This window comes from Hevea brasiliensis, chromosome 7, assembly GCF_030052815.1.
Source record: "Hevea brasiliensis isolate MT/VB/25A 57/8 chromosome 7, ASM3005281v1, whole genome shotgun sequence".
Classification (NCBI taxonomy): Eukaryota; Viridiplantae; Streptophyta; class Magnoliopsida; order Malpighiales; family Euphorbiaceae; genus Hevea; species Hevea brasiliensis.
The window spans coordinates 79,021,179-79,309,536 of NC_079499.1; positions in this window are offsets into that span (position 1 = coordinate 79,021,179).

Below are 288,358 nucleotides of genomic sequence, written 5' to 3' on the forward strand. Positions count from 1 at the left end.
AAATCCCTTGGTTTCTTTGAATTAAAATTGCTAGTAATTGTTTCTAGTGTCCTATACACACATATAACCTTTCTAAAAGCAAAACCCCAAATTATAATTGGTTGGCAAAGGCTTGAGAAGCAAAATTGTGGGCTGCCATTAGTGATCTTGGTGTGGACAAGCTAGAGGGACAACACTTGGGGTCCTAGGAGCTTCCTAAAAGTGTCAATTGCATCCATAGTGCATCAATGAGGTTAGTGCCCAAATTCCTCTTTCAAATTAGAGTTTAATTGAATTAATTTATTAATTCACAATCTTAAATGGCAAATGAAGATCCTAATACATATTAAAATTGTTTTAATATGCAATTGAGCATTGAAATTAATTAGGCACAGATAAGATGTGGTATGATGCATGAAACCCTAGAAGAAAAATTTTGAAATTCAATGCTCCAATGCACCAATTACCATGCTTCTGCTCCTTCACTTGCAAGTTTCTATTGTAGGTTCATTAAATACTTCTCTAAGATAGCATTGCCTTTGTCTATACTCTTACAAAAAGATGTTTCTTTTGAGTTTAGTGAAGAGTGCAAGGAGGCTTTTGACAAGTTGAAATCTGCATTTACACCACCCCTTATTATTCAAGCTCCTGATTGGACTATACAGTTTGAAATTATGTGTGATGCGAGTAATTATGCAGTGGGAGCAGTTTTATGGCAGCATGTTGGGAAGCTCTTTCATGTGATTTACTATGCATCTAGAACACTCAATTCAGCTTAGTGCAATTATTCTATGACTGAAAAATAGTTTTTGGCTATAGTTTTTGCTTTAGATAAATTTCGATCATATTTGCTTAGTTTTAAAATAATTATCTTTTCTGATCATGCAGCATTGAAGTATCTCTTGGCAAAGCCAAGGTTGATTAGATGGATCCTTCTACTGCAAGAATTTGATCTTTAAATCAAAGATAAGAAAAGAGCTGAGAACCTGGTAGCAGATCATTTGAGCAGGTTAGTGACACAAGAAGAGCCAGTTCCTTTGTAGGAATTTTTTCTTGATGAGCAGTTATTTAAATTGTAAGGTATGATCCCTTCGTATGCTGATTTGGTGAATTATTTAGTTACTAAGATTGTGCCTTTTGATTTGAGTAGAGCTAAGAAAGAGAAATTGAAAAGTGAGGCGAAGCATTACATGTGGGATGACTCGTATTTGTAGAAACTTTTTTTAGATCGAATTATTAGGAGATGTGTTCCTGATAATGAGATTCAATCTATTCTTGCTTTTTATCATGCCTATGCTCGTGGAGGTTATTTTGGACCCAAGAGAACAGGTAGAAAAATATTAGACTGCAGTTTTTACTGGCCCACTATACTTCGTGATTCATATTTGGTTTGAAAAAATTATGAACAATGTCAAAGAACAGAAAGTTTAGCTTGTAGGAATGAGATGATTCAGAATCCAATACTTATTTGTGAGATTTTTGATGTGTGGGGTATTGATTTTATGGGCCAATTTCCTTCTTCTTTTGGCTTTGTTTATATATTACTTGCTGTTGATTATGTTTCGAAATGGGTGGAAGCCAAAGCCACCAGGACTGATGATTCTAAACCTGTTGTAGGTTTTATCAAGTTAAACATTTTTAGCAAGTTTGGAGTTCCTAGAGCTTTGATTAGTGACTGGGGCACGCAATTTTGTAATATTGTTAGTAGTATGCCCTAGAGCATATCATTTAGTATGTATCTTGTACATATTTTTATTAATAAAAGGCATTTCACTTTTCCGTTTACATAATATATTTATGTGTAATAGAAAAGGTCCATTGATATTTTGTTAGAAATGTTATTCTTAAGTTGTTAAGAATATGAGTGATAATATTTCTAGCACGAAGTATCATAAATAGGTTCACAATAGAGGATACTTCATAATAAGGACATGACTTATCCAGAAAGATTGTATTCATGTTTGTTCCCAAGTTACTTAGCACAATGTGATTGGGTCACTCAAACCTAGAGCTAATCAAAAGGTGACATGTGGCTAGGGTTTAATGTGTTAACCTAGCTATTTAAGTGTGGTTATGAAAAGAAAAAACAACCAGCAGCCACACTCCTTTGTCACGCCACTTTGAGGGTTTTTATCTCTTCTTCTTCATCTCTTATCAATTCAAAGAGATTAGCCATCAATCTCTTGAATTAAGAACACTAGGAATTGTTTCTAGTGTCCTGTTTACATCTCTAATCTCTTAAAAGGCAGAACTTGAATTTCTAATTAATAGAAAAAGCTTTAGAGGCTGTTCAAGGGCTGCCATAGGTGTTCTTGGTGTGTACAAGCTAGAGGGACAACATCTGGTGTCCTGAAGACGAATCTCAAAGGCGCAGACACGCTGCAGTGCATTAAGAGGTTAGTGTAATCGTTCTTGATTTAATCTAGGGTTCTAAAATTAATCTGATTAATTTTAAAATCTTAAATGGCAAAGACAAATCCAAAAACATATTAAAAGAGTTTTAACATGTTGTTTATCATTGAAATCAAATAGATAAAAATAAATCTTGCATGGTGCATGTGACCCTAGGCGAAATTTTTTTGAATTCAATGGTATAATCTTGTGTTTTTCACGCTTCCGTTCCTTCAATTGGTATCAGAGCCACTATATTTGCCATTTAGATTGTTGATTATATGATTTAATTGTGTGTTTGATCATGAGATCAAAAGTTCATTGCTGGTTGCAAAGCAAGTTGGCGGCATACTTGAAAAAACACCATCAATGGTGCGCATGGTTTGGCTTCCATGGGTGGTTTAAGGTTTGGCTTTTAATTCTGCAATTATTGTATGATCTAAGGCCTATTCTTTGACTAATTAAAGTGTTTAATTAGTAGTTTTTATCACACAATTAAATTATAATTCAAATCAGAATTTTAAAAATTGTTTGAATGTGATTCAAATATGAATTTTAAAAGCTGTTTGAATGTGATTCAAATCTGAATTTTTAAAGTTGTTTGAATCATATTTAAATCTGATTTTTTAAAATTGATTGAATAAAATTCAGATCTGATTTTTTAAAAAATGTTTGAATGTGATTCAAATCTGATTTTTTAAAAAATGTTTGAATGTGATTCAAATCTGAATTTTTGAAGTTGTTTGAATGTGATTCAAATCTGAATTTTTAAATTTGTTTGAATGAGATTCAAATCTGAATTTTTAAAGTTATTTGAATCATATTCAAATCTGGATTTTTAAGTTGAATATGAGATATTCAATTTAATTTAAGTATGTATGTTTTATTTAATTGTTAAATAGTGATATGCATGATGGATGATCATGGACTATAAAAGACCAATGTGATTGGATTTATTTCTTTTATGTTTCTTTGGGATTGTAAATTAATTAATTTATTTTAATTTTTTTTGGGCATGTATTATTAAGTTTGTAATAATTTTTGGGTTGTAATTTCATTTATTTAAGTTCTTGTAAATTCGCCTTGGTATGCCAAGGATTACTATATAATATTGGATTGCAAGAAGTTCAAGGAGGACAAGAGCATTGGTGGGACCAGTGGGAGGAATTCAAGATCAAGTGTTGATTATGTACTCCTTCTGTAACTCTTGTAAAATGAATGAATGAAATGCACCTAGGAATGCCCTGATTCAATTCTTGGTGGCTCAGAATTGAATCCCTTAGAAAGTCCATGATCATACCATATTTACTGCTTATCCATGAATGCATGAGATGTATGGGAATGTATGCAATTATATGATATATGCATGCTAAATGGATAATGTGCAAAGTGAGACCTTAATAGTAATTAGGATGGCTATAAATCTTCCAAACAAATGATTAAGTTGGAAATGCTATAATTAAAGTAATTATAACATAAGCCCTCCATTGGGGCAATTATTTTAAGAAATTTTAAATAGTTGCATGAGATGCAATTAATTTAAGAGATTTTCTTAAGAATAATTGTTAAGCATGAGATGTTGTAAATATGTAAATGGTTTGGTGGCCAATATTGGATGTACATGAGGACATTAAAATTATTTGCATAATTACTGACTCAATGGGATCAACTTAACTAATGCAAGATAAGTCAATAATGGATGTACCTGAGATTTTGAGCATTAGGGGCTAGGTAAAGGATTGAACCTCACATGAGATGTGATGGGCAAGGAGTTGCTCACTTATAGTTTATTGTAATTCCAATAATGGATGTACCTGAGGATGATCAATAGAATTATAAGAATTCAATCACCCACTAGAAATCCATCCAACTAGGATTTCCGTTTTCTACTTTGGAAGTGTAGGATTCGCTAAGTTAGTGGGAGAACCAATTTGATTAAAAGACCATAATCATTTTGGTTAATTACATGATACATTTACTAATTAATCTAGTTATTTTCTGCAGTTAATTTTCTGATAAAAATGAGCACAAAACAACCACCACCATCCAATATCCTTGCAAGCATACTTGATCACAACAGTTGACAGACCTAATCATGCGATTGGCTAAGAAATTTGAAACTTGTCCTGAACCTTGAACATATAGGATATGTTCTAGATTCAAATGTTCCTGGTCCCTTACCTCCAGAGGCCACACAAGAGGAACATGAATCTTTGGACAAGTGGAAGGAGCATGATATGAGAGCTAAGTGTTACATGCTTGCTTCCATGAGTAATGAGTTACAGAAGCAACATGAGAACATGCAGAGTGCGAGTGAGATCCTCCTTCACCTACAAGAGTTGTATGGTGAGCACAGCAGGAATGATAGGTATGAGATATCTAGACAGCTATTCCGTATGAGGATGTCTGAGGGACAGAATGTTGGGGATCATGTCCACAAGATGATTCGGCTGATTGAGCAGTTGGAACATCTTGACTTCAACATGGATTTCCAACTACAAACGGATTTGATCCTTCAGTCCCTTCCTGAGTCTTTTGGGAATTTTGTGACAAATTTCCATATTACTAAACAGGAATGCACCTTAGCTGGTTTACTCAACATGCTGGTTATTGCCCAAAAGAATATGTCAGGCAATAAAGGAAAAGAGGTAGCTTTGGTTGCATCTTCTTCTGCTGGAAAGTCCAACAAGAAGAAGGGCAATAAGAAAAAGAAACCTCAGATTCCTGGTCCTTCTAAGAAAATAGCTAAACAGAAAGGGAAGACCAAAGCTGACAAAGGCAAAGGAAAGTGTTTCCACTGCCAACAGGAAAGTGTTTCCATTGGCAACAGGAAAGTGTTTCCATTGCCAATAAGAAAGTGTTTCCACTGGGCAGAGTATAGCAATCTAAATGAATGCAATGCCGTGGTGAAAGCCAACTCAAGTTCAAAATATATTTGGCACTTAAGGTTATGTCATGTTGCAGAAGATAGGATTACAAAATTGGAGAAAATGGGGATTCTATCCTTATTGGACTCTGAGCCTACTCCAACTTGTGAATCTTGCCTTCAGGGCAAAACTACTAGATCACCCTTTGTTGGACAGGGGCTAAGAGCTGAAAATATTTTGGAGCTAATACATAGTGATGTATGTGGTCCATTTAAAGAAATGGCTAGAAGGGGTTTTCATTATTTTATTACCTTTACTGATGATAAATCAAGGTTTGGGTATGAAATACAAACATAAATCTTTTGAAAAGTTCAAAGAATTTAAATCTGAAGTAGAAAATCAAACAGGAAAGAATATTAAAGCTCTTCGATCAGATCGTGGAGGTGAATATTTGAGTACTGAATTTGATGAATACTTGAGAGAGCATGGCATTGTTTCTCAGCTGACTCCTCTAGGAACGCCACAGCTGAATGGTGTATCTGAAAGGAGAAATCGTACCCTATTGGATATGGTACGTAGCATGATGAGCTATACTGATATGCCAATCTCCTTTTGGGGATTTGCATTAGAATCAGCTTTGTATATTCTGAATAGGATTCCATCAAAATCAGTTTCTTCTACACCTTATGAGATATGGCATGGAAGAAAACCAAGTCTAAAGCATGTTAAGATTTGGGGTTGTCCAGCTTATATCAAAAAGCTGAACACTGATAAATTGGAGACCAGATTAGAAAAGGGTCGATTTGTTGGATATCCAAAAGATAGTTTTGGATATTATTTTTATTTGCCTACTTCACAAAAGGTTGTGATAAGTAGAGATGCCACATTTCTTGAACAACAGTTTGTTCAAGAAGGAGGCAAAGGAAGGCAAATAGAGTTAGAATTGGAGAATTCTGACCAACCAATAGATCAGATGGATATAAATCCATCTAGTCAACCAATACCCGTTGATGAAACATCTACAGCTGTTCCTCATAGAACAACCAGGGTATCTCACCCACCAGTGAGATATGGTTTTCTTCATGAAGAAGAACAAGAGTTGTCTACTCATGAAGAAGTAGATCATGGAGATGATCCACTTACCTATGAAGAAGCTATATCAGATATAGACTCTTCAAAATGGATTGATGCTATGAAATTCGAGATTGATTCCATGTATAAGAATCAAGTTTGGGATCTTGTTGACCCACCTGAAGGTATTATACCTATAGGGAACAAATGGGTTTTCAAGAAGAAAATTGGTTCTGATGGAAAGGTAGAGACCTATAAGGCAAGGCTAGTAGCGAAAGGGTTTCGCCAAAGGCAAGGAATCGACTATGAGAAGAGTTTCTCGCCTGTTGCCATGCTTAAATCAATTAGGATTTTATTAGCAATAGCTGCGTTCTATGATTATGAGATTTGGCAGATGGATGTCAAAACAGCTTTTCTCAATGGATACATTGAAGAAAACATTTTCATGGAACAACCTAGGGGATTTGAATCCCAAGATGGTTCCAAGGTATGCAAGCTAAAGCGATCCATTTATGGGTTGAAACAAGCTTCGAGGAGTTGGAACATCCGTTTTGATGAAGCCATTAAATCCTTTGGTTTTATCAAAAATGAGGATGAGCCATGTGTATATAAGAAGGTTAGTGACAGAGCTATCACTTTCCTTATCTTATATGTGGATGACATACTGTTGATAGGTAATGACACAGGTATGTTGACAACTATAAAGGTATGGTTATCAAATACATTCTCCATGAAAGACTTAGGGGAGGCAACCTATATTCTTGGGATTCGCATCTATAGAGATAAAGCGAAAAGAATAATTGGTTTATCCCAAAGTCTATACTTGGAAAAGGTGTTAAAGAGGTTCAACATGCTTGATTCCAAGAGAGGATTGTTACCAGTGAGACATGGTATCCATCTTTCTAAAGAGATGTCTCCAAAGACACCTGAAGAAAGAGATAAGATGGCCAGGATTCCATATGCTTCGGCTATTGGAAGTTTAATGTATGCAATGTTGTGTACTAGGCCTGATATCGCATATCTTCGTTAGTTTGACTAGCGGTATCAATCCAATCCAGTTTGGAACATCGATAGTCACAAGAATATCCTTAAGTACTTGAGAAGAACTAAGGATTTATTCTTGATTTATGGAGGTGGAGACTTGCAATTGGATGGTTATACTGATTCTGATTTCCAATCAGATATCGATGATAGAAAGTCTACCTCTGGATATGTGTTCATTTGTAATGGAGGTGCAGTCTGTTGGAAGAGTTCCAAACAGAGCACGACTGCAGATTCCACTACAGAGGCTGAGTATATTGCTGCATCAGATGTTGCAATGGAAGTTGTTTGGATAAAGAAGTTCATGACAGAACTTACAGTAGTTCCTTCCATTGAATCAGCAGTTCCATTGCACTGTGACAATAATGGAGCAGTCATACAGGCTAAGGAATTAAGGTCTCACCCAAAATCCAAACACATAGAAAGGCATTGCCACATTATCAGAAATATAGCTGGGCAAGGCGATATAGCCATGCAGAAAAAATAACATCAGTTGAAAAAACAGCTGATCCATTCACTAAGCCTTTGTCACAAGCTCAGTTAGACCGACATCTTGAGAAGATGGGTCTAAGATATTGTAATGAATGGCTCTAGTGCTAGTGGGAGATTGTTAGTAGTATGCGCTAGAGCATATCATTTAGTATGTATCTTATACATATTTTTATTAATAAAAGGCATTTCACTTTTCCGTTTACATAATATATTTATGTGTAATAGAAAAGGTCCATTGATATTTAGTTAGAAATATTATTCTTAAGTTGTTAAGAATATGAGTGACAATATTTCTAGCACGAAGTATCATAAATAGGTTCACAATCGAGGATACTTCATAATAAGGACATGACTTATCCAGAAAGATTGTATTCATGTTTGTTCCCAAGTTATTTATATGAGATATAAATAAGATGGAATGGTGAGTCTCATGCCATATAACAAACATGATAGGCACTTATAAACGATAAGTAGGCCGAACCAGTGACACTTATGACAAGCACATGGAGTTTACTCTTGTCAATGTTTTGTCATAAATCATATCAGTGCATATAATCTTTAGACACGAGATAGCACGCTTATCTTGTATATAGGTAGTTTGAGTTTGATCGCTTTCATACTTGTACTGTGTATGGGTATATGGGCATGTGTTGGCTCCTACTAGTTATATATGGAGGTAGGTGTTGATCAAGATGGAATCTGTTCCTCTAAGTAAATAGAGATAAAATCCTATGTTCATTTAATTTTTCTTGATGTTTCAAGTTCCTGTCCATGACAGATAGATTTATTAATAAAAGAGTTTCTGATGAGAAAATCTTTTTAATCAAGAACTGGAATTAAAAGAGAACATAATATTCATAGCAAATGGAGTTTGACATAAACCATGACTCTAGCTTGAGTTGGGATTTTGTAACAGAGAGATTCTAGTGCATGGTAACATATGATTATAGGTTCATTTAAGGTAAACCTTATTACTAATTGGGTGGCCATGGCATGCTATGCTAGGTGTTAACCATGGTCTATGAGGTTCATAAAATGATTTAGAGAAATCATTTATGGTAAGAAAGAGTTCTGATGATATTAAGAGTTGATATCATGTCTCATTGCCAATTAGTGATGAGCCTAGTAAGTCACACACATACACAAGTTATCACGTATTTAAATATGATTTAATTAATTAATTAAAGAGTTTAAATTGATTAATTAAATAGGTTTGGTTTGCAATTAAATTGCAAAGTCCCTAGCATGACTTGAAACCAAATCTAGATTATTGGATGTGTAGTATAAATTAAATTTATATTTAAAGTGTTTAAATATGAATTTAATTGATTATAAATTAATTAATAGAGATTAATTAATTAATTTATATTTGATATAAATTAATTAGAAGAAGAAAATAATTATTTTGGGTGAAGAACTCAAAATTAAGACACAGGGGCATTTCGGTCATTTCACAGTGTGACACGTGGCATCATGAGATGGTGACACATGGCATAACACATAAGCTTGCCAAATGTTTTTTTTTAATCATGTAAGATGATTAAAATCAAGATTAAATATAGGTTTGACACTTGGCACAATGTGATTGGGTCACTCAAACCTAGAGCTAATCAAAAGGTGACATGTGGCTAGGGTTTAATGTGTTAACCTAGCTATTTAAGTGTGGTTATGAAAAGAAAAAACAACCAGCAGCCACACTCCTTTGTCACGCCACTTTGAGGGTTTTTATCTCTTCTTCTTCATCTCTTATCAATTCAAAGAGATTAGCCATCAATCTCTTGAATTAAGAACACTAGGAATTGTTTCTAGTGTCCTGTTTACATCTCTAATCTCTTAAAAGGAAGAACTTGAATTTCTAATTAATAGAAAAAGCTTTAGAGGCTGTTCAAGGGCTGCCATAGGTGTTCTTGGTGTGGATAAGCTAGAGGGACAACATCCGTGTCAAGACGAATCTCAAAGCGCAGACATATTGCAGGCATCAAGAGGTTAGTGTAATCGTTCTTGATTTAATCTAGGGTTCTAAAATTAATCTGATTAATTTTAAAATCTTAAATAGCAAATACAGATCCAAAAACATTTTAAAAGAGTTTTAATATATTGTTTATCATTGAAATCAAATAGATAAAAATAAATCTTGCATGGTGCATGTGACCTTAGGCGAAATTTTTTTGAATTCAATGGTATAATCTTGTGTTTTTTCACGCTTCCGTTCCTTCAAATAGAACTATTGAGGTATTATTGAAAAGATATGGTGTTTTTCATAGAGTATCTACAGCTTATCATCCTCAAATAAGTGGGCAAGCTTAAGTGTCTAACAAAGAGATCAAGTCTATTTTGGAAAAAAACAGTGAAGCCAAATAGAAAAGATTGGAGCCTTAGACTTGATGATGCTTTGTGGGCTTACAGGACTGCTTATAAGACACCCATAGGTATGTCCCCCTACAGATTAGTATTTCGTAAGTTGTGTCACCTTCCTGTTGAGTTAGAACATAAGGCTTATTGGGCTGTTAGATATTGTAATTTGGATTTGGACACTACTGGTGTGGAAAGAAAATTACAATTGTAGGAATTAGAGGAAATTCGACTTGAGGCTTATGAGAACTCTAGGATCTATAAAGAAAAAACCAAGGCATTCCATGAAAAACTAATTCTAAGGAAGCAGTTTATGGTTGGGTAAAAGTTTTATTGTATAATTCCATATTGAAGCTGATGCCTGGTAAGTTGCGTTCTCATTGGATTGGACCATTTGTTGTTACTAATGTGTTTCCTTATAGTGCAGTTGAAATTCAAAGTTTAGGAACTAACAAAGTGTTCATGGTCAATGGTCATAAACTCAAACCATTTTATGAGGGGTTTCAAGAGCATTCAGTGGAGGAGCTCAAATTGAGTAACCCAATTTATGTGGATTAAGGAGCTTTGCCATGTCGAGCTAACGATGATAAACAAAATCGCTTCTTGGGAGGCAACCCATGGGTGACTTGTTAGCCACAATCAGATTTGCTTTCTTTCTCTTATGTTATTTTATTTTCTAGGATTTTTTTTTCTTTTCTTTTGCATTTGGGCTTTACATTGCGGACAATGTAATTTTTAAATGTGGGAGAGGAGAAATTTGATGTTGTAATTTAAAAAAAAAAAAAAAATCATTCTCATAAGCTTGATTCATGATTCTATATTAACTCTCTGAAATAAGTGCTTTGTCCTTGAAATGACTTTCTATTTTAGGTTGAATTTTTGAGATTTTAGGCAAGGTAATAGTAACTTTAATGATGGATTTTCCCTCTTCTCCATACCATAGAGTAATTTTTTTCTTGCATAAATAATTTAGGCTTGATTTAATAGTGAAATGATTAGTTATGTGTGCTTTAAACTAATGTCATACATATTTCAGAACTTTATTTAATATATTAGGGCACTTTATAATATATAGATACATAAATTGGGGGAAATAGAAAGCTGAACTTGAAAATGGCTCTGCTATTTTAGTTAAGCAAAGTAACCAGGGGTCTTCATGAACCCCATGTCGATTCTCAGGCCAAAAGCTAGCTAGGATATGAGCAAGGTACTTTTCTGAAGGTGACAGTTAAAATAAAAAAAAATTAAAAAAAATTAAAAAGGTAACTGTGACAAGAGAGAAGTACCAATTTCAAATATATATATATAAAAAAAGGACCATTTCTATCTCCCCTAAGATTTGCAAAGAGCTATAATTGTTGTGCCGTGATAAATTAGCCTTCTGTTTGAAGGAGCAGAAGCATGAAAATTATTAGATTGGAGCATTGAATTCAAAAATTTTCTTCTAGGGTCTCATGCATCATGCAAGATTCAATTTTTACCTATTGATTTTAATGTTTAATTGCATATTAAAACTCTTTTAATATGTATTTAGATTTATGTTTGCCATTTAAAATTTTAGAAATAACAGATTAATTCATTAGAACCCTATATTAAATCAAGAACATGTGCACTAATCTTTTGATGCACTATAGTTGTGTTTGGTACCTTTGTGAAGCACCTAGGACCCCAGATGTTGTCCCTCTAGCTTGTCCACACTAAGATCACCAATGGCAGCCCCTTGAACAGCTTCTCAAACCTTTCCAATCAATTAGAAATTAAGGTTTTACCTTTAAAGATGTTATAGATGTATATAGTGAAGGAGCGAAAGTATGAAAAACACAAGTTTAGATCATTGAAATTCAAAATTTTTCATCTAGGGTCACATGCATCATGTGTAACACCCCTAAGTTCGGTAGTGCATTCTACTGTTCCAATGACCAGTGTTGTCCGAACAGCTAGGATGCTTAGAACTACACTTCGTTATGATTGAGGAGACATAAAATAATAAAATACAAGAAAAGAAAATACAAGAAAAGCAAATGAAAAATAATAGCAAAGAAGTGTAACCAAGTTAAGCGAGCTGAGAACCCTAGCGATGGGTGACCGCACCAGGAAGTCACAGCGTGGACCGTTGACTAGCCCTGGACCGCGGGGAACCCTAGAAAATATTTTTAGGACTTAAATAGACCCCTATTGAAGTATAAATACCATAAGAAATATCAAATGAAAATTAAATAATTAGTACAGAGAAAAGTGAGAAATCGAAAAACGGACAAAACCCGGTGTTACCGAAAAATCGGGAATGCAACCCGAATAGGGGCATTGTAGTCATTTGACACCCCGAGTTGTCTTTTGACCTAAATGTCTATTAAAAATAAATGATATTAAACTTTGAAAATGCAATGAAAAATAAAAATATGGTACATAATATAAAAGTGGAAATAATGAGGTAAATTTTGCAAATTTGGTAACTTTAATTAAATAAGTAATTTCCTAAAGTTAGTGGTCCACTAACTCACATTGTGGGACACCTTTATAATGCATTTGGACAAATTTAAACTTCATCTTCAACCTCATTTCAACACCAGCCGAAAATAACTCCCATTGAAGCTCCCATGGCGGCCCCATTTTTCCACCTTCATCTACCCATGATCCAACCATGGAAACCTTAAGCTTCCTTCACTAAAATTGCTCTACATCACTTGGGCAGTAGATAGGCAGCAAGAAGACCAGGTTTTGGAGAGATTATGAAGGGTTTCCAAAGTGGTAAGTTTATGTTTTTGGTTAGTGCTTCATTAAAGTTAGTAAGGAGGTTATGGGTACTTGAATTTTGAAAAGAATTTTGAGGTTTGATGTTTAAAGGGAGAGCTGTATTTTTGGCAGCCATGGAAACTCCTTGAAGACAGTTTATTATTGCTTGTAAATGGTACATTAAAGGGTTGATTATGTGTGTAACATCCTCCCGGTAGCAATTCCACATACCATCGTTCGGTGATCGGTGTCATCCTGACACTAGAACTCGAAAAAAAATATTTAAACTAAAGTGAAGAACCATAATTAACTCAAATATTAATAAGAAAAATTTAGTAAAAATTTTAGAAATAAAATACAACCAAGTCAAATGAGCCGGTGCCCAAGTGATGGGTAACCCAAAGGGAAGTTGCGGTTCTCGCAACGAGGAGCCCTAGACCTGGGGAAAAAATTATAAATTAATTTTTGGGACTCTAGAGAAGGGTCATTGAGGTTCCTATGACATTAGAATGCCAAGAAAATATTTAGAAAAATTTTTCAATCGGTACAGACAATTTTGACCCGTTAAGCCAAACGGAGGGCATTTTGGTCATTTCGCCTTCAGAGACGATTTTTGGCCATCTTGTCCAGTTGAGTAAATAATTATTATGATCTAAAATATGAATAAATATTGCTAAAAATTAAATTGAAAGTGAGTAGAGAAGAGAAGAAAAGAAAATGAAAGAAAATGCTAATTATGACATCATATGATGTCATTTAAATTTCCTCCACCAATCACAATTTGTTAAACTTATTAAAAGAGACCAAAAATATGAAAAACCAATCTGCATCTTCAACCTTGGGCAGCCTAAAAAACGTTGAGAGAGAGAGAGAGAAGAGGTTCCACCATTAAAGCTCCTTTAAGCTTCATTTCTCTCTTGTTTCCACTACTAAACCCTAAACCCCTTTCATTAAAACTTGTCCATAGCTCTTGGGAAAGTGTTTGGCAGCCTAGAAAGTGAAGTCAAGCTTGGGAAAATTCTGCCCTACAAGAGGTTAGTGCCTATTATGCATACATCTTTCTCTTTCCATGATTAGAGACCTAAAATAAGCAAGAATTTGTGAATTAAATGAATGGAATTTATGTGTATGTATACAATGAATTTTGGCAGCCCTAGGGAGGAACAAGATTAAGTGTTTTTGATAGACTTAGAGTGGACTAAAGATGATGTTTAAGGTATATATATATATATGTATGATGAATTGGTGTGCTAACTAAGGTAATTGTTGTAATCCTTGAAAGTGAGCTAGGGTTTGGGAGTGAAACTTGGATTTAGCTTGGGAAATTGTTAGAGAACATTTTAATGGTCAATTAGTGACCATTTGAGGTATGTTGACCATAAATTGGACTGAAAAATGGCATGGCAAAGTGGAATGGTAGGCTGCCTAAAGACAGCAGCATGGTGGCTGAGATTTTAGTCCAATTGGACTGCCATAACTTTGGCTGTGTAGGTTCAGTTGGTGTTTAGCCAATTGAACATGAAACTAGGCTTATAATGGCACATTTTTGCTGAAGAAACCAAGCCCAAAAGACCAAAGCAAGTGGACCAAAACTTGGCCCCAATCCGGACACCGCAATGACCTCAGAGACTGACCAAATGAACAGTAAATGTTCATTTGGCCATAACTCACTGTAGATTTGGTTAATTGACCTGAAAGTTTTACAGCAACAAGATAAGATATAGACAAACAACTTTCATGAAGAAACCTACCCCAAATAATGCCATTAACCCATTCAAATGATTGGGCAAAGTTAAGTTATCAAACCTGCAACTCTGCAGATTTACATTTCAACAGTAATGTTTGGATGACTATAACTCCCTCTAGAAAACTCGGATTTAGGTGATTCTTGAACCGATGGAAACCTAAGGTATGGTAGAACATGTCATATGAAGAAAGTTAGACCAAATTATGAACTTAACTTGGTCAAATTACTGACCAAAGTTGGACCAAAATCTGTCAAAACCCAAAATTTCAGCATGAACAGTACACGTGAACAATAAACTTATTTTGGCCATAACTTGAGTTACAAAACTCCAAATGGAGTGATTCAAAAGAAGAAATTCAACTAGACAAAATAAGGAACAACTTTCATGTTTACCATTTCCTCAAATTCCCCCTGTAGAAATATCAAATGGAACAATAAAGATGAAGCACCAAATCTGAAAATTTTGTTCAATTAGCATTAATCTTAGAAATGGTATTGGCAACCAAAACCAACAAGTTTTAAATGAAAAATGTAGTATGTTGGAAGTGCCAAAGTCAATGTACATATTTTCTATGCAAAAGTCAACATTTTTGTTGATCAATGAGGTGAATAGTGACACCAAAACCAAAAATTGGCAATTTTGCCAAAATGACCTAAGCTTTGAGAAAGTGACCAAAACTAACAAGTTTTGAATACAAAATGTGGTATGTTGGGAGTATTAAAACCAATGTACCTATTGTTTATGCAAAAGTCAACATTTTAGTTGACTAATGAAATGAATAGTGACATGAAAACTTGAAATTCAAAAATTGTGAAACTTAAAAATGCAAAATGCCCTAGTAGGCCTAATTTGATTGGTTTGGATAGTTTGGCATGCCAATAGGGTATTGTTTTAGCAGTACTGCGAAAGGAAAGGCTTTATGCCTGTATTCATGGCTTTATGCCCATATCAATGGCTTTTATGCCCGTATTCATGGCTTTTATGCCGATTATGTGATATCATGGCTTTTTAGCCATACTGACTGCATACATGGTTGACGTTCTGCGTCCCATGGTATGACGGCCCGAGGCCCCGCGGTGTCCAAAGTACAACGACCGTTATCCAGCTTTAGTCACCGTCAGAGGTCACTTGGGCAGTGTAATTTATTGAAATAAATTAAGACTATTAGTAATTAAAAACATTAGAGATCAAATAAATGAGTTAATAAGACTTCAAAAGAATTAGTTATAATTATGAAATGATCCAAACCACATAAAAATTGTTAAGTAAAATGATAAGAGAGCTGCAAAAATAGGTATAACTTAACTAAATATTTTAAATGTACCTTCTATTGCCATATGAATATAAATTGAGTATTTTTATTAATTCTGTATATCGTACATTATCACTGTGAATTTCGGAATTAAACGCTTCCAAAGTGAAACAAATGAGAACAAAAGATAATTAACATTAGACACATTGTATTAAATTAAATTGATTCTTAAGCATTCAAATTATGCTCTGTTCTTTCTTTATTTGTATATATTATTTCTTGTTATATTATTGCACCACTAAGCAGAAATGCTTAGCGCGATGGAATTGCTTCCTCGCAGTAATCAAGGTAAAAACCAGAGATCGTCGATCGAGATTTTTGGAGTCCAGATCTGCAGTATGTTAGAAGAGTTCAAGATTGTCACCTCCTCAGCAATGCATGTAGATAGGGCTCATTTTATACATGTTATGTATATTGTTCATTCCTAGCACATTGTAAATTATTTGTATATCTTGTATAAAATAAACTCATGTAATTAACCTATGAATTATGGGAGCTACTCAAAGTAAGTATTTTAATATGTAAATTAAAGAAGTTTGAAAATTTTACTTATGTGATTTATGTATGAATGAGATTGTATGGATTCGAAGACAGATTTGAAATATATAGATAATGCATGGAAATGAATATGAAATTGAGATATATGAATGAGATGTGAATTATGAGATGGTTATGAAAATAATTGATGAGATTCTATTTGTAAAACATTATTGAAATTTTCAAACAGGTAAATAGTGAAATACATCAACTGGTAATAAAATAGGGGAAACTCCTCTGGTTTCTCCGTCGAAAAAAAATAATTAATATTAAAATATAACGAGATCAAATTATGAAAGGAATAAAGTAAGATAAGATAGGATGCTCCGGCACCGATTGTAGCATGCCTTGCTCGGCTACACTGTAGTCGGGTGAGGGGTGTTACAATGTGTTTATATGTGTAGAAATAAATTGGGTGATGTATACTAAGTATATTGTGAATGTGTATTTGAATTTGGAAGCTTGGAAATTAATGGAGTGTGATGTGTGAATCGGCAGCTTGCATTGTGAACCAAAAAAATGTTATTTCATGGGTTGGTTTATGAAATTACATGGTTGAATTATGGTGCTTGCTATAGCAGATTGTATATGTGTACAAGGGTTTGAGTTTAGGCATGTAAATGAGCTTGTTATGTAGTTAAATTGTGTGTAAATTGAAGTTGGTAAATTCTGGACTATAATGTGCATATTGAGCATGGTTATAAGCTGTCAAAATGACCAAAAATATGTTGTGAAATGTGTTTAGGTTATGGTACAAACCAGATTGGGTAAGAATGTGTGAATTGGTAAATGATAAAAGTGATCTTTGATGAGTAATAAAGGAAGTGCAATAGGGTAGTATGCATTTTGGCCTATAACTTTAAGTGTGTGGCTCCAATTGGTATGAGACCAATTGGAGGTGAAACTAGGCACAAAATGTGCCAACTTTCATGAAGGAAGAATACCAAAATTCTGCTTGCAAGGTAGCTTGAAAAGTGACCAAATCCGGATTAAGTGCAATTGAGGCCTGAAAATTGATCATTTGGGCAGCAGTTAGTGTTTAGGCCATAACTCACTCAAAACAGGTCCAATTGACCTAAAATTTTGACCATGAATATTTAAGATCCATATCTACAAGTCTTATGAAGACACCAAAGCCCAGAAATGACCATAAGCAAGTCAAACAGCTTGCACAAGTTCGGGTCCAAAAACTGGCCGAACCTAAAATGACCTAAAGTGACCTAAAATGACCAATTTTAGTGCAATTTGACCAGCAATAGTAAAATGACCGTAACTTGGTCTAAATAACTCAGAATGACCTGAAATTTTGCCCCGCGTGTAGTAAGACATAGATCTACAAGTTTGTAGTTTTGACCAAAACCTGAAAATTAAGGGAACTAGGTCGTCCGGCTAGGTCAAACTAGTATCCCGAAATCCAGCAAATTGCAAGAAAATGCAGTATACACGGAAATGAACTTGGTAACATGTACCAACCCTAAAAGACTATCGAATGTGACATATTAGTAACATTAAAACCTAATTTACCTAGAATGCACCGAGGGTCAACATATTAGGGTGACTAAGCAAATAATAGAATTCGGTAAATTATTTATCAAACATTATCGTTAGAGACAGTTTAATTAAGTACTGAAACACTTCAAATTGTGTTTCTCAATTAGCAAAGACTCAGGGGAAGGGAAGGAAACACTGAGTCAAGGCCAGGAGACAGTTATCAGAGGTTTGTGCACAATAGTTATTTCTTTTGAAATTTTCAATTGAAATAAATTATGACTATTTGTATATTATTGTTTTCAATTATGGAAATGTGTTTGAATGGATACTTATTGCTTGAAAAGCATTGTAAATAGTTTGGAACTGTGGAAAATTTGATTTAGTGTGATTTGTGAAAATTTGAAGTTAATTATGAATTGTGTTGCCATTTTGTGAATGAATTTATGACTTTAGAAATTTATTGGATTCTCACGAATAATTTGAATAAAATTTTGGAATTGATTTTGTGTTCACACTTAGCATGACAGTATCATATCATTCCTTCTCCATTTATGGGGTTGTGATCATTTATTTTCCTTCTCCATTTATGGAGTCATGATCGTTTATTTTTTTCCCTCTCTGGTTTACCAGTTGAGGTGATCGGATGAGTACTCATTATATAACTAGCTCCCTTCCTCATTGATTTCGATTAGTGGGGTTGTGATTGCTTTATCGTGGTGTACAATGCGGCATTGATCAGAAATTTTGTGTCATGGCTTAAGTTGTGTATGAATTGGCAACACTGTATTCTTAAATTATTCGACTAAATTGTATTATTATGAGATTTGATAATTTGTGAAATGGAGTTTAAATTCTTATTGACATTCACTATCTTTTGAATTTAACCATGTTTTGACTTATTGAGATTTATTGTGATAATGTGAAATGGAGTTTAAATTCTTATTGACATTCACTGTCTTTTGAATTTAACTACGTTTTGATTACTGAGATTTATTGTGATATTGTGTTAAATTCCTTTTGACATTCGTTGTCTTGAATTTAACAATGGTTTTATGTATCCATCATTTGTATGATTTATGAATTGTGATTTAAAGTTGTATTTGGTTAATGTTGTGCACCACTGAGACATTGTCTCAGCAATAGCTTTTCATTGCTGTCGCAGGTAGACAAACGGACAGGGCAACAGACTAGGCTGCTAGTACATTCAGCGAGAGATCATCGGGTATATTGAGTATACCGCATTTTGCATTTTGTGCTGTAATGTATGTTCACTGTATATATATATTGTTCTTGGTTTTGAGCAGTTGTAAATTAAAATTGTACATTGAAGTTGTGAAATAAATTATGAGTTATTTTGGCTTGTAAAAAAATTATACTGTATTTCCTTATCTTAGTCTTGAAAAATTACTGTGGATTTGAGTTGAGAAATATGTTGTGTTGAGAAATATGTTGGAGTTGAGATTTGGAAATATATTGAAGTGCTTTTTATAGGTTTTCTAAAGAACTGTTTTATCCAAAATACAGATGGTACTTTGCTAAAATTTTTACAAAAATTACTAATAGTCTAAATGTGTTAACTATTTTAAGTCAGTTCACAAAAAGTTTTTAACACCTGTAAATAATGCTCACCACTGTAAAATGAAGTAAGAAAAGTTTTAAAATCCCTTGTAGTGTATTTAATGGGTTATCAGTAGATGAAGTTGGTAATTCATTAGGTATACTACGGGATCATGTTATGCCTTACAGAGGGGTAGGGTGTGACATGTTTTAGTGGTATCAGAGCAAAGTTTTTAAATTATGTTTTCGCCTGTTATTTGAATATTTTTTCTCCATAGTACAACTGCTCAATATCATTGTTGATACATACAGTACATTACATTATAAATATGCACTAACGGGAGGAAATCTCCTTGTGTTAATTGTTCAGGAGGTCTAAGATCCTCGTATTGACCATGGAAGAGGGTGATCGTTCAGTCGATCAATCTATAGAGGCTGAGGTACAAGGGGATGCCCCAGCCCTACATAATGTCAGTGGTTCAGCAGCACCAGGCCCCGCAGTACCGCAGTTTCCTGCTCAGTTCGCTCAGCAGATGGCTGCAATGTTCCAACAAATGGCTGGTAATGTGCCTACTCAAGTCCCAATACAGACACTAGTGGTACAACCACAGTCTTCTGCAAGGCAGTATGACAAATTGATGAATTATGAGACATAATTAAAGGTTTAATGAGGTGTAATTGACATTGAAAATGTCAAAGAAAAATTAGTAAGTCAATATAAACAAAAACAAAAATTTAAGGAATTGGCAGTACAAGGGGTAAATCGGTAGCACCGAAAAAGTCTGAATTTGACTCAAAGAAGGGCATTTTGGTCAATTGACAGCTAGAGTGGACTTTTTACCTAAATGTCCATGAAAAATAAGTAGTATTAATCTTTATTTCCATGATTGCTAGAATTACTTTAAATGTCCAGTTGTGATTTGATAAATTGAATTTCTTGCTCAAAGTCATTTTAACTAATGATTTATATTATTGGCAATGAAGATTTTGACTTTTGGAATGTTGTTGAGTTTCAAGACTTTCAAATTAATTACTATAATTTTGTCAATGTATATTGTACTATGTTTCAAATTATAGTTGTGCACCACTAAGTTCACCACTCAGCGATAGCTTTGTATGCTGTCGCAGGTGAAAAGAGCATAGAGCAGTTGAGTAAGCTTCTTTGAAGATACATTCAGATCAGCTCCAGGTATATCATAGGTAAACCTATGTACATAGGTTTTGATGTATGCATGTAAATATATGTATTTAAATTATTTGAGCAGCTGTATAAAAACTCTTGTAAAATATTTTGGTATGTAATTAAATGTAAATTATTGTAATGTAATTTGAGATTTCATTTACCTGTATAGTGTTGTAATATTAATTTTTGAGTATTGTAATCAATGAAATGTTTCTTCTATCATAAGGTTGGTTTGAAAATGAAATGATTTGATTATTGAGATTGATTTATGAGATGAAATGAAGTTTATTGGAGTTGTATTTGAGAAAACATATTGGGAGTGTTTTCTTTTTCAGGTTTGAAGAACTGTTTTCTCAAAATACAGCCGGTTTGAAAAATTTTTATAACACCAGATTTTAATCGATGATTTAAATTTCACAAAAATTGTTTTAAAATCCCTTGTAGTATATTTAATGGGTTATCGGTAGGCGAAGTACGGTAATTCATTAAGTGTACTATGTGATCATGTTACATCTTACGGTGGAGTGGGTGTGACAATATGCACTGATATGATTTATGACAATGCATTGACAAGAGTAAACTCCATGTGCTTGTCATAAGTGTCACTGATTCGGCCTACTTATCATGTATAGGTGCCTATCATGTTTGTTATATGGCATGATAATCACCATTCCATCTTATTTGCATGTCATATAAATAACTTGGGAACAAACGTGAATACAATCTTTCTAGATAAGTCATGTCCTTATTGTGAAGTGTCCTCGATTGTGAACCTATTTATGATACTTTGTGCTAGAAATACTATAACTCATATTCTTAACAACTTAAGAATAGAATTTTTAGCAAAATATCAATGGACCTTTTCTATTGCACATAAATATATTATATAAATGGAAAAGTGAAAATGCCTTTTATTAATAAAAACATGTACAAGATACATACTAAATGATATGCTCTAAGGCATACTACTAATAATCTCTCACTAGCACTAGAGCCATTCATTACAATATCTTAGACCCATCTTCTCAAGATGTCGGTCTAGTTGAGTATGTGACATAGGCTTAGTGAATGGATCAGCTGGATTTTCAGCTGATGCTATTTTCTACATGGCTACATCACCTTGTTTAACTATTTCTCTAATAATGTGGTAGCGTCTTTCTATGTGTTTGGATTTCTGGTGAGACCGGGGTTCCTTAGCCTGTATGACTGCTCCATTATTGTCACAGTGAAGTGGAACTACTGATGCTATTTTCTACTACAAGTTCTATCACGAACTTCTTCATCCAAACAGTTTCCTTTGCTGCATCTGATGCAGTAATGTACTCGGCATCTGTAGTGGAAATAGCAGTCGTACTATGTTTGGAACTCTTCCAACTGACTGCACTTCCATTACAAATGAACACATACCCATAGATAGACTTTCTATCATCGATATCTGATTGGAAATCAGAATCAATATAACCATCCAATTGCAAGTCACTATTTCCATATATCAAGAATAAATCCTTAGTTCTTCTCAAGTACTTAAGGATATTCTTGACAGCTATCCAATGTTCCAAACCTGGATTAGATTGATACCTTCTAGTAAAACTACCAGCATATGCGATATCCGGCCTAGTACATAACATTGCATACATCAAACTTTGAATAGCTAAAGCATATGGAATCCTGGCCATTTTATCTCTTTCTTCAGGTGTCTTTGGAGACATCTCTTTAGAAAGGTGGATACCATGTCTCACTGGTAACAATTCTCTCTTGGAATCAAGCATGTTAAACCTTCTTAACACCTTTTCCAAGTTGTAACATCCTCACTTTAGTGAGTCCGTACAGTCTACTGTTTCGGTGACCACGGTTGATCCGGGCAGCTAGAATGTTTGAAATTATAAATAGACTAGAGTGAGAAGTTATTAAGAAACTAAATAATGCTCATAAAAATCAAGGAAAATTTTTAGAAACCAAATACACTAAGGTTAAACGAGTCAAAACACCAGGGATGGGTAACCCGAAAGGGAAGTGACGGTGAAGGCCATTAGCAACCCTAGACCAGGGGGACAAATTTTAAAATAATTATTGGGACTCTAGAGAAGGGTCATTGAGGTTCTTATGGCATTAGAATGCCAAGAAAATACATAGGAATTTTTTTTTTCGGTATACACAATTTTTGCTCAGTAAGCCAAATGGAGGGCATTTTGGTCATTTTGTCTTCAGAGATGATTTTTGACCAACTTGTCCATTTATGCAAGTGAATTATATGACACAAAATATGAACAAATATTAATGAAATTTTATTTTAAAATGAATAGGCAATGAAAGAAAAGAAAATGAAAATAATGGGATTTATTACCTCATGCTTATGTAAACATGAGGTAATTAAAAATGCTATGGCCAATCAAATTAAAGCAAGACAATTAAAATACAATAAAAATAGAGAAAGGAGGCAGAATTCTAGAAACCCAAACAGTAGCGCTCTCTTCTTCTTCAAGCCGCCCCATACACCTCTCCTTACTCCACCATTAACAAACCTTTCAACCTCCATTTCCCTAGCTTTCTTTCACTAAAAACCCTAATTATCAACACAAAAATTTGTTCTATCATCTTGGTGATTCTTGTGGAAGCAAAAAGAAAAGGAAAATAAGAATTTGAGCAAGTGGGAAATTCACTTCATTAGAGGTTAGTGACTTAAATTAGATTTTCTCTTTAAATTCATGTTGAAGGAGCATGATTTAGTGTAAAAGTGCAAAGAAATTTAATAAATATCATGTGTATGCCCATCCTATAATTTTGGCACTCATGGATGTGGTAAGGTTTTGATGATTTTCATGGAGCTAAAATGGTAATAGGGCTGCCTTAACAATAGTCTCTCAAGTAAAATGATGAAATACTAGTTAAATGCAAGATTGGAGATGATAGGGTTAGGGTTTGAGTATAAAATGAAGACTTTGAACATACAATGGTGAAAGTGTATTTTGATGGTCAATTAGTGACCATTTAGTGATGTGTAAACAAGAAATGAAGTGGTTTGTGTAGTGGGAATTGAGATTAGTGTGGCTGCCCTTGGTGACCTGCAGAATTGGACATGAGTCTAGTAGGTTTGGGCAGTAATAACTTGAATTATAGAGGTCCAATTGGTGCAAGGCCAATTGGACATGAAACTAGACACATAATATCACAACTTTGGTGAAGAAACCATGCCCAGAAAACTAAACCAACTTGACCAAAAGTTTGCCCTAATCTGGGTGACCTGCAATCTGCCTGGGCAAAATGACTAAATAAACAGTGTTTGGTCATTTGGCCATACCTCATTGTAGAAAGGTCCAATTGACCTGAAATTTTATCAACAACAAGCTGAGATATAGACCAACAACTTTCATGGAGAAACCTGACCCAAATTATGACCATAACCTAGTCAAATTGCCAACCAAACTTAGCTTACAAAATCTGGTAGAACCAGTGTTGCCCAGAATTTTGGAATCTGTCCAATCCAGCCAGTTATGGTGTTTAGGCCATAACTTGAGCTACAAACTCCAAATGGAGTGATTTAAAAAAGGAAATTCAACTAGACAAAATAAGGAACAACTTTCATGTTGATCATTTTTCCAAATTTACAATGTAAAAGTGACTAATGGAACAGTAAATCCAAAGCTTGAAAACTGAAAATTTTGTCCAATTCACATTAAGCTTAAAGATGGTATTGGCAACCAATACCAACACGTTTAAAATGCAAAATGTGGTATGTTAATGATATTTAAACTAATTTACCTATTGCCAATGCAAAAGTCAACATTTTGGTTGACAAATGAAATGAATAGTAATCATAAAAATTCAATTTCAAAGAATTACATAAATGAAAAGTGTTAAATGCCCTAGTAGGCCTAATGTGATTGGTTTGGATAGGTTGGCATGCCAATAGAGTTCTGTTAGCAGTACTGCACATGGCTTCATGCCATTCTGTATTTCATGGCTTTCCATGCCATTCTGTGACATAATAGCCTTTGGCTATGACATTGAGTTGTTATACTCAGGTTTAATCCCCGATAATTATTACAGCTTATTAGCTGTTCCATTGCACACCGGGAGACACAATGTGACCGATGGTGTGATGGTCCGAGGTACTTAGTACCCAGTACCAGTTTACCCATTTATCCAGTCCAATCAACTAGTATAGGTTACTCGGGCAATGTTAATAAATCTTACCAAAATTTAATCGAATAATATTGCAATAAATGTTTGAAATTAAGTCTACCAAAAAATATAACCATACATTCGACATAAATCTTTTTATTTTATTTTATTTTATTTTATTTTATTTTATATTGTCACCACTAAGCAGAATTGCTTAGCGTGTCGCTTTTGCCACGCGCAAGTACTGGAGACATAGCTGGGGAGTCCAGCAGACCTCATACATGGTGAGTTTTCAGATCTGCACGCAGAGTTCAAAGTCACCTCACAATTGCAGTGCATTGGTAGGACATTGGGCTACCTAAGTCTTTTGTATTTGTAAACTTTTGTTATGTATATTATAAACTCATGTAATCATATTTTTGCTGTAATTACCTATGAGCTGAGTTCAAAAGTAAATATGAGTATTTCTCATTGAATTGGGTGTGATATGAGATGAATGTGAATTTTGAGATACTGAATTGATTTGAGAAATTATTGAAAAATGTTGGTGGTTGAATGAGATTGAGATTATAATTATATTGGAAGTGTTTTTAAACAGGTTCAGAAGAACTATTTTCCAATTTATAGGCGGCACTCTGCCGGATTTTCTATAAAATTTGCGAAAAAATTTAGATTTATTAAAAATTTTAAATAAATGAATAAAAAGGGATTAATTGAAATTGAAACATGAATTGGTGTTCTGACACACTGAGTGGCATAACTTGCTCGGCTACACTGTAGACGGGTAAGGGGTGTCACATTTAGTGTATTAGAGCATCGGTTTAGGCGTTTTTGGGTCTAGATAGAGTACATACCATTGCATTGCATTTGTAAGTGTTGAGGTGACACTGATGCAGATCTGTTTGTTTTCTTGTTTTAAATAGGACATGGATCCTACTTCACAAACAGCAGTTGATGAAGAGGTGGAGAGTCATGCTCCACCAAGGGCTGAGTATGGGGGCAGGGGAGAACCTACTCCACCAGTAGCTGAGGCACCTGCTCAAGCTTAGTTTGCTCTATTCCAGCAAATGACCGAATTCTATTGGCAAATAATGGGGGCAATTCCAACACCACAACCACAGCCAGAACCTCCACCAGCACCACAGAAATCTCATCTGGAGAAATTGAGAAAGCATGGGGCTATGGACTTCTTTGGGAAGAGGCAGGATGATCCCATGGCCGTAGAAAACTGGTTGGATAGAAATATCGGAGTGCTAAAACAACTAAATTGCACCCCCGAGCAGAACCTAGTGGCTGCTGTGTCCCTACTTCAGGATGACGCATATCAATGGTGGGACACAGTAACCAGTGAGGTGCAACCTGAACGGATCACCTGAGAATTCTTCCTTATAGAGTTCAGGAAGAAATATATTAGCAAAGTGTATTTAGAAGAGCGAAGAAAGGAATTTATCAGTTTGAGACTGAGACAATTGTCAGTGGCTTAGTATGAGCGTGAGTTTGTCAGACTGAGCCGGTCTGGGAGGGAGATAGTCCCTACCGAGATAGAGAAGTGCTGACGGTTTGAGGAAGGGCTCAATGACAACATCAAAGTCATGATCACAGCACTGGAGATCACGGATTTTTCTAAACTGGTGGATGCTGCATCAAAAGTGGAAAGGGTCAGAATCAATGAACAAAATAGAAGGGAAAGACAGCAGAAGAGGGGTCCGGGTCAATCCAATGCATTTTCTGCTCCCAGTAAGAAGAGTAAGGGTTCTCCTGCTTAGAGTTTAGGACCACCACAGGGTCAGGGCCAGTCTCAGGGGTCCAGACCACAGTTCACACCTAAAAGAGGCCAGTCCACTCCATCAATGGGAAGCTCTCCAGGGATGGTGTTTAGGGGACCACCGTGATCTTCTCGCTTGTCAAGATTTGTATGGCATAAGGGGGAATGTTGGCGAGTGACTGGTGCATGCTTATGGTGTGGATCAACAGAACATTAGATCAAGAATTGTCCGAAGAGGACTACTACAGTTGCTCCAACACAAACTGATAGACCTGCTCATGCACCACAAAGAGGTAGGAAGCCTGGTAAACCTGAGGCAGCTGGTCCATCACTGAGGCCTGCATCCGAGTCAGCTGGGAAGCCAGACACTAGAATACCAGCCAGGGCTTATGCCATCAGAGCTCAGGAGGAGCAAGATGCCATGGATGTCATCAGGGGTACGTTTTTCCTCTACAACACTTTTATACATGCATTGGTGGATCCAGGATCCACTCATTCCTACATTTGCATCAAACTACCCATAGAGAGGGGATTCCAGTAGAGCAGAGTAATCAAGACATTCTGGTCACAAATCCACTAGGCCACAGTGTGGTAGTGAATAAGGTGTATAAAGATTGCTCGTTGAGAATTCAGGGGTATGAATTCTCGGCAGATCTAATTGAGTTGCCCTTCCACGAGTTTGACGTGATTTTGGGAATGGACTGGTTGTCATGTCATCAGGCAATAGTTGATTGTAAATTGAAGAGAATTTCTCTGAAAACTACTGAGGGTGATGAGATCACTGTTGCGGGTGAAAGTACAGATTTCCTATCCAATGTTATCTCAGCCACAGTTGCAAAAAGAATGATGAGAAAAGGCTGTGAAGCTTACCTAGCACGTGGTTGATACTAGGCAAGCTAAGCCAAACCTGAGTGATATACCCACAGTAAGAGACTTCCCAGATGTATTTCCTGAAGAGTTGCCTAGTTTACCACCAGAAAGGGAAGTCGAATTTGCTATTGAGATAATGCCGGGTACAGTACCCATTTCCATTGCTCCTTACAGGATGGCACCCACTGAATTGAGGGAGTTGAAAACTCAATTGCAAGAGTTGCTTGATAAGGGGTTCATACTCCCCAGTGTGTCACCATGGGGAGCTCCGGTGCTATTTGTGAAGAAGAAGGATGGAACCTTTAGATTGTGTATTGATTACCGGCAGTTGAACAAAGTAACTATGAAGAATAAATATCCATTGCCCAGAATTGACGATCTGTTTGATCAGTTGAAGGGAGCCGGTGTATTTTCGAAAATTGATCTCAGATTAGGGTATCATCAGTTAAGGGTAAAGGATGCAGATGTGTCAAAAACTGCATTCAGAACCCGGTATGGGCATTATGAATTTCTAGTGATGCCATTTAGGTTAACAAATGCACCAGCAGCGTTCATGGACCTTATAAACCGTATCTTCCATCCATACTTAGATCAGTTTGTAGTGGTCTTTATTGATGATATTCTAGTATATTCCAAGACCAGGGAAGAACATGATGAACATTTAAGGATTGTTCTGCAAACCCTGCGAGAAAAGAAGCTGTATGCTAAACTATCCAAATGTGACTTCTGGATGAGTGAAATCTCCTTCCTTGGACACATAGTATCAACTGAGGGGATTAGAGTAGATCCTAAAAAGATAGAAGCAGTGATGGAATGGAAGCCTCCCAGAAATACAACTGAGGTCAGAAGTTTCTTGGGGCTAGCTGGGTATTACAGAAGATTTGTGAAGGGATTTTCCTTAATAGCTACTCCAATGACCAAGTTGTTACACAAGAATGTCAGATTTAACTAGAATGACAAGTGTCAGGCTAGTTTTGAGAAGTTAAAGGCTATGTTGACAGAGGCACCAGTGTTAACACAGCCAGTGTCGGGAAAGGACTTTGTGGTCTACAGTGATGCCTCTCATAATGGGTTAGGGTGTGTATTGATGCAAGAGGGGAAGGCGGTCGCTTATGCTTCCAGGCAGCTAAGGCCACATGAATAGAATTACCCTATCCCTGATCTAGAGCTTGCAGCAATTATCTTCGCGCTGAAAATATGGAGGCACTACTTATATGGTGAAAAGTGCTACATTTACACAGACCACAAAAGTCTAAAATATTTGCCAACTCAGAAGGAGCTCAACCTTAGACAAAGGCGATGGATTGAGTTCCTGAAGGACTGTGATTGTGTGATAGATTATCATCCTGGGAAGGCAAATGTAGTGGCTGATGCTTTGAGCAGGAAGTCCATCACAACTTTAAGATCACTAAATGCCTATCTGTCCTTAGCTCAAGATGGAGCTATTTTGGCTGAGTTGCAAGTGAGGCCAACCCTACTACAGCAAATACAAGATGGGCAGAAGGCAGATGAAAAACTAATGGCCATTGTGGGAAAAATTCTTAAGGGGAAGGAAATTGAATATGAGGTGAAAGAAGATGGGTGTCTATACTATAGAGGAAGAGTGTGTGTACCAGATGATGGGAAACTGAAGACTAATATTCTGAAAGAAGCACATACTAGTGTTTATGCTATGCACCTGGGGAGCACAAAAATGTATAATGATTTGAAGCCTCATTATTAGTGGCCTGGTATGAAGAGGGATAGAGCTGACTATGTGACTAAGTGTTTGACATGTCAGCAAGTTAAAGCAGAACATCAAGTTCCATCAGAATTGTTGCAGCCTATAAGCATACCTGAATAGAAATGGGACCGAGTCACTATGGATTTTGTTAGTGGTCTACCCCTCACCCAAAGGAAGCATGATGTAGTATGGGTGATAGTAGATAGATTCAGAAAGTCAGCACATTTTCTGCCAGTTAGGACTGACTACTCACTAGAGAAGCTAGCAGAATTGTATATTAGTGAGATAGTTAGACTGCATGGAATCCCACTTTCCATCATATCTGACCGAGACCCAAGGTTTACATCGAGATTTTGAAAAAAGTTACAAGAAGCCTTGGGCACACAACTCCGTTTTAGCACGGCTTTTCATCCTTAGACGGATGGACAATCAGAACGAGTAATCCAGGTAAACCTAAGAACTAATTGAATTTTCATAATTATTAAATTGAAATGATAGTAACAATGTGAATTATGTAATAGATCCTGGAGGATATGCTAAAGAGTTGTGTCATTGAGTTTGAGGGGAGCTGGGATAGATATCTCCCACTGGCAGAATTCGCATACAACAATAGCTACCAAGCTAGCATCCAAATGGCCCCATATGAAGCACTGTATGGGAGAAAATGTAGAACTCCAGTGTGTTGGACTAAATTGGGCAAAGATAAGCTAGTAGGACCAGACCTGGTGAAACAGACTAAAGAGAAAGTGAAGATAATCAAAGCTAACCTGAAGGTTGCCTCAGATAGACATAAATCATATGCCGACTTGAAGAGAAAAGGAATAGAGTATGCAGTTGGTGATAAAGTATTTCTCAAAGTCTCACCATGAAAGAAAGAACTGAGGTTTGGAAGAAAGGGTAAGCTAAGCCCTAGATTCATTGGCCCATATGAAGTCATTGAACGTGTGGCACCAGTGGCCTATCGGCTAGCTTTACCACCAGAATTGGATAAAATCCATAATGTATTCCATGTTTCTATGCTGAGAAGATATTGCTCAGACCCTTCACATGTCATTTCCATGGATGAGATTGAAATCCAACCAGACTTGACATATACAGAAGAACCTATACGGATCCTAGCTCGAGAAGTGAAGGAACTAAGAAATAAACAAATTCCACTGGTGAAAGTGCTTTGGAGGCACCACAACACTTAAGAGGCAACTTGGGAAAGTGAAGAGATGATGAGGCAACAGTTCCCTCAATTGTTTGCATCAGGTAAATTTCGAGGACGAAATTTTTATTAGAAGGGAAGAGTCGTAACATCCTCACTTTAGCGAGTCTGTATAGTCTACTGTTCCGGTGACCAAGGTCGGTCTGGGCAGCTAGAATGTTTGAAATTATAAATAGACTAGAGTGAGGAGTTATTAAGAAACTAAATAATGCTCATAAAAATCAAGGAAAATTTTTAGAAACCAAATACACTAAGGTCAAATGAGCCGAAACACCAGGGATGGGTAACCCGAAAGGGAAATGACGGTGAAGGCCGTTAGCAACCCTAGACCAGGGGGAAAAATTTTTAAATAATTATTGGGACTCTAGAGAAGGGTCATTGAGGTTCTTATGGCATTAGAATGCCAAGAAAATACATAGAAAAATTTTTCTATCGGTATACACAATTTTTGCTCGGTAAGCCAAATGGAGGGCATTTTGGTCATTTCGTCTTCAGAGATGATTTTTGACCAACTTGTCCATTTATGGAAGTGAATTATATGACATAAAATATGAACAAATATTAATGAAAATTTATTTTAAAATGAATAGGCAATGAAAGAAAAGAAAATGAAAATAATGGGATTTATTGCCTCATGCTTATGTAAGCATGAGGTAATTAAAAATGCTATGGCCAATCAAATTAAAGCAAGCCAATTAAAATACAATAAAAATAGAGAAAAGAGGTAGAATTCTAGAAACCCAAACAACAGCCCTTCCTTCTTCTTCAAGCCGCCCCATACACCTCTCCTTACTCTACTATTAACAAACCTTTCAACCTCCATTTCCCTAGCTTTCTTTCACTAAAAACCCTAATTGTCAACACAAAAATTTGTTCTATAATCTTGGTGATTCTTGTGGAAGCAAAAAGAAAAGGAAAACAAGAATTTGAGCAAGTGAAAAATTCACTTCATTAGAGGTTAGTGACTTAAATTAGATTTTCTCTTTAAATTGATGTTGAAGGAGCATGATTGAGTGTAAAAGTGCAAAGAAATTTAATAAATATCATGTGTAAGGTTTTGATGATTTTCATGGAGCTAAAATGGTAATAGGGCTACCTTAACAATAGTCTTTCAAGTAAAATGATGAAATGCTAGTTAAGTGCAAGATTGGAGATGATAGGGTTAGGGTTTGAGTATAAAATGAAGACTTTGAAGATGGAATGGTGAAAGTAAATTTTAATGGTCAATTAGTGACCATTTAGTGATGTGTAAACAAGAAATGAAGTGGTTTGTGTAGTGGGAATTGAGATTAGTGTGGCTGCCCTTGGTGACCTGCAAAATTAGACATGAGTCCAGCAGGTTTGGGCAGCAATAACTTGAATTATAGAGGTCCAATTGGTGGAAGGCCAATTGGACATGAAACTAGACACATAATGGCACAACTTTGGTGAAGAAACCATGCCCAGAAAACCAAACCAAGTTGACCAAAAGTTTGCCCTAATCCGGGTGACCTGCAATCTGCCTAGGCAAAATGACCAAATGATTAGTGTTTGGTCATTTGGCCATAAGTCAATGTGGAAAGGCCCAATTGACCTGAAATTTTACCAGAAATAAGCTAAGATATAGACCAACAACTTTCATGAAGAAACCTGAACCAAATTATGACCATAACCTAGTCAATTTGCCAACCAAACTTAGGTTACCAAATATGGCAGAACCAGTATTACCCAGAATTTTGGAATCTGTCCAATCCGGCCAGTTATGGTTTTAGGCCATAACTTGAGCTACAAAACTCCAAATGGAGTGACTCAAAAAATGAAATTCAACTAGACAAAATAAGGAACAACTTTTATGTTGATCATTTTTCCAAATTCCCACTGCAAAAGTGACTAATGGAACAGTAAATCCAAAGCTTGAAAACTGAAAATTTTGTCCAATTCACATTAAGCTTAGAGATGGTATTGGCAACCAATACCAACACGTTTAAACTGCAAAATGTGGTATGCTAATGATATTTAAACTAATTTACCTATTGCCAATGCAAAAGTCAACATTTTGGTTGACCAATGAAATGAATAGTAATCATAAAAATTCAATTTCAAAGAATTACATAAATGAAAAGTGTTAAATGCCCTAGTAGGCCTAATGTGATTAGTTTGGATAGGTTGGCATGCCAATAGGGTTCTGTTAGCAGTACTGCATATGGCTTCATGCCATTCTGTATTTCATGGCTTTCCATGCCATTCTGTGACATAATAGCCTTTGGCTATGATATTGAGTTGTTATACTCTGGTTTAATCCCCGATAATTATTACAGCTTATTAGCTGTTCCATTGCACACCGGGAGACACAATGTGACCGATGGTGTGATGGTCCGAGGTACTTAGTACCCAGTACCAGTTTACCCGTTTATCCAGTCTAGTCAACTAGTATAGGTTACTCAGGCAATGTTAATAAATCTTACCAAACTTTAATCGAATAACATTGCAATAAATATTTGAAATTAAGTCTACCCAAAAATGTAAACATACATTCTGCATACATGTTTTTATTTTATTTTATTTTATTTTATATTGTCACCACTAAGCAGAATTGCTTAGCGCGTCGCTTTTGCCACGCGCAAGTACTAGAGACATAGCTTGGGAGTCCAGCAGACCTCATACAGGGTGAGTTTTCATATCTACACTCAGAGTTCAAAGTCACCTCACAATTGCAGTGCATTGGTAGGACATTGGGCTACCTAAGTCTTTTATATTTGTAAACTTTTGTTATGGATATTATAAACTCATTGTTAGTAGTATGCCCTAGAGCATATCATTTAGTATGTATCTTATACATATTTTATTAATAAAAGGCATTTCCACTTTTCCGTTTACATAAGATATTTATGTGTAATAGAAAAGGTCCATTGATATTTTGTTAGAAATATTATTCTTAAGTTGTTAAGAATATGAGTGACAATATTTCTAGTACAAAATATCATAAATAGGTTCACAATCGAGGATACTTCATAATAAGGACATGACTTATCCAGAAAGATTGTATTCATGTTTGTTCCCAAGTTATTTATATGAGATATAAATAAGATGGAATGGTGAGTCTCATGCCATATAACAAAACATGATAGGCACTTATAAATGATAAGTAGGCCGAACCAGTGACACTTATGATAAGCACATGGAGTTTACTCTTGTCAATGTTTTGTCATAAATCATATCAGTGCATATAATCTTTATACCTGAGATAGCACAGTTATCTTATATATAGATAGTTTGAGTTTGATACTGCTTTCATACTTGTACTGTGTATGGGTATATGGGCATGTGTTGGCTCCTACTAGTTATATATGGAGGTAGGTGTTGATCAAGATGGAATCTGTTCCTCTAAGTAAATAGAGATAAAATCCTATGTTCATTTAATTGTTCTTGATGTTTCAAGTTCCACAGATAGATTTATTTAGAAAAGAGTTTCTGATGAGAAAATCTTTTTAATCAAGAACTGGAATTAAAAGAGAACATAATATTCATAGCAAATGGAGTTTGACATAAACCATGACTCCAGCTTGAGTTCGGATTTTGTAACAGAGAGATTCTAGTGCATGGTAACATATGATTATAGGTTCATTTAAGGTAAACCTTATTACTAATTGGGTGGCCATGGCATGCTATGCTAGGTGTTAACCATAGTCTATGAGGTTCATAAAATGATTTAGAGAAATCATTTATGGTAAGAAAGAGTTCTGATGATATTAAGAGTTGATATCATGTCTCATTGCCAATTAGTGATGAGCCTAGTAAGTCACACACATACACAAGTTATCACCTATTTAAATATGATTTAATTAATTAATTAAAGAGTTTAATTGATTAATTAAATAGGTTTGGTTTGCAATTAAATTGCAAAGTCCCTAGCATGACTTGAAACCAAATCTAGATTATTGGATGTGTAGTATAAATTAAATTTATATTTAAAGTGTTTAAATATGAATTTAATTAATGAGAAATTAATCAATAGAGATTAATTAATTAATTTACATTTGATATAAATTAATTTGAAGAAGAAAAATAATTATTTTGGGTTAAGAACTCAAAATTAAGACACAGGGGCATTTTGGTCATTTCACAATGTAACACGTGGCACCATGAGATGGTGACACATGGGATTACACATAAACTTGCCAAATGTTTTTTAATCATGTAAGATGATTAAAATCAAGATTAAATATAGGTTTGACCCTTGGCACAATGTGATTGGGTCACTTAAACCTAGAGCTAATCAAAGGGTGACATGTGGTAAGGGTTTAATGTGTTAACCTAGCTATTTAAGTGTGGTTATGAAAAGAAAAAATAACCAGCAGCCACACTCCTTGGTCACGCCATTTTGCAGCCCTCCCTCTATTCTTCTTCATCTCTCATCAATTCAAAGAGATTAGCCATCAATCTCTTGAATTAAGAACACTAGAAATTGTTTCTAGTATCTTGTTTACATCTCTAATCTCTTAAAAGGCAGAACTTGAATTTCTAATTAATAGAAAGAGCTTTAGAAGCTGTTCAAGGGCTGCCATAGGTGTTCTTGGTGTGGACAAGCTAGAGGGACAACATCTGGTGTCCTGAAGATGAATCTCAAAGGCGCAGACACGCTGCAGTGCATCAAGAGGTTAGTGTAATCGTTCTTGATTTAATCTAGGGTTCTAAAATTAATCTGATTAATTTTAAAATCTTAAATGGCAAATACAGATCCAAAAACATATTAAAAGAGTTTTAATATGTTGTTTATCATTGAAATCAAATAGATAAAAATAAATATTGCATGATGCATGTGACCCTAAGTGAAAATTTTTGAATTCAATGGTATAAACTTGTGTTTTTCACGCTTCCGTTCCTTCAATTGGTATCAGAGCCACTGTATTTGCTATTTAGATTGTTGATTATATGATTCAATTGTGTGTTTGATCATGAGATCAAAAGATCATTGCTGGTTGCAAAGCAAGGTGGTGGCATTTTTAAAAAACACCATCAATGGTGCACATGGTTTGGCTACCATGGGTGGTTCAAGGTTTGGCTTTTAATTCTGCAATTGTTGTATGATCTAAGGCCTATTCTTTGACTAATTAAAGTGTTTAATTAGTATTTTTAATCACACAATTAAATTATGATTCAAATCAGAATTTTAAAAATTGTTTGAATGTGATTCAAATCTGAATTTTTAAAGTTGTTTGAATCATATTTAAATCTGATTTTTTAAAATTGATTGAATAAAATTCAGATCTGATTTTTTAAAAAATGTTTGAATGTGATTCATATCTGATTTTTTAAAAAATGTTTGAATGTGATTCAAATATGAATTTTTAAAGTTATTTGAATGTGATTCAAATATGAATTTTTAAATTTGTTTGAATGAGATTCAAATATGAATTTTTAAATTTATTTGAATCATATTCAAATCTGAATTTTTAAGTTGAATATGAGGCATTCAATTTATTTTAAGTATGTATGTTTTATTTAATTGTTAAACAGTGACATGCATGATGGATGATCATGGACTATAAAAGACCAATGTGATTGGATTTATTTCTTTTATGTTTCTTTGAGATTGTAAATTATTTAATTTATTTTAATTTATTTTGGGCATGTATTATTAAGTTTGTAATAATTTTTGGGTTGTAATTTCATTTATTTAAGTTCTTGTAAATTCGCCTTGGTATGCCAAGGATTACCATGTAATATTGGATTGCAAGAAGTTCATGGAGGTCAAGAGCATTGGTGGGACCAGTGGGAGGAATTCAAGATCAGGAGTTGATTATGTACTCCTTCAGCAACTCTTGTAAAATGAATGAATGAATGAAATGCACCTAGGAATGCCCTGATTCAATTCTTGGTGGCTTAGAATTGAATCCCTTAGAAAGTCCATGATCATACCATATTTATTGCTTATCCATGAATGCATGAGATGTATGGGAATGTATGCTATTATATGATATATGCATGCTAATTGGATAATGTGCAAAGTGAGACCTTAATAGTAATTAGAATGACCATAAAATCTTCCAAACAAATGATTAAGTTGGATATGCTATAATTAAAGTAATTATAACATAGGCCCTCCATTGGGGCAATTATTTTAAGAAATTTTAAATGGTTGCATGAGATGCAATTAATTTAAGAGATTTTCTTAAGAATAATTGTTAAGCATGAGATGTTGTAAATATGTAAATGGTTTGGTGGCCAATATTGGATGTACCTGAGGACATTAAAATTATTTACATAATTACTGGCTCAATGGGATCAACTTAACTAATGCAAGATAAGTCAATAATTGATGTACCTGAGATTTTGAGCATTAGGGGCTAGGTAAAGGATTGAACCTCACATGAGATGTGATGGGCAAGGAGTTGCTCACTTATAGTTTATTGTAATTCCAATAATGGATGTACCTGAGGATGATCAATAGAATTATAAGAATTCAATCACCCACTAGAAATCCATCCAACTAGGATTTCCGTTTCCTACTTTGGAAGTGTAGGATTCGCTAAGTTAGTGCGAGGACCAATTTGATTAAAAGACCATAATCATTTTGGTTAATTACATGATACATTTACTAATTAATCTTGTTATTTTCTGGAGTTAATTTTCTGATAAAAATGAGCACAAAACAACCACCACCATCCAATATCCTTGCAAGCATACTTGATCACAACAGGTTGACAGGACCAAATCTGTCTGATTGGCTAAGAAATTTGAAGCTTGTCCTGAACCTTGAACATATAGGATATGTTCCACATTCAAATGTTCCTGGTCCCTTACCTCCAGAGGCCACACAAGAGGAACATGATACTTTGGACAAGTGGAAGGAGCATGATATGAGAGCTAAGTGTTACATGCTTGCTTCCATGAGTAATGAGTTATAGAAGCAACATGAGAACATGCAGAGAATAAGGATGAGATCCTCCTTCACCTACAAGAGTTGTATGGTGAGCACAGCAGGAATGCTAGGTATGAGATATCTAGACAGCTATTCCGTATGAGGATATCTGAGGGACAGAATGTTGGGGATCATGTCCACAAGATGATTCGGCTGATTGAGCAATTGGAACATCTTGACTTCAACATGGATTTCCAACTACAGACGGATTTGATCCTTCAGTCCCTTCCTGAGTCTTTTGGGAATTTTGTGACAAATTTCCATTTGACTAAATAGGAATGCACCTTCGCTGGTTTTACTCAACATGCTGGTTATTGCTCAAAAGAATATGCCAGGCAATAAAGGAAAAGAGGTAGCTTTGATTGCATCTTCTTCTACTGGAAAGTCCAACAAGAAGAAGGTCAATAAGAAAAAGAAATCTCAGATTCCTGGTCCTTCTAAGAAAATAGCTATACAGAAAACAAAGACCAAAGCTGACAAAGGCAAAGGAAAGTGTTTCCATTGCAAGTGAGAAAGTGTTTCCATTGCCAACAGGAAATTGTTTCCATTGCCAGTAAGAAAGTGTTTCCACTGCCTAGAGTATAGCAATCTAAATTAATGCAATGCCATGGTGAAAACCAACTCAAGTTCAAAATATATTTGGCACTTAAGGTTATTTCATGTTGCAGAAGATAGGATTGTAAAACTGGAGAAAATGGGGATTCTATCCTCATTGGGCGCTGAGCCTACTCCAACTTGTGAATCTTGCCTTCAAGGAAAAATGACTAGATCACCCTTTGTTGGACAAGGGCTAAGAGCTAAAATTATTTTGGAGCTAATACATAGTGATGTCTGTGGTCCATTTAAGGAAATGGCTAGAGGGGGTTTTCATTATTTTATTACCTTTACTGATGATAAATCAAGGTTTGGGTATTTGTATTTGATGAAATACAAACATGAATCTTTTGAAAAGTTTAAAGAATTTAAATCTGAAGTAGAAAATCAAACAGGAAAGAATATTAAAGCTCTTCGATCAGATCATGGAGGTGAATATTCGAGTACTGAATTTGATGAATACTTGAGAGAGCATGGCATTGTTTCTCAGCTGACTCCTCCAGGAACGCCACAGCTGAATGGTGTATCTGAAAGGAGAAATCGTACCCTATTGGATATGGTACGTAGTATCATGAGCTATACTGATATGCCAATTTTCTTTTGGGGATTTGCATTAGAATCAGCTTTGTATATTCTGAATAGGATTCCATCAAAATCAGTTTCTTCCACACCTTATGAGATATGGCATGGAAGAAAACCAAGTCTTAAGCATGTTAAGATTTGGGGTTGTCCAGCTTATATCAAAAAGCTGAACACTGATAAATTGGAGACTAGATCAGAAAAAGGTCGATTTGTTGGATATCCAAAAGATAGTTGTGGATATTATTTTTATTTGCCTACTTCACAAAAGGTTGTGATAAATAGAGATGCCACATTTCTTGAACAACAGTTTGTTCAAGAAGGAGGCAAAGGAAGACAAATAGAGTTAGAATTGGAGAATTCTGACCAACCAACAGATCAGATGGATATAGATCCATCTAGTCAACCAATACCCGTTGATGAAACATCTACATCTGTTCCTCGTGGAACAACCAGGGTATCTCACCCACCAGTGAGATATGGTTTTCTTCATGAAGAAGAACAAGAGTTGTCTACTCATGAAGAAGTAGATCATGGAGATGATCCACTTACCTATGAAGAAGCTATATCAGATATAGACTCTTCGAAATGGATTGATGCTATAAAATCCGAGATTGATTCCATGTATAAGAATCAAGTTTGGGATCTTGTTGACCCACCTGAAGGTATTATACCTATAGGGAACAAATGGGTTTTCAAGAAGAAAATTGGTTCTGATGGAAAGGTAGAGATCTATAAGGCAAGGCTAGTAGCGAAAGGGTTTCGCCAAAGGCAAGGAATCGACTATGAGAAGAGTTTCTCGCCTGTTGCCATGCTTAAATCAATTAGGATTTTATTAGCAATAGCTGCATACTATGATTATGAGATTTGGCAGATTGATGTCAAAGCAGCTTTTCTCAATGGATACATTGAATAAAACATTTTCATGGAACAACCTAAGGGATTTGAATCCCAAGATGGTTCCAAGGTATGCAAGCTAAAGCGATCCATTTATGGGTTGAAACAAGCTTCGAGGAGTTGGAACATCCGTTTTGATAAAGCCATTAAATCCTTTGGTTTTGTCAAAAATGAGGATGAGCCATTTGTATATAAGAAGGTTAGTGATAGTGCTATCACTTTCCTTGTCTTATATGTGGATGACATACTATTGATGGGTAATGACAGAGGTATGTTGACGACTATAAAGGTATGGTTGTCAAATACATTCTCCATGAAAGACTTAGGGGAGGCAACCTATATTCTTGGGATTCGCATCTATAGAGATAGAGCGAAAAGAATAATTGGTTTATCCCAAAGTCTATACTTGGAAAAGGTGTTAAAGAGGTTTAACATGCTTGATTCTAAGAGAGGATTGTTACCAGTGAGACATGGTATCCATCTTTCTAAAGAGATGTCTCCAAAGACACCTGAAGAAAGAGATAAGATGGCTAGGATTCCATATGCTTTGGCTATTGGAAGTTTAATGTATGCAATGTTGTGTACTAGGCCGGATATCGCATATGCTGCTAGTTTCACTAGCAGGTATCAATCCAATCCAGGTTTGGAACACTGGATAGCTGTCAAGAATATTCTTAAGTACTTGAGAAGAACTAAGGATTTATTCTTGATTTATGGAGGTGGAGACTTGCAATTGGATGGTTATACTGATTCTGATTTCCAATCAAATATCGATGATAGAAAATTTACCTCTGCATATGTGTTCATTTCTAATGGAGGTGCAGTCAGTTGGAAGAGTTCCAAACAGAGCACGACTGTAGATTCCACTACAGAGGCTGAGTATATTGCTGCATCAGATGCTGCAAAGGAAGCTGTTTGGATAAAGAAGTTCGTAACAGAACTTAAAGTAGTTCCTTCCATTGAGTCAGCAGTTCCACTACACTGTGACAATAATGGAGCAGTCATACAGGCTAAGGAACCAAGGTCTCACCAAAATCCAAACACATAGAAAGGCATTACCACATTTTCAGAGATATAGTTGGGCAAAGCGATATAGCCATGCAGAAAAATAACATCAGCTAAAAATTCAGCTGATCCATTCACTAAGCTTTTGTCATAAGTTCAGGTAGACCGACATCTTGAGAAGATAGGTCTAAGATATTGTAATGAATGGCTCTAGTGCTAGTGGGAGATTGTTAGTAGTATGCCCTAGAGCATATCATCTAGTATGCATATTGTACATATTTTTATTAATAAAAGGCATTTCCACTTTTCTATTTACATAAGATATTTATGTGTAATAGAAAAGGTCCATTGATATTTTGTTAGAAATATTATTCTTAAGTTGTTAAGAATATGAGTGACAATATTTCTAGTACAAAATATCATAAATAGGTTCACAATCGAGGATACTTCATAATAAGGACATGACTTATCCAGAAAGATTGTATTCATGTTTGTTCCCAAGTTATTTATATGAGATATAAATAAGATGGAATGGTGAGTCTCATGCCATATAACAAACATGATAGGCACTTATAAATGATAAGTAGGCCGAACCAGTGACACTTATGACATGCACATGGAGTTTACTCTTATCAATGTTTTGTCATAAATCATATCAGTGCATATAATCTTTAGACCTGAGATAGCACAGTTATCTTGTATATAGGTCATTTGAGTTTGATACTGCTTTCATACTTGTACTGTGTATGGGTATATGGGCATGTGTTGGCTCCTACTAGTTATATATGGAGGTAGGTGTTGATGAAGATGGAATCTGTTCCTCTAAGTAAATAGAGATAAAATCCTATGTTCATTTAATTGTTCTTGATGTTTCAAGTTCCTGGCCAGGACAGATAGATTTATTCAGAAAAGAGTTTCTAATGAGAAAATCTTTTTAATCAAGAACTGGAATTAAAAGAGAACATAATATTCATAGCAAATGGAGTTTGACATAAACCATGACTCCAGCTTGAGTTCGGATTTTGTAACAGAGAGATTCTCGGGCATGGTAACATATGATTATAGGTTCATTTAAGGTAAACGTTATTACTAATTGGGTGGCCATGGCATGCTATGCTAGGTGTTAACCATAGTCTATGAGGTTCATAAAATGATTTAGAGAAATCATTTATGGTAAGAAAGAGTTCTGATGATATTAAGAGTTGATATCCTGTCTCATTGCCAATTAGTGATGAGCCTAGTAAGTCACACACATACACAAGTTATCACCTATTTAAATATGATTTAATTAATTAATTAAAGAGTTTAATTGATTAATTAAATAGGTTTGGTTTGTAATTAAATTGCAAAGTCCCTAGCATGACTTGAAACCAAATCTAGATTATTGGATGTGTAGTACAAATTAAATTTATATTTAAAGTGTTTAAATATGAATTTAAATAATGAGTAATTAATTAATAGAGATTAATTAATTAATTTATATTTGATATAAAATAATTTGAAGAAGAAAAATAATTATTTTGGGTTAAGAACTCAAAATTAAGACACAGGGGCATTTTGGTCATTTCACAGTGTGACACGTGGCACCATGAGATGGTGACACATGGGATTACACATAAACTTGCCAAATGTTTTTTAATCATATAAGATGATTAAAATCAAGATTAAATATAGGTTTGACACTTGGCACAATGTGATTGGGTCACTTAAACCTAGAGCTAATCAAAGGGTGACATGTGGCAAGGGTTTAATGTGTTAACCTAGCTATTTAAGTGTGGTTATGAAAAGAAAAAATAACCAGCAGCCACACTCCTTGGTCACGCCATTTTGCAACCCTCCCTCTATTCTTCTTCATCTCTCATCAATTCAAAGAGATTAGCCATCAATCTCTTGAATTTAGAACACTAGAAATTGTTTCTAGTGTCCTGTTTACATCTCTAATCTCTTAAAAGGCAGAACTTGAATTTCTAATTAATAGAAAAGGCTTTAGATGCTGTTCAAGGGCTGCCATAGGTGTTCTTGGTGTGGACAAGCTAGAGGGACAACATCTGGTGTCCTGAAGACGAATCTCAAAGGCGCAGACACGCTGCAGTGCATCAAGAGGTTAGTGTAATCGTTCTTGATTTAATCTAGGGTTCTAAAATTAATCTGATTAATTTTAAAATCTTAAATGGCAAATATAGATCCAAAAACATATTAATAGAGTTTTAATATGTTGTTTATCATTGAAATCAAATAGATAAAAATAAATCTTGCATGATGCATGTGACCCTTGGTGAAAATTTTTGAATTCCATGGTATAAACTTGTGTTTTTCACGCTTCCATTCCTTCACTCATGTAATCATATTTTTGCTGTAATTACCCATGAGCTGTGTTCAGAAATAAATATGAGTATTTCTCATTGAATTGGGTGTGATATGAGATGAATGTAAATTTTGAGATATTGAATTGATTTGAGAAATTGTTGAAAAATGTTGGTGGTTGGCTAAGATTGAGATTATAATTATATTGGAAGTGTTTTTAAACAGGTTCTGAAGAACTGTTTTCCAATTTATAGCCGGCACTCTGCCGGATTTTCTATAAAATTTGCGAAAAAATGTAGATTTATCAAAAATTATAAATAAATGAATAAAAAGGGATTAATTGAAATTGAAACATGAATAGTTGTTCCGACACACTGAGTGGCATAACTTGCTCGGCTACACTATAGACAGGTAAGGGGTGTCACACAAGTATAGACTTTGAGATAAACCAATTATTCTTTTCGCTCTACCTCTATAGATGCGAATCCCAAGAATATAGGTTGCCTCTCCTAAGTCTTTCATAGAGAATGTATTTGACAACCATACCTTTATAGTTGTCAACATACTTGTTTCATTACCTACCAATAGAATATTATCCACATATAAGACAAGAAAAGTGATAGCACTGTCACTAACCTTCTTATATACACATGGCTCATTCTCATTTTTTATAAAACCAAATGACTTAATAGCTTCATCAAAACGGATGTTCCATCTCCTCGAAGTTTGTTTTAACTCATAAATATATCGCTTTAGCTTGCGCACTTTGGAACCATCATGGGATTTAAAACCCCTAGGTTGTTCCATGAAAAATGATTTCTTCAATGTGTCCATTGAAAAAAGATGTTTTGACATCCATCTGTCAAATCTCATAATCATAGTATGCAGCTATTGCTAAAAGAATCCTAATTGTTTTAAGCATGGCAATGTTAGTAGTTGTTAGTAATATGCCCTAGAGCATATCATTTAGTATATATCATGTACATATTTTTATTAATAAAAGGCATTTCCACTTTTTCGTTTACATAATATATTTATGTGTAATAGAAAAGGTCCATTGATATTTTGTTAGAAATATTATTCTTAAGTTGTTAAGAATATGAGTGACAATATTTCTAACACGAAGTATCATAAATAGGTTCACAATCGAGGATACTTCATAATAAGGACATGACTTATCCAGAAAGATTGTATTCATGTTTGTTCCCAAGTTATTTATATGAGATATAAATAAGATGGAATGGTGAGTCTCATGCCATATAACAAACATGATAGGCACTTATAAATGATAAGTAGACCGAACCAGTGACACTTATGACATGCACATGGAGTTTACTCTTGTCAATGTTTTGTCATAAATCATACCAGTGCATATAATCTTTAGACTTGAGATAGCACAGTTATCTTGTATATAGGTAGTTTGAGTTTGATACTGCTTTCATACTTGTACTGTGTATGGGTATATGGGCATATGTTGGCTCCTACTAGTTATATATGGAGGTAGGTTTTGATCAAGATGAAATCTGTTCCTCTAAGTAAATAGAGATAAAATCCTATGTTCATTTAATTGTTCTTGATGTTTCAAGTTCCTGGCCAGGACAGATAGATTTATTCAGAAAAGAGTTTCTGATGAGAAAATCTTTTTAATCAAGATGGAATTAAAAGAGAACATAATATTCATAGCAAATGGAGTTTGACATAAACCATGACTCCAGCTTGAGTTCGGATTTTGTAATAGAGAGATTCTAGTGCATGGTAACATATGATTATAGGTTCATTTAAGGTAAACCTTATTACTAATTGGGTGGCCATGGCATGCTATGCTAGGTGTTAACCATGGTCTATGAGGTTCATAAAATGATTTAGAGAAATCATTTATGGTAAGAAAGAGTTCTAATGATATTAAGAGTTGATATCGTGTCTCATTGCCAATTAGAGATGAGCCTAGTAAGTCACACACATACACAAGTTATCACCTATTTAAATATGATTTAATTAATTAATTAAAGAGTTTAATTGATTAATTAAATAGGTTTGGTTTGCAATTAGTTTGCAAAGTCTCTAGCATGACTTAAAACCAAATCTAGATTATTGGATGTATAATATAAGTTAAATTTATATTTAAAGTGTTTAAATATGAATTTAATTAATGAGAAATTAATTAATAGAGATTAATTAATTAATTTATATTTGATATAAATTAATTAGAAGAAGAAAAATAATTATTTTGGGTTGAGAACTCAAAATTAAGACACAGGGGCATTTTGGTCATTTTGCAGTGTGACACGTGGCACCATGAGATGGTGACACATGGCATAACACATAAGCTTGCCAAATGTTTTTTAATCATGTAAGATGATTAAAATCAAGATTACATACAGGTTTGACACTTGGCACAATGTGATTGAGTCACTTAAACCTAGAGCTAATCAAAGGGTGACATGTGGCAAGGGTTTAATGTGTTAACCTAGCTATTTAAGTGTTGTTATGAGAAAATAACAACAACCAGCAGCCACACTCTTTGGTCACGCCATTTTGCAGCCCTCCCTCTATTCTTCTTCATCTCTCATCAATTCAGAGAGATTAGCCATCAATCTCTTGAATTAAGAACACTAGAAATTGTTTCTAGTGTCCTGTTTACATCTCTAATCTCTTAAAAGGCAGAACTTGAATTTCTAATTAATAGAAAAGGCTTTAGAAGTTGTTCAAGGGCTGCCATAGGTGTTCTTGGTGTGGACAAGCTAGAGGGACAACATCTGGTGTCTTGAAGACGAATCTCAAAGGCGCAGACACGCTGCAGTGCATCAAGAGGTTAGTGTAATCGTTCTTGATTTAATCTAGGGTTCTAAAATTAATCTGATTAATTTTAAAATCTTAAATGGCAAATACAGATCCAAAAAGACATTAAAAGTGTTTTAATATGTTTTTATCATTGAAATCAAATAGATAAAAATAAATCTTGCATGATGCATGTGACCCTAGGTGAAAATTTTTGAATTCAATGGTATAAACTTGTGTTTTTCACGCTTCCGTTCCTTCAGTAGTATGCCCTAGAGACTATCATTTAGTATGTATCATACATTGATAAGGGATGTATGGATTCTCGAGAAGAGAGGAGCCATGGTGGTCCCCCCCGGACTGCCCGGATCCCACTAGTGAATAGAAAGTTGGATCTACATTGGATCTCACCTGAATCGCCCCATCCATCCTCCTGAGGAGAAATTTGAAACTATCATTTAGTGTGTATCTTCTACATGTTTTTATTTGTAAAAGGCATTTCCACTTTTCCTTTTACATAGTATATTTATGTGTAATAGAAAAGGCCCATTGATATTTTGTTAGAAATTCTATTCTTAAGTTCTTCAGAATATGAGTGACAGTATTTCTAGTAGAAAGTATCATAAATAGGTTCACAATTGAGGATACTTTACATTGAGGACATGACTTATCCTGAAAGATTATATTCATGTTTATTCCTAAGTTATTTCTATGAGATATAAATAAGATGGAATGGTGAGTCTCATACCATATGACAAACATGATAGGCACTTATACATGATAAGTAGGTCGAACTAGTGACACTTATGGCAAGCACATGGAGTTTACTCTTGTCAATGTATTGTCATAAATCATATCAGTGCATATAATCTTTAGACCTGAGATAGCACAGTTATCTTGTATATAGGTGGTTTGAGTTTGATACTGCTTTCATACTTGTACTGTGTATGGGTATATGGGTATGTGTTGGCTCCTACTAGTTATATATGGAGGTAGGTGTTGATCAAGATGGAATCTGTTCCTCTAAGTAAATAGGGATAAAATCCTATGTTCATTTAATTGTTCTTAATATTTCAAGTTTCTGGCCAGGACAGATAGATTTAATCAGAAAAGTGTTTCTGATGAGAAAATCTTTTTAATCAAGAACTGGAATTAAAAGAAAACATAATATTTATAGCAAATGGGGTTTGACATAAACCATGACTCCAGCTTGAATTGGGATTTTGTAACAGAGAGATTCTACTGCATGGTAACATATGATTATAGGTTCATTTAAGGTAAACCTTATTACTAATTAGGTGGCCATGGCATGCTATGCTAGGTGTTAACCATGGTCTATGAGGTGCATAAAATGATTTAGAGAAATCATTTATGGTAAGAAAGAGTTTTGATGATAATAAGTATTGATAACATGTCTCATTGCCAATTAGTGATAAGCCTAGTAAGTCACACACATTCACAAGTAATCATCAAATTAAATATGATTTAATCAATTAATTAAAGATTTTAGTTGATTAATTAAATAGGTTTGGTTTGCAATTAGATTGCAAAGTCCTTAGCATGACTTGAAACCAAATCTAGATTATTGGATGTATAATATAAGTTAAATTTATTTTTAAAGTGTTTAAATATGAATTTAATTAATGAAAAATTAATTAATAGAGATCAATTAATTAATTTATATTTGATATAAATTGATTAGAAGAAGAGAAGCAATTATTTTGGGTTGAGAACTCAAAATTAAGACACAAAGGCATTTTGGTCATTTCATAGGGTGACATGTGGCACCATAAGATGGTGACATATGGCACTACACATAAGCTTGCTAAATATCTTTTAATCATGTAAGATGACTAAAATTAAGATTAAATATAAGTTTTACACTTGGCACAATGTGATTGGGTCAATTAAACCTAGAGCCAATCTGAAGGTGACATGTGGCAAGGGTTTTAAGTGGTGACCTAGCTATATAAATGTTATTGTGAAAAGAAAAATAACAACAAGCAGCTGCTCCTCTTTGTGCCACCACCCAAAGGCTCCTCTCCCTTCTCTTCTTCTTCATCTCTCATCTATTCCAAGAGATTAGCAAACAATCTCTTGAATTAAAAATACTAGAAATTATTTCTAGTGTCCTGTTTATATCTTTAATCTCTTAAAAGACAAAACTTGATTTTCTAATTCATAGAAGAAGCTTTAGAATCTATTCAAGGGCTGCCATAGGTGATCTTGGTGTGGACAACCTAGAGGGACAACATCTGGTGTCCTAAAGATGCATCCCAAAGGTACAAATATGTTGTAGTGCATGAAGAGGTTAGTGTATTTGTTCTTGATTTAATCTAGGGTTCTAAAATTAATCTGATTAATTCTAAAATCTTGAATGGAAAATAAAGATCCAAAAACATATTAAAAGAGTTTTAATATGTTGTTTACTATTGAAATCCAATAGATAAAAATAAATCTTGCATGATGCATGTGACCTTAGATGAAAAATTTTTGAATTCAATGGTATAAACTTGTGTTTTTCATACTTCCACTCCTTCAATTGGTATCAGAGCCACTATATTTGCCTTTTAGATTTTTGATTATATGATTTAGTTGTGTGGTATGATCATGAGATGATAGATCCATTGCTTGTTGCAAGAAAGGAGGCCGCTTGGGTGATGAACACCATCATTGGTGCGCCATCTTTGGCCTTCATGGGTGGCACAAGGTTTGGTTTTAAATTATGCAATTGTTGTATGATCTAAGGCCTATCCTATGACTAATTAAAGTGTTTAATTAGTAGTTTTAATCACACAATTAAATTTTGATTCAAATCATAATTTTAAAAATTATTTGAATGTGATTCAAATCTAAATTTTAAAAGTTGCTTGAATGTGATTCAAATCTGAATTTGTAAAGTTGTTTGAATCATATTCAAATCTGAATTTTTAAAGTTGTTTGAATAATATTCAAATCTGAATTTTTAAAAATTGTTTGAATGTGATTCAAATATGATTTTTAAAAATTGTTTGAATGTGATTCAAATCTGAATTTTTAAATTTATTTGAATTAGATTTAATCTGAATTTTTAAATTTGTTTGAATCATATTCAAATCTAGATTTTTAAGTTGAATATGAGATATTCAATTGAATTTAAGTATGTATGTTTTATTTAATTGTTAAATAGTGATATGCATGATGGATGATCATGGACTATAAAAGACCAATGTGACTGGATTTATTTCTTTTATTTTTCTTTGGGATTATAAATTAATTAATTTATTTTAATTTATTTTGGGCATGTATTATTAAGGTTGTAATAATTTTGGGTTGTAATTTCATTTATTTAAGTTCTTGTAAATTCTCTTTGGTATGCCAAGGATTACTATGTAATTGTATTGCAAGAAGATCAAAGAGGTCAAGAGTATTGGTGGGACCAGTGAGAGGAATTCAATATCAAGTGTTAATTATGTACTCCTTCAGGAACTCTTGTAATATAAATGAATGAAATGCACCTAGGAATGCCCTGATTCAATTCTTGATGGCTCAGAATTGAATCCCTTAGAAAGTCCATGATCATACTATATTTACTGTTTATCCATGAATGCATGAGATGTATGGGAATGTATGCAAGTATGTGATATATGTATACTAAATGGATAATGTGCAAAGTGAGACCTTAATAGTAATTATGATGACCATAAAATCTTCCAAACAAATGATTAAGTTCGATATGCTATAATTAAAATAATTACAATATGGGCCTACCATTGAGGCAATTATTTTAAGAAATTTTAAATACTTGCATAAGATGCAATTAATTTAAGAGATTTTCTTAAGAATAATTGTTGAGCATGAGATGTTATGAATATGTAAATGGTTTGGTGGCCAATATTGAATGTACATGAGGACATTAAAATTATCTGCACAATTACTGGCTCAATGGGATCAACTTAACTAATGTAAGATAAGTCAATAATGGATGTACCTGAAATTTTGAGCATTAGGGGCTAGGTAAAAGATTGAACCTCACATGAGATATGACAGGCAAGGAGTTGCTCACTTATAGTTTATTGTAATTCTAATAATGAATGTACCTGATGATGATTAATAGAATTATAAGAATTCATCACCCACTAGAAATCCATCCAACTAGGATTTCTGTTTTTTGCTTTGGAAGTGTAGGATTCGCTAAGTTAGTCAGAGGACCAATTTGATTAAAAGACCATAATCATTTTGGTTAATTACATGATATATTAACTAATTAATCTAATTATTTTCTGCAGCTAATTTTCTGATAATAACGAGCATAGAACAACCACCACCATCCAATATCGTTGCAAGCATATTTGATCACAATAGGTTGACAGGACCTAATTTGTTTGATTGACTAAGAAATTTGAAACTTGTCCTGAACCTTGAACATATAGGATATATTCTACACTCAAATGTTCTTAGTCCCTTACCTCCAGAGGCCACCCAAGAGGAACATGAAACTTTGGACATGTGGAAGGAGCATGATATGAGAGCTAAGTGTTACATGCTTGCTTCCATGAGTAATGAATTGCAGAAGCAACATGAGAATATGCAGAGTGCGAGTGAGATCCTCCTTCACCTACAAGAGTTGTATGGTGAGCACAGCAAGAATGCTAGGTATGAGATATCTAGGCGGCTGTTCCGCATGAGAATGTCTGAGGGACAGAATGTTGGGGATCATGTTCAGAAGATGATTCGGCTAATTGAGCAGCTGGAACATCTTGACTTTAACATGGATTTCCAACTGCAGACGGATTTGATCCTTCAATCCCTTCCTGAGTCTTTTGGGAATTTTGTGACAGATTTCCATATGACTAAATAGGAATGCACCTTGGTTGGTTTACTCAACATGCTGGTTATTGCCCAAAAAAATATACCGAGCAATAAAGGAAAAGAGGTAGCTTTGATTGCATCTTCTTCTACTGGAAAGTCCAACAATAAGAAGGACAATAAGAAAAAGAAATCTCAGATTCCTGGTCCTTCCAAGAAAATAGCTAAATAGAAAGGGAAGACTAAAGCTGATGGAGGCAAGGGAAAGTGTTTCCACTGCCAAAAGGATGGGCACTGGAAAATGAATTGCCCAGAGTATCTTGCTTCTCTGAAGGACAAGAAGGATAGACCTTCGGAAGGTATGTCCATATATTGTTATTTAGATTCTGATGATACTCATAGTTCATGTAACATCATCACTTTAACTAGTCTGTACAGTCTACTATTTCGGTGACTAGTGTCGGTCCGAACAGCTAAAACGTCCGGAAAAATATTTAAACTAAAGTGAGGAACCATAATTAATCAAATATTAATAAGAAAAATTTAGGAAAAAATTTAGAAATAAAATACAATCAAGTTAAATGAGCCGGTGCCCTAGCGATGGGTAACCTAGTGAGAAGTTGTGATTCTCGCAACTAGGAGCCCTAGACTTGGGGGAAAAATTATAAATTTTTGGGACTCTAGAGAAGGGTCATTGAGGTTCTTATGGCATTAGAATGCCAAGAAAATACTTAGAAAAATTTTTCAATTGGTACAGACGGAGGGCATTTTGGTCATTTCGTCTTCAGAGATGATTTTTGGCCAACTTGTCCAGTTAAATAAATAATTTATATAACATAAAATATGAATAAATATTGTTAAAATTTTAATTGAAATTAAATAGACAAGAAAAGGAGAGAAAATAAAGGAAAATGGAATTATGACATCATAATGATGTCATTAAAGTTCTCTCAACCTATCTAATATGGACACATGGCATAAACTTATTTAAAAGAGATAAAATGGGCTAAAGAAAGTGAAGAAAATCAAAACCTTCTCTCTTTTTCTTCTCCTTGCCGTGACCTATCCACCATAACCACCATTAGCAAGCTTTTTCAAGCTTGATTTCACTAGATTCTACACCACAAAACCCTAACCTAGCAACGCAAAAAAGTGTTCTTGCATCTTGGTGAGGAAAACAAGAATCCTAGCAAGTGGGGAAACTTCACTCCATAGAGGTTAGTGACCTAACCTTAATTTTCACTTTAAATTCATGTTAAGGACTATATATGAGTGCAAATTATAAAGAAAATTTGTTAAATATGAAAGAACGGAAGCGTGAAAAACACAAGTTTATACCATTGAATTCAAGAATTTTCACCTATTGTCACATGCATCATGCAAGATTTATTTTTATCTATTTGATTTCAATGATAAACAATATATTAAAACTCTTTTAATATGCTTTTGGATCTGTATTTGCCATTTAAGATTTTAAAATTAATCATATTAATTTTAGAACCCTAGATTAAATCAAGAACGATTACACTAACCTCTTGATACACTGCAGCGTCTCTGCGTCTTTGAGATTCGTCTTCAGGACACCAGATGTTGTCTCTCTAGCTTGTCCACACCAAGAACACCTATGGCAGCCCTTGAACAACTTCTAAAGCTCTTTCTATTAATTAGAAATTCAAGTTCTGCCTTTTAAGAGATTAGAGATGTAAACAGGATACTAGAAACAATTTATAGTGTTCTTAATTGAAGAGATTGATGGCTAATCTCTTTGAATTGATGAGAAATGAAGAAGAATAGAATGAAAGCCTCAAAATGGCGTGACAAAGGAGAGGAGTGGCTGCTGGTTGTTTTTCTTTTTCATAACAACACTTATATACCTAGGTTAACACATTAAACCCTTGCCACATGTCACCCTTCGATTAGCTCTAGGTTTAAGTGACCCAATCACATTGTGCCAAGTGTCAAACCTATCTTTAATCTTGATTTTAATCATCTTACATGATTAAAAAAATATTTGGCAAGCTTATGTGTAATCCCATGTGTCACCATCTCATGGTGCCACGTGTCACACTGTGAAATGACCAAAATGCCCCTATGTCTTAATTTTGAGCCCTTAACCCAAAATAATTATTTTTCTTCTTCTAATTAATTTATATCAAATATAAATTAATTAATTAATCTCTATTAATTAATTTCTCATTAATTAAATTCATATTTAAATAGGTGATAACTTGTGTATGTGTATGACTTACTAGGCTCATCACTAATTGGCAATGAGACATGATATCAACTCTTAATATCATCAGAACTCTTTCTTACCATAAATGATATCTCTAAATCATTTTATGAACCTCATAGACCATGGTTAGCACCTAGTATAGCATGCCATGGCCACCCAATTAGTAATAAGGTTTACCTTAAATGAACCTATAATCATATGTTACCATGCACTAGAATCTCTCTGTTACAAAATCCCAACTCAAGCTGGAGTCATGGTTTATGTCAAACTCCGTTTGCTATGAATATTATGTTCTCTTTTAATTCCAGTTCTTGATTAAAAAGATTTTCTCATCAGAAACTCTTTTCTGAATAAATCTATCTGTCCTGGCCAAGAACTTGAAACATCAAGAACAATTAAATGAACATAGGATTTTATCTCTATTTACTTAAAGGAACAGATTCCATCTTGATCAACACCTACCTCCATATATAACTAGTGGGAGCCAACAGATGCCCATATACCCATACATAGTACAAGTATGAAAGCAGTATCAAACTCAAACTACCTATATACAAGATAACTGTGCTATCTTAGGTCTAAAGATTACATGCACTTATATGATTTATGACAAAACATTAACAAGAGTAAACTCTATGTGCTTGTCATAAGTGTCACTAGTTCGGCCTACTTATCATTTATAAGTACCTATCATATTTTTTATATGGCATGAGACTCACCATTCCATCTTATTTATATCTCATATAAATAACTTGGGAACAAACATGAATACAATCTTTCTGGATAAGTCATGTCCTTATTATGAAGTATCCTCGATTGTGAACCTATTTATGATACTTTGTGCTAGAAATATTATCACTCATATTCTTAATAACTTAAGAATAATATTTCTAACAAAATATCAATGGACCTTTTCTATTACACATAGATATATTATGTAAACGGAAAAGTGGAAATGCCTTTTATTAATAAAAATATGTACAAGATACATACTAAATGATATGCTCTAAGGCATACTACTAATAATCTCCCGCTAGAACTAGAGCCATTCATTACAATATCTTAGACCTATCTTCTCAAGATGTCGGTCTAACTGAGTCTGTGACATAGGCTTAGTGAATGGATCAGCTGGATTTTCAGCTGATGCTATTTTCTGCATGGCTACATCGCCTCGCCTAACTATTTCTCTGATAATGTGGTAGCGCCTTTCTATGTGTTTGGATTTCTAGTGAGACCTTGGTTCCTTAGCCTGTATGACTGCTCTATTGTTGTCACAGTGTAGTGGAACTGCTGACTCAATGGAAGGAACTACTGTAAGTTCTGTCACGAACTTCTTTATCCAAATAGCTTCCTTTGCGACATCGATGCGAGAATATACTCAGCCTCTGTAGTGGAATCTGCAGTCGTGCTCTGTTTGGAACTCTTCCAACTGACTGCACCCCCATTACAAATGAACACATATCCAGAGATAGACTTTCTATCATCGATATCTGATTGGAAATCAGAATCAGTATAACCATCCAATTGCAAGTCTCCACCTCGATAAATCAAGAATAAATCCTTAGTTCTTCTCAAGTACTTAAGGATATTCTTGGCAGCTATCCAGTGTTCCAAAACTAGATTGGATTGATACCTGCTAGTCAAACTAATAGCATATGCGATATCTGGCCTAGTACACAACATCGCATACATTAAACTTCCAATAGCCGAAGCATATGGAATCCTGGCCATCTTATCTCTTTTTTCAGGTGTCTTTGGAGACATCTCTTTAGAAAGGTGGATACCATGTCTCACTGGTAACAATCCTCTCTTGGAATCAAGCATGTTAAACTTCTTTAACACCGTTTCCAAGTATAGACTTTGAGATAAACCAATTATTCTTTTCGCTCTATCTCTATAGATGCGAATCCCAAGAATATAGGTTGCCTCCCCTAAGTCTTTCATGGAGAATATATTTAACAACCATACCTTTATAGTTGTCAACATACCTATGTCATTACCCATCAACAGTATGTCATCCACATATAAGACAAGGAAAGTGATAGCACTGTCACTAACCTTCTTATATACACATGGCTCATCCTCATTTTTGATAAAACCAAAGGATTTAATGGCTTCATCAAAACGGATGTTCCAACTCCTCGAAACTTGTTTCAACCCATAAATGGATCGTTTTAGCTTGCATAACTTGGAACCATCTTGGGATTCAAAACCCCTAGGTTGTTCCATGAAAATGTTTTCTTCAATGTATCCATTGAGAAAAGCTGTTTTGACATCCAACTGCCAAATCTCTTAATTATAGTATGCAGCTATTGCTAATAAAATCCTAATTGAATTAAGCATGGCAACAGGCGAGAAAGTCTCCTCATAGTCGATTCCTTGCCTTTGGCGAAACCCTTTCGCTACTAGCCTTGCCTTATAGGCCTCTACCTTTCCATCAGAACCAATTTTCTTCTTGAAAACCCATTTGTTCCCTATAGGTACAATACCTTCAGGTGGGTCAACAAGATCCCAAACTTGATTCTTATACATGGAATCAATCTCGGATTTCATAGCATCAATCCATTTTGAAGAGTCTATATCTGATATAGCTTCTTCATAAGTAAGTGGATCATCTCCATGATCTACTTCTTCATGAGTAGACAACTCTTGTTCTTCTTCATGAAGAAAACCATATCTCACTGGTGGGTGAGATACCCTGGTTGTTCTACGAGGAATAGCTGTAGATGTTTCATCAACGGGTATAGATTGACTAGATGGATCTATGTCCATCTGATCTGTTGGTTGGTCAGAATTCTCCAATTCTAACTCTATTTGCCTTCCTTTGCCTCCTTCTTGAACAAACTGTTGTTCAAGAAATGTGGCATCTCTACTTATCACAACCTTTTGTGAAGTAGGCAAATAAAAATAATATCCAAAACTATCTTTTGGATATCCAACAAATCGACCTTTTTCTGATCTGGTCTCCAATTTATCAGTGTTCAGCTTTTTGATATAAGCTGGACAACCCCAAATCTTAACATGCTTAAGACTTGGTTTTCTTCCATGCCATATCTCATAAGGTGTGGAAGAAACTGATTTTGATGAAATCCTATTCAGAATATACAAAGCTTATTCTAATGTAAATCCCCAAAAGAAGATTGGCATATCAGTATAGCTCATCATACTACGTACCATATCCAATAGGGTATGATTTCTTCTTTCAGATACACCATTCAGTTGTGGCGTTCCTGGAGGAGTCAGCTGAGAAACAATGCCATGCTCTCTCAAGTATTCATCAAATTCAGTACTCAAATATTCACCTCCACGATCTGATCGAAGAGCTTTAATACTCTTTCCTGTTTGATTTTCTACTTCAGATTTAAATTCTTTGAACTTTTCAAAAGATTCATGTTTGTATTTCAGCAAATACAAATACCCAAGCCTTGATTTATCATCAGTAAAGGTAATAAAATAATGAAAACCCCCTCTATCTATTTCTTTAAATGGACCACATACATCACTATGTATTAGCTCCAAAATATTTTCAGCTCTTAGCCCTTGTCCAACAAAGGGTGATCTAGTCATTTTGCCCTGAAGACAAGATTCACAAGTTGGAGTAGGCTCAGAGCCCAATGAGGATAGAATCCCCATTTTCTCCAGTTTTGCAATCCTATCTTCTGCAACATGACATAACCTTAAGTGCCAAATATATTTTGAACTTGAGTTGGTTTTCACCATGGCATTGCATTCTTTTAGATCACTTGCATTCAATTTGTGTTTATCATTATTATCCAAATAATAAAGACCATCATTCATATAACCCGAACCAACATACTTATTTCCAAAATAAATATTGCAAAATCATCTGTGAACTGAAATTCATGGCCATTTCTAGTCAAACTAGATATAGAAATGATGTTCTTCAAAGCATCAGGTACATATAAAATGTTATCCAAACACAAAACATGTCCAAACATGAAAAAAGATTTAGATCCTACGGCTAAAGCTTCAACAGTTGAGCCATTGCAATCCAGACTTTAATATCTTGAGAACGCAAGCTGCTACTATTTGCTAGTTCCTGCATATCATTAGAAATGTAAGAACTGGTACCAGTATCTAAAACCCAAGCTGCAGATGAACTATGAGTATCATCAGAATCTAAATAACAAGATATGGACATACCTTTCGAAGGTGTATCCTTCTTGTCCTTTAGAGAAGCAAGATACTCTAGGCAATTCCTTTTCCAGTGCCTATCCTTTTGGCAGTGGAAATACTTTCATTTACCTCCATCAGCTTTAGTCTTTCTTTTCTGTTTAGCTATTTTCTTGGAAGGACCAGGAATCTGAGGTTTCTTTTTCTTATTGCCCTTCTTCTTGTTGGACTTTCCAGCAGAAGAAGATGCAATCAAAGCTACCTCTTTTCCTTTATTGCCCGGCATATTCTTTTGGGCAATAACCAGCATGTTGAGTAAACCAGCTAAGGTGCATTCCTGTTTAATCAAATGGAAATTTGTCACAAAATTCCCAAAAGACTCAGGAAGGGACTGAAGGATCAAATCCGTTTGTAGTTTGAAATCCATGTTGAAGTCAAGATGTTCCAACTGCTCAATCAGCCGAATCATCTTATGGACATTGTTAGTAGTATGCCCTAGAGCATATCATTTAGTATGTATCTTGTACATATTTTTATTAATAAAAGGCATTTCCACTTTTCTGTTTATATAATATATTTATGTGTAATAGAAAAGGTCCATTGATATTTTGTTAGAAATATTATTCTTAAGTTGTTAAGAATATGAGTGACAATATTTCTAGCACAAAGTATCATAAATAGGTTCACAATCGAGGATACTTCATAATAAGGACATGACTTATCCAGAAAGATTGTATTCATGTTTGTTCCCAAGTTATTTATATGAAATATAAATAAGATGGAATGGTGAGTCTCATGCCATATAACAAACATGATAGGCACTTATAAATGATAAGTAGGCCGAACCAGTGACACTTATGACAAGCACATGGAGTTTACTCTTATCAATGTTTTGTCATAAATCATATCAGTGCATATAATCTTTAGACCTGAGATAGCACAGTTATCTTGTATATAGGTAGTTTGAGTTTGATCGCTTTCATACTTGTACTGTGTATGGGTATATGGGCATGTGTTGGCTCCTACTTGTTATATATGGAGGTAGGTGTTGATCAAGATGGAATCTGTTCCTCTAAGTAAATAGAGATAAAATCCTATGTTCATTTAATTGTTCTTGATGTTTCAAGTTCCTGGCCAGGACAGATAGATTTATTCAGAAAAGAGTTTTCTGATGAGAAAATCTTTTAATCAAGAACTGGAATTAAAAGAGAACATAATATTCATAGCAAATGGAGTTTGACATAAACCATGACTCACTTGAGTTGGGATTTTGTAACAGAGAGATTCTAGTGCATGGTAACATATGATTATAGGTTCATTTAAGGTAAACCTTATTACTAATTGGGTGGCCATGGCATGCTATGCTAGGTGTTAACCATGGTCTATGAGGTTCATAAAATGATTTAGAGAAATCATTTATGGTAAGAAAGAGTTCTGATGATATTAAGAGTTGATATCATGTCTCATTGCCAATTAGTGATGAGCCTAGTAAGTCACACACATACACAAGTTATCACCTATTTAAATATGATTTAATTAATTAATTAAAGAGTTTAATTGATTAATTAAATAGGTTTGGTTTGCAATTAGATTGCAAAGTCCCTAGCATGACTTGAAACCAAATCTAGATTATTGGATGTATAATATAAGTTAAATTTATATTTAAAGTGTTTAAATATGAATTTAATTAATGAGAAATTAATTAATGGAGATTAATTAATTAATTTATATTTGATATAAATTAATTAGAAGAAGAAAATAATTATTTTGGGTTAAGAACTCAAAATTAAGACATAGGGGCATTTTGGTCATTTTGCAGTGTGACACGTGGCACCATGAGATGGTGACACATGGCATAACACATAAGCTTGCCAAATGTTTTTTTAATCATGTAAGATGATTAAAATCAAGATTAAATATAGGTTTGACACTTGGCACAATGTGATTGGGTCACTTAAACTTAGAGCTAATCAAAGGGTGACATGTGGCAAGGGTTTAATGTGTTAACCTAGCTATTTAAGTGTTGTTATGAGAAAATAAAACACAACCAGCAGCCACCCTCCTTTGTCACGCCACTTTGAGGGTTTTTATCTCTTCTTCTTCATCTCTTATCAATTCAAAGAGATTAGCCATCAATCTCTTGAATTAAGAACACTAGAAATTGTTTTTAGTGTCCTGTTTACATCTCTAATCTCTTAAAAGGCAGAACTTGAATTTCTAATTAATAGAAAAGGCTTTAGAAACTGTTCAAGGGCTGCCATAGGTGTTCTTGGTGTGGACAAGCTAGAGGGACAACATCTGGTGTCCTGAAGACGAATCTCAAAGGCGCAGACACGCTGCAGTGCATCAAGAGGTTAGTGTAATCGTTCTTTATTTAATCTGGGGTTCTAAAATTAATCTGATTAATTTTAAAATCTTAAATGGCAAATACAGATCCAAAAACATATTAAAAGATTTTTAATATGTTGTTTATCATTGAAATCAAATAGATAAAAATAAATCTTGCATGATGCATGTGACCCTAGGTGAAAATTTTTGAATTCAATGGTATAAACTTGTGTTTTTCACGCTTCCGTTCCTTCAATTGGTATTAGAGCCACTATATTTACCATTTAGATTGTTGATTATCTGATTTAATTGTGTGTTTGTTCATGAGATCAAAAGTTCATTGCTGGTTGCAAAGCAAGTTGGCGGCATACTTGAAAAAATACCATCAATGGTGCGCATGGTTTGGCTTCCATGGCTGGTTTAAGGTTTGGCTTTTAATTCTACAATTGTTGTATGATCTAAGGCCTATTCTTTGACTAATTAAAGTGTTTAATTTGTAGTTTTTATCACACAATTAAATTATGATTCAAATCAGAATTTTAAAAAATGTTTGAATGTGATTCAAATCTGATTTTTTAAAAAATGTTTGAATGTGATTAAAATCTGAATTTTTGAAGTTGTTTGAATGTGATTCAAATCTGAATTTTTAAATTTGTTTGAATGAGATTCAAATCTGAATTTTTAAATTTATTTTAATTATATTCAAATCTGAATTTCTAAGTTGAATATGAGATATTCAATTTAATTTAAGTATGTATGTTTTATTTAATTGTTAAATAGTGATATGCATGATGGATGATCATGGACTATAAAAGACCAATGTGATTGGATTTATTTCTTTTATGTTTCTTTGAAATTGTAAATTAATTAATTTATTTTAATTTTTTTTGGGCATGTATTATTAAGTTTGTAATAATTTTTGGGTTGTAATTTCATTTATTTAAGTTCTTGTAAATTCGCCTTGGTATGCCAAGGATTACTATGTAATATTGGATTGCAAGAAGTTCAAGGAGGTCAAGAGCATTGGTGGGACCAGTGGGAGGAATTCAAGATCAAGTGTTGATTATGTACTCCTTCAGCAACTCTTGTAAAATGAATGAATGAAATGCACCTAGGAATGCCTTGATTCAATTCTTGGTGGCTCAGAATTGAATCCCTTAGAAAGTCCATGATCATACCATATTTACTGCTTATCCATGAATGCATGAGATGTCTGGGAATGTATGCAATTATATGATATATGCATGCTAAATGGATAATGTGCAAAGTGAGACCTTAATAGTAAATAGAATGACCATAAAATCTTCCAAACAAATGATTAAGTTGGAAATGCTATAATTAAAGTAATTATAACATAAGCCCTCCATTGGGGCAATTATTTTAAGAAATTTTAAATAGTTGCATAAGATGCAATTTATTCAAGAGATTTTCTTAAGAATAATTGTTAAGCATGAGATGTTGTAAATATGTAAATGGTTTAGTGGCCAATATTGGATGTACCTGAGGACATTAAAATTATTTGCATAATTACTGGCTCAATGGGATCAACTTAACTAATGCAAGATAAGTCAATAATGGATGTACTTGAGATTTTAAGCATTAGGGGCTAGGTAAAGGATTGAACCTCACATGAGATGTGATGGGCAAAGAGTTGCTCACTTATAGTTTATTGTAATTCCAATAATGGATGTACCTGAGGATGATCAATAGAATTATAAGAATTCAATCACCCACTAGAAATCCATCCAACTAGGATTTCCATTTTCTACTTTGGAAGTGTAGGATTCGCTAAGTTAGTGGGAGGACCAATTTGATTAAAAGACCATAATCATTTTGGTTAATTACATGATACATTTACTAATTAATCTAGTTATTTTTTGCAGTTAATTTTCTGATAAAAATGAGCACAAAACAACCACCACCATCCAATATCCTTGCAAGCATACTTGATCACAATAGGTTGACAGGACCTAATCTGTCTGATTGGCTAAGAAATTTGAAACTTGTCCTGAACCTTGAACATATAGGATATGTTCTAGATTCAAATGTTCCTGGTCCCTTACCTCCAGAGGCCACACAAGAGGAACATGAAACTTTGGACAAGTGGAAGGAGCATGATATGAGAGCTAAGTGTTACATGCTTGCTTCCATGAGTAATGAGTTACAGAAGCAACATGAGAACATGCAGAGTGCGAGTGAGATCCTCCTTCACCTACAAGAGTTGTATGGTGAGCACAGCAGGAATGCTAGGTATGAGATATCTAGACAGCTATTCCGTATGAGGATGTCTGAGGGATAGAATGTTGGGGATCATGTCCACAAGATGATTCGGATGATTAAGCAGTTGGAACATCTTGACTTTAACATGGATTTCCAACTACAGACAGATTTGATCCTTCAGTCCCTTCCTGAGTCTTTCGGAAATTTTGTGACAAATTTCCATATGACTAAACAGGAATGCACCTTAGCTGGTTTACTCAACATGCTGGTTATTGCCCAAAAGAATATGCCAGGCAATAAAGGAAAAGAGGTAGCTTTGGTTGCATCTTCTTCTGCTGGAAAGTCCAACAAGAAGAAGGGCAATAAGAAAAAGAAACCTCAGATTCCTGGTCCTTCTAAGAAAATAGCTAAACAGAAAAGGAAGACTAAAGCTGACAAAGGCAAAGGAAAGTGTTTCCACTGCCAACAGGAAAGTGTTTCCATTGCCAGTAAGAAAGTGTTTCCACTGGCCAGAGTATAGCAATCTAAATGAATGCAATGCCATGGTGAAAACCAACTCAAGTTCAAAATATATTTGGCACTTAAGGTTATGTCATGTTGCAGAAGATAGGATTACAAAATTGGAGAAAATGGGGATTCTATCCTCATTGGGCTCTGAGCCTACTCCAACTTGTGAATCTTGCCTTCAGGGCAAAATGACTAGATCGCCCTTTGTTGGACAGGGGCTAAGAGCTAAAAATATTTTGGAGCTAATACATAGTGATGTATGTGGTCCATTTAAAGAAATGGCTAGAGGGGGTTTTCATTATTTTATTACCTTTACTGATGATAAATCAAGGTTTGGGTATTTGTATTTGATGAAATACAAACATGAATCTTTTGAAAAGTTCAAAGAATTTAAATCTGAAGTAGAAAATCAAACAGGAAAGAATATTAAAGCTCTTCGATCAGATCGTGGAGGTGAATATTTGAGTACTGAATTTGATGAATACTTGAGAGAGCATGGCATTGTTTCTCAGCTGACTCCTCCAGGAACGCCACAGCTGAATGGTGTATCTGAAAGGAGAAATCATACCCTATTGGATATGGTACGTAGTATGATGAGCTATACTGATATGCCAATCTCCTTTTGGGGATTTGCATTAGAATCAGCTTTGTATATTCTGAATAGGATTCCATCAAAATCAGTTTCTTCCGCACCTTATGAGATATGGCATGGAAGAAAACCAAGTCTTAAGCATGTTAAGATTTGGGGTTGTCCAGCTTATATCAAAAAGCTAAACACGGATAAATTGGAGACCAGATCAGAAAAAGGTCGATTTGTTGGATATCCAAAAGATAGTTTTGGATATTATTTTATTTGCCTACTTCACAAAAGTTGTGATAAGTAGAGATGCCACATTTCTTGAACAACAATTTGTCCAAGAAGGAGGCAAAGGAAGGCAAATAGAGTTAGAATTGGAGAATTCTGACCAACCAACAGATCAGATGGATATAGATCCATCTAGTCAACCTATACCCGTTGATGAAACATCTACAGCTGTTCCTCGTAGAACAACCAGGGTATCTCACCCACCAGTAAGATATGGTTTTCTTCATGAAGAAGAACAAGAGTTGTCTACTCATGAAGAAGTAGATCATGGAGATGATCCACTTACCTATGAAGAAGCTATATCAGATATAGACTCTTCAAAATGGATTGATGCTATGAAATCCGAGATTGATTCCATGTATAAGAATCAAGTTTGGGATCTTGTTGACCCACCTGAAGGTATTATACCTATAGGGAACAAATGGGTTTTCAAGAAGAAAATTGGTTCTGATGGAAAGGTAGAGACCTATAAGGCAAGGCTAGTAGCGAAAGGGTTTCGCCAAAGGCAAGGAATCGACTATGAGGAGACTTTCTCGCCTGTTGCCATGCTTAAATCAATTAGGATTTTACTAGCAATAGCTGCGTACTATGATTATGAGATTTGGCAGATGGATGTGAAAACAGCTTTTCTCAATGGATACATTGAAGAAAACATTTTCATGGAAAAACCTAAGGGTTTTGAATCCCAAAATGGTTCCAAGGTATGCAAGCTAAAGCGATCCATTTATGGGTTGAAACAAGCTACGAGGAGTTGGAACATCCGTTTTGATGAAGCCATTAAATCCTTTGGTTTTATATAAAATGAGGATGAGCCATGTGTATATAAGAAGGTTAGTGACAGTGCTATCACTTTCCTTGTCTTATATATGGATGACATACTGTTGATGGGTAATGACACAGGTATGTTAACGACTATAAAGGTATGGTTGTCAAATACATTCTCCATGAAAGACTTAGGGGAGGCAACCTATATTCTTGGGATTCGCATCTATAGAGATAGAGCGAAAAGAATAATTGGTTTATCCCAAAGTCTATACTTTGAAAAGGTGTTAAAGAGGTTTAACATGCTTGATTCCAAGAGAGGATTGTTACCAGTGAGACATGGTATCCATCTTTCTGAAGAGATGTCTCCAAAGACACCTGAAGAAAGAGATAAGATGGCCAGGATTCCATGTGCTTCGGCTATTGGAAGTTTAATGTATGCAATGTTGTGTACTAGGCCGGATATCGCATATGCTGTTAGTTTGACTAGCAGGTATCAATCCAATCCAGGTTTGGAACACTGGATAGCTATCAAGAATATTCTTAAGTACTTGAGAAGAACTAAGGATTTATTCTTGATTTATGGAAGTGGAGACTTGCAACTAGATGGTTATACTGATTCTGATTTCCAATCAGATATCGATGATAGAAAGTCTACCTCTGGATATGTGTTCATTTGTAATGGAGGTGCAGTCAGTTGGAAGAGTTCCAAACAGAGCACGACTGCAGATTCCACTACGTGGTGAGTATATTCTTTGCAAAGGAAGCTGTTTGGATTAAAAAGTTCATGACAGAACTTACAGTAGTTCCTTCCATTGAGTCAGCAGTTCCATTACACTGTGACAACAATGGAGCAGTCATACAGGCTAAGGAACTAAGGTCTCACCCAAAATCCAAACACATAGAAAGGCACTACCACATTATCAGAGATATAGTTGGGCAAGGCGATTTAGCCATGCAAAAAATAGCATCAGCTGAAAATCCAGCTGATCCATTCACTAAGCCTATGTCACAGACTCAGTTAGACCGACATCTTGAGAAGATAGGTTTAAGATATTGTAATGAATGGCTCTAGTGCTAGTGGGAGATTGTTAGTAGTATGCCCTAGAGCATATCATTTAGTATGTATCTTGTACATATTTTTATTAATAAAAGGCATTTCCACTTTTCTGTTTATATAATATATTTATGTGTAATAGAAAAGGTCCATTGATATTTTGTTAGAAATATTATTCTTAAGTTGTTAAGAATATGAGTGACAATATTTCTAGCACAAAGTATCATAAATAGGTTCACAATCGAGGATACTTCATAATAAGGACATGACTTATCCAGAAAGATTGTATTCATGTTTGTTCCCAAGTTATTTATATGAGATATAAATAAGATGGAATGGTGAGTCTCATGCCACATAACAAACATGATAGGCACTTATAAATGATAAGTAGGCGAGCAGTGACACTTATGACAAGCACATGGAGTTTACTCTTGTCAATGTTTTGTCATAAATCATATCGATGCATATAATCTTTAGACTGATATAGCATAGTTATCGTGTATATAGGTAGTTTGAGTTTGATCGCTTTCATACTTGTATCGTGTATGGGTATATGGGCATGTGTTGGCTCCTACTAGTTATATATGGAGGTAGGTGTTGATCAAGATGGAATCTGTTCCTCTAAGTAAATAGAGATAAAATCCTATGTTCATTTAATTGTTCTTGATGTTTCAAGTTCCTGGACAGGATAGATAGATTTATTCAGAAAAGAGTTTCTGATGAGAAAATCTTTTTAATCAAGAACTGGAATTAAAAGAGAACATAATATTCATAGCAAATGGAGTTTGACATAAACCATGACTCCAGCTTGAGTTGGGATTTTGTAATTGAGAGATTCTAGTGCATGGTAACATATGATTATAGGTTCATTTAAGGTAAACCTTATTACTAATTGGGTGGCCATGGCATGCTATGCTAGGTGTTAACCATGGTCTATGAGGTTCATAAAATGATTTAGAGAAATCATTTATGGTAAGAAAGAGTTCTAATGATATTAAGAGTTGATATCATGTCTCATTGCCAATTAGTGATCAGCCTAGTAAGTCACACACATACACAAGTTATCACCTATTTAAATATGATTTAATTAATTAATTAAAGAGTTTAATTGATTAATTAAATAGGTTTGGTTTGCAATTAGATTGCAAAGTCCCTAGCATGACTTGAAACCAAATCTAGATTATTGGATGTATAATATAAGTTAAATTTATATTTAAAGTGTTTAAATATGAATTTAATTAATGAGAAATTAATTAATAGAGATTAATTAATTAATTTATATTTGATATAAATTAATTAGAAGAAGAAAATAATTATTTTGGGTTAAGAACTCAAAATTAAGACACAGGGGCATTTTGGTCATTTTGCAGTGTGACACGTGGCACCATGAGATGGTGACACGTGGCATAACACATAAGCTTGCCAAATATTTTTTTAATCATGTAAGATGATTAAAATCAAGATTAAATATAGGTTTGACACTTGGCACAATGTGATTGGGTCACTTAAACCTAGAGCTAATCAAAGGGTGACATGTGGCAAGGGTTTAATGTGTTAACCTAGCTATTTTAGTGTTGTTATGAGAAATAAAACACAACCAGCAGCCACACTCCTTTTTCACGCCACTTTGAGGGTTTTTATCTCTTCTTCTTCATCTCTTATCAATTCAAAGAGATTAGCCATCAATCTCTTGAATTAAGAACACTATAAATTGTTTCTAGTGTCCTGTTTACATCTCTAATCTCTTAAAAGGCAGAACTTGAATTTCTAATTAATAGAAAAGGCTTTAGAAGCTGTTCAAGGGCTTCCATAGGTGTTCTTGGTGTGGACAAGCTAGAGGACAACATCCGTGTCTCAAGACGAATCTCAAAGGCGCAGACACGCTGCAGTGCATCAAGAGGTTAGTGTAATCGTTCTTTATTTAATCTAGGGTTCTAAAATTAATCTGATTAATTTTAAAATCTTAAATGGCAAATACAGATCCAAAAACATATTAAAAGAGTTTTAATATGTTGCTTATCATTGAAATCAAATAGATAAAAATAAATCTTGCATGATGCATGTGACCCTAGGTGAAAATTTTTGAATTCAATGGTATAAACTTGTGTTTTTCACGCTTCCGTTCCTTCAGACATGATCCCCAACATTCTGTCCCTCAGACATCCTCATACGGAATAGTTGTCCAGATATCTCATACCTAGCATTCCTGCTGTGCTCACCATACAACTCTTGTAGGTGAAGGAGGATCTTACTCGCACTCTACATGTTCTCATGTTGCTTCTGTAACTCATTACTCATGGAAGCAAGCATGTAACATTTAGCTCTCATATCATGCTCCTTCCACTTGTCCAAAGTTTCATGTTCCTCTTATGTGGCCTCTGGAGGTAAGGGACCAGGAACAATTGAATCTAGAACATATCCTATATGTTCAAGGTTCAGGACAAGTTTCAAATTTCTTAGCCAATCAGACAGATTAGGTCCTATCTACCTATTGCGATCAAGTATGATTGCAAGGATATTGGATGGTGGTGGTTGTTCTGTGCTCAATATTATCAGAAAATTAACTGCAGAAAATAACCATATTAATTAGTAAATGTATCATGTAATTAACCAAAATAATTATGGTCTTTTAATCAAATTGGTCCTCCCACTAACTTAGCGAATCCTACACTTCCAAAGTAGAAAACGGAAATCCTAGTTGGATGGATTGCTAGTGGGTGATTGAATTCTTATAATTCTATTGATCATCCTCAGGTTCATCAATTATTGGAATTATAATAAACTATAAGTGAGCAACTCCTTGCCCATCACATCTCATTTGAGGTTCAATCCTTTACCTAGCCCTTAATGCTTAAAATCTCAGGTACATCCATTATTGACTTATCTTGCATTAGTTAAGTTGATCCCATTGAGCCAGTAATTATGCAAATAATTTTAATGTCCTCAGGTACATCCAATATTGGCCACCAAACTATTTACATATTTACAACATCTCATGCTTAACAATTATTCTTAAGAAAATCTCTTAAATTAATTGCATCTTATGCAACTATTTAAAATTTCTTAAAATAATTGCCCCAATGGAGGGCCTATGTTATAATTACTTTAATTAAAGCATTTCCAACTTAATCATTTGTTTGGAAGATTTTATGGTCATTCTAAATACTATTAAGGTCTCACTTTGCACATTATCCAATTAACATGCATATATCATATAATAGCATACATTCCCATACATCTCATGTGTTCATGGATAAGCAATAAATATGGTATGATCATGGACTTTCTAAGGGATTCAATTATGAGCCACCAAGAATTGAATCAGGGCATTCCTAGGTGCATTTCATTTATTCATTTTACAAGAGTTGCTGAAGGAGTACATAATCAACACTTGATCTTGAATTCCTCCCACTGGTCTCACCAATGCTCTTGACCTCCTTGAACTTCTTGCAATCCAATATTACATGGTAATCCTTGGCATACCAAGGTAAATTTACAAGAACTTAAATAAATGAAATTACAACCCAAAAATTATTACAAACTTAATAATAAATGCCCAAAATAAATTAAAATAAATTCATTAATTTATAATCCCAAAGAAACACAAAAGAAATAAATCCAATCACATTGGTCTTTTATAGTCCATGATCATCCATCATGCATATCACTATTTAACAATTAAATAAAACATACATACTTAAATTAAATTGAATATCTCATATTCAACTTAAAAATCCAGATTTGAATATGATTCAAATAAATTTAAAAATTCAGATTTGAATCTCATTCATACAAATTTAAAAATTCATATTTGAATAACATTCAAACAACTTTAAAAATTCAAATTTGAATCACATTCAATCATTTTTTAAAAAATCAGATTTGAATCACATTCAAACATTTTTTAAAAAAATAAGATCTGAATTTTATTCAATCAATTTTAAAAAAATCAGATTTAAATATGATTCAAACAACTTTAAAAATTCAGATTTGAATCACATTCAAACAACTTTTAAAATTCTGATTTGAATCATAATTTAATTGTGTGATTAAAAATCCTAATTAAACATTTTAATTATTCATATGATGAACCTTTCATCATACAACAATTGCAGAATTTAATAACAACCATGCGCACCATGATCTTCCCAAGCCATGCGCACCATGTTGGAGTTCATCAATGCATGCCGCCACCTTGCTTTGCAACCAGCAATGATCTTTTGATCTCATTATCAAACACACAATTAAATCATATAATCGACAATCTAAATGGCAAATATAGTGGCTCTGATACCAATTGAAAGAACGGAAGCGTGAAAAACACAAGTTTATACCATTGAATTCAAGAATTTTCACCTAGGGTCATATGCATCATGCAAGATTTATTTTTATCTATTTGATTTCAATGATAAACAACATATTAAAACTCTTTTAATATGTTTTTGGATTTGTATTTTCCATTTAAGATTTTAAAATTAATCAGATTAATTTTAGAACCCTAGATTAAATCAAGAACGATTACACTAACCTCTTGATGCACTACAGCGTCTCTGCGCCTTTGAGATTCGTCTTCAGGACACCAGATGTTGTCCCTCTAGCTTGTCCACACCAAGAACACCTATGGCAGCCCTTGAACAGCTTCTAATGCTCTTTCTATTAATTAGAAATTCAAGTTCTGCCTTTTAAGAGATTAGAGATGTAAACAGGACACTAGAAACAATCTCTAATGTTCTTAATTCAAGAGATTGATGGCTAATCTCTTTGAATTGATGAGAGATGAAGAAGAATAGATGATAAGCCTCAAAATGGCGTGAAAAAGGAGCTGGTTGTTTTTCTTTTTCATAACAACACTTATATAGCTAGGTTAACACATTAAACCCTTGCCACATGTCACCCTTTGATTAGCTCTAGGTTTAAGTGACCCAATCACATTGTGCCAAGTGTCAAACCTATCTTTAATCTTGATTTTAATCATCTTAAATGATTAAAAAAACATTTGGCAAGCTTATGTGTAATCCCATGTGGCACCATCTCATGGTGCCACGTGTCATACTGTGAAATGACCAAAATGCACCTATGTCTTAATTTTGAGTTCTTAACCCAAAATAATTATTTTTCTTCATCTAATTAATTTATATCAAATATAAATTAATTAATTAATCTCTATTAATTAATTTCTCATTAATTAAATTCATATTTAAATAGGTGATAACTTGTGTATGTGTGTGACTTACTAGGCTCATCACTAATTGGCAATGAGACATGATATCAACTCTTAATATTATCAGAACTCTTTCTTACCATAAATGATATCTCTAAATCATTTTATGAACCTCATAGACCATGGTTAACACCTAGCATAGCATGCCATGGCCACCCAATTAGTAATAAGGTTTACCTTAAATGAACCTATAATCATATGTTACCATGCACTAGAATCTCTCTGCATAAAATCCCAACTCAAGCTGGAGTCATGGTTTATGTCAAACTCCATTTGCTATGAATATTATGTTCTCTTTTAATTCCAGTTCTTGATTAAAAGGATTTTCTCATCAGAAACTCTTTTCTGAATAAATCTATCTGTCCTGGCCAGGAACTTGAAACATCAAGAACAATTAAATGAACATAGGATTTTATCTCTATTTACTTAAAGGAACAGATTCCATATTGATCAACACCTACCTCCATATATAACTAGTAGGAGCCAACAGATGCCCATATACCCATACATAGTACAAGTATGAAAGCAGTATCAAACTCAAACTACCTATATACAAGATAACTGTGCTATCTCAGGTCTAAAGATTATATGCACTGATATGATTTATGACAAAACATTGACAAGAGTAAACTCCATGTGCTTGTCATAAGTGTCATTGGTTCGACCTACTTATCATTTATAAGTACCTATCATATTTGTTATATGGCATGAGGGTCACCATTCCATCTTATTTATATCTCATATAAATAACTTGGGAACAAACATGAATGCAATCTTTCTGGATAAGTCATGTCCTTATTATGAAGTATCCTCGATTGTGAACCTATTTATGATAATTTGTGCTAGAAATGTTGTCACTCATATTCTTAACAACTTAAGAATAATATTTCTAACAAAATATCAATGGACCTTTTCTATTACACATAAATATATTATGCAAACGGAAAAGTGGAAATGCCTTTTATTAATAAAAATATGTACAAGATACATACTAAATGATATGCTCTAGGGCATACTACTAACAAAACACTATGTGTATGCCATCCCATAAATTTTGGCAGCCTTGGTTAGGGTATGATTATGATGAGTTTATGGAGTTAAAAAGATAGTTTGGCTGCCCCCAATATGCATGAATTGAATGGATTGATGAAATGCCATGATAATGCATGGTTTGTGATATTTGAGTTAGGGTTTGGGGTGAAAAATAAGACTTTAAACATGTGATAATGAAAGTAGGTTTTAATGGTCAATTAGTGACCATTTGGTATTGTTTGAATAAAAAATGAAGTGCATTGTGTGGTGGGATTGGAGCTTGGTGTGGCTGCTCTTGGTGACCTGCAGGATTGGACATGAGTCCAGCAGGTTTGGGTAGCAATAACGTGAATTGTAGAGGTTCAATTGGTGCAAGGCCAATTGAAAATGAAACTAGACACATAATGGCACAACTTTGGTGGAGAAACCATGCTCAGAAAACAAAACCAAGTTGACCAAAAGTTTTCCCTAATCCGGGTGACCTGCAGTCTGCATGGGCAAAATAACCAAATAAATAGTATTTGGTCATTTGGCCATAACTCAGTGTAGAAAGGTCCAATTGACCTAAAATTTTACCAGAAACAAGCTGAGATATAAACCAACAACTTTTATGTAGAAACCTAACCCAAATTATGACCAGAACATATTCAAAGAGTGAGTTGCAGTCACTATTCCTAACACTATAGATTTGATCAGTCCAGAAATTCTAGAAAAATTTCGGTCTTGCCAGTTGTGGTTTTTGGGCCATAACTTGAGCTACAAAACTCCAAATGGAGTGATTCAAAAAAGGAAATGTAACTAGACAAAATAAGGAACAACTTTCATATTGATCATTTTGCCAAATTCCCACTGCAAAAATGACTAATGGAATAGTAAACCCAGAACTTGAAAACTGAAAATTCTGTCCAATTAACATTAAGTTTATAAATGGTATTGGTAATCAATACCAACAAATTTAAAATGCAAAATGTGGTATGTTGAGAGTATTAAAACTAATGTACCTATTGCCTATGTAAAAGTCAACATTTTTGTTGACTAATGAATGGAATAGTAACACTAAAACTTAAATTTCAAAAATTGTGAAACTTAAAAGTGTCAAATACCCTAGTATACCTAGCAAGATTAGTTTGGATAGGTTGGCATGTCAATAGGGTTCTGTTAGTAGTACTGCACATGGCTTTATGCCATTCTGTGTTTCATGGCTTCCCACGCCATTCTGTGACATAATAGCCTTTGCTATGTTATTTGAGTTGATATAGTTGGGTTTTAACCCTGACAATTATTACAGCTTATTAGCTGTTCTGTTGCACATCAGGAGACACAATGCGACCGATGGTGTGATGGTCCAAGGTACTTAGTACCCAGTGCCAGTTTAACCGTTTATCCAGTCCAGTTAACTAGTATGGTTTACTCGGGCAATGATAATAAACATTATCAAATTTTAATTGAATAATACTGCAAATAATATCAGAAATTAAGTCTACTAAAAAATGTAAACATACATTCTGCATACTTTATTTTATTTTATTTTATTTTATATTGTCACCACTAAGCAGAATTGATTAGCGCGTCGCTTTTGCCACGCGCAGGTACTGGAAACCTAGCTGGGGAGCCCAGCAGACATCAGACAGGGTGAGCCTTCAGAGCTGCATCCGAGGTCCAGTGTCATCTCACATCTACGCTGCATATGGTAGGATATTAGGATTTTGGGTAGCATTTTGTATTTTGCATTTTGTATTAGTTTTGGATTGTAACTATAAGCTCTTGTAATTATGTAATAATGTAAATATGTGAAATTTCATATTATTGAAATTTTCTGTATATTATGTTGAGAAATATTTATGAATGCGCTTTCAGTGATGATGTGAACAGAAAAGAAAAATTTCTGAAAATAGTGTTGTGATTTGAGATTGAGATTTTGAGATTGACTTGAAATGTGTATAATGGAGTTTGGATTTGAAAATTATATTGGAAGTGTTTTTAAACATGTTTTTCCAATTTACAGCCGACACTCTACCTGTTTTTCTATAAAATTTGCGAAAAAATCCATATTTATCAAAAATTGAAAATAAATGAATTAAAAGGGATAAATTGTAATAGAAACATGAATTGGTGCTCGGCTACACTGTAGACAGGTAAGGGGTGTCACAGTTCATCTATAGCTTGGGTTTTAGATACTGGTGCCAGTTCTCACATTTCTTATGATATGCAGGAACTAGCAAATAGTAGTAGCTTGCGTTCTCATGATGCTAGAGTCCAGATTGGCAATGGCTCAACTGTTGAAGCTTTAGCCATAGGATCTAAATCTTTTTACATGTTTGGACATGTTTTGTGTTTGGATAATATTTTATATGTACCTGATGCTTTTAAGAACATCATTTCTATATCTAGTTTGACTAGAAATGGTTATGAATTTCAGTTCACAGATGATGTTTGCAATATTTATTTTGGAAATAAATATGTTGGTTCGGGTTATATGAATGATGGTCTTTATTATTTGGATAATAATGACAAACACAAAATGAATGCAAGTGATCTAAATGAATGCAATGCCTTGGTGAAAATCAACTCAAGTTCAAAATATATTTGGCACTCAAGGTTATGTCATGTTGCAGAAGATAGGATTGCAAAATTGGAGAAAATAGGGATTCTTTCCTCATTGGGCTCTGAGCCTACTCCAACTTGTGAATCTTGCCTTTAGGGCAAAATGACTAGATCACCCTTTGTTGAACAAGGGCTAAGGGCTGAAAATATTTTGTAGCTAATACATAGTGATGTATGTGGTCCATTTAAGGAAATGGCTAGAGGTGATTTTCATTACTTTATTACCTTTACTGATGATAAATCAAGGTTTAGGTATTTGTATTTGATGAAATACAAATATGAATCCTTTGAAAAGTTCAAAGAATTTAAATCTGAAGTAGAAAATTAAACAATAAAGAGTATTAAAGCTCTTCGATCAGATCGTGAAGGAGAATATTTGAGTACTGAATTTGATGAATACTTAAGAGAGCACGGCATTGTTTCTCAGCTAACTCCTCCAGGAACACCACAGCTGAATGGTGTATCTGAAAGGAGAAATTGTACCCTATTGGATATGGTATGTAGTATGATGAGCTATACTGATATGCTAATCTCCTTTTGGGGATTTGCATTAGAATCAGCTTTGTATAGTCTGAATAGGATTCCATCAAAATCAGTTTCTTCCACACCTTATGAGATATTTCATGGAAGAAAACCAAGTCTTATGCATGTTAAGATTTGGGGTTGCCCAGCTTATATCAAAAAGCTGAACACTGATAAATTGGAAACCAGATCAGAAAAGGGTCAATTTGTTGGATATCCAAAAGATAGTTTTGGATACTATTTTTATTTGCCTACTTCACAAAAGGTTGTGGTAAGTAGAGATGTGTTAGTAGTATGCCCTAGAGCATATCATTTAGTATGTATCTTGTACATATTTTTATTAATAAAAAGCTTTTCTACTTTTCCGTTTACATAATATATTTATGTGTAATAGAAAAGGTCCATTGATATTTTGTTATAAAAATTATTCTTAAGTTGTTAAGAATATGAGTGACATTAGATTGCAAAGTACCTAGCATGACTTGAAACCAAATCTAGATTATTAGATGTATAGTATAAGTTAATTTTATATTTAAAGTATTTAAATATGAATTTAATTAATGAGAAATTAATTAATAGAGATTAATTAATTAATTTATATTTGATATAAATTAATTAGAAGAAGAGAAATAATTATTTTGGGTTAAGAACTCAAAATTAAAACACAAGGGCATTTTGGTCATTTTGCAGTGTGACACGTGGCACCATGAGATGGTGACACATGGCATTACACATAAGCTTGCCAAATGTCTTTTAAGTAAGATGATTAAAATTAAGATTAAATATAGGTTTTACACTTGGCACAATGTGATTGGGTCACTTAAACCTAGAGCTAATCAAAGGGTGACATGTGGCAATGGTTTAATGTGTTAACCTAGCTATATAAGTGTTGTTATGAGAAAAATAAAAACAACCAGCAGCCACACTCCTTTGTCATGCCATTTTGAAGCTCTCCCTCTTTTCCTCTTCATCTCTCATCACTTCAAAGAGATTAGCCATCAATCTCTTGAATTAAAAATACTAGAAATTGTTTCTAGTGTCCTGTTTACATCTCTAATCTCTTAAAAGGCAGAACTTAAATTTCTAATTAATAGAAAAAGCTTTAGAAGCTGTTCAAGGGCTGCCATAGGTATTCTTGGTGTGGACAAGCTAGAAGGACAACATTTGGTGTCCTAAAGACGAATCTCAAAGGCACAAATACGCTGCAGTGCATCAAGAGGTTAGTGTAATCGTTCTTAATTTAATCTAGTATTCTAAAATTAATCTGATTAATTTTAAAATCTTAAATGGCAAAAATAGATACAAAAACATATTAAAAGAGTTTTAATATATTATTTATCATTGAAATCAAATAGATAAAAATAAATCTTGCATGATGCATGTGACCCTAGGTGTAATTTTTGAATTCAATGGTATAAACTTGTGTTTTTCATGCTTCCGTTCCTTCAAGATGCCACATTTCTTGAACAATAGTTTGTTGAAGTTGGAGAGAAAGAAAGGCAAAAAGAGTTAGAATTAGAGAATTCTGACCAACGAATAAATCAAATGGATATAGATCCATCTAGTCAACCTAAACCCGTTGATGAAACATCTACAGTTTAGAAAAACGAGGGTATCTCACCCACCAGTGAGATATGGTTTCCATCATGAAGAAGAACAAGAGTTGTCTACTCATAAAGAAGTAGATCATGGAGATGATCCACTTACCTATGAAGACACTATATTAGATATAGACTCTTCAAAATGGATTGATGTTATGAAATTCGAGATTGATTCCATGTATAAGAATCAAGTTTGGGATCTTGTTGACCCACCTGAAGGTATTGTACCTATAGGGAACAAATGGGTTTTCAAGATGAAAATTGGTTATGATGGAAAGGTAGAGACCTATAAGGCAAGACTAGTAGCAAAAGGATTTCGCCAAAGGCAAGGAATCAACTATGAGGAGACTTTTTCGCCTGTTGCCAGGCTTAAATCAATTAGGATTCTATTAGCAATAGCTGCATACCATGATTATGAGATTTAGCAGATGGATGTCAAAACAGCTTTTCTCAATGGATACATTGAAGAAAACATTTTCGTGGAACAACCTAGGGGTTTTGAATCCCAAGATGGTTTCAAGGTATGCAAGCTAAAGCTATCTATTTATGGGGTGAAACAAGCTTCGAGGAGTTGGAACATCCGTTTCGATGAAGCCGTTAAGTCATTTGGTTTAAAAAAAAAATAAGGATGAGCCATGTGTATATAAGAAGGTTAGTGACACTGCTATCACTTGCCTTGTCTTATATGTGGATAACATACTGTTGATGGGTAATGACACAGGTATGTTGACAACTGTAAAGGTATGGCTGTCAAATACATTCTCCATGAAAGACTTAAGGGAAGCAACCTATATTCTTTGGATTCGCATTTATAGAGATAGAGCGAAAAAGAATAATTGGTTTATCCCAAAGTCTATACTTGGAAAAGGTGCTAAAGAGCTTTAAACATGCTTGATTCCAAGAGAGGATTGTTGCCAGTGAGACATGGTATCCACCTTTCTAAAGAGATGTCTCCAAAGACACCTGAAGAAAGAGATAAAATGGCCAGGATTCCATATGCTTCAGCTATTGGAAGTTTAATGTATGCAATGTTGTGTACTAGGCCGGATATCGCATATGCTGTTAGTTTGACTAGCAGGTATCAATTCAATCTAGGTTTGGAACACTGGATAGCTGTCAAGAATATCCTTAAGTACTTGAGAATAACTAAGGATTTATTCTTGATATATGGAGGTGGAGACTTGCAATTGGATGGTTAAACTGATTCTGATTTCCAATCAGACATCGATGATAGAAAGTTTACCACTGGGTATGTGTTCATTTGTAATGGAGGTGCAGTCAGTTGGAAGAGTTCCAAACAGAGTACGACTACAGATTCCACTACCAAGGCTAAGTATATTGCTGCATCAGATGCTGCAAAGGAAGCTATTTAGATAAAGAAGTTCGTGACAGAACTTGCAGTAGTTCCTTCCATTGAGTCAGTAGTTCCACTACACTGTGACAATAATGGAGCAGTCATACTGGCTAAGGAACCCCGTCTCACCAGAAATCTAAACACATAGAAAGGCGCTACCACATTATCAGAGAAATAGTTGGACAAGGCGATATAGCCATGCAGAGAATAGCATCAGCTGAAAATCTAGCTGATCCATTGACTAAGCCTATGTCATTGACTCAGCTAGACTGACATCTTGAGAAGATGGGTCTAAGATATTGTAATGAATGGCTCTAGTGCTAGTGGGAGATTGTTAGTAGTATGCCCTAGAGCATATCATTTAGTATGTATCTTGTACATGTTTTTTATTAATAAAAGGCATTTCCACTTTCCGTTTACATAATATATTTATGTGTAATAGAAAAGGTCCATTGATATTTTGTTAGAAATTCTATTTTTAAGTTGTTAAGAATATAAGTGACTGTATTTCTAGTATAAAGTGTCATAAATAGGTTCACAATCGAGGATACTTCACAATAAGGATATGACTTTTCCAAAAAGATTGTATTCATGTTTGTTCCCAAGTTATTTATATGAGATATAAATAAGATAAATTGTAAGTCTCATGACATATGACAAATATGATAGGCACTTATACATGATAAGTAGGTCGAACCAGTGACACTTATGACAAGCACATGGAGTTTACTCTTGCCAATGTATTGTCATAAATCATATCAGTGCATATAATCTTTAGACCTGAGATAGCACAATTATCTTGTATATAGGTGATTTGAGTTTGATACTGCTTTCATACTTGTACTATGTACGAGTATATGGGTATGTGTCGGCTCCTACTAGTTATGTATGGAGGTAGGTGTTGATCAAGATGGAATCTATTCCTCTAATTAAATAGGGATAAAATCCTATATTCATTTAATTGTTCTTAATGTTTCAAGTTCCTGGCCAGGACAGATAGATTTAATCAGAAATGAGTTTATGATGAGAAAATCTTTTTAATCAAGAACTGGAATTAAAAGATAGCATAATATTCATAGCAAATGGGGTTTGACATAAACCATGACTCCAGCTTGAATTGGGATTTTGTAACAGAGATATTCTAGTGCATTATAACATATGATTATACGTTCATTTAAGGTAAACCTTATTACTAATTAGGTGGCCATGGCATGCTATGCTAGGTGTTATCCATGGTCTATGAGGTGCATAAAATGATTTAGAGAAATCATTTGTGGTACGAAAGAGTTCTGATGATATTAAGAGTTGATATCATGTCTCAATGCTAATTAGTGATAAGCCTAGTAAGTCACACACATACACAAGTAATCACCAAATTAAATATGATTTAATTAATTAATTAAAGAGTTTAAATGATCAATTAAATAGGTTTGGTTTGCAATTAGATTGCAAAGTCCCTAGCATGACTTGAAACCGAATCTAGATTATTTGATGTATAGTATAAGTTAAATTTATATTTGAAGTGTTTAAATATGAATTTAATTAATGAGAGATTAATTAATAGAGATTAATTAATTAATTTATATTTGATATAAATTGACTAGAAGAAGAGAAATAATTATTTTGGATTGAGAACTCAAAATTAAGACACTGGGGCATTTTGGTCATTTCACAGGGTGAGATGTGGCACCGTGAGATGGTGACACATGGCACTACACATAAGCTTGCCAAATGTCTTTTAATCATGTAAGGTGATTAAAATTAAGATTAAATATAGGTTTGACACTTGGTACAATGTGATTGGGTCAATAAAACCTTGAGCCAATCAGAAGGTGACATGTGGCAAGGGTTTTAAGTGTTGACCTAGCTATATAAGTGTTGTAATGAAAAGAAAAATAACAACAAGAAGCTGCTCCTCTTTGTGCCGCCACCCAAAGGCTCCTCTCCCTTCTCTTCTTCTTCATCTCTCATTTATTCCAAGATATTAGCAAACAATCTCTTAAATTAAAAATACTATAAATTGTTTCTAGTGTCCTATTTACATCTTTAATCTCTTAAAAGGTAAAACTTGATTTTCTAATTCATAGAAAAAGCTATAGAAGCTGTTCAAGGGCTGCCATAGGTGATCTTGTTGTGGACAAGCTAGAGGGACAACATCTGGTGTCTTAAAGACGCATCCCAAAGGTACAAATACGCTGCAGTGCATTAAAAGGTTAGTGTATTTATTCTTGATCTAATCTAGGGTTCTAAAATTAATCTGATTAATTCTAAAATCTTGAATGGCAAATACAGATCTAAAAACATATTAAAAGAGTTTTAATATGTTGTTTACTATTGAAATCAAATAGATAAAAATAAATCTTACATGATGCATGTGACCCTAGATAAAAATTTTTGAATTCAATAGTATAAACTTGTGTTTTTCATGCTTCCACTCCTTCAGGCAACAGGCGAGAAAGTCTCCTCATAGTCGGTTCCTTGCCTTTGGTGAAACTCTTTCGCTACTAGCCTTGCCTTATAAGTCTCTACCTTTCCATCAGAACCAATTTTCTTCTTGAAAACCCATTTATTCCCTATAAGTACAATACCTTCAGGAGGGTCAACAAGATCCCAAACTTGATTTTTATATATGGAATCAATTTCGGATTTCATAGCATCAATCCATTTTGAAGAGTCTATATCTGATATAACTTCTTCATAGGTAAGTGGATCATCTTCATGATTTACTTCTTCATGAGTAGACAACTCTTATTCTTCTTCATGAAGGAAACCATATCACACTAGTGGGTGAGATACCTTAGTTGTTCTATGAGGAATAGCTGTAGATGTTTCATCAATAGGTGTAGGTTGACTAGATGGATCTATATCCATCTGATCTGTTGGTTAGTCAGAATTCTCCAATTCTAGCTCTTTTTGCCTTCCTTTTCCTCCTTCTTGAACAAACTGTTATTCAAGAAATGTAGCATCTCTACTAACCACAACCTTTTGTGATGTAGGCAAATAAAAATAATATCAAAAATTATCATTTGGATATCCAACAAATCGACCCTTTTCTAATCTGGTTTCCAATTTATCAGTGTTTAGCTTTTTGATATAAGCTGGACAACCCCAAATCTTAACATGCTTAAGACTTGGTTTTCTTCCATGCCATATCTCATAAGGTGTGGAAAATACTGATTTTGATAGAATCCTATTCAGAATATACAAAGCTGATTCTAATGCAAATCCCCAAAAGGAGATTGGCATATCAGTATAGCTCATCATACTACGTACCATTTCCAATAGGGTACGATTTCTCCTGTCAGATACATAATTCAGCTGTGGTATTCATGGAGGAGTCAGCTAGGAAACAATACTATGCTCTCTCAAGTATTCATCAAATTCATTACTCATGTATTCACCTCCACGATCTAATCGAAGAGCTTTAATACTCTTTCCTGTTTCATTTTCTACTTTAGATTTAAATTCTTTAAACATTTCAAAGGATTCATGTTTGTATTTCCTCAAATACAAATACCCAAATCTTGATTTATCATCAGTAAAGGTAATAAAATAATGAAAACCGCCTCTATCCATTTCTTTAAATGGACCACATACATCACTATGTATTAGCTTTTCAAATATTTTTAGCTCTTAGTCCTTGTCCAACAGAGGGTGATCTAGTCATTTTGCCCTGAAGACAGGATTCACAAGTTAGAGTTGGCTCAGAGCCCAATGAAGATAAAAACCCCATTTTCTCTAGTTTTGTAACCCCATATTCTGCAATATGACCTAATCTTAAGTGCCAAATATATTTTAAACTTGAGTTGATTTTCGTCATGGCATTGCATTCTTTTTAGATTGCTATACTCTAGGCAGTTCCCTTTCAGTGCCCATCCTGCTGGCAGTGGAAACACTTTCATTTTCCTCCATCAGCTTTAGTTTTCCCTTTCTGTTTAGTCATATGGAAATTTGTCAAAAAATTACCAAATGACTCAGGAAGAGACTGAAGGATCAAATCCGTCTGCAGTTGGAAATCCAAGTTAAAGTCAATATGTTCCAGCTGTTCAATCAGCCGAATCATCTTATGGACATGATCCTCAATATTCTGTTCCCCAGACATCTTAATGCGGAATAGGTGTTTAGATATCTCATACCTAGTGTTCTTGCTATGCTCACCATACAACTCTTATAGGTGAAGAAGGATCTCACTCGCACTCTGCATGTTCTTATGCTGCTTCTGCAACTCATTACTCATGGAAGCAAGCATGTAACACTTAGCTCTCATATCATGCTCCTTCCACTTGTCCAAAGTTTCATGTTCCTCTTGAGTGGCCTCTGGAGGTAAGGGACCAGGAACATTTGAGTCAAGAACATATCCTATATGTTCAAGGTTCAGGACAAGTTTCAAATTTCTTAGCCAATCAGATAGATTAGGACTTGTCAACCTATTGTGATCAAGTATGCTTGCAAGGATATTGGATGGTGGTGGTTGTTCTGTGCTCATTATTATCAGAAAATTAACTGTAGAAAATAACCAGATTAATTAGTAAATATATCATGTATTTAACCAAAATAATTATGGTCTTTTAATCAAATTGGTCCTCCCACTAACTTAGCGAATCCTACACTTCCAAAGTAGAAAACGGAAATCCAAGTTGGATAGATTTCTAGTGGGTGATTGAATTCTTATAATCCTATTGATCATCCTCAGGCAAATCCATTATTGGAATAATAATAAATTATAAGTGAGCAACTCCTTGCCCAACACATTTCATATGAGATTCAATCCTTTACCTAGCTCCTAATGCTCAAAATCTCAGGCACATCCATTATTGACTTATCTTGCATTAATTAAGTTAATCCCATTAAGCCAGTAAACATGCAAATAATTTTAATGTCCTCAGGTACATCCATTATTGGCTACCAAACCATTTACATATTTACAACATCTCATGCTTAATAATTATTCTTAAGAAAATCTCTTCAATTAATTGCATCATATGCAACTATTTAAAATTTCTTAAAATAATTGCCCTAATGGAGGGCCCATGTTATAATTACTTTAATTGTAGCATATCCAACTTAATCATTTGTTTCGAAGATTTTGTGGTCGTCTTAATTACTATTATGGTCTCACTTTGCACATTATCCAATTAGCATGCATATATCATAAGATTGCATATATTCCCATACATCTCATGCATCATGGGTAATAATAAATATGGTATGATCATGGACTTCCTAAGGGATTCAATTTTGAGCCACCAATAATTGAATCAGGGCATTCCTAGGTGTATTTCATTCATTCGTTATTATAAGAGTTGCTAAAGGAGTACATAATCAACACTTGATATTGAATTCCTCCCACTGGTCCCACTAATACTCTTGACGTCCTTAATTTTCTTGCAATCGAATTACATAGTAATTCTTGGCATACCAAGGCGAATTTACAAGAACTAAATAAATGAAATTACCACCCAAAATTATTACAACCTTAATAATATATGCCTAAAAATAAATTAAAATAAATTAATTAATTTACAACCCAAAGAAAACATAAAAGAAATAAATTCAATCACATTGGTCTTTTATAGTCCCTGATCATGCATCATGCATATCACTATTTAACAATTAAATAAAACATACATACTTAAATTAAATTGAATATCTCATATTCAACTTAAAAATCTGGATTTAAATATGATTCAAACAAATTTAAAAATTTAGATTTGAATCACATTTAAACAAATTTAAAAATTCTGATTTGAATCATATTTAAACAATCTAAAAAAAAATTTAGATTTGAATCATATTCAAACAACTTCTAAAATTCATATTTGAATATGATTTAAATAACTTTAAAAATTCAGATTTGAATCATATTGAAACAACTTTTAAAATTCAGATGTGAATCATATTCAAACAACTTTTAAAATTCAGTTTTGAATCCTATTCAAACAACTTTAAAAATTCAGATTTGAATATAATTTAAACAACTTTGAAAATTTAGATTTGAATCACATTCAAACAACTTTAAAAACTCAGATTTGAATCACATTCAAATAACTTTTAAAATTCAGATTGGAATCACATTCAAACAATTTTTAAAATTCAGATCTAAATCAAAATTTAATTGTGTGATTAAAACACCTAATTAAACACTTTAATTAGTCATGGGCCTAATTAAGATCCTTGAAATAAAGTCCACAAACATACCCAAACAGTCATGCGCATGGTTGAATGAATCAAACTATATGTATGGTGGTGTAGTTCATTAAGCCGCCACCTTTGTTCATCTAACCAGCAATGAAACAATCATCTCATGATCAAATCACACAATTAAATCATATAATCAACAATCTAAATGGCAAACATATTGGCTCTGATACCAATTGAAGGAGCGGAAGCATGAAAAACACAAGTTTATATAATTGAAATTCAAAACTTTTCATCTAGGGTTGCATGCATCATGCAAGATTCTTTTTTATCTATTTGATTTCAATAATAAACAACATATTAAAACTCTTTTAATATATTTTTGGATCTACATTTACCATTTAAGATTTTACAATTAATCAGATTAATTATTAGAACCCTAGACTAGATCAAGAATAAGTGCACTAACCTCTTGATATACTATAGTGTATTTGACACCTTTGAGATGTGTCCAGGACACTAGATGTTGTCCCTCTAGCTTGTCCACACCAAGACCACCAATGGCAGCCCTTGAATAGCTTCTAAAGCTTTTTCTATGAATTAGAAAATCAAGTTTTGCCTTTTGAGAGATTACAGATGTAAACAGGACACTAGAAACAATTTATAGTATTTTTAATTCAAGAGATTGTTTGCTAATCTCTTTGAATTGATGAGAGAAGACAAAGAAGAGAAGGGAATGGCAGCCAATGTAACACCCTCACTATAGTAATTACGTACATTCTACTGTTTCGGTGGTCGGTGTTGGTTCTGACAGCTAGAACGTCTGGAAAAAAATAATTAGGCTAGAGTGATGAGTCATAAATAACTCAAATATTAATAAGAAAAATTAAGAAAAAATTTTAGAAATAAAATACAATCAAGTTAAATGAGCCGGTGCCCTAGCGATGGATAACCCAGTGGGAAGTTGTGGTTCTCGCAACTAGGAGCCCTAGACTCGGGAGAAAATTCATAAAATAATTTTTGGGACTCCAGATAAGAGTCATTGAGGGTTCTATAGCATTAGAATGCCAAGAAAATGTTTAGAAAAATTTTTCAATCGGTACAGACAATTTTAATCTGTTAAGCTAAACGGAGGGCATTTTGGTCATTTCGTCTTCAGAGATGATTTTTGGCCTACTTGTCTAGTTAAGTAAATAATTAATATGATCTAAAATATGAATAAATATTGCTAAAAATTGAATTGAAAATGAGTAGAGAAAAGAAGAAAAGAAAATGAAAGAAATTAGGAATTATGACATCATATGATGTCATTAAACACTCTCCACCCAATCACTATTTGACAAGCAAATTAAAAGGGATTAAAATGACATGAAAATGAGATAAAAATGAAACAATTCCGGCAGCCCCTTCTTCTTATTCGTGCACCAAAGAGAAAAAAGAGAGGAAGACCACCATTAAAGCTCCAAATGAGCTTGATTTCCTAGCCAACTACACCATAAAACCTCACCCTCTCTTCACAAAAAATTTCCCTTACCACTAGAGCTATACTTGAGCAGCCATTAGAAGAGGAGAAAGTGAAGGAAAGTGAAGGGTAAAAATTCATCCAAGAGGTTAGTGCTAATTTTCTTGCTTCCATTCTTTTTCTAAGCATGAATTTAAGTTGAGTTAAGTTGAAAATTTGATGAAAAATGAATTAAAGATGCATGAACTTGCCCCATGAAATTTTGGAAACCTTAGGGTACCTAGGGTTTCAACAATTTGATTGCATAATAGTTATGTATGGCTGCCATTAAACATGATTTTGGTGTTTTAATTCATGGATTGTATGTATATAGAGAATTGAAATTATTGGAGTTAGGGTTTGAGCACCAAAATTTGGATTTTGTTTAAGTATTGGTGAAAAGAGGTTGTAATGGACAATTAGTTACCATTTAGTCCTGTTTGAGTAGGAAATTGAGTGAATGGTGCCAAAGAATTGAGGTTATGTATGCTGTCGAGTGTGCACTGCAGGACTAGGCATGAGTCCAGCAGGTTTGGGCAGTAATAATTTGAATTGTAGAGGTTTAATTGGTGCAAGGCTAATTAGACATGAAACTAGACACATAATGGCACAACTTTGGTTTAAAAACCATGCCCAGAAAACCAAACCAAGTTGACCAAAAGTTTGCCCTAATCTGGGTGACCTGCAGTCTGCCTGGGCAAAATGATTAAATGAACAGTATTTAGTCATTTGACCATAACTTAGTGTAGAAAGGTCCAATTGACCTGAAAGTTTACCAGAAACAAGCTGAGATATAGACCAACAACTTTCATGAAGAAATCTAACCCAAATTATGACCAGAACATATTCAAAAAGTGAGTTATATTCACTATTCTTAACACTGTAGATTTGGTCAGTCCAGAAATTCTGGAAAATTTTCAATCCGGCCAGTTGTGGTTTTTGGGCCATAACTTGAGCTACAAAACTCCAAATGGAGTGATTCAAAAAAGGAAATGCAACTAGACAAAATAAGGAACAATCATGTTGATCATTTTGCCAAATTCCCACTGTAAAACTGACTAATGAAACAGTAAAAATAAAGCATGAAAGCTAAAATTCTGCCCAATTAACATTAAGCTTGGAAATGGTATTGGCAACCAATACCAACAAATTTTGATTGCAAAATGTGGTATCTTGGAGAACTTAGGTTCAATAAATTTATTATGTATTAAAAAGTCAACAATATGAGTGAATAGTAATGTGAATAGTAATACAAAGACACAAAGTATAATAACTAAATTGGTAGAGGAAATTAAGGTATGAAATTTAAAATCCATGAAACATTCATGGATTACTTGGAATAGAAATAGTAATTCACCTAAATGACTTAATTAACATTTAAGTTATTTGAGTATATAGTTAAGATTTGTATTCCCATTACTAGTAGGTCTAATAAAACATGAGTGATACCACTTGAATATGAAATGAAATTAACCTAGATGGATTGTTGAGTATAAATGGGATGAGGTTTACATTAGGATTTATGTTTCAATTACAAATAAGATAATAACACCTTGTATGAGTTATGAATTCATATAAATATTGTAATGAATAAATGAATCACATGAAAATATGAATGAAACATTAGTTCTCTTTATAAGAGAAAGGAAGAATATTTTGAGTATAATGGTATATGAACACCATTGTTGTGAATTGTGATCAATATGAATGATATAAGAAATATATGAATATTATGATGAATGTATAAATTATGAAACTTATCATGAAATAATAAAGTCATAAACCACAATATATTAATATTTAATGATATTATGTGCCTTTGTATTGCCTAGACATGTGTGTCAGATTGGATAGTTTGGCATGCCAATAGGGTATTGTTTTAGCAGTACTGTGAAAGGCTTTATGCCTGTATTCATGGCTTTATGCCTATATTCATGGCTTTATGCCCGCATTCATGTCTTTATGCCAACATTCATGGCTTTTATGCCCGATTATGGTTTTTATGACTTTTTAGCCATACTGACTGCATACGTGGTTGACGTTCTGCGTCCCATGGTATGACGGCCCAAGACACCGCGGTGTCCAGTGCCAACGACCCGTTATCCAGTTTAGTCAGCCTGTCATAGGTTATTTGGGCAGTGAAATTTATTGAAATAAGTTAAGAATATTAGTAATTAAAAATATTAGAAATTAAATAAATGAGTAAGATGACCTAAAATAAATTAGAATAGTTATTTATTAAAAAGAATCGAAATAAACTGGACCGATATTAAAATTTACTTATTATAAAATAAACTGAGACAATCTAGAAAGTATAGAGAAAATGCTAAAAGATTAGCAAAGAAAATTATAGCATACATAAATATTGCAAATGTGACTAACATAATAATATAAACATAAATTTATTATTTTTAGATCATTTTTCTATGTATATTATTACTGTACATTGGCGAAATAAACACTTTCAAAGAAGACTAAATTAGGATAAAACATATTAAATTTTAGAAATCGCATGTGAAGTATAAATAAATCTTAATTATTTGAATTATGTTTTATTTCTATCTTTATTTGTATATTATTTCTTTGTTATATTATTGCACCACTAAGCATTATTGCACCACTAAGCAACAATGCTTAGTGCGATGGAATTGTTTCCTCGCGTAGGTACTAAAGGTAAGGCCCAGATAAAAATATTAAACAGAGATTTTGGAGTTCTGATCTGCAAAAGTGTCTGAAGTATTCAAGGCTATCACCTCCTCATCAATGCATGTAGATAGGGCCCATATAGATTATATTTTATATTTTGTATAAAATGCTTAGATATTGTATTGTAATGTATATTATGAATAGGTAATTAATAAGAATGCGATGTAAATTAATAAATTAGCTTTTTCATATGTAATTAATTTATATATCATGTAAATTATGAAATTTTGTAATTATTTTGTAAATTATGTAAATAAAGGAAATTTGAAAATTTTGCCTATGTAATGTGAGAATGTTTACATATGAATTGAGTATGAATGGAAATGTATGGAAATGATTATGAAGTTGAAATATATGGAGGAGATTTGAAATATGAGAAAATTATGAAAATGATTGATGAGATAATTATGATTAGCATGGATGAGATATTTATTTTAAAATATTGTTGAATTTCAAACAGGTGAATATTTAAATACGCCAAACGATAATAAAACAGGGGAAACTCCACTGGTTTCTCCATAAAAAAAATAATTGATATTAAATTAAATGAATTCAAAATTATTTAAAACAAATAATAAAGTAAGATAAGTTAGGGTGCTCCGGCACCAATTATAGCACGCCTTGCTCGGCTACACTGTAGTCGGGTGAGGGGTGTTACAGCCAAGGGTGGCGGCACAAAGAGAATGAGTAGCTTGTGTAATTTGTTCTTTCATCCTTACACTCAAATAGCTAGGTCACTACTTAAAACCCTTACTACATGTTACCTTTCGATTAGCTCTAGGTTTAATTGACCCAATCACATTGTGCCAAGTGTCAAACCTATATTTAATCTTGACTTTGATCATCTTACATGATTAAAAGACATATAGCAAGCTTTTGTGTCACCATCTCATGGTGCCACATGTCATCCTGTAAAATGACTAAAATACCCCTGTATTTTAATTTTGAGTTCTCAACCCAAAATAAGTGCTTCTCTTCTTCTAATCAATTTATATCAAATATAAATTAATTAATGAATCTCTATTAATTAATTTCTCATTAATTAAATTCATATTTAAATACTTTAAATATAAATTTAACTTATACTATACATCCAATAACCTAGATTTAGTTTCAAGCCATGCAAGGGACTTTTCAATCTAATTGCAAACCAAACCTATTTAATTAATTAATTGAACTCTTTAATTATTTAACTAAATCATATTTAATTTGATGATTACTTGTGTATGTGTGTGACTTACTAGGCTCATCACTAATTGGCATTGAGAAATGATATCAACTCTCAATATAATCAGAACTCTTTCTTACCATAAAGGATTTCTGTAAATCATTTTATGCACCTCATAGACCATGGTTAACACCTAGCATAGCATGCCATGGCCACCCAATTAGTAATAAGGTTTACCTGAAATGAACCTATAATCATATGTTACCATGCACTGGAATCTCTCTGTTACAAAATCCCAATTCGAGCTAGAGTCATGGTTTATGTCAAACCCCATTTGCTATGAATATTATGTTCTCTTTTAATTTCAGTTCTTGATTAAAATGATTTTCTCATTAGAAACTCTTTTCTAAATAAATCTATCTGTCCTGGCCATGAACTTGAAACATCAAGAACAATTAAATGAATATATGATTTTATCTCTATTTACTTAGAGGAACAGATTCCATTTTGATCAACACCTACCTTCATGTATAACTAGTAGGAGCCAACACATGCCCATATACCCATACACAGTACAAGTATGAAAGCAATATCAAACTCAAACCACCTATATACAAGATAACTGTGCTATCTCAGGTCTAAAGATTATATGCACTGATATAATTTATGACAATGCATTGACAAGAGTAAACTCCATGTGCTTGTCGTAAGTGTCACTAGTTCGGCCTACTTATCATGTATAAGTGCTTATCATGTTTGTTATATGGCATGAGACTCACCATTCTATCTTATTGATATCTCATATAAATACCTTGGGAACGAACATGATTACAATCTTTCTGGATAAGTCATGTCCTATATGAAGTATCCTCGATTGTGAACCAATTTATGATGCTTTGTGCTAGAAATACTGTCACTCATATTCTTAACAACTTAAGAATAGAATTTCTAACAAAATATCAATGGACCATTTCTATTACACATAAATATATTATGTACATGGAAAAGTGAAATTGCCTTTTATTAAGAAAACATATATAAGATACATACTAAATGATATACTCTAGGGCATACTACTAACAATCTCCCACTAGCACTAGAGCTATTCATTACAATATCTTAGACCTATCTTCTCAAGATATCGGTTTGACTGAGCTTGTAACATAGGCTTAGTGAATGGATCAGCTAGATTATCAGTTGATGCTATTTGCTGCATTGCTACATCACCTCGCCCAACTATTTCTCTGATAATGTGGTAGCGCCTTTCTATGTATTTGGATTTCTGGTGAGACCGGGGTTCCTTAGGCTATATTGAAGGAGCGAAAGCGTGAAAAACACAAGTTTATACCATTGAATTCAAAAATTTTCACCTAGGGTCACATGCATCATGTAAGATTTATTTTTATCTATTTGATTTCAATGATAAATAACATATTAAAACACTTTTAATTTGTTTTTGGATCTGTATTTGCCATTTAAGATTTTAAAAATTAATCAGATTAATTATAAAATGCTAGATTAGATAAAGAACTAATACACTAACCTCTTGATGCACTGCAGTGTATTTGTGCCTTTGAGACACGTCTTCAAGACACCAGATGTTGTCCCTCTAGCTTGTCCACACCAAGAACACCTATGGCAGCCCTTGAACAACTTCTAAAGCTTTTTCTATTAATTAGAAGATCAAGTTTTGCCTTTTAAGAGATTAAAGATGTAAACAGGACACTAGAAACAATTTCTGGTATTTTTAATTCAAGAGATTTTTTGCTAATCTATTGGAATAGATGAGAAAAGAAGATGAAGAGGAGGGGAAGTCTCTTGGGTGGCGGCACCAAGGTTATTAGCTACTGGTTGTATTATTTTCTTTTTATAACAACACTTATATAGGTAGGTCAACACATAAAACCCTTGCCAGATGTCACTCTCTGATTGGTTATAGGTTTAATTGACCCAATCACATTGTGCAAAGTGTCAAACCTATATTTAATCTTAATTTTAATCATCTTACAAGATTAAAAAACATTTGGCAAGATTATGTGTAATGCCATGTGTCAACATCTCATGGTGCCACATGTCACCCTGTGAAATGACTAAAATGCCCCTATGCTTTAATTTTGAGTTCTCAACCCAAAATAATTATTTCTCTTCTTCTAATCAATTTATATCAAATATAAATCAATTAATTAGTCTTTACTAATTAATTTCTCATTTATTAAATTCATATTTAAACGCTTTAAATATATATTTAACTTATACTGTACATCCAATAACCTAGATTTGGTTTCAAGTCATGCTAGGGACTTTGTAATCTAATTGTAAACCAAACCTATTTAATTAATCAATTAAACTCTTTAATTAATTAATTAATTCATATTTAATTAGGTGATTACTTGTGTATGTGTGTGACTTACTAGGCTCATCACTAATTGGCAATGAGATATGATATCAACTCTTAATATGATCAGAACTCTTTCTTACCATAAATGATTTCTCTAAATCATTTTATGCACCTCATTGACCATGGTTAACACCTAGCATAGTATGCCATGGCCACCCAATCAGCAATAAGGTTTACCTTAAATGAACCTATAATCATATGATACCATGCACTAGAATCTTTCTGTTACAAAATCCCAACTCAAGCTGAAGTCATGGTTTCTGTCAAACCCCATTTGCTATGAATATTATGTTCTCTTTTAGTATGACCTAGAGCATATCATTTAGTATGTATCTTGTACATGTTTTAATCAAGAATTAGAATTAAAAGAGAACATAATATTCATACCAAATGGAGTTTGACAAAAACCATGACTCCAGCTTGAGTTGGGATTTTGTAACAGAGAGATTCTAGTGCGTGGTAACATATGATTATAGGTTTATTTATGGTAAACCTTATTACTAATTGGGTAGCCATGGCATGCTATGCTAGGTGTTAACCATGGTCTATGAGGTGCATAAAATGATTTAGAGAAATCATTTATGGTAAGAAAGAGTTCTGATGATATTAAGAGTTAATATCATATCTCATTGCCAATTAGTGATGAGCCTAGTAAGTCACACACATACACAAGTTATCACCTAATTAAATATGATTTAATTAATTAATCAAAGAGTTTAATTAATTAATTAAATAGGTTTGGTTTGCAATTAGATTGCAAAGTCCTTAGCATGACTTGAAACCAAATCTTGATTATTGGATGTATAGTATAAGTTAAATTTATATTTAAAGTGTTTAAATATGAATTTAATTAATGAAAAATTAATTAATAGAGATTAATTAATTAATTAATTTATTTTTGATATAATTGATTAGAAGAAGAGAAATAATTATTTTGGGTTAAGAACTCAAAATTAAGACAAGGGGTATTTTGGTCATTTCACAGGGTGACACGTGGCACCATGAGATGGTGACACATGGCATTTCACATAAGCTTGCCAAATGTCTTTTAGCCATGTAAGATGATTAAAATTAAGATTAAATATAGGTTTGACACTTGGCACAATGTGATTGGGTCATTTAAACCAAGAACCAATTAGAGGGTGACATGTGGCAAGGGTTTAATGTGTTGACCTAGCTATATAAGTGTTGTTATGAATTAAAAATAAGTCAACCAGCAGGCACTCCTCCTTTGTCACACCATTTTGAGGCTCTCCATCTCTTCTTCTTCATCTCTCATCAATTCAAAGAGATTAGCCATTAATCTCTTGAATTAAAAATACTAGAAATCGTTTCTAGTGTCCTGTTTACATCTTTAATCTCTTAAAAGACAGAACTTGATTTTCTAAATAATAGAAAAAGTTTTAGAAGCTGTTCAAGGGCTGCCATAGGTGTTCTTGGTGTGGACAAGCTAGAGGGATAACATTTGGTGTCCTGAAGACGAATCTCAAAGGCACAACTATGCTGCAGTGCATCAAGAGGTTAGTGTAATCGTTCTTGATTTAATCTAGGGTTCTAAAATTAATCAGATTAATTTTAAAATCTTAAATGGAAAATACAGATCTAAAAACATATTAAAAGAGTTTTAATATGTTGTTTATCATTGAAATCAAATAGATAAAAATAAATCTTGCATGGTTCATGTGACCCTAGGTGAAAATTTTTAAATTCAATAGTATAAACTTCAGTTTTTCACGCTTGTATTCCTTCATGTATTTCATCAAATACAAATACCTAAACCTTGATTTATCATCAGTAAAGATAATAAAATAATGAAAACTGCCTCTAGCCATTTCCTTAAATGGACCACATACATCGCTATATATTAGCTCCAAAATATTTTCAGCCCTTAGCCCTTGTCTAACAAAGGTTGATCTAGTCATTTTTCCCTGAAGGCAAGATTCACAAGTTGGAGTAGGCTCAAAGCCCAATGAGGATAGAATCCCCATTTTCTCCAATTTTGCAATCCTATCTTTTGTAACACGACATAACCTTAAGTGCCAAATATATTTTGAACTTGAGTTGGTTTTCACCATGGCATTGCATTCATTTAGATCACTTGCATTCATTTTGTGTTTGTCATTATTATCCAAATAATAAAGACCTTCATTCATATAGCCCGAACCAACATATTTATTTCTAAAATAAATATTGCAAACATCATCTGTGAACTGAAATTCACAGCCATTTATAGTCAAACTAGATATAGAAATGATGTTCTTAAAAGTATCCGGTACATATAAAATATTGTTCAAATACAAAACATGTCCAAACATGTAAAACAATTTAGATCCTATGGCTAAAGCTTCAACAGTTGAGCCATTGCCAATTTAGACTCTAACATCTTGAGAACGCAAGCTGCTACTATTTGCTAGTTCTGGCATATCATTAGAAATGTGAGAACTGGAACTAGTATCTAAAACCCAAGCTATAGATGAACTATGAGTATCACCAGAATCTAAATAACAAGATATGGACACACCTTCAGAAGGTTTATCCTTCTTGTCCTTCAGAGAAGCAAGATACTCTAGGCAGTTCCTTTTCTAGTGCCCATCTTCTAGCAGTGGAAACACTTTCCTTTGCCTCTATTAGCTTTTATCTTCCCTTTCTGTTTAGCTATTTTCTTGGAAGGACCAGGAATCTGAGGTTTCTTCTTCTTAGTGCCCTTCTTCTTGTTGGACTTTCCAGCAAAAGAAGATACAATCAAAGCTACCTCTTTTCCTTTATTGCCGGGTAAATTCTTTTGGGCAATAACTAGCATGTTGAGTAAACTAGCTAAGGTGCATTCCTGTTTAGTCATATGGAAATTTGTCACAAAATTCCCAAAAGACTCAAGAAGGAACTGAAGGATGAAATCCATCTGTAGTTGGACATCCATGTTGAAGTCAAGATGTTCCAGCTGTTCAATTAGCAGAATCATCTTGTGGACATGATCCCCAATATTCTGTCCCTCAGACATCCTCATTCGGAACAGCTACCTAGATATCTCATACCTAGCATTCCTGTTGTGCTCACCATATAACTCTTGCAGGTGAAAGAGGATCTCACTCACACTCTGCATGTTCTCATGCTACTTCTGTAACTCATTACTCATGGAAGCAAGCATGTAACACTTAGCTCTCATATCATGCTCCTTCCATTTGTCCAAAGTTTCATGTTCCTCTTGAGTGGCCTCTGGAGGTAAGGGACCAAGAACATTTTAGTCTAGAACATATTCTATATGTTCAAGATTCAGGACAAGTTTCAAATTTCTTAGCCAATCAGAGAGATTAGGTCCTGTCAACCTATTGTGATCAAGTACGCTTGCAATGATATTGGATGGTGGTGGTTGTTCTGTGCTCATTATTATCAAAAAATTAACTGCAGAAAATAACAAGATTAATTAGTAAATGTATCATGTAATTAACCAAATTATTATGGTCTTTTAATCAAATTGGTCCTCCCACTAACTTAGCGAATCCTACACTTCCAAAGTAGAAAACGGAAATCCTAGTTGGATGGATTTCTAGTGAGTGATTGAATTCTTATAATTCTATTGATTATCCTCAGGTACATCCATTATTGAAATTACAATAAACTATAAGTGAGCAACTCCTTGCCCATCACATCTCATGTGAGGTTCAATCCTTTACCTAGCCCCTAATGCTCAAAATCTCAGGTACATCCATTATTGACTTCTCTTGCATTAGTTAAGTTGATCCCATTGAGCCAATAATTATGCAAATAATTTTAATGTCCTCAGGTACATCCAATATTGGCACCAAACCATTTACATATTTACAACATCTCATGCTTAACAATTATTCTTAAGAAAATCTCTTAAATTAATTGCATCTTATGCAACTATTTAAAATTTCTTAAAATAATTGCCCCAATAGAGGGCTCATGTTATAATTACTTGAATTATAACATTTCCAACTTAATCATTTGTTTGGAAGATTTTATGGTCATCCTAATTACTATTAAGGTCTCACTTTGCACATTATCCATTTAGCATGCATATATCATATACTGCATATATTCACATACATCTCATGCATTCATGGACAATAAATAAATATGGTATGATCATAGACTTTCTAAGGGATTCAATTATGAGCCACCAAAAATTGAATTAGGGCATTCCTAGGTGCATTTCGTTCATTCATTTTACAAGAGTTGCTGAAGGAGTACATGATCAACACTTGATCTTGAATTCCTCCCACTGGTCCCATCAATGCTCTTGACCTCCTTAAACTTCTTGCAATCCAAAATTACATAGTAATCCTTGGCATACTAAGGCGAATTTACAAGAACTTAAATAAATGAAATTACAATCCAAAAATTATTACAAACATAATAATACATGCCCAAAATAAATTAAAATAAATTAATTAATTTATAGTCCCAAGGAAACATAAAAGAAATAAATCCAATCACATTGGTCTTTTATAGTCCATGATCATCCATCATGCATATCACTATTTAACAATTAAATAAAACATACATACTTAAATTAAATTGAATATCTCATATTCAACTTAAAAATCTAGATTTGAATATGATTCAAATAAATTTAAAAATTCATATTTAAATCTAATTCAAACAAATTTAAAAATTCAGATTTGAATCACATTCAAACAACCTCAAAAATTCAGATTTGAATCACATTCAAACAATTTTTAAAAAATTAGATTTGAATCACATTCAAACAATTTTATAAAAATTCAGATCTGAATATTATTCAAACAACTTTAAAAATTCAGATTTGAATATGATTCAAACAACTTTAAAAATTTAAATTTTAATCACATTCAAACAACTTTTAAAATTCAGATTTGAATCACATTCAAACAATTTTTAAAATTCTGATTTGAATCAAAATTTAATTGTGTGATTAAAACTACTAATTAAACACTTTAATTAGTCTTAGGGTAGGCCTTAGATCATACAACAATTGCAGAATTAGAAAGCCAAACTGTGACACCCCTTACCCGTGTACGGTATACCCGAGTAAGTAATGCCACATGGTGTACCGGCACACTCTAATATTCCTCAATTAATTTATATCATGCTTTTGCATATAATTTATGAAATACAATTTATTTAAACCATTTATCAAAAGTATCATTCATTTAAGGTTCCGAAAATTTTAAAGAAAATCCGGCGGAGTACTGGCTAAAAATGGAGAAAACAGTTCTTCGGAACCTGTTAAAAACACTTCCAATATACAATTTCATTCATTCTCAACTCCAATATCATCAATAAAACTCAATATCAATATCTCAATAATTTGTCAATTTCAGGTCTCAACACCCTTTTCATTTCTCAAAACATCCCTTTCTCAGGGTTCTCATATATAAACAACCATTAAATACTCAAATTAATACCATACATGACCATAGATCTTTATTATTTACATGAACCTCAAATTACATTACATAAATCCCAAATACATATGAGAAAATAAAAAGTTAATTACAAAATGACAAAATGACATCTAGTGTCCTACCAATGCACTGCAGGTGACGAGGTGACACGGACATCGAAAGAATCACGGATGGACTCACCCGTGGTCTATTGGGCTCGCGATCGGGATCTCCAGTACCTACCCGTGGCAAAAGCAACGCGCTAAGCAATAATGCTTAGTGGTGCAATAATATAATAAAAGAAAATAGCAAGAAAATAAATGTGTATAGAATGTGTATGCTTTCTTTGTTTGGTATTGATATATTCATTATTTCATTAACGTTGTTCACTTTTATTCATTTGGTTGCCCCAAGTAACCTACACTAGATGACTGGACTGGATAACGGGTAAACTGGCACTGGGTACCTAGTACCTCGGGCCGTCACACCATCGGTCACATATGCATCTCCGGCAAATGTAACATAACAATGTCAGAATAATATCAGGCACAAGGCCAAGTCTCAATACAAAGTTAGAATGGCCAAAAGCCATGAAATCTCGAAATGGCATATTGCCATGTGCAGTACTGCTAACTGAACCCTATTGGCATGCCAAGCTAACCAAACCAATCTTGTTAGGTATACTAGGGCATTTGAAACTTTTAAATTCTTCAATTTGTGAATTTCAAATTTTTGGTGTCACTATTCATCATTGGTCAACAAAAATGTTGACTTTTAGAATAAAAATGTGTACATTGACTTTGGCACTCCCAACATACCACATTTGGTGTTTAAAACTTGTTGGCATTAAGTGTTAATACCATTCCAAAGTGTAACTCAACTCAAGCAGAATTTTCAGTTTTGGTGAGTCAACTTCACTGTTCCATTGGACACTGTTACTGTAGGAATTTGAAGAAATGTAAAACATGAAAGTTGTTCCTTATTTTTTCTAGTTGAATTTCCGTTTTTGAATCACTCCATTTGGAGTTTTGTAGCTCTAGATATGGTCCAAAGACCCAAGCTGGCCGAATGTGCATTCTGCAGAAAATTACCATATCTACAGTGCATGAACAGTAACTAGAGTCGCTTGGTTGGATGGATTCTGGCCATAATTTGGGGTAGGTTCCTTCATGAAAGTTGTTTGTCTATGTCTTAATTGTTGCTGTAAAAATTTCAGGTCAATTGACCAAATCTACAGTGAGTTATGGCCAAATGAACGATTCATCGCTCATTTGGTCAATTCGCAGAACCACCGCAGGGTATCCGGATTGGGGCCAAGTTTTGGTCCTCTTGCTTTGGTCTTTTGGGCATGGTTTCTTCAGCAAAAATGTGCCATTATAAGCTTAGTTTCATGTCCAATTGGCCAAACTTCAATTGGACTAACACAGCCCAAGTTATGGCGAGGCAAAGGACTGAATTTTTCATCCTATGTCTTGCCCTAGGCGCTTTATACCTTGACTTTGCCATACCATTTTTCAGTCCAAATTGTGTTCAACATACCTCAAATGGTCACTTATTGACCATTAGATTGTTCTTTAACAGTTTAGTAAGTCAAGTCAATTTTTCATGCCTCAAAACCCTAATATCCAATGCAATTTACCCATAAACCTCAATTTGCACCCTAGTTCAACATCTATATAGGTATATAGCTTAAACATAACCTCCAATTCATGCTAAGTCCATTAAAAACATCCAAAACCATTCCTCTATTAGGGCTGCTGAATTCTTTGGTGGAGATATACATTGAATTTGTTTCATTATTTCACAATTTCTAATTCATTACAAGCCTAAATCATGGAATTAATGAACTTTAATTACATATATGCACTAACCTTGTTTGGGCAGAATTTCCAAAGCCCTAAACTTCAATTTCTTTCTCCTTCTTGGCTGCCAAGAGCTTCTCCAAGTGATATGGTCAAGGTTTAATGAAAGGGGTTAGGGTTTAGTGGTGGAAACAAAGGAGAAATGGAGCTTTTGATGGCACATCAATGGAGGGAGAAGAAGAAGAATTTTCGGTTGGTGAAAGGGGAGAGGGATGGCTGCTGCATTTTGTGTTATTTTGGTCTTTATTTGCCTTTTTATTTGTTAGTCAATGGATGGTTAAATTTTGATTGGTCAAACTTTTCTTAATGACATCACCATGATGTCATAATTAAGCTTTTTCTTCATTTTCTTTCCTTTCCTCCACTACTCATTTTCAATTTGATTTCTAGTAATGTTTATTCATATTTTATGTCATATTAATTATTTACTCAACTGGACAAGTCGGTCAAAAATCACCTCGAAAGGCGAAATGACCAAAATGCCCTCCGTTTGGCTTAACGGGTCAAAATCGTCTGTACCGATTGAAAAATTTTTCTAGGTATTTTATTGGCATTCTAATGCCATGGGAACCTCAATTACCCTTCTGTAGAGTCCCAAAAATTATTTTATAATTTTTCCCCCGGGTCTAGGGCTCCTCGTTGCGAGAACCGCAACTTCCCTCCGGTTACCCATCGCTTGGGCACCGGCTCGTTTTGCTTGGTTGTATTTTATTTCTAAAATTTTTACTAAGTGTTTCTTATTAATATTTGAGTTAATTATGGTTCCTGACTTTAGTTTAAATATTTTTCCGGACGTTCTAGCTGTCCGGACCGACACCGGTCACCGGAACAGTAGGATGTACGGAATGGTTACCGGGAGGGTGTTACAACTCTTCCCCTCTAATTTAAATTTCATCCTCGAAATTTACCTGATGCAAACAGTTGAGGGAACTGTTGCCTCATCATTTCTTCACTTTCCCAAGTTGCCTCCTCGGTGTTGTGGTGCCTCCAAAGCACTTTCACTAATGGAATATGTTTGTTCCTCAACTCTTTCACTTCCCGAGCTAGGATCCGTAGAGGTTCTTCTTCATATGTCAAATCCGGCTGTATTTCAATTTCTTATATGGAGATGACATGCGAAGGATCTGAGCGGTATCTTCTGAGCATGGACACGTGGAACACATTGTGGATCTTGTCCAGCTCTGGTGGTAAAGCTAGCCTATAGGCTACTGGACCCACACGTTCAATGACTTCATATGGGCCAATGAACCTAGGGCTTAACTTACCTTTCCTTCCAAACCTCAATACTTTCTTCCATGGTGACACCTTGAGGAACACCTTATCGCCAACCACATATTCTATTTCCTTTCTCTTCAGGTCGGCATAAGATTTCTGTCTGTCTGAGGCAACCTTTAAGTTGGCTTTGATTGATTTCACCTTCTCCTCAACCTGTTTCACCGTGTCCGCCCTACCAGCTTGTCTTCGCCAATTCACCCAAAGACACCGAGTTCTACATTTTCTCCCATACAGCGCTTCATATGGGGCCATTTGAATGCTAGCTTGATAGCTATTGTTGTATGCAAACTCTGCCAGTGGGAGGTATCTATCCCAACTTCCCTCAAACTCAATGACACAACTCCTCAGCATATCCTTAAGGACCTGACAAGTATTTCACGTTATTGTTATCATTTCAATTCAGTATTTGTATCAATTTCATTGATTTCAATTGTTTACCTGGATTACTCTTTCGGATTGCCCATCCATCTGAGGATGGAAAGCTGTGCTGAAATGGAGTTGTGTACCCAAGGATTCATGTAACTTCTTCCAAAATCTCGATGTAAACCTTGGGTCTCGATCAGATATGATGGAAAGTGGAATTCCATGCAGTCTAACTATCTCACTAATATACAATTCTGCTAACCTCTCTAGTGAGTAGTCAGTCCTAACTGGCAGAAAGTGTGTTGACTTTGTCAATCTATCCACTATTACCCATGCTGCATCATGCTTCTTCCGGGTGAGAGGTAGACCACTTACAAAATCCATGGTAACCCGATCCCATTTCCATTCAGGTATGCGTATAGGCTGTAGCAAACCTGATGGAACTTGATGTTCTACCTTGACTTGCTGACATGTCAAGCATTTAGTCACATAGTCAGCTATGTCCTTTTTCATACTGTGCCACCAATATCAAGCTTCAGATCATGATACATCTTTGTACTTCCCGGTGCATAGCATATACACCGGTGTGTGCCTCTTTTAGAATACGGCTTTCAATTCCCATTATCCGTACACACGCCTTCCTTTGTAATACAGACACCCATCCGCTTTCACCTCATAGTCGCTGCTTTTCCTCCGGGATTTTGCTCATAATAGCCATTAGCTTCTCATCTACCTTCTCGCCCATCTAAAATCAGAAAGTGTGTTTGGCCTCACTTGCAACTCAACCAAGATAGCTCCATCACGAACCAAAGATAGACGGGCATTCAATGATCTCAAGGCCGTTATGGATTTTTTGCTCAAAGCATCAGCAACTACATTTGCCTTCCCAGGATGGTAGTCAATTACACAATCATAATCCTTCAGGAACTCAATCCATCGCCTCTGTCTAAGGTTGAGCTCCTTCTGGGTTGGCAAATATTTTAGACTCTTATGGTCAGTGTAAATGTAACACTTTTCACCATACAAGTAATGCCTCCATATCTTCAGTGCGAAGATAATTGCTGCAAGCTCTAGATCATGGGTAGGGTAATTCTGTTCATGTGGCCTTAACTGCCTGGAAGCATAGGCGACCACCTTCCCCTCTTGCATCAATACACACCCCAACCCATTATGTGAGGCATCACTGTAGACCACAAAGTCTTTTCCTGACACTGGCTGTGTTAACACTGGTGCCTCTGTTAACATAGCCTTCAACTTCTCAAAACTGGTCTGACACTTGTCATTCCAGTCAAATTTGACATTCTTGTGTAACAACTTGGTCATTGGAGCAGCTATTAAGGAAAATCCCTTCACAAATCTCCTGTAATACCCAGCTAGCCCCAAGAAGCTTCTGACCTCAGTTGTGTTTCTGGGAGGCTTCCATTCCATCACTGCTTCTATTTTCTTGGGATCCACCCTAATCCCATCAGCTGACACTATGTGTCCAAGGAATGCAATTTCATTCAGCCAAAAGTCACACTTGGACAACTTAGCATACAGCTCCTTTTCTCTTAGGGTTTGCAGAACAATCCTCAAATGCTCATCATGTTCTTCCCTGGTCTTGGAATACACCAAAATATCATTAATAAAGACCACTACGAACCGATCTAAGTGTGGATGGAAGATACGGTTCATAAGGTCCATGAATGCCGCTGGTGCATTTGTTAAGCCAAAGGGCATCACCAGAAACTCATAATGCCCATACCGGGTCCTGAATGCAGTCTTGGGCACATCTACATCCTTCACCCTCAACTGATGATACCCTGATCTGAGATTAATCTTAGAAAATACACCTGCTCCCTTCAACTGATCAAACAGATCATCAATTCTAGGCAACGGATATTTGTTCTTCACAGTCACTTTATTCAACTGCTGGTAATCAATACATAGCCTCAAAGTCCCATCCTTCTTCTTTACAACAAAGACCTTGAGCTCCCCATGGTGACACATCGGGCGTATGAACCCTTTATCCAGAACTCTTGCAATCGAAGTTTTCAACTCCTCAATTCAAGAGGTGCCATCCTATAAGGAGCAATGGAAATGGGTGTCGCATCTGCAGTTGTCTCAATAGCAAATTCGACTTCCCTTTCTGGTGGCAAACCAGGCAACTCTTCAGGAAATACTTCTGGGAAGTCTCTCACTGTGGGTATGTCACTCAAGTTTGGCTTAGCCTGCCTAGTATCCACCACATGTGCTAGGTAGGCTTCACAGCCTTTTCTCATCATTCTTCTTGCAACAGTGACTGAGATGACATTGGACAGGAAATCTGTCCTTTCACCCACAACAGTGATCTCATTACCCTCTGAAGTTTTTAGAGAAATTCTCTTCAATTTGCAATCAACTATTGCCTGATGACGTGACAACCAGTCCATTCCCAAAATCACGTCAAACTCATGGAAAGGCAACTCAATCAGGTCTGCCAAGAATTCATACCCCTGAATCCTTAACGGGCAACCCTTGTATACTTTGTTCACCACTACACTGTGGCCTAATGGATTAGTGACCAGAATGTCTTGGTCACTCTCCCCTACTAGTATCCCCCTTTCTACGGGTAAGTTGATGCAGATGTATGAATGAGTGGATCCTGGATCCACCAATGCATGCACAGGAGTAGTGTAGAGGGAGAACGTACCCCTGATGACGTCCGGGGCATCTTGCTCCTCCTGAGCTCTAATAGCATAAGCCCTTGCTGGTGGTCTCCGTCCGTGCCTCTCTGCTGGATCGATGCGCCTCGTGATGCTCCAACGACCTCGGACTTGCCGATTTTCTACCTTTACGTAGTGCAGAGCGTGTCCGCTCGCTTGTGTTGGAGCAAACAGTAGTTCTCTGCGTGGGACAGTTTCTCAACCGATGCTCATCGACCCACACCTCAAGCAAGCACCGCCACTCTCCAACATCGCCTTATGCCATTTCTCGGCGTGTGGACACGCGAGAAGATGCCGGGCCTGGTCCTCGAACCCCATCCTCGAGAGCTGCCCACCGATGGTGTGGACCGACCTCTCCTAGGGGTGAATCGTGGCTCGCCTCGAGACCGACTCGCCCTGTGGCTGACCCCCGGCCCCGTGGTCGACCCGAACTCGTGCGGGAGGACCCTTAAACTTCTTCCCAAATCCAGAGCGGAACTAGACCGACTGGTCCTCTTCTGCCTATCCCTTCTCGGTCCGCTCACCGATTCTTACTTTTTCCACCTTTATTGCGCCTTCCACTAACTTGGTAAATTCAGTGATTCCCAAGGCGGTGAGTTGGATCTTGATGTTATCATTTAGTCCCTCTTCAAATCTCTTGCATCTTTCACTTCATTAGGGACTATCTCCCTTCCATAACGGCTCAATCGGACAAATTCCTTCTCATATTCAACATCGACAACCTGTCTCGCCTCAAGTTAATAAACTCTCTTCTTCTCTCTTCCGTATACAAGACCCACATATTTCTTCTTGAATTCGAGAGGAAGAAGTCCTGTGTTACTTAGCTGCACTTCATCGACACGGTGTCCCACCACTCATATGCATCATCTTGCGGCAAGAAAGATATGGCGACTTCCGTGTTTTGCTCTAGAGTGCAAAGAAGTTGTTTTAGTACTCACTGCTCTGCTCAACCAATTCTCTACGCAATGAGTCATCTTCTCTCTTGCCATAGAAGTCCACAACTCCAAACTTCCTTAGCCTTTCCAGGTGTGATTTCTGCTGTGGAGCTAGTGGTGGTGGTGGTGGTGCTGGCATTACCTCGGCCATTTGCTGAAACATGGCCTATGGAGGCTGAGCAGACTCTGCTTGAGCTGGTGGAGCAGATTCTCTCATGCCCCCAGTCTCAGCTGCTGCAGGTGGAGCATGACTCTCCACTTCCTCCTCAACGGCTCTCTGAGATGAAGGGTCCATATCCTATTCAAAATAAGAAGGATAAACAGATCTGCGTTAGTGTCACCTCGACTCTTACAAATGCAATGCATGGTATGGACTCAATCTAGGCCCAGAAACGCCTAAACCGTGCTCTGATACCACTAAATGTGACACCCCTTACCCGTGTACGGTATACCCGAGTAAGTAATGCCACACGGTGTACCGGCACACTCTAATATTCCTCAATTAATTTATATCATGCTTTCGCATATAATTTATGAAATACAATTTATTTAAACCATTTATCAAAAGTATCATTCATTTAAGGTTCCGAAAATTTTAAAGAAAATCCGGCGGAGTACCGGCTAAAAATGGAGAAAACAGTTCTTCGGACCCTGTTAAAAACACTTCCAATATACAATTTCATTCATTCTCAACTCCAATATCATCAATAAAACTCAATATCAATATCTCAATAATTTGTCAATTTCAGGTCTCAACACCCTTTTCATTTCTCAAAACATCCCTTTCTCAGGGTTCTCATATATAAACAACCATTAAATACTCAAATTAATACCATACATGACCATAAATCTTTATTATTTACATGAACCTCAAAATACATTACATAAATCCCAAATACATATGAGAAAATAAAAAGTTAATTACAAAATGACAAAATGACATCTAGTGTCCTACCAATGCAATCGCAGTGACGAGGTGACACGGACATCGAGCGAATCGCCGGATGGACTCACCCACCGTGGTCTACTGGCTCGCGATCGGATCTCCAGTACCTACGCGTGGCAAAAGCAACGCGCTAAGCAATAATGCTTAGTGGTGCAATAATATAATAAAAGAAAATAGCAAGAAAATAAATGTGTATAGAATGTGTATGCTTTCTTTGTTTGGTATTGATATATTCATTGTTTCATTAATGTTGTTCACTTTTATTCATTTGGTTGCCCCAAGTAACCTACACTAGATGACTGGACTGGATAACGGGTAAACTGGCACTGGGTGTAACACCCTCCCCGTAGCAACTCCGTACAGTCTACTATTCCGGTGACCGGTGTCGGTCCGGACAGCTAGAACGTCCGGAAAAATATTTAAACTAAAGCGAGAAACCATAAATAACTCAAATATTGACAAGAAAAATTTAGTAAAAAAATTTTAGAAATAAAATACAACCAAGTTAAATAAGCCGGTGCCCAAGCGATGGGTAACCAGAGGGAAGTTGCGGTTCTCGCAACGAGGAGCCCTAGACCCGGGGGAAAAATTATAAAATAATTTTTAGGACTCCAGAGAAGGGTCATTGAGGTTTCTATGGCATTAGAATGCCAAGAAAATATTTAGAAAAATTTTTCAATCGGTACAGACAATTTCGACCCGTTAAGCCAAACGGAGGGCATTTTGGTCATTTCGCCTTCAGAGGTGATTTTTGGCCGACTTGTCCAGTTGAGTAAATAATTAATATGACATAAAATATGAATTAATATTGTTGAAAATTGAATTGAAAATGATTAGAAAAGAAAAATCAATAAAATGCCAAATATGACATCATTATGATGTCATTTAAAAGCTCCACCAATCACATGCAAGCAATCCATTTAATTAACTAATGAAAGAGACCAAGAAGACCAAAAAAAATTCTGCTGCTCTTCTTCTTCCTCAAGACGTTTTTCTCTTCTCCATAGCCCTCCATAGAAATTTCTTTCATTACTCCCATTTCCCATGAATTTCCACTACTAAAACCCTAAGTCCCTTCACTAAAAACTTGTCTCTACCTCTTGGGAAGTGTTTGGCAGCCTAGAAAGGGAAAGAAAGTGAAGATTAATCTTGGAAAATTCTGCCATTAAAGAGGTTAGTGCTTAATTATGCATGTATATCTCTTGTTCCATGTTAAGGACTTAAAAATGAGTATGAAATTGTGGATTAAATGAATGAAACTTATGGGTATGTATGCCATGGATTTTGGCTGCCCTAAGGAAGGAACAAGATTGAGTGTTTTGATGGACTTGGAGTGCACTAGAGATTATGTTTAAAGTGTATGAACATAAGGATAATGAAGTAGTTGGTTAATTAAGGTAAATTGTGTAAATTTTGAATTTAAGCTAGGGTTTTGGGAGTGAATGTAACACACCTAAGTTCGGTAGTGCGTTCTACTGTTCCGGTGACCAGTGCTGTCCGGACAGCTAGGATGCCTAGAACCGTACTTCAATATGAGTGAGGAGACATAAAATAATGAAATACAAGAAAAGAAAAACAAAGGAAAAATCATAGCAAAGAAATGTAACCGAGTAAGTGAGCCGGGAAACCTAGCGATGGTGATCATGACCGAAGTCACTACAGGACCGTTGACTAGCCTGGATCATGGGAACCCTGGGAAACATTTTTAGGACTTAAATAGACCATTGTTGAAGAGTAAATATCATTAGAAAGATTAAAGAAAAATTAAATAATTAGTACAAAGAAAAGTGAGAAATCGAAAAACAGACAAAATACGGTGTTACCGAACAGGGGCATTATGGTCATTTGACATCCCGAAGTGTCTTTTGACCTAAATGTCCATTAAAAATAAATAGTATTACACTTAGAAAATGAAATGAAAAATTAATTTGGTGGTACCTAAAATAAATAGTGGAAATCATGGGTTAAATGTGGATTATGGGAAAGTTAACTTAATATATGATTTAATTTTAGTTAGTGGACCACTATAGGATTAATTTATCATTGAAATATGGCTGATATGGTCCACTCACCATCTGAAATTCCATCTTCCTCAAAATTCTCTCAAATGGCCGAATTGAAGAAACCTTGAAACTCCATTGACGTTTTTCTTTGAGCTTCATTTCCTCTCTCCATTTCAACTCCATTCTCTTAGGTTCTTTCATGAAAAATGGTCTACACACCACAAGGAAGATATTGATACTAATTTTGAGAAGTTTGGTGAAGGTTTAGCAAGTTACAAATAAAGGTAAGTTTGCATTTTTGAGAAATCCTTTGTTAAAGTTTTTATGCATGTTATGGGTATTGGTTTGGTGAAGGAAAATTTTGAGTTTGAAGGGTTATTGTTGTTGCCATTTTGGACAGCCATGGGTCACGTTTTTGATGAGGTATTTGTGTATATAATTGATGAGAAATAATGTTAATCATGGTGATTTAGTAACCTAGTGATTTAATGCATGTATATATGGTGAATGATGCACTTTGATGGGAATTGGCATATGGTACGGCAATGTGATGTTGATGAATGAATTGTGGCAGCTTGTGGACACTTGAATAATGGTGTATATTGAAGGGAGTGTGGGCAGCATATTGACCTAGAAGGATTGATGATATGTATGTCAAATTACATTGTAAAGTGTATGTAAAGTTTGTAATGTTTAGGTGTGTTTGTAATGGTACTTAGAAATTGTAATTGTGAATGATATTTGGTGTGATGAGGGTGATTGGAATCTGCCCAAAATAATGCTAATGTTATGTAGAAAATGTTGTTGGTAATGTGCCAAAACAGTTTGGTAGGGTATGGAAGTAAACCTTGCAAGGTAAATAATGTGTTTGAAGTTGGGGTGTGAATTGCATATTGAGAGCAGTGTATATTTTAGCCTATAATCTTGAATGTGTAACCTCAATTGGTATCAGACCAATTTGAGGTGAAACTAGGCACAAAATGTGCCAACTTTCATTGAGAAACCATGCCAAAATTCTGCTTGCAAGGTGACCTAAAAAAAATGACCAATTCGGATTAGGTGCAATTAGGACCTGAAAAATGACCAATTGGGCAGCAGTGAGTGTTTAGGCCATAACTCACTCAAACCAGGTCCAATTGACCTGAAATTTTGACCAAGAATAGTTAAGACCCATACCTACAAGTCTTATGAAGACACCAAAGCCCAGAAATGACCATAAGCAAGTCAAACAACTTGCACAAGTTCGGGTCCAAAAACTGGCCGAACCAGAATTGACCAATTTGACCTAAAATTGACCTAAAATGGTACCACTTGACCAGCAATAGTGTAATGACCATAACTTGGTCTACTTAACTCGGATTGACCTGAAATTTTGCACCGCGTGCAATAAGACCTAGATCTACAAGTTTGTAGTTTCGACCGAGACCCGAAAACCGAGGGAACTAGATCGTCCGGTTAGGTCAAACCAGTGTTCCGGAATCCAGCAATTTGCATTAAAATGCACTAAGCGAGGAAATGACTTTGGTAAAACATACCAAACCTAAAACCCTATCGAGTGTGACATATTAACGACACTAAAACCTAATTTACCTAAAACGCATCGAGGGTCGGTATATTAGGTGATTAAGCGAATAATTGAGTTCAGTGCATTATTTACCAAACCCCATCGATAGAGACAGTTTAATTTGGTACTGAAACACTTCAAATTGTGTTTCTCAGTTAACAAGGACTCAGCAAGAGGGAAAGAAATACTGAGTCAAGACCAGGAGACAAATATCAGAGGTTTGTGCACAACAACTGTTTCTTTTGAATTATTTTCAATGGAAATAAATATTGATTATTTGTATATCATTATTTTAAATTGTGGAAATGTGTTTGAGGAATATTTATTGATTGAAAAATATTGTGAATAGTTTGAAACTGTGAAAAATGGTTTGAATGACATTGATGGATACTTATTGATTAAAAAGCATTAGAAATGCTTTGAAACCACAGCTATCATGTATATTGATTGTATTCCTCTCTAGCTTGTCTAATGGGATGAATTGAATTCCCTCTCTGGCTGAAGTGTTGAGGTGTGTGCCTGTTGAGGACGAATAGAATGAGTACTCATATTTTTGCTAGCTAGCCATGTTATTCCTCATTAGTCATCAACTTTTGGGATGAATTGAATACCTCATTAGCCATCGGCTTTTGGGATGAATTGAATTATGGATCATGATTAAGCTATGTGTGATTTATTGATGTGTATTGTGAGATTGTGAAATGGATTTAAACTCTCATTGACATATACTATCTTTTGAATTCAAACCTGATCTGACTTATGGAAAATTATTGTGATATTGAGAAATGGAGTTTAAATTCTTGTTGACAATTATTGTCTTGAATTTAATTATGATTTTAAGTATCCACTATTTACATGACTTATGAATTGTGATTTAAATTGGATTTGGTTAATGTTGTGCACCATCGAGACATTGTCTCAAATGATAGCTTTTATTGTCACAGTAGAGAGATAGACAGTATACAGACTAGGCCGCATATACATCCAAATGAGGGATTACTCAGTATATTGAGTATACCGCTTTTGCTTTTTGTAATCAGAATGTATGACACTGTATGTACATATTGTATTTGGTTTTGAGCAGTTGTAAATTAAATTGTACTTGAAGTTGTAAATTAATTATGAGTGTTTTGGATTGTAAAAGTTGTATTATATTTCCTTATCTCAGACTTTGAAAAATTTCTATGGAATTGAGTTGATGAATTGTTGTGTTGAGAAATGTATTGAAGTTGAGATTTGGAAAATTATAGAAGTGCTTTTACAGTTTTTTCAAGAACTGCTTTATCCAAAATACAGAGGGCACTTTGCCAAAAATTTTACTGAAATTCTAAATAAATCAAATGAGTTAGTTATTTCACTTGATTCACCAAAGTCTTTAACACTGTAAATAGTGCTCACCATCGTAAAAGAAGTAAGAAAAGTTTTTTTAAAATCCCTTGTAGTGTATTTAATGGGTTATCGTGAGACGTAGTTGGTAATTCATTAGGTATACTACGGATCATGTTATGCCTTACAGAGGGGTAGGTGTGACATGTTTTAGTGGTATCGAGCAAAGTTTTTAAATCCGCTTTCACCTGTTATTTGAATGTTCTTTTGCATAGTACAACCGCTCAATATCATTGTTTGATACATACAAGACATTACAAGATAAATATGCACTAACGAGTGAATATTCTTGTGTTATTGTTCAGAAAGCTAAGATCCTCGCATTGAATATGGAAGAGGGTGATCGCTCAATGATCGTCTATTGAGGTCGAGGTGCACGGGGATGCCCCAGCTGTACAAAATGTCGATGGTTCAAAGAAGATCGTGCCCTCGCAGCATCGCAGCCTCGCTCGCTGGCCACAGATGGTCGCAATATTCCAACAAATGGTCGGTAATGCACCTACTCAAGTCCCAATTCGCACACCGTGGTACAACCACGCCTCCTACAAGGCAAGATGATAAATTGATGAAGTATGGGGCTACAGAGTTTAAGGACAGAGATCCTATAGAAGTGAACAGTGGTTAGAGAGGATGGATAGGGTGTTCAAGAAACTTGATTGTACAGAGGAGCTCTGACTTGAATACTCAGTATCCTTTCTACAAGGTGATGCTTATGACTGGTGGAAATCCATTCCCACACCGTAGAACTCGCAGTTGTTGACTGAATGACTTCCTCAGGGAATTCAGACAGAAATACATCCCTGATGCTTATGTAGACCAGAAGCTACAAGAATTCTTAAGTTTGAAACAGAGGGGCAGATCAGTGGCTGAGTATGAAAGAGAATTCTCCCGCCTTAGCCACTATGCAGTAAGTTTGCTTCCTACCAGCAGGGAAAGATGCAAGAGGTTTGAAACTGGCTTGAAGCCCAGCATCAGAGTACAAGTGCTCGGCTTCAAACACACTAACTTCTCTGAACTTGTTTCTCAAGCCCTAGAGTTGGAAAGAGTTGAGTTTGAGACTGCTCCTGAGAAGAAGAGGTCAGAGAAGACAGAGAAAGAGGGAAAATCAAGAGATCGAGTTCCAGTGGTCATACTGGAAAGAGGAAGAACTATGGGGGACATGGCAGAGGTGGCAAGAAATCTGGTAGGGGAAGACATTCAGGACAGAGACCTCCCCTATCTGGCCAGCAGAGCACCAGAAGTTCCTACCCTCCCCGCCAATGTGAAACTTGTGGAAAGAATCATGGTGGAATCTGTTACAAGGCTATTGGAGCCTGTTATAACTGTGGAGGCACCGGACACTTTGCCAAGGACTGCACGATGTCGCAGAGTTGGACCACCTCCTACTATCGCAGATGGTCGCCTGAGCCCCGTCACCGAAGCTCACAACCACCTAGCAGAGGTAGAGGCAGGGGTAGAGGTAACCCAAAGAGCAACCAAGGCACAAGAAACATTCGTAACAAGATAGTGCTCGATGCAGTCTATGCCATGAGATAGAGGGAAGAGGCAGAGACATCTGATGTAGTGGCTGGTACCTTCTCAACTTTTAACCAGAATGTGTTTGTGTTATTTGATCCTGGTTCTACCCATTCTTATGTGAGTGCTAGCATCATTGATTGCATTGCTGTTCCATGTACAAGAATGGACTTTGAGGTGCTAGTAACAAGTCCGTTAGGACAGGAAGTCAGGGTTAATAGAATGTATAAAGATTGTCCTTTGGTGATCCAAGGACACACTTTCCTGTCTGATCTCATTGAAATGCCCTTCAGAGATTATGATATCATCTTGGGCATGGATTGGTTAGCTAGGCATCATGCCATGATTGGATCAGAGATCAAGATACTACTTTTGGTCTCCTCAAGCATGCTGATGTGGTGATACAAGGGGAGAGGCAGCTATTGCCATCCAACATCATTTCGGCTGCACTAGCCAGAAAAATGATCAGAAAAGGGTGTGAAGCATACTTGGCACATGTGGTAGACACCCAAGTGGGGAGTCCAGCATTGAAGGACATCCCTACAGTACATGACTTTCCAGACGTGTTTCGATGAATTGCCGTGATTACCTCCGAAAGAGAAGTGCGCTTGAAATTAATGTTCTCGCTCGTGTGGATCCAATCTCCATAACGCCATACGTAATGGCACCAGCAGAGTTGAAGGAGTCAAGATACGCTACAAGAATTACTTGAAAAGGGCTTCATCCGCCCTAGTGTGTCACCTTGGGAGCACCGGTGTTGTTTGTTAAGAAGAAGGATGGTACTCCGCTTATGCATTGACTACGTGCGCTTGAATAGGGTGACAATAAAGAATGATATCCATTGCTCGCATTGATGATCCGTTCGATCGATTGAAGGGTGCAGCAAGATTCTCCAAAATTGATTTGCGATCCGGTTATCATCGCTGAAGGTGCAAGAGCAGAGTATCCCAAAATCGCTTTGAACTCGGTATGGCCACTATGAGTTTCTAGTAATGCCATTCGGGTTGACAAATGCTCCACCGCTTTTATGGATCCGATGAACACTATCTTCGCACCATATCTTGATCAATTTGTGGTGGTGTTTATTGATGACATTTTGATATACTCGAGGAGTGCAGAGGAGCATGATAGACATCTCATGATTGTACTGCAGACTTTAAGGGAGAAACAGCTTGTACGCCAAATTGTCGAAATGTGAATTTTGGTGAAGGAAATCTCCTTTTGGGACATGTTGTGTCACCAAGGGATCAAGGTAGATTCCAAAGAAGGTAGAAGCTATCCTTAATTGGAAACCGCCCAGAACATCACGTAAATTCGCAGCTTAGGTTTAGCCGATATTACCGCTGGTTTGTGAAGGGGTTTTCTATGTTATCTTCTCCACCACTAAGCCGCCGGAAGGATGTGAAATTTCAGTGGACCGATAAATGCCAGAAAGTTTTGATGAGTTGAAGAGGTGCTTAATCAAGCTCAGCTTCACTTTACCTACTCCGTAAAGAATACACGCTTATAGTGATGCTTCTCACAATGGGTTAGGCTGGTAATCGATGCAAGGTCGGAATGTCATTGCTTATGCATCACGCCACCAAACCGCATGAGAGGAACTACCCAACACATGATCCGAGTTAGCAATATTGTTTTTGCTCAAGATCCGAGACACTATTTGTATGGGGAGAAATGCTACATTTACACAGATCACAAGAGCTTGAAGTACTTAGGTACCCGTAAGGAATTGAATTTGAGGCGAGGAGATGGCTAGAACTCATTAAAGATTATGATTGCTTAATAGACTATCACCAGAAAAGCAAATGTGGTGGTCGACGCCTTAAGTCGCAAGACTATGGCAAGTCTCGAGTTTCTCCTTTGTCCATGGTATATGAATTGAAAGCACAAAGATGCCGCTTTAGAGGTTGATGATGAGGGACAGATAAGAGTTGCATGGCATGTACAGCTGTTGATTGATCGATCGTAATGGTCGCACAGAGTGATGAAAAATATCGAAGCTACCGAAAGAAGTCCAACAGGCAAGAAACCCGAATTCTCCGTGAGAGATGATGGTTTATTGCTACATCGAGGTAGAATGTGCGTCCTAGTGATGTGGAATTGAGACAAACCATTTTGAAGGAAGCACATGAGTCTCCATTTGCTATGCACTGGTGGAACTAAAATGTACAGAGGGTCAAATAGCATTACCGTGGATGGGCATGAAAAGAGATATAGCCAATTGCTTTCCAAATGCCTAACTTGTCGCCAAGTAAAGGCGTAACATCAAGTTCCACTGGTTTGTTACATCCTTTGTCGCATCAGAGTGGAAATGGGAACGGATAACTATGGATTTTGTTACAGACTTCCAAGGACACAGAGTAGTCATGATGCAAGATGGGTTATAGTTGTGATTGACCAAGTCCGCTCACTTTTTGCCGATTCGGATGGACTATAGCCTGGAAAGATTGGCCGATTGTACATATATGAGATTGTAAACCGCATGGAGTGCCAGATCAATTGTGTTCGACAGAGATCCTAGGTTCACTTCTAGATTCTGGGTAGTCTTCAGAGAGCCCTAGGAACTAGATTGAACTTCAAAGACAAAGATTCCACCCACGCATGCATGGCCACCGAGAGGGTTATTCAGATATTGGAGGATATGCTACGGGCTTGTGTGATTGAATTTGAAGGTAGTTGGGATACACACTTGCCTTTGATTGAGTTTGCTTATAACAACAGCTACCAATCAAGCATAGAGATGCCTCCATATGAAGCTTTGTATGGCAGGAAGTGCAGAACTCCCTTATGTTGGGATGAAGTAGGTGAAAGGAAGATGATTGGACCAGAAATTGTCCAGCAGACAGAGGAAAAGATCAGATTGATCAGAGATAGACTCAAGGTCGCATCGCATCGCCGTAAGTCCTATGTTGATCTGAAGAGAAGAGATATTGAGTATGCAGTGGGTGATAAGGTATTCCTCAAAGTTTCTCCTTGGAAAAGGATTATGAGATTTGGCAGAAAGGGGAAACTGAGTCCTCGTTTCATCGGACCATATGAAGTTCTGGAAAGAGTGGGTCCTTTAGCATACCGGTTAGCATTACCTCCAGAGCTAGCAAGGATACACAGTGTCTTCCATGTGTCCATGTTAAGGAGGTACAGATCAGACCCATCTCATGTACTATCAGTTGAAGAGATTGAAGTAAATCCGCACTCTCATATGAGGAAGAACCCATAAAAATTCTGGCTTATGAGGTGAAACAGCTGAGGAACAAACAGATACACCTGGTTAAAGTGCTGTGGAACCATCATTCAGGCCAGGAAGCAACTTGGGAACGTGAAGAGGATATGAGGAGACAGCACCCACAGCTATTCAGAGACTAATGCCAGGTAAAATTTCGAGACGAAATTTATTTAAGGGGGGGAGAATTGTAACACCCTAAGTTCTAGAGGTGCTCTCTGCTCCGGTGACTGTCTTTGTCCTGGACAAATTAGGATGCCTAGAACCGCATTTCAATATGAGTGAGGAGACATAAAATAATGAAATACAAGAAAAGAAAACAAAGGAAAATCATAGCAAAGAAATGTAACCGAGTAAGTGAGCTGAAACCTAGCGATGGTGATCAGACCTGAAGTCACTGTGGACCGTTGACTAGCTACTGATCATGGAACCACTGAAACATTTTAGGACTTAAATAGACCATTGTTGAAGAGTAAATATCATTAGAAAGATTAAAGAAAAATTAAATAATTAGTACAAAGAAAAGTGAGAAATCGAAAAACAGACAAAATACGGTGTTACCGAACAGGGGCATTATGGTCATTTGACATCCCAAAGTGTCTTTTGACCTAAATGTCCATTAAAAATAAATAGTATTACACTTAGAAAATGAAATGAAAAATTAATTTGGTGGTACCTAAAATAAATAGTGGAAATCATGGGTTAAATGTGGATTATGGGAAAGTTAACTTAATATATGATTTAATTTTAGTTAGTGGACCACTATAGGATTAATTTATCATTGAAATATGGCTGATATGGTCCACTCACCATCTGAAATTCCATCTTCCTCAAAATTCTCTCAAATGGCCGAATTGAAGAAACCTTGAAACTCCATTGACGTTTTTCTTTGAGCTTCATTTCCTCTCTCCATTTCAACTCCATTCTCTTAGGTTCTTTCATGAAAAATGGTCTACACACCACAAGGAAGATATTGATACTAATTTTGAGAAGTTTGGTGAAGGTTTAGCAAGTTACAAATAAAGGTAAGTTTGCATTTTTGAGAAATCCTTTGTTAAAGTTTTTATGCATGTTATGGGTATTGGTTTGGTGAAGGAAAATTTTGAGTTTGAAGGGTTATTGTTGTTGCCATTTTGGACAGCCATGGGTCACGTTTTTGATGAGGTATTTGTGTATATAATTGATGAGAAATAATGTTAATCATGGTGATTTAGTAACCTAGTGATTTAATGCATGTATATATGGTGAATGATGCACTTTGATGGGAATTGGCATATGGTACGGCAATGTGATGTTGATGAATGAATTGTGGCAGCTTGTGGACACTTGAATAATGGTGTATATTGAAGGGAGTGTGGGCAGCATATTGACCTAGAAGGATTGATGATATGTATGTCAAATTACATTGTAAAGTGTATGTAAAGTTTGTAATGTTTAGGTGTGTTTGTAATGGTACTTAGAAATTGTAATTGTGAATGATATTTGGTGTGATGAGGGTGATTGGAATCTGCCCAAAATAATGCTAATGTTATGTAGAAAATGTTGTTGGTAATGTGCCAAAACAGTTTGGTAGGGTATGGAAGTAAACCTTGCAAGGTAAATAATGTGTTTGAAGTTGGGGTGTGAATTGCATATTGAGAGCAGTGTATATTTTAGCCTATAATCTTGAATGTGTAACCTCAATTGGTATGAGACCAATTTGAGGTGAAACTAGGCACAAAATGTGCCAACTTTCATTGAGAAACCATGCCAAAATTCTGCTTGCAAGGTGACCTAAAAAAATGACCAATTCGGATTAGGTGCAATTAGGACCTGAAAAATGACCAATTGGGCAGCAGTGAGTGTTTAGGCCATAACTCACTCAAACCAGGTCCAATTGACCTGAAATTTTGACCAAGAATAGTTAAGACCCATACCTACAAGTCTTATGAAGACACCAAAGCCCAGAAATGACCATAAGCAAGTCAAACAACTTGCACAAGTTCGGGTCCAAAAACTGGCCGAACCAGAATTGACCAATTTGACCTAAAATTGACCTAAAATGGTACCACTTGACCAGCAATAGTGTAATGACCATAACTTGGTCTACTTAACTCGGATTGACCTGAAATTTTGCACCGCGTGCAATAAGACCTAGATCTACAAGTTTGTAGTTTCGACCGAGACCGAAAACCGAGGAAACTAGATCGTCCGGTTAGGTCAAACCAGTGTTCGAAATCGGAATTTGCATTAAAATGCACTAAGCGAGTAAATGACTTTGGTAAAACATACCAAACCTAAAACCCTATCGAGTGTGACATATTAACGACACTAAAACCTAATTTACCTAAAACGCATCGAGGGTCGGTATATTAGGTGATTAAGCGAATAATTGAGTTCAGTGCATTATTTACCAAACCCCATCGATAGAGACAGTTTAATTTGGTACTGAAACACTTCAAATTGTGTTTCTCAGTTAACAAGGACTCAGCAAAAGGGAAAGAAATACTGAGTCAAGACCAGGAGACAAATATCAGAGGTTTGTGCAAAGCAACTGTTTCTTTTGAATTATTTTCAATGGAAATAAATATTGATTATTTGTATATCATTATTTTAAATTGTGGAAATGTGTTTGAGGAATATTTATTGATTGAAAAATATTGTGAATAGTTTGAAACTGTGAAAAATGGTTTGAATGACATTGATGGATACTTATTGATTAAAAAGCATTAGAAATGGTTTGAAACCACAGCTATCATGTATATTGATTGTATTCCTCTCTAGCTTGTCTAGTGGGATGAATTGAATTCCCTCTCTGGCTGAAGTGTTGAGGTGTGTGCCTGTTGAGGACGAATAGAATGAGTACTCATATTTTTGCTAGCTAGCCATGTTATTCCTCATTAGTCATCGACTTTTGGGATGAATTGAATACCTCATTAGCCATCGGCTTTTGGGATGAATTGAATTATGGATCATGATTAAGCTGTGTGTGATTTATTGATGTGTATTGTGAGATTGTGAAATGGATTTAAACTCTCATTGACATATACTTTCTTTTGAATTCAAACCTGATCTGACTTATGGAAAATTATTGTGATATTGAGAAATGGAGTTTAAATTCTTGTTGACAATTATTGTCTTGAATTTAATTATGATTTTAAGTATCCACTATTTACATGACTTATGAATTGTGATTTAAATTGGATTTGGTTAATGTTGTGCACCACTGAGACATTGTCTCAGCAATAGCTTTTTATTGCTGTCGCAGGTAGAGAGATAGACAGGGTAGCAGACTAGGCTGCATATACATCCAGCGAGGGATTACCTGGTATATTGAGTATACCGCTTTTGCTTTTTGTACTGTAATGTATGACACTGTATGTACATATTGTATTTGGTTTTGAGCAGTTGTAAATTAAATTGTACTTGAAGTTGTAAATTAATTATGAGTGTTTTGGATTGTAAAAGTTGTATTATATTTCCTTATCTCAGACTTTGAAAAATTTCTATGGAATTGAGTTGATGAATTGTTGTGTTGAGAAATGTATTGAAGTTGAGATTTGGAAAATTATAGAAGTGCTTTCTGTGTTCTCTGAAGAACTGTTTTATCCAAAATACAGAGGGCACTTTGCCAAAAATTTTACAGAAATTCTAAATAAATCAAATGAGTTAGTTATTTCACTTCAGTTCACCAAAGTCTTTAACACCTGTAAATAGTGCTCACCACTGTAAAAGAAGTAAGAAAAGTTTTTTTTTAAAATCCCTTGTAGTGTATTTAATGGGTTATCAGTAGACGGAGTTGGTAATTCATTAGGTATACTACGGGATCATGTTATGCCTTACAGAGGGGTAGGGTGTGACAGTGAAAATTTGATTTGGCTTATGGAATGATTAGTGGACATTCTAATGGTCAATTAGTGACCATTTAAGGCAAGTAAATCATAATTTGAAGTGAGCTAATGCATGGTAAACTGAAATGGGGAGGCTGCCAAGAGACAGCAGAAATGAGGCTATGAGTCCAGCATGTTTGGACTGCCATATCCTTGGCTGTGTAGGTCCAATTGGTGTTTGGCCAATTGGACATGAAACTAGTCTTATAATGGCACATTTTTGCTGAAGAAACCATGCCCAAAAGACCAAAGAAAGAGGACCAAAACTTGGCCCCAATCCGACACCCGCAACAGCTCGCAGAATGACCAAATGAACAAGAATCGTTCATTTGGCCATAACTCACTGTAGATTTGGTCAATTGACCTAAAACTTTTATAGAAACAAGTTAAGACATAGGCAAACAACTTTCATGAAGAAACCTACCCAAAATTATGAACATAACCTAACCCAAATGGCAGTCACAGTTACTGTTCAAACCTGCAACTCTGCAGATTATCATTTGAGCAGTAATGTTTGGATGGCTATAACTCTCTCTAGAAAACTCGGATTTAGGCGATTCTTGAACCGATGGAAACCTAAGGCATAGTAGAACATTTCATATGAAGAAAGTTAGACAAATTATGAACTTAACTTGATCAAATTACTGACCAAAGTTGGATCAAAAATCTGTCAGACCCAAAATCTCAGCATGAACAGTGCACGTGAACAGTAAACTTATTTTGGCCATAACTTGAGCTACAAAACTCCAAATGGAGTGATTCAAAAAAGGAAATTCAACTAGACAAAATAAGGAACAACTTTGATGTTTACCATTTCCTCAAATTCCCACTACAACAATGCTTAATGGAATAGTAAAGTTAAGTTTCAAAAAACCGAAAATTGGCAATTTTGCCAAATAACCTAAGCCTTGAGGAAGTGACCAAAACTAACAAGTTTTAAATGCAAAATGTGGTATGTTGGGAATGCCAAAACCAATGTACATAATTTCTACCTAAAAGTCAACATTTTTGTTGACCAAAGAGGTGAATAGTGACACCAAAACTTGAAATTCAAAATTTGAAATTAGAAATGCATATAGGGGACTTTAAATTACAATTGGCAATTAATACTAGCAAATGTAAAACTCAAAATGTGGGATCTTGGTGTAATTAGAATTAACATATCCCTTAAGTATGAAAAAGTCAACATTTTGGTTGACTAGTAAGGTGAATAGTAATCAAAATAATTAGCAAATTAAGATGAAGACCTATAACCAATTCTAAGCTTAAATGCTTAGAATGGTATAACAAATGTGGACTATGCATCTTAGTCAAAATTGTTAAAAAGGGAATTCAGAGCATAAATTTGAAATCCATGAAATTTTCATGGATTACTTGAAACATGAAGAATAAGTCACCAAATTGATGTAAATAGATAGTTAAGACTTATATGCCTATCACAAATGGAATTCATAAAATATTAGTAACTCAACTTGAAATATAAAATTTGTAATTACATAAGTAGATTCTTGAATGTATAAATGAGAAAGGAAAAATGTTTTGAATACAATGGTACATGTAAACCATTGTTTAGAATTGTGATCAATATGAATAACATAATGAATGGATAAATAAACCATATTAATGTATGAATGAGACATTAGTTCTCATTATTGTAAAGAGGAGAAGTATTTTGAGTACAATGGTATAAAAGAATAATTGATGTGAATTGTAATCATATAAATGATCAAATGAATGTATGAATTATGATTGAAATTTATCATGAAATAATGAAGTCATAAAGCACAATATATTAACATTTTAAAATATCAAATGCCCTAATATACCTAACAAGATTGGTTTGGATAGTTTGGCATGCCAATAGGGTATTGTTTTAGCAGTACTGCGAAAGGAAAGGCTTTATGCCTGTATTCATGGCTTTATGCCCGTATTCATGGCTTTTATGCCCGTATTCATGGCTTTTATGCCGATTATGTGATATCATGGCTTTTTAGCCATACTAACTGCATACGTGGTTGACGTTCTGCGTCCCATGGTATGACGCCCGAGGCAATCGCGCGGTCCAAAGGCCAACGACCGTTATCCACCCAATGCCTAGTATAGGTTACTTGGGCAATCAATTAAAGTATTATTCAATTCAGGCAACTAAGTTAAGTTAAGCATAATGAAAATCCAGTACAATTAAATTAAGTATTGAATGAATAAGTAAAAGAGATTAGCAAAAGAATCATAACAAAAATATAAATTGCGTAACTCGCATGCACTTGAAATACAATACGATAAAATAAATTATATACCGCTAGTATTATCAAAAGTTATAAACTAAGCACTTCCAAAGAGGAACAAACTAGTATATAAGATCGTTGATACTAGAAATACCATACTAAATTAAATTGATTCTTGAGTATCTGAATTATCATTTATTTCTTTCTTTACTTGTATATATTATTTCGTTATATTATTGCACCACTAAGAAATGCTTAGCGATGGAATTGCTTCCTCGCATTGTGCATCAAGGTAAAACCAGAGACTGTCGATCGAGATTTTTGGAGTCCAGATTCGCAGTATGTCGTAAGAGTTCAAGATTGTCACCTCCTCAAGAATGCATGTAGATAGGGCTCATTTTATACATGTTATGTATATTGTTCATTCCTAGCACATTGTAAATTATTTGTATATCTTGTACAAAATAAACTCATGTAATTAACCTATGAATTATGGAAGCTATTCAAAGTAAGTATTTTAGTATGTGAATTGAATTTGAGTTATAATGAGATTATACTTGTGAATATTGAGATATTGAAAATCTAATGAGATTTCTGAGAAATCTGGATACTGTATTGAGATACATTATGTTTGAAATTTTTTGAGACTATTAAGTTTAAGAAATTGAGTATATATTGAAATTGTCTTTGGCAGTGTTCGTAAGAATCATAGTCCAAATTACAGCCTACAATTTGTCGGATTTTTGTTAAATTTTTTTTAATTTAAAATTTATTTATATTTTTGAAAAAGTAAAAATAGCCTAAATCTTCAATAAAATTTTTGAATAAATAAATCAAGAACTGTAATGAAATCAGATAAAATAGAGTCCTCCGGCACACTGAGTGGCATAACTTGCTCGGCTACACTGTAGTCGAGTAAGGGGTGTCACACTGGGTACCTAGTACCTCGGGCCGTCACACCATCGGTCACATATGCATCTCCTGTGCAAATGTAACCGCTAACAAGTCAGAATAATATCGCACAAGGCCAAGTCTCAATACAAAGTCAGAATGGCTAAAAGCCATGAAATCTCGGAATGGCATATTGCCATGTGCAGTACTGCTAACTGAACCCTATTGGCATGCCAAACTATCCAAACCAATCTTGTTAGGTATACTAAGGCATTTGAAACTTTTAAATTCTTCAATTTGTGAATTTCAAATTTTTGGTGTCACTATTCATCATTGGTCAACAAAAATGTTGACTTTTAGAATAAAAATGTGTACATTGACTTTGGCACTCCCAACATACCACATTTGGTGTTTAAAACTTGTTGGCATTAAGTGTTAATACCATTCCAAAGTGTAACTCAACTCAAGCAGAATTTTCAGTTTTGGTGAGTCAACTTCACTGTTCCATTAGACACTGTTACTCTAGGAATTTGAAGAAATGTAAAACATGAAAGTTGTTCCTTATTTTGTCTAGTTGAATTTTCTTTTTCGAATCACTCCATTTGGAGTTTTGTAGCTCTAGATATGGTCCAAAGACCCAAGCTGGCCGAATGTGCATTCTGCAAAAAATTACCATATCTACAGTGCATGAACAGTAACTAGAGTCACTTGGTTGGATGGATTCTGGCCATAATTTGGGGTAGGTTCCTTCATGAAAGTTGTTTGTCTATGTCTTAACTTGTTGCTGTAAAACTTTCAGGTCAATTGACCAAATATACAGTGAGTTATGGCCAAATGAACAGTTACTGTTCATTTGGTCAATTCTGCAGAACCAGCTGCAGGGTATCCGGATTGGGGCCAAGTTTTGGTCCTCTTGCTTTGGTCTTTTGGGCATGGTTTCTTCAGCAAAATGTGCCATTATAAGCCTAGTTTCATGTCCAATTGGCCAAACATCAATTGGACTAACACAGCCCAAGTTATGGCAGTGCAAAGGGACTTAATTTTTCAGTCCCTATGTCCGCCCTAGGCGCTTTATACCTTGACTTTGCCATACCATTTTTCAGTCCAAATTGTGTTCAACATACCTCAAATGGTCACTTATTGACCATTAGATTGTTCTTTAACAGTTTAGTAAGTCAAGTCAATTTTTCATGCCTCAAAACCCTAATATCCAATGCAATTTACCCATAAACCTCAATTTGCACCCTAGTTCAACATCTATATAGGTATATAGCTTAAACATAGCCTCCAATTCATGCTAAGTCCATTAAAAACATCCAAAACCATTCCTCTATTAGGGCTGCCGAATTCTTTGGTGGAGATATACATTGAATTTGTTTCATTATTTCACAATTTCTAATTCATTACAAGCCTAAATCATGGAATTAATGAACTTTAATTACATATATGCACTAACCTTGTTTGGGTAGAATTTCCAAAGCCCTAAACTTCAATTTCTTTCTCCTTCTTGGCTGCCAAGAGCTTCTCCAAGTGATATGGTCAAGGTTTAATGAAAGGGGTTAGGGTTTAGTGGTGGAAACAAAGGAGAAATGGAGCTTTTGATGGCACATCAATGGAGGGAGAAGAAGAAGAATTTTCGGCTGGTGAAAGGGGAGAGGGATGGCTGCTGCATTTTGTGTTATTTTGGTCTTTATTTGCCTTTTTATTTGTTAGTCAATGGATGGTTAAATTTTGATTGGTCAAACTTTTCTTAATGACATCACCATGATGTCATAATTAAGCTTTTTCTTCATTTTCTTTCCTTTCCTCCACTACTCATTTTCAATTTGATTTCTAGTAATGTTTATTCATATTTTATGTCATATTAATTATTTACTCAACTGGACAAGTCGGCCAAAAATCACCTCGAAGGCTTAAATGACCAAAATGCCCTCCGTTTGGCTTAACGGGTCAAAATCGTCTGTACCGATTGAAAAATTTTTCTAGGTATTTTCTTGGCATTCTAATGCCATGGGAACCTCAATTACCCTTCTCTGGAGTCCCAAAAATTATTTTATAATTTTTCCCCCGGGTCTAGGGCTCCTCGTTGCGAGAACCGCAACTTCCCTCCGGTTACCCATCGCTTGGGCACCGGCTAGTTTTCCTTGGTTGTATTTTATTTCTAAAATTTTTACTAAGTGTTTCTTATTAATATTTGAGTTAATTATGGTTCCTGACTTTAGTTTAAATATTTTTCTGGACGTTCTAGCTGTCCGGACTGACACCGGTCACCGGAACAGTAGGATGTACGGAATGGTTACCGGGAGGGTGTTACACAAACCTTGCACCACCCAATAAGCCAAACCATGTGCACCATGTTGGTGTTCTTCAAGCAGGCCACCACTACTCCATTGCAACCAGCAATGGATAAATCATCTCATGATCAAAACAAACAATTAAATCATATAATCAATAATCTAAATGGCAAATATAGTGGCACTGATACCAATTGAAGGAGCAGAAGCGTGAAAAACACAAGTTTATACCATTGAATTCAAAAATTTTCACCTAGGGTCACATGCATCATGTAAGATTTATTTTTATCTATTTGATTTCAATGATAAACAACATAATAAAACACTTTTAATATGTTTTTGGATCTGTATTTGCCATTTAAGATTTTAAAAATTAATCAGATTAATTCTAGAACCCTAGATTAGACCAAAAACAAATACACTAACCTCTTAATGCACTGCAGTGTATTTGTGCATTTGGGATGTGTCTTCAGGACACCAGATGTTGTCCCTCTAGCTTGTCCATACCAAGAACACCTATGGCAGCCCTTGAATAGCTTCTAAAGTTTTTTCTATTAATTAGAAAATCAAGTTTGCCTTTTAAAAGATTAAAGATGTAAACAGGACGCTAAAAACAATTTCTAGTATTTTTAATTCAAGAGATTGTTTGCTAATCTCTTGGAATATATGAGAGAAGATGATGAAGAGGAGGGGAAGTCTCTTGGGTGGTGGCAACAAGGTTATTAGCTGCTGGTTGTATTGTTTTCTTTTTATAACAACACTTGCATAGGTAGGTCAACACATAAAACCCATGCCACATGTCACCCTCTGATTGGTTCTAGGTTTAATTGACCCAATCACATTGTGCCAAGTATCAAACCTATATTTAATCTTAATTTTAATCATCTTACATGATTAAAAGACATTTGGCAAGCTTATGTGCAATGCCGTGTGTCACCTTCTAATGGTGCCACATGTCACCCTATGAAATGACTAAAATGCCCCTATGCCTTAATTTTGAGTTCTCAACCCAAAATAATTAATTCTCTTCTTCTAATCAATTTATATCAAATATAAATCAATTAATTAATCTTTACTAAATAATTTACCATTAATTAAATTCATATTTAAATACTTTAAATATAAATTTAACTTATATTGTACATCCAATAATCAAGATTTCGTTTCTAGTCATGCTAGGGACTTTGTAATCTAATTGAAGGAGCGAAAGCGTGAAAGACACAAGTTTATACCATTGAATTCAAAAATTTTCACCTAAGGTCACATGCATCATGCAAGATTTATTTTTTATCTATTTGATTTTAATGATAAATAACGTATTAAAACACTTTTAATATGTTTTTGGAGCTGTATTTGCCATTGAAGATTTTAAAATTAATCAGATTAATTTTAGAACCCTAGATTAAATCAAGAATAAACACACTAACCTCTTGATGCACTGCAGTGTATTTACGCCTTTGAGATGCATCTTCAGGACATCAGATGTTGTCCCTCCAGCTTGTCCACACTAAGAACACCTATGGCAGCCCTTGAACAGCTTCTAAAGCTTTTTCTATTATTTAGAAAATCAAGTTCTACCTTTTAAGAGATTAAATATGTAAACAGGACACTAGAAACAATGTCTAGTATTTTTAATTCAAGAGATTATTTGCTAATCTATTGGAATAGATGAGAGATTAAGAGAAAGAGAAGGGAGACTCTTGGGTGGCGGCATCAAGGATAAGGAGCTGCTGGTTGTTTTATTTTCTTTTCATAACAACACTTATATAGCTAGGTCACCACTTAAACCCTTGCCACATGTCACCCTTTGATTGGTTCTAGGTTTAATTGACCCAATCACATTGTGCCAAGTGTTAAACCTATATTTAATCTTAATTTTAATCATCTTACATGATTAAAAGACATTTGACAAGTTTATGTGTAATGCCATGTGTCACCATCTCATGGTGCCACATATCATCCTGTGAAATGACCAAAATGCCCCTGTGTCTTAATTTTGAGTTCTTAACCCAAAATAATTTTTTCTTCTCTTCTAATCAATTAATATCAAATATAAATTAATTAATTAATCTCTATTAATTAATTTTTCATTAATTAAATTCATATTTAAACACTTTAAATATAAATTTAACTTATACTTTACATCTAATAAACTAGATTTGGTTTCAAGTCATGCTAGGGACTTTGCAATCTAATTGCAAACCAAACCTATTTAATTAATCAATTAAACTCTTTAGTTAATTAATTAAATTATATTTAATTAGGTGATTACTTGTGTATGTGTGTGACTTACTAGGCTCATCACTAATTGGCAATGAGACATGATATCAACTCTTAATATCATCAGAATTCTTTCTTACCATAAGTGATTTCTCTAAATCGTTTTATGCACCTCATAGACCATGGATAACACCTAGCATAGCATGCTATGACCACCCAATTAGTAATAAGGTTTACCTTAAATGAACCTATAATCATATGTTACCATGCACTATAATCTCTCTATTATAAAATCTGAACTCAAGCTGGAGTCATGATTTATGTAAAACTCCATTTGCTATGAATATTATGTTCTCTTTTAATTTCTGTTCTTGATTAAAAAGATTTTTCTCATCAGAAACTCTTTTCTAATTAAATCTATCTGTTTTGGCCAGGAACTTGAAACATCAAGAACAATTAAATGAAGATAGGATTTTATCTCTATTTACTTAGAGGAACAGATTCCATCTTGATTAACACCTACCTCCATATATAACTAGTATGTCACACCCTACCCCTCTGTAAGGCATAACATGATCCCGTAGTATACCTAATGAATTACCAACTCCGTCTACTGATAACCCATTAAATACACTACAAGGGATTTTAAAAACTTTTCTTACTTCTTTTACAAGCAGTGAGCACTATTTACAGTGTTAAAGACTTTGGTGAACTGAGTGAAATAACTAACTCATTTGGTTTATTTGGAATTTCAGAAAATTTTGGCAGAGTGCCATCTCAGATTTTGGATAAAACAGTTCTTCAGGAAACCTGTAAAAAGGCACTTCAATAATTTTCCAAATCTCAACTCCAATACATTTCTCAACACAACAATTTATCAACTCAATTCCATAGCAATTTTTCAAAGTCTGAGATAAGGAAATATAATACAGCTTTTACAATCCAAAACAACTCATAATTATTTTACAACTTCAAGGTACCATTTAATTTACAACTGCTCAAAACCAAAACAATATGTACATACAGTGTCATACATTACAGTACAAAATGCAAAATACTGGTATACTCATTATACCAGGTAATCTCTCGCTGGATTTATATGCAGCCTAGTCTCGCCTGTCTGTCTCTCTACCGCGACAAGAATTAAAAGCTATCACGAGACAATGTCTCAAGCAGTGCACAACATTAACCAAATACAATTTAATCACAATTCATAATTCATGTAAATAGTGGATACTTAAAATCATAGTTAAATTCAAGACCATAAATGTCAACAAGAATTTAAACTCCATTTGTCAACATCACAATAATTTTCCATAAGTCAGATCATGTTTGAATTCAAAAGACAGTATATGTCAATGAGAGTTTAAATCAATTTCACAATCTCACAATACATAATAATGCAATTTAGTCGAATAATTTAAGAATACAGTGTTGCCAATTCATTCACAACTTAAGCCATGACACAAATTTCCGATCAATGCCGTGTTGTACACCACGACAAAGTAATCACAACCTCACTAATCGAAATCAATGAGGAAGGGGAGCTAGCTATATAATGAGTACTCATCCGATCACCTCAACTGGTAAACCAGAGAGGGAAAATAAACGATCACGACTCCATAAATGGAGAAGGAAAATAAACGATCACAACCCCATAAATGGAGAAGGAATGATACGAAATCACATGCTAAGTGTGAACACAAAATCAATTCCAAACATTTTATTCAAATGATTCGTGAGAATCCAATAAATTTCCAAACTCATAGTTTCATTCATAAAATGGCAACCCAATTCATAATTAACTTCAACTTCCACAAAAACCATTTACAGTGCTTTTCAATCAATAAGTTTCCATCAATATCATTCAAACAATTTTTCACAGTTTCAAACCATTCACAATGTTTTTCAATCAATAAGTGTCCACCAAACACATTTCCACAATTTAAAACAATGATATGCAAATAGTCAATATTTATTTCCATTGAAAATAATTCAAAAGAAACAGTTGTTGTGCACAAACACAATTTAAAACAATAATATACAAATATTCAATATTTATTTCAATTGAAAAATTTAAAAGCAATAGCCGTTGTGCACAAACCTCTGATATTTGTCTCCTGGTCTTGACTCAGTATTTCTTTCCCTTTTGCTGAGTCCTTGTTAGCTGAGAAACACAATTTGAAGTGTTTCAGTACTAAATTAAACTGTCTCTATCGATGGCGTTTGGTAAATAGTACACTGAACTCAATTATTCATTTAATCACCTAATATACCGACCCTCGCTATGCTTTAGGTAAATTAGGTTTTAGTGTCGATAATATGTCACATTCGATAGGTTTTAGGTTTGGTATGTTTTACCAAGTCATTTCCTTGCTTAGTGCATTTTAATGCAAATTGCTGGATTCCGGGACACTAGTTTGACCTAGCCGGACGACCTAGTTCCCTCAGTTTTCGGGTTTTGGTCAAAACTACAAACTTGTAGATCTATGTCTTATTGCACGCGGGGCAAAATTTCAGGTCAATCCGAGTTAAGTAGACCAAGTTATGGTCATTATACTATTGCTGGTCAATTGGTATCAAATTAGGTCAATTTTTGGTCAATTTGGTCAACTTTGGTTCGGCCAGTTTTTGGACCCGAACTTGTGCAAGTTGTTTGACTTGCTTATGGTCATTTCTGGGCTTTGGTGTCTTCATAAGACTTGTAGGTATGGATCTTAACTATTCTTGGTCAAAATTTCAGGTCAATTGGACCTGGTTTGAGTGAGTTATGGCCTAAACACTCACTGCTGCCCAATTGGTCATTTTTCAGGTCCTAATTGCACCTAATCCGAATTGGTCATTTTTTTAGGTCACCTTGCAAGCAGAATTTTGGCATGGTTTCTCAATGAAAGTTGGCACATTTTGTGCCTAGTTTCACCTCAAATTGGTCTCATACCAATTGAGGTTACACATTCAAGGTTATAGGCTAAAATATACACTGCCCTCAATATGCATTTCACACCCCAACTTCAAACACATTATTTACCTTGCAAGGTTTACTTCCATACCCTACCAAACTGTTTTGGCACATTACCAAAAACATTTTCTACATTACATAAGCATTATTTTGGGCAGATTCCAATCACCCTCAACACACCAAATATCATTCACAATTACAATTTCTAAATACCATTACAACCACACCTAAACATTACAAACTTTACATACACTTTACAACATTCATTCACATACATATCATCAATCCTTCTAGGTCAATATTCTGCCCACTCTTCCTTCAATATACACCATTTCTCAAGTGTCCACAAGCTGCCACAAATCATTCATCAACATCACATTGCCGTACCATATGCCAATTCCCATCAAAGTGCATAATTCACCATATAAACATGCAATAACTCACTAAGTTACTAAATCACCATTATTAACATTCTTTCCCATCAATTATATGCACAAATACCTCATCATAAACGTGACCCATGGCTGTCCAAAATGAAAATAACAATAACCTTTCAAACTCAAAATTTTCCTTCACCAAACTAATACCCATAACATGCACAAAAACTTTAACAAAGGATTTCTCAAAAATGCAAACTTACCTTTATTTGTAACTTGCTAAACCTTCACCAAACTTCCCAAAATTGGTATTAATATCTTCCTTGTGGTGTGTAGACCATTTTTCATGAAAGAACCTAAGTGAATGGAGTTGAAATGGAGGGAGGAAATCAAGCTCAAAGAAAACGTTCATGGAGATTTCAAGGGTTCTTCAATTCGGCCATTTCAGAGGATTTGAGGGAGATGGAATTTCAGATGGCATTTTTGACTTACACCTGCCCCATTACATGTTTAATTTATTCATTAGTGGACCACTCACCCATTTAACAATATAATAAGCCAAATTCCCATTTATTCCACATTTAACCCATTATTTCCACTATTTATTTTAGGTACCACCAATTTAATTTTTCATTTTATTTTCTAAGTGTAATACTATTTATTTTTAATGGACATTTAGGTCAAAAGATACTTCGATGTCAAATGACCATAATGCCCTGCTCGTGGCATTCCGATTTTTCGGTATTACCGGGTTTTGTCTGTTTTTCGATTTCTCACTTTTCTTTGTACTAATTATTTAATTTTTCTTTGATCTTTCTAATGATATTTATTCTTCAATAAGGGTCTATTTATGTCCTAAAAATGTTTTCCAGGGTTCCCCGCAAATTGTGGTTAGTCAACGGTCCACGCCGTGACTTCCCTAAGGCCACCCATCGCTAGGTTTCCCGGCTCACTTACTCGGTTACATTTCTTTACTAAGATTTTTCCTTTGTTTTTCTTTTCTTGTATTTCATTATTTTATGTCTCCTCACTCATATTGAGGTACGGTTCTAGGCATCCTAGCCCTGCATAACACTGGTCACCGAGCAAAGCAGAACGCACTACCGAACTTTGGGGTGTTACAATTCTCCCCTTAAATAAATTTCGCCTCAAATTTTTCCCGCATTAGTCTCGAATAGCTGTGGGTGCTGTCTCCTCATATCCTCTTCACGCTCCCAAGTTGCTTCCTCGCCCGAATGATGGTTCCACAAAGACTTTAACCAGTGTATCTGCTTGTTCCTCACCGCTTCACCTCATATGCCGTAATTTTTATGGGTTCTTCCTCATATGAAAGGTCCGATTTACTTCAATCTCTTCAATCATAGTACATGAGATGGGTCTCGACTGCACTCTCCTTAACATGGACACATGGAAGACACTGTATCCTTGCTAGCTCTGGAGGTAATGCCAACCGATATGCTAAAGGACCCACCCACTCTTTCCAGAACTTCATATGGTCCGATGAAACGAGGACTTAGTTTCCCCTTTCTGCCAAATCTCATAATCCTCTTCCAAGGAGAAACTTTGAGGAATACCTTATCACCCATCGCATACTCAATATCTCTTCTCTTCGATCAACATAGGACTTCTCGCGGTCGATGCAGCTTTGAGTCTATCTCTCGATCAACTGATCTTTCTCTGTCTCACTGGACAATTTCTCGTCCAATCATCTTCCTTTCACCTACTTCATCCCAACATAAGGGAGTTCTACACTTTCTCGCCATACAAAGCTTCATATGGAGGCATCCCTATGCTTGATTGGTAGTCGTTGTTATAAGCAAACTCAATCAAAGGCAAGTGTGTATCCCAACTACCTTCAAATTCAATCACACAAGCCCGTAGCATATCCTCCAATATCCGAATAACCCTCTCGATCGCCATCCGTCTGTGGGTGGAATGTCAGGTCCGAAGTTCAATCTAGTTCCTAGGGCTCTCAAGACTACCCTAATCTAGAAGTGAACCTAGGATCTCTGTCGACACAATTGATACCGCACTCCATGCAATTTTACAATCTCATATATGTACAACCGCCAATCTTTCTGTGCTATAGTCCATCCGAATCGGCAAAAGTGAGCAGACTTAGTCAATCATCAACTATAACCCATACCGCATCATGACTACTCGTGTCCTTGGAAGTCCTGTAATAAAATCCATAGTTATTCATTCCCATTTCCACTGCATCGACAAAGGATGTAATAAACCACCGAACTTGATGTTTTGCCTTTACTTGTCGACAAGTTAGGCATTTGGAAACGAATTCACTATATCTCTTTTCATGCCCATCCACCAAGAATGCTCTTTCAAATTTCTCTATACATTTTAGTTCCACCAGTGGTGCATAGCAAATGGAGACTCATGTGCTTCCTTCAAAATGGTTTGTCTCAATTCCACATCACTAGGAATGCACACTCGCTCGATGTAGCAATAAACCATCATCTCTCACAGAGAATTTAGGTTTTGCCTCACGAACTTCTTTCAGCCTTTTCCGATATTTTTCATCACTGCGGCACCATTCCGACCGATCAATCAACACCGGCCGTACATGCCATGCAACTACCGTCATCCTCATCATCAACCTCTAAACCGCATGTCAGGCTTTCAATTCATATACCATGGACAAAGGAGAAACTCGAGACTTGCCATAGTCTTGCGACTTAAGGCATCACCACCACATTTGCTTTCCCCGATAGTCTATTAAGCAATCATAATCTTTAATGAGTTCTAACCATCTCCTCTCGCCTCAAATTCAATTCCTTCGGGTGCCTAAGTACTTCAAGCTCTTGTGATCTGTAAATGTAGCATTTCTCCCCATACAAATAGTGTCTCCAGATCTTCAGAGCAAAAACAATAGCCGCTAACTGCATCATGTGTTGGGTAGTTCCTCTCATGCGGTTTCAATGGCGTGATGCATAAGCAATGACATTCGATCTTGCATCAAGACACACCTAACCCATTGTGAGAAGCATCACTATAAATCGTGTATTCTTTACCCTGAGTAGGTAAAGTGAGAACTGAGCTTCAGCTTAAGCACCTCTTCAACTCATCAAAACTCACGACATTTATCACCATCAAATTTTACATCTTTCCGGCAGCTTGGTCAAGGAGAAGATAACATAGAGAATCCCTTCACAAACCGACGGTAATATCCAGCTAAGCCTAAAATCGCACTTTCGTGATGTTCCCTGGCGGCTTCCAATTAAGGATAGCTTCTACCTTGCCGAATCTACCTTGATCCTTCAAATGACACAACATGTCCCAAAAAGGAGATTTCCTTCACCAAAATTCACATTTTGACAATTTGGCGCATAAATCGCTTTCTCCTTAAAGTTCTGCAGCATAATCCGCAGATGTCTATCATGCTCCTCTCGCACTCTCGAGTATATCAAAATGTCATCAATAAACACCACCACAAATTGATCAAGATATGGTCCAAGATAGTGTTCATCGATCCATAAAAGCAAATGGAGCATTTGTTAACCCGAATGGCATTACTAGAAACTCATAGTGGCCATATCGAAGTTCTCAAAGCGCTTTGGAATACTCGCTCTTGCACCTTCAACCGATGATAACCAGATCGCAAATCAATTTTGGAGAATATCCGCACTTCTTCAACCGATCGAATGTATCATCAATGCGAGGCAATGGATATCTATTCTTTATTGTCACCCTATTCAACCGCTCGTAGTCAATGCATGTTTGAGAGTACCATCCTTCTTCTTAACAAACAACACCGTGCTCCCCAAGGTGACACACTAGGCGGATGAAGCCCTTTTCAAGTAATTCTTGTAATCAGATCTTCAACTCCTTCAACTCACTGGTGCCATTCTCGTATGGCGTTATGGAGATTGGATCCACACCAGTGCAACATTAATTTCAAATCGCACTTCTCTTCCGAGGTAATCCCGCAATTCATCAGAAACACATCCGAAAGTCATATACCGTAGGGATGTCCTTCAATGCCGACTCCCACTTGGGTTTCTACTACGTATGCCAAGTATGCTTCACACCCTTCCTCGATCATTTTTCTCGCTAGTGCAAATAAATGATGGTTGATGGCAATAATCGCCTCTCCTTGTATTACCACATCATCAGATCGAGGAGACCAAAAGTGACTGTTTTCACTTACAAATAATCATGGCATGATGTCTAGCTAACCAATCCATGCCCAAGATGATATCATAATCTCTCAAGGGCATTTCAATGAAATCGACAGAAAGTGTGTCCTTGGATCACCAAAGGGCAATCTCTATACATCCTATTAACTCGACTCTCCCGCCCTAGCGGACTTGTTACTAGCACCTCAAAGTCCATTTTTGTACATGGAACAAAGAATGCAATCAATGATGCTAGTACTCACATAAGAATGGGTAGAACCCGATCAAATAGCACAAATACATTCTCGTTAAAAGTTGAGAAGGTACTAGCCACAACATCGATGTCTCTCGCTCTTCTCTCGTCTCATGGCATAGACTCGATCGAGCACTGCCTTGTTCTCGACTGCTTTATCGTGCCTTGGCTGCTCACTGGTTACTCTACCCTCGCCTACCTCGCTGGGTGGCTATGAACTTCGTGACAGGCTCGAATCGACCCTTCTACGCAGTAGGAGGTGGTCCAACTCGCGACCATCGTGCGTCCTTGGCAAAGTGTCCCATGCCTCCATAGTTATAACAGCTCCAATAGCCTTATAGCATATCCCACCATGATATCTTCCACAATTTTCACATTGGCGGGAATGGTAGGAACCTCCTGCACTATGTCGACTGTGATAAAGGAGGTTTCATTCCCGAATGTCCTCCCCTACTGCACTTCTTGCCACCTCCGTTGTGTCCTCATAGTTCTTCCTCTTTCCAAGAGGGACCACCGAACTCGTTTCACCGACTTTCCTCTTCATCCTGCCTTCTCCGATCTCTTTTTCTCGTGAGCAGCCTCAAACTCAACTCTTTCCAACTCTAGGGTTTGAGAAACAAGTTCGTGAGAAGTTAGTGTGTTTGAAGCCGAGCACTTGTACTGACATCGGGCTTCAAGCCGCTTTCAAACCTCTTGCATCTCTCCTGGTAGCAAGCAAACTTATCGCATAGTGGCTAAGGCGGAGAATTCTCTTTCATACTCACCACCGATCTGCTCCTGCTTTGCACTTAAGAATTCTTGCGCTTCGTCTACATAGGCATCGTGGATGTATTTCATCAATTCCCGAGGAAGTCATTCCATGTTAGCACCGCAGCTCTACTGCATCGTGGGGAATGGTTTTCCACCACCATAGGCATCCTCAGAACAAGGACACCGAGTATTCAAACCTAAGCTCTTCTGCACAATGTAGCTTCTTGAACACCCTATCCATCCTCTCTAACCATTGTTCACCTTCTAGAGGATCTACTGTCCCTTAAACTCAGAGTCCCATATTTCATTAATTTGTCATATCGCTTTGTAGGAGATCGTGGTTGTACCATCGTGTCTCAGATTGGGACTTGAGTAGGCACATTACACCATTTGTTGGAATATTGCGCTATCCACTGAGCGAATCGAGCAGAAATCGCAGATCAGCAGGGGCCGGTGTCACAACCACTAACATTTTGTAGGCCTGGGCATCCTTGCACTCTCACTCAATAGATCGATCGATCGAACGATCACCCTCTTCCATAGTCAATGCATGGATTTTAGCTTTCCTGAACAATAACACAAGGATATTTACTCTCGTTAGTGCATATTTATACTGTAATGTACTGTATGTATCAAACAATGATATTGAGCAGTTGTACTATACAGAAAGGACATTCAAATAACAGGTGAAAATAGAATTTAAAAACATTGCTCTGATACCACTAAAACATGTCACACCCTACCCCTCTGTAAGTCATAACATGATCCCGTAGTATACCTAATGAATTACCAACTCCGTCTACTGATAACCCATTAAATACACTACAAGGGATTTTAAAAACTTTTCTTACTTCTTTTACAGTGGTGAGCACTATTTACAGGTGTTAAAGACTTTGGTGAACTGAGTGAAATAACTAACTCATTTGGTTTATTTGGAATTTCTGTAAAAATTTTGGCAGAGTGCCATCTGTATTTTGGATAAAACAGTTCTTCAGGAAACCTGTAAAAAGGCACTTCAATAATTTTCCAAATCTCAACTCCAATACATTTCTCAACACAACAATTTATCAACTCAATTCCATAGCAATTTTTCAAAGTCTGAGATAAGGAAATATAATACAGCTTTTACAATCCAAAACAACTCATAATTATTTTACAACTTCAAGGTACCATTTAATTTACAATCGCCAAAACCAAAACAATATGTACATACAAAGGTCATACATTACAAGACAAAATGCAAAATATTGGTATACTCATTATACCCAAAAATCTCATTGGAGGTATATGCACTTAGTCTGCCTGCTCTGTCTCTACCGCGATAAAGAATTAAAGCTATCACGAGACAATGTCTCGCAGTGCACAACATTAACCAAATACAATTTAATCACAATTCATAATTCATGTAAATAGTGGATACTTAAAATCATAGTTAAATTCAAGACCATAAATGTCAACAAGAATTTAAACTCCATTTGTCAACATCACAATAATTTTCCATAAGTCGATCATGTTTGAATTCAAAAGACAAGATATGTCAATGAGAGTTTAAATCAATTTCACAATCTCACAATACATAATAATGCAATTTAGTCGAATAATTTAAGAATACAAGTGTTGCCAATTCATTCACAACTTAAGCCATGACACAAATTTCGATCAATGCCGTGTTGTACACCACGACAAAGCAATCACAACCTCACTAATCGAAATCAATGAGGAAGGGGAGCTAGCTATATAATGAGTACTCATCCGATCACCTCAACCGTAAACCGTAGAGGGAAAATAACGATCACGACTCCATAAATGGAGAAGGAAAATAAACGATCACAACCCCATAAATGGAGAAGGAATGATACGACATCACATGCTAAGTGTGAACACAAAATCAATTCCAAACATTTTATTCAAATGATTCGTGAGAATCCAATAAATTTCCAAACTCATAGTTTCATTCATAAAATGGCAACCCAATTCATAATTAACTTCAACTTCCACAAAACCATTTACAAGTGCTTTTCAATCAATAAGTTTCCATCAATATCATTCAAACAATTTTTCACATTTCAAACCATTCACAATGTTTTTCAATCAATAAGTGTCCACCAAACACATTTCCACAATTTAAAACAATGATATGCAAATAGTCAATATTTATTTCCATTGAAAATAATTCAAAAGAAACAGTTGTTGTGCACAAACACAAGTTAAAACATTAATATACAAATATTGAATATTTATTTCAATTGAAAAATTTAAAAGCAGTAGCCGCAGTACAAACCTCCGATATTTGTCTCCGGTCTTGACTCAAGATTTCTTTCCCTTTGCCGAGTCCTTGTTAGCCGAGAAACACAATTTGAAGTGTTTCAAGACTAAATTAAACTGCTCTATCGATGGCGTTTGGTAAATAGTACACTGAACTCAATTATTCATTTAATCACCTAATATACCGACTCGCTATGCTTTAGGTAAATTAGGTTTTAGTGTCGATAATATGTCACATTCGATAGGTTTTAGGTTTGGTATGTTTTACCAAGTCATTTCCTTGCTTAGTGCATTTTAATGCAAATTGCTGGATTCCGGGACACTAGTTTGACCTAGCCGGAAGACCTAGTTCCCTCAGTTTTCGGGTTTTGGTCAAAACTACAAACTTGTAGATCTATGTCTTATTGCACGCGGGGCAAAATTTCAGGTCAATCCGAGTTAAGTAGACCAAGTTATGGTCATTATACTATTGCTGGTCAATTGGTATCAAATTAGGTCAATTTTTGGTCAATTTGGTCAACTTTGGTTCGGCCAGTTTTTGGACCCGAACTTGTGCAAGTTGTTTGACTTGCTTATGGTCATTTCTGGGCTTTGGTGTCTTCATAAGACTTGTAGGTATGGATCTTAACTATTCTTGGTCAAAATTTCAGGTCAATTGGACCTGGTTTGAGTGAGTTATGGCCTAAACACTCACTGCTGCCCAATTGGTCATTTTTCAGGTCCTAATTGCACCTAATCCGAATTGGTCATTTTTTTAGGTCACCTTGCAAGCAGAATTTTGGCATGGTTTCTCAATGAAAGTTGGCACATTTTGTGCCTAGTTTCACCTCAAATTGGTCTCATACCAATTGAGGTTACACATTCAAGGTTATAGGCTAAAATATACACTGCCCTCAATATGCATTTCACACCCCAACTTCAAACACATTATTTACCTTGCAAGGTTTACTTCCATACCCTACCAAACTGTTTTGGCACATTACCAAAAACATTTTCTACATTACATAAGCATTATTTTGGGCAGATTCCAATCACCCTCAACACACCAAATATCATTCACAATTACAATTTCTAAATACCATTACAACCACACCTAAACATTACAAACTTTACATACACTTTACAACATTCATTCACATACATATCATCAATCCTTCTAGGTCAATATTCTGCCCACTCTTCCTTCAATATACACCATTTCTCAAGTGTCCACAAGCTGCCACAAATCATTCATCAACATCACATTGCCGTACCATATGCCAATTCCCATCAAAGTGCATAATTCACCATATAAACATGCAATAACTCACTAAGTTACTAAATCACCATTATTAACATTCTTTCCCATCAATTATATGCACAAATACCTCATCATAAACGTGACCCATGGCTGTCCAAAATGAAAATAACAATAACCTTTCAAACTCAAAATTTTCCTTCACCAAACTAATACCCATAACATGCACAAAAACTTTAACAAAGGATTTCTCAAAAATGCAAACTTACCTTTATTTGTAACTTGCTAAACCTTCACCAAACTTCCCAAAATTGGTATTAATATCTTCCTTGTGGTGTGTAGACCATTTTTCATGAAAGAACCTAAGTGAATGGAGTTGAAATGGAGGGAGGAAATCAAGCTCAAAGAAAACGTTCATGGAGATTTCAAGGGTTCTTCAATTCAGCCATTTGAGAGGATTTGAGGGAGATGGAATTTCAGATGGCATTTTTGACTTACACCTGCCCCATTACATGTTTAATTTATTCATTAGTGGACCACTCACCCATTTAACAATATAATAAGCCAAATTCCCATTTATTCCACATTTAACCCATTATTTCCACTATTTATTTTAGGTACCACCAATTTAATTTTTCATTTTATTTTCTAAGTGTAATACTATTTATTTTTAATGGACATTTAGGTCAAAAGATACTTCGGGATGTCAAATGACCATAATGCCCCTGTTCGGGTGGCATTCCCGATTTTTCGATATTACCGGGTTTTGTCTGTTTTTCGATTTCTCACTTTTCTTTGTACTAATTATTTAATTTTTCTTTGATCTTTCTAATGATATTTATTCTTCAATAAGGTTCTATTTATGTCCTAAAAATGTTTTCCAAGGTTCCCCGCAGTCCAGGGTTAGTCAACGGTCCACGCCGTGACTTCCCGGTGCGGTCACCCATCGCTAGGTTTCCCGGCTCACTTACTCGGTTACATTTCTTTACTAAGATTTTTCCTTTGTTTTTCTTTTCTTGTATTTCATTATTTTATGTCTCCTCACTCATATTGAGGTACGGTTCTAGGCATCCTAGCTGTCCGGACAACACTGGTCACCGGAGCAGCAGAACGCACTACCGAACTTTGGGGTGTTACATAGTAGGAGCCAACACATGCCCATATACCCATACATAGTACAAGTATGAAAGCAGTATCAAACTCAAACCACCTATATACAAGATAAATGTGCTATCTCAGGCCTAAAGATTATATGCACTGATATAATTTATGACAATGCATTGACAAGAGTAAACTCCATGTGCTTATCATAAGTGTCACTAGTTCGGCCTGCTTATCATTTATAAGTGCTTATCATGTTTGTCATATGGCATGAGACTCACCATTCCATCTTATTTATATTTCATATAAATAACTTGGGAACAAATATGAATACAATCATTCTGGATAAGTTATGTCCTTATTATGAAGTATCCTCGATTGTGAACCTATTAATGATACTTTATACTAGAAATACTGTCACTCATATTCTTAACAACTTAATGTAACACCCTCCCTGTACCAACTCCGTACATTCTACTGTTCCGGTGACCGGTGTCGGTCCGGACAGCTAGAAATTCCGGAAAAATATTTACACTAAAGTCGGAAATCATAATTAACTCAAATATTAATAAGAAAAATTTAGTAAAAATTTTAGAAATAAAATACAATCAAGTTAAACGAGCCGGTGCGCTAGCGATGGGTAACAAGAGGGAAGTTGCGGTTCTCACAACGAGGAGCCCTAGACCCGGGGGAAAAATTATAAAATAATTTTTGGGACTCCAGAGAAGGGTTACTGAGGTTCCTATGGCATTAGAATGCCAAGAAAATACCTAGAAAAATTTTTCAATTGGTACAGACAATTTTGACCCATTGAGCCGAACGGAGGGCATTTTGGTCATTTGGCCTTCATAGGTGATTTTTGGCCGACTTGTCCAGCTAAGTAAATAATTAATATGACATAAAATATGAAGAAACATTGCTAGAAATTAAATTGAAAATGAGTAGTGGAGGAAAGAAAAGAAAATGCAAAATAATGCAATAATGACATCACTATGATGTCATTTAAAATGGTCCACCAATCACCTTACAACTAATTCACTTAAAACAAAATAAAGAGGCTGAAAATTGAAGAAAACAAATTCATCTTCTTCCCTTGGACAACCAGCCAAAATCCCTTCCTTCCTCCCTCCATTGATGTTCACTCAAGCAAGCTTAATTTCTCCTTTGTTTCCACCACTAAACCCTAACCCATCTTCATTAAAATTTTACCCCACACCTTAAACAACCTTTTGGCAGCCTAGAAAGTGAAGGAAAGTGAAGTTTTGAGTTGGGAAAAATCTGCCCTATTCAAGGTTAGTGCACTATATACCTAAAACTCTTTAATTTCATGAATTGGAACTTGAATTTAGTAAGAAAATGTCATTTAAATGAACAAAATTCATGTGTATGTGTACATGAAATTTGGCTGCCCTAGTGAAGGAATAGGAAGGAGTGTTTTTGATGAGCTTGAAGTGAACTAGAATCATGTTGGAAGTTTATAAACATAAGAATAATAAGTTGGTATGCTAACTAAGGCATTTTGTAGAAAACATAATGTGAAGCTAGGGTTTTGGGGAGTGAAAATTGATTTGGCTTATGAAATTGTTAGAGAACATTTTAATGGTCAATTAGTGACCATTTGAGGAGATTTGACCATAATATGGACTGAAAAATAGCATGGTAAAGGGAATGACTATGTCGCCTAGGACAAGAAAGAATGGACTGAAATTTCAGTCCAATTATACAGCCATAACTTTGGTTGTGTTAGTCCAATTGGTGTTTGTCCAATTGGACATGAAACTAGGCTTATAATGGCACATTTTTGTTGAAGAAACCATGCCCAAAAGACCAAAGCAAGAGGACCAAAACTTGGCCCCAATCCGGATACCCCGCAATCGATTTCGACTGACCAAATGAACAAGAACTGTTCATTTGGCCATAACTCACTGTAGAAATGGTCAATTGACCTAAAATTTTTACAGCAACAAGTTACGACATAGACAAACAACTTTCATGAAGAAACCTACCCCAAATTATGGCCAAAACCAATTCAAAAAAGCAATCACAATCACTATTCATGCTACTGTAGATATGGTATTTTCTGCAGAATGGAAATCCGGCCAGCTGTGGTCTTTGGGCTATATCTGGAGCTACAAAACTCCAAATGGAGTGATTCAAAAAATGAAATTCAACTAGACAAAATAAGGAACAACTTTCATGTTTGTCATTTCTTCAAATTCCCACTGCAACAGTGTTTAATGGAACAGTAAACATATGCTTCAAAAACTGAAATTTTCTGCCCTCTTGGTTTTAAGTTAGAAATGGTAAATGTGACCAATCCCAACAAGTGTAAAAAGCAAAATGTGGTATGTTTGGAGTGCCAAAACCAATATACGTAATTTCTACCTAAAAGTCAACATTTTAGTTGACCAAAGAGGTGAATAGTGACACCGAAACATGAAATTCAAAGATTGAAGAATTTTAAAGTATCGAATGCCCTAGTATACCTAACAAGATTGGTTTGGATAGTTTGGCATGCCAATAGGGTTCAGTTAGCAGTACTGTACATGGCAATATGCCATTCTGTGATTTTATGGCTTTTAGCCATTCTGACCTTGTATTGAGCTTTGGCCTTGTGCCTGATGTTATCACAGCTTGTTAGCCGCTCACTGCACACCGGAGATGCATATGTGACCGATGGTGTGACGGCCCGAGGTACTAGGTACCCAAAGTGCGGCCACCCGTTATCCAGTCCAGTCGTCTAGTGTAGGTTACTTGGGGCAACCAAATGAATAAAAGTGAACAAAGTTAATGAAATAATGAATATACCAACACCAAACAAAGAAAGCATACACATTTATTTTCTTGCTATTTTCTTTTATTATATTATTGCACCACTAAGCATTATTGCTTAGCGCGTTGCTTTTGCCACGCGTAGGTACTGGAGATCCCGATCGTGAGCCCGTGAGACAAATGTGATCGGGTGAGTCCATCCTGCAGTTCTGCACAGTGTCCTTGTCACCTCAACTTCTGCAGTGCATTGGTAGGACACTAGGTGTCATTTTGATATTTTGTAGTAAATTTTTACTTTCTCATATGTATTTGAACTTATGTAATATATTTTGATGTTCATGTAAATAATGAAAGTTATGGCTATGAATGCAAAATTTAAGCATTTATTTATTGCTTGTATATGAGTATTATGAGAAATGGATGTTTGAGAAATGAAAAGGTTATTGAGAACTGAAATTGAGAAATATTGTTGAGATTTTGGATATTGGAGTTTGAGATGATTGAATACAAATTTTGGAAGTGTTTTTAACAGGTTCCGAAGAACTGTTTTCTCCATTTTTAGCCGGTACTCTGCCTGATTTTCTATAAAATTTTCGGAACCTCAAATAAATTATAATTTCAATAAATGAACTATATTTCACAAACTATATTCAAAACCTTGACAAAAATTAATTAAGGTAAAATAGAGTGTGCCGGTACACCGTGTGGCATAGCTTGCTCGGCTACACTGTAGACGGGTAAGGGGTGTCACACTTAAGAATAGAATTTCTAACAAAATATCAATGGACCTTTTCTATTACACATAAATATCTTGTGTAAATGGAAAAGTGAAAATGCCTTTTATTAATAAAACATGTACAAGATACATACTAAATGATATGCTCTAGGGCATACTACTAATAATCTCCCCCTAGCACTCGTGCCATTCATTACAATATCTTAGACCCATCTTCTCAAGATATCGGTCTAGCTAAGTCTGTGACATAGCTTTGTGAATGGATCAGCTGGATTTTCAGTTGATGCTATTTTCTGCATGGCTACATCGCCTCGTCCAACTATTTCTCTAATAATGTAAGTTCTGTCACAAACTTCTTTATCCAAACAGCTTCCTTTGCAGCATCTGATGCAGCAATATACTCAGCCTTGGTAGTGGAATCTGCTGTCGCACTCTTTTTTAAACTCTTTCAACTGACTGCACCTCTATTACAAATGAACACATATCCAGAGGTAGACTTTCTATCATCGATATCTAATTGGAAATCAGAATCAGTATACCCTTCCAATTGCAAGTCTCCACCTCTATAGATCAAGAATAAATCGTTAGTTCTTCTTAAGTACTTAAGGATATTCTTGACAGCTATCCAGTGTTCCAAACCTGGATTGGATTGATACCTGCTAGTCAAACTAACAGCATATGCGATATCCGGCCTACTACACAACATTGCATACATTAAACTTCCAATAGCTGAAGCATATGGAATCCTGGCCATCTTATCTCTTTCTTCAGGTGTCTTTGGAGACATCTCTTTAGAAAGGTGGTACCATGTCTCACTGGTAACAATCCTCTCTTGGAATCAAGCATATTAAACCTCTTTAACACCTTTTCTAAGTATAGACTTTAGGATAAACCAATTATTCTTTTCATTCTATCTCTAGAGATGCAAATCCCAAGAATATAGGTTGCCTCCCCTAAGTCTTTCATGGAGAATGTATTTGACAACCATACCTTTACAGTTGTCAACATACCTGTGTTATTACCCATCAATAGTATATCATCCATATATAAGACAACGAAAGTGATAGCACTGTCACTAACCTTTTTATATACACATGGCTCATCCTCATTTTTGATAAAACCAAATGACTTAATAGCTTCATCAAAACGGATGTTCCAACTCCTCGAAGCTTGCTTCAACCTATAAATGGATCACTTTAGCTTGAATACCTTAGAACCATATTGGGATTCAAAAACCTCTAGGTTGTTCCATGAAATGTTTTCTTCAATGTATCCATTGAGAAAAGCTATTTTGACATCCATCTGCCAAATCTCATAATCATAGTATGTAGCTATTACAAATAAAATCCTAATTGATTTAAGCATGGTAACAGGCGAGAAAGTCTCCTCATAGTTGATTCCTTGCCTTTGGTGAAACCCTTTCGCTACTAGCCTTGCCTTATAGGTCTCTATCTTTCCATTAGACCAATTTTCTTCTTGAAAACCCATTTGTTCCCTATAGGTACAATACCTTCAGGTGGGTCAATAAGATCCTAAACTAGATTCTTATACATGGAATCAATCTCAGATTCCATAGCATCAATCCATTTTGAAGTGTCTATATCTGATATAGCTTCTTCATAGGTGAGTGGATCATCTCTATGATCTACTTCTTCATGAGTAGACAACTCTTGTTCTTCTTCATGAAGGAAACCATATCTCACTGGTGGGTGAGATACCCTGGTTTTTCTACAAGAAATAGCTATAGATGTTTCATCAACGGGTGTAGGTTGACTAGATGGATCTATATCCATTTGATCTGTTGGTTGGTCAGAATTCTCCAATTCCAACTCTATTTGCTTTCCTTTGCCTCCTTCTTGAACAAACTATTGTTCAAGAAATCCGGCATCTCTACTCACTATAACCTTTTGTGATCTAAGCAAATAAAAATAATATCCCAAACTATCTTTTGGATATCTAACAAATCGACCCTTTTCTGATTTGGTTTCCAATTTATCAGTGTTCAGCTTTTTGATATAAGCTGGACAACCCCAAATCTTAACATGCTTAATACTTGGTTTTGTTCCATGCCATATCTCATAAGGTGTGGAAGAAACAGATTTTGATGGAATCCTATTCAAAATATACAATGCTGATTCTAATGCAAATCCCAAAAGGAGATTGGCATATCAGTATAGCTCATCATACTACGTACCATATCCAATAGGGTATGATTTCTCCTTTCAGATACACCATTTAGCTGTGGCGTTCCTGGAGGAGTCAGATGGGAAACAATGCCATGCTCTCTCAAGTATTCATCAAATTCAGTACTCAAATATTCACCTCCACGATCTGATCGAAGAGCTTTAATAATCTTTCCTGTTTGATTTTCTACTTCAGATTTAAATTCTTTGAACTTTTGAAAAGATTCATTTTTGTATTTCATCAAATACAAATGCCCAAACGTTGATTTATCATCAGTAAAGCTAATAAAGTAATAAAAACCGCCTCTAGCCATTTCCTTAAATGAACCACATACATCACTATGTATTAGCTCCAAAATATTTTCAGCTCTTAGCCCTTGTCCAACAAAGGGTGATCTAGTCATTTTGCCCTAAAGACAAGATTCACAAGTTGGAGTAGGCTCAAAGCCCAATGAGGATAAAATCCCTATTTTCTCCAGTTTTGTAATCCTATCTTCTGCAACATGACATAACCTTAAGTGCCAAACATATTTTGAACTTGAGTTGATTTTCACTATGGCATTGCATTCTTTTATATTGCCATACTCTGGGCAGTTCCTATTCTAGTGCCCATCCTTCTGGCAGTGAAAACACTTTCCTTTGTCTTCATCAGCTTTAGTCTTCCTTTTTTGTTTAGCTATTTTCTTGGAAGGACTAGGAACTTGAGATTTCTTTTTCTTATTGCCCTTCTTCTTGTTGGACTTTCCAGCAGAAGAAGATGCAATCAAAGCTACCTCTTTTCCTTTATTGCCTGGCATATTCTTTTGGGCAATAACCAGCATGTTGAGTAAACCAACTAAGGTGCATTCCTGTTTAGTCATATGGAAATTTATCACAAAATTCCCAAAATACTCATGAAGGGACTGAAGGATCAAATCCGTCTGTAGTTGGAAATCCATGTTGAAGTCAAGATGTTCCAACTGCTCAATCAGCCGAATCATCTTGTGGATATGATCCCCAACATTCTGTCCCTCAGACATCCTCATGCTGAACAACTGCCTAGATATCTCATACCTAGCATTCCTACTGTGCTCACCATACAACTCTTGTAGGTGAAGGAGGATCTCACTCGCACTCTGCATATTCTCATGCTGCTTCTGTAACTAATTACTCATGGAAGCAAACACGTAACACTTAGCTCTCATATCATGCTCCTTCCACTTATCCAAAGTTTCATGTTCCTCTGAAGTGGCCTTGGGACTTAAGAGACTAGGAACATTTGAATCTAGAACATATCCTATATGTTCAAGGTTCAGGACAAGTTTCAAATTTCTTAGCCAATCAGAGAGATTAGGTCCTGTCAACCTATTGTGATCAAGTATGCTTGCAAGGATATTGGATGGTAGTGGTTGTTTTGTGCTCATTATTATCAGAAAATTAACTGCAGAAAATAACCAGATTAATTAGTAAATGTATCAAGTAATTAACCAAAATGATTATGGTCTTTTAATGAAATTGGTCCTACTACTAACTTAGTGAATCCTACCCTTCCAAAGTAGAAAACGGAAATCCTAGTTGGATGGATTTATAGTGGGTGATTGAATTCTTATAATTCTATTGTTCATCCTCAGGTACATCCGTTATTGGAATTACAATAAACTATAAGTGAGCAACTCCTTACCCATCACATCTCATGTGAGGTTCAATTCTTTACCTAGCCCCTAATGCTCAAAATCTCAGGCACATCCATTATTGACTTCTCTTGCATTAGTTAAGTTGATCCCATTGAGCCAATAATTATGCAAATAATTTTAATATCCTCAGGTACATCCAATATTGGCATCAAACCATTTACATATTTACAACATCTCATGCTTAACAATTATTCTTAAGAAAATCTCTTAAATTAATTGCGTCTTATGCAACTATTTAAAATTTCTTAAAATAATTGCCCCAATAGAGGGCCCATGTTATAATTACTTGAATTATAACATTTCCAACTTAATCATTTGTTTGGAAGATTTTATGGTCATCCTAATTACTATTAAGGTCTCACTTTGCACATTATCCATTTAGCATGCATATATCATATACTGCATATATTCACATACATCTCATACATTCATGGACAATAAATAAATATGGTATGATCATGGACTTTCTAAGGGATTCAATTATGAGCCACCAAAAATTGAATTAAGGCATTCCTAGGTGCATTTCGTTCATTCATTTTACAAGAGTTGCTGAAGGAGTACATGATCAACACTTGATCTTGAATTCCTCCCACTGGTCCCATCAATGCTCTTGACCTCCTTGAACTTCTTGCAATCCAATATTACATAGTAATCCTTGGCATACCAAGGCGAATTTACAAGAACTTAAATTAATGAAATAACAACCCAAAAATTATTACAAACTTAATAATACATGCCCAAAATAAATTAAAATAAATTAATTAATTTACAATCCCAAAGAAACATAAAAGAAATAAATCCAATCACATTGGTCTTTTATAGTCTATGATCATCCATCATGCATATCACTATTTAATAATTAAATAAAACATACATACTTAAATTAAATTGAATATCTCATATTCAACTTAAAAATCCAGATTCGAATCACATTCAAATCATAATTTTTAAACTTAAAAATTCACATTCGAATCACATTCAACCAACCTTAAAAATTCAGATTTGAATCACATTCAAACAATTTTAAAAAAAGCAGATTTGAATCACATTCAAATAATTTTTAAAAATTCATATCTGAATATTATTCAAATAACTTTAAAAAATAAGATTTAAATATGATTCAAATAACTTTAAAAATTCTGTTTTGAATCACATTCAAACAACTTTTAAAATTCAGATTTGAATCAGATTCAAACAATTTTTTAAAATTCTGATTTTAATCAAAATTTAATTGTGTGATTAAAATTCTAATTAAACAATTTAATTAGACATAGGATGAGCTTTTAGATCATACAACAATTGCAAATTAAAAAGCCAAACCTTGCACCATCCATGAAGCCATACCGTGCGCACCATGTTGGTGTTCTTCAAGCAAGTCGCCACACATCCATTGCAACCAGCAATGGATAAATCATCTCATGATCAAAACACACAATTAAATCATATAATCAACAATCTAAATGGCAAATATAGTAGCTCTGATACCAATTGAAGGAGTGGAAGCGTGAAAAATACAAGTTTACACAATTAAATTCAAAAATTTTCACCTAGGGTCACATGCATCATGCAAGATTTATTTTTTATCTATTTGATTTCAATGATAAAAAACATATTAAAACACTTTTAATATGTTTTTGGATCTGTATTTTCCATTTAAGATTTTAAAATTAATCAGATTAATTTTAGAACCCTAGATTAAATCAAGAATAAACACACTAACCTCTTGATGCACTGCAGTTTATTTGTGCCTTTGAGATGCGTCTTCAGGACACCAGATGTTGTCCCCCTAGCTTGTCCACACCAAGAACACCTATGGAAGCCCTTAAACAGCTTCTAAAGCCTTTTTTTATTATTTAGAAAATCAAGTTCTGCCTTTTAAGAGATTAAAGATGCAAACAGGACACTAGAAACAATTTTTAGTGTTTTTAGTTCAAGAGATTATTTTCTAATCTCTTGGAATGGATGAGAGATGAAAAGAAAGAGAAGGGAGACTCTTGGGTGGTGGCACCAAGGATGAGGAGCTACTGGTTGTTTTATTTTCTTTTCATAACGACACTTATATAGCTAGGTCACCACTTAAACCCTTACCACATGTCACCCTTTGATTGGTTCTAAGTTTAATTGACCCAATCACATTGTGCCAAGTGTCAAACCTATATTTAATATTAGTTTTAATCATCTTACATGATTAGAAGACATTTGACAAGCTTATGTGTAATGCCATGTGTCACCATCTCATGGTGCCACATGTCATCCTGTGAAATGACCAAAATTCCCCTGTGTCTTAATTTTGAGTTCTTAACCCAAAATAATTTTTTCTCTTCTTCTAATCAATTTATATTAAATATAAATTAATTAATTAATCTCTATTAATTAATTTCTCATTAATTAAATTCATATTTAAACACTTTAAATATAAATTTAACTTGTACTTTACATCCAATAATCTCGATTTGGTTTCAAGTCATGCTAGGGACTTTGCAATCTAATTGCAAATCAAACCTATTTAATTAATCAATTAAACTCTTTAATTAATTAATAAAATCATATTTAATTAAGTGATTACTTGTGTATGTGTGCTACTTGCTAGGCTCATTACCAATTGGCAATGAGACAAGATATCAACTTTTAATATCATCAGAACTCTTTCTTACCATAAATGATTTCTCTAAATCATTCTATGCACCTCATAGACCATGGTTAACACCTAGCATAACATGCCATGGCCACTCAATTAGTAATAAGGTTTACCTTAAATGAACCTATAATCATATGTTACCATGCATTAGAATCTCTCTGTTACAAAATCCCAACTCAAGCTGGAGTCATGGTTTATGTCAAAATCCATTTGCTATGAATATTATGTTCTCTTTTAAAGCTAGTTCTTGATTAAAAAGATTTTTTTCATCAGAAACTCTTTTCTGATTAAATCTATCTGTCCTAGCCAGGAACTTGAAACATCAAGAACAATTAAATGAACATAGGATTTTATCTCTGTCACACCCTACCCCTCTGTAAGGCATAACATGATCCCGTAGTATACGTAATGAAATACCAACTTCGTCTACTGATTACCCATTAAATACACTGCAAGGATTTTTAAAACTTTTCTTCTTTTTACAGTGGTGAGCACTATTTACAGGTGTTAAAAAATTTTTGAACTGAAGTGAAACAGCTAACACATTTGAATTATTAGTAATTTCTGTAAAAATTTTGGCAGAGTGCCATCTATATTTTGAATAAAATAGTTCTTAAAAAACCTGTAAAAAGCACTTCAAACATATTTCTCAATCACACAAGCTCGTAGTATATCCTCCAATATCTGAATTACCCTTTCAGACTGGCCATCTGTCTGTGGGTGGAATGTTATACTGAAGTTCAAAATAATTCTTAGGGCTCTCTGAAGACTACCTTAGAATCTAGAAGTGAACCTAGGATCCCTGTTAGATACAATTGATGCTGGCACTCCATGTAGTTTTATAATTTCATTTATGTATAATCTGGCCAATCTTTCCAAGCTATAGTCCATCCGGACTAGCAAAAAGTGAGCAGACTTGGTCAGTCTGTCAATAATAACCCATACTGCATCATGACTATTCTGTGCCCTTAGAATTCCCATCACAAAATCCATGGATATCCGTTCCCATTTCCACTCTGGTATTGGCAATGGATGTAACAAACCAGCTGGAACTTGATATTCTGCCTTTACTTGCTAAAAAGTTAGGCATTTAGAAACAAATTCAACTATATCCCTCTTCATACCCATCCACCAGTAATGCTCTTTTAGCCCTCTGTACATTTTATTTCCACCAGGGTGCATAGCAAAAGGAGACTCATGTGCTTCCTTCATAATGATCCGTCTCAATTTAACATCATTAGGAACGCACATTCTGCCCTGATGTAGTAGTAAACCATCATCTCTCACAGAAAATTCTGGTTTCTTGCCCTGCTGGACTTCTTTCAGTAGCTTCTAATATTTTTCATCACTCTGAGCAGCCATTCTAATTTGATCAATCAACACTGGCTGTACATGCCATGCAACTACTATCTGTCCCTCATCATCAATCTCTAAACTGGCATGCTGTGCTTTCAATTCATGTATCATGGACAAAGGAGAAACTCTGAGACTTGCCATAGTGTTGCGACTTAAGCCATAAGCCACCACATTTGCTTTCCCTAGCTGATAGTCTATTAAGCAATCATAGTCTTTAATCAGTTCTAACCATCTCCTCTGCTTCAAATTCAATTCCTTCTGGGTGCCTAAGTACTTCAAGCTCTTGTGATCTATGTAAATGTAACATTTCTCTCCATACAAATAGTGTTTCCAGATCTTTAGAGCAAAAACAATACCTGTTAGTTCCAAATCATGTGTTGGGTAGCTCCTCTCATGTGGTTTCTGCTGGCTTGATGCATAAGCAATGACATTCCGATCTTGCATCAGTACACAGCCTAGCCCATTGTGAGAAGCATCACTATGGTAGGTAAAGTAAAGACTGGAGCTTCAGTCAAACACCTCTTTAACTCATCAAAACATTAATGGCATTTATCTGTCCACTGAAATTTTACATCTTGCTGAAGCAGCTTAGTCAGTGGAGAAGATAACATAGAAAACCCTTTCACAAACTGGCGGTAATATCTTGCTAAACCCAGAAAACTGCAAATTTCTGTGATATTCCTGGGCGACTTCCAATTAAGGATAGCTTCTACCTTGCCGGAATCTACCTTGATCCCTTCAGCTGACACAACATGTCCCAAGAAGGAGATTTCTTTCAGCCAAAATTCACATTTCGATAATTTGGCATATAGCTGTTTCTCCCTTAAAGTCTGCAGTACAATCCGCAGATGCCTATCATGCTCCTCTGCATTCCTCGAATATATCAAAATGTCATCAATAAACACCACCTCAAATTGGTCAAGATATGGTCTGAAGATAGTGTTCATCAGATCCATAAAACAGCTGGAGCATTAGTTAACCCGAATGGCATTACCAGAAACTCATAGTGGCTATATCGAGTTCTGAAAGCAATTTTTGGAATACTATGCTCTTGCACCTTCAACTGATAATAACCAGATTGCAAATCAATTTTCGAGAATACAGCTGCACCCTTCAACTTATCAAATAGATCATCAATGCGAGGCAATGGATATCTGTTCTTTATTGTCACCTTATTCAACTGCCGGTAGTCGATACATAAGCGAAGAGTGCCATCTTTCTTCTTAACAAACAATACTGGTGCTCCCCAAGGTGACACACTAGGGCGGATGAAGCTCTTTTCAAGTAGTTCTTGCAACTGTACCTTCAATTCCTTCAACTCTACTGGTGCCATTCTTATGGTGTTATAGAGATTGGATCCACACTAGGCAGAACATTAATTTCAAACTGCACCTCTCTTTCCAGAGGTAAGCCTGGCAATTCATTAGGAAACACATCTGGAAAGTCATATACTGTAGGGATGTCCCTCAATGCTAGACTCCCCACTTGGGTGTCTACCACATGTGCCAAGTATGCTTCACACCCCTTTCTGATAATTTTTCTGGCTAGTATAGCTGAAATGATGTTTGATGGCAATAACTGCCTCTCCCCGTGTATTTCCACTTCACTGTACTGAGGGAGACCAAAAGTGACTGTCTTCAGTCTACAGTCAATCATGGCGCGATGCCTGGCTAACCAATCAATGCCCAAGATGATATCATAATCTCTGAAGGGCATTTCAATGAGATTAGACAAAAAAGTGTGTCCTTGGATCACCAAAGGACAATCCCTATACATTTCTATTAACCCTGACCTCTTATCCTAACGGACTTGTTACTAGCACCTCAAAGTCCATTTTTGTACATGGAACAACAATGCAATCAGTGATGCTAGCACTCACATAAGAATGGATAGAACTCGGATTAAATAACACAAGGAGATTTCCTCCCGTTAGTGCATATTTATAATGTAATGTACTGTATGTATCAAACAATGACATTGAGCAGTTGTACTATGAAGAAAGAATATTCAAATTACAGGTGAAAACATAATTTAAAAACTAGCTCTGATACCACTTAAACATGTCACACCCTACCCCTCTGTAAGGCATAACATGATCCCGTAGTATACCTAATGAATTACCAACTTCGTCTACTGATAACCCATTAAATACACTACAAGAAATTTTAAAACTTTTCTTACTTCTTTTTATAGTGGTGAGCAATATTTACAGGTGTTAAATTTTTTTTTGAACTGAAGTGAAACAGCTAACACATTTGAATTATTTGTAATTTCTGTAAAGATTTTGGAAGAGTGCCATCTGTATTTTGAATAAAACAGTTCTTCAAAAACCTGTAAAAAGCACTTCAAATATATTTCTCAATCTCAAACTCCAACCTTTAATCAACACAATATGTTTCTCGACTCAAATCCATAATAATTTTTCAGTATTTTCAAAGGCTGAGATAAAAGAAATATAGTATAAATTTTACAAGCCAAAATAATTTACAATTTATTTTACAACTTCAATGTACAATTTTAATTTACAACTGCTCAAAACCAAGAACACTATATACATACAGTGAACATACATTACAATACAAAATGCAAAATATGGTATACTCAATATACCCGATGATCTCTCAGTGTAGTACTAGCAGCCTAGTCTGCTGCCCTGTCAGTCTGTTTACCTGCGACAGCAATAAAAAGCTATCGCTGAGCCATTGTCTCAGTGGTGCACAACATTAACACAATGTAACTTTGAATCACAAATCATAAGTCATATAAATAGTGGATACTTAAAACCATAGTTAAATTCAAAGAATATAAATGTCATAAAGAATTTAAACTCCATTTCACAATATCACAATAAATATCAATAAATCATACACACACAGAGCTTAATCATGTTCCAAAGTTTAATTCATCCCAAAAGCTGATGGCTAGTGAGGAATTCAATTCATCCCAAAAGCCGATGGCTAATAAGGAATAACATAGCTAGCTAGCAATAATATGAGTACTCATCCTATTTGTCCTCAACAGGCACACACCTCAACACTTCAGCCAGAGAGGGAATTCAATTCATCCCACTAGACAAGCTAGCGAGGAATTCAATCAATATACATGAAAGCTATGGTTTCAAACCATTTACAATGCTTTTCAATCAATAAGTATCCATCAAATATCAATCAAACAATTTTTCACAATTTAAAACAATAATATACAAATAGTCATAATTTATTTCAATTGAAAATTCAAAAGAAATAACTGTTGTGCACAAACCTCTGATAAATATCTCTTGGCTCTGACTCAGTGTTTCCTTCCCCTTCCCTGAGTCTTTGCTATCTGAGAAACACAATTTGAAGTGTTTCAGAGCTCATTTAGACCGTCTATAACAATAAGGCTTAATACTTAATTTATTGAATTCTATTATTTCCTTAGTTAACCTAAAATGTTGACCCTCGATGCACTCTAGGTGAATTAGGTTTTAATGTTACCAATGTGTCACATTTGTAGCCTTTTAGTATTGGTACATGTTACCAAATTTATTTCCAAGTATGTTGCATTTTATTGTAATTTGTCAGATTTCGGTATACTAATTTGACCTAACTGGATGACCTAGTTCCCTCGTTTTCGGGTTTTGACCAAAACTACAAACTTGTAGGTCTATCTCTTATTGCTCGCAGGGCAAAATTTCAGGTCATTATGAGTTATGTAGACTAAGTTAAGGTCAATCTACCAATTCTGGACAGAATGTACCAAAATGGTAGCTTTAGGTAATTTTTAGGTCACTTTTGGTTCGGCCAGTTTTTGGACCTGAACTTGTGCAAGCTATTTGGCTTGGTTCTGGCCATTTCTGGTCTTTGGTGTCTTCACAAGAATTGTACATATATGTCTCAACTATTCATGGTAAAATTTTCAGGTCAATTGGACCTGTTTCGAGTGAGTTATGGCTAAAACACTTAGTGCTGCCCAAATGGTCGATTTTCAGGTTTTCAAAGCACTAATCCGGATTTGGTCATTTTTCAAGTCACCTTTCAAGCAGAATTTTGGCAACCTTCCTTCATGAAAGTTGGCACTTTTTGTGCCTAGTTTCACCTCCAATTGGTCTCATACCAATTAGATCACAAACTTAAGGTTCGAAGCCCAAAACATACACTGCTCTATTATATACTGTGAAGGAACGGAAGCGTGAAAAACACAAGTTTATACCATTGAATTCAAAAATTTTCACCCAGGGTCACATGCATTATGCAAGATTTATTTTTATCTATTTGATTTCAATGATAAACAACATATTAAAACTCTTTTAATATGTTTTTGGATCTGTATTTGCCATTTAAGATTTTAAAATTAATCAGATTAATTTTAGAACCCTAGATTAAATCAAGAATGATTACACTAACCTCTTGATGCCTTTGCGTGATGTCTGCGCCTTTGAGATTCGTCTTCAGGACACCAGATGTTGTCCCTCTAGCTTGTCCACACCAAGAACACCTACGGCAGCCCTTGAACAGCTTCTAAAGCTTTTTCTATTAATTATAAATTCAAGTTCTGCCTTTTAAGAGATTAGAGATGTAAACAGGACACTAGAAACAATTTCTGGTGTTCTTAATTCAAGAGATTGATGGCTAATCTCTTTGAATTGATGAGAGATGAAGAAGAATAGATGAAAAGCCTCAAAGCGGCGTGACAAAGGAGAGGAGTGGCTGCTGGTTATTTTTCTTTTCATAACCACACTTAAATAGCTAGGTTAACACATTAAACCCTTGCCACACGTCACCCTTTGATTAGCTCTAGGTTTAAGTGACCCAATCACATTGTGCCAAGCGTCAAACCTATATTTAATCTTGATTTTAATCATATTACATGATTAAAAAACATTTGGAAAGCTTATGTGTAATCCCATGTGTCACCATCTCATGGTGCCATGTGTCACCATCTCATGGTGCCACGTGTCACACTGCAAAATGACCAAAATGCCCCTGTGTCTTAATTTTGAGTTCTTAACCAAAAATAATTATTTTTCTTCTTCTAATCAATTTATGTCAAATATAAATTAATTAATTAATCTCTATTAATTAATTTCTCATTAATTAAATTCATATTTAAACACTTTAAATGTAAATTTAACTTATACTATACATCCAATAATCTAGATTTGGTTTCAAGCCATGCTAGGGACTTTGCAATTTAATTGCAAATCAAACTTGTTTAATTAATCAATTAAACTCTTTAATTAATTAATTAAATCATATTTAAATAGGTGATAACTTGTGTATGTGTGTGACTTACTAGGCTCATCACTAATTGGCAATGAGGCATGATATCAACTCTTAATATCATCAGAACTCTTTCTTACCATAAATGATTTCTCTAAATCATTTTATACACCTCATAGACCATGGTTAACACCTAGCATAGCATGCCATGGCCACCCAATTAGTAATAAGGTTTACCTTAAATGAACCTATAATCATATGTTACCATGCACTAGAATCTCTCTGTTACAAAATCCCAACTCAAGCTGGAGTCATGGTTTATGTCAAACTCCATTTGCTATGAATATTATGTTCTCTTTTAATTCCAATTATTGATTAAAAAGATTTTCTCATCAGAAACTCTTTTCTGAATAAATCTATCTGTCCTGGCCAGGAACTTGAAACATCAAGAACAATTAAATGAACATAGGATTTTATCTCTATTTACTTAGAGGAACAGATTCCATCTTGATCAACACCTACCTCCATATATAACTAGTAGGAGCCAACACATGCCCATATACCCATACAGTACAAGTATGAAAGCAGTATCAAACTCAAACTACCTATATACAAGATAACTGTGCTATCTCAGGTCTAAAGATTATATGCACTGATATGATTTATGACAAAACATTGACAAGAGTAAACTCCATGTGCTTGTCATAAGTGTCACTGGTTCGGCCTACTTATCATTTATAAGTGCCTATCATGTTTGTCATATGGCATGAGACTCACCATTCCATCTTATTTATATCTCATATAAATAACTTGGTAACAAACATGAATACAATCTTTCTAGATAAGTCATGTCCTTATTCTGAAGTATCCTCGATTGTGAACCTATTTATGATACTTTGTGCTAGAAATATTGCCACTCATATTCTTAACAACTTAATAATAATATTTCTAACAAAATATCAATGGACCTTTTCTATTGCACATAAATATATTATGTAAACGGAAAAGTGGAAATGCCTTTTATTAATAAAAAATATGTACAAGATACATACTAAATGATATGCTCTAGGGCATACTACTAACAATCTCCCACTAGCACTAGAGCCATTCATTACAATATCTTATACCTATCTTCTCAAGATGTCGGTCTAACTGAGTCTGTGACATAGGCTTAGTGAATGGATCAGCTAGATTTTCAGCTGATGCTATTTTCTGTATGGCTACATCACCTCGCCCAACTATTTATCTGATAATGTGGTAGCGTCTTTCTATGTGTTTGGATTTCTGGTGAGACCTTGGTTCCTTAGCCTGTATGACTGCTCCATTATTGTCACAGTGTAGTGGAACTGCTGACTCAATGGAAGGAACTACTGTAAGTTCTATCACGAACTTCTTTATCCAAACAGCTTCCTTTGCAACATCGATGCGATGTATACTCGACCTGCGTAGTGGAATCTGCAGTCGTGCTCTGTTTGGAACTCTTCCAACTGACTGCACCTCCATTACAAATGAACACATATCCAGAGGTAGACTTTCTATCATCTATATCTGATTGGAAATCAGAATCAATATAACCATCCAATTGCAAGTATCCACCTCCATAAATCAAGAATAAAACCTTAGTTCTTCTCAAGTACTTAAGGATATTCTTGACAGCTATCCAGTGTTCCAAACCTGGATTGGATTGATACCTGCTAGTCAAACTAACAGCATATGCGATAACCGGCCTAGTACACAACATTGCATACATTAAACTTCCAATAGCCGAAGCATATGGAATCCTGGCCATCTTATCTCTTTCTTCAGGTGTTTTTGGAGACATCTCTTTAGAAAGGTGGATACCATGTCTCACTGGTAACAATCCTCTCTTGGAATCAAGCATGTTAAACCTCTTTAACACCTTTTCCAAGTATAGACTTTGAGATAAACCAATTATTCTTTTCGCTCTATCTCTATAGATGCGAATCCCAATAATATAGGTTGCCTCCCCTAAGTCTTTCATGGAGAATGTATTTGACAACCATACCTTTATAGTCGTCAACATAACTGTGTCATTACCTATCAACAGTATGTCATCCACATATAAGACAAGGAAAGTGATAGCACTGTCACTAACCTTCTTATATACACATGGCTCATCCTCATTTTTTATAAAACCAAAGGATTTAATGGCTTCATCAAAACGGATGTTCCAACTCCACGAAGCTTGTTTCAACCCATAAATAGATCGCTTTAGCTTGCATACCTTGGAACCATCTTGGGATTCAAAACCCCTAGGTTGTTCCATGAAAATGTTTTCTTCAATGTATCCATTGAGAAAAGCTGTTTTGACATCCATCTGCCAAATCTCATAATCATAGTATGCAGCTATTGCTAATAAAATTCTAATTGATTTAAGCATGGCAACAGGCGAGCAAGTCTCCTCATAGTCGATTCCTTGCCTTTGGCGAAACCCTTTCGCTACTAGCCTTGCCTTATAGTTTTCTACCTTTCCATCAAAACCAATTTTCTTCTTGAAAACCCATTTATTCCCTATAGGTACAATACCTTCAGGTGGGTCAACAAGATCCCAAACTTTATTCTTATACATGGAATCAATCTCGGATTTCATAGCATCAATCCATTTTGAAGAGTCTATATCTGATATAGCTTCTTCATAAGTAAGTGGATCATCTCCATGATCTACTTCTTCATGAGTAGACAACTCTTGTTCTTCTTCATGAAGAAAACCATATCTCACTGGTGGGTGAGATACCCTGGTTGTTATATGAGGAACAGCTGTAGATGTTTAACCAATGGGTATAGGTTGACTAGATGGATCTATATCCATCTGATCTGTTGGTTGGTCAGAATTCTCCAATTCTAACTCTATTTGCCTTCCTTTGCCTCCTTCTTGAACAAACTGTTGTTCAAGAAATGTGGCATCTCTACTTATCACAACCTTTTGTGAAGTAGGAAAATAAAAATAATATCCAAAACTATCTTTTGGATATCCAACAAATCGACCTTTTTCTGATCTGGTCTCCAATTTATCAATGTTCAGCTTTTTGATATAAGCTGGACAACCCCAAATCTTAACAAGCTTAAGACTTGGTTTTCTTCCATGCCATATCTCATAAGGTGTTGAAGAAACTGATTTTCATGAAATCCTATTCAGAATATAGAAAGCTGATTCTAGTGCAAATCCCCAAAAGAAGATTGGCATATCAATATAGCTCATCATACAACGTACCATATCCAATAGGGTACGATTTCTCCTTTCAGATACACCATTCAGCTTTGGCGTTCCTGGAGGAGTCAGCTAAGAAACAATGCCATGCTCTCTCAAGTATTCATCAAATTCAGCACTCAAATATTCACCTCCACGAAATGATCAAAGAGCTTTAATACTCTTTCCTGTTTGATTTTCTACTTCAGATTTAAATTCCTTAAACTTTTCAAAGGATTCATGTTTGTATTTCATCAAATACAAATACCCAAACCTTGATTTATCATCAGTAAAGGTAATAAAATAGTAAAAACCCCCTCTAGCCATTTCTTTAAATGGACCACATACACCACTATGTATTGCTCCAAAATATTTTCAGCTCTTAGCCCTTGTCCAACAAAGGGTGATCTAGTCATTTTGCCCTGAAGGCAAGATTCACAAGTTGGAGTAGGCTCAGAGCCCAATGAGGATAGAATCCCCATTTTCTCCAGTTTTGCAATCCTATCTTCTGCAACATGACATAACCTTAAGTGCCAAATATATTTTGAACTTGAGTTGGTTTTCACCATGGCATTGCATTCTTTTAGATCACTTGCATTCAATTTGTGTTTGTCATTATTATCCAAATAATAAAGACCATCATTCATATAACCCGAACTAACATATTTATTTCTAAAATAAATATTGCATACATCATCTGTGAAATGAAATTCATAGCCATTTCTAGTCACACTAGATATAGAAATGATGTTTTTAAAAGCATCAGGTACATATAAAATATTATCCAAACACAAAACATGTCCAAACATGTAAAAAGATTTAGATCCTATGGCTAAAGCTTCAACTGTTGAACCATTGCCAATCCGGACTCTAATATCTTGAGAATGCAAGCTGTAGATGAACTATGAGTATCATCAGAATCTAAATAACAAGATATGGACATACCTTCCGAAGGTGTATCATTCTTGTCCTTCAGAGAAGCAAGATACTCTGGGCAGTTCCTTTTCCAGTGCCCATCCTTTTGGCAGTGGAAACACTTTCCTTTACCTCCATCAAGTTTAGTCATCCTTTTCTGTTTAGCTATTTTCTTGGAAGGGCCAGGAATCTGAGGTTTCTTTTTCTTATTGCCCTTCTTCTTGTTGGACTTTCCAGCAGAAGAAGACGCAACCAAAGCTACCTCTTTTCCTTTATTGCCTGGCATATTCTTTTGGGCAATAACCAGCATGATGAGTAAACCAGCTAAGGTGCATTCCTATTTAGTCATATGGAAATTTGTCACAAAATTCCCAAAAGACTCAAGAAGAGACTGAAGGATCAAATCCGTCTGTAGTTGGAAATCCATGTTGAAGTCAAGATGTTCCAACTGCTCAATCAGCCGAATCATCTTGTGGACATGGTCCCCAACATTCTGTCCCTCAGACATCCTCATACGGAATAGCTGTCTAGATATCTCATACCTAGCATTCCTACTGTGCTCACCATACAACTCTTGTAGGTGAAGGAGGATCTCACTCGCACTCTGCATGTTCTCATGTTGCTTCTGTAACTCATTACTCATGGAAGCAAGCATGTAACACTTAGCTCTCATATCATTCTCCTTCCACTTGTCCAAAGTTTCATGTTCCTCTTGTGTGGCCTCTGGAGGTAAGGGACCAGGAACATTTGAATCTAGAACATATCCTATATGTTCAAGGTTCAGGACAAGTTTCAAATTTCTTAGCCAATCAGACAGATTTGGTCCTGTCAACCTATTGTGATCAAGTATGCTTGCAAGGATATTGGATGGTGGTGGTTGTTTTGTGCTCATTTTTATCAGAAAATTAACTGCAAAAAATAACCTGATTAATTAGTAAATGTACCATGTAATTAACCAAAATGATTATGGTCTTTTAATCAAATTGGTCCTCCCACTAACTTAGCGAATCCTACACTTCCAAAGTAGAAAACGGAAATCCTAGTTGGATGGATTTCTAATGGGTGATTGAATTCCTATAATTCTATTGGTCATCCTCAGGTACATCCATTATTGGAATTACAATAAACTATAAGTGAGCAACTCCTTGCCCATCACATCTCATATGAGGTTCAATCCTTTACCTAGCCCCTAATGCTCAAAATCTCAGGTACATCCATTATTGACTTATCTTGCATTAGTTAAGTTGATCCCATTGAGCCAGTAATTATGCAAATAATTTTAATATCCTCAGGTACATCCAATATTGGTCACTAATCCATTTACATATTTAAAACATCTCATGCTTAACAATATTCTTAAGAAAATCTCTTAAATTAATTGCATCTTATGCAGCTATTTAAAATTTCTTAAAATAATTGTCCCAATGGAGGGCCTATATTATAATTACTTTAATTATAACATTTCCAACTTAATCATTTGTTTGGAAGATTTTATGGTCATTCTAATTACTATTAAGGTCTCACTTTGCACATTATCCAATTAGCATGTATATATCATATAATAGCATACATTCCCATGAAGGAACGGAAGCATGAAAAACACAAGTTTATACCATTGAATTCAAAAATTTTCACCTAGGGTCACATGCATCATGCAAGATTTATTTTTATTTATTTGATTTCAATGATAAACAACATATTAAAACTCTTTTAATATGTTTTTAGATCTGTATTTTCCATTTAAGATTTTAAAATTAATCAGATTAATTTTAGAACCCTAGATTAAAATCAAGAACGATTACACTAACATCTTGATGCACTGCAGCGTGTCTGCGCCTTTGAGATTCGTCTTCAGGACACCAGATGTTGTCCCTCTAGCTTGTCCACACCAAGAACACCTAAGGCAGCCCTTGAACAGCTTCTAAAGCCTTTTCTATTAATTAGAAATTCAAGTTCTGCCTTTTAAGAGATTAGAGATGTAAACAGGACAATAGAAACAATTTCTAGTGTTCTTAATTCAAGAGATTGATGGCTAATCTCTTTGAATTGATGAGAGATGAAGAAGAATAGAGGGAGGGCTGCAAAATGGCGTGACCAAGGAGTGTGGCTGCTGGTTGTATTTTATTTTCTCATAACAACACTTAAATAGCTAGGTTAACACATTAAACCCTTGCCACATGTCACCCTTTGATTAGCTCTAGGTTTAAGTGACCCAATCACATTGTGCCAAGTGTCAAACCTATATGTAATCCTGATTTTAATCATCTTACGTGATTAAAAAACATTTGGCAAGCTTATATGTTATGCCATGTGTCACCATCTCATGGTGCCACGTGTCACACTGCAAAATGACCAAAATGCCCCTGTGTCTTAACTTTGAGTTCTTCAACCCAAAATAATTATTTTTCTTCTTCTAATTAATTTATATCAAATATAAATTAATTAATTAATCTCTATTGATTAATTTCTCATTAATTACATTCATATTTAAACACTTTAAATATAAATTTAACTTATATTATACATCCAATATTCTAGATTTGGTTTCAAGTCATGCTAGGGACTTTGCAAACTAATTGCAAACCAAACCTATTTAATTAATCAATTAAACTCTTTAATTAATTAATTAAATCATATTTAATTAGGTGATAACTTGTGAATGTGTGTGACTTACTAGGCTCATCACTAATTGGCAATGAGACATGATATCAACTCTTAATATCATCAGAACTCTTTCTTACCATAAATGATTTCTCTAAATCATTTTATGAACCTCATAGACCATGGTTAACGCCTAGCATAGCATGCCATGGCCACCCAATTAGCAATAAGGTTTACCTTAAATGAACCTATAATTACATGTTACCATGCACTAGAATCTCTCTGTTACAAAATCCCAACTCAAGCTGGAGTCATGGTTTATGTCAAACTCCATTTGCTATGAATATTATGTTCTCTTTTAATTACAGTTCTTGATTAAAAAGATTTTCTCATCAGAAACTCTTTTCTGAATAAATCTATCCATCTGGCCAGAACTTAAAACATCAAGAACAATTAAATGAACATAGGATTTTATCTCTATTTACTTAGAGGAACAGATTCCATCTTGATCAACACCTACCTCCATATATAACTAGTAGGAGCCAACACATGCCCATATACCCATACACAGTACAAGTATGAAAGCAATATCAAACTCAAACTACCTATATACAAGATAACTGTGCTATCTCAGGTCTAAAGATTATATGCACTGATATGATTTATGACAAAACATTGACAAGAGTAAACTCCATGTGCTTGTCATAAGTGTCACTGGGTCGGCCTACTTATCATTTATAAGTGCCTATCATGTTTGTTATATGGCATGAGACTCACCATTCCATCTTATTTATAATGAATACAATCTTTCTAGATAAGTCATGTCCTTATAATGAAGTATCCTCGATTGTGAACCTATTTATGATACTTCGTGCTAGAAATATTGTCACTCATATTCTTAACAACTTAAGAATAATATTACTAACAAAATATCAATGGACCTTTTCTATTGCACATAAATATATTATGTAAACAGAAAAGTGGAAATGCCTTTTATTAATAAAAATATGTACAAGATACATACTAAATGATATGCTCTAGGGCATACTACTAACAATCTCCCACTAGCACTAGAGCCATTCATTACCATATCTTAGACCTATCTTCTCAAGATGTCGGTCTAACTGAGTTTGTGACATAGGCTTAGTGAATGGATCAGCTGTATTTTCAGCTGATGCTATTTTCTGCATGGCTACATCGCCTCGCCCAACTATTTCTCTGATAATGTGGTAGCGCCTTTCTATGTGTTTGGATTTTTGGTGAGACCGCGGTTCCTTAGCCTGTATGACTGCTCCATTATTGTCACAGTGTAGTGGAACTACTGACTCAATGGAAGGAACTACTGTAAGTTCTGTGATGAACTTCTTTATCCAAACAGCTTCCTTTGCAGCATCTGATGCAGCAATATACTCAGCCTCTGCAGTGGAATTTGCAGTCGTGCTCTGTTTGGAACTCTTCCAACTGACTGCACCTCCATTACAAATGAACACATATCCAGAGGTAGACTTTCTATCATCGATATCTGATTGAAATCAGAATCAGTATAACCATCCAATTGCATGTCTCCACCTCCATAAATCAAGAATAAATCCTTAGTTCTTCTCAAGTACTTAAGAATATTCTTGACAGCTATCCAGTGTTCCAAACCTGGATTGGATTGATACCTGCTAGTCAAACTAACAGCATATGCGATATCCGGCCTAGTACACAACATTGCATACATTAAACTTCCAATAGCCGAAGTATATGGAATCCTAGCCATCTTATCTCTTTCTTCAGGTGTCTTTGGAGACATCTCTTTAGAAAGATGGATACCATGTCTCACTGGTAACAATCTTCTTTTAGAATTAAGCATGTTAAACCTCTTTAACACCTTTTCCAAGTATAGACTTTGGGATAAACCAATTATTCTTTTCGCTCTATCTCTATTGATGCGAATTCCAAGAATATAGGTTGCCTCCCCTAAGTCTTTCATGGAGAATGTATTTGACAACCATACCTTTATAGTCGTCAACATACCTTTGTCATTACCCATCAACAGTATGTCATCCACATATAAGACAAGGAAAGTGATAGCACTGTCAATAACCTTCTTATATACACATGGATTATCCTCATTTTTTATAAAACCAAAGGATTTAATGGCTTCATCAAAACGGATGTTCCAACTCCTCGAAGCTTGTTTCAACCCATAAATGGATCGCTTTAGCTTGCATACCTTGGAACCATCTTGGGATTCAAATCCCCTAGGTTGTTCCATGAAAATGTTTTCTTCAATGTATCAATTGAGAAAAGCTGTTTTGACATTCATCTGCCAAATCTCATAATCATAGTATGCAGCTATTGCTAATAAAATCCTAATTGATTTAAGCATGGCAACAGGCGAGAAAGTCTCCTCATAGTCGATTCCTTGCCTTTGGCGAAACCCTTTCGCTACTAGCCTTGCCTTATAGGTCTCTACCTTTCCATCATAACCAATTTTCTTCTTGAAAACCCATTTGTTCCCTATAGGTATAATACCTTCAGGTGGGTCAACAAGATCCCAAACTTGATTCTTATACATGGAATCAATCTCGAATTTCATAGCATCAATCCATTTTGAAGAGTCTATATCTGATATAGCTTCTTCATAGGTAAGTGGATCATCTCCATGATCTACTTCTTCATGAGTAGACAACTCTTGTTCTTCTTCATGAAGAAAACCATATCTCACTGGTGGGTGAGATACCCTGGTTGTTCTACGAGGAACAGCTGTAGATGTTTCATCAACGGGTATTGGTTGACTAGATGGATCTATATCCATCTGATCTGTTGGTTGGTCAGAATTCTCCAATTCTAACTCTATTTGTCTTCCTTTGCTTCCTTCTTGAACAAACTGTTGTTCAAGAAATGTGGCATCTCTACTTATCACAACCTTTTGTGAAGTAGGCAAACAAAATTAATATCCAAAACTATCTTTTGGATATCCAACAAATCGAACTTTTTCTGATCTGGTCTCCAATTTATCAGTGTTCAGCTTTTTGATATAAGCTGGACAACCCCAAATCTTAACATGCTTAAGACTTTGTTTTCTTCGATGCCATATCTCATAAGGTGTGGGAGAAACTGATTTTGATGGAATCGTATTCAGAATATACAAAGCTGATTCTAATGCAAATCCCCAAAAGAAGATTGGCATATCAGTATAGCTCATCATACTACGTACCATATCCAATAGGGTACGATTTCTCCTTTCAGATACACCATTCAGCTGTGGCGTTCCTGGAGGAGTCAGCTGAGAAACAATGCCATGCTCTCTCAAGTATTCATCAAATTCAGTACTCAAATATTCACCTCCACGATCTGATCGAAGAGCTTTAATATTCTTTCCTATTTTATTTTCTACTTCAGATTTAAATTCTTTGAACTTTTCAAAAGATTCATGTTTGTATTTCATCAAATACAAATACCCAAACCTTGATTTATCTTCAGTAAAGGTAATAAAATAATGAAAACCCCCTCTAGCCATTTCTTTAAATGGACCACATACATCACTATGTGTGACACCCCTTACCCGTGTACAGTATACCCGAGTAAGTAATGCCACACGGTGTACTGGCACACTCTAATAGTCCTCAATTCATTTATATCATGCTTTTGAAGTTAATTTATGAAATATGATTTATTTTAACCATTTATTAAAAGCATTATTCATTTGAGGTTCCGAAGATTTTAAAGAAAATCCGGCGGAGTACCGGCTAAAAATGGAGAAAACAGTTCTTCGGAACCTGTTAAAAACACTTCCAATATTTGTATTTTATCATCTCAAACTCCAATATCCAAAATTTCAACAATATTTCTCAATTTCAATTCTCAATAATCTTTTCATTTCTCAAACATCCATTTCTCGTATACAAGCGATAAATACATGCTCAAATTTTTGCATTCATAGTCATAACTTTCATTATTTACATGAACATCAAAATATATTACATGAGTTCAAATACATATGAGAAAGTAAAAATCTGCTACAAAATATCAAAATGACAAAATGACACCTAGTGCCCTACCAATGCTGCAGTAGTGAGGTGACACGGACCTTTGTGCAGATCTACAGGATGAACTCACCCAGTCTGCGGTCTACTGGGCTCACGATCGGGATCTCTAGTACCTACGTGTGGCAAAAGCAACGCGCTAAGCAATAATGCTTAGTGGTGCAATAATATAATAGAAGAAAATAGCAAGAAAATGAATGTGTATAGAATGTGTATGCTTTCTTTGTTTGGTATTGGTATATCCATTATTACGTTAACGTTATTCACTTTTATTCATTTGGTTGCCCCAAGTAACCTACACTAGATGACGGATCGATAACGGGTAACCGCCTTTGGGTACCTAGTACCTCGGGCCGTCACACCATCGGTCACATATGCATCTCCCGGTGTGCACCAGAACAGCTAACAAGCTGTAAATAATATCAGGCACAAGGCCAAGTCTCAATATAAAGTCAGAATGGCTAAAAGCCATGAAATCACGGAATGGCATATTGCCATGTGCAGTACTGCTAACTGAACCCTATTGGCATGCCAAACTATCCAAACTAATCTTGTTAGGTATACTAGGACATTTGAAACTTTTAAATTCTTCAATTTGTGAATTTCAAATTTTTGGTGTCACTATTCATCATTGGTCAACAAAAATGTTGACTTTTAGAATAAAAATGTGTACATTGACTTTGGCACTCCCAACATACCACATTTGGTGTTTAAAACTTGTTGGCATTAAGTGTTAATACCATTTCAAAGTGTAACTCAACACAAGCAGAATTTTCAGTTTTGGTGAGTCAACTTCACTGTTCCATTGGACACTGTTACTGTGGGAATTTAAAGAAATGTAAAACATAAAAGTTGTTCCTTATTTTGTCTAGTTGAATTTCATTTTTGGAATCACTGCATTTGGAGTTTTGTAGCTCCAGATATGACCCAAAAACCCAGGCTGGCCGGATTTGCATTCTGCAGAAAATACCATATCTACAGTAGCATGAACAGTGACTGCCATAGCCATTTGGGTTAGGTTCTGGCCATAATTTGGGGTAGGTTCCTTCATGAAAGTTGTTTGTCTATGTCTTAGCTTGTTGCTATAAAAATTTCAGGTCAATTGACCAAATCTACAGTGAGTTATGGCCAAATGAACAGTTACTGTTCATTTGGTCAATTCTGCAGAATCAGCTGCAGGGTATCCGGATTGGGGCTAAGTTTTGGTCCTCTTGCTTTGGTCTTTTGGGCATGGTTTCTTCAGCAACAATGTGCCATTATAAGCCTAGTTTCATGTCCAATTGGCAAAACTTCAATTGGACTAACACAGACCAAGTTATGGCAGTGCAAAGGGACTGAATTTTCAGTCCCTATGCTGCTGTCCTAGGGCAGTTTATACCTTGACTTTGCCATACCATTTTTCAGTCCAAATTGTGTTCAACATACCTCAAATGGTCACTTATTGACCATTAGATTGTTCTTTAACAGTTTAATAAACCAAGTCACATTTTCACCTTTCCAAACCCTAATATCCAAATCAATTTACTCATAACCTTAATTAGCATACTTAGTTTAATGTCCATGTATATTAATACCTTAACCATTATTTCTAGCCACTCTAAATTTATTAAAACAATCAACCTCATACTTTCATAGGGCTGCTGAAAATTGAAGGTACCATGACACATATAATTTACTTCAATTCCTTAAAATTTCTTAGCTCAAAATGATGTTCTAACTAAGATTTAAAAGAAGGAGAATGAAAGTGTAGCACTAACCTTGAATGGGTAGAATTTCCAAAGCCCCAACTTCACTTTCTTTCTTTTCCTTGGCTGCCAAAAGCTTTGTCTAGGTGTGGGATTAATTTTTGATGAAGGGACTTATGGGTTTTAAAGTGAAATAAAGGAGGGAATTGAGCTTTGATTAGGTTGTCAATGGTGGTTTGGGGTACCCTAGGGTTTCGGCTGGTAAGGGAATGAGGAGGGGCTGCTGAAATTTTTAGTTATTTAGTCTTCATTTAGTCTTTTTATTTGTTGGTCAAAGGATGGCTTAATTGTGATTGGTCCAAATTTCCTTAATGACATCACCATGATGCCATAATTAAGCTTTTTTCCTCATTTTCTTTCCTTTCCTCCACTACTCATTTTCAATTTGATTTCTAGTAATGTTTATTCATATTTTATGTCATATTAATTATTTAATCAACTGGACAAGTCGGCCAAAATTCACCTCGGAAAGTGAAATGACCAAAATGCCCTCCGTTTGGCTTAACGGGTCAAAATTGTCTGTACCGATAGAAAAATTTTTTTAGGTATTTTCTTGGCATTCTAATGCCATGGGAACCTCAATAACCCTTCTCTGGAGTCCCAAAAATTATTTTATAATTTTTCCCCCGGGTATAGGGCTCCTCATTGCGAAAACCGCAACTTCCCTCTGGTTACCCATCGCTAGGGCACCGGCTCGTTTAACTTGGTTGTATTTTATTTCTAAAATTTTTTTACTAAATTTTTCTTATTAATATTTGAGTTAATTATGGTTCCTGACTTTAGTTAAAATATTTTTCCGGACATTCTAGCTGTCCGGACCGACATCGGTCACCGGAACAGTAGGATGTACGGAGTGGTTATCGGGAGGGTGTTACAACTCTTCCCCTCTAATTTAAATTTTGTCCTCGAAATTTACCTGATGCAAACAGTTGAGGGAACTGTTGCTTCATCGACTCTTCACTTTCCCAAGTTGCCTCCTCGGTGTTGTGGTGCCTCCAAAGCACTTTCACCAATGGAATTTGCTTGTTTCTCAACTCTTTCACTTCCCGAGCCAAGATCCGTAGAGGTTCTTCTTCGTATGTCAAATTCGGCTGTATTTCAATTTCTTCTCTGGAGATGACATGTGAAGGATCTGAGCGGTATCTTCTGAGCATGGATACATGGAACACATTGTGGATCTTGTCCAGCTCTGGTGGTAAAGCTAGCCTATAGGCCACTAGACCCACACGTTCAATAACTTCATATGGGCCAATGAACCTAGGGCTTAACTTACCTTTCCTTCCAAACCTCAACACTTTCTTCCATGGTGACACCTTGAGGAACACTTTGTCGCCAACCCCATATTCTATTTCTTTTCTCTTGGTCGAGATAAGATTTCATGCATGCGAGGCAACCTTTAAGTTGGCTTTGATTGATTTCACCTTCTCCTCACTGTTTCACTGTGCAGCCCTACCGCTTGTCTTCGCCCAATTCAGTCCGGCCTGCTGAGTTCTACATTTTCTCCCATACGATTGCTTCATACGGGGCCATTTGGATACTAGCTTGGTAGCTATTGTTGTATGCAAATTGCGCTGGGAGGTATCTATCGACTTCCTTCAAACTCAATGACACAACTCCTCGGATATCCTCAAGGACGACAAGTATTTCACGTTATTGTTATCATTTCAATTCAATATTTGTATCAATTTCATTGGTTTCAATTATTTACCTGGATTACTCTTTCAGATTGCCCATCCGTCTGAGGATGGAAAGCTGTGCTGAAATGGAGTTGTGTACCCAAGGATTCATGCAACTTCTTCCAAAATCTCGATGTAAACCTTGGGTCTCGATCAGATATGATGGAAAGTGGAATTCCATGCAGTCTAACTATCTCAGCGATATCTGATTCGCTAACCTCTCTAGTGAGTAGTCGGTCCTAATCGGCGAGAAAGTGTCTTGACTTCGTCAATCTATCAACTATCACCCATGCCGCATCATGTTTCTTCCGGGTGAGAGGTAGCCCACTTACAAAATCCATGGTGACCCGATCCCATTTCCATTCAGGTATGCGTATAGGCTGTAGCAAACCTGATGGAACTTGATGTTCTGCCTTGACTTGCTGACATGTCAAGCATTTAGTCACATAATCAGCTATGTCCTTCTTCATACCAGGCCACCAATACTGAAGCTTCAGATCATGATACATCTTTGTACTTCCTGGGTGCATAGCATACACACTGGTGTGTGCCTCTTTTAGAATACTGGTCTTCAATTCCCCATCATCTGGTACACCCATCTGCTTTCACCTCATAGTCAGTTGCTTTTCCCTCTGAGATCTTGCTCATAATAGCCATTAACTTCTCATCTGCCTTTTGCCCATCCAAAGATTCTGCTGAATGAGTTTGGCCTCACTTACAACTCGGCCAAAATAGCTCCATCTCGAACCAAAGATAGCGGGCATTCAATGATCTCAAAGTGTCATGGATTTTCTGCTCAAAGCATCAAGAACTACATTTGCCTTCCCGTGATGGTAGTCAATTACAGTCATAATCCTTTAGGAACTCAATCCATCGCCTCTGTCTAAGGTTGAGCTCCTTCAGGTTGGCAAATATTTCGTGCTCTTGTGGTGCAGTAAATGTAGCACTTTTCACCAAACAAGTAATGCCTCCATATCTTGATCACGAAGATAATTGCTGCAAGCTCTAGATCATGGGTAGGGTAGTTACATTCATGTGGCCTTAGGTATGCGGAAGCATAGGCGATCACTTTCTCCTCTTGCATCAATACACACCTAACCCATTATGTGAGGCATCACTATAGACCACAAAGTCCTTTCGGACCTTTGGCTGTGTTAACACCGGTGCCTCTGTCAACATAGCCTTCAATTTCTCAAAACTGTCGACACTTATCATTCCAACAAATTCGACATTCTTGTGTAACAACTTGGTCATTGGAGCGGCTATTAGGAAAATCCCTTCACAAATCTTCTGTAATACCAGTAGCCCCAAGAAGCTTCCGACCTCGGTTGTATTCTGGTAGGCTTCCATTCCATCATCGCTTCTATTTTCTTGGGATCCACCTAATCCCATCGGTGACACTATGTGTCCAAGGAATGCAATCTCATTCAGCCAAAAGTCACACTTGGACAACTTAGCATACAGCTTCTTTTCCCGCCGGGTTTGCAGAACAATCCTCAAATGTTCATCATGTTCTTCCCTGGTCTTGGAGTACACCAGAATATCATCAATAAAAACCACTACGAACCGATCCAGGTATGGATGGAAAATACGGTTCATAAGGTCCATGAATGTCGCTGGTGCATTTGTTAGGCCAAAGGGCATCACCAGGAACTCATAATGCCCATACCGGGTCCTAAATGCAGTCTTGGGCACATCTACATCCTTCACCCTCAACTGATGATACCCTGATCTGAGATCAATCTTAGAAAATACTCCTGCTCCCTTCAACTGATCAAACAGATCATCAATTCTAGGCAACGGATATTTATTCTTCACAGTCACTTTATTCAACTGCCTGTAATCAATACATAGTCTCAAAGTCTCATCCTTCTTTTTCACAAATAGCACTGGAGCTCCCCATGGTGATACACTGGGGCGTATGAACCCCTTATCTAACAACTCTTGCAACTGAGTTTTCAACTCTCTCAATTCAGTGGGTGCCATCCTATAAGGAGCAATGGAAATGGGTCTTTGTACCCAGTTGTCTCAATAGCAAATTCGACTTCCCTTTCTGGTGGCAAACCGGGCAACTCTTCAGGAAATACCTCTGGGAAGTCTCTTACTGTGGGTATGTCACTCAAGTTTGGCTTAGCCTGCCTAGTATCCACCATATGTGCTAGGTAGGCTTCACAGCCTTTTCTCATCATTCTTCTTGCAACAGTGGCTGAGATGACATTGGACAAGAAATCTGTCCTTTCCCCCACAACTGTGATCTCATTACCCTCTGAAGTTTTTAGAGAAATTCTCTTCAATTTGCAATCAACTATTGCCTGATGACGTGACAACCAGTCCATTCCCAAAATCACGTAAAACTCATGGAAAGGCAACTAAATCAAGTCTGCCAAGAATTCATACCCCTGAATTCTTAACGGGCAACCCTTGTATACTTTGTTCACTACCACACTGTGGCCCAATGGATTAGTGACCAGAATGTCTTGGTCACTCTCCCCTACCAATATCCCCCTTTCTACGGGTAGGTTGATGCAAATGTAGGAATGAGTGGATCCTGGATCCACCAATGCATGCACAGGTGTATAGTATAGGGAGAACGTACCCCTGATGACGTCCGGGGCATCTTGCTCCTCCTGAGCTCTCAGGGCATAATTTCTGGCAGGTGGTCTTTTATCTGGCCTCTCTGCTGGCTCAGATGCAGGCCTCTGAGATGGTCCCATAGCTTCAGATTTACCAGACCTTCTACCCCTTGGTGGTGCAGGAGCAGGTATGTCTGCTTGTGTTGGAGCAGCTGTAGTAGTTCTGCGTGGACAGTTCTTCAGTTGATGTTCTGTCCACCCACATCTCAAACAGGCACCAGTTACTCTCCAACACTCCCCCTTGTGCCATTTAAGGCAGTGTGGACATGCAGAAGATGTTGGGGCTGGTCCCCTGAACCCCATCCCTAGAGAGCTGCCCACTGATGGTGTGGACTGACCTCTCCTAGGGGTGAACTGTGGCCTGGGCCCCTGAGGTGACCACGACCACATGGCTGACCCGAACTCTGTGCAGGAGGACCCTTAAACTTCTTCCCAAATCCAGGAGCGGAACTAGACTGACCTGGTCCCCTCTTCTGCTGTCTATCCCTTCTGGTCTGTTCACTAATTCTTACTTTTTCCACCTTTATTGCAGCTTCCACTAACTTGGTAAATTCTCTGATTCCCAAGGCAGTGAGCTGGATCTTGATGTTGTCATTTAGTCCCTCTTCAAATCTCTTACATCTTTCAGCTTCATTTGGGACTATCTCCCTTCCATAGCGGCTTAATCGGACGAATTCTTTCTCATACTTAGCCACTGACAATTACCTCTGCCTCAGGTTAATAAATTCTCTTCTTCTTTCTTCCAGGTATACAGTACCCACATATTTCTTCTTGAACTCAGAGAGAAAGAAGTTCCAAGTTACAGCTTCTGGCTGCACTTCACTAGACATGGTGTCCCACCACTCATATGCATCATCTTGCAGTAAAGAGATGGCAGCTTCCAAGTTTTGCTCTAGAGTGCAGTGGAGTTGTTTTAGTACTCTGCCTGTTCTGTTCAACCAATTCTCGACTGCAACAGAGTCATCTTCTCTCTTGCCATAGAAGTCCACAGCTCCAAACTTCCTTAGCCTTTCCAGGTGTGATTTCTGCTGTGGAGCTGGTGGTGGTGGTGGTGGTGCTGGCATTACCCCGGCCATTTGTCTAAAGAAGTCGGCCATTTGTTGGAACATGGCCTGTGGAGGCTGAGCAGGCTCTGCTTGAGCTGGCAGAGCAGATTCTCTCATGCCCCCAGTCTCAGCTGCTGCAGGTGGAGCATGACTCTCCACTTCCTCCTCAACGGCTCTCTGAGATGAAGGATCCATATCCTATTCAAAATAAGAAAGATAAACAGATCTGCGTTAGTGTCACCTCGACTCTTACAAATGCAATGCATGGTATGGACTCAATCTAGGCCCAGAAACGCCTAAACCGTGCTCTGATACCACTAAATGTGACACCCCTTACCCGTGTACAGTATACCCGAGTAAGTAATGCCACACGGTGTACTGGCACACTCTAATATTCCTCAATTCATTTATATCATGCTTTTGAAGTTAATTTATGAAATATGATTTATTTTAACCATTTATCAAAAGCATTATTCATTTGAGGTTCCGAATATTTTAAAGAAAATCCGGCGGAGCACCGGCTAAAAATGGAGAAAACAGTTCTTCGGAACCTGTTAAAAACACTTCCAATATTTGTATTTTATCATCTCAAACTCCAATATCCAAAATTTCAACAATATTTCTCAATTTCAATTCTCAATAATCTTTTCATTTCTCAAACATCCATTTCTCATATACAAGCGATAAATACATGCTCAAATTTTTGCATTCATAGTCATAACTTTCATTATTTACATTAACATCAAAATATATTACATGAGTTCAAATACATATGAGAAAGTAAAAATCTGCTACAAAATATCAAAATGACAAAATGACACCTAGTGCCCTACCAATGCACTGCAGGTAGTGAGGTGACACGGACACTGTGCAGATCTACAGGATGAACTCACCCAGTCTGCGGTCTACTGGGCTCACGATCGGGATCTCCAGTACCTACGCGTGGCAAAAGCAACGCGCTAAGCAATAATGCTTAGTGGTGCAATAATATAATAGAAGAAAATAGCAAGAAAATGAATGTGTATAGAATGTGTATGCTTTCTTTGTTTGGTATTGGTATATCCATTATTTCGTTAACGTTATTCACTTTTATTCATTTGGTTGCCCCAAGTAACCTACACTAGACGACTGGACTGGATAACGGGTAAACTGGCACTAGGTACCTAGTACCTCGGGCCGTCACACCATCGGTCACATATGCATCTCCCGGTGTGCAACAGAACTGCTAACAAGCTGTAAATAATATCAGGCACAAGGCCAAGTCTCAATATAAAGTCAGAATGGCTAAAAGCCATGAAATCACGGAATGGCATATTGCCATGTGCAGTACTGCTAACTGAACCCTATTGGCATGCCAAACTATCCAAACCAATCTTGTTAGGTATACTAGGGCATTTGAAACTTTTAAATTCTTCAATTTGTGAATTTCAAATTTTTGGTGTCACTATTCATCATTAGTCAACAAAAATGTTGACTTTTAGAATAAAAATGTGTACATTAACTTTGGCACTCCCAACATACCACATTTGGTGTTTAAAACTTGTTGGCATTAAGTGTTAATACCATTTCAAAGTGTAACTCAACACAAGCAGAATTTTCAGTTTTGGTGAGTCAAATTCACTGTTCCATTGGACACTGTTACTGTGGGAATTTGAAGAACTGTAAAACATAAAAGTTGTTCCTTATTTTGTCTAGTTGAATTTCCTTTTTTGAATCACTCCATTTGGAGTTTTTTAGCTCCAGATATGACCCAAAAACCCAGGCTGGCCGGATTTGCATTCTGCAGAAAATACCATATCTACAGTAGCATGAACAGTGACTGCCATAGCCATTTGGGTTAGGTTCTGGCCATAATTTGGGGTAGGTTCCTTCATGAAAGTTGTTTGTCTATGTCTTAACTTATTGCTGTAAAAATTTCAGGTCAATTGACAAAATCTACAGTGAGTTATGGCCAAATGAACAGTTACTGTTCATTTGGTCAATTCTGCAGAACCAGCTGCAGGGTATCCGGATTGGGGCCAAGTTTTGGTCATCTTGCTTTGGTCTTTTGGGCATGGTTTCTTCAGCAAAAATGTGCCATTATAAGCCTAGTTTCATGTCCAATTGGCCAAACTTCAATTGGACTAACACAGCCCAAGTTATGGTAGTGCAAAGGGACTGAATTTTCAGTCCCTATGCTGCTGTCCTAGGGCAGTTTATACCTTGACTTTGCCATACCATTTTTCAGTCCAAATTGTGTTCAACATACCTCAAATGGTCACTTATTGACCATTAGATTGTTCTTTAACAGTTTAATAAACCAAGTCACATTTTCACCTTTCCAAACCCTAATATCCAAATCAATTTACTCATAACCTTAATTAGCATACTTAGTTTAATGTCCATGTATATTAATACCTTAACCATTGTTTCTAGCCACTCTAAATTTATTAAAACAATCAACCTCATACTTTCATAGGGCTGCTGAAAATTGAAGGTACCATGACACATATAATTTACTTCAATTCCTTAAAATTTCTTAGTTCAAAATGATGTTCTAACTAAGATTTAAAAGAAGGAGAATGAAAGTGTAGCACTAACCTTGAATGGGTAGAATTTCCAAAGCCCCAACTTCACTTTCTTTCTTTTCCTTGGCTGCCAAAAGCTTTGTCTAGGTGTGGGATTAATTTTTGATGAAGGGACTTATGGGTTTTAAAGTGAAATAAAGGAGGGAATTGAGCTTTGATTAGGTTGTCAATGGTGGTTTGGGATTAATTTAAATATTTTTCCGGACATTCTAGCTGTCCGGACCGACACCGATCACAGGAACAGTAGGATGTACGGAGTGGTTATCGGGAGGGTGTTACACTATGTATTAGCTCCAAAATATTTTCAGCTCTTAGCCCTTGTCCAACAAAGGGTGATCTAGTCATTTTGCCCTGAAGGCAAGATTCACAAGTTGGAGTAGGCTCAGAGCCCAATGAGGATAGAATCCCCATTTTTTCCAGTTTTGCAATCCTATCTTCTGCAACATGACATAACCTTAAGTGCTAAATATATTTTAAACTTGAGTTGGTTTTCACCATGGCATTGCATTCATTTAGATTGCTATAATCTGGCCAGTGGAAACACTTTCTTACTGGCAATGGAAACACTTTTCTGTTGGCAGTGGAAACACTTTCCTGTTGGCGGTGGAAACACTTTCATTTGCCTCCATCAGCTTTAGTCTTCCTTTTCTGTTTAGCTATTTTGTTGGAAGGACCTGGAATCTGAGGTTTCTTTTTCTTATTGCCCTTCTTCTTGTTAGACTTTCCAGCAGAAGAAGATGCAACCAAAGCTACCTCTTTCCCTTTATAGCCTGGCATATTCTTTTGGGCAATAACCAGCATGTTGAGTAAACTAGCTAAGGTGCATTCCTGTTTAATCATATGGAAATTTGTCACAAAATTCCCAAAAGACTTAGGAAGGGACTGAAGGATCAAATCCGTCTGTAGTTGGAAATCCATGTTGAAGTCAAGATGTTCCAACTGCTCAATCAGCCGAATCATCTTGTGGACATGATCCCCAACATTCTGTCCCTCAGACATCCTCATACGGAATAGCTGTCTAGATATCTCATAACTAGCATTCCTACTGTGCTCACCATACAACTCTTATAGGTGAAGGAGGATCTCACTCGCACTCTGCATGTTCTCATGTTGCTTTTGTAACTCATTACTCATGGAAGCAAGCATGTAACACTTAGCTCTCATATCATGCTCCTTCCACTTGTCCAAAGTATCATGTTCCTCTTGTGTGGCCTCTGGAGGTAAGGGACCAGGAACATTTGAATCTAGAACATATCCTATATGTTCAAGGTTCAGGACAAGCTTCAAATTTCTTAGCCAATCAGACAGATTTGGTCCTGTCAACCTATTGTGATCAAGTATGCTCGCAAGGATATTGGATGGTGGTGGTTGTTTTGTGCTCATTTTTATCAGAAAATTAACTGTAGAAAATAACCAGATTAATTAGTAAATGTATCATATAATTAACCAAAATGATTATGGTCTTATGTGTAATCCCATGTGTCACCATCTCATGGTGCCACGTGTCACACTGTGAAATGACCAAAATGCCCCTGTGTCTTAATTTTGAGTTCTTAACCCAAAATAATTATTTTTCTTCTTCTAATCAATTTATGTCAAATATAAATAAATTAATTAATCGCTATTAATTAATTTCTCATTAATTAAATTCATATTTCAACACTTTAAATATAAATTTAACTTATACTATACAACCAATAATCTAGATTTGATTTCAAGTCATGCTAGGGACTTTGCAATTTAATTGCAAATCAAACATATTTAATTAATCAATTAAACTCTTTAATTAATTAATTAAATCATATTTAAATAAGCGATAACTTGTGTATGTGTGTGACTTACTAGGCTCATCACTAATTGGCAATGAGACATGATATCAACTCTTAATATCATCAGAACTCTTTCTTACCAAAAATGATTTCTCTAAATCATTTTATACACCTCATAGACCATGGTTAACAACTAGCATAGCATGCCATGCCACCTAATTAGTAATAAAGTTTACCTTAAATGAACCTGTAATCATATGTTACCATGCACTAGAATGTCTCTGTTACAAAATCCCAACTCAAGCTGGAGTCATGGTTTATGTCAAACTCCATTTGCTATGAATATTATGTTCTCTTTTAATTCCAGTTCTTGATTAAAAAGATTTTCTTAGCAGAAACTCTTTTCTGAATAAATCTATATGTCCTGGCCAGGAACTTGAAACATCAAGAACAATTAAATGAACATAGGATTTTATCTCTATTTACTTAGAGGAACAGATTTCATCTTGATCAACACCTACCTCCATATATAACTAGTAGGAGCCAACACATGCCCATATACCCATACATAGTACAAGTATGAAAGCAGTATGAAACTCAAACTACCTATATATAAGATAACTGTGCTATCTCAGGTCTAAAGAATATATGCACTGATATGATTTATGACAAAACATTGACAAGAGTAAACTCAATGTGCTTGTCATAAGTGTCACTGGTTCGACCTACTTATCATTTATAAGTGCCTATCATGTTTGTCATATGGCATGAGACTCACCATTCCATCTTATTTATATCTCATATAAATAACTTGGTAACAAGCATGAATACAATCTTTCTTGATAAGTCATGTCCTTATTATGAAGTATCCTCGGTTGTGAACCTATTTATGATACTTTGTGCTAGAAATATTGTCACTCATATTCTTAACAACTTAAGAATAATATTTCTAACAAAATATCAATGGACCTTTTCTATTACACATAAATATATTATGTAAACGGAAAAGTGGAAATTCCTTTTATTAATAAAAAATATGTATAAGATACATACTAAATGATATGCTCTAAGGCATACTACTAACACATTGTTCACCCTTTACCAATTACACATCCTATGCTTACCAAGTCACTCTTCCATGCCAATTCTAGTTTGTACCATAACATTAACACATTTAGCAACTCATTTTTGGTCATTTTGGTAGCTTATAACCATTCTCAATATGTACACTATAACCCTTAATTTTCCAAGTCCAATTACCAATAATTTAACGACATGACATAGCTCATTTACATGTCTAAACTCAAACCTTTATACACATATACATGCTGCCATAATAAGCACCATACTTCAACAATATAATTCCACTAATCAAACCATGAAACAATACATTTTGGCTCACACTTCAAAGTTGTTGATTGTACATCTCCTTCAATTAGTTTCCAAGCTTCTAAAATCAAGTATACTATCACATACATCTAGTATACATTATCAAATTTATTCCTACACACATAAACACTTACATTAATACTTTAATCTACAATTTACATGCAAGGATAAATTGCACTTATTGAAGTTCCATGGCTGCCAAAAATGTACCTCTCCCTTAAGTCATCAAACTTCAAAAATCCTTTCACAAATCAACTACCCATAACATCCTTTCAAGGTTTAATGAAACAAGAATAAAAAATACATACTTACTACTTTTAAAATTCTTCAAAACCTCACCAAAACTTGATTTTCTTGCTGCCTATCTACTGCCCAAGTTGTGTAGAACAACTGTAGTGAAGGAATATGTAAGGAAATTGGCTTGGATCATGGGAGAATGAAGCTTGGCCATAGACGGCCATGAAGGAACTTCTTTCTTCAATTTTCGACTGGTTTTGGCAAGGTGAGGAAGATGAAGTTTTTGCTGTCCACATAGTGATTAAGTGTCCACTTTATGGAGTTAGTGGAGCACTCAGTAAGGGGGTTTAATGTTTGTCTATTCTAAAGTTTTCATATTCCCACATTTAACTCCTATCTTTTGCTTTTAAAATAGGTACCACCAATTTAATTTTTCATGACATTTTCCAAGTGTAACATCATTTATTTTTAATGGACATTTAAGTCAAAAGAAAACTCGGGGTGTCAAATGACCACAATGCCCCTGTTCGGGTTGCATTCCCGATTTTTTGGTAATTAATTTGTCGTTTTCTCGATTTCCCATTTTTCTTTGTACTAATTAATTAATTTTTCTTTGATATTTCTAATGATATTTATACCTCAATAGACATTTATTTAAGTCCTAAAAATATTTTCTAGGGCTCCTCGCAGTCTAGGGCAAGTTAACGGTCCACGCCGCAACTTCCCGGTGCGGTCACCCATCGCTAGGGTTCTCGACTCATTTAACTTAATCACATTTCATTGCTATTATTTTTTCTTTGTTTTTCTTGTGTTTTCTTTTCTTGTATTTCATTATTTTATGTCTCCTCACCAATATTTAAGTGTAGTTCTAGGCATCCTAGCTGTCCGGAAAACACTGGTCACTGAAACAGTAGAACGCACTACCGAGCATAGGGGTGTTACAATCTCTATTTACTTAGAGGAACAGATTCCATCTTGATTAACACCAACCTCCATAGATAACCAGTATAAGCTAACACATACCCATATACCCATACACAGTACAAGTATGAAAGCAGTATCAAGCTCAAACTACCTATATATAAGATAACTGTGCTATCTCAGGTCTAAAGATTATATGCACTGATATGATTTATGACAATCCATTGACAAGAGTAAACTCCATGTGCTTGTCATAAGTGTCATTGGTTTGGCCTACTTATCATTTATAAGTGCCTATCATGTTTGTCATATGGCATGAGACTCACCATTCCATCTTATTTATATCTCATATAAATAACATGGGAACAAACATGAATACAATCTTTCTGGATAAGTCATGTCCTTATTATGAAGTATCCTCGATTGTGAACCTATTTATGATACTTTGTACTAGAAATACTGTCACTCATATTCTTAACAACTTAAGAATAGAATTTCTAACAAAATATCAATGGACCTTTTCTATTACACATAAATATTTTATGTAAACGGAAAAGTGAAAATATATTTTATTAATAAAACATGTACAAGATATATATTAAATGATATGCTCTAAGGCATACTACTAATACTAATTGCAAACGAAACCTATTTAATTTAAATATATTTAATTAGGTGATTAATTGTGTATGTGTGTGACTTACTAGGCTCATCACTAATTGGCAGTGAGACATGATATCAACTCTTAATATCATCATAACTCTTTCTTGCCAAAAATGATTTCTCTAAATCATTTTATGCACCTCATAGACCATGGTTAACACCTAGCATAGCATGCCATGGCCACCCAATCAATAATAAGGTTTACCTTAAATGAACCTACAATCATATGTTACCATGCACTAGAATTTCTCAGTTACAAAATCACAACTCAAGCTGGAGTCATGGTTTATGTCAAACCCTATTTGTTATGAATATTATGCTCTCCTTCAATTTCAGTTCTTGATTAAAAAATTTTCTCATCAGAAACTCTTTTCTGGTTAAATCTATCTGTCCTGGCTAGGAACTTAAAACATCAAGAATAATTAAATGAACATAGGATTTTATCTCTATTTACTTAGAGGAATAGATTCCATCTTGATCAACACCTATATCCATATAAAACTAGAAGGAGCCAACACATGCCCATATACCCATACATAGTACAAGACAAGATAAATGTGCTATCTCAAGTCTAAAGATTATATGCAGTGATATGATTTATGATAATGCATTGGCAAGAGTAAACTCCTTGTGCTTGTCATAAGTGTCACTGGTTCGGCCTACTTATCATTTATAAGTGCCTATCATGTCTGTTATATGGCATAAGACTCACCATTCCATCTTATTTATATCTCATATAAATAACTTGGGAACAAACATGAATACAATCTTACTGGATGAGTCATGTCCTTATTGTGAAGTATTCTTGATTGTCAACCTATTTATGATATTTTGTGCTAGAAATATTGTCACTCATATTCTTAACAACTTAAGAATAATATTTCTAACAAAATATCAATGGACCTTTTCTATTACACATAAATATATTATGTAAACGGAAAAGTGAAAATGCTTTTTATTAATAAAAATATGTACAATATACATACTAAATGATATACTTTAGGGCATACTACTAACATGTATGACTGCTCCATTGTCATCACAGTAGAGTGGAACTGTTGACTCAATGGAAGGAACTACTGCAAGTTCTGTCACGAACTTCTTTATCCAAATACCTTCTTTTGCAGCATTTGATACAGCAATATACTCAGCCTTTGTAGTGGAATCTACAGTTGTAGTCTGTTTGGAACACTTCCAACTGACTGCACCTCCTTTACAAATGAACACATATCGAGAGGTAAAGTTTCTATCATCGATATCTGATTGGAAATTAGAATTAGTATAACCATCCAATTGCAAGTTACCACCTCCATAAATCAGGAATAAATCCGTAGTTCTTCTCAAGTACTTAAGGATATTCTTGACAGCTATCCAGTGTTTCAAACCTGGATTTGATTGAAACCTACTAGTCAAACTAACAGCATATGCGATATTCGGCCTTGTACACAACATTGCATATATCAAACTTGCAATAGCCAAAGCATATGGAATCTTGGCCATTTTATCTCTTTCTTCAGGTGTCTTTGGAGACATCTCTTTAGAAAGGTGGATACCATGTCTCATTGGTAACAATCCTCTTTTGGAATCAAGCATGTTAAACCTCTTTAACACCTTTTCCAAGTATAGACTTTGGGATAAACCAATTATTCTTTTCGCTCTATCTCTATATATGCGAATCTCAAGAATATAGGTTGCCTCCCCTAAGTCTTTCATGGAGAATGTATTTGACAACCATACCTTTACAGTTGTCAACATACCTGTGTCATTACCCATTAATAAAATGTCGTCCACATTTATGACAAGGAAAGTGACAGACCTATCACTAACCTTTTTATATACACATGGCTCATCATCATTTTTGATAAAACTAAATGACTTAATGGCTTCATCAAAACGGATGTTCCAAGTCCTCGAAGTTTGTTTTAACCCATAAATGGATCGCTTTAGCTTGCATACTTCGGAACTATCTTGGAATACAAAACCCCTAAGCTGTTCCATGAAAAAGTTTTATTTAATGTATCCATTAAGAAAAGCTATTTTGACATCCATCTGCCAAATCTCATAATCAAAGTATGCAGCTATTGCTAATAGAATCCTAATTGATTTATGCATGGCAACAAGTGAGAAAGTCTCCTCATAGTCGATTCCTTGCCGTTGGCGAAACCCTTTCGCTACTAGCCTTGCTTTGTAGGTCTCTACCTTTCCATCAGAACCAATTTTCTTCTTGAAAACCCATTTGTTCCCTATAGGTACAATACCTTCAGGTGGATTAATAAGATCCCAAACTTGATTCTTATACTGTTAGTAGTATGCCCTAGAGCATATAATTTAGTATATATCTTACACGTGTTTTATTAATTAAAAGGCATTTTCACTTTTCCGTTTACATAATATATTTATATGCAATAGAAAAGGTCCATTGATATTTTATTAGAAATTCTATTCTTAAGTTGTTATGAATATGAGTGACAGTATTTCTAGCACAATGTATCATAAATAGGTTCACAATCGAGGATACTTCACACAGGACATGACTTATCCAGAAAGATTGTATTCATGTTTGTTCCCAATGCATTTATATGAGATAGAAATAAGATGAAATGGTGAGTCTTATGCCATATAACAAACATGATAGGCACTTATGCATGATAAGTAGGTCGAACCAGTGACATTTATGATAAGCACATGGAGTTTACTCTTGTCAATTTATTGTCATAAATCATATCAGTGCATATAATCTTTAGACCTGAGATAGCATAATTATCTTGTATATAGGCAGTTTGAGTTTGATACTTCTTTCATACTTGTACTGTGTATGGGTATATGGGCATGTGTTGGCTCCTGCTGGTTATATATGGAGGTAGGTGTTGATCAAGATGGAATCTGTTACCCTAAGTAAATAGAGATAAAACCCTATGTTCATTTAATTGTTCTTGATGTTTCAAGTTCCTGGCCAAGACAAATAGATTTAATCAGAAAAGAGTTTCTGATGAGAAAATCTTTTTAATCAAGAACTGGAATTAAAAGACAACATAATATTCATGGCAAATGGGGTTTGACATAAACCATGACTCCAGATCAAGTTGCGATTTTGTAATAGAGAGATTCTAGTACATGGTAACATATGATTATAGGTTCATTTAAGGTAAACTTTATTACTAATTAGGTGGCCATGGCATGCTATGCTAGGTGTTAACCATGGTCTATGAGGTGCATGAGACTCACCACTCTATCTTATTTATATCTCATATAAATACCTTGGGTGTAACGCCCTCATTTTATGTAGTCTATATATTTGACTATTCTGGTGACCTAATGTCTGCTCGAACTATACTTCAGTGATAGTGAGAAGGCATAAAATGATGAAATAAATGATAAAAAAATACAAGAAAAATTAAGGAAAAATAAAAGAGAGGAAATGAAACTAGGTTAAACGAGCTAGCACCGAAGCGATAGGTGACCGCATCGAAAAGTTACGACGAAGGCAATTGTCGACCCTAGGACCACAGGGGACCCCCATAATTAAATTTTGAGACATAATTAAAAGCCTAATGAAGTGAAATTGACATGAGAAATGTCCAAGAAAATTTATAAATTAGTATAAAGAAAACAATGAAAAATCAAGAAATATATAAAAATTGGTATTATTGAAAAATTGGGAATACAACCCGAAGAGAGGCATTTTGGTCATTTGACACCTAGAGTTGACTTTTGACCTCAATATCCATTAATAATAAGTTGTATTAAATTTTAAAAAAGCCATGAAAATAAGAAATTGGATATATAATATAAATAGTCAAAGATTAGTGGCAAAATTGCAATTAAAGGGACTTGGATTAATTTAATCATTTAATTATCAATTAGTGCTCCACTAACCATGAATTATGGGACCTATATAAAGAAAAGTGGACAAAATTTCAGTCCATCTTCAACCTCCCATACACCTAGCCGAATACATCCACCATTAAACCTCTGTGGCCAAAGCTTAATCAACCTTCATGCACTCCATTTCTAGCCACCTTTCACACTAATTTCCTTCTTTAATCTTTGCCTACTCAACATGGGGAAGCTATTGGGAGCAAGAAAGGAGAGTTTTGGTAAAGATTTAGGAAATTCCAAAAGAAGTAAGTGTCCATTTCTTCTTCCTTTCTTTAGTAAACATTATTATTAGGTTGAGGTGAGTTGAATGGTGAAGAGAATTGAGGTGAGTTGAATGGTGAAGAGAACTGAAGGATTTGTTGAGTTATTGAATTGTTCAATTTTGGCAGCCATGATTGTCAAAGATGTTGACTTTTTCTTACATTTAATTGATGGTAATTAGTGTTGATTAAGTTAATTTTAAGTACTAACAAATTAATTTCAATGTATGTGTAATTGAGCAATTGAATTTAGGGGTTTGGAAAGAAATTTTGGAAGCCTTGGCAAATTGCCTATTTCGACAGTCTTGAATCCCATGGAAGAATGCTGGATTTTATGAATTCATTTGATGAATTATGGTATTGATGAATTAAGGGCAGTGTATGTGAAGTAATGGTTGGGAAGTATATGTAATAATTAAGTGATTTCATGTATATGTTATGTTGAATTTAACTTTGTGAATTAGGGTTGTATAATGTACATTGAGCACTTGTACATTCTGCCCAAATTGACATAATTGAGATATGATGAATGGTATAGAAGTGCTATGAATGTATAATTATAGTTTTGGGAGGAGGAGAAATGTCAATTGTGAGTGTTCTTTTACGTGTAGGTTATGTGTGTTGAAGGCAGTAGGTAAATTGAACCATAAGTAAAAATTTGTGACCCCAATTGGTATGAGGCCAATTGGAGGTAAAACTAGACATAGAAGAGGCCAACTTTCATGTAGAAAACTTGCCAAAATTCTGCCTAGAAAATGACCTAAAAAGTGACCAAATCCGAATTGCGTAAAATGTGAACCTAGAAATTGACCATATAAATAGTAATCAGTCTTTTGGCCATAACTCACTGAAAATAGGTCCAAATGATCTGAAATTTATACCATTTGAAAGCTCAGACATAGGGCTAAAACTTTGGTTAAAACCACCAAGCCCAGAAATGCCATTAAGCAAGTCAAATGGATTGCCCAAGTTGGGTTACAAAAACTGGCTGAATTGACTTTGACTTAAAAATAACCTAATTGTGCAATATAAGTGCAACTTGACCAGCCATAATAAAATGACCATATATTGGTCTACAAAACTCCAAATGATCTAAAATTAGTGCCAAAAGTTTAATAAGACATAAACCTACAATAGTGAAATTTTGACCAGAACCCAAAAATCAAGGAAACTAGGTCAATTAAGTTGATTAAGTTGACACAATAAATCTGAAATTGGTACTGTAACACCCTAGGCAAATCCCACATCGGCAAAAAATGGGAGAGACGCTGGATTTATAAGTTGGTGGTTCGTAACCCCTATTGACGCGTTTTAAAATCGTGAGGGCTTCGGCCCAGAGCGGACAATATCACTAGTGGACCGTGCCATTATATTTGTGGTATCAGAGCCGCGCCGCGTGCAACCTTGAGCAATGGTGGGGCAAACCTCAGCGAGGACGCTAAGTCCCATAAGGGGGGTGGATTATAACACCCTAGGCAAATCCCACATCGGCAAAACACGGGAGAGATGCTGGGTTTATAAGTTGGTGGTTCGTAACCCCTATTGACGCATTTTAAAACCATGAGGGCTTCGGCCCAGAGCGGACAATATCACTAGTGGGCTGGGCCATTATAGGTACAATTGACCATTAAGTCCAGAAAATTCAAATAGGCATATCTCCCATAAGAAATCTCCCAATGTACTGAGCCATACCAATCTGGAAAGCTAAGAAAGAGACTTAAAATATTGTTTTAGACAACTTTCTCAAATTATAAATGTATAAGGTCAGAATTTAAGGTCAAAACCATTGACCTAATTGAGGACCATGCTAATATAAGACATTTGGAGTGATTCAAAAAGGGAATTAAATGATTATAACTTAAGTTAAACAACTCCAAATGGAGTGATTCAAAAAGGGAATTAAAGCTAAGATAATAAGGAATAACTTTGACGAAGGATATTTAGCCAAATTCCCACAATAACTAGACTAACGGCATAGTAGAATATAGTGACCCAAAATGCAAAATTCAAAGCATACAATTTTAAGCAAATTTAAGGCTAAAATTAAGTAGGCATGAAATAAATTGTTGGATTAATTATGAGATATGGTACTGAAACACTGTAAATTGTGTGTTTTAGTTGAAAAGAGATTGGAAAGAGATCTTAAAAGGAAAAACAAGAATTGAAGTAAATAAGAGGTTTGTGCACAACTAGTTTTTAATTATTAAATGATGTTATTTTCCTTATGTATTATATTTATCAAGTATTGGATTTAATTCAATGATTATTGAAATTGTTATAGTATGTATGAATTTAGCTTTGTGAAATGGTATTTCAATAATTATTAAGCATTGTTATGGATTGAATAAATTAGTTTTGGAAAAATTGTGATAAAAAAATATTTTGAATTGTGATGAGCATAAATTTATTGGATATTGGAATTGACATTGAATTGAATTGTGTTGTGATTTATGCTCACAAAAAGAATAAAGAGATTATGGTATTGTTTTATATCTCACTATAGATGTTTGACTACGTTATTACCTGTCTCTCTCATTTGTTGAAGAGAAAATGGAGTTAGCTTTGTTTTGATTACCATGGTACGTGCACAGGCTTAGATTCTCCTCTGATTAGAGGTTAAATCTAAGTTTTTATTTGTTGTGGCCCTTTCGGAGGTTTCATTATTGTGGTGTGTACTTGAAGGAGCGAAAGCATGAAAAACACTAGTTTAGATCATCGAATTCAAAAATTTTTAATATAGGGTCACATGCATCATGCAAGATTCATTTTTATCTATTTGATTTCAATGATAAACAACAAATTAAAACTCTTTTAATATATTTTTGGATCTATATTTACCATTTAAGATTTTAGAATTAATAGATTAATTCATTAGAACCCTATATTAGATCAAAAATAAGTGCACTAACTTTTTGATGCACTGCAGTGTGTTTGGCACCTTTGGGATGCGCCTTAGGACACCAGGTGTTGTCCCTCTAGCTTGTCCACACTAAGATCACCAACGGCAGCCCCTTGAATAGCTTCTAAAGCTTTTCTAATCAATTAGAAAATGAAGTTTTGGCTTTTGAGAGATTACAGATGTAAACAGGACACCAGAAACAATTTCTAGTATTTTTAATTCAATAGATTGTTTGCTAATCTCTTTGTATTGATGAGAGATGAAAAAGAAGAGAAGGGAGAGGCAGCCAAGGGTGGCAGCACCAAAGAGAATGAGCAGCTTGTTATTTTTTTCTTTTCATAATAACACATTATATACCTAGGTCAGCACTTAAAACCCTTGCCACATGTCACCTTTTGATTAGCTCTAGGTTTAATTGACCCAATCACATTGTGCCAAGTGTCAAACCTATATTTAATCTTTACTTTGATCATCTTACATGATTAAAAGACATATGGCAATCTTATGTGTAGTGTCATGTGTCATCATCTCTTGGCGCCACATGTCACCTTGTGAAATGACCAAAATACCCCTATGTCTTAATTTTGAGTTCTCAACCCAAAATAATTATTTATCTTCTTCTAATCAATTTATATCAAATATAAATTAATTAATTAATCTTTATTAATTAATTTCTCATTAATTAAATTTATATTTAAACACTTTAAATATAAATTTAACTTATACTATGCATCCAATAACCTAGATTTGGTTTCAAGCCATGCTAGGGATTTGCAATCTAATTGCAAACCAAACCTATTTAATTATTCAATTAAACTCTTTAATTAATTAATTAATTAAATCATATTTAATTTGGTGATTACTTGTGTATGTATGTGACTTACTAGGCTCATCACTAATTGGTAATGAGATATGATATCAACTCTTAATATCATAAAAACTCTTTCTTACCATAAATGATTTCTCTAAATCATTTTATGCACCTCATAGACCATGGTTAACACCTAGCATAGCATGCCATGGCCACCCAATTAGTAATAAGGTTTACCTTAAATGAACCTATAATCATGTGCTACCATGCACTAGAATTTCTCTGTTTCAAAATTCCAATTTGTCACACCCTACTCCTCTGTAAGATGTAATATGATCCCGTAGTATACCTAATGAATTACCAACTCCGTCTACTGATAACCCATTAAATACACTACAAGGGATTTTCAAAACTTTTCTTACTTCTTTTACAGTGGTGAGCACTATTTACAGGTGTTAAAACCTTTTTGAACTGAAGTGATAGAATTGACACATTTGAATTATTTGGAATTTCTGTAAAAATTTTGGCAGAGTGCCCTCTGTATTTTGGATAAAACAGTTCTTCAGAAAACCTGTAAAAAGCACTTCAATATGTATTTGCAAATCTCAACTCCAATATATTTCTCAACTCAATCCATAGTGATTTTTCGAAGACTGAGATAAAGGAAATATAATACAAAACTATTTAAGTAAATGAAATCTCAAATTTACATTTACAATAATTTACATTTAATTACATACCAAAATGTTTTACAATAGTTTTTATACAACTGCTCAAATAATTTACATACATATTATTACATGCTTACATCAAAACCTATGTACATGGGTATATCTATGATATACCTGGAGCTGATCTGAATGTATCCTCAAAGCAACTTAATCACTGCTCTATGCTTCGCTTACTCATGACATACAAAGCTATCACGAGTGGTGAACTCAGTGGTGCACAACTATAATTTAAAACATAGTACAATATACATTGACAAATTTTACAGTAAATAATTTGAGAATCTGAATACTGATCAAATTTCACAACTCAAAATATTCATTGCCAATAATGTAAATCATTTGTATAAATAACTTGGAGCACAAAATTCAATTTATCAAATCTTGACTATCCATTTAAGTAATTCCAACAAAATCAATTACACACAAACCATAATTGAAATCACCATTCCTTACCATTCAAAAGCCATTCTGTATCTCAAAATCATTTTGTATCTCAAAAATCATACTGTATCTCAAAAGTCATTATGCATCTCAAAAACCATGTTGCATCTCAAAAATCAATCTTTATCTCACTAACTATCCAAGACTAATCCGAAAGGGCCATATTCGATGTGATTCTAACTCCCTATGGTCAGGGAGGTCGAATCTGATTCTAACTCCCTATGGTCGGGGAGGTCGAATCATCGTGCACAGTACCATCACAATAATGAATCTTCCGCAAGGGCCATAACGATAAAATAAACTTAGATCTAACCTCAATTCAGAGGAAAATCTAAGCCTGTGCACGTACCATGGTAATCAAAACACAACTAACTCCATTGTCTTCTCAACAAATGAGAGAGACGGGTAATAACCTAGTCAAGCATCTATAGTGAGATATAAAACAATATCACAATCCATTTAGTGAGCACAAATCACAATACAATTCGATTCAAAGTCAATTTCAATATCCAATAAAGTTTTATGCTCATCACAATTCAAATCATACAATTGCATTTTTCCATGAAAATTGCCATCACAATTCAAAACATGTTCTATCACAATTTTCCAAAACATATTTTGTTCAATCCATAACAATGCTTAATACTTGTGGAAATACCATTTCACAAAGCTAAAATCATACATACTATAGCAATTTCAATAATAATTGAATTAAATCCAATGCCTATTAAACATAGTTCATAAGAAAATATGTCATTTAATCATATGAAATATTCAAAACAAAATCAATTAAAAACTAGTTGTGCACAAACCTCTGATGACTGTCTCCCTGATCTGGACTCAGTGTTTCCTTCCCTTTTGCTGAGTCCTTGTTAACTGAGAAACACAATTTGAAGTGTTTCAGTACTAAATTAAACTGTCTCTATCGATGGTGTTTGGTAAATAATGCACTGAACTCAATTATTCACTTAATCACCTAATATACCGACCCTCATTGCGTTTTAGGTAAATTAGGTTTTAGTGTCATTAATATGTCACATTCGATAGGGTTTTAGGTTTGGTACGTTTTACCAAAGTCATTTCCTTGTTTAGTGCATTTTAATGCAAATTGCTGGATTCCGGGACACTGGTTTGACCTAACCAGACGATCTATTTCCCTCAGTTTTCAGGTCTCGGTCAAAACTACAAACTTGTAGATCTAGGTCTTATTGCACGCGGTGCAAAATTTCAGGTCAATCCGAGTTAAGTAGACCAAGTTATGGTCATTACACTATTGCTGGTCAAGTGGTACCATTTTAGGTCAATTTTAGGTCAAATTGGTCAATTCTGGTTCGGCCAGTTTTTGGACCCGAACTTATGCAAGTTGTTTGACTTGTTTATGGTCATTTCTGAGCTTTGGTGTCTTCATAAGACTTGTAGGTATGGGTCTTAACTATTCTTGGTCAAAATTTCAGGTCAATTGGACCTGGTTTCAGTGAGTTATGGCCTAAACACTCACTGCTGCCCAATTGGTCATTTTTCAGGTCCTAATTGCACCTAATCCGAATTGGTCATTTTTTTAGGTCACCTTGCAAGCAGAATTTTGGCATGGTTTCTCAATGAAAGTTGGCACATTTTGTGCCTAGTTTCACCTCAAATTGGTCTCATACCAATTGAGGTTATACATTTAAGGTTATATGCTAAAATGTACACTGCCCTTACTATGCCTTTCACACCCCACTTCAAACACACATTTAACTTGCAAAGTTTACTTCCATACCCTACCAATCTGTTTTGGTACATTACCAAATGCATATTCTACTTTACATTAACATTATTTTGGGCAGATTACCATTACCCTCAACACACCAAATACAATTCACATTTACAATTTCTAAGTACCATTACATACACACCTAACCATTACAATTCTTACATACACTTTACAATATCAATCTACATACATATCATCAATCCTTCTAGGTCAATATTCTGCCTACACTTCCTTCAATATATACATTTACTCAAGTGTTCCCAAGCTGCCACAAATCTTCTTCAACATCAAAGTGCCGTCCAAGTTACCAATTCCCATCCAAGTGCATAAATCACCATATAAACATGAAATAATTCACTAGGTTACTATATCACCATGATCAACATTATTTCTCATCAATTATATGCACAAATATCTCATCAAAAACGTGACTCATGGCTGTCCAAAATGAAAACAACAATAACTCTTCAAACTCAAAATTTTCCTTCACCAAACCAACACCCATAACATGCACACAAAACTTAACAAAGGAATTCTCAAAAAATGTAAACTTACCTTTGATTGTAACTTGCTAAACCTTCACCAAACTTCTCAAAATTGGTATCAATATCTTCCTTGTGATGTGTAGACAAAGTTTAATGAAGAAACCTAAGAGGTTGGAGTTGAAAATGGAGAGTTAAGAAAGCTTGCATGAAAAATGGCCATGGTGGTTTCCATTTCCTCTCAATTCGGCAACTTTTAATCCAAATGAGGAAGATGAAGTTTCTGTTGGTTTAGTGGAAGTACAGCTGCCCTATTATATGTTTATTTTATGCATTAGTGGTCCACTCATAAATTTAATCATATTATAAACTTAACTCCCACTTATTCCACATTTAACCCATGATTTTAGCTATTTACTTTAGGTACCACTAAACTAATTTTTCATTTTATTTTCTAAGTGTAATATTATTTATTTTTAATGGACATTTAGGTCAAAAGACAATTCGGGGTGTCAAATGACCATAATGCCCCTGTTCGGGTTACGTTCCCGATTTTTCGGTAAAACCGTATTTTGTTTGTTTTTCGATTTCTCACTTTTCTTTGTACTAATTATTTAATTTTTCTTTGATCTTTCTAATGATATTTATTCTTCAATAAGGGTCTATTTATGTCCTAAAAATGTTTTCCGTGGTTCCATGATCGTGGTTAGTCAACGGTCCACGCCGTGACTTCCCGGTGCGGTCACCCATCGCTAGGTTTTCGGCTCACTTAACTTGGTTACATTTCTTTGCTATGATTTTTCCTTTGTTTTTCTTGTATTTTCTTTTCTTGTATTTCATTATTTTATGTCTCCTCACTCATATTGAAGTACGGTTCTAGGCATCCTAGCTGTCCGGGCAGCACTGGTCACTGGAGCAGTAGAACGCACTACCGAACTTTGGGGTGTTACAATTCTCTCCCCCTTAAATAAATTTCGTCTCAAATTTTTACTGTATTAGTCTCTGAACAGCTGTGGGTGTTGTCTCCTCATATCCTCTTCACGTTCCCAAGTAGCTTCCTGGCCTGAATGATAGTTCCACAGCACTTTAACCAGGTGTATCTTTTTGTTCCTCAGCTGTTTCACCTCATATGCCAGAATTTTTATGGGTTCTTCCTCATATGAGAGGTCTGGATTTACTTCAATCTCTTCAACTGACAGTACATGAGATGGGTCAGATCTGTACCTCCTTAACATGGACACATGGAAGACACTGTGTATCCTTGCTAGCTCTGGAGGTAATGCCAACCGGTATGCTAAAGGACCCACTCTTTCCAGAACCTCATGTGGTCCGATGAAACGAGGACTCGCTTCCCTTTCTGCCAAATCTCATAATCCTCTTCCAAGGAGAAACTTTGAGGAATACCTTATCACCCACTGCATACTCAATATCTCTTCTCTTCAGATCAACATAGGACTTCTGGCGGTCTGATGCAGCCTTGAGCCTATCTCTGATCAATCTGATCTTTTCCTCTGTCTGCTGGACAATTTCTGGCCCAATCATCTTCCTTTCACCTACTTCATCCCAACATAAAGGAGTTCTGCACTTCCTGCCATACAAAGCTTCATATGGAGGCATCCCTATGCTTGATTGGTAGCTGTTGTTATAAGCAAACTCAATCAAAGACAAGTGTGTATCCCAACTACCTTCAAACTCAATCACACAAGCCCGTAGCATATCCTCGAATATCTGAATTACCCTCTCAGACTGGCCATCTATCTGTGGGTGGAATGCTGTGCTGAAGTTCAATCTAGTTCTTAGGGCTCTCTGAAGACTACCCTAGAATCTAGAAGTGAACCTAGGATCTCTGTCAGATACAATTGATACTGGCACTCCATGCAATTTTACAATCTCATATGTGTACAATCTGGCCAATTTTCCAGGCTATAGTCCATTCGAACTGGCAAAAAGTGAGCAGACTTGGTTAGTCTATCAACTATAACCTATATTGCATCATGACTATTCTGTGTCCTCGGAAATCTCATCACAAAATCCATAATTATCTATTCTCTTACTATGTTTCATAGGGTGCTATTTGTATGCTAGCTCGACACTTATTATTATATACAAATTCTGTTAGTGGGATGTATCTGTCCCATCTCCCCTCGGATTCAATGACAGAAGTTCTCGGTATATTCTTGAGGGTTTATTCCATTTTACAGGTCATTATTATCATTTCATTTCATTATTTATAGAAACTCAATGAGTTTCAAAATTTACCTGAATCACTTGTTTCGACTGTCCATCCATCTAAGGATGATAAGTCGTCGATATCTCTAAGCTTATAGCAATTCTTTGGGTACAGTAATTCACATTAATGTAACCGAGTCACTGACTCTAGCTACCTTACAAGTGTAATCATTTGATAGGCTAGTTCTGAAGTCTTAAATTTCTGACTAAAATTTTCACATTTATTTCCAGTAATAGTACTTTATTCGGGCGCAACTGTGTCGATTGTAGATTACTTACAAATATTCTTAATTTATTGTACCACAAGGAAGTACGTAGCTCTACATAATAATCTCGTGTCAGTACTATAATCTGCAGCTTACAATACAAACATCGAGAACATTATATAGTCAATACATTATAACCTCATGGACTAGGTTTTCTAACATCTTATCTTTCTCGAATCCACTAATATCCTAAAAGACTAGTCACTAATACATCAAAATTCATTCCCATGTAAAGGAATAACAACAGAATATATAGTTCTGACACTAACACACAACTAAGTAGTGCTGGGATCAATTAATAACTAATTGTTTCTTTCAAAAATTAAGAACTTACCAGCGGCTACATTTGAAGTTTCTGCTCTTTCTCCTTGGCGCACAGTGGACGCTCTGACTGATGCACTACCATATTCGAGTTGATTCACTGTGTTATAGTGGTGAGGAGTACTAACTCTATTTCTATCTTGACTCTGACTGACGGTCTGTGAACTCTAGAGAGCAGATCGAGGTGGTTTAGTACAATCTTTAGCAAAGTGTCCAAGTTTTCCACAATTGTAGCAGGCTCCAGACGCCTTATAGCATATCCCACCATGATATCTTCTACAAGTTTCACATTGGCGGGAAGGGTAGGAACTTCTAGTTGTTCGACGACTGGACCTTGATGGTCTCTGTCTTACTGATCCACCTCTATCATATCCTCGAGCTTGGGGTTCCTCAAATTCTTTTCTCTTTCTCAAATTACTTGAGCTCGACCCATAGGTTTCTCCTCTTTTCCATTTCACACCGCCCTTGTGGGGTTGGAGTGCAATACTTGGGCTTGGGTGTGATTATCAGCCATTTGTTGGAAGAAAGTGGCCATTTGCTGGGCCATTTGTGCAGTAATTTGTACCGGTAAAACTGGTACAGTCCGGCCTTCGACATTTTGTGGAGCTGGGGCCTCAACTTGTTCTTCTGCCATCACAGATCGTTTCTATTATCTCATTCTTCTCTTCCATTTTTCTCACGAATTTTCTATTCTGTACAACCAACACAAGGAGATTCCTCTCCATTAGTTCACATTTATGATGTAAATGTACTATATGTATCAAACATTTGAGCAATTGTAGTTACCGACAAAAAGATTTCAAATTCACGATTAAATTCACTTTAAAACCATTGCTCGATACCACTAAAACATGTCACACCCTACCCTCCGTAAGGCATAACATGATCCCGTAGTATACCTAATGAATTACCAACTCCGCTTCATCGATAACCCATTAAATACACTACAAGGGATTTTCAAAACTTTTCTTACTTCTTTTACAGTGGTGAGCACTATTTACAGTGTTAAAACCTTTTGAACAAGTGATAGAATTGACACATTTGAATTATTTGGAATTTCAGTAAAAATTTTGGAATGCCCTCTGTATTTTGGATAAAAGCAGTTCTTGAAAACTGTAAAAGCACTTCAATATGTATTTGCAAATCTCAACTCCAATATATTTCTCAACTCAATCCATAGTGATTTTTCAAGATCGAGATAAAGGAAATATAATACAAAAATATTTAAGTAAATTAAATCTCAAATTTACATTTACAATAATTTACATTTAATTACATACCAAAATGTTTTACAATAGTTTTTATACAATGCTCAAATAATTTACATACATATTATTACATGCTTACATAAAAACATATGTACATGGGTATATCTATGATATACCCGAGTGATCTGAATGTATCCTCAAAGCAACTTAATCATCGCTCTATGCTCACTTACTGCGACAGATACAAAGCTATCATTGAGTGGTGAACTCGATGGTGCACAACTATAATTTAAAACATAGTACAATATACATTGACAAATTTCTGATAAATAATTTGAGAATCAATCTTGATCAAATTTCACAACTCAAAATATTCATTGCCAATAATGTAAATCATTTGTATAAATAACTTGGAGCACAAAATTCAATTTATCAAATCTTGACTATCCATTTAAGTAATTCCAACAAAATCAATTACACACAAACCATAATTGAAATCACCATTCCTTACCATTCAAAAGCCATTCTGTATCTCAAAATCATTTTGTATCTCAAAAATCATACTGTATCTCAAAAGTCATTATGCATCTCAAAAACCATGTTGTATCTCAAAAATCAATCTTTATCTCACTAACTATGCAAGACTAATCCGAAAGGGCCATATTCGATGTGATTCTAACTCCCTATGGTCAGGGAGGTCGAATCTGATTCTAACTCCCTATGGTCGGGGAGGTCGAATCATCGTGCACTACCATCACAATAATGAATCTTCCGCAAGGGCCATAAAGATAAAATAAACTTAGATATAACCTCAATTCAGAGGAAAATCTAAGCCTGTGCACGTACCATGGTAATCAAAACACAACTAACTCCATTGTCTTCTCAACAAATGAGAGAGACGGGTAATAACCTAGTCAAGCATCTATAGTGAGATATAAAACAATATCACAATCCATTTAGTGAGCACAAATCACAATACAATTCGATTCAAAGTCAATTTCAATATCCAATAAAGTTTTATGCTCATCACAATTCAAATCATACAATTGCATTTTTCCATGAAAATTGCCATCACAATTCAAAACATGTTCTATCACAATTTTCCAAAACATATTTTGTTCAATCCATAACAATGCTTAATACTTGTGGAAATACCATTTCACAAAGCTAAAATCATACATACTATAGCAATTTCAATAATAATTGAATTAAATCCAATGCCTATTAAACATAGTTCATAAGAAAATATGTCATTTAATCATATGAAATATTCAAATCATAATCAATTAAAAACTAGTTGTGCACAAACCTCTGATGACTGTCTCACTGATCTTGACTCAGTGTTTCCTTCCCTTTTTCTGAGTCCTATTTAACTGAGAAACACAATTTGAAGTGTTTCAAGATTAAATTAAACTGTCTCTATCGATGGTGTTTGGTAAATAATGCATCAACTCAATTATTCACTTAATCACCTAATATACCGACCCTCATTGCGTTTTAGGTAAATTAGGTTTTAGTGTCATTAATATGTCACATTCGATAGGGTTTTAGGTTTGGTACGTTTTACCAAAGTCATTTCCTTGTTTAGTGCATTTTAATGCAAATTGCTGGATTCCGGGACACTGGTTTGACCTAACCAGACGATCTATTTCCCTCAGTTTTCAGGTCTCGGTCAAAACTACAAACTTGTAGATCTAGGTCTTATTGCACGCGGTGCAAAATTTCAGGTCAATCTGAGTTAAGTAGACCAAGTTATGGTCATTACACTATTGCTGGTCAAGTGGTACCATTTTAGGTCAATTTTAGGTCAAATTGGTCAATTCTGGTTCGGCCAGTTTTTGGACCCGAACTTGTGCAAGTTGTTTGACTTGCTTATGGTCATTTCTGGGCTTTGGTGTCTTCATAAGACTTGTAGGTATGGGTCTTAACTATTCTTGGTCAAAATTTCAGGTCAATTGGACCTGGTTTCAGTGAGTTATGGCCTAAACACTCACTGCTGCCCAATTGGTCATTTTTCAGGTCCTAATTGCACCTAATCCGAATTGGTCATTTTTTTAGGTCACCTTGCAAGCAGAATTTTGGCATGGTTTCTCAATGAAAGTTGGCACATTTTGTGCCTAGTTTCACCTCAAATTGGTCTCATACCAATTGAGGTTATACATTTAAGGTTATAGGCTAAAATGTACACTGCCCTTACTATGCCTTTCACACCCCACTTCAAACACACATTTAACTTGCAAAGTTTACTTCCATACCCTACCAATCTGTTTTGGTACATTACCAAATGCATATTCTACTTTACATTAACATTATTTTGGGCAGATTACCATTACCCTCAACACACCAAATACAATTCACATTTACAATTTCTAAGTACCATTACATACACACCTAACCATTACAATTCTTACATACACTTTACAATATCAATCTACATACATATCATCAATCCTTCTAGGTCAATATTCTGCCTACACTTCCTTCAATATATACATTTACTCAAGTGTTCCCAAGCTGCCACAAATCTTCTTCAACATCAAAGTGCCGTCCAAGTTACCAATTCCCATCCAAGTGCATAAATCACCATATAAACATGAAATAATTCACTAGGTTACTATATCACCATGATCAACATTATTTCTCATCAATTATATGCACAAATATCTCATCAAAAACGTGACTCATGGCTGTCCAAAATGAAAACAACAATAACTCTTCAAACTCAAAATTTTCCTTCACCAAACCAACACCCATAACATGCACACAAAACTTAACAAAGGAATTCTCAAAAAATGTAAACTTACCTTTGATTGTAACTTGCTAAACCTTCACCAAACTTCTCAAAATTGGTATCAATATCTTCCTTGTGATGTGTAGACAAAGTTTAATGAAGAAACCTAAGAGGTTGGAGTTGAAAATGGAGAGTTAAGAAAGCTTGCATGAAAAATGGCCATGGTGGTTTCCATTTCCTCTCAATTCGGCAACTTTTAATCCAAATGAGGAAGATGAAGTTTCTGTTGGTTTAGTGGAAGTACAGCTGCCCTATTATATGTTTATTTTATGCATTAGTGGTCCACTCATAAATTTAATCATATTATAAACTTAACTCCCACTTATTCCACATTTAACCCATGATTTTAGCTATTTACTTTAGGTACCACTAAACTAATTTTTCATTTTATTTTCTAAGTGTAATATTATTTATTTTTAATGGACATTTAGGTCAAAAGACAATTCGGGGTGTCAAATGACCATAATGCCCCTGTTCGGGTTACGTTCCCGATTTTTCGGTAAAACCGTATTTTGTCTGTTTTTCGATTTCTCACTTTTCTTTGTACTAATTATTTAATTTTTCTTTGATCTTTCTAATGATATTTATTCTTCAATAAGGGTCTATTTATGTCCTAAAAATGTTTTCCAGGGTTCCCCGCAGTCCAGGGTTAGTCAACGGTCCACGCCGTGACTTCCCGGTGCGGTCACCCATCGCTAGGTTTTCGGCTCACTTAACTTGGTTACATTTCTTTGCTATGATTTTTCCTTTGTTTTTCTTGTATTTTCTTTTCTTGTATTTCATTATTTTATGTCTCCTCACTCATATTGAAGTACGGTTCTAGGCATCCTAGCTGTCCGGGCAGCACTGGTCACTGGAGCAGTAGAACGCACTACCGAACTTTGGGGTGTTACACAATTTGAGCTGGAGTCATGCTTTATGTCAGACCCCATTTGGTATGAGCATTATGTTCTCTTTTAATTCAAGTTTTTGATTAAAAAAGATTTTTCTCATCAGAAACTCTTTTCTGATTAAATCTATCTGTCCTGGCTAGGAATATCAAGAACAATTAAATGAACATAGGATTTTATCCCTATTTACTTAGAGGAACAGATTCTATCTTGATCAACACCTACCTCCATATATAACTAGTAGGAGCCAACACATGCCCATATACCCATACATAATATAAGTATGAAAGCAGTATCAAACTCAAACCACCTATATATAAGATAACTGTGCTATCTCAGGTCTAAAGATTATATGCACTAATATGATTTATGATAATACATTGACAAGAGTAAACTCCATGTGCTTATCATGAATGTCACTGGTTCGGCCTACTTATCATGTATAAGTGCCTACCATGTTTGTTATATGGCATGAGACTCACCATTCCGTCTTATTTACATCTCATATAAATAACTTGGGAACAAACATGATTATAATCTTTCTGGATAAGTCATGTCGTTATTGTGAAGTATCCTCGATTGTGAACCAATTTATGATAATTTGTGTTAGAAATACTATCACTCATATTCTTAACAACTTAAGAATAAAATTTCTAACAAAATATCAATGGACCTTTTCTATTACAGATAAATATATTATGTAAACAGAAAAGTGAAAATGCCTTTTATTAATAAAATATGTATAAGATACATACTAAATGGTATGCTTTAGGGCATACTACTAATAGTACTGTGCACGATGATTCGACCTCCCCGACCAAAGGGAGTTAGAATCACCCCAGAGATAGCCTTTGCGGATTAGCCTTGCATAGTTAGTGAGATAAAGAATGGTTTTTGAATCGTAAAGAATTTCTATTTCAAATGGGATTTATGCATAATTGATTTTGTTGGAATTAGTCTTTATTTCCATGATTGCTGGAATTACTTTAAATGTCAAGCTGTGATTTGATAAATTGAATTTATTGCTCAAAGTCATTTTAACTAATGATTTATATCATTAGCAACGAAGGTTTTGACTTTTGGAATTTTGTTGAATTTCGAGACTTTCAAATTAATTGTTATAATTTTGCCAATGTATATTGTACTATGTTTTAAATTATAGTTGTGCACCACTGAGTTCACCACTTAGCGATAGCTTTGCATGCTATCGCAGGTAAAAAGAGCATAGAGCAAGTGAATAAGCTTCCTTGAAGACACATTCAGATCAGCTCCAGGTATATCATAGGTATACTCATGTACATAGGTTTTGATGTATGCATGTAATAATATGTAAGTAAATTATTTAAGCAGTTGTATAAGAACTCTTGTAAAATATTTTGGTATGTAATTAAATGCAAATTATTGTAATGTAAATTTGAGATTTCATTTATCTGTATAGTTTTATAATATTAATTTTTGAGTCTTGTAATCAATGAAATGTTTCTTTTATGATGAGGTTGGTTTGAAAATGAATTGATTTGATTATTGAGATTTGAATTGTAAGATGAAATGAAGTTTATTAAAGTTGTATTTGAGAAATCATATTGAGAGTATTTTTTTTTTTCAGGTTTGAAGAACTATTTTCTCAAAATACAGCAAGTACTCTGCCGAAATTTTGAAAAATTTTTATAACACCAGATTTGTAACACCCTCGTTGTAGCAACTCCGTACATTCTACTGTTCCGATGACTAGTGTCGGTCTGAACAGTTAGAATGTCCGAAAAAAAAAAAATTTAACTAAAGTGAGGAACTATAATTAACTCAAATATTAGCAAGAAAAATTTAGGAAAAATTTTAGAAATAAAATACAACCAAGTTAAATGAGCTGGTGCCCTAGCGATGGGTAACACAGAGGGAAGTTGCAGTTCTCGCAAGTAGGAGCCCTAAACTAGGGGTAAAATTCATAAAATAATTTTTGGGACTTCAGAGAAGGGTCATTGAGGTTCTTATGACATTAGAATGCCAAGAAAATACTTAGAAAAATTTTTCAATCGGTACAGACAATTTTAGTCTGTTAAGCTAAACGGAGGCTATTTTTGTCATTTCGCCTTTAGAGGTGATTTTTCGCTGACTTGTCTAGCTAAGTAAATAATTATTATGACATAAAATGTGAATAAATATTGCTAAAAATTAAATTGAAAATGAGTAGAGAAGAAAAGGAAAGGAAATGAGATTAAATGACAATTTTGACATCACATGATGTCATCAACCTTTCCCCACCAATCACAATTAAGCTAACCTATTAAAAAGGGATAATTGAGACAAAAATAAAAATAAGCAGTCAGATTTATCTCCTTCACCCAAATCAGCCGTTTCCTCTTCTCCCACCCAAAAGCACCATTAAAGCTTGCACAAGCTTTATAACCCACCAAATCTCACTTGAAACCCTAACCTAGCTTCACAAAAAATTAACCTAGCAACTTGAATATCCTCTAGGCAGCCAAAAAAGGAAGAAAAAAAGAAGTTTGTAAAGGAAGAAAATTCTGCTCCAAGTTGTAAGTGACCAAACTCTTGTTATTTTTAGTTTAATTCATGTTTAATGGCATGATATGTGTAGGAAATGTAAGAAAATGAAACAAACAAGTGTGTGTGTGCACCCTACAAGTTTAGGCAGCTAGGGTTAGTTAGGGTTGGTGATTTTGCTTAATAGCAAAGTGTTGATGAGCAGTCCTTAGTGCTAAATGCATGATTGAACTTAGTTGTGCAGGTGAAATGCAAAGATTAGGCATGTATGAACCTTGAAAATGTGGACACTTGAACAACATTAGGGTTTGCTCATGTGAAGGTTCATTAACCTTGTAATGGTCAATTAGTGACCATTTGAATGTGTATGATAAGGAAATGAAGTGAGTTAAGGCTTGGCATTTGTGTATGGGTGAGCCACCTTTGCTGACCTACAGGACTGAGCATGAGTCCAGCAGCTTTGGGCAGTTATAAATGGAGTTGTAGAGGTTCAATTGGTGCAAGGCCAATTGGATATAAAACTAGACACATAATGGCAAAACTTTGGTATAGAAACCTAACCCAGAAAACCAAACCAAGTTGACCTAAAAATTACCCTAATCCGAGTGACTTGCATTCTACTTGGGCAAAATGACCAAATAAAAAGTATTTATTCATTTGCTCATAACTCAGTGTAGAAAGTCCAATTGACCTGAAATTTTACCAGAACAAATCTGAGATATAGAACTACAACTTTGATAAAGAAACCTAACCCAAATTTTAACCATAACATGTTCAAAAAGTGACTCGATCCTTTGCACAAAACATCAGATTTGGTCACCCGTAAAATCAAAAGTTTGAAATCCGGCCAGTTATGGTGTTTAGGCCATAACTTGAGTTACAAAACTCCAAATGGAGTGATTCAAAAAAGAAATATAACTAGACACAATAAGGAACAGCTTTCATGTTGATAACTTTGCCAAATTTCTACTGTAAAAATGACCAATGGAACATTAAACACAAGGCTTAAAATCTGAAAATTTTGAATAACTAACACTAAGCTTAAAAATGGTATTAGCAACCAATACCAACAACTTTAGAATGAACAATGTGGTATGTTGGGAGTATTAGAACCAATGTACCTATTGCCTATGCAAAAGTCAACATTTTAGTTGACTAATGAAATGAATAGTAACATCTAAACTTAAATTTCAAGAATTGTACAATTTAAAAGTGTAACATGCCTTAGTACACCTAGCAAGATTGGTTTGGATAGGTTGGCATGCCAAGAGGGTTCAGTTAGCAGTACTGCACATGGCATTATGCCATTTTGTGATTTTATGGCTTTTAGCCATTCTGACATTGTGATGATACTTGGCCTTTTGCCTAATGTTATTACAGCTTATTAGCTGTTCTGTTGCACACTGGGAGATACATATATGACCGATGGTGTGACGGCCCGATGTACTTGATACCCAGTGCCAGTTTACCTGTTTATCCAGTCCAATCATCCAGGATAGGTTACTTGGGCAGCAAAAAATGCAAGTGAATAAATTTAATGAAATTATGAATATAACAAGTACAAAATAAATAAGATTACCAATAATGATCGAAAATCTGTTTGCATAAGACATCAATACATTCACTGCATATTTATTTTCCGTTATTTCTTTTTATTCTATGATTGGCACCACTAAACATTATTGCTTAGCGCATTGCATTTTTACCGCGCGTAGGTTCTAGAGAGACCAATAGAGAGCCCAGTAGACCACAGACTGGGTGAGACCATCTGCAACTCTGCATAGTATCCGTGCCACCTCACCGTCTTCAGTGCATTGGCAGGACACTAGGTTTCATTTTGATATATTGTAATTAACTTTTATTTTCTCATGTGTAATTAAGACTTATGTAATGTATTTTGGTATTAATGTAAATAGTGGAAATTGTGTTTATGAATGGAAAATAGAGTATTTATTTATGACTTGTATATGAATACCATGAGAAATGTTTTCTCCGTTTTTAGTCGGTACTCTGCCGGATTTTCTATAAAATTTGCGGAACCTCAAATGAATTTATGTTTTAATAAATGACTTAAATGAATGATATTTAACAAATTACACTTCATAAATATGAAAAAAATAAATAAGAAAAAATAAAAAATAATTGAAATAAAAGAGGGCTTTCCGGTACACAGAGTGGCATATCTTACTCGGCTATATTGTAGACAGGTAAGCAGTGTCATAAGATTTTAATCGATGATTCAAATTTCACGAAAATTGATTTAAAATCCCTTGTAGTATATTTAATGGGTTATTGGTAGGCGAAGCACGGTAATTCTTTAGGTGTAGTACGGGATCATGTTACATCTTATGGAGAAGTATCCTTTGTGAAGTCAATCTTTCTAGATAAGTCATGTCCTTTTTGAAGTATCCTTGATTGTGAACCAATTTATGATACTTTGTACTAGAAATACTGTCACTCATATTCTTAACAATTTAAGAATAGAATTTCTAACAAAATATCAATGGACCTTTTCTATTACACATAAATATATTATATAAACAGAAAAGTGAAATTGCCTTTTATTAATAAAATATTTATAAGATACATACAAATTGATATGCTCTAGGGCATACTACTAACAATCTCCTACTAGCACTAGAGCCATTCATTACAATATCTTAGACCCATCTTCTCACGATGTCGGTCAAACTGAGTTTGTGATATAAGCTTTGTAAACGGATCAGCTAGATTTTCAGCTTACGCAATTTTCTGCATGGCTACATCGTCTCGCCCAACTATCTCTCTGACAATGTGGTAGCGCCTTTCTATGTGTTTGGATTTCTGGTGAAACCGGGGTTCCTTAGCCTGTATGACCACTCCATTGTTGTCACATTAGAGCAGAACTACTGACTCAGTGGAAGGAACTACTGTAAGTTCTATCACGAACTTCTTTATCCAAATAGCCTCTTTTGCAGCATCTGATACAGCAATATACTCAGCCTCTGTAGTGGAATAAGCAGTCGTACTTTGTTTCAAACTCTTCCAACTACTGCACCTCCATTACAAATGAACACAATCATCGATATCTGATTGGAAATCAGAATTAGTATAACCATCCAATTACAAGTCACCACCTCTATAAATCAAGAATAAATCCTTAGATCTTCTCAAGTACTTAATGATATTCTTGACAACTATCCAGTGTTCCAAACCTAGATTAGATTGACACCTACTTGTCAAACTAACAGTATATGCGATATCTGGCCTAGTACTCATCATTGCATATATCAAACTTCTAATAGCCGAAGCATATGGAATCATAGCTATCTCTTTCTTCAGGTGTCTTTGGAGACATCTCTTTAGAAAGGTGGATACCATGTCTTACTGGTAACAATCCTCTATTGGAATCAAACATGTTAAACATCTTTAACACCATTTGCAAGTATAGACTTTGGGATAAACCAATTATTCTTTTCACTCTATCTCTATAGATGCAAATTCCAAGAATATAGGTCGCCTCCCCTAAGTCTGTCATGGAGAATGAATTTGACAACCATACTTTTACAGTTGTCAACATAGCTATGTCATTACCTAGCAATAGAATGTCATCCACATATAAGATAAGGAAAGTGATAGCACTATCACTAACCTTCTTATATACACATGGTTCATCCACATTTTTTATAAAACCAAATGACTTAATCCCTTCATCAAGATGGATGTTCCAACTCCTCGAAGCTTGTTACAACCCATAAATGGATCGCTTTAGCTTGCATACCTTGGAACCATCTTGGGATTCAAAACCCCTAGGTTGTTCCATGAAAATGTTTTTATCAATGTATCCATTGAGAAAAGCTGTTTTAGCATTTATCTGCCAAATCTCATAATCATAGTATGCAACTATTGCTAATAGAATTCTAATTGATGTAAGCATGGTGAAAAGCGAGAAAGTCTCCTCATAGTCGATTCCTTGCCTTTGGCGAAACCCTTTCGCTACTAGCCATGATTTATAGGTCTCTACCTTTCCATCAGAATCAATTTTCTTCTTGAAAACCCATTTATTCTCTATAAGTACAATACCTTCAAGTGGGTCAACAAAGTCCTAAACTTGGTTCTTATGCATGGAATCAATTTCGGATTTCATAGCTTCAATCCATTTTGAAGATTCTATATCTGATATTGCTTCTTCATAGGTAAGAGGATCATCTCCATGATCTATTTCTTCATGAGTAAACAACTCTTGTTCATCTTTATGAAGAAAACTATATCTCACTGGTGCGTGAGATATCCTGGTTGATCTGTGATGAATTACTGTAGATGTTTCATCAATAGGTATAGGTTGACTAGATGGATATATATCCATTTGATCTGTTGGTTGGTAAGAATTCTCTAATTCTAACTCTATTTGCCTTCCTTTGCCACCTTCTTGAATAAACTGTTGTTCAAGAAATATGGCATCTCTGTTTACCACAACCTTTTGTGATGCAGACAAATAAAAATAATATCCAAAACTTTCTTTTGGATATCCAACAAATCGACCTTTTTCTGATCTAGTTTCCAATTTATCAGTGTTCAACTTTTTAAAGTAAGTTGGACAACCCCAAATCCTAACATGCTTAAGACTCGATTTTCTTCCATGCCATATCTCATAACGTGTGGAAGAAACTGATTTTGATGGAATCTTATTCAGAATATGCAAAGCTGATTCTAATGCAAATCCCTAAAAGGAGATTGGCATATCAGTATAGCTCATCACACTGTGTACCATATCCAATAGGGTACGATTTCTCCTTTCAGATACACCATTTAGTTGTGGCATTCCTGGAGGAGTCAGTTGGGAGACAATGCCATGCTCTTTCAAGTATTCATCAAATTCAGTACTTAAGTATTCACCTCCACGATCTGATAGAAGAGCTTTAATACTTTTTCCTGTTTGATTTTCTACTTCACATTTAAATTCTTTGAACTTTTCAAAGGATTCATGTTTGTATTTCATCAAATACAAATACCTAAATCTTGATTTATCATCAGTAAAGGTAATAAAGTAATAAAAATCACCTCTAGCCATTTCCTTAAATGGACCACATACATCACTATGTATCAATTCCAAAACATTTTTAGCTCTTAGCCCTTGTCCAATAAAAGGTGATCTAGTCATTTTGCCTTGAAGGCCAGATTCATAAGTTTGAGTAGATTCAGAACCCAATGAGGATAAGATTCCTATTTTCTCCAGCTTTGCAATCCTATCTTCTGCAACATGACCTAATCTTAAATGTCAAATATATTTTAAACTTGAGTTGATTTTCATCAAGGCATTACATTCATTTAGATTAGTTGCATTAGATTTGTATTTAACATTATTATCTAAATAATAAAGTCCATCATGCATATAGCCCGAGCTAACATATTTATTTCCAAAATAAATATTACGAACATCATTTGTGAACTGAAATTCATAACCATTTCTACTCAAACTAGATATAGAAATAATGTTCTTAAAAGCATTAGGCACATGTAAAACATTATTTAAATACAAAACATGTCCACACATGTATAAAGATTTAGATCGTATAGCAAAAGCTTCAACAGTTGAGCCACTGCCAACCCAGAGTCTAATATCTCATGACTGCAAACTGCTACTATTTGCTAGTTCTTGCATATCATAAGTAATGTGAGAACTAGTACCAGTATCTAAAACCCATGTTGTAGATGAACTATGAGTATCATCAGAATCTAAATAACAAGACACAGACTATTAGTAGTATGCCCTAGAGCATAACATTTAGTATGTATCTTATACATGTTTTTATTAATAAAAGGCATTTTCACTTTTCCGTTTACATAATATATTTATGTGTAATAGAAAAAGTACATTGATATTTTCTTAGAAATTCTATTCTTAAGTTGTTAAGAATATGAGTGACGGTATTTCTAGTACGAAGTATCATAAATAGGTTTACAATCGAAGATACTTCATAATAAGGACATGACTTATCCAGAAAGAGTGTATTCATGTTTGTTCCCAAGTTATTTATATGAGATATAAATAAGATGGAATGGTGAGTCTCATGCCATATAACAAACATGATAGGCACTTATACATGATAAGTAGGCCGAACCAGTGACACTTATGACAAGCACATGGAGTTTACTCTTGTCAATGCATTGCCATAAATTATATTAGTGCATATAATCTTTAAACTTGAGATAGCATAGTTATCCTGTATATAGGTGGTTTGAGTTTGATACTGCTTTCATACTTGTACTTTATATGGGTATATGGGCATGTGTTGGCTCCTACTAGTTATATATGGAGGTAGGCGTTGATCAAGATGGAATCTGTTCCTCTAAGTAAATAGAGATAAAATCCTATCTTCATTTAATTGTTCTTGATGCTTCAAGTTCCTGGCCAGGACAGATAGATTTATTCAGAAAGAGTTTCTGATGAGAAAATCTTTTTAATCAAGAACTGGAATTAAAAGAGAACATAATATTCATAGCAAATAGAGTTTGACATAAACCATGACTCGAGCTTGAGTTGGGATTTTATAACAGAGAGATTCTAGTGCATGGTAACATATGATAATAGGTTCATTTAAGATAAACTTTATTACTAATTGGGTGGCCATGGCATGCTATGTTAGGTGTTAACCATGGTCTATGAGGTGCATAAAATGATTTAGAGAAATCATTTATGGTGAGAAAGAGTTCTGATGATATTAAGAGTTCATATCATATCTCATTGCCATTTAGTGATGAGCTTAGTAAGTCACACACATACACAAGTTATCACCTAATTAAATATGATTTAATTAATTAATTAAAGAGTTTAATTGATTAATTAAATAGGTTTGGTTTTTCATTAGATTGCAAAGTCCCTAGCATGACTTGAAACCAAATCTAGGTTATTTGATGTACAGTATAAGTTAAATTTATATTTAAAGTGTTTAAATATGAATATATTTAATAAAAAATTAATTAATTGATTTATATTAGATATAAATTGATTAGAATAAGAGAAATAATTATTTTGAGTTGAGAACTCAAAATTAAGACATAGGGGCATTTTGGTCATTTCACAGGGTGACATGTGGCACCATGAGATGGTGACACATGGCACTAAATATAAGCTTGCCAAATATTTTTTTAATCATGTAAGATGATTAAAATTAAGATTAAAAATAGGTTGACACTTGGCACAATGTGATTGGGTCAATTAAGCCTAGAACCAATCAGAGGGTGACATGTGGCAAGGGTTTTATGTGTTGACCTACCTATATAAGTGCTATTATGAAAAGAAAAAAAAAATAACCAGCAGCTATTTTCTTTGGTGCCGCCACCCAAGAGGCTCTCCCTTCTCTTCATCTTCTTCTCTCATCTATTCCAAGAGATTAGCAAACAATCTCCTGAATTGAAAATACTAGAATTTGTTTCTAGTATCCTGTTTACATCTTTAATCTCTTAAAAGGCAAACTTAATTTTCTAATTAATAGAAAAAGCTTTAGAAGCTTTTCAAGGGCTGCCGTAGATGAACTTGGTGTGGAAAAGCTAGAGGAACAACATCTGGTGTCCTGAAGACACATCCAAAAGGCACAAATACACTGCAGTTCATCAAGAGGTTAGTGTATTTGTTCTTGATCTAACTAGTGTTCTAAAATTAATCTGATTAATTTTAAAATCTTAAATGGAAAATACAGATCCAAAAACATATTAAAAGTGTTTTAATATGTTGTTTATCATTAAAATCAAATAGATAAAAGTAAATCTTGCATGATGCATGTGATCCTAGGTGAAAATTTTTGAATTCAATGGTATAAACTTGTTTTTTTCATGCTTCCGCTCCTTCAATTGGTATCATAGCCACTATATTTGCCATTTAGATTGTTGATTATATGATTTAATTATGTGTTTTGATCATGAGATGATTTATCCATTGCTGGTTACAATGGATGTGTGGCGGTATGCTTGATGAACTCTAACATGGTGTGCATGGTTTGGGCTTCATGAGTGGTGCAAGGTTTGGCTTTTTAATTCTGCAATTGTTATATGATCTAAGGCCTATCCTATGACAAATTAAAGTGTTTAATTAGTAGTTTTAATTACACAATAAAATTTTGATTCAAATCAGAATTTTAAAAATTATTTGAATGTGATTCAAATCTGAATTTTAAAAGTTGTTTGAATGTGATTTAAATCCGAATTTTTAAAGTTGTTTGAATCATATTTAAATCTGGTTTTTTAAAGTTGTTTCAATAATATTCGAATCTGAATTTTTAAAAATTGTTTGAATGTGATTCAAATTTGATTTTTAAAAATTGTTTGAATATGATTCAAATATGAATTTTTAAGTTGAAAATGAGATATTCAATTTAATTTAAGTATGTATGTTTTATTTAATTGTTAAATAGTGATATGCATGATGGATGATCATGCACTATAAAAGACCAATGTGATTGGATTTATTTCTTTTATGTTTCTTTGGGATTGTAAATTAATTAATTTATTTTAATTTATTTTGGGCATGTATTATTAAGATTGTAATAATTTTGGGTTGTAATTTCATTTATTTAAGTTCTTGTAAATTCGCCTTGGTATTCTAAGGATTACTATGTAATATTAGATTGCAAGAAGTTCAAGGAGGTCAAGAGCATTAGTGGGACTAGTGAGAGGAATTCAAGATCAAGTGTTGATTATGTACTCCTTCAGCAACTCTTGTAAAATGAATGAATGAAATGCACCTAGGAATGGCCTGATTCAATTCTTGGTGGCTCAGAATTGAATCCCTTAGAAAGTCCATGATCATACCATATTTATTACTTATCCATGAATACATGAGATGTATAGGAATGTATGCACTATGTGATATATGCATGCTAAATGGATAATGTGCAAAGTGAGACCTTAATAGTAATTAGGATGACTATTAAATCTTCCAAACAAATGATTAAGTTGGAAATGCTATAATTAAAATAATTATAACATGGGCCCTCCATTTTTTAAGAAATTTTAAATAGTTGCATAAGATGCAATTAATTTAAGAGATATTCTGAAGAATAAGCATGAGATGTTGTAAATATGTAAATGGTTTGGTGGCCAATATTGGATGTACCTGAGGACATTAAAATTATTTTCATAATTACTGGCTCAACGGGATTAACTTAACTATTGCAAGATAAGTTAATGATGGATGTACCTGAGATTTTGAGCATTAGGGTCTAGGTAAAGGATTGAACCTCACATGAGATGTGATGGGCAAGGAGTTGCTCACTTATAGCTTATTGTAAGTCCAATAATGGATGTACCTGGGGATGATCAATAGAATTATAAGAATTCAATCACCCACTAGAAATCCTTCCAACTAGGATTTCAATTTTCTACTATGAAGGTGTAGGATACGCAAACTTAGAGGGAGGACCAATTTGATTAAAAGACCATAATCATTTTGGTTATTTACATGATACATTTACTAATTTATCTGGTCATTTTCTACAGTTAATTTTCTGATAATAATGAGCACCGAACAACCACCACCACCCAATATCCTTGCAACCATACTTGATCGCAATAGGTTGACAGGACCTAATCTGTCTGATTGGTTAAGAAATTTGGAACTTGTCCTGAACCTTGAACATATAGGATATGTTCTAGATTCAAATGTTCCTGGTCCCTTACCTCCAGAGGCCACTCAAGAGGAACATGAAACCTTGGACAAGTGGAAGGAGCATGATATGAGAGCTAAGTGTTACATGCTTGCTTCCATGAGTAATGAGTTACAGAAGCAGCATGAGAACATGCAGAGTGCGAGTGAGATCCTCCTTCACCTACAAGAGTTGTATGGTGAGAACAACAGGAATGCTAGGTATGAGATATCTAGGTAGCTGTTTCGTATGAGGATGTTTGAGGGACTGCAGGTGACGAGGTGACACGGACACTATGCAGAACTGTGAACTGCCTTACCGAATCTGTGGTCTACTGGGCCCTCTGTCCAAATCTTCAGTACCTACGCGTTGCAAAAGCGACACGCTAAGCATAAAGCTTAGTGGTGCCAATAATACAAGAAAATATAATATGCAAATAAAAATAATAATTTCCTTGCTATTGTGTTCATAAGAAATGAATAATTACTAACTTATTGTTTAGTCGAGGGTTAATCATGTTTTATGATATTAACTTCTTCATGCATTTCGTTAATTATTTTCTTCATGATCTTGAGCTTCTTTGTATTTTTGTAATCATTCCTGATACTTAATTTTCGTATTTTCTTTAATAATAAGTTCAATCACAGTTATACTTTTCCATGCCCAAGTAACCTATCTTTGACGACGGATCGATAACGGGTCGTTGGCACTGGACACCGCGGTGCCTCGGGCCGTCATACCATGGGACGCAAAACGTCAACCACGTATGCAGTCAGTATGGCTAAAAAGCCATGATATCACATAATTGGCATAAAAGCCATGAATACGGGCATAAAAGCCATGAATACGGGCATAAAACCATGAATACAGGCATAAAGCCTTTCGCAGTACTGCTAAAACAATACCCTATTGGCATGCCAATCTATCCAAACCAATCACATTAGGCCTACTAGGGCATTATGCATTTTTAAGTTTCACATTTTTGAATTTCAAGTTTTCATGTCACTATTCATTTCATTAGTCAACTAAAATGTTGACTTTTGCATAAACAATAGGTACATTGGTTTTAGTACTCCCAACATACCACATTTTGTATTCAAAACTTGTTGGTTTTGGTCACTTTCTCAAAGCTTAGGTCATTTTGGCAAAATTGCCAATTTTTGGTTTTGGTGTCACTATTCACCTCATTTGTCAACAAAAATGTTGACTTTTGGATAGAAAATAGGTGTATTGGTTTTAACACCCCAAACATACCACATTTTGTATTTAAAACTTGTTGGTATTGGTTGCCAATACCATTTCTAAGCTTAATGCTAATTGAACAAAATTTTCAGATTTGGTGCTTCACCTTTACTGTTCCATTTGTTATTTTTATAGTGGGAATTTGAGGAAATAGTAAACATGAAAGTTGTTCCTTATTCTGTCTAGTTGAATTTCCTTTTTTGAATAACTCCATTTGGAGTTTAGTAGCTCACGTTATGGCCAAAATAAGTTTACTGTTCACGTGCACTATTCATGCTGCACTTTTGGGTTTTGGCAGATTTTGGTCCAACTTGGGTCAGTAATTTGATCAAGTTAAGTTCATAATTTGGCCTAACTTTCTTCATATGAAATGTTCTACTATGCCTTAGGTTTTCATTGGTTCAAGAATCGCCTAAATCCGAGTTTTCTAGAGAGAGTTATAGCCATCCAAACATTACTGCTCAAATGAAAATTTTGGAAATCTCAGTACAGTAAACTTCACTTTGCTCAATGATTTGATTAGGTTAATGGCATAATTTAGATTGGTGTCCTTCATGAAAGTTGTTTGCCTATATCTTATCTTGTTGTTGTAAAACTTTTAGGTCAATTGACCATATCTACAGTGAGTTATGGCCAAATGAACAGTTACTGTTCATTTGGTCATTTCTGCAGGGACTGTTTGTAGGGTATCCGGATTGGGGCCAAGTTTTGGTCCTCTTGCTTTGGTCTTTTGGGCATGGTTTCTTCCGAAAAAATGTGCCATTATAAGCCTAGTTTCATGTCCAATTGGCCAAACACCAATTGGACCAACACAGCCCAAGTTATGGCAGTGCAAGTGGACTGAATTTTCAGTCCCTCTGCTGCTGTCCTAGGGCAGCCTGCAACTTCACTTTGCAATCCTATTTTTCAGTCCATTTTATGGTCAAATTACCTAAGATGGTCACTAATTGACCATTAAAATGTGCTCTAACAATTTCCTAAGCCAAGTCAATTTTCACTCCCCAAAACCCTAGCTTCACATTAGGTTTTCTACAAAATGCCTTAGTTAGCATACTAACTTATTATTCTTATGTTTATAAACTTCCTACATGATTCTAGTTCACTTCAACCTCATCAAAAACACTCCTTCCTATTCCTTCACTAGGGCAGCCAAAACTCATGTACACATACACATGAATTTTGTTCATTTAAATTACATTTTCTTACTAAATTCAAGTTCCATTTCATAAAATTAAAGAGTTTTAGGTATATAGTGCACTAACCTTGAATAGGGCAGTTTTTTTTCCCAACTCAAACTTCTCTTTCTTTCCTCTTCTTGGCTGCCAAAAGTTTGTTTAAGGTGTAGGGTAAAATTTTAATGAAGTGGGGTTAGGGTTTTATGGTGAAACAAAGTAGGAAATTAAGCTTGCTTGATTGAACATCAATGAAGGGAGGAAGAAGGGAAACTCACATTTTTGGCCGAAGAGAAGGCAGCTGGTTTTTGGTCTTCCTTGGTCTTTATTTAGCTCTTTTATTAGTTAGTCAAATGGTTACTTAATGGTGATTGGTTGGCAATTTTAAATGACATCACAATGATGTCATAAATAAGCTTTTTCTTCACTTTCTTTTCTTTCCTCCACTACTCATCTTCAATTTAATTTCTAGTAATGTTTATCCATATTTTATGTCATATTAATTATTTACTCAACTAGACAAGTCGGCCAAAAATCACCTCTGAAGGCGAAATGACCAAAATGCCCTCCGTTTGGCTTAACGGGTCAAAATTGTCTGTACCGATTGAAAATTTTTTCTAAATATTTTCTTGGCATTCTAATGCCATAGGAACCTCAATGACCCTTCTCTGGAGTCCCAAAAATTATTTTATAATTTTTCCCCCGGGTCTAAGGCTCCTCGTTGCGAGAACCGCAACTTCCCTCTGGTTACCCATTGCTTGGGCACCGGCTCATTTAATTTGGTTGTATTTTATTTCTAAAATTTTTACTAAATTTTTCTTATTAATATTTGAGTTAATTTTGGTTTCTCACTTAAGTTTAAATATTCTTCCGAACGTTCTAGCTGTCCGGACCGACACCGGTCACCGGAACAGTAGAATGTACGGAGTTGCTACAGGGAGGATGTTACAACTCTTCCCCTCTAATTTAAATTTCGTCCTCGAAATTTACCTGACTTAAGTAATCGGGGAGTTGCTACCTCCTTGTTTCTTCACTTCCTTGTATCGCCTCATCAGTGTCTGGGTTTGGCTCTTCCTGAGCTTCCATAGCATATACTTGTGGTATCACCCTGACTTCGGGCTTTTCAACTGTCTCAGAAACAATCTTCTGTGAAATGTCAGCTGTTTCTGCTCTACCCGATCTTTTACCCCTTTTAACTATAGGGGAAGGTCTATCAACTTGTACCGGAGCTATTGAACCACTCCTTTGAGGGCAATCTCTTATGAAATGATCCGTAGCCCCACACTTGAAACACTCTCCAGTTAACAGTCGACACTCCCCTCTGTGTTTTCTACCACAATGCATACATTCAGGCACTGGGGTTGATCCCCTTGTTATTGTGCCTGGGGAACTAGCTATAGATATTCCAATCTGACCTCTGTGGCCCTGTGTCTGATCTTGTGAATTAGAACCCTTAAACTTCTTACTATCAGTTGGTATACTTGACTGTCCTGGTCCAAATTCCCTCTTACGCTGCCTATCTTTCCTATTTTGTTCATTTATTCTCACTTTCTCCACTTTTAATGCAGCTTCCACTAGCTTGGTGAAGTCAGTGATTCCCAAGGCAGTGATCATGAGCTTTATATTATCATTTAATCCCTCTTCAAATCTCTTACACCTTTCAGCTTCATTAGGGACTATCTCCCTTCCATAACGGCTCAATCTTACGAATTCCTTCTCATATTCGGCCACTGACAGCTGTCTCTGCCTCAGATTAATAAACTCTCTTCTTCTCTCTTCCAGGTATACACTACCCACATATTTCTTCTTAAACTCAGAGAGGAAGAAATCCCAAGTTACTATTTCCTGCTGTACTTCACTAGACACCGTGTCCCACCACTCGTATGCATCATCTTGTAACAGAGATATGGCAGCCTCTAAATTTTGCTCTGGGGTGCAATGGAGTTGTTTTAGAACTCTGCCCGTTCTGTTCAACCAATTCTCGGCTGCAACAGAATCATCTTCTCTCTTGCCATAGAAATCCACTGCCCCAAACTTTCTTAGCCTTTCCAGGTGTGATTTCTGCTGTGGAGCTAGTGGTGGTGATGGTGCTGGCATTACTCCGGCCATTTGTCTAAAGAAACCGGCCATTTGCTGGAACATGGCCTGTGGAGGCTGAGCAGGCTCTGCCTGAGCTGGCGGAGTAGGTTCTCCTCTACCCCCAGTCTCAGCTGCTGCAGGTGGAGCATGACTCTCCACTTCCTCCTCAACTGCTCTCTGAGATGAAGGGTCCATATCCTATTCAAAATAAGAAAGACAAACAGGTATGCATTAGTGTCACCTCGACTCTTACAAATGCAATGCATGGTATGGACTCAATCTAAGCCCAGAAACGCCTAAACCAGGCTCTGATACCACTAAATGTGACACCCCTTACCCGACTACAGTGTAGCCGAGCAAGTTATGCCACTCAGTGTGCCGAGCACTCTATTTTATCTTAATTCATTTTTATTCTTCCTTTTGAATATAACTTGTGAAATATAATTTATTTAAGCCATTTATCAAAAGTATTATTTATTTAAGGTTCCGAAAATTTTAAAGAAAATCCGGCGGAGTACCGGCTAAAAATGGAGAAAACAGTTCTTCGGAACCTGTGAAAAACACTTCCATTATTCATATATTCGTATTCAATTACTCTCAAACTCCAATAATCATCATCTCAACATTTGTCAACCATTCATTTCGCAATTTCAATTCTCAATCATTCATCTCTTTTGTTAATCATGTACAAGTCATAAATAGACATTCACTCTTCCATTCACAAATACAATTTTCATTATTTACATGAACATCAAAATATGTTACATAGATCCAAATACATATGAGAAGATAAAAATTTAGTTACAAAATATCAAAATGACACCTAGTGTCCTACCAATGCACTGCAAGTGACGAGGTGACACGGACACTATGCAGAACTGTGAACTGCCTTACCGAATCTGTGGTCTACTGGGCCCTCTGTCCAAATCTTCAGTACCTACGCGTTGCAAAAGCGACGCGCTAAGCATAAAGCTTAGTGGTGCCAATAATACAAGAAAATATAATATGCAAATAAAAATAATAATTTCCTTGCTATTGTGTTCATAAGAAATGAATAATTACTAACTTATTGTTTAGTCGAGGGTTAATCATGTTTTATGATATTAACTTCTTCATGCATTTCGTTAATTATTTTCTTCATGATCTTGAGCTTCTTTGTATTTTTGTAATCATTCCTGATACTTAATTTTCGTATTTTCTTTAATAATCAGTTCAATCACAGTTATACTTTTCCATGCCCAAGTAACCTATACTGGACGACTGGACTAGATAACGGGTCGTTGGCACTGGACACCACGGTGCCTCGGGCCGTCATACCATGGGACGCAGAACGTCAACCACGTATGCAGTCAGTATGGCTAAAAAGCCATGATATCACATAATTGGCATAAAAGCCATGAATACGGGCATAAAAGCCATGAATACAGGCATAAAGCCTTTCGCAGTACTGCTAAAACAATACCCTATTGGCATGCCAATCTATCCAAACCAATCACATTAGGCCTACTAGGGCATTATGCATTTTTAAGTTTCACATTTTTGAATTTCAAGTTTTCATGTCACTATTCATTTCATTAGTCAACTAAAATGTTGACTTTTGCATAAACAATAGGTACATTGGTTTTAGTACTCCCAACATACCACATTTTGTATTCAAAACTTGTTGGTTTTGGTCACTTTCTCAAAGCTTAGGTCATTTTGGCAAAATTGCTAATTTTTGGTTTTGGTGTCACTATTCACCTCATTGGTCAACAAAAATGTTGACTTTTGGATAGAAAATAGGTGTATTGGTTTTAACACCCCAAACATACCACATTTTGTATTTAAAACTTGTTGGTATTGGTTGCCAATACCATTTCTAAGCTTAATGCTAATTGAACAAAATTTTCAGATTTGGTGCTTCACTTTTACTGTTCCATTTTTTATTTTTATAGTAGGAATTTGAGGAAATGGTAAACATGAAAGTTGTTCCTTATTCTGTCTAGTTGAATTTCCTTTTTTGAATCACTCCATTTGGAGTTTTGTAGCTCAAGTTATGGCTAAAATAAGTTTACTGTTCACGTGCACTGTTCATGCTGCACTTTTGGGTTTTGGCAGATTTTGGTCCAACTTGGGTCAGTAATTTGATCAAGTTAAGTTCATAATTTGGCCTAACTTTCTTCTTATGAAATGTTCTACTATGCCTTAGGTTTTCATTGGTTCAAGAATCGCCTAAATCCGAGTTTTCTAGGGAGAGTTATAGCCATCCAAACATTACTGCTCAAATGAAAATTCTGGAAATCTCAGTACAGTAAACTTCACTTTACTCAATGATTTGATTAGGTTAATGGAATAATTTAGATTGGTGTCCTTCATGAAAGTTGTTTGCCTATATCTTATCTTGTTGCTGTAAAACTTTTAGGTCAATTGACCATATCTACAGTGAGTTATGGCCAAATGAACAGTTACTGTTCATTTGGTCATTTCTGCAGGGGCTGTTTGCAGGGTATCCGGATTGGGGCCAAGTTTTTGTCCTCTTGCTTTGGTCTTTTGGGCATGGTTTCTTCAGAAAAAATGTGCCATTATAAGCCTAGTTTCATGTCCAATTAGCCACACACCAATTGGACCAACACAGCCCAAGTTATGGCAGTGCAAGTGGACTGAATTTTCAGTCCCTCTGCTGCTGTCCTAGGGCAGCCTGCAACTTCACTTTGCAATCCTATTTTTCAGTCCATTTTATGGTCAACTTACCTAAGATGGTCAATAATTGACCATTAAAATGTGCTCTAACAATTTCCTAAGCCAAGTCAATTTTCACTCCCCAAAACCCTAGCTTCACATTAGGTTTTCTACAAAATGCCTTAGTTAGCATACCAACTTATTATTCTTATGTTTATAAACTTCCTACATGATTCTAGTTCACTTCAAGCTCATCAAAAACACTCCTTCCTATTCCTTCACTAGGGCAGCCAAAACTCATGTACACATACACATGAATTTTGTTCATTTAAATTACATTTTCTTACTAAATTCAAGTTCCATTTCATGAAATTAAAGAGTTTTAGGTATATAGTGCACTAACCTTGAATAGGGCAGTTTTTTTTCCCAACTTAAACTTCTCTTTCTTTCCTCTTCTTGGCTGCCAAAAGCTTGTTTAAGGTGTAGGGTAAAATTTTAATGAAGTGGGGTTAGGGTTTTATGGTGAAACAAGGTAGGAAATTAAGCTTGCTTGATTGAGCATCAATGGAGGGAGGAAGAAGAGAAACTCACGTTTTTGGCTGAAGAGAAGGCAGCTGGTTTTTGGTCTTCCTTGGTCTTTATTTAGCTCTTTTATTAGTTAGTCAAATGGTTACTTAATGGTGATCGGTTGGCAATTTTAAATGACATCACAATGATGTCATAAATAAGCTTTTTCTTCACTTTCTTTTCTTTCCTCCACTACTCATCTTCAATTTAATTTCTAGTAATGTTTATCCATATTTTATGTCATATTAATTATTTACTCAACTAGACAAGTCGGCCAAAAATCACCTCTGAAGGCGAAATGACCAAAATGCCCTCCATTTGGCTTAACGGGTCAAAATTGTCTGTACCGATTGAAAAATTTTTCTAAATATTTTCTTGGCATTCTAATGCCATAGGAACCTCAATGACCCTTCTCTGGAGTCCCAAAAATTATTTTATAATTTTTCCCCCGGGTCTAAGGCTCCTCGTTGCGAGAACTGCAACTTCCCTTTGGTTACCCATTGCTTGGGCACCGGCTCATTTAACTTGGTTGTATTTTATTTCTAAAATTTTTACTAAATTTTTCTTATTAATATTTGAGTTAATTTTGGTTTCTCACTTAAGTTTAAATATTTTTCCGAACGTTCTAGCTGTCCGGACCGACACCGGTCACCGGAACAGTAGAATGTACGGAGTTGCTACAGGGAGGATGTTACAAGTTTGACATAAACCATGATTCCAGCTTGAGTTGGAATTTTGTAACAAAGAGATTCCAGTGCATGGTAACATATGATTATAGGTTCATTTAAGGTAAACCTTATTACTAATTGGGTATTAACCATGGAATGCTATGCTAGGTATTAACCACGGTCTATGAGGTGCATAAAATGATTTAGAGAAATCATTTATGGTAAGAAAGAGTTCTGATGATATTAAGAGTTGATATCATATCTCATTGCCAATTAATGATAAGCCTAGTAAGTCATACACATACACAAGTTATCACCTAATTAAATATAATTTAATTAATTAATTATAGAGTTTAATTGATTTATTAAATAGGTTTGGTTTGCAATGAGATTGCAAAGTCCATAGCATGAATTAAAACCAAATCTAGATTATTGGATGTATAATATAAGTTAAATTTATATTGAAAGTGTTTAAATATGAATTTAATTAATGAGAAATTAATTAATAGAGATTAATTAATTAATTTATATTTGATATAAATTGATTAGAAGAAGAGAAATAATTATTTTGGGTTAAGAACTCAAAATTAAGACACAGGGGCATTTTGGTCATTTCACAGGGTGACATGTGGCACCATGAGATGGTGACACATGGCATTACACATAAGCTTGCCAAATGTTTTTAATCATATAAGATGATTAAAATTAAGATTAAATATAGGTTTGACACTTGGAACAATGTGATTGGGTCAATTAAACCTAGAACCAATTAGAGGGTGACATGTGGCAAGGGTTTAATGTGTTGACCTATCTATATAAGTGTTGTTATGAAAAGAAAATAACATAACCAGCCGCCTCTTTCTTTGGTGCCGCCACCCAAGAAGGTTCCTCTCTTCTTCATCTTCTTCTCTCATCTTTCCAAGAGATTAACAAACAATCTCTTGAATTAAAAATACTAAAAATTATTTCTACTGTCCTATTTACATCTTTAGTCTCTTAAAAGGCAGAACTTGATTTTCTAAATAATAGAAAAAGCTTTAGAAGCTGTTCAAGGGCTGCCATAGGTGTTCTTGGTGTGGACAAGCTAGAGGGACAACATCTGGTGTCCTAAAGACGCATTTCAAAGGCGCAAATACACTGCAGTGCGTCAAGAGATTAATGTGTTTGTTCTTGATTTAATCTAGGGTTCTAAAATTAAACTGATTAATTTTAAAATCTTAAATGACAAATACAAATCCAAAAACATATTAAAAGAGTTTTAATATGTTGTTTATCATTAAAATCAAATAGATAAAAATAAATCTTGCGTGATGAATGTGACCCTAGGTGAAAATTTTGAATTCAATGATATAAACTTGTGTTTTTCATGCTTCCGTTTCTTCAATTGGTATCAGAGCCACTATATTTGCCATTTAGATTGTTGATTATATGATTTAATTGTGTGTTTTGATCATGAGATGAGTTATCCATTGCTGGTTGCAATGGATGTGTGGCGGTATGCAAGAGAACACCTTCATGGTACGCAAGGTTTGTAGCTTCATGGGTGGCTCAAGGTTTGGCTTTTTAATTTGCAATTATTGTATGATCTAAAAGCTCATCCTATGTCTAATTAAATTGTTTAATTAGAATTTCAATCACACAATTAAATTTTGATTCAAATCAGATTTTTTAAAAATTGTTTGAATCTGATTCAAATCTGAATTTTAAAAGTTGTTTGAATGTGATTCAAATCTGAATTTTTAAAGTTGTTTGAATTATATTTAAATCTGATTTTTTAAAGTTATTTGAATAATATTCAGATTTGAATTTTTAAAAATTGTTTGAATGTGATTCAAATCTGATTTTTTAAAAATTGTTTGAATGTGATTCAAATCTGAATTTTTAAGGCTGTTTAAATGTGATTCAAATCTAAATTTTTAAATTTGCTTGAATAAGATTCAAATCTAAATTTTTAAATTTATTTGAATCATATTTAAATCTGCATTTTTAAGTTGAATATAAGATATTCAATTTAATTTAAGTATGTATGTTTTATTTAATTGTTAAATAATGGATGATCATGGACTATAAAAGACCAATGTGATTAGATTTATTTCTTTTATGTTTCTTTGGGATTGTAAATTAATTAATTTATTTTAATTTATTTTGGGTATGTATTATTATGTTTGTAATAATTTTCGGGTTGTAATTTTATTTATTCAAGTTCTTCTAAATTCTCTTTGGTATGCCAAGGATTACTATGTAATATTGGATTGCAAGAAGTTCAAGGAGGTCAAGAGCATTGGTGGGACCAATGGGAGGAATTCAAGATCAAATGATGATTATGTACTTCTTTAGCAACTCTTGTAAAATGAATGAATGAAATGCACCTAGAAATGCCCTGATTTAATTCTTGGTGGCTCAGAATTGAATCCCTTAGAAAGTCCATGATCATACCATTTTTACTGCTTATCCATGAATGCATAAGATGTCACACCCTACCCCTCTGTAAGGCATAATATGATCCCGTAGTATACCTAATGAATTACCAACTTCGTCTACTGATAACCCATTAAATAAACTACAAGGGATTTTAAAACTTTTCTTACTTCTATTTACAGTGGTGAGCACTATTGACAGGTGTTAAATTTTTTTTTAACTGAAGTGAAACCAAATAACACATTTGAAGTATTAATAATTTCTGTAAAAATTTTAGCAGAGTGCCATCTGTATTTTGAATAAAACAGTTCTTCAAAAACCTATAAAAAGCACTTCCAATAAGTTTGTTCAATCCCCAAACTCCCATAAATTTGTTCAACACAATAAATTTCTCAACATTATTAACCCAGTTCAACAATCAATTTTCCAGTGTTTTCAAAAGTTGAGATAAGATAAATTTATCACAATACTTTTACAGGCCAAAATAGTTTACAATTTTAGTTTACAACTGCTCAAGACCAAGTATAATATATACATATAGTACACATACATTACAACAAAAACTACACAATATGGTATACTCGATATACCCGGCGAAATCTCAAAATGTGGTACAAGCAGCCTACTCTGCTGCTATGTCCGTCTGTCTACCTGTGACAGCAATGAAAAAGCTATCGCTGAGTAAAATTTACTCAGTGGTGCACAATAACAATTTAAAATGCTGTATATAAAACTTTTATTGAAAATTTACAATTTAAACAATTCACAATTTTTCAAAGCTCATATAACACAAATTTGATCAACAATTGAATAACACAGTGTTGCCAATCAATAACACAATTTGATCAAATAACTGAATAACACAGTATTGCAAATCAATAACACAATTTAGGCCATGACACAAATTTTTCTGAATATGTCGTGTGCACATCACGACAAGGCACACTCACCCCAATAATCGAAATCAATGAGGGAGGAAGCTAGCTAGATAATGAGAACTCATCCACACTCACCTCAGACTGACAAGTCAAAGAGGGAGGAGTATAATCACACTCACCCCATAATGGAGGACGAACATAGTAATATTGTCATGCCAAGTGTGAATCAAAACAATTCCAAATCACAATATTTAAATATTTCATGCAAACCACAAATCACATTTTATCTCAAAATTTCCATTTGTAAAGTCAACAACACAATAATTTCCAAATAATATTTCCAAATCCAAAACAATAAAAAATTATTCATAACTCATTTCTCCAAATAAATTTTTTTGTAAAAGCAGCGAATATAAAAAGTATTGTGTACAGACACAATTTAAAACTATAATGTTCAATTAAATTTTTAATTAGAAAATGAGAAATCATAATTATTGCGCACAAACCTCTGATATATGCCTCTTGGCCCTGACTTAGTGTTCCTTATGCTTCTCAATATCCTTTTCAACTGAAACACACAATTTAAAGTGTTTCAGTACTCAATGAATTTGTTTATAGCAATAAAATCCAATATTTAAATTTTCTTGGTACTATTCCCTTCAATTCATTTTTTTAGTCAACCTATAATGTTGACCTTCGATGTACTCTAAGTGAGTCAATTCTAATGTTACCAATATATCACATTTTATAGCCCTTTAGTGTTGGTACATGTTACCAATTTTATTTCCAAGTGTATTGCATTTTATTACAATTTACCAGATTTCGGTGTACTATTTTGACCTAGCCGGACGACCTAGTTCCCTCGATTTTTGGGTTTCGGTCCAAACTAAAAACTTGTAGGTCTATGTCTTATTGCACACGGGGCAAAATTTCAGGTCATTCTGAGTTGTGTAGACCAAGATATGGTCAATTTACCAATGCTAGACAGAATGCACCAAAATGATAGGCTTAGGTCATTTTTAGGTCACTTTTAGTTTGGCCAGTTTTAGTATCTGAATTTGTGCAAGCTATTTGGCTTGGTTCTGGCCATTTTTGGGATTTGTTGTCTTCATAAGAATTATAGATCTATGTCTAAAATATTAATGGTAAAAATTCCAGGTCAATTGGACTTGTTTTGAGTGAGTTATGGTTAAAACACTAACTGCTACCCAAATAGTCAATTTTCAGGCTTTCAAGTCACTAATCCAGATTTGGTCATTTTTCAAGTCACCTTCTAGGCAGAATTTAGGTAACATTTCTAAATGAAAATTGGCCTATTTCGTGTCTTGTTTTACCCTCCATTGGCCTCATATCAATTGGGTTCACAGTTTGACACTTATGACCTAATTTAGGTACTGCCATCAATACACAACCTGCATAAAACACTTACACTTCCAATTTGATATTCCTTCTCCTCCTCATTACTTCAATATTCAATCAATGGCACTTCCATATATATATATTGTACACAATTCCAGCAAGCATATTGGGCAGAAAACTCAAGTGGTCAATGCACACAACTCACTATTCAAGCTTAACATTCACTTCCACCAAAATTCAACATATCTCAATGTCAATATTACACATACACTTCAATATACTCATACTTCAATATCAGTTACACATGTTGCCCACAATTTAACACTATCATATTTCATTAATAAACTTCATATTCACACACAAATTCATGATATTATAAGCTGCCAAACATGGCAGTTTGCCAAAGCATCAAGGTCCCATTTCAAACCCTTAATTCAAGCACTAACATGCACATACTTGGACATTAACCTACTACAACTTTTATTTGAGTTAATCAACCTTAATTCTCATCCAATACATATAAGAATAAGTCACTAACCCTGCATTTCCATGGCTGCCAAAATTAAGGTTCAACAATACTCATCATTTCCCCAATTTTTCTTAGCAATTTAACTTACCCAAAGCTCAACACAAGGATTATTGAAGGAAAATGGAAAGATTAAGCACTAACCTCAACTTGAGCATGACAAATCCTTGAAATTTTCTCTCCTTTTTACTGCCTATAGGTTGCCCATGGTGTAAGGATCATTTTTCATGAAGGAAGCTTGAAGAAATAATGGCTTGATCATGGAGAACTTGAGCTCATGCATGAAATGGCCATGATGAATTTGGGAGGATTTCCTTTCGGCCATGGATGAAAGCTTGAAGAAAATGAGATAGTTTAGTGGAACAATCTGTCCCAATTACATATATAGGTGGCTCAAGATGAGAGTTAGTGGAGCACTTAGGAATAATTTAATGGTTATTTATTTAAAGTTTCTAATTTTTGCAATTTGGCCACCATACTTTCACTATTTACATAATGTATCTCCTTTTAATTTTTCTTGACATTTTCCAAGTGTAATATCATTTATTTTTAATGGATATTTAGGTCAAAAGGCAACTCGGGATGTCAATTGATCACAATGCCCCTATTTAGGTTGCATTCCCAATTTTTCGATAACACCGATTTTTGTCAGTTTCTCGATTTTTCGTTTTTTTTTTGTACTAATTAATTAATTTTTCTTTGACATTTCTAATGTCATTTATACTTCAATAGATGTTTATTTAAGTCCCAAAAATATTTTTCAGGATTCCTCGTGATCCAGATATAGTCAACAGTCCACGCCGTAATTTTCCGGTGTGGTCACCCATCGCTATGGTTTTCGGCTCGTTTAACTTGGTTTCATTTCGTTGCTATTATTTTTCCTTTGTTTTTCTTGTATTTTCTTTTCTTGTATTTAATTATTTTATATCTCCTCACTAACATTTAAATGTGGTTCTAGGCATTATAGTTGTCCGGACCGACACTGATCACCGGAACAATAAAATGCACTACCGAACATAGGGGTGTTACAATTCTCCCCCCTCTTAAAATAAATTTCGTTCATAAAATTTTACCCAATAGCCATCTTACAATAGTCATACGTTTATTTTCTCCTTTCTATATGATCGTACAATCTTCTTTCCTTTGAATTTGTATAAGACTTTTAGCAATCTAATACAACATTTAATTTGTTTGTATAACACCAATCTTCTCTTACTATTTTTCTGTCTAATATTTTGGTTTATGTTTCCTTATTGAATGACCCTTGAGGTCATGTTAGAATTATTTATCTAGTCATTAGTCCTCTGACCATTCTAGTCAACAACCTTACCCACATTCGTAACATTTCTTTATTATATCTGAACTAACAGTTCAAATTTTTACTTCCACAACTCTTTTTATCCATTAATATTCTATAACTTACTTCCTTTTGTACTAAACTACAACCTTTTGATATTCTAACTTATGAGTTTTAAGTCCCTAAATAGGATTTTCAAACTTATTTCCAACAATAAAATTCTGTCCTGGCATAACTATACCAAAACAGATGCTGTTGACAACTATTCTCATCTTGGTGTATTATCGAGTAGTACGTAGCTCTACACAATAATCTCAAGTCAGTACTGTAATCTGCAGCTTACAGTACAAAAATCAAGAACATTGCATAGTTACTACGACACATTCCAATAGATCAAACTTTCTTATCTTTTATCCTTTTCGAATTTACTGATATTCAAATCTTATTCTGATTATAATATCACTGACAATTACTAACTGTAACATCATTGCCCTCATCTAGATCAATTCTATTACTGTAACTTACTTTTAGGTAACTGAAATTTTTTTTTCTTAATACGAGGGACAGCAGAAAGGTAAACAATACTGGCACTAACATAAAAGTATGCAGACCCTAGGTTAAACAATACATATATATATCTTAGTTACTAATTGAGAAAGTACCAGCAACAATGTCAAAAGTCTCAGCCTCTTCTCTCTGTCTCATTGCATAAACTCTGACTGGAGCACTCCCTTGCTCTGACTGATTCACTGTGCCTTGGTTGCTTGATGGACTACCTCTACCCTTGCCTCTATGTAACTTCCTCACTTTAGCTAGTCCGTACAGTCTACTGTTCCGGTGACCAATGTCGGTCCGGATAGCTAGAACGTCCGGAAAAATATTTAAACTAAAGTAAGAAACCATAATTAACTCAAATATTAATAAGAAAAATTTAGAAAAAAATTTTGAAATAAAATACAATCAAGTTAAATGAGCCGGTGCCCTAGCGATGGGTAGCCTAGTGAGAAGTTACGGTTTTCGCAACTAGGAGCCCTAGACCCGGGGGAAAAATTATAAAATAATTATTGAGACTTTAGAGAAGAGTTATTGAGGTTTTTATGGCATTAGAATGCCAAGGAAATGCTTATAAAAATTTTTCAATCGGTACAGACAATTTTGGCCCATTAAGCCAAACGGATGGCATTTTGGTCATTTCGTCTTTAAAGATTATTTTTGGCCAATTTGTCCAGTTAAATAAATAATTTATATAACATAAAATATGATTAAATGTTGTTAAAAATTTTAGACAAGAAATGGAGAGAAAATGAAAGAAAATGGCATTATGACATCATAGTGATGTCATTAAAGTTTTCCCAATCAACCCAATGTGGACACATGTCATAAACTTATTTAAAAGAGACAAATGGGCTGGAAAAATGAAACAAAAATTAGATTTCTCTTCTCTTCATCTTCCTTGCCGTGAACCTCCTCCATAGTCAAACCATTTTCAAGCTTTCAAAGCTTGATTTTCACTCACTTCTTCCCAACAAAACCCTAACCTAGCAACACAAAAAAGTATTTTGCATCTTGGAGATTCTTTTGGGAACAAAAAGAAAAGGAAAACAAGAATTCTAGTAAGTGGGAAATCTCACTCCATAGAGGTTAGTGACCTAAACCTTGAATTTCACTTTAAATTCATGTTTAAGAACTATAAATGTGTGCAAATGACAAAGAAAATTGATGAAATACCATTGGTATGCTAACCCTAAATTTAGGCAGCCTTGGTTAGGGAATGATTGTGATGAGTTTTATGGAGTTAACATGCTTGTATGGCTGCCCACAATATGTATCTACTAAGTGGATTGATGAAATGAAATGAAAATGCATGGTTTTGTAATGTTAAGTTAGGGTTTGGGGTGGAAAAATGAGACTTTGACCATGTGGTGATGAAAATAGGTTTTAATGGTCAATTAGTGACCATTTGGTTCTGTTTAAATAAAAAATGAAGTGTGTTGAGTAGTGGGATTTAGGTTTCGTGTGGCTGCCCTTGGTGACCTGCAGAATTGGACATGAGTCCAGCAGGTTTGGGTAGCAATAACTTGAATTATAGAGGTCCAATTGGTGCAAGGCCAATTGGACATGAAACTAGACACATAATATCACAACTTTGGTGAAGAAACTATGCCCAGAAAACCAAACTAACTTGACCAAAAGATTGCCCTAATCCGGGTGACCTGCAGTATGCCTATGCAAAATGACCAAATGAACAGTGTTTGGTCATTTGGCCATAACTCAGAGTAGAAAGGCCCAATTGACCTGAAATTTTACCAGAAGTAAGTTGAGATATAGACCAACAACTTTCATGAAAAAACCTAACCAAATTATGACCAGAACATAATCAAATGGTGAGTTGTAATCATTGTTCCTAACACTGTAGATTTGGTCAGTCCATAAATTTTGGACAAATTTTAATCCGGCCAGTTATGGTTTTTGGGCCATAACTAGAGTTACAAAACTCCAAATGGAGTGATTCAAAACAAGAAATGCATCTAGACAAAATAACGAACAACTTTCATGTTGATCAGTTTGCCAAATTCCCACTGCAAAAATGACTATTGGAACAGTAAAGACAAAGCATGAAAACTGAAAATTCTGTCCAATTAGCATTAAGCTTAGAAATGGTATTGGCAATTAGTACCAATAAGTTTAAAATGTAAAATGTGGTATGTTGATGATATTAGAACCAATGTACCTATTGCCTATGCAAAAGTCAACATTTTTGTTGACCAATGAATGGAATAGTAACACTAAAACTTAAATTTCAAAAATTGTGAAACTTAAAAGTGTAAAATGCCCTAGTATACCTAGCAAGATTGGTTTGGATAGGTTGGCATGCCAATAGGGTTCTGTTAGCTGTATTGCATATGGCTTCATGCCATTTTATGTTTCATGGCTTCCCATGCCATTCTGTGATATAATAGCCTTTGGCTATGTTATTTGAGTTGATATACTTGGGTTTAACCCTGACAATTATTGCAGCTTATTAGCTGTTCCGTTGCACACCGAGAGACACAATGTGACCAATGGTGTGATGGTTCGAGGTACTTAGTACCCAGTGCCAGTTTACCCGTTTATCCAGTCCAGTCAACTAGTATGGTTTACTCAGACAATGATAATAAACCTTACTAAATTTTAATTGAATAATACAACAAATATTATCAGAAATTAAGTCTACTAAAAAATGTAAACATACATTCTGCATACTTATTTTTATTATATTTTATTTTATTTTATATTGTCACCACCAAGCAGAATTGCTTAGCGCATTGCTTTTGCCACGCGCATGTACTGGAGATCTAGCTGGGGAGCCCAGCACACATCAGACAGGGTGAGCCTTCAGAGCTGCATCTGGGGTCCAGAGTCATCTCACATCTGCACTGCATATGGTAGGACATTAGGATTTTGGGTAGCATTTTGTATTTTGCATTTTGTATTAGTTTTGGATTGTAACTATAAACTCTTGTAATTATGTAATAATTTAAATATATGAAGTTTCATGTTTTTGAAATTTTCTGTGTAATGTATGTTGAAAAATGAAATGTTGAGAAATATGAATGTGCTTTCAATGATGATGTGAACATAAAAGAAAAATTTCTAAAAATAGTATTGAGATTTTGAGATTGAGTTGAGATATGTATGAATAATGGAGTTTGGATTTCGAAATTATATTGGAAGTGTTTTTAAGCAGGTTCAGAAGAACTGTTTTTCCAATTTATAGCCGGCACTCTGCCGGATTTTCTATAAAATTTATGAAAAAATTCAGATTTATCAAAAATTGAAAATAAATTATTTAAAAGGGATAAATTGTAATAGAAACATGAATTGGTGCTCCAGCACACTGAGTGCCATATCTTGCTCGACTACACTATAGACGGGTAAGGGGTGTCACACTCTACCTCTGCTAGGTGGTTGTGAACCTTTGGAGACAGGATTATGAACTGATTATTCAGCAGTAGTTGGAGGTGGCCCAACTCTACAGGCACTGGTGCAGTCCTTGACAAAGTGACTTGAGCCTCCACAGTTATAACAGGCTCCTATGGCCTTGTAGCATACCCCACCATGATTTCTACCACAAGTTTCACATTGGTGGGGAGGGTAGGAACTTCTAGTTTTTTGACGACTGGACCTTGGTGGTCTCTGCCCTAATGATCTACCTCTGTTATATCCCTGAGCTCGGGGCTCCTCAAATTCTTTTCTCTTCCCTAAATTACTGTTCGAGCTTGACCCATAGGTTTCTCCCTCTTCTCTATTTCACACTGCCCTTGTGGGGGTTGGATTTGTACTTGGGCATGGGCTGACAGATTATTAGCCATTTATTGAAAGAAAGTGGCTATTTGCTGGGCTATTTGTGCAGTATTTTGTACCGGTAAAACTGGTACAGTCAGGCCTTCGACACTCTGAGGAGCTAGGACCTCAACTTGTACTTCTGCTATCACAGACTGTTCTATTTTCTCATTTTTCTCTTCCATATCTTTTCACAGGATTTTCTATTTCCTATACAACCAACACAAGCAGATTTCCTCCTGTTAGTACATATTTATAATGTAATGTACTGTATCTATCAAACAATGACATTGAGCAGTTGTACTATAAAGAAAGAATATTCAAATTACAGGTCAAAACAGAATTTAAAAACTTGCTTTGATACCACTAAAACATGTGACACCCTACCCCTCCGTAAGGCATAACATGATACCATTGTATACCTAATGAATTACCAACTTCATCTACTGATAACCCATTAAATACACTGCAAGGGATTTTAAAACTTTTCTTACTTCTTTTTACAGTGGTGAGCACTATTGACAGGTGTTAATTTTTTTTTTAACTGAAGTGAAACCAAATAACACATTTGAAGTATTAATAATTTCTGTAAAAATTTTAGCAGAGTGCTATCTGTATTTTGAATAAAATAGTTCTTCAAAAATCTGTAAAAAGCACTTCCAATAAGTTTGTTCAATCCCCAAACTCCAATAAATTTATTCAACACAACAAATTTCTCAACATTATCAACCCAGTTCAACAATCAATTTTCCAGTGTTTCCAAAAGCTGAGATAAGATAAATTTATCACAATACTTTTACAGGCCAAAATAGTTTACAATTTTAGTTTACAACTGCTCAAGACCAAGTACAATATATACATACAGTGCACATACATTACAACAAAAACTACATAATATGGTATACGCGATATACCCGATGAAATCTCAAAATGTGGTATAAGTAGCCTACTCTGCTGCTCTGTCTATCTGTCTACTTGCGATAGTAATGAAAAAGCTATCGCTGAGTAAAATTTACTCAGTGGTGCACAATAACAATTTAAAATGCTGTATATAAAACTTTTATTGACAATTTACAATTTAAACAATTCACAATTTTTCAAAGCTCATATAACACAAATTTGATCAACAATTAAATAACACAGTGTTGCCAATCAATAACACAATTTGATCAAATAACTTAATAACACAGTGTTGCCAATCAATAACACAATTTGATCAAATAACTAGATAGCACAGTGTTGCCAATCAATAACACAATTTAGGTCATGACACAAATTTTTCCGAACATGCCGTCTGTACATCACGACAAGGCACACTCACCCCAATAATCGAAATCATTGAGAGAGGAAGCTAGGTAGATAATAAGAACTCATCCACACTTACCTCAGACTAACAAGTCAAAGAGGGAGGAATATAATCACACTCACCCCATAAATGGAGGAGGAACATAGAAATATTGTCATGCCAAGTGTGAATCAAAACAATTCCAAATCACAATATTTAAATATTTCATACAAACCACAAATCACATTTTATCTCAAAATTTCCATTTGCAAAGTAGGCAACACAATAATTCCCAAATAATATTCCCAAAGCCAAAACAATAAAAAATTATTCATAACTCATTTCTCCAAATAAATTTTCTGGTAAAAGTAGTGAATATAAAAAGTATTGTGCACAGACACAATTTAAAACTATAATGTTCAATTAAATTTGTAAGTAGAAAATGAGAAATCAAAATTATTGTGCACAAATCTCTGATATATGCCTCTTGGCCCTAACTCAGTGTTTCTTATGCTTCTCAATATCCTTTTCAACTGAAACACACAATTTAAAGTGTTTTAGTACTCAATGAATTTGTTTCTAACAATAAAATCTAATATTTAAATTTTCTTGGTACTATTCCCTTCAATTCATTTCATTAGTCAATCTATAATGTTGACCCTCGATACACTCTAAGTGAGACAATTCTAATGTTACTAATATGTCACATTTTATAGCCCTTTAGTGCTGGTATATGTTACCAATTTCATTTCCAAGTGTATTGCATTTTATTACAATTTACCAGATTTCGGTGTACTATTTTGACCTAGCCGAACGACCTAGTTCCCTCTGTTTTTGGGTCTGGTCCAAACTACAAACTTGTAGGTCTATGTCTTGTTGCACACGGGGTAAAATTTAAGGTCATTCTGAGTTGTGTAGACTAAGATATGGTCAATTTACCAATGCTGGACAGAATGCACTAAAATGGTAGGCTTAGGTCATTTTTAGGTCACTTTTGGTTCGGCCAGTTTTGGTACCTGAAATTTTGCAAGCTATTTGGCTTAGTTCTGGCCATTTATGGGCTTTGGTGTCTTCATAAGAATTGTAGATCTATGTCTAAACTATTCATGATAAAAATTTCAGGTCAATTGGACCTGTTTTGAGTGAGTTATGGTCAAAACACTAACTATTGCCCAAATGGTCAACTTCCAAGCTTTCAAGTCACTAATCTGGATTTGGTCATTTTTCAAGTCACCTTCTAGGCAGAATTTAGGTAACATTTCTACTTGAAAGTTGGCCTATTTGGTGTCTAGTTTCACCCCCCATTGGCCTCATACCAATTGGGTTCATAGTTTGGCACTTATGAGCTAATTTAGGTACTGCCATCAATACACAACCTGCACAAAACACTTACACCTCCAATTTGATATTCCTTCTCCTCCTCATTACTTCAATATTCAATCAATGGCACTTCCATATATATATATATATATTGTACACAATTCCAGCGAGCATATTGGGCAGAAAACTCAAGTGCTCAATGCACACAATTCACCATTCAAGCTCAACATTCACTTCCACCAAAATTCAACATATCTCAATATCAATATTACACATACACTTCAATAAACTCATACTTTAATATCACTTACACATGCTGCCCTCAATTTAATACTATTGTAACACCCTTCCTGTAGCAACTCTGTACATTCTACTATTTTGGTGACCAGTGTGGGTCCGGACAGCTAGAACATTCGGAAACATATTTAAACTAAAGTGATGAACCATAATTAACTCAAATATTAATAAGAAAAATTTAGGAAAAATTTTAGAAATAAAATACAACTAAGTTAAATGAGCCAGTGCCCTAGCGATGGGTAACCCAGTGAGAAGTTGCAGTTTTCGCAATTAGGAGCCCTAAACTCGAGGGAAAATTCATAAAATAATTTTTGGGACTCCAGAGAAGGGTCATTGACGTTCCTATGGAATTAGAATGCCAAGAAAATGCTTAGAAATATTTTTCAATCGGTACAGACAATTTTGGTCTGTTAAGCCAAACGGAGGGCATTTTGGTCATTTCGCCTTTAGAGGTGATTTTTGGCCAACTTGTCCAGTTAAGTAAATAATTATTATGACACAAAATGTGAATAAATATTGCTAAAAATTAAATTGAAATTAAGTAGACAAGAAAAGGAAAGAAAATGAAAGAAATTTGAATAATGACATCATTATGATGTCATTAAACATCCTCTCACCCAACCAAATTTTGACACATCATGGTGTTTATGCCATAACTTGAGCTACAAAACTCCGAGTGGAGTGATTCAAAAGAGGAGATGTAACTAGACAAAATAAGGAACAACTTTCATGAAGACAATTTTTTCAAATTCCTACTATGCAAATGACCAATGGAATAGTAAACATGAGGCTTGAAATTTGAAAATTTTGAATAACTAACACTAAGCTTAGAAATGATATTGGCAACCAATACCAATAACTTTCGAATGCAAAATGTGGTATGTTGGGAGTATTAGAACCAATATACCTATTGTCTATGCAAAAGTCAACATTTTAGTTGACTAATGAAATGAATAGTAACACCTAAACTTAAATTTCAAGAATTGTAAAATTTAAAAGTGTAACATGCCCTAGTACACCTAGCAAGATTGGTTTGGATAAGTTGGCATGCCAATAGGGTTCAGTTAGCAGTACTGCACAGGGCATTATGCCATTCTGTGATTTTATGGCTTTTAGTCATTCTGACATTATGTTGATACTTGGTCTTATGCCTAATGTTAATATAGCTTTTTAGCTATTCTATTGCACACCGGGAGACACATATGTGACCGATGTTGTGACGGCCCAAGGTGCTGATACCTAGTGCTAGTTTACCCGTTTATCCAGTCCAGTCATCCAGTATAGTTTACATGGGCAACCAAAAATGAAAGTTGATAAATTTAATGAAATAATGAATATAACAAGTACCAAATAAATAAGACTACTAATAATTATAAAAAATTTGTCTGCATGAGATATCAATACACTCACTGCATATTTATTTCCTTTTAGTTCTTTTTATTTTATTATTGGCACCACTAAGCATTATTGCTTAGCGCATCGCTTTTTGCCATGCATAGGTTCTGGAGAGACAGACAGAGAGCCCAGCAAACCACAGATTGGGTGAGGTCACAAATTTGCCTAGCGTCAGAGTCACCTCTCATCTAAAGTGCATCAATGGTAGGACCTTTAGGTCCCTTTTGAAATTATGTTTTTGCATTTTGTAATAGGTAGTAGTTTGTGATTTCTAAATTATGAACTCATATAAATAGTAAATTTATGTAATCATATGTTGATGTACATATTTTGAAGAATTTTGTTAATTAATATAATTTGAGAATATCTTCATGAAATTTTTGTTGATTTTGAATTTGAATGAAATTGTGGATTAATGTTGAGAACTTGAAATGATTGATAATGTTGAGACCATGTCGATGGTTATTGGAGTTTGAGAATGATTGGAAATGATTATTAGAAGTGTTTTTCAAGGGTTTCGAAGAACTGTTCTCTTTATTTTTAGCCGGTACTCTATCAGATTTTCTATAAAATTTTTGAAACATGAAATAAATTATAATTTCAATAAATGACTTAAATGATTTATATTTCATAAATTGTACTTCATAACTATGAGAAAAATAAATTAGGAAGAATAAAAAATGATTGAATTAAAATAAGGTGTTCTGGTACACTGCGTGGCATATCTTGCTTGGCTACACTGTAGACGGGTAAGGGGTGGCACATTTAGTGGTATCAGAGCACGGTTTAGCTGTTTCTGGGCCTAGATCGAGTCCATGCCATGCATTGCATTTGTAAGAGTCGAGGTGACACTAATGCAAATCTGTTTATCTTTGTTATTTTGAATAGGATATGGACCCTACATCACAGAGGGCAGTTGAGGAGGAAGTGGAGAGTCATGCTCCACCTGCAGCAGCTGAGACTGGGGGTGGAGGAGAGCCTGCTCCACCAGCTCCAGCAGAGCCTGCTCAGCCTACACAGGCCATGTTCCAGCAAATGGCCGAATTCTTCAGATAAATGGCTGGCGTAATGCCACTACCACCACCACCTCCACAGCAAAAATCACACCTGGAAAGACTGAGAAAATTTGGAACAGTGGACTTCTTTGGCAAGAGAGAAGATGATTCTATTGCAGCTGAGAACTGGTTGAACAGAACAGGAAGGGTTTTAAAACAACTCCACTGCACTCCAGAGCAAAACGTAGAAGCTGTTGTATCTCTGTTGCAGGATAATGCCTACTAATGGTGGGATACAGTGTCTAGTGAAGTGCATCCAGAAGTAATAATTTGGGACTTCTTCCTCTCAGAATTCAAAAAAAAAGTATGTGGGTAGTGTATACCTGGGAGAGAGAAGAAGAGAATTCATTAACCTGAGGCAGAGACAGTTGACAGTGGCAGAGTATGAAAAGGAATTTTTTCAGACTGAGCCACTACGAAAAGGAGATAGTCTCTAATGAGGCCGAATGGTGTAAGAGATTTGAAGAGGGATTAAATGATAATATAAAGATCATGATTACTGCCTTGGGAATTACAGACTTCACCAAATTAGTAAAAGCTGCAATAAAAGTTTAAAAGGTCAGAATAAGTGAGCAGACTAGAAGGGAGAGGCAGTAAAAGGGGGGCTCAGGTCAGTCTCATGGGCCCAGGCCACAGTTCACCCCTAGGAGAGGTCAGTCCACACCATCAGTGGGCAGCTCTCTAGGGATGGGGTTCAGGGGACCAGTCCCAGCATCTTCTGCATGTCCGCATTGCCTGAAGTTGCATTAGGGGGAGTGTTGGAGAGTGACTGGTGCCTGCTTAAGGTGTGGGTAGATAGAGCATCAGTTGAGGAACTGTCCACGCAGAACTACTATAGCTGCTCCAACACAAGCAGACAGACCTACTCCTGCACTATAAAGGGGCAGGAAATTTGGTAAATCTGAAGCAGTGGGACTATCACAAAGGCCTGCATCTAAGCCAGCGAAACAGCGGAAGTGTGAAAAACACAAGTTTATACCATTGAATTCAAAAATTTTCACCTAGGGTCACATGCATCATGCAAGATTTATTTTTATCTATTTGATTTAAATGATAAACAGCATATTAAAACTCTTTTAATATGTTTTTGGATCTGTATTTGCCATTTAAGATTTTAAAATTAATCAGATTAATTTTAGAACCCTAGATTAAATCAAGAACAAATACACTAACCTCTTGATGCACTGCAGTGTATTTGCGCCTTTGAGATGCGTCTTCAGGACACCAGATGTTGTCCACTAGCTTGTCCACACTAAGAACACCTATGACAGCCCTTGAACAGCTTCTAAAGCTTTTTCTATTATTTAAAAGATCAAGTTCTGCCTTTTAAAAGATGTAAACAGGACACTAAAAACGATTTCTAGTATTTTTAATTCAAGAGATTGATGGCTAATCTCTTTGAATTGATGAGAGATGAAGAAGAAGAGATGGAGAGCCTCAAAATGGTGTGACAAAGGAGGAGTGGCTGCTGCTTGTGTTTTATTTTTTCTCATAACAACACTTATATAGCTAGGTTAACACATTAAGCCCTTGCCACATGTCACCCTTTGATTAGCTCTAGGTTTAAGTGACCCAATCACATTGTGCGAAGTGTCAAACCTATATTTAATCTTAATTTTAATCATCTTACATGATTAAAAACATTTCGCAAGCTAGTGTGTTTGAATCCGACTACTTGTAATTTGATACTGGGCTTCAAGCCAGTTTCAAACCTCTTGCATCTCTCCCTGCTGGTAGAAAGTAAACTCACTGCATAATGGCTCAGGCGGGAAAATTCTCTTTCACACTCAGCCACTGATCTGCCCCCCTGTTTCAGACTTAGGAACTCTTGTAGCTTCTGGTCTATATAAGCATCGGGGACATATTTCTGTCTGAATTCCTTGAGAAAGTCATTCCATGTTATCACTATAGGTTCTACCAGACTGTGGGGAATGGTTTTCCACCAGCCATAAGCATCCCCCTGTAGCAAAGATACTGAGTATTCAAATCTGAGTTCCTCCGTGGAATGCAGTTTCTTGAATACCCTATCCATCCTCTCTAACCACTGTTCAGCCTCTAGAGAATCTACTGTCCCCTTAAACTCTGTAGCCCCATACTTCATCAATTTGTCATACTGCCTAGTAGGAGACTGTGGTTGTACCACTGGTGTCTGTATTGGGACTTGAGTAGGCACATTACCAGCCATTTGTTAGAACATTGCAGCCATCTGCTGAGCGAACTGAGCAAGAAATTGCGGTACTGCAGGGGCTGGTGCTGCTGAACCACTGACATTGTGTAGGCTTGGGGCATCCCCTTGCACCTCAGCCTCAATAGATTGATCGACTAAACGATCACCCTCTTCCATAGTCAATGCGAGGATTTTAGATCTCCTGAACAAATAACACAAAGAGATTTCCTCCCGTTAGTGCATATTTATAATGTAATGTACTGTATGTATCAAACAATGATATTGAGCAGTTGTACTATAAAGAAAGAATATTCAAATAACAGGTGAAAACAAAATTTAAAAACTAGCTCTGATACCACTTAAACATGTCACACCCTACCCCTCTGTAAGGCATAACATGATCCCGTAGTATACCTAATGAATTACCAACTCCGTCTACTGATAACTCATTAAATACACTAAAAGGAATTTTAAAAACTTTTCTTGCTTCTTTTACAATGGTGAGCACTATTTACAGGTGTTAAAAACCTTTTTGAACTGAAGTGATGGAACTAACACATTTAAATTATTTGGAATTTCTGTAAAAATTTTGGTAGAGTGCCATCTGTATTTTGGATAAAACAGTTCTTCAGAAAACCTGTAAAAAGCACTTCAATATATTTCCAAATCTCAACTCCAACATATTTCTCAACACAACATATTTCTCAACTCAAATCACAGTGATTTTTCAAAGATTGAGATACAAGGAATATAATACAATTTTTACAAGCCAAAATAACTCATAATTAGTTTACAACTTCAATGTACAATTTGAATTTACAACTGCTCAAAATCAAGAACACTATGTATATACAGTGGTCATACATTACAGTACAAAATGCAAAATGTGGTATACTCATTATACTCGATAATCTCTTGCTGGATGTACTAGCAACCTAGTCTCACGCTCGTCTGTCTGCTTCACCGTGATAAAGAATGAAAAGCTATCGCTGAGACGATGTCTCAGTGGTGCACAACATTAACCAAATACAACTTTAAATCACAGTTCATAAATTATATAAATGATGGATACGTAAAACCATAGTTAAATTCAAGACAATGAACGTCATAAGGAATTTAACACAATATCACAATAAATCTCAGTAATCAAAACGTAGTTAAATTCAAAAGACAGTGAATGTCAATAAGAATTTAAACTCCATTTCACAAATTATCAAAGCTCATAATAACACAATTTAGTCAAATAATTTATGAACACAGTGTTGCCAATTCATACACAACTTAAGCCATGATACAAAATTTCCGATCAATGCCGCGTTGTACACCACGACAAAGCAATCTATAACCCCACTAATCGAAATCAATAAGGGAAGTGGTGGCATTTAAGGGTACTTATCAAAGCACCTGTAGGCATTACGTATCGCCGTCCCTGTAAGCCCTGGGGTGGTACCTATCAGATCACTTGCAGGCGTTACGTATCGCCGTCCCTACAAGCTCCTGAGTTCCCACGTGAGAGTTCCCAAGAATCGTAGGCGTTACGTATCTCCGTCCCTACTTTGCTCCGATACCACTAAACACAATTTATCTCAAATTTTTCGTTTACAAAGTAGGCAACAATAATTTCCAAATAATATTCCCAAAGTCATAATTTCATTCACAAGGTGGCAACACATTTCATAATTAACTTTAAATTTTCACAAATCACACTAAATGAATTTTTCCACAGTTTTAAACCGTTTACAATGCTTTTCAAGTAATAAGTATCCATTCAAACACATTTCCATAATTGAAAACAATAATATACAAATAGTCATAGTTTATTTCAATTGAAAAACTCAAAAGAAATAACTGTTGTGCACAAACCTCTGATAACTGTCTCCTGGCCTTGACTCAGTGTTTCCTTCCCTTTCCCTGAGTATTTGCTGACTGAGAAACACAATTTGAAGTGTTTCAATACTCATTTAAATTGTCTCTAACGATAATGCTTCATAATTAATTCACTGAATTCTAATATTTGTTTAGTCAACCTAATATGTCGACCATCGATGTATTCTAGGTAAATTAGGTTTTAATGTTATTAATATGTCACATTTGATAGTATTTTAGGGTTGGTACATGTTATCAAGTTCATTTCCGTGTATACTGCATTTTCTTGCAATTTGCTGGATTCCGGGATACTAGTTTGACCTAGCCGGACGACCTAGTACCCTCAGTTTTCAGGTTTTGGTCTAAACTACAAACTTGTAGATCTATGTCTTATGGAATGCAGGGCAAAATTTCAGATCATTCTGAGTTATGTAGACCAAGTTATGGTTATTTTACTATTGCTGGTCAAATTGCACTAAAATTGGTCATTTTAGGTCATTTTAGGTCAATTTTGGTTCGGCCAGTTTTTGGACCCGAACTTGTGCAAGCTGTTTGACTTGCTTATGGTCATTTCTGGGCTTTGGTGTCTTCATAAGACTTGTAGATATGGGTCTTAGCTATTCATGGTAAAAATTTCAGGTCAATTGGACATGTTTTGAGTGAGTTGTGGCCTAAACACTAACTGCTGCCCAAATGGTCAATTTTCAGGCCTCAATTGCACTTAATCCGGATTTGGTCATTTTTCAAGCTACCTTGCAAGCAGAATTTTGGCAAGCTTCCTTCATGAAAGTTGGCACATTTGGTGCCTAGTTTAACCACCAATTGGTCTCATACCAATTGGAGAAACACACTTAAAGTTATAGGCCTAAAACACAAACTTCCTTATTGCATTTCTTTCATATACATCGAGCATCACTTTTAACACTTACCAAACTTAACATTCATGCCAATTATGGTTGTACCATGACCTAAACATAATTCACAACACATTATAGGTCATTTTGGCAGCTTACAATTACATTCAACATACACCATAAGGTGCAGAATTTTTCAACTCAATTTACAATCAATTCAATCACCGAACCATAACACTTTTTTCATGTCCAACTTCACACCATCATATATACACTCAAACTAACCTTACATCCAACACAATTCAACATTAATATGCCATAAACCAAGCATGAATTCTAGCATTCTTCAAGAGTTAACAACCTGCCGCAATGGTGCCTTTACATTCCATAAATTTCCAAGCTTCAAATTTCAATTCACATTTTCATATACTAAGTATACATCACCCAAACAATTTCCTACACAATATATATTTAATCAATCATTTAATTCACCATTTACAAGCAAAAATAAACTGTCTTTAAGGTGTTTCCATGGCTGCCAAAAGTACACATTCCCATTCAACATCAAACCTCAAAAATTTCTTCATAAATCAAACACCCATAACATCCTTACAAACTTTAACAAAGCAACAATCAAAAACTTAAACTTACCTATGGATGAGACTTCTTAAATCTTCACCAAAACTTCTTGAAATTGCTATCAAACTCTTCCTTGTGATGTGGGGATAAACTTTAATGAAGACAAGTAAAGAAAGTGTAGCTTGAAATGGGTGTAAGAAGCCATGCAAATGGGGCGGCCATGGGAGGTTTTGTTGGAGTTCATTCGGCAATGGTGATTCTCAAGGTTGAAGATGAAGTGTTTAGTGGAGAAATCTGCCCACTTAAGATTAAATTTAATCTATAGTGCTCCACTCACCAAATATAAATTATTTTATATGTTTAAATGTGATAATTAGTCAATTTACCCTCCACTTTTACTATTTACATTAGGTCCCACTAAATTAATTTTTCATTATATTTTCCAAGTGTAATATTATTTATTTTTTATGAAAATTTAGGTCAAAAGACAACTCGGGGTGTCAAATGACCACAATGCCCCTGTTCGGGTTGTATTGCCGATTTTTCAGTAACACCGGGTTTTGTCAGTTTTTCGATTTCTCACTTTTCTTTGTACTAATTATTTAATTTTTCTTTGATATTTCTAATGATATTTATACTTCAATAAATATTTATTTGAGTCCTAAAAATATTTTCCAGGGTTCCCTACAGTTCAGGGCTAGTCAACGGTCCGCGCCGTGACTTCCCGGTGCGGTCACCCATTGCTAGGGTTCTCGGCTCGCTTAACTTGATTGCATTTCTTTACTATTATTTTTCCTTTGTTTTTCTTGCATTTTCTTTTCTTGTATTTCATTATTTTATGTCTCCTCACTCATATTGAAGTGTAGTTCTGGGCATCCTAGCTGTCCGGACAACACTGGTCACTGGAACAGTAGAACGCACTACCGAACATAGGGGTGTTACATGTAATGCCATGTGTCACCATCTCATGGTGCCATGTGTCACACTGCAAAATGACCAAAATGCCCCTGTATCTTAATTTTGAGTTCTTAACCCAAAATAATTATTTCTCTTCTTCTAATTAATTTATATCAAATATAAATTAATTAATTAATCTCTATTAATTAATTTCTCATTAATTAAATTCATATTTAAATACTTTAAATATAAATTTTACTTATACTATACATCCAATAATCTAGATTTGGTTTCAAGCCATGCTAGGGACTTTGCAATCTAATTGCAAACCAAACCTATTTAATTAATCAATTAAACTCTTTAATTAATTAATTAAATCATATTTAATTAGGTGATAATTTGTGTATGTGTGTGACTTACTAGGCTCATCACTAATTGGCAATGAGATATGATATCAACTCTTAATACCATCAGAACTCTTTATTACCACAAATGATTTCTCTAAATCATTTTATGCACCTCATAGACCATGGTTAACACCTAGCATAGCATGCCATGGACACCCAATTAGTAATAAGGTTTACCTTAGATGAACCTATAATCATATGTAACCATGCACTAGAATCTCTCTGTTACAAAATCCGAACTCAAGCTGGAGTCATGGTTTATGTCAAACTCCATTTGCTATGAATATTATGTTCTCTTTTAATTCCAGTTCTTGATTAAAAAGATTTTCTTATCAGAAACTCTTTTCTGAATAAATCTATCCGTCCTAGCCAGGAACTTGAAACATCAAGAATAATTAAATGAACATAGGATTTTATCTCTATTTACTTAGAGGAACAAATTCCATCTTGATCAACACCTACCTCCATATATAACTAGTAGGAGCCAACACATGCCCATATACCCATACACAGTATAAATATGAAAGCAGTATCAAACTCAAACTACCTATATACATGATAACTATGCTATCTCAGGTCTAAAGATTATATGCACTGATATGATTTATGACAAAACATTGACAAGAGTAAACTCCATGTGCTTGTCATAAGTGTCACTGGTTCGGCCTACTTATCATTTATAAGTACCTATCATGTTTGTCATATGGCATGAGACTCACCATTCCATCTTATTTATATCTCATATAAATAACTTAGGAACAAACATGAATACAATATTTCTGGATAAGTCATGTCCTTATTGTGAAGTATCCTCGATTGTGAACCTATTTATGATACTTTGTGTTAGAAATAATGTCACTCATATTCTTAACAACTTAAGAATAATATTTCTAACAAAATATCAATGGACCTTTTCTATTACACATAAATATATTATGTAAACGGAAAAGTGGAAAAGCCTTTTATTAATAAAAATATGTACAAGATACATACTAAATGATATGCTATAGGGCATACTACTAACAATCTCCCACTAGCACTAGAGCCATTCATTACAATATCCTAGACCTATCTTCTCAAGATTTCGGTCTAGCTGAGTCTGTGACATAGGCTTAGTGAATGGATCAGCTGGATTTTGAACTGATGCTATTTTCTGCATGGCGACATCGCCTCGCCCAACTATTTCTCTAATAATGTGGTAGCGCCTTTCTATGTTTTTGGATTTTTGGTGAGACCTTGGTTCCTTAGTCTGTATGACTGCTCCATTGTTGCCACAGTGTAGTGGAACTGCTGACTCAATGGAAGGAACTACTGCAAGTTCTGTCACAAACTTCTTTATCCAAATAGCTTCCTTTGTAGCATCTGATGCAGCAATATACTCAGCCTCTGTAGTGGAATCTGCAGTCGTGCTCTGTTTGGAACTCTTCCAACTGACTGCACCTCCATTACTTATGAACACATATCCAGATGTAGACTTTCTATCATCGATATCTGATTGGAAATCAGAATCAGTATAACTATCTAATTGCAAGTTTCCACCTCCATATATCAAGAATAAATCCTTAGTTCTTCTCAAGTACTTAAGGATATTCTCAACAGCTATCCAGTGTTCCAAACCTGGATTGGATTGATGCCTACTAGTCAAACTAACAGCATATGAGATATCCGGCCTAGTACACAATATTGCATACATTAAACTTCCAATAGCTGATGCATATGGAATCCTGACCATCTTATCTCTTTCTTCAGGTGTCTTTGGAGACATCTCTTTAGAAAGATGGATACCATGTCTCACTGGTAACAATCCTCTCTTGGAATCAAGCATGTTAAACCTCTTTAACACCTTTTCCAAGTATAGACTTTGGGATAAACCAATTATTCTTTTCTCTCTATCTCTATAGATGCGAATCCCAAGAATATAGGTTGCCTCCCCTAAGTCTCTCATGGAGAATGCATTTGACAACCATATCTTTACAGTTGTCAACATACCTATGTCATTACCTATCAACAGTATGTCATCCACATATAAGACAAGGAAAGTGATAGCACTGTCACTAACCTTCTTATATACACATGGCTCATCCTCATTTTTTATAAAAATAAAGGATTTAATGGCTTCATCAAAATGGATGTTCCAACTCCTCGAAGCTTGCTTCAACCCATAAATGGATCGCTTTAGCTTGCATACCTTAGAACCATCTTGGGATTCAAAACCCCCAAGTTGTTCCATAAAAATGTTTTATTCAATGTATCCGTTGAGAAAAGTTGTTTAGACATCTATCTGTTAAATCTCATAATCATAGTATGCAGTTATTGCTAATAGAATCCTAATTGATTTAAGCATGGAAACAGGCGAGAAAGTCTCCTCATAGTCGATTCCTTGCCTTTGGTGAAACCCTTTCGCTACTAGCCTTGCCTTATAGGTCTCTATCTTTCCATCAGAACCAATTTTCTTCTTGAAAACCCATTTGTTCCCTATAGGTACAATACCTTCAGGTGGGTCAACAAGATCCCAAACTTGATTCTTATAAATGGAATCAATCTCAGATTTCATAGCATCAATCCATTTTGAAGAGTCTATATCTGATATAGCTTCTTCATAGGTGAGTGGATCATCTCTATGATCTATTTCTTCATGAGTAGACAACTCTTGTTCTTCTTCATGAAGGAAACCATATCTCACTGGTGGGTGAGATACCTTGCTTGTTCTATGAGGAACAACTGTAGATGTTTCATCAACGGGTATAGTTTGACTAGATGGATCTATATCCATCTGATCTGTTGATTGGTCAGAATTCTCCAATTCCAACTCTATTTGCCTTCCTTTGCCTATTTCTTGAACAAACTCTTATTCAAGAAATGTGGCATCTCTACTTATCACAACCTTTTGTGAAGTAGGCAAATAAAAATAATATCCAAAACTATCTTTTGGATATCCAATAAATCGACCTTTTTCTGAGCTGGTTTCCAATTTATCAGTGTTCATCTTTTTGATATAAGCTGGACAACCCCAAATCTTAACATGCTTAGGACTTGGTTTTCTTCCATGCCATATCTCATAAGGTGTGGAAGAAACTGATTTTGATGGAATCCTATTCAGAATATACAAAGCTGATTCTAATGCAAATCCCCAAAAGGAGATTGGCATATCAGTATAGCTCATCATACTACGTACCATATCCAATAGGGTACGATTTCTCCTTTCAGATACACCATTCAGCTATGGCGTTCCTGGAGGAGTCAGCTGGGAAACAATGTCATGCTCTCTCAAGTATTCATCAAATTCAGTACTCAAATATTCACCTCCACGATCTAATCGAAGAGCTTTAATACTCTTTCCTGTTTGATTTTCTACTTCAGATTTAAATTCTTTGAACTTCTCAAAGGATTCATGTTTGTATTTCATCAAATACAAATACCCAAACCTTAATTTATCATCAGTAAAGGTAATAAAGTAATGAAAATCGCCTTTAACCATTTCCTTAAATGGATCACATACAACACTATGTATTAGCTCCAAAATATTTTCAGCCCTTAGCCCTTGTTCAACAAAGGGTGATCTAGTCATTTTGCCCTGAAGGCAAGATTCACAAGTTGGAGTAGCCTCAGAGCCCAATGAGGATAAAATCCCCATTTTCTCCAATTTTGCAATCCTATCTTCTACAATATGACCTAATCTTAAGTGCCAAATATATTTTGAATTTTGAGTTGATTTTCATCATGGCATTAAATTCTTTTAGATTACTATACTCTGGACAGTGGAAACACTTTCCTGCTGGCAGTGGAAACACTTTCCTTTACCTTTGTCAACATTGATATTTGTTTTTCTGTTTGGCTATCTTCTTGGAAGGACCGAGAATCTGAGGTTTCTTTTTCTTATTGCCCTTCTTCTTGTTGGACTTTCCAGTAGAAGAAGATGCAATCAAAGCTACCTCTTTTCCTTTATTGCCCGGCATATTCTTTTGGGCAATAACTAGCATGTTGAGTAAACCAACTAAGGTGCATTCCTGTTGAGTCATATGGAAATTTTTCACAAAATTCCCAAAAGAATCAGGAAGGGACTAAAGGATCAAATCCGTCTGTAATTGGGAACCCATGTTGAAGTCAAGATGTTCCAACTGCTCAATCAGCCAAATCATCTTGTGGACATGATCCCCAACATTCTATCCCTTAGACATCCTCATGCGGAACAGCTGCCTAGATATCTCATACCTAGCATTCCTACTGTGCTCACCATACAACTCTTGTAGGTGAAGGAGGATCTCACTCGCACTCTACATGTTCTCATGCTGCTTCTGTAACTCATTACTCATGGAAGCAAGCATGTAACACTTAGCTTTCATATCATGCTCCTTCCACTTGTCCAAAGTTTCATGATCCTCTTGAGTGGCCTCTAGAGGTAAGGGACCAGGAACATTTGAGTTTAGAACATATCCTGTATGTTTAAGGTTCAGGACAAGTTTCAAATTTCTTAGCCAATCAGAGAGATTAGGTCCTGTTAACCTATTGCGATCAAGTATGCTTGCAATGATATTGGATGGTGGTGGTTGTTTTGTGCTCATTTTTATCAGAAAATTAACTGCAGAAAATAACCAGATTAAATAGTAAATGTATCATGTAATTAACCAAAATGATTATGCTCTTTTAATCAAATTGGTCCTCCCACTAACTTGGCGAATCCTACACTTCCAAAGTAGAAAACGGAAATCCTAATTGGATGGATTTCTAGTGGGTGATTGAATTCTTATTATTCTATTGATCATCCTCAAGTACATCCATTATTGGAATTACAATAAACTATAAGTGAGCAACTCCTTGCCCGTCACATCTGATGTGAGGTTCAATCCTTTACCTAGCCCCTAAAGTTCAAAATCTCAGGTACATCCATTATTGACTAATCTTGCACTAGTTAAGTTGATCCCATTGAGCCAGTAATTATGCAAATAATTTTAATGTCCTCAGGTACATCCAATATTGGCCACCAAACCATTTACATATTTACAACATCTCATGCTTAACAATTATTCTTAAGAAAATCTCTTATATTAATTGCATCTTATGCAACTATTTAAAATTTCCTAAAATAATTGCCCCAATGGAGGACCCATGTTATAATTACTTTAATTATAGCATTTCCAACTTAATCATTTGTTTGGAAGATTTTATAGTCATCCTAATTACTATTAAGGTCTCACTTTGCACATTATCCATTTAGCATGCCTATATCATATAATTGCATATATTCTCATACATCTCATGCATTCATGGATAAGTAGTAAATATGGTATGATCATGGACTTTCTAAGGGATTCAATTATGAGCCACCAAGAATTGAATCAGGGCATTCCTAGGTGCATTTCATTCATTCATTTTATAAGAGTTGCTGAAGAAGTACATAATCAATGTAACAATCCTATATTCGGTAGTGCGCTCTACTGTTCATGTGACCAGTGTTGTCTGGATAGCTAGGATGCCTAGAACTACACTTGGATATGAGTGAGAAGACATAAAATAATGAAATACAAGAAAAGAAAAGACAAGAAAAACTAATGAAAAATAATAACAATGAAATGTAACCAAGTTAAACGAGCCGAGAACCTTAGCGATTGGTGACTGCACCGGGAAGTCGCGGCGTGGACCGTTGACTAGCCCTGGACCTCGAGGAACCCTGGAAAATATTTTTAGGACTTAAATAGACAGCTATTGAAGTATAAATTCCATTAGAAATATCAAAGAAAAATTAATTAATTAGTATAAAGAAAAGTAAGAAATCGAAAAATAGACAAAACCCGGTATTACCGAAAAATCGGGAATGCAACCCGAACAGGGGCATTGTAGTCATTTGACAACCTGAGTTGTCTTTTGACCTAAATGTCCATTAAAAATACATGATATTACACTTGGAATATGTCATGAAAAATTAAATTAGTGGTACCTAATGTAAATAGCAAAAATGGGAAGCTTAATGTGGGAAAATAAAACTTATGAATAAACTAATATTAAACAACCCTTAGTGCTCCACTCACCCACCAAAGTGGACCACTTATTTATCAATTTGGACAGCAGATTCAACTTCATCCTCAAGCTCTCAAATTCAGCCAAAATTGCTCCCAACAAACCTCCATTGCCGCATGACTTGAAAGCTCCATGCAAGTGAGATTCAAGCTCCTTTCTTGGGACTTTCCTTCATTAAAAGTTGTCCATACACCTTAGGCAGTAGATAGGCAACAAGAAGACGAAGTTTTGGAGAGGTTTTAAAGTGTTTCCAAAGTGATAATTTTGTGTTTTTTATTATTGCTTCATGAAAGTTAGTAAGGATTTTATGGGTACTTGAATTGTGGAGATATTTTTTAGGTTTGATGTTTAAAGGGAGATGTGTACTTTTGGCAGCCATGGAAACTCCTTAAGGACAGTTTATTCTTGCTTGTAAATGGTAGATTAAAGGGTTGATTAAGTGTTTATATGTGTAGGAATAAATTGGGTGATATATACTAAGTATATGTGAATGTATACTTAAATTTGGAAGCTTGGAATTTTATTCAAAGTGAGGTACAAATGGGCAGCTTGAATTGTGAACCATAAAAATGTTGTTTCATGGTTTGGTTTATGGAATATTATTGTTGAATTATGGTACTTGTTATGGCAGCTTGTGTATGTGTATGAGGATTTGAGTTTGGACATGTAAATGAGCTTGGTTGTATAGTTAAATTGTGTGTAAATTAAACTTGGTAAATTTTGGACTATAATGTGCATATTGAGTGTGGTTATAAGTTGCCAAAGTGACCAAAAATGTGTTGTGAAATATGTTCATGTTATGGTATAAAACAAAAATGGCATGAATGTGTAACTTGATAAGTGTAGACTGAAGACAGTCACTTTTGGTCTCCCTCAGTATAGTGATGTGGTAATACATGGGGAGAGGCAGCTATTGTCATCAAACGTCATTTCGGCTGCACTAGCCAGAAAATTGATCAGAAAGGGGTATGAAGCATACTTGGCACATGTGGTAGACACCCAAGTGGGGAGTCCAGTATTGAGGGACATCCCTACAGTATATGACTTTCCAGATGTGTTTCCTAATGAATTGCCAGGATTACCTCTTGAAAGAGAGGTGCAATTTGAAATTAATGTAATGCCTGGTGTGGATCCAATCTCCATAACACCATATAGAATGGCACCAATAGAGTTGAAAGAGTTGAAGATACAGTTGCAAGAACTACTTGAAAAGGGCTTCATCCACCCTAGTGTGTCACCATGGGGAGCGCCAGTATTGTTTGTTAAGAAGAAGGATGACACTCTTCGTTTATGTATTATTTGACCTGGAGTCTGCATACTTTTATGTTAGTGTTAGAACTATATGTTCTGTTATTACTCCTTTACAGGGGAATAAATGTTGATGCATTAATGATTAGTCCTTTAAGATAAGGATTGTGATAATAAGTGAAATTAGTTTTGAAAGAGTTTATCGACGAAAAGTATTTTCTAACACACCATAAATTATAAAGCTAAATGGCAAGCCTACTTAATATAAGGCGAGAGGATGTAAAAGTAAGTTGTGGTAATAGACTTACTCTAGATGAGGGCAAGGATGTTACTGTTAGAAATTATTAATGGATATTGTAATCAGAATAAGATTCGAATATCAGTAAATTCGAAAAGGATAAAATATTGAAAAATTTGATCTATTGGGATGTATTGTAGTAACTATGCAATGTTCTTGATGTTTATACTGTAAGCTGCAGATTACAGTACTGACTTGAGATTATTGTGTAGAGCTATGTACTACTCAATAGTACACCAAGATGAGAATAGTTGCCAACGACATCTGTTTTGGTATAGTTATTCCAGGACATAATTTAATTGTTAGAAATAAGTTTGAAAATCCTACTTAGGGATTTAAAACTCAAAAGTTAGAAAATCGAAAGGTTATAGTTTACTACAGAAAGAAGTAAGTTATATAATATTAAAAGATAAAAAGAGTTATGGAAGTAGATATTTGAACAGTTAATTTAGATATAACAAAGAAATGTTACGAATGTGAGGAAGACTATTGACTAGAATGGTCAGAGGACCAATGACTAGATAAATCATTCTAACATGACCTCAAGGGTCATTCAAGAAGGAACATGAACCGAAATATTAGACAGCACAATTGTAAGAGAAGATTGGTGTTATATAAATAAATTAAATGTTATATTAGATTGTTGAAAGTCTTATACAAATTCGAGGGAAAGAAGATTATACGATCATATAGAAAGGAGAAAATAAACGTATGACTATTGTAAAATGGCTATTGGGTAAAATTTCATGGACAAAATTTATTTTAAGGGTGGAGAATTGTAACACCCCTATATTTGGTAGTGCGTTCTACTGTTCCTGTGACCAATGTTGTCCGGACAGCTAGGATGCCTAGAACTACACTTAGATATGAGTGAGGAGACATAAAATAATGAAATATAAGAAAAGAAAAGACAAGAAAAATGAAGGAAAAATAATAGCAATGAAATGTAACCAAGTTAAACGAGCCGAGAACCCTAGCGATGGGTGACCGCAACGGGAAGTCGCGGCGTGGACCGTTGACTAACCTTGGACGGCAAGGAACCCTGGAAAATATTTTTAGGACTTAAATAGACACCTATTGAAGTATAAATACCATTAGAAATATCAAAGAAAAATTAATTAATTAGCACAAAGAAAAGTGAGAAATTGAAAAATGGACAAAACCCGGTGTTACCGAAAAATCGGGAATGCAACCCAAACAGGGGCATTGTGGTCATTTGACACCCCGAGTTGTCTTTTGACCTAAATATCCATTAAAAATAAATGATATTACACTTGGAAAATATCATGAAAAATTAAATTAGTGGTACCTAATGTAAATAGCAAAAATGGGAAGCTTAATGTGCGAAAATAACACTTATGAATAAACTAATATTAAACAACCCTTAGTGCTTCACTCACCCACCAAAGTGCACCACTTATTCATCAGTCTAGACAGCAGATTCAACTTCCTCTTCAAGCTCTCAAATTCAGCTGAAATTGCTCCCAACAAACCTCCATTGTCGCATGACTTGAAAGCTCCATGCAAGTGAGATTCAAGCTCTTTTCTTGGCACTTTCCTTCATTAAAAGTTGTCCATACACCTTGGACAGTAGATAGGCAACAAGAAGACCAAGTTTTGGAGAGGTTTTGAAGAGTTTCCAAAGTGATAAGTTTGTGTTTTTGATTATTGCTTCATTAAAGTTAGTAAGAATGTTGTGGGTACTTAAATTGTGGAGAGATTTTTGAGGTTTGATGTTTAAAGAGAGATGTGCACTTTTGGCAGCCATGGAAACTCCTTAAGGATAGTTTATTGTTGCTTGTAAATGGTAGATTAAAGGGTTGATTAAGTATTTATATGTGTAGGAATAAATTGGGTGATATATACTAAGTATATGTGAATGTATACTTGAATTTGGAAGCTTGGAATTTTATTCAAAGTGAGGTACAAATGGGCAGCTTGAATTGTGAACCATAAAAATGTTTTTTCATGGTTTGGTTTATGGAATATTATTGTTGAATTGTGGTACTTGTTATAGCAGCTTGTGTATGTGTATGAGGGTTAGAGTTTGGACATGTAAATGAGCTTGGTTATGTAGTTAAATTGTGTGTAAATTGAACTTGGTAAATTCTGGATTATAATGTGCATATTGAGTGTGGTTATAAGTTGCCAAAGTGACCAAAAATGTGTTGTGAAATATGTTCATGTTATGGTACAAAACATAAATGGCATGAATGTGTAACTTGATAAGTGTTAAAAGTGTATTTGGTATGTGATGAAGACTATCGCAATAGGGCAGTGTGCATTTTGGCCTAGAACTTTAAGTGTGTAGCTCCAATTGGTATGAGACCAATTGGAGGTGAAACTAGGCACAAAATGTGCCAACTTTCATGGAGGAAGCTTACCAAAATTCTGCTTGTATGGTAACTTGAAAGATGACCAAATCTGGATTAGTGCATTTAAGGCCTGAAAATTGACCATTTGGGCAGCAGTTAGTATTTTGGCCATAACTCACTCAAAATAGGTCCAATTGACCTAAAATTTTTACCATGAATAGTTGAGACACATATATACAACTGTTATGAAGACACAAAAGCCCAGAAATGACCATAAACAAGTCAAATAGCTTGCACAAGTTCGGGTCCAAAAACTGGCCGAACCTAAAATGACCTAAAGTGATAAATTTTGGTACATTCTGACCAGCAATAGTTAAATGACTATAACTTGGTCTACATAACTCAAAATAACCTGAAATTTTGCCCCGCATGCAATGACAAATAGATCTACAAGTTTGTAGTTTTGACCGAAACCCGAAAGCTGAGTGAACTAAGTCATCCGGCTAGGTCAAATTAGTATACCAGAATCCGACAAGTTGCACTAAAGTGTACTATACATGGAAATGAATTGGGTAAAATGTACCAATACTAAAAGGCTACAAATGTGACATATTGGTAACATTAAAACCTAATTCACCTAGAATGCATCGAGGGTCGACATCTTAGGTTGACTAAGGAAATAATAGAACTCAATGAATTAATTATTAAGCATTATCGTTAGAGACAATTTAAATGATTACTGAAACACTTCAAATTGTGTTTCTCAGTTAGCAAAGACTCAGGGAAAGGGAAGGAAACACTGAGTTAGAGCCAAGAGACAGTTATCAGAGGTTTGTGGACAATAATTTTGATTTCTTATTTTCTACTTAAAAATTTATTTGAACATTATAGTTTTAAATTGTGTCTGTGCACAATACTTTTTATATTTACTACTTTTACTAGAAAATTTATTTGGAGAAATGAGTTATGAGTAATTTTTTATTGTTTTGGCTTTAAGAATCTTATTTGGAAATTATTGTGTTGCCTACTTTGCAAATGGAAATTTTGAGATAAAATATGATTTGTGGTTTGTATCAAATATTGTGATTTGGAATCGTTTTGATTCACACTTGGCATGACACTGTTACTATGGTCCTCCTCCATTTATGGGGTGAGTGTGATTATATTCCTCCCTCTTTGACTTATCAGTCTGGGGTGAGTGTGATTATTTTCCTCCCTCTCTGGTTTACCAGTTGAGGTTGTAGATCGGATGAGTACTCATTAGCTAGCTAGCCACCTCCCTCATTGATTTCGATTAGTGGGGTTGTAGATTGCTTTGTCGTGGTGTACAACACGACATTGATCGGAAAATTTGTGTCATGGCTTAAGTTGTGTATGAATTGGCAACATTGTGTTTATTAAATTATTTGACCCAAAATTTTTTTATAATGAGCTGTGATAATTTGTGAAATGTAATTGTACAGCATTTAAATTGTGTTATTGATGGGTAAAACTGATTGGCAAAACTGTATTGTTCAGTTATTTGATCAAATTGTGTTATTGATTGGCAAAACTGTGTTACTCGGTTATTTGATCAAATTTGTGTTATATGAACTTTATAAATTGTAAAATGGAATTGTGAACTATTTGATTTGTGAATTGTCAATAAAAGATTTATGTATCGCATTTCAAATTGTTATTGTACACCACTGAGTAAATTTTACTCAGCGATAGCCTTTCATTGCTATCGCAGGTAGATAGACTGACAGGGCAGCAGACTAGGCTGCTAGTACTACACTGAGAGATCATCGGGCATATTGAGCATACCATAGTTTGCATTTTATATTGTAATGTATGTTCACTGTATGTATATAGTGTTCTTGATTTTGAGCAGTTGTATATTAAAATTGTACATTGAAGTTGTAAAATAAATTGTGAATTATTTTGGCTTCTAAAATTTGTACTATATTTCTTTTATCTCAGCCTTTGGAAATATTAAAAAATTATTGTGGATTTGAGTTGTCAAACATATTGTGTTGATTAAATGTTGGAGTTTGAGATTGAGAAATATATTTGAAGTGCTTTTTATAGGTTTTTGAAGAACTGGTTTATTCAAAATACAGATGGCACTCCGCCAAAATTTTTACATAAATTCCTAATAATTCAAATGTGTTAGCTGTTTCACTTTAGTTCAAGATTTTTTAACACCTGTAAATAGTGCTCACCACTGTAAAAAGAAGTAAGAAAAGTTTTAAAATCCCTTGTAGTGTATTTAATGGGTTATCAGTAAACGAAGTTGGTAATTCATTAGGTGTACTACGGGATCATGTTATGCCTTACGGAGGGGTAGGGTGTGACAATCAACACTTGATCTTGAATTCCTCCCACTGGTCCCACCAATGCTCTTGACCTCCATGAACTTCTTGCAATCCAATTACATAGTAATCATTGGCATACCAAGGCGAATTTACAAGAATTAAATAAATGAAATTACAACCCAAAAATTTTTACAAACTTAATAATACATGCCCAAAATAAATTAAAATAAATTAATTAATTTACAATCCCAAAGAAAACATAAAAGAAATAAATCGAATCACATTGGTCTTTTATAGTCCATGATCATCCATCATGCATATCACTATTTAACAATTAAATAAAACATACATACTTAAATTAAATTGAATATCTCATATTTAACTTAAAAATCCAGATTTGAATATGATTCAAATAAATTTAAAAATTCATATTTGAATCTCATTCAAACAAATTTAAAAATTCAGATTTGAATCACATTCAAACAATCTTATAAATTCAGATTTAAATCACATTCAAACATTTTTTAAAAAATCAGATTTGAATCACATTCAAACATTTTTTAAATGATCATATCTGAATATTATTCAAACAACTTTAAAAATTTAGATTTGAATATGATTCAAACAACTTTAAAAATTCATATTTGAATAACATTCGAACAACTTTTAAAATTTAGATTTGAATCTCATTCAAACAATTTTTAAGATTCTAATTTGAATCATAATTTAATTGTGTGATTAAAACTACTAATTAAACACTTTAATTAGTCAAAGAATAGGCCTTAGATCATACAACAATAGCAGAATTAAAAGCCAAACCTTGAACCACCCATGAAAGCCAAACCATGCGCACCATTGATGGTGTTTTTCAAGCATGCCGCCACACCTCCATTGCAACCAGCAATGGATTAATTATCTCATGAGCAAAACACACAATTAAATCATATAATCAACAATCTAAATGGCAAATATAGTGGCTCTGATACCAATTGAAGTAGCGAAGGCATGAAAAACACAAGTTTATACCATTGAATTCAAAAATTTTCACCTAGGGTCACATGCATCATGCAAGATTTATTTTTATCTATTTGATTTCAATGATAAATAACATATTAAAACTCTTTTAATATGTTTTTGGATCTGTATTTACCATTTAAGATTTTAAAATTAATCAAATTAATTTTAGAAGCCTAGATTAAATCAAGAATAAATACACTAACCTCTTGATGCACTGCAGTGTATTTGCGCCTTTGAGATGCATCTTTAGGATACCAGATGTTGTCCCTCTAGCTTGTCCACACCAAGAACACCTATGGCAGCCCTTGAACAGCTTCTAAAGCTTTTTCTACTATTTAAAAAATCAAGTTCTGCCTTTTAAAAGATGTAAACAGGACACTAGAAACGATTTCTAGTATTTTTAATTCAAGAGATTGATGGCTAATCTCTTTGAATTGATGAAAGATGAAGAAGAAGAGATGGAGAGCCTCAAAATGGCATGACAAAGGAGGAGTGGCTACTGCTTGTGTTTTATTTTTCTCATAACAACACTTATATAGCTAGGTTAACACATTAAGCCCTTGCCACATGTCACCCCTTGATTAGCTCTAGGTTTACGTGACCCAATCACATTGTGCAAAGTGTCAAACCTATATTTAATCTTAATTTTAATCATCTTACATGATTAAAAACATTTGACAAGCTTATGTGTAATGCCATGTGTCACCATCTCATGGTGCCATGTGTCACACTGCGAAATGACCAAAATGCCCCTCTGTCTTAATTTTGAGTTCTTAACCCAAAATAATTATTTCTCTTCTTCTAATTAATTTATATCAAATATAAATTAATTAATTTCTCATTAATTAAAATCATATTTAAGCACTTTAGATATAAATTTAACTTATATTATACATCTAATAATCTAGATTTGGTTTCAAGTCATGCTAGGGACTTTGCAATCTAATTGCAAACCAAACCTATTTAATTAATCAATTAAACTCTTTAATTAATTAATTAAATCATATTTAATTAGGTGATAACTTGTGTATGTGTGTGACTTACTAGGCTCATCACTAATTGGCAATGAGATATGATATCAACTCTTAATACCATTAGAACTCTTTCTTACCATAAATGATTTTTCTAAATCATTTTATGCACCTCATAGACCATGGTTAACACCTAGCATAGCATGCCATGGACACCCAATTAGTAATAAGGTTTACCTTAAATGAGCCTATAATCATACGTTACCATGCACTAGAATCTCTCTGTTACAAAATCCGAACTCAAGCTGGAGTCATGGTTTATGTCAAACTCCATTTGCTATGAATATTATGTTCTCTTTTAATTCCAGTTCTTGATTAAAAAGATTTTCTTATCAGAAACTCTTTTCTGAATAAATTTATCTGTCATAGTTAGGAACTTGAAACATCAAGAACAACTAAATGAACATAGGATTTTATCTCTATTTACTTAGAGGAACAGATTCCATCTTGATCAACACCTACCTCCATATATAACTAGTAGGAGCCAACACATGCCCATATACCCATACACAGTACAAGTATGAGAGCAGTATCAAACTCAAACTACCTATATACAAGATAATTGTGCTATCTCAAGTCTAAAGATTATATGCACTGATATGATTTATGACAAAACATTGACAAGAGTAAACTCCATGTGCTTGTCATAAGTGCCACTGGTTCGGCTTACTTATCATTTATAAGTACCTATCATGTTTGTCATATGGCATGAAACTCATCATTCCATCTTATTTATATCTCATATAAATAACTTGGGAATAAACATGAATACAATCTTTATGGATAAGTCATGTCCTTATTATGAAGTATGCTCGATTGTGAACCTATTTATGACACTTTGTGTTAGAAATAATGTCACTCATATTCTTAACAACTTAAGAATAATATTTATAACAAAATATCAATGGACCTTTTCTATTACATATAAAGATATTATGTAATTGGAAAAGTGGAAAAGCCTTTTATTAATAAAAATATGTACAAGATACATACTAAATGATATGCTCTAGGGCATACTACTAACAGTCAGCAGAGAGGCCTAAGGGCAGACCACCTACCAAAGCCTATGCCATAAGAGCTCAGGAGGAGCAAGATGCCCGGATGTCATCAGGGGTACGTTCTCCCTCTACAATACATCTGTGCATGCATTGGTGGATCCAGGGTCCACTCATTCATACATCTGCATCAACCTACCCGTACAAAGGGGGATACTAGTAGGGGAGAGTGACCAAGACATCCTGGTCACTAATCCATTGGGCCATAGTGTAGTGGTGAACAAAGTGTACAAAGGTTGCCCATTAAGGATTCAGGGGTATGAATTCTTAGCAGACCTGATTGAGTTGCCTTTCTATGAGTTTGACGTGATTTTGTGAATGGACTGGTTGTCACGTCATGAGGCAATGGTTGATTGTAAATTTAAGAGAATTTCTTTGAAAACTCCTGAGGGTAATGAGATCACAGTTGTGGGGGAAAGGACAAATTTCTTGTCCAATGTCATCTCAGCCACAGTTGCAAGAAAACTGATGAGAAAAGGCTGTGAAGCCTACCTAGCACATGTGGTGGATACTAGGCAGGCTAAGTCAGATCTGTGTGACATACCCAAAGTAAGAGACTTCCCAGATGTGTTCCCTGAAGAATTTCTTGGATTGCCACTAGCAAGGGAAGTTAAATTTGTTATTGAAATACAGTGGGGTACAACACCAATCTCTATTGCTCCTTATAGGATGGCACCCACAGAATTGAAGGAACTGAAAATCCAGTTATAGGAGTTACTGGATAAGGGGTTCATATGCCCCAGTGTGTCACCATGGGGAGCTCCAGTGCTGTTTGTGAAAAGGAAGGATAGGACTTTGAGGTTGTGCATCGATTACCGGCAGTTGAATAAAGTGACAGTGAAGCACAAATATCTGTTGCCTATAATTGACAATCTGTTTGATCAGTTGAAGGGAGCAACAGTATTTTTCAAAATTGATCTCAGATCAGGGTATCATCAGTTGAGGGTGAAGGATGCAGATGTGCCAAAGACTGCATTCAGGACCCGGTATGGGCATTATGAGTTTCCGGTGATGCCCTTTGTCTTAACAAATGCACCAGCAGCATTCATGGACCTTATGAACCGTATCTTCCATCCATACCTAGATCGGTTCGTAGTAGTCTTTATTGATGATATTTTGGTGTATTCCAAGACCAGTGAAGAACATGATGAGCATTTGAGGATTGTTCTGCAAACCCTGAGAGAAAAGAAGCTGTATGCTAAGTTGTCCAAGTGTGACTTTTGGTTGAACGAGATTGCATTCTTTGGACACATAGTATCAACTGATGGGATTAGAGTGGATCCCAATAAAATAGAAGCAGTGATGGAATGGAAGCCTCCCAGGAATACAACTGAGGTCAGAAGTTTCTTGGGGCTAGCTGGGTATTACAGAAGATTTGTGAAGGGATTTTCCTTAATAGTTGCTCCAATGACCAAGTTGTTACACAAGAATGTCAAATTTGACTGGAATGACAAGTGTCAGACCAGTTTTGAGAAGTTGAAGGCTATGTTGACAAAGGCACCAGTGTTAACATAGCCAGTGTCGGGAAAGGACTTTGTGGTCTACAGTGATGCCTCTCATAATGGGTTAGGGTGTGTATTGACGCAAGAGGGGAAGGTGGTCCCTTATGCTTCCAAGCAGCTAAGGCCACATGAACAGAATTACCCTACCTATGATCTACAACTTGCAACAATTATCTTCACACTGAAGATGTGGAGGCACTACATGTATGGTGAAAAGTGCTACATTTACACAAACCACAAAAAGCCTGAAATAATTGCCAACCCAAAAGGAGCTCAACCTTAGATATGAGTTCCTGAAGGACTATGATTGTGTTATTGACTACCATCCTGGGAAGGCAAATGTAGTTGCTGATGCTTTAAGCCAAAAATCCATCACAGCTTTGAGATCATTGAATGCCTGTCTATCCTTGGCTCGAAATGGAGCTATTTTAGCTGAGTTACAAGTGAGGCCAAACCTGCTACAGCAGATTTTAAATGGGCAAAAGGTAGATGAGAAATTAATGACTACTGTGAGTAAAATCTCAGAAGGGAAAGCAATTGACTATTAGGTTAAAGCAGATGGGTGTCTGTACTACAAAGGAAGACTGTGTGTAGCAGATGATGGGGAATTGAAGGCCAGTATTCTAAAAGAGGCACATACCAGTGTTTATGTTATGCATCCAGGAAGTACAAAAATGTATCATGATCTAAAGCTTCAGTATTGGTGGCCTGGCATAAAGAAGGACATAGCTGACTATGTGACTAAATGCTTGACATGTCAGCAAGTCAAGGCAGAACATCAAGTTTCATCGGGTTTGCTATAGCCTATACACATACTTGAATGGAAATGGGATCGGGTCACTATGGATTTTGTAAGTGGTCTACCTATCACCCAGAAGAAGCATGATGCAGTATGGGTAATAGTAGATAGATTGATGAAATCAGCACACTTTCTGCCAGTTAGGACTGATTACTCACTGGAGAAGTTAGCAGAATTGTATATCAGTGAGATAGACTGCATGGAATTTTACTTTCCATCATATCTGATTGAAACCCAAGGTTTACATCGAGATTTTGGAAAAAGTTGCATGAATTATTGAGTACACAACTCCACTTCAGCACAGCTTTCCATCCTCAGACGGATGGGCAATCAGAAATAGTAATTCAGATAAACAATTGAAACCAATTGAACTAATACAAATATTGAACTGAAATGATAATAATAACATGAAATATATGGTAGGCCCTTGAGGATATGCTGAATAGTTGTGTCATTGAGTTTGAGGGAAGCTGGGATAGATACCTCCCACTGGCAGAATTTGCATACAACAACAGCTACCAAGCTAGTATCCAAATGGCCCCGTATGAAGAACTATATAGGAGGAAATGTAGAACTCCAGTGTGCTGGACTGAATTAGGCGAAGATAAACTGGTAGGTCCAGACCTGGTGAAACAGACTGAGGAGAAGGTAAAGCTAATCAAAGCCAATCTGAAGGTTGCCTTAGATAGACAAAAATCTTATGCCGACCTGAAGAGAAAAGAAATAGAATATATGGTTAGCGACAAAGTGTTTCTCAAGGTGTCACCGTGGAAGAAGGTACTGAGGTTTGGAAGAAAAGGTAAGTTAAGCCCTAGGTTCATTGGCCCATATAAAGCCATTGAACATGTGGGTCCAGTAGCCTATAGGCTAGCTTTACCACCAGAGCTGGACAAGATCCACAATGTGTTCCATTTATCAATGCTAAGAAGATACCGCTCAGATCCTTCATATGTCATCTTTATGGAAGAAATTGAAGTACAACCGAATTTGACATATGAAGAAGAACTCATACGGATCCTGGCTCGGGAAGTGAAAGAGTTGAAGAGTAAGCAGATTCCACTGGTGAAAGTGCTTTGGAGGCACCACAACACCGAGGAGGAAACTTGGGAAAATGAAGACAAAAAGAGGCAACAGTTCCCTCAACTATTTGCATTAGGTAAATTTCGAGGACGAAATTTAAATTAGAGGGGAAGAGTTATAACAACCTCCCTATAGCAACTTCGTACATTCTACTGTTTTGGTGACCAGTGTGGGTCCGGACAGCTAGAACATCTGGAAAAATATTTAAACTAAAGTGAGGAACCATAATTAACTCAAATATTAATAAGAAAAATTTAGGAAAAAATTTAGAAATAAAATACAACTAAGTTAAATGAGCTAGTGCCCTAGCGATTGGTAATCTAGTGAGAAGTTGTGGTTCTCGCAACTAAGAGCCCTGACCAGAGGAAAAATTCATAAAATAATTTTTGGGACTCCAAAGAAGGGTCGTTGAGGTTCCTATGGCATTAGAATGCCAAGAAAATGCTTAGAAAAATTTTTTAATCGGTACAAATAATTTTGGTCTGTTAAGCTAAACAGAGGGCATTTTGTTCGTTTTGCCTTTAGAGGTGATTTTTGGCCAACTTGTCCAGTTAAGTAAATAATTATTATGACACAAAATGTGAATAAAATATTCCTAAAATTTAAATTGAAATTAAGTAGACAAGAAAAGGAAAGAAAATGAAAGAAATTTGAATTATGACATCATTATGATGTCATTAAACATCCTCCCACCTAACCAAATTTTGACACATCATTATAAACTACTTAAAAATGAATAAAAGGAGATAAAAATTAAAGAACTTAACAGCTATCTTCAAGCTTTGGGGCAGCAAAAAACGTAGAGAGATAAAGAGAGAGAGAGGAAGGAAAACTCCATTAAAGCTCAACCAAGCTTGAGTTCACCACCCAAATCACCCCAAAACCGTAGCTTCCCTTCACAAATATTTACCCTTACACCTAGAGCAAGTCTTGGGCAGCAAAAAGAAAGAGAAAAAGAGGAGTTCTCAAGCTTTGGGAATTAGCTAAATCAAGGTTAGTGTCCAAAAATTTGCTATTTTGATTAAATTCATATTTAATGGCATGAAGTAAGTAGGAAATGTAAGAAAACAAGATAAAAATGTGTGTGTGTGCACTCTAAAAATTTTGGCAGCTAGGGTTAGCTAGGGTTTGCTTATGTAATGGTTTATTAACCTTGTAATGGTCAATTAGTGACCATTTGAATGTGTGTGAGAAGGAATTGAAGTGAGTAACGATATTGGATTTGAGTTTAGGTGAGCTGCCTTGGCTGACCTGCAGGACTGAGTATGAGTCCAGCAGGTTTGAGCAACAATAACTGGGGTTGTAGAGGTTCAATTGGTGCAAGACCAATTGGAAATGAAACTAGACACATAGTGGCACAATTTTGGTGAAGAAACCATGCCCAGAAAATCAAACCAAGTTGTCCTAAAAATTGCACTAATCTAGGTGACCTGCATTCTGCCTGGGCAAAATGACCAAATGAACAGTGTTCATTCATTTGGTTATAACTTGGTGTAGAAAGGTCCAATTGACCTGAAATTTTACCAGAAGAAAGCTGATACATAGACCTACAATTTACATGAAGAAACAAATCCAAATTCTTACCATAACCTAGTCAAATTGCCAACCAAACTTAGGTTACTAAATCTGGCAGAACCAATTTTGCCCAGAATTTTGGATTCTATCTAATTCGGCCAGTTATAGTCTTTAGGCCATAACTTGAGCTACAAAACTCCAAATGGAGTGATTCAAAAAAGGAAATGTAACTAGACAAAATAAGGAACAACTTTCATGAAGACAATTTTGCCAAATTCCTACTGTACAAATGACCAATGGAATAGTAAATATAAGGCTTGAAATATAAAAATTTTGAATAACTAACACGAAGTTTAGAAATGGTATTGGCAACCAATACCAACAACTTTGGAATGCAAAATATGGTATGTTGGGAGTATTAGAACCAATATACCTATTGTCTATGCAAAAGTCAACATTTTAGTTGACTAATGAAATGAATAGTAACACCTAAACTTAAATTTCAAGAATTGTAAAATTTAAAAGTGTAACATGCCCTAGTATACCTAGCAAGATTGGTTTAGATAGGTTGGCATGCCAATAGGGTTCAGTTAGCAGTACTTCACATGGCATTATGCCATTCTATGATTTTATGGCTTTTAAGCATTCTGACATTATGTTGATACTTAGCCTTGTGCCTAATGTTAATACAGCTTATTAGCTGTTCTGTTGCATTCCGGGAGACACATATGTGATCGATGGTGTGACGGCCCGAGGTGTTGATACCCAGTGCCAATTTAGCTATTTATCCAATCTAGTCATCCAGTACAGGTTACTTGGGCAACCAAAAATAAAAGTTGATAAATTTAATGAAATAATGAATATAATAAGTACCAAATAAATAAGACTACCAACAATTATCAATACTTTGTCTGCATGAGACATCAATACACTCACTGCATATTTATTTTCTTTTAGTTCTTTTTATTTTATTATTGGCATCACTAAGCATTATTGCTTAGTGCGTCCCTTTTTGCCACGCGTAGGTTTTTGAGAGATAGACAGAGAGCCCAGTAGACCACAGACTTGGTGAGGTCACAGATCTGCCTAGCGTCAGAGTCAACTATCATCTACAGTGCATCAGTGGTAGGACCTTTAGGTCCCTTTTGAAATTATGTTTTTGCATTTTGTAATAGGTATTAGTTTGTGATTTCTAAATTATGAACTCATGTAAATAGTAAATTTATGTAATCATATGTTGATGTACATATTTTGAAGAATTTTGTTAATTAATATAATTTGAGAATATCTTCATGAAATTTTAGTTGATTTTGAATTTGAATGAAATTGTGGATTAATGTTGAGAATTTGAAATGATTGATAATGTTGAGACCATGTTGATGGTTATTGGAGTTTGAGAATGATTACAAATGATTATTGGAAGTGTTTTTCACAGGTTCCGAAGAATTGTTTTCTCCATTTTTAGCCGATACTCTGCTGGATTTTCTATAAATTTTCGGAACCTCAAATAAATTATAATTTCAATAAATGGCTTAAATGAATTATATTTCATAAATTGTACTTCATAACTATGAAAAAAATAAATTAGGAAGAATAAAAAAATGATTGAATTAAAATAGGGTGTTCCGGTACACCGCGTGGCATATCTTGCAAAGCTAAACTGTAGACGCGTAAGGGGTGTCACAAATATCATATTTCATTAATAAACTTCATATTCACACATAAATTCATGATATTATAGGCTACCAAACATGGCAGTTTGCCAAAGCATCAAGGTCCCATTTCAAACCCTTAATTCAAGCACTAACATGCACATACTTGGACATTAACCTACTACAACTTTTATTTGAGTTAATCAACCTTAATTCCCATCCAATACATATAAGAATAAGTCACTAACCCTGCATTTCCATGGCTGCCAAAATTAAGGTTCACCAATACTCATCATTTCCTCAATTTTTCTTAGCAATTCAACTTACCCAAAGCTCAACACAAGGATTATTGAAGGAAAATGGAAAGATTAAGCACTAACCTCAACTTGAGCTTGACAAATCCTTGAAATTTCCTCTCCTTTTTGCTGCCTATAGGTTGCCCATGGTGTAAGGATCATTTTTCATGAAGGAAGCTTGAAGAAATAATGGCTTGATCATGGAGAACTTGAGCTCATGCATGAAATGGCCATGGTGAATTTGGGAGGATTTCATTTCGGCCATGGATGAAAGCTTGAAGAAAATGAGATGGTTTAGTGGAACAATCTATCCCAATTACTTATATAGGTGGCACAAGATGAGAGTTAGTGGAGCACTTAGGAATAATTTAATGGTTATTTATTTAAAGTTTCTGATTTTTGCAATTTGGCCACCACACTTTCACTATTTACATAATGTATCTCCTTTTAATTTTTCATGACATTTTTCAAGTGTAATATCATTTATTTTTAATGGATATTTAGGTCAAAAGGAAACTTGGGATGTCAATTGACAACAATGCCCCTATTCGGGTTGCATTCTCGATTTTTCGGTAACACCGATTTTTATCGATTTCTCGATTTTTTGTTTTTCATTGTACTAATTAATTAATTTTTCTTTAATATTTCTAATGTCATTTATACTTCAATAGATGTTTATTTAAGTCCCAAAAATATTTTCCAGGGTTCCCTACGATCCAGGGCTAGTCAATGGTCCACGCTGCAACTTCCCGGTGCGGTCACCCATCCTTATGATTTTTGGCTTATTTAACTTGGTTTCATTTCATTGCTATTATTTTCCTTTGTTTTTCTTGTATTTAATTATTTTATGTCTCCTCACTAACATTTATATGTGGTTCTAGGCATTCTAGCTGTACGGATCAACACTGGTCACTGGAACAGTAGAACGCACTACCGAACATACGGGTGTTACATGAGATGTATGGGAATGTATGCAATTATATGATATATGCATGCTAAATGGAGAATGTGTAAAGTGAGACCTTAATAGTAATTAGGATGACCATAAAATCTTCCAAACAAATGATTAAGTTCGAAATGCTACAATTAAAGTAATTATAACATGGGCTCTCCATTGGGGCAATTATTTTAAGAAATTTTAAATAATTGCATAAGATGAAATTAATTTAAGAGATTTTCTTAAGAATAATTGTTAAGCATGAGATGTTGTAAATATGTAAATGGTTTGGTGGCTAATATTGGATGTACCTGAGGATATTAAAATTATTTGTATAATTACTGGCTCAATGGGATCAACTTAACTAATGCAAGATAAGTCAATAATGGATGTACCTGAGATTTTGAGCATTAGGGGCTAGGTAAAGGATTGAACCTCACATGAGATGTGATGGGCAAGGAGTTGCTTACTTATAATTTATTGTAATTCCAATAACAGATGTATCTGAGGATGATCAATAGAATTATAAGAAGTCAATCACCCACTAGAAATCCATCCAACTAGAATTTTCGTTTTCTACTTTGGAAGTGTAAGATTCGCTAAGTTAGTGGGAGGACCAATTTGATTAAAAGACCATAATCATTTTAGATAATTACTTGATACATTTACTAATTAATCTAGTTATTTTTTGTAGTTAATTTTCTAATAATAATGAGCACAGAACAACCACCACCATCCAATATCCTTGCAAGCATACTTGATCGCAATAGGTTGACAGGACCTAATCTCTCTGATTGGCTAAGAAATTTGAAACTTGTCCTGAACCTTGAACATATAGGATATGTTTTAGATTCAAATGTTCCTAGTCCCTTACCTCCAGAGGCTAATCCATAGGAACATGAAACTTTGGACAAGTGGAAGGAGCATGATATAAGAGCTAAGTGTTACATGCTTTCTTCCCTGAGTAATGAGTTACAGAAGCAGCATGAGTTATGCAGAGTGTGAGTGAGATCCTCCTTCATCTACAAGAGTTGTATGGTGAGCACAGTAGGAGTGCTAGGTATGAGATATCTAGGCAGCTATTCTGCATGAGGATGTCTGAGGGACAGAATGTTGGGGATCATGTCCACAAGATGATTCGGCAGATTGAGCAGTTGAAACATCTTGACTTCAATATGGATTTCCAACTGCAGACGGATTTGATCCTTCAGTCCCTTCCTGAGTCTTTTGGGAATTTTGTGACAAATTTTCATATCATTAAATAGGAATGCACCTTAGCTGGTTTACTCAACATGCTGGTTATTGCCCAAAAGAATATGCCGGGCAATAAAGGAAAAGAGATAGCTTTGATTGCATCTTCTTCTGCTGAAAAGTCCAACAAGAAGAAGGGCAATAAGAAAAAGAAACCTCAGATTCCTGGTCCTTCTAAGAAAATAGCTAAACAGAAAGGGAAGACTAAAGCTGATGGAGGCAAAGGAAAGTGTTTCCACTGCCAGAAGGATGGGCACTGGAAAAGGAACTGCCCAGAGTATCTTGCTTCTCTGAAGGACAAGAAGGATACACCTTCGGAAGGTATGTCCATATCTTGTTATTTAGATTCTGATGATACTCATAGTTCATCTACAGCTTGGGTTTTAGATACTGGTGCCAGTTCTCACATTTCTAATGATATGCAGGAACTAGCAAATAGTAGCAGCTTGCGTTCTCAAGATGTTAGAGTCCGGATTGGCAATGGTTCAACTGTTGAAGCTTTAGCCATAGGATCTAAATCTTTTTACATGTTTGGACATGTTTTGTGTTTGGATAAAATTTTATATGTAGCCGATGCTTTTAAGAACATCATTTCTATATCTAGTTTGACTAGAAATGGCTATGAATTTCAATTCACAGATGATGTCTGCAATATTTATTTTAGAAATAAATATGTTAGTGGTTATATGAATGAAGGTCTTTATTATTTAGATAACAATGACAAACACAAAATGAATGCAAGTGATCTAAATGAATGCAATGCCATGGTGAAAACCAACTCAAGTTCAAAACATATTTGGCACTTAAGGTTATGTCATGCTGCAGAAGATAGGATTGCAAAACTGGAGAAAATGGGGATTCTATCCTCATTGGGCTCTGAGCCTACTCCAACTTGTAAATCTTGCTTTCCATGCAAAATGACTAGATCACCCTTTATTGGACAAGGGCTAAGCGGTGAAAATATTTTGGAGCTAATACATAGTGATGCAAGTGGTCCATTTAAGAAAATGGCTAGAGGTGGTTTTCATTACTTTATTACCTTTACTGATGATAAATCAAGGTTTGGGTATTTGTATTTGATAAAATACAAACATGAATCTTTTGAAAAGTTCAAAGAATTTAAATATGAAGTAGAAAATCAAACAGGAAAGAGTATTAAAGCTCTTCGATCAGATCATGGAGGTGAATATTTGAGTACTGAATTTGATGAATACTTGAGAGAGCATGGCATTGTTTCCCAGCTGACTCCTCTAGGAACGCCACAGCTGAATGGTGTATCTGAAAGGAGAAATCGTACCCTATTGGATATGGTACGTAGTATGATGAGCTATACTGATATGCCGATCTCCTTTTGGGGAATTACATTAGAATCAACTTTGTATATTCTAAATAGGATTCCATCAAAATCAGTTTCTTCCACACCTTATGAGATCTGGCATGGAAGAAAACCAAGTCTTAAGCATGTTAAGATTTCGGGTTGTCCAGCTTATAGCAAAAAGCTAAACACTGATAAATTAGAAACCAGATCAGAAAAGGGTCGATTTGTTGGATATCCTAAAGATAGTTTTGGATATTATTTTTATTTTCCTACAACACAAAAGGTTGTGGTGAGTAGAGATGCCACATTTCTTGAACAACAGTTTGTTCAAGAAGGAGGCAAAGGAAGGCAAATAGAGTTAGAATTGGAGAATTCTGACCAACCAACAGATTAGATGGATATAGATCCATCTAGTCAACCTACACCCATTGATGAAACATCTACAGCTGTTCCTCGTAGAACAACCAGGGTATCTCACCCACCAATGAGATATGGTTTCCTTCATGAAGCAGAACAAGAGTTGTCTACTCGTGAAGAAGTAGATCATAGAGATGATCCACTTACCTATGAATAAGCTATATCAAATATAGACTCTTCAAAATGGATTGATGCTATGAAATCTGAAATTGATTCCATGTATGAGAATCAAGTTTGGGATCTTGTTGACCCACCTGAAGGTATTGTACCTATAGGGAACAAATGGGTTTTCAAGAAGTAAATTGGTTCTGATGGAATGGTAGAGACCTATAAAGCAAGGCTAGTAGGAAAGGGTTTCGCCAAAGGCAAGGAATCGACTATGAGGAGACTTTCTCGCCTGTTGCCATGCTTAAATAAATTAGGATTTTATTAGCAATAGCTGCATACTATGATTATGAGATTTGGTAGATGGATGTCAAAACATCTTTTTTCAATGGATACATTGAAGAAAACATTTTCATAGAACAACCTAGGGGCTTTGAATCCCAAGATGGTTCCAAGGTATGCAAGCTAAAGTAATCCATTTATGGGTTGAAGCAAGCTTCGATGAGTTGGAACATCCATTTTGATGAAGCCATTAAATCCTTTGGTTTTATCAAAAATGAGGATGAGCCATGTGTATATAAGAAGGTTAGTGACAGTGCTATCACTTTCCTTGTCTTATATGTGGATGACATACTGTTGATGGGTAATGACACAAGTATGTTGACAACTGTAAAGGTATGGTTGTCAAATACATTCTCCATGAAAGACTTAGGAGAGGCAACCTATATTCTTGGGATTCGCATCTATAGAGATAAAGCGAAAAGAATAATTGGTTTATCCCAAAGTCTATATTTGGAAAAGGTGTTAAAGAGGTTTAACATGCTTAATTCCAAGAGAGGATTGTTACCAGTGAGACATGGTATCCATCTTTCTAAAGAGATGTCTCCAAAGACACCTGAAGAAAGAGATAAGATGGCCAGGATTCCATATGTTTCGGTGATTGGAAGTTTAATCTATGTAATATTGTGTACTGGGCCAGATATCGCATACACTATTAGTTTGACTAGCAGGTATCAATCCAATCCAGATTTGGAATACTGCATAACTGTCAAGAATATCCTTAAGTACTTGAGAAGAACTAAGGATTTATTCTTGATCTATGGAGATGGAGACTTGCAATTGGATGGTTATACTGATTCTGATTTCCAATCAAATATCGATGATAGAAAGTCCATCTCTAGATATGTGTTCATTTGCAATGGAGGTGCAGTCAGTTGGAAGAGTTTCAAACAGAGCACGACTGCAGATTCCACTACCGAGGCTGAGTATATTGCTACATCAGATGCTGCAAAGGAAGCTGTTTGGATAAAGAAGTTCGTGACAGAACTTACAATAGTTCCTTCCATTGAATCAGCAGTTCCACTACACTCTGACAACAATGGAGCAGTCATGCAGGCTAAGGAACCAAGGTCTCACCAGAAATCCAAACACATAGAAAGGCGCTACCTCATTATCAGAGAAATAGTTGGACGAGGTGATGTAGCCATGCAGAAAATAGCATCAGCTGAAAATCTAGCTGATCCATTCACTAAGCCTATGTCACAGACTCAGCTAGACCGACATCTTGAGAAGATGGTTCTAAGATATTGTAATGAATGGCTCTAGTACTAGTGGGAGATTGTTAGTAGTATGCCCTATAGCATATCATTTAGTATGCATCTTGTAGATGTTTTTATTAATAAAAGGCATTTCCACTTTTCCGTTTACATAAGATATTTATGTGTAATAGAAAAGGTCCATTGATATTTTGTTAGAAATTTTATTCTTAAGTTGTTAAGAATATGAGTGACAGTATTTCTAGTACAAAGTATCATGAAAAGATTCACAATCGAGGATACTTCATAATAAGGACATGACTTATCCAGAAAGATTGTATTCATGTTTGCTCCTAAGTTATTTATATGAGATATAAATAAGATGGAATGGTGAGTCTCATGGCATATGACAAACATGATAGGCACTTATAAATGATAAGTAGGCCGAACCAGTGACACTTATGACAAGCACATAGAGTTTACTCTTGTCAATGTATTGTCATAAATCATATCAGTGCATATAATCTTTAGACTTGAGATAGCACGGTTATCTTGTATATAGGTAGTTTGAGTTTGATACTGCTTTCATACTTGTACTGTGTATGGGTATATGGGCATGTATTGGCTCCTACTAGTTATCAAGATGGAATCTGTTCCTCTAAGTAAATAGAGATAAAATCCTATGTTCATTTAATTATTCTTGATGTTTCAAGTTTCTGGCCCAGACAGATAGATTTAATCAGAAAAGAGTTTCTGATGACAAAATCTTTTAATCAAGAACTGTAATTAAAAGAGAACATAATGTTCATAGCAAATGGAGTTTGACATAAATCATGATTCCAGCTTGAGTTGGGATTTTGTAACAGAGAGATTCTAGTGCATGGTAACATATGATTATAGATTCATTTAAGGTAAACCTTATTACTAATTGGGTGGCCATGGCATGCTATGCTAAGTGTTAACCATGGTCTATGAGGTGCATAAAATGATTTAGAGAAATCATTTATGGTAAGAAAGAGTTCTGATGATATTAAGAGTTGATATCATATCTCATTGCCAATTAGTGATGAGCTTAGTAAGTCACACACATACACTAGCTCTCACCTAATTAAATATGATTTAATTAATTAATTAAAGAGTTTAATTGATTAATTAAATAGGTTTGGTTTGCAATTAGATTGCAAAGTCCCTAGCACGACTTGAAACCAAATCTAGATTATTGGATGCATAGTACAAGTTAAATTTATATTTAAAGTGTTTAAATATGAATTTAATTAATGAGAAATTAATTAATATAGATTAATTAATTAATTTATATTTGATATAAATTGATTAGAAAAAGAAAAATAATTATTTTGGGTTAAGAACTCAAAATTAAGACACAGGGGCATTTTGGTCATTTCACAGGGTGACATGTGGCACCATGAGATGGTGACACATTACATTACACATAAGCTTGCCAAATGTTTTTAATCATGTAAGATGATTAAAATTAAGATTAAATATAGGTTTGGCAGTTGGCACAATGTGATTAGGTTAATTAAACCTAGAACCAATCAAAAGGTGACATGTGGCAAGGGTTTAATGTGTTGATCCAGCTATATAAGTGTTGTTATGAAAAGAAAATAACACAACCAGCAGTGGTGCCGCCACCCAAGAAGGTTTCTCTCTTCTTCATCTTCTTCTCTCGTCTTTCCAAGAGATTAACAAACAATCTCTTGAATTAAAAATACTAGAAATTGTTTCTGGTGATTTTCTAAATAATAGAAAAAGCTTTAGAAGCTGTGCAAGGGCTGCCATAGATGTTCTTGGTTTGGACAAGCAAAAGGGACAACATCTGGTGCCCTGAAGACGCGAATACACTGCAGTGCATCAAGAGATTAGTGTATTTGTTCTTAATTTAATCTAGGGTTCTAAAATTAATCTGATTCATTTTAAAATCTTAAATGGCAAATACATATCCAAAAACATATTAAAAGAGTTTTAATATGTTGTTTATCATTGAAATCAAATAGATAAAAATAAATCTTACATGATGCATGTGACCCTAGGTGAAAATTTTGAATTCAATGGTATAAACTTGTGTTTTTCACACTTTCATTTCTTAAATTGGTATCAAAGCCACTATATTTGCTATTTAGATTGTTGATTATATGATTTAATTTTGTGTTTTGATCATGAGATGATTTATCCATTGCTGGTTGCAATGGATGTGTAGTGGCATGCAAGAGAACACCTTCATGGTGCACAAGGTTTGTAGCTTCATGGGTGGCTCAAGGTTTGACTTTTTAATTTGCAATTGTTGTATGATCTAAAAGCTCATCCTGTGTCTAATTAAATTGTTTAATTAAAATTTCAATCACACATTTAAATTTTGATTCAAATCAGATTTTTTAAAAATTGTTTAAATGTGATTCAAATCTGAATTTTAAAAGTTGTTTGAACGTGATTCAAATCTGAATTTTTAAAGTTGTTTGAATAATATTTAAATCTAATTTTTTAAAGTTGTTTGAATAATATTCAGATCTGAATTTTTAAAAATTATTTGAATGAGATTCAAATCTGATTTTTTTTTTAAATTGTTTGAATGTGATTCAAATCTGAATTTTTAATGTTGTTTGAATGTGATTCAAATCTGAATTTTTAAGGTTGTTTGAATGTGATTCAAATCTGAATTTTTAAATTTGTTTGAATGAGATTCAAATCTGATTTTTTAAATTTATTTAAATCATATTCAAATCTGGATTTTTAAGTTGAATATAAGATATTCAATTTAATTTAAGTTTGTATGTTTTATTTAATTGTTAAATAGTGATATGCATGATGGATGATCATGGACTATAAAAAGACTAATGTGATTGGATTTATTTCTTTTATGTTTCTTTGGGATTGTAAATTAATTAATTTATTTTGGGCATGTATTATTAAGTTTGTAATAATTTTTGGGTTGTAATTTTATTTATTCAAGGTCTTGTAAATTCACCTTGATATGCCAAGGATGACTATGTAATATTGGATTGCAAGAAGTTCAAAGAGGTCAAGAGCATTAGTGGGACCAGTGGAAGAAATTCAAGATCAAATGTTGATTATGTTCTCCTTCAGTAACTCTTGCAAAATGAATGAATGAAATGCACCTAAGAATGCCCAAATTTAATTCTTGGTGGCTCAGAATTGAATCCCTTAGAAAGTCCATGATCATATCATTTTTACTGCTTATCCATGAATGCATGAGATGTCACACCCTACCCCTCCGTAAAGCATAACATGATCCCGTAGTATACCTAATGAATTACCAACTTCGTCTACTGATAACTCATTAAATACACTACAAGGGATTTTAAAACTTTTCTTACTTCTTTTTACAGTAGTGAGCACTATTGACAAGTGTTAAATTTTTTATTTATATTTGATATAAATGATTAGAATAAGAGAAAAAATTATTTTGGGTTGAGAACTCAAGATTAAGACACAGGGGCATTTTGGTCATTTCACAGGGTGACATGTGGCACCATGAGATGGTGACACATGGCACTAAACATAAGCTTGCCAAATGTTTTTTAATCATGTAAGATGATTAAAATTAAGATTAAATTTAGGTTTGACACTTGGCACAATGTGATTGGGTCAATTAAACCTATAACCAATCAGAGGGTGAGATGTGGCAAGGGTTTTATGTGTTGACCAACCTATATAAGTATTGTTGTGAAAAGAAAGAAAATAACCAGCAGCTATTTTCTTTGGTGCCGCCACCCAAGCGGCTCTCCCTTCTCTTCATCTTCTTCTCTCATCTATTCCAAGAGATTAGCAAACAATCTCTTGAATTGAAAATACTAGAATTTGTTTCTAGTGTCCTGTTTACATCTTTAATCTCTTAAAAGGAAAAACTTGACTTTCTAATTAATAGAAAAAGATTTAGAAGCTGTTCAAGGGCTGCCATAGGTGAACTTGGTGTGGAAAAGTTAGAGGGACAACATCTAGTATCCGGATGACGCATCCGAAAGGCACAAATACACTATAGTGCATCAAGAGGTTAGTGTATTTATTCTTGCTCTAATCTAGGGTTCTAAAATTAATTTCATTAATTTTAAAATCTTAAATGGCAAATATAGATCCAAAAACATATTAAAAGTGTTTTAATATGTTGTTTGTCATTGAAATCAAATAGATAAAAATAAATCTTGCATGATGCATGTGACCTTAGGTGAAAATTTTTGAATTCCATGGTATAAACATGTGTTTTTCATGCTTCCACTCCTTCACAGACATATCTTCTAAAGGTCTATCCTTCTTGTCCTTTAGAAAAACAAAATACTCTGGGTAATTCCTTTTCTAGTGCCCATCCTTCTGGCAGTGGAAACACTTTCGCTTGCCTTTGTTAGCTTCGATCTTACCTTTCTGTTTGGCTATCTTCTTGGAAAGTCCAGGAATTTGAGGTTTCTTATTCTTATTGCCCTTCTTCTTTTTGGACTTACCAGTAGAAGAAGAAGATACAATTAATGCCACCTCTTTTTCTTTATTGCCCAGCATATTCTTTTGGTCAATAACCAGCATGTTAACTAACCCAGCCAAAGTACACTCTTCCTTTGTCATTAGGAAATTTGCCACAAAATTCCCAAATGACTCAGGTAGGGACTGAAGGATCAAATCCGTCTGCAGTTGCAAATCCATGTGAAAGTTAAGATGTTCCAGCTTCTCAATTAGCCGAATCATTTTATGAACATGATCTCCTGCATTTTATCAATCAGGCATCCTCATGTGGAATAGCTGTCTAGATATCTCATACCTAGTATTCCTGTTGTGCTCACCACACGACTCTTGCAAGTGAAGGAGGATCTCACTTGCATTTTGCATATTTTCATGTTGCTTCTGTAACTCGTTACTTATATAAGCAAGTATGTAACATTTGGCTCTCATATCATGCTCCTTCCACTTGTCCAAAGTATCTAGTTCCTCTTGAGTGACCTTTGGAGGTAAGGGACCAGGAACCTTTGAGTATAAAACATATCCAATACGTTCTAGGTTCAGGACAAGTTTTAAATTTCTTAGCCAATTAGAAAGATTAAGTCCCATCAACCTATTGTGATCAAGTATGCTCGCAAGGATATTGGATAGTGGTGGTTGTTGTGTACTCATTATTATTAAAAAATTAACTGCAAAAAATAACTAGATTAATTAGTAAATGTATCAAGAAATTAACCAAAATGATTATGGCCTTTTAATCAAATTGGTCCACCCACTAACTTGGTGAATCCTACACTTCCAAAGTAGGAAATGGAAATCCTAGTTGGATTGATTTCTAGTGGATGATTGAATTCTTATAGTCTTATTGATCATCCTTAGGCACATCCATTATTGGAATTACAATAAACTATAAGTGAGTAACTCCTCGCCCATCACATCTCATGTGAGGTTCAATCATTTATCTAGCCCCTAATGCTCAAAATCTCTGGCACATCTATTATTGATTTATCTTGCATTAGTTAAGTTTATCCCATTAAGCTAGTAAACATGCAAATAATTTTAATGTCCTCAAGCACATCCATTATTGGCCATTAACTATTTAGATATTTACAACATCTCATGCTTAACAATTATTCTTAAGAAAATCTCTTAAATTAAATGCATCACATGTAAGTATTTAAAATTTCTTAAAATAATTGCCTCAATGGAGGGCCATGATATAATTACTTTAATTATACCATTTCCAACTTAATCATTTGTTTGGAAGATTTAGTGGTCGGCTTAATTACTATTATGGTCCCACTTTGCACATTATCCAATTGGCATGCATATATCATATACTTGCATACATTCCCATACATCTCATACATACATGGATAAATAAATAATATGGTATGATCATGGACTTTCTAAGGGATACAATTTTGAGCCACCAAGAATTGAATCCGGGCATTCTTAGGTGTATTTCATTCATTCATTTTACAAGAGTTGCTGAAGGAGTACATAATCAACACTTGATTTTGACTTCCTCCCACTGGTCCCACCAATGCTCTTGACCTCCTTGATCTTCTTGCAATCTAATTACATTGCAATCCTTGGTATACTAAGGTGAATTTACAAGAATATGGACTTTAAAGTCCTCAAATAAATGAAATGACATCCCAAATTATTACAACATATATAATACATGCATCTAAAATAAAATTAATTATTTTATAACCCAAAGAAAAATAAAAGAAATAAATCCAATCACATTGGTCTTTTATTGTCCATGATCATCCATCATGCATATTAAAATTTAACAATTAAATAAAATATACATGCTAAAAAATTAAATTGAATATCACATATTCAACTAAAAAATTCATATTTGAATCTCATTCAAATAAATTTAAATTTAAAAACCCTTTCCAAATTTAATACCTTGAAAACATTTTTCAAAAATTAATTGTGTGATTAAAATTCCTAATTAAATAATTTAATTAAGTATGGGCTTAATTATGGGCCTTAAAATATACAACAATTGCATAAAGGGCCCATAAACCATGCGCATACATCAAACACACCCTTAGGGTGTGATTCACTTTCATGCCGCGACCAAGATTAGATCCAAACAGCTTCAGATTAATCCAAATTTGATCCAATCACACAATTAAACCTCATATTCAATCCTAATGACAAATATAGTGGCTCTGATACCAATTGAAGGAGTGGAAGCATGGTAATCAGTACATTGGAGCATTGAATTTCAAAATTTTTTCTTCTAGGGTTTCATGCATCATGCCACATCTCTTATGTGCCTAATTAACTTCAATGCTCAATTGCATATTAAAACACTTTTAATATGTATTAGGATCTTCATTTGCCATTTGAGATTGTGAATTAACAAATTAATTCAATTAAACCCTAATTTGAAAGAGGATTTTGGGCACTAACCTCTTTGATGCACTATGGATGCAATTGACACCTTTAGGAAGCTCTTAGGACCCCAAGTGTTGTCCGTCTAGCTTATCCACACCAAGATCACTAATGGCAGCCCCCAATTTTGCTTCTCAAGCATTGCAAACCAATTATAATTTGGGGTTTTGCTTTTAGATAGGTTATATGTGTGCATAGGACACTAGAAACAATTCCTTGCAATTTTAATTGAAAGGGAATGAATGATTCTCTTTGAATTAATGAAGAAAATAGGAAGAGGGAGAGGGAATAGTGGCTGTTGCCACCCTTAGAATAGTGAGAGTTTTTCTTTTAATTCTTCTTTCTTTCCCTTTTATAAGTAGGTCAAATAATCACTTAAACCCTTTGCCACATGTCACCACCACATTGCATCTTATTTTAATTGACTTTATCTCATTAAGCCAAGTGTCAAAGCTAGACTTAATCTTAACTTTGATCATCTTGCATGATAGGAAGACAATGTCAGTAGTATGCCCTAAAGCATATCATTTAGTATGTATCTTGTGCATGTTTTATTAATAAAAGACATTTTCACTTTTCGATTTACATAATATATATTTACGTGTAATAGAAAAGGTCCATTGATATTTTGTTAGAAATATTATTTTTAAGATGTTAAGAATATGAGTGATAGTATTTCTAGCACAAAGTATCATAAATTGGTTCATAATCGAGGATACTTCACAATAAGGACATGACTTATCTAGAAAGATTGTAATTATGTTTGTTTTCAAGTTATTTATATGAGATGTAAATAAGATGGAATGCCATATAACAAACATGATAGGTACTTATACATGATAAGTAGGTCGAACCAGTGACACTTATGACAAGCACATGGAGTTTACTCTTGTCAATACATTGTCATAAATCATATCAGTGCATATAATCTTTAGACCTGAGATACCACAGTTATCTTGTATATAGGTAGTTTGAGTTTGATACTGCTTTCATACTTGTACTGTGTATGGGTATATGGGCATGTGTTGGCTCCTACTAGTTATATATAGAGGTAGGTGTTGATCAAGATGGAATCTGTTACCCTAAGTAAATAGGGATAAAATCCTATGTTCATTTAATTGTTCTTGATGTTTCAAGTTCCTGGCCAGGACAGATAGATTTAATTAGAAAAGTGTTTATGATGAGAAAATCTTTTTAATCAAGAACTAGAATTAAAAGAGAACATAATATTCATAGCAAATGGGGTTTGACATAAGCCATGACTCCAGCTCGAATTGGGATTTTATAACAGAGAGATTCTAGTGCATAGTAACATATGATTATAGGTTCATTTAAGGTAAACCTTATTACTGATTGGGTGGCCATGACATGCTATGCTAGGTGTTAACCATGGTCTATGAGGTGCATAAAATGATTTAGAGAAATCATTTATGGTAAGAAAGAATTCTATTGATATTAAGAGTTGATATCATGTCTCATTGCCAATTAGTGATGAGCCTAGTAAGTTACATAAATACACAAGTAATCACCAAATTAAATATGATTTAATTAATTAATTAAAGAGTTTAATCGATTAATTAAATAGGTTTGCTTTACAATTAGATTGCAAAGTCCCTAGCATGGCTTGAAACCAAATCTAGGTTATTAGATGTATAATATAAGTTAAATTTATATTTAAAGTGTGTAAATATGAATTTAATTATGAGAAATTAATTAATAAAGATTAATTAATTTATTTATATTTGAAATAAATTGATTAGAAGAATAGAAATAATTATTTTGGGTTAAGAACTCAAAATTAAGACACAGGGGTATTTTGGTCATTTCACAAGGTGGGATGTGGCACCATGAGATGGTGACTCATAGCATTGCACATAAGCTTGCCATTGAAGGAACGGAAGCATGAAAAACACAAGTTTATACCATTGAATTCAAAAATTTTCACCTAGGGTCACATGCATCATGCAAGATTTATTTTTATCTATTTGATTTCAATGATAAACAACATATTAAAACTCTTTTAATATGTTTTTGGATCTGTATTTGCCATTTAAGATTTTAAAATTAATCAGATTAATTTTAGAACCCTAGATTAAATCAAGAACGATTACACTAACCTCTTGATGCACTGCAGCGTGTTTGCGCCTTTGAGATTCGTCTTCAGGACACCAGATGTTGTCCCTCTAGCTTGTCCACACCAAGAACACCTATGGCAGCCCTTGAATAGCTTCTAAAGCTTTTTCTATTAATTAGAAAATCAAGTTTTGCCTTTTAAGAGATTAAAGATGTAAACAGGACACTAGAAATAATTTCTAGTGTTCTTAATTCAAGAGATTGATGGCTAATCTCTTTGAATTGATAAGAGATGAAGAAGAAGAGATAAAAACCCTCAAAGTGGCGTGACAAAGGAGTGTGGCTGCTGGTTGTATTTTATTTTCTCATAACAACACTTAAATAGCTAGGTTAACACATTAAACCCTTGCCACATATCACCCTTTGATTAGCTCTAGGTTTAAGTGACCCAATCACATTGTGCCAAGTGTCAAACCTATATTTAATCTTGATTTTAATCATCTTACATGATTAAAAAAACATTTGGCAAGCTTATGTGTTATGCCATGTGTCACCATCTCATGGTGCCACGTGTCACACTGCAAAATGACCAAAATGCCCCTGTGTCTTAATTTTGAGTTCTTAACCCAAAATAATTATTTTCTTCTTCTAATCAATTTATATCAAATATAAATTAATTAATTAATCTCTAATAATTAATTTCTAATTAATTAAATTCATATTTAAACACTTTAAATATAAATTTAACTTATATTATACATCCAATAATCTAGATTTGGTTTCAAGTCATGCTAGGGACTTTGCAATCTAATTGCAAACCAAACCTATTTAATTAATCAATTTAAACTCTTTAATTAATTAATTAAATCATATTTAATTAGGTGATAACTTGTGAATGTGTGTGACTTACTAGGCTCATCACTAATTGGCAGTGAGACATGATATCAACTCTTAATATCATCAGAACTCTTTCTTACCATAAATGATTTCTCTAAATCATTTTATGAACCTCATAGACCATGGTTAACACCTAGCATAGCATGCCATGGCCACCCAATTAGTAATAAGGTTTACCTTAAATGAACCTATAATCATATGTTACCATGCACTAGAATCTCTCTGTTACAAAATCCCAACTCAAGCTGGAGTCATGGTTTATGTCAAACTCCATTTGCTATGAATATTATGTTCTCTTTTAATTCCAGTTCTTGATTAAAAAGATTTTCTCATCAGAAACTCTTTTCTGAATAAATCTATCTGTCCTGGCCAGGAACTTGAAACATCAAGAACAATTAAATGAACATAGGATTTTATCTCTATTTACTTAGAGGAACAGATTCCATCTTGATCAACACCTACCTCCATATATAACTAGTAGGAGCCAACACATGCCCATATACCCATACGCAGTACAAGTATGAAAGCAGTATCAAACTCAAACTACCTATATACAAGATAATTGTGCTATCTCAGGTCTAAAGATTATATGCACTGATATGATTTATGACAAAACATTGACAAGAGTAAACTCCATGTGCTTGTCATAAGTGTCACTGGTTCGGCCTACTTATCATTTATAAGTGCCTATCATGTTTGTTATATGGCATGAGACTCACCGTTCCATCTTATTTATATCTCATATAAATAACTTGGGAACAAACATGAATACAATCTTTCTGGATAAGTCATGTCCTTATTATGAAGTATCCTTGATTGTGAACCTATTTATGATACTTTGTGCTAGAAATATTGTCACTCATTTCTTAACAACTTAAGAATAATATTTCTAACAAAATATCAATGGACCTTTTCTATTACACATAAATATATTATGTAAATGGAAAAGTGGAAATGCCTTTTATTAATAAAAATATGTACAAGATACATACTAAATGATATGCTCTAGGGCATACTACTAACAATCTCCCACTAGCACTAGAGCCATTCATTACAATATCTTAGACCTATCTTCTCAAGATGTCGGTCCATCTGAGTCTGTGACATAGGCTTAGTGAATGGATCAGCTAGATTTTCAGCTGATGCTATTTTCTGCATGGCTACATCGCCTCGCCCAACTATTTCTCTGATAATGTGGTAGCGCCTTTCTATGTGTTTGGATTTCTGGTGAGACCTTGGTTCCTTAGTTCAGATGATCGCTCCATTATTGTCACAAAGGTAGTGGAACCGCTGACTCAATGGAAGGAACTACTGTAAGTTCTCACGAACTTTTTATCCAAACAGCCTTTCGCAGATCTCGATGCAAGAATATACTCGACCTCAGAGTGGAATCTGCAATGCGTTCGCTTGGAACTCTTCCAACTAACTGCACCTCCATTACAAATGAACACATATCCAGAGGTATACTTTCTATCATCGATATCTGATTGGAAATCAGAATCAGTATAACCATCCAATTGCAAGTCTCCACCTCCATAAATTAAGAATAAATCCTTAGTTCTTCTCAAGTACTTAAGAATATTCTTGAAAGCTATCCAGTGTTCCAAACCTGGATTGGATTGATACCTGCTAGTTAAACTAACAGCATATGCGATATCCGGCCTAGTACACAACATTGCATACATTAAACTTCCAATAGCCGAAGCATATGGAATCCTGGCCATCTTATCTCTTTCTTCAGGTGTCTTTGGAGACATCTCTTTAGAAAGATTGATACCATGTCTCACTGGTAACAATCCTCTCTTGGAATCAAGCATGTTAAACCTCTTTAACACCTTTTCCAAGTACAGACTTTGGGATAAATCCAATTATTCGTTTCGCTCTATCTCTATAGATGCGAATCCCAAGAATATAGGTTGCCTCCCCTAAGTCTTTCATGGAGAATGTATTTGACAACCATACCTTTATAGTCGTCAACATACCTGTGTCATTACCCATCAACAGTATGTCATCCACATATAAGACAAGGAAAGTGATAGCACTGTCACTAACCTTCTTATATACACATGGCTCATCCTCATTTTTTATAAAACCAAAGGATTTAATGGCTTCATCAAAACGGATGTTCCAACTCCTCGAAGCTTGTTTCAACCCATAAATGGATCACTTTAGCTTGCATACCTTGGAACCATCTTGGGATTCAAAACCCTTAGGTTGTTCCATGAAAATGTTTTCTTCAATGTATCCATTGAGAAAAGCTGTTTTGACATCCATCTGCCAAATCTCATAATCATAGTACGCAGCTATTGCTAATAAAATCCTAATTGATTTAAGAATGGCAACAAAGCAGAAAGTCTCCTCATAGTCGATTCCTTGCCTTTGGCGAAACCCTTTCGCTACTAGCCTTGCTTTATAGGTCTCTACCTTTCCATCAGAACCAATTTTCTTCTTGAAAACCCATTTGTTCCCTATAGGTACAATACCTTCAGGTGGGTCAACAAGATCCCAAACTTGATTCTTATACATGGAATCAATCTCGGATTTCATAGCATCAATCCATTTTGAAGAGTCTATATCTGATATAACTTCTTCATAGGTAAGTGGATCATCTCCATGATCTACTTCTTCATGAGTAGACAACTCTTGTTCTTCTTCATGAAGAAAACCATATCTCACCGTGGGTGAGATACCTGGTTGTTCTACGAGGAACAAATGTAGATGTTTCATCAACGATTATAGGTTGACTAGATGGATCTATATCCATCGATGCATTGGTTGGTCAGAATTCTCCAATTCTAACTCTATTTGCCTTCCTTTGCCTCCTTCTTGGACAAATTGTTGTTCAAGAAATGTGGCATCTCTACTTATCACAACTTTGTGAAGTAGGTAAATAAAATAATATCCAAAACTATCTTTTGGATATCCAACAAATCGACCTTTTTCTGATCTGGTCTCCAATTTATCGTTGTTCACTTTTTGATATAAGTGGACAACCCCAAATCTTAACATGCTTAAGACTTGGTTTTCTTCCATGCCATATCTCATAAGGTGTGGAAGATACTGATTTTGATGGAATCCTATTCAAAATATACTAAGGTGATTCTAATGCAAATCACCAAAAGGAGATTGGCATATCAGTATAGCTCATCATTCTACTTACCATATCCATTATGGTACGATTTCTGCTTTCAGATACACCATTCAACTGGCGTTCTGGAGGAGTCACCGAGAAACAATGCCATGCTCTCTCAAGTATTCATCAAAGTCAGTACTCAAATATTCACCTCCACGATCTGATCGAAGAGCTTTAATATTCTTTCCTGTTTGATTTTCTACTTCATATTTAAATTCTTTGAACTTTTCAAAAGATTAATGTTTGTATTTCATCAAATACAAATACCCAAACCTTGATTTATCATCAGTAAAGGTAATAAAATAATGAAAACCCCCTCTAGCCATTTCTTTAAATGGACCACATACATCACTATGTATTAGCTCCAAAATATTTTCAGCTCTTAGCCCCTGTCCAACAAAGGGTGATCTAGTCATTTTGCCCTGAAGGCAAGATTCACATGTTGGAGTAGGCTCAGAGCCTAATGAGGATAGAATCCCCATTTTCTCCAGTTTTGCAATCTTATCTTCTGCAACATGACATAACCTTAAGTGCCAAATATATTTTGAACTTGGGTTTGTTTTCACCATGGCATTGCATTTTTTAGATTTTGTATTTGTCATTATTATCCAAATAATAAAGACCATCATTCATATAACCCGAACCAACATATTTATTTCCAAAATAAATATTGCAAATATAATCAGTGAACTAAAATTCATAGCCATTTCTAGTCAAACTAGATATAGAAATGATGTTCTTAAAAGCATCAGGTACATATAATATTATCCAAACACAAAACATGTCCAAACATGTAAAAAGATTTAGATCCTATGGCTAAAGCTTCAACAGTTGAGCCATTGCCAATCCGGACTCTAATATCTTGAGAACGCAAGCTGCTACTGTTTGCTAGTTCCTGCATATCATTAGAAATGTGAGAACTGGCACTAGTATCTAAAACCCAAGCTATAGATGAACTATGAGTATCATCAGAATCTAAATAACAAGATATGGACATACCTTTCGAAGGTGTATCCTTCTTGTCCTTCTGAGAAGCAAGATACTGCAGGCGGTTCCTTTTCCAAAGGCCCATCCTTTTGGCAGTGGAAACACTTTCCTTTGCCTCCATCAGCTTTAGTCTTCCTTTTCTATTTAGCTATTTTCTTAGAAGGACCAGGAATCTGAGGTTTCTTTTTCTTATCGCCCTTCTTCTTGTTGGACTTTCCAGTAGAAGAAGATGCAACCAAAGCTACCTCTTTTCCTTTATTGCCTGGCATATTCTTTTGGGCAATAACCAGCATGTTCAGTAAACCAGCTAAGGTGCATTCCTGTTTAGTCATATGGAAATTTGTCACAAAATTCCCAAAAGACTCAGGAAGGGACTGAAGGATCAAATTCGTCTGTAGTTGGAAATCCATGTTAAAGTCAAGATGTTCCAATTGCTCAATCATCCAAATCATCTTGTGGACATGATCCCCAACATTCTGTCCCTCAGACATCCTCATACGGAATAGCTGTCTAGATATCTCATACCTAGCATTCCTGTTGTGCTCACCATACAACTCTTGTAGGTGAAGGAGGATCTCACTCGCACTCTGCATGTTCTCATGTTGCTTCTGTAACTCATTACTCATGGAAGCAAGCATGTAACACTTAGCTCTCATATCATGCTCCTTCCACTTGTCCAAAGTTTCATGTTCCTCTTGTGTGGCCTCTGGAGGTAAGGGACCAGGAACATTTGAATCTAGAACATATCCTATATGTTCAAGGTTCAGGACAAGTTTCAAGTTTCTTAGCCAATCGCATGATTAGGTCCTGTCAACCTATTGTGATCAAGTATGCTTGCAAGGATATTGGATGGTGGTGGTTGTTTTGTGCTCATTTTTATCGAGAAAATTAACTCAGAAAATAACCAGATTAATTAGTAAATGTATCATGTAATTAACCAAAATGATTATGGTCTTTTAATCAAATTGGTCCTCCCACTAACTTAGCGAATCCTACACTTCCAAAGTAGAAAACGGAAATCCTAGTTGGATGGATTTCTAGTGGGTGATTGAATTCTTATAATTCTATTGATCATCCTCAGGTACATCCAATATTGGAATTACAATAAACTATAAGTGAGCAACTCTTTGCCCATCACATCTCATGTGAGGTTCAATCCTTTACCTAGCCCCTAATGCTCAAAATCTCAGGTACATCTATTATTGACTTATCTTGCATTAGTTAAGTTGATCCCATTGAGCCAGTAATTATGCAAATAATTTTAATGTCCTCAGGTACATCCAATATTGGCCACTAAACCATTTACATATTTACAACATCTCATGCTTAACAATTATTCTTAAGAAAATCTCTTAAATAAATTGCATCTTATGCAACTATTTAAAATTTCTTAAAATAATTGCCCCAATGGAGGGCCTATGTTATAATTACTTTAATTATAGCATTTCCAACTTAATCATTTGTTTGGAAGATTTTATGGTCATTCTATTTACTATTAAGGTCTCACTTTGCACATTATCTATTTAGTATGCATATATCATATAATTGCATACATTCCCATACATCTCATGCATTCATGGATAAGCAGTAAATATGGTATGATCATGGACTTTCTAAGGGATTCAATTCTGAGCCACCAAGAATTGAATCAGGGCATTCCTAGGTGCATTTCATTCATTCATTTTACAAGAGTTGCTGAAGGAGTACATAATCAACACTTGATCTTGAATTCCTCCCACTGGTCCCACCAATGCTCTTGACCTCCTTGAACTTCTTGAAATCCAATATTACATAGTAATCCTTGGCATACCAAGGCAAATTTACAAGAACTTAAATAAATGAAATTACATCCCAAAAATTATTACAAACTTAATAATACATGCCCAAAATAAATTAAAATAAATTGATTAATTTACAATCCCAAAGAAACATAAAAGAAATAAATCCAATCACATTGGTCTTTTATAGTCCATGATCATCCATCATGCATATCACTATTTAACAATTAAATAAAACATACATACTTAAATTAAATTGAATATCTCATATTCAACTTAAAAATCCAGATTTGAATATGATTCAAATAAATTTAAAAATTCATATTTGAATCTCATTCAAACAAATTTAAAAATTCAGATTTGAATCACATTCAAACAACTTCAAAAATTCAGATTTGAATCACATTCAAACATTTTTTAAAAAATCAGATTTGAATCACATTCAAACATTTTTTAAAAAATCAGATCTGAATTTTATTCAATCAATTTTAAAAAATCAGATTTAAATATGATTCAAACAACTTTAAAAATTCAGATTTGAATCACATTCAAACAACTTTTAAAATTCAGATTTGAATCACATTCAAACAATTTTTAAAATTCTGATTTGAATCATAATTTAATTGTATGATAAAAACTACTAATTAAACACTTTAATTAGTCAAAGAATAGGCCTTAGATCATACAACAATTGTAGAATTAAAAGCCAAACCTTAAACCACCCATGGAAGCCAAACCATGCGCACCATTGATGGTGTTTTTTCAAGTATGCCGCCAACTTGCTTTGCAACCAGCAATGAACTTTTGATCTCATGATCAAACACACAATTAAATCATATAATCAACAATCTAAATGGCAAATATAGTGGCTCTGATACCAATTGAAGGAACGGAAGCGTGAAAAACACAAGTTTATACCATTGAATTCAAAAATTTTCACCTAGGGTCACATGCATCATGCAAGATTTATTTTTATCTATTTGATTTCAATGATAAACAACATATTAAAACTCTTTTAATATGTTTTTGGATCTGTATTTGCCATTTAAGATTTTAAAATTAATCAGATTAATTTTAGAACCCTAGATTAAATCAAGAACGATTACACTAACCTCTTGATGCACTACAGCGTGTTTGCGCCTTTGAGATTCGTCTTCAGGACACCAGATGTTGTCCTTCTAGCTTGTCCACACCAAGAACACCTATGGCAGCCCTTGAATAGCTTCTAAAGCTTTTTCTATTAATTAGAAAATCAAGTTTTGCCTTTTAAGAGATTAAAGATGTAAACAGGACACTAGAAACAATTTCTAGTGTTCTTAATTCAAGAGATTGATGGCTAATCTCTTTGAATTGATAAGAGATGCAGAAGAAGAGATAAAAATCCTCAAAGTGGTGTGACAAAGGAGTGTGGCTGCTGGTTGTATTTTATTTTCTCATAACAACACTTAAATAGCTAGGTTAACAGATTAAACCCTTGCCACATATCACCCTTTGATTAGCTCTAGGTTTAAGTGACCTAATCACATTGTGCCAAGTGTCAAACCTATATTTAATCTTGATTTTAATCATCTTACATGATTAAAAAAAAAAACATTTGGCAAGCTTATGTGTTATGCCATGTGTCACCATCTCATGGTGCCACGTGTCACACTGCAAAATGACCAAAATGCCCCTGTGTCTTAATTTTGAGTTCTTAACCCAAAATAATTATTTTCTTCTTCTAATCAATTTATATCAAATATAAATTAATTAATTAATCTCTAATAATTAATTTCTCATTAATTAAATTAATATTTAAACACTTTAAATATAAATTTAACTTATATTATACATCCAATAATCTAGATTTGGTTTCAAGTCATGCTAGGGACTTTGCAATCTAATTGCAAACCAAACCTATTTAATTAATCAATTTAAACTCTTTAATTAATTAATTAAATCATATTTAATTAGGTGATAACTTGTGTATGTGTGTGACTTACTAGGCTCATCACTAATTGGCAATGAGACATGATATCAACTCTTAATATCATCAGAACTCTTTCTTACCATAAATGATTTCTCTAAATCATTTTATGAACCTCATAGACCATGGTTAACACATAGCATAGCATGCCATGGCCACCCAATTAGTAATAAGGTTTACCTTAAATGAACCTATAATCATATGTTACCATACACTAGAATCTCTCTGTTACAAAATCCCAACTCAAGC